Source organism: Cucurbita pepo, chromosome LG11 (genome assembly GCF_002806865.2).
Source record: "Cucurbita pepo subsp. pepo cultivar mu-cu-16 chromosome LG11, ASM280686v2, whole genome shotgun sequence".
Classification (NCBI taxonomy): domain Eukaryota; kingdom Viridiplantae; phylum Streptophyta; class Magnoliopsida; order Cucurbitales; family Cucurbitaceae; genus Cucurbita; species Cucurbita pepo.
Window position 1 is genome coordinate 2361247 of NC_036648.1, and position 270133 is coordinate 2631379.

At 36.1% G+C, this 270133-nt stretch overlaps 50 protein-coding genes and 1 pseudogene across 72 annotated transcripts in view; 28 read left to right on the forward strand and 23 right to left on the reverse strand.

The window, feature by feature from the left end:
* Nucleotides 1-9500: 9500 nt before the first annotated feature.
* Nucleotides 9501-12219, reverse strand: LOC111806000 (RHOMBOID-like protein 8). Its single transcript, XM_023691320.1, has 6 exons — nt 11844-12219; nt 10902-11065; nt 10653-10816; nt 10286-10560; nt 10042-10168; nt 9501-9823 (listed from the first exon to the last, which is right to left on the reverse strand). Exons 1-6 carry the CDS (start codon nt 12197-12199, stop codon nt 9701-9703), a joined length of 1209 nt encoding a protein of 402 aa, XP_023547088.1. The 5' UTR covers nt 12200-12219; the 3' UTR covers nt 9501-9700.
* A 718-nt stretch (nt 12220-12937) lies between these two features.
* On the reverse strand, nt 12938-16381 carry LOC111806183 (auxin response factor 17-like). Its single transcript, XM_023691559.1, has 3 exons — nt 15112-16381; nt 13805-14412; nt 12938-13193 (listed from the first exon to the last, which is right to left on the reverse strand). Exons 1-2 carry the CDS (start codon nt 16093-16095, stop codon nt 13831-13833), a joined length of 1566 nt encoding a protein of 521 aa, XP_023547327.1. The 5' UTR covers nt 16096-16381; the 3' UTR covers nt 12938-13193; nt 13805-13830.
* A 1951-nt stretch (nt 16382-18332) lies between these two features.
* LOC111805253 (eukaryotic translation initiation factor 5-like) lies at nt 18333-21381 on the reverse strand. 2 transcript variants are annotated; one of them, XM_023690233.1, is made up of 2 exons: nt 21246-21381; nt 18333-20294 (listed from the first exon to the last, which is right to left on the reverse strand). In XM_023690233.1, the coding sequence occupies exon 2, from the start codon at nt 19960-19962 to the stop codon at nt 18613-18615; it is 1350 nt and encodes a 449-aa protein (XP_023546001.1). In that variant the 5' UTR covers nt 19963-20294; nt 21246-21381; the 3' UTR covers nt 18333-18612. The 2 variants fall into 2 exon arrangements, with proteins under 2 accessions (XP_023546001.1, XP_023546002.1); XM_023690234.1 differs by having other exon boundaries at nt 21251-21354.
* Nucleotides 21382-23531: 2150 nt separating this feature from the next.
* LOC111804925 (beta-1,3-galactosyltransferase 7-like) lies at nt 23532-27298 on the forward strand. Its single transcript, XM_023689757.1, has 11 exons — nt 23532-24041; nt 24160-24259; nt 24359-24417; nt 24519-24712; nt 25234-25297; nt 25385-25457; nt 25554-25674; nt 25832-25919; nt 26386-26511; nt 26603-26712; nt 26887-27298. The coding sequence occupies exons 1-11, from the start codon at nt 23944-23946 to the stop codon at nt 27033-27035; spliced, it is 1182 nt and encodes a 393-aa protein (XP_023545525.1). The 5' UTR covers nt 23532-23943; the 3' UTR covers nt 27036-27298.
* A 1365-nt stretch (nt 27299-28663) lies between these two features.
* On the forward strand, nt 28664-31170 carry LOC111805652 (protein DOWNSTREAM OF FLC-like). Its single transcript, XM_023690800.1, has 2 exons — nt 28664-28983; nt 30683-31170. Exons 1-2 carry the CDS (start codon nt 28830-28832, stop codon nt 31006-31008), a joined length of 480 nt encoding a protein of 159 aa, XP_023546568.1. The 5' UTR covers nt 28664-28829; the 3' UTR covers nt 31009-31170.
* A 1307-nt stretch (nt 31171-32477) lies between these two features.
* LOC111805259 (2,3-bisphosphoglycerate-dependent phosphoglycerate mutase-like) lies at nt 32478-37176 on the forward strand. Of its 2 annotated transcripts, none has more exons than XM_023690242.1 (9): nt 32478-32740; nt 33136-33438; nt 33584-33807; nt 34824-34942; nt 35025-35181; nt 35303-35404; nt 35704-35823; nt 36716-36781; nt 36864-37176. In XM_023690242.1, the coding sequence occupies exons 2-8, from the start codon at nt 33189-33191 to the stop codon at nt 36758-36760; spliced, it is 1017 nt and encodes a 338-aa protein (XP_023546010.1). In that variant the 5' UTR covers nt 32478-32740; nt 33136-33188; the 3' UTR covers nt 36761-36781; nt 36864-37176. The 2 variants fall into 2 exon arrangements, with proteins under 2 accessions (XP_023546010.1, XP_023546009.1); XM_023690241.1 differs by having other exon boundaries at nt 33188-33438.
* Nucleotides 37138-41629, reverse strand: LOC111805258 (probable beta-D-xylosidase 7). Of its 2 annotated transcripts, XM_023690239.1 has the most exons (7): nt 41598-41629; nt 39958-40375; nt 39401-39700; nt 39143-39312; nt 38954-39051; nt 38103-38867; nt 37138-38017 (listed from the first exon to the last, which is right to left on the reverse strand). In XM_023690239.1, exons 1-7 carry the CDS (start codon nt 41624-41626, stop codon nt 37428-37430), a joined length of 2370 nt encoding a protein of 789 aa, XP_023546007.1. In that variant the 5' UTR covers nt 41627-41629; the 3' UTR covers nt 37138-37427. The 2 variants fall into 2 exon arrangements, with proteins under 2 accessions (XP_023546007.1, XP_023546008.1); XM_023690240.1 differs by lacking the exon at nt 41598-41629 and having other exon boundaries at nt 39958-40545.
* An 8039-nt stretch (nt 41630-49668) lies between these two features.
* LOC111805728 (uncharacterized WD repeat-containing protein C2A9.03-like) lies at nt 49669-56585 on the forward strand. Of its 6 annotated transcripts, XM_023690941.1 has the most exons (11): nt 49669-49880; nt 50173-50332; nt 50423-50593; nt 50923-51009; nt 52607-52741; nt 52827-52937; nt 53014-53105; nt 53194-53299; nt 53392-53478; nt 53597-53662; nt 55854-56585. In XM_023690941.1, the coding sequence occupies exons 2-11, from the start codon at nt 50177-50179 to the stop codon at nt 56199-56201; spliced, it is 1359 nt and encodes a 452-aa protein (XP_023546709.1). In that variant the 5' UTR covers nt 49669-49880; nt 50173-50176; the 3' UTR covers nt 56202-56585. The 6 variants fall into 6 exon arrangements, with proteins under 6 accessions (XP_023546709.1, XP_023546708.1, XP_023546710.1 ...); XM_023690940.1 differs by lacking the exon at nt 55854-56585 and having other exon boundaries at nt 53597-54394; XM_023690942.1 differs by lacking the exon at nt 55854-56585 and having other exon boundaries at nt 49669-49844; nt 53597-54394.
* Nucleotides 56586-61465: 4880 nt separating this feature from the next.
* On the forward strand, nt 61466-63338 carry LOC111805729 (ethylene-responsive transcription factor RAP2-4-like). The gene has a single exon (XM_023690946.1). The coding sequence runs from the start codon at nt 61970-61972 to the stop codon at nt 63026-63028; it is 1059 nt and encodes a 352-aa protein (XP_023546714.1). The 5' UTR covers nt 61466-61969; the 3' UTR covers nt 63029-63338.
* A 664-nt stretch (nt 63339-64002) lies between these two features.
* On the reverse strand, nt 64003-70263 carry LOC111805730 (endoplasmic reticulum-Golgi intermediate compartment protein 3-like). Its single transcript, XM_023690947.1, has 13 exons — nt 69796-70263; nt 69282-69355; nt 68939-69022; nt 68734-68814; nt 67802-67882; nt 67217-67309; nt 66225-66404; nt 66045-66112; nt 65887-65938; nt 65179-65232; nt 64980-65072; nt 64825-64891; nt 64003-64521 (listed from the first exon to the last, which is right to left on the reverse strand). Exons 1-13 carry the CDS (start codon nt 69935-69937, stop codon nt 64430-64432), a joined length of 1161 nt encoding a protein of 386 aa, XP_023546715.1. The 5' UTR covers nt 69938-70263; the 3' UTR covers nt 64003-64429.
* Nucleotides 70264-76603: 6340 nt separating this feature from the next.
* On the forward strand, nt 76604-78873 carry LOC111805731 (probable trehalose-phosphate phosphatase J). The gene is made up of 11 exons (XM_023690948.1): nt 76604-77056; nt 77155-77295; nt 77373-77444; nt 77519-77611; nt 77692-77748; nt 77903-78004; nt 78095-78172; nt 78316-78385; nt 78465-78535; nt 78614-78706; nt 78798-78873. Exons 1-11 carry the CDS (start codon nt 76796-76798, stop codon nt 78861-78863), a joined length of 1104 nt encoding a protein of 367 aa, XP_023546716.1. The 5' UTR covers nt 76604-76795; the 3' UTR covers nt 78864-78873.
* Nucleotides 78874-84891: 6018 nt separating this feature from the next.
* LOC111805492 (F-box protein At1g78100-like) lies at nt 84892-85965 on the forward strand. The gene has a single exon (XM_023690595.1). It carries the CDS (start codon nt 84892-84894, stop codon nt 85954-85956), a length of 1065 nt encoding a protein of 354 aa, XP_023546363.1. The 3' UTR covers nt 85957-85965.
* Nucleotides 85966-87407: 1442 nt separating this feature from the next.
* LOC111806007 (F-box protein At1g78100-like) lies at nt 87408-88517 on the forward strand. The gene has a single exon (XM_023691326.1). The coding sequence runs from the start codon at nt 87408-87410 to the stop codon at nt 88443-88445; it is 1038 nt and encodes a 345-aa protein (XP_023547094.1). The 3' UTR covers nt 88446-88517.
* A 1817-nt stretch (nt 88518-90334) lies between these two features.
* LOC111805493 lies at nt 90335-91321 on the forward strand. Its single transcript, XM_023690596.1, has one exon. The coding sequence runs from the start codon at nt 90335-90337 to the stop codon at nt 91319-91321; it is 987 nt and encodes a 328-aa protein (XP_023546364.1).
* A 2652-nt stretch (nt 91322-93973) lies between these two features.
* On the reverse strand, nt 93974-97107 carry LOC111806182. Its single transcript, XM_023691558.1, has 5 exons — nt 96781-97107; nt 96637-96710; nt 96155-96287; nt 95772-96050; nt 93974-94545 (listed from the first exon to the last, which is right to left on the reverse strand). Exons 1-5 carry the CDS (start codon nt 96910-96912, stop codon nt 94288-94290), a joined length of 876 nt encoding a protein of 291 aa, XP_023547326.1. The 5' UTR covers nt 96913-97107; the 3' UTR covers nt 93974-94287.
* A 1077-nt stretch (nt 97108-98184) lies between these two features.
* LOC111806018 (serine/arginine-rich splicing factor SC35-like) lies at nt 98185-102894 on the reverse strand. Of its 2 annotated transcripts, none has more exons than XM_023691342.1 (8): nt 102701-102894; nt 102518-102596; nt 102333-102412; nt 102161-102227; nt 101991-102062; nt 100678-100881; nt 99245-99416; nt 98185-98442 (listed from the first exon to the last, which is right to left on the reverse strand). In XM_023691342.1, the coding sequence occupies exons 1-8, from the start codon at nt 102774-102776 to the stop codon at nt 98437-98439; spliced, it is 756 nt and encodes a 251-aa protein (XP_023547110.1). In that variant the 5' UTR covers nt 102777-102894; the 3' UTR covers nt 98185-98436. The 2 variants fall into 2 exon arrangements, with proteins under 2 accessions (XP_023547110.1, XP_023547109.1); XM_023691341.1 differs by lacking the exon at nt 98185-98442 and adding an exon at nt 98775-99158 and having other exon boundaries at nt 102701-102893.
* A 4597-nt stretch (nt 102895-107491) lies between these two features.
* LOC111805930 lies at nt 107492-108204 on the forward strand. Its single transcript, XM_023691230.1, has 2 exons — nt 107492-107684; nt 107772-108204. Exons 1-2 carry the CDS (start codon nt 107520-107522, stop codon nt 108138-108140), a joined length of 534 nt encoding a protein of 177 aa, XP_023546998.1. The 5' UTR covers nt 107492-107519; the 3' UTR covers nt 108141-108204.
* A 2097-nt stretch (nt 108205-110301) lies between these two features.
* Nucleotides 110302-114820, forward strand: LOC111804956. 5 transcript variants are annotated; one of them, XM_023689799.1, is made up of 9 exons: nt 110302-110582; nt 110681-110823; nt 110923-111063; nt 111167-111394; nt 111936-112146; nt 112571-112707; nt 113285-113365; nt 114067-114133; nt 114220-114820. In XM_023689799.1, the coding sequence occupies exons 1-9, from the start codon at nt 110547-110549 to the stop codon at nt 114526-114528; spliced, it is 1353 nt and encodes a 450-aa protein (XP_023545567.1). In that variant the 5' UTR covers nt 110302-110546; the 3' UTR covers nt 114529-114820. The 5 variants fall into 5 exon arrangements, with proteins under 5 accessions (XP_023545567.1, XP_023545566.1, XP_023545568.1 ...); XM_023689798.1 differs by having other exon boundaries at nt 110302-110823; XM_023689800.1 differs by lacking the exon at nt 110302-110582 and having other exon boundaries at nt 110740-110823; nt 110927-111063.
* A 107-nt stretch (nt 114821-114927) lies between these two features.
* Nucleotides 114928-117913, forward strand: LOC111804958 (putative aminoacrylate hydrolase RutD). The gene is made up of 4 exons (XM_023689804.1): nt 114928-116334; nt 116451-116543; nt 117225-117292; nt 117394-117913. Exons 1-4 carry the CDS (start codon nt 115699-115701, stop codon nt 117506-117508), a joined length of 912 nt encoding a protein of 303 aa, XP_023545572.1. The 5' UTR covers nt 114928-115698; the 3' UTR covers nt 117509-117913.
* Nucleotides 117914-118540: 627 nt separating this feature from the next.
* On the reverse strand, nt 118541-121284 carry LOC111804959 (14-3-3 protein 7-like). Of its 2 annotated transcripts, none has more exons than XM_023689806.1 (6): nt 120992-121284; nt 120289-120595; nt 119873-119960; nt 119630-119739; nt 119389-119537; nt 118541-118850 (listed from the first exon to the last, which is right to left on the reverse strand). In XM_023689806.1, exons 1-6 carry the CDS (start codon nt 121056-121058, stop codon nt 118816-118818), a joined length of 756 nt encoding a protein of 251 aa, XP_023545574.1. In that variant the 5' UTR covers nt 121059-121284; the 3' UTR covers nt 118541-118815. The 2 variants fall into 2 exon arrangements, with proteins under 2 accessions (XP_023545574.1, XP_023545573.1); XM_023689805.1 differs by having other exon boundaries at nt 118541-118847; nt 120992-121178.
* Nucleotides 121285-122915: 1631 nt separating this feature from the next.
* LOC111804957 (5'-adenylylsulfate reductase-like 4) lies at nt 122916-125858 on the reverse strand. The gene is made up of 4 exons (XM_023689803.1): nt 125349-125858; nt 124670-124857; nt 124456-124580; nt 122916-123911 (listed from the first exon to the last, which is right to left on the reverse strand). Exons 1-4 carry the CDS (start codon nt 125559-125561, stop codon nt 123487-123489), a joined length of 951 nt encoding a protein of 316 aa, XP_023545571.1. The 5' UTR covers nt 125562-125858; the 3' UTR covers nt 122916-123486.
* Nucleotides 125859-127352: 1494 nt separating this feature from the next.
* On the reverse strand, nt 127353-131885 carry LOC111805306 (methyl-CpG-binding domain-containing protein 8-like). The gene is made up of 2 exons (XM_023690309.1): nt 131184-131885; nt 127353-127561 (listed from the first exon to the last, which is right to left on the reverse strand). Coding segments are annotated over exons 1-2 (687 nt in total). The 5' UTR covers nt 131869-131885; the 3' UTR covers nt 127353-127559.
* A 1667-nt stretch (nt 131886-133552) lies between these two features.
* On the forward strand, nt 133553-137773 carry LOC111805303 (probable pectin methyltransferase QUA2). 2 transcript variants are annotated; one of them, XR_002816649.1, is made up of 10 exons: nt 133553-133938; nt 134194-134821; nt 134907-135039; nt 135141-135381; nt 135543-135768; nt 135864-136036; nt 136116-136419; nt 136537-136672; nt 137013-137253; nt 137473-137773. XR_002816649.1 is itself a non-coding variant. In XM_023690305.1 (10 exons), exons 2-9 carry the CDS (start codon nt 134208-134210, stop codon nt 137172-137174), a joined length of 1989 nt encoding a protein of 662 aa, XP_023546073.1. In that variant the 5' UTR covers nt 133553-133938; nt 134194-134207; the 3' UTR covers nt 137175-137198; nt 137473-137773. The 2 variants fall into 2 exon arrangements, 1 of the variants encoding a protein (XP_023546073.1); XM_023690305.1 differs by having other exon boundaries at nt 137013-137198.
* A 1996-nt stretch (nt 137774-139769) lies between these two features.
* Nucleotides 139770-142082, forward strand: LOC111805305 (RNA-binding protein 38-like). Its single transcript, XM_023690308.1, has 6 exons — nt 139770-140144; nt 140226-140364; nt 140452-140575; nt 140783-140825; nt 141146-141428; nt 141965-142082. The coding sequence occupies exons 1-6, from the start codon at nt 139953-139955 to the stop codon at nt 142027-142029; spliced, it is 846 nt and encodes a 281-aa protein (XP_023546076.1). The 5' UTR covers nt 139770-139952; the 3' UTR covers nt 142030-142082.
* A 4471-nt stretch (nt 142083-146553) lies between these two features.
* On the forward strand, nt 146554-147669 carry LOC111805304 (protein EXORDIUM-like). Its single transcript, XM_023690306.1, has one exon. The coding sequence runs from the start codon at nt 146589-146591 to the stop codon at nt 147531-147533; it is 945 nt and encodes a 314-aa protein (XP_023546074.1). The 5' UTR covers nt 146554-146588; the 3' UTR covers nt 147534-147669.
* Nucleotides 147670-148859: 1190 nt separating this feature from the next.
* Nucleotides 148860-155332, forward strand: LOC111805073 (serine/threonine-protein phosphatase 2A activator-like). Of its 2 annotated transcripts, none has more exons than XM_023689947.1 (2): nt 148860-150161; nt 154985-155332. In XM_023689947.1, coding segments are annotated over exons 1-2 (1200 nt in total). In that variant the 5' UTR covers nt 148860-148962; the 3' UTR covers nt 154986-155332. The 2 variants fall into 2 exon arrangements, with proteins under 2 accessions (XP_023545715.1, XP_023545714.1); XM_023689946.1 differs by having other exon boundaries at nt 148863-150161; nt 155038-155332.
* Nucleotides 155333-156567: 1235 nt separating this feature from the next.
* Nucleotides 156568-170360, forward strand: LOC111805072 (F-box protein At1g78280). The gene is made up of 16 exons (XM_023689945.1): nt 156568-156970; nt 157662-157772; nt 157936-157991; nt 158125-158267; nt 158606-158803; nt 158915-159114; nt 163285-163384; nt 163523-164098; nt 164839-164961; nt 166427-166507; nt 166583-166914; nt 167012-167239; nt 167633-167717; nt 168630-168852; nt 169210-169369; nt 170037-170360. Exons 1-16 carry the CDS (start codon nt 156816-156818, stop codon nt 170173-170175), a joined length of 2910 nt encoding a protein of 969 aa, XP_023545713.1. The 5' UTR covers nt 156568-156815; the 3' UTR covers nt 170176-170360.
* Nucleotides 170361-171711: 1351 nt separating this feature from the next.
* LOC111805936 (40S ribosomal protein S6-like) lies at nt 171712-173875 on the reverse strand. The gene is made up of 6 exons (XM_023691236.1): nt 173767-173875; nt 173620-173684; nt 173115-173172; nt 172919-173027; nt 172518-172790; nt 171712-172147 (listed from the first exon to the last, which is right to left on the reverse strand). The coding sequence occupies exons 1-6, from the start codon at nt 173770-173772 to the stop codon at nt 171909-171911; spliced, it is 750 nt and encodes a 249-aa protein (XP_023547004.1). The 5' UTR covers nt 173773-173875; the 3' UTR covers nt 171712-171908.
* Nucleotides 173876-176155: 2280 nt separating this feature from the next.
* LOC111805951 (14-3-3-like protein) lies at nt 176156-178107 on the forward strand. Its single transcript, XM_023691260.1, has 4 exons — nt 176156-176747; nt 176974-177096; nt 177375-177491; nt 177839-178107. Exons 1-4 carry the CDS (start codon nt 176262-176264, stop codon nt 177896-177898), a joined length of 786 nt encoding a protein of 261 aa, XP_023547028.1. The 5' UTR covers nt 176156-176261; the 3' UTR covers nt 177899-178107.
* Nucleotides 178108-178687: 580 nt separating this feature from the next.
* Nucleotides 178688-179941, reverse strand: LOC111805950 (VQ motif-containing protein 9-like). The gene has a single exon (XM_023691258.1). The coding sequence runs from the start codon at nt 179748-179750 to the stop codon at nt 178926-178928; it is 825 nt and encodes a 274-aa protein (XP_023547026.1). The 5' UTR covers nt 179751-179941; the 3' UTR covers nt 178688-178925.
* Nucleotides 179942-181058: 1117 nt separating this feature from the next.
* Nucleotides 181059-183515, forward strand: LOC111805952 (cytochrome c oxidase subunit 6b-3-like). 2 transcript variants are annotated; one of them, XM_023691261.1, is made up of 5 exons: nt 181059-181277; nt 182147-182434; nt 182538-182620; nt 182729-182810; nt 183151-183515. In XM_023691261.1, the coding sequence occupies exons 1-5, from the start codon at nt 181236-181238 to the stop codon at nt 183202-183204; spliced, it is 549 nt and encodes a 182-aa protein (XP_023547029.1). In that variant the 5' UTR covers nt 181059-181235; the 3' UTR covers nt 183205-183515. The 2 variants fall into 2 exon arrangements, with proteins under 2 accessions (XP_023547029.1, XP_023547030.1); XM_023691262.1 differs by lacking the exons at nt 181059-181277; nt 182147-182434 and having other exon boundaries at nt 182532-182620.
* A 222-nt stretch (nt 183516-183737) lies between these two features.
* On the reverse strand, nt 183738-185203 carry LOC111805953 (histone H3.3). The gene is made up of 4 exons (XM_023691263.1): nt 185099-185203; nt 184538-184609; nt 184369-184445; nt 183738-184267 (listed from the first exon to the last, which is right to left on the reverse strand). The coding sequence occupies exons 2-4, from the start codon at nt 184607-184609 to the stop codon at nt 184006-184008; spliced, it is 411 nt and encodes a 136-aa protein (XP_023547031.1). The 5' UTR covers nt 185099-185203; the 3' UTR covers nt 183738-184005.
* Nucleotides 185204-185970: 767 nt separating this feature from the next.
* LOC111805954 (O-fucosyltransferase 7-like) lies at nt 185971-190456 on the reverse strand. The gene is made up of 12 exons (XM_023691264.1): nt 190054-190456; nt 189502-189600; nt 189136-189235; nt 188989-189056; nt 188235-188323; nt 187960-188140; nt 187755-187883; nt 187531-187664; nt 187227-187440; nt 186753-186937; nt 186562-186657; nt 185971-186433 (listed from the first exon to the last, which is right to left on the reverse strand). The coding sequence occupies exons 1-12, from the start codon at nt 190207-190209 to the stop codon at nt 186280-186282; spliced, it is 1605 nt and encodes a 534-aa protein (XP_023547032.1). The 5' UTR covers nt 190210-190456; the 3' UTR covers nt 185971-186279.
* A 5277-nt stretch (nt 190457-195733) lies between these two features.
* Nucleotides 195734-196612, reverse strand: LOC111805957 (blue copper protein-like). The gene is made up of 2 exons (XM_023691267.1): nt 196385-196612; nt 195734-196283 (listed from the first exon to the last, which is right to left on the reverse strand). Exons 1-2 carry the CDS (start codon nt 196593-196595, stop codon nt 195826-195828), a joined length of 669 nt encoding a protein of 222 aa, XP_023547035.1. The 5' UTR covers nt 196596-196612; the 3' UTR covers nt 195734-195825.
* A 457-nt stretch (nt 196613-197069) lies between these two features.
* Nucleotides 197070-199268, reverse strand: LOC111805911. Its single transcript, XM_023691201.1, has 4 exons — nt 199011-199268; nt 198833-198921; nt 198559-198761; nt 197070-197227 (listed from the first exon to the last, which is right to left on the reverse strand). Exons 1-4 carry the CDS (start codon nt 199256-199258, stop codon nt 197144-197146), a joined length of 624 nt encoding a protein of 207 aa, XP_023546969.1. The 5' UTR covers nt 199259-199268; the 3' UTR covers nt 197070-197143.
* A 3110-nt stretch (nt 199269-202378) lies between these two features.
* Nucleotides 202379-203550, forward strand: LOC111805750 (RING-H2 finger protein ATL54-like). Its single transcript, XM_023690969.1, has one exon. The coding sequence runs from the start codon at nt 202473-202475 to the stop codon at nt 203358-203360; it is 888 nt and encodes a 295-aa protein (XP_023546737.1). The 5' UTR covers nt 202379-202472; the 3' UTR covers nt 203361-203550.
* Nucleotides 203551-205391: 1841 nt separating this feature from the next.
* LOC111805963 (transcription factor bHLH96-like) lies at nt 205392-206774 on the reverse strand. Its single transcript, XM_023691274.1, has 3 exons — nt 206214-206774; nt 205706-206074; nt 205392-205619 (listed from the first exon to the last, which is right to left on the reverse strand). The coding sequence occupies exons 1-3, from the start codon at nt 206625-206627 to the stop codon at nt 205524-205526; spliced, it is 879 nt and encodes a 292-aa protein (XP_023547042.1). The 5' UTR covers nt 206628-206774; the 3' UTR covers nt 205392-205523.
* A 708-nt stretch (nt 206775-207482) lies between these two features.
* Nucleotides 207483-209406, reverse strand: LOC111805962 (transcription factor bHLH96-like). Its single transcript, XM_023691273.1, has 4 exons — nt 208812-209406; nt 208304-208672; nt 208104-208217; nt 207483-207708 (listed from the first exon to the last, which is right to left on the reverse strand). The coding sequence occupies exons 1-3, from the start codon at nt 209223-209225 to the stop codon at nt 208122-208124; spliced, it is 879 nt and encodes a 292-aa protein (XP_023547041.1). The 5' UTR covers nt 209226-209406; the 3' UTR covers nt 207483-207708; nt 208104-208121.
* A 6678-nt stretch (nt 209407-216084) lies between these two features.
* On the forward strand, nt 216085-217583 carry LOC111805846 (RING-H2 finger protein ATL34-like). Its single transcript, XM_023691095.1, has one exon. It carries the CDS (start codon nt 216272-216274, stop codon nt 217382-217384), a length of 1113 nt encoding a protein of 370 aa, XP_023546863.1. The 5' UTR covers nt 216085-216271; the 3' UTR covers nt 217385-217583.
* Nucleotides 217584-218580: 997 nt separating this feature from the next.
* On the forward strand, nt 218581-219707 carry LOC111805857 (putative clathrin assembly protein At4g40080). The gene has a single exon (XM_023691111.1). It carries the CDS (start codon nt 218644-218646, stop codon nt 219643-219645), a length of 1002 nt encoding a protein of 333 aa, XP_023546879.1. The 5' UTR covers nt 218581-218643; the 3' UTR covers nt 219646-219707.
* Nucleotides 219708-221205: 1498 nt separating this feature from the next.
* On the reverse strand, nt 221206-223977 carry LOC111804994 (protein DETOXIFICATION 27-like). The gene is made up of 8 exons (XM_023689844.1): nt 223602-223977; nt 222964-223505; nt 222790-222876; nt 222165-222221; nt 221836-222074; nt 221631-221749; nt 221462-221551; nt 221206-221375 (listed from the first exon to the last, which is right to left on the reverse strand). Exons 1-8 carry the CDS (start codon nt 223878-223880, stop codon nt 221304-221306), a joined length of 1485 nt encoding a protein of 494 aa, XP_023545612.1. The 5' UTR covers nt 223881-223977; the 3' UTR covers nt 221206-221303.
* A 5639-nt stretch (nt 223978-229616) lies between these two features.
* On the forward strand, nt 229617-231666 carry LOC111805080 (purine permease 3-like). 4 transcript variants are annotated; one of them, XM_023689957.1, is made up of 4 exons: nt 229617-229693; nt 229887-230109; nt 230185-230980; nt 231057-231666. In XM_023689957.1, the coding sequence occupies exons 2-4, from the start codon at nt 230057-230059 to the stop codon at nt 231375-231377; spliced, it is 1170 nt and encodes a 389-aa protein (XP_023545725.1). In that variant the 5' UTR covers nt 229617-229693; nt 229887-230056; the 3' UTR covers nt 231378-231666. The 4 variants fall into 4 exon arrangements, with proteins under 4 accessions (XP_023545725.1, XP_023545726.1, XP_023545724.1 ...); XM_023689958.1 differs by having other exon boundaries at nt 229909-230109; XM_023689956.1 differs by having other exon boundaries at nt 229623-230109.
* Nucleotides 231667-234062: 2396 nt separating this feature from the next.
* LOC111805139 (purine permease 3-like) lies at nt 234063-236531 on the forward strand. The gene is made up of 2 exons (XM_023690048.1): nt 234063-234902; nt 236059-236531. Exons 1-2 carry the CDS (start codon nt 234078-234080, stop codon nt 236404-236406), a joined length of 1173 nt encoding a protein of 390 aa, XP_023545816.1. The 5' UTR covers nt 234063-234077; the 3' UTR covers nt 236407-236531.
* Nucleotides 236486-245182, reverse strand: LOC111805134 (chaperone protein dnaJ 1, mitochondrial). Of its 3 annotated transcripts, XM_023690042.1 has the most exons (21): nt 245101-245182; nt 244723-244826; nt 244538-244640; nt 244307-244393; nt 244093-244184; nt 243444-243527; nt 243222-243260; nt 242939-243049; nt 242824-242865; nt 242651-242738; nt 242320-242384; nt 242159-242221; nt 241983-242055; nt 241338-241429; nt 240656-240727; nt 240064-240120; nt 238920-238968; nt 238760-238829; nt 238514-238603; nt 237037-237235; nt 236486-236800 (listed from the first exon to the last, which is right to left on the reverse strand). In XM_023690042.1, the coding sequence occupies exons 2-20, from the start codon at nt 244747-244749 to the stop codon at nt 237136-237138; spliced, it is 1404 nt and encodes a 467-aa protein (XP_023545810.1). In that variant the 5' UTR covers nt 244750-244826; nt 245101-245182; the 3' UTR covers nt 236486-236800; nt 237037-237135. The 3 variants fall into 3 exon arrangements, with proteins under 3 accessions (XP_023545810.1, XP_023545811.1, XP_023545812.1); XM_023690043.1 differs by lacking the exon at nt 245101-245182 and having other exon boundaries at nt 237037-237271; nt 244723-244815; XM_023690044.1 differs by lacking the exons at nt 236486-236800; nt 237037-237235; nt 245101-245182 and having other exon boundaries at nt 238512-238603; nt 240081-240120; nt 244723-244815.
* LOC111805137 (pentatricopeptide repeat-containing protein At5g27460) lies at nt 245129-246889 on the forward strand. Its single transcript, XM_023690045.1, has 3 exons — nt 245129-245256; nt 245376-245652; nt 245803-246889. Exons 1-3 carry the CDS (start codon nt 245174-245176, stop codon nt 246787-246789), a joined length of 1347 nt encoding a protein of 448 aa, XP_023545813.1. The 5' UTR covers nt 245129-245173; the 3' UTR covers nt 246790-246889.
* LOC111805138 (phosphoribosylaminoimidazole-succinocarboxamide synthase, chloroplastic) lies at nt 246850-250559 on the reverse strand. The gene is made up of 12 exons (XM_023690046.1): nt 250198-250559; nt 249920-250021; nt 249632-249761; nt 249167-249259; nt 248997-249085; nt 248806-248886; nt 248295-248384; nt 248097-248186; nt 247978-248028; nt 247815-247861; nt 247161-247218; nt 246850-247070 (listed from the first exon to the last, which is right to left on the reverse strand). The coding sequence occupies exons 1-12, from the start codon at nt 250519-250521 to the stop codon at nt 247011-247013; spliced, it is 1215 nt and encodes a 404-aa protein (XP_023545814.1). The 5' UTR covers nt 250522-250559; the 3' UTR covers nt 246850-247010.
* Nucleotides 250560-251479: 920 nt separating this feature from the next.
* LOC111805891 lies at nt 251480-252656 on the forward strand (annotated as a pseudogene).
* A 1280-nt stretch (nt 252657-253936) lies between these two features.
* LOC111804882 (dihydrofolate reductase-like) lies at nt 253937-255965 on the forward strand. The gene is made up of 6 exons (XM_023689691.1): nt 253937-254340; nt 254425-254523; nt 254636-254677; nt 254790-254919; nt 255497-255598; nt 255700-255965. Exons 1-6 carry the CDS (start codon nt 254038-254040, stop codon nt 255771-255773), a joined length of 750 nt encoding a protein of 249 aa, XP_023545459.1. The 5' UTR covers nt 253937-254037; the 3' UTR covers nt 255774-255965.
* Nucleotides 255966-256665: 700 nt separating this feature from the next.
* On the forward strand, nt 256666-260318 carry LOC111805398 (GEM-like protein 1). The gene is made up of 4 exons (XM_023690477.1): nt 256666-257189; nt 257287-257388; nt 258678-258949; nt 259858-260318. The coding sequence occupies exons 1-4, from the start codon at nt 256844-256846 to the stop codon at nt 260044-260046; spliced, it is 909 nt and encodes a 302-aa protein (XP_023546245.1). The 5' UTR covers nt 256666-256843; the 3' UTR covers nt 260047-260318.
* Nucleotides 260319-262461: 2143 nt separating this feature from the next.
* On the reverse strand, nt 262462-263329 carry LOC111805399 (zinc-finger homeodomain protein 2-like). Its single transcript, XM_023690478.1, has one exon. The coding sequence runs from the start codon at nt 263258-263260 to the stop codon at nt 262538-262540; it is 723 nt and encodes a 240-aa protein (XP_023546246.1). The 5' UTR covers nt 263261-263329; the 3' UTR covers nt 262462-262537.
* A 3565-nt stretch (nt 263330-266894) lies between these two features.
* Nucleotides 266895-270133, reverse strand: part of LOC111805377 (transcription factor bHLH143-like) — a 3383-nt gene continuing 144 nt past the window's right edge. Inside the window, exons 1-4 of the mRNA XM_023690439.1 lie at nt 270125-270133; nt 268973-269569; nt 268708-268854; nt 266895-268613 (exon numbers count right to left, since the gene is read on the reverse strand). The exon at nt 270125-270133 is cut by the window's right edge and continues 144 nt beyond it. Coding sequence (XP_023546207.1) covers nt 267492-268589 — 1098 coding nt within the window. The 5' untranslated portion in view covers nt 268590-268613; nt 268708-268854; nt 268973-269569; nt 270125-270133 and the 3' untranslated portion in view covers nt 266895-267491. The remainder of the gene's footprint in view (nt 268614-268707; nt 268855-268972; nt 269570-270124) is intronic.

Genomic DNA, 270133 nt, shown 5'->3' on the forward strand with positions numbered 1-270133 from the left:
GCTTTGGTAGGGTCTTCTTAACTGCGACCTATCAGCTGGAAATCCACAAATGAAATTTCATGGGTACGATTAGATGGGTCCCACTTATTTGTTCTATCTTCACCCCCTATTAGTCAATTTCTTAAAATAACTGCCAGTCTTTTTTTCATTTTTCCTTTTTCTTTTCAGTTCGACAAATACCACAAGGGTTTTTTTTTTTTTTTTTTTTTTTTTTTTTATTGTTTTTTTTTTTTTTTTTTTTTTTTTTTTTTTTTTTATATAGAATTATTCATATAATATGTAGTGTTTAATTTTCTTGAACTCTTAGTAGTCTTAGGACTGTGGACCTTGATATGATATCTTAACTGCATCGGTATTAGCAGAGAATTTTTTTTTTTTTTTTTTTAAAGTATATATAAAATATTTTTAAGAAGAATTAATAAAAGGAATGGCTGAGTCGAGTGCTCGTGGGTTTTCGAAGAATGGGACGTGTGGAGAGTATGTTGGTCCTTAGAGATTTTAATTGGAAAGTGAATTATAAATAAAGTAGGCAAGATGGCATTATTTAAGGGCATTGATTTGGGCACCCCCTTCCCTTTCTCCTTCTCACTCACCCCTCTCTCCCACCTTACCTCTTATAACCCTTTAATTTAACTTTTAGTATTTTTCATTGAGAAAAAATGTTTTTAAAACCTTGTATTTTACTCAATTAATTGATTCTCAACTAGTAATATGCTTCAATTAAGATTTTTTATGGTTAGTCATGAGCATTCTTATGGTTAGGTAAGATTCTTTTTATGTTNCAAAAAAATTTATCACCTAAACTAAAGTTTTGGCCCATAGGACCACGATTTCCCTATAAACTCCCTTCCAATTTCTTCCTTTTATCCTCTGCCCTTTAAAGTAGCTCCCATTTATTATTTTTACATACATAAAGTTGAGAGAGATGGAGATAGACAGAGAAAGAGAGAGAATAGTTGTGGCATTTAAGTACTGGGAATTCTCTTATCTTTATGAAGTGAGATTTAAGCTTTTTATTGGGTTGGGGAAATGATTTAATCAAAGAGGATTCATTCAACCAGTTTTGATAAGAGTGCTGTTTGGATTCTTGTTTCCCCATTTTTTTTCCATCCCTCGAGCAACTGAATTTTGCTTCTTTAATCCTCCATCTTCCATTCCATTGAAATTTNTTTTTTTTTTTTTTTTTTTTTTTTTTCTTTCTTTCCATTCATTGATTTCTTCAAAAGAGTGAAGTTGGAATGATGAGGTTCCTTGTATATAATGCATCTTTCTACAATGGAGAATCATTCTTTTTAGGTCTCAATTCTTTTTTTCTTTTCCCCTTCCTTTTAAAAATATTTGTAGTGCCCTTTATTCTTTGAGGGACAAAATGGATATGCTCATCTCCCTAAGTCCTCTAGCCCACCCCCTTCCCTCAACTAACGTTTCATATTTATATATAGATATATAGATATATCTTTTTTCCCACATAATAAAGTTGCATTAACCTTCAACTTTTTCCAATTTCAATTTAAGGATTCATATTTAAAATTCCAAAAATAAAAGTCTATGTATTAATAATAAGCCTAGGAAATTTCCTGGTTTGATTGATTCCTGTCATCTTATTTTATTTTATTTTTCAAAGTTGACCTTTTCTAGTGGAACAAAAAAAAAACCTTCCATTTTTCCTCATCTATTTTATTTTTTCTAGATCAACCTTTAATCTAATTTTTGATATTTTTATCTATTGAACTATGTTCGACTTTTCTTGTTTAGACTGAAAAAAAATTCAAACTTATAATTTGATTTTGAATCATATNGTTAAACTTTTTTGTAATCGAGTTTGAAAAACCCTTTTCGTGCCTAGTTTTGACTATGCTCGAGTTGGACGAAAATGAGTTTCTAAGAGCTTCTTTNTTTTTTTTTTTTTTTTTGTTTTTTTTTTTTTTTTTTTTTTGTTCTCTTTTGTAATAAGGAAAAGCATAATTGCATTTTGTAACGGTTTCTTGTCTCTTTTAATTTATTTTTTTATTGAAAAAAAAAATTAGAAGCAAGGTTTGGTGGTACCATTTTTTTGTTTCTTGTTCTAAGAAAAATATCTCGACTATAAATGTAAAAAAATTACCCAAATAACTTAATAACATACCATTTTAGTGAATAAGCCAAAACCTCCACATAAAATGCCCAAACCTTCTAAAGATTGGGAAAGCTAAGGATTTAGAATCTCCAAAATGGTAAATGGTTGTTCCAAAGGCAAAGTAGAGTACCTCTGTGATAAAAATACTCCCAAAAAAGGGAGAATACCTTACTTAGAGGATTCTTCCTAAGCTACAGCCCACTACTTAGAGGGATACAATTCAATTTTAAAGCCACCCAACAAAAAAAAAAAGAATATTTTGTAGGTTCAATTTTATATATACTTTTTAAAGTTTCATTCCATTCATATTCTTTGATTAAAGCTTATTACCATAGTATTACTATCATTGGGTTTTTGCCATAAATCGGATTTTGTTGCTTTATATCAGTCACGGATATTTTATAAGGTTTTAATGAAGGATGTCAATGGTAATAAACTTGAGACTGCAAATTTGAAATAAACTTTTTTAAAAAATATTTAAATAGATTGGTTAGAAAAAGCTGAAAATTGATCCCCAAATATGGCCCNTTTTCACTTTATTTTTTTTTTAATATTTGAAAATATTATTGAAAATTTTCCAAATTTAAATATAAGATAAGTATTTTTATTAATTTAATTTAAAAGAATTGAAAGTTAGGGAGGTAAAAAAAATGTACCTTTTAAACTGAAAGTCAATTCTTTTAAAAGGTTAAAAGAATTGAAAGTGACTGTCTAGATAAAAAAAAATTGTGCACTTCTTTGTCTGACAGCTCAATCATTAGAATTTCATGATTGAAAACATTTTGAAAGAACTTGTGTTGGTTTGTGTTTCAAAAATATCCATAAACTTTTAAAATTGGCATAAATTCTCACTCTAATTTTTAAAATATTTAAAATATTATTGAAACGTTTGAAAATTAAAAAATATATAAAATAAAAAAAGAGAAAGTGATTTAAAACATTTTAGATTAATTACGTGGAGGGTATATATGAATAAAAATAATAATAATTTTGATGTGAATTTGTGTGAAAATTAGGATGGGTAGTGATAGGGCCTGAAATTCAGAGGTGGGGTCCATGATGGAACAAAAAGTAAGCACAATGGACGGCTAGATTTGAGTGGGAAAGAAGATGAGTTCGTAATCATCAACCCTGTGGTTAGCCCTTTGGGGAAGAATGTTTCGCTTTCTTCTTAATGGCATTAGATGGATACAACTGGATGGTCCATAGCTTCTGAATACATGAAAATGATACAAAGAAAGGAATATTTTCTTTTCATTTACAAAACTTAGATAAGTGGGTCATCATCTTTAATTATTTATTAATTATAACTCCTTTTAATGTTTTTTAATTCAATTCTAAACTTTATAATAATTCACTCCCAAGATTCCGTCCTTCTAGATTTTTCTAAATCCAAATAGTTTAGATTTGTTTCAATTATTAAAACCCTTGAATTTATTAACATTTAATTATCTTTGATTTTTTTAATACCAAAAATATATTTTAATAAGAAAAAGGGTTCTTGGTGTCGAATAAATAAAATTTTAATGAATACTTTGGGATATTTGGAGAGGAAAAAGAGAATTAGAGGTTTGATATGCTCTTCACAACTTGCTTACTAAATATTAATTTCCAATTTATTATTATTTTTATTTATTTTTTAGTTCTTTTCATTCCTCCCATAAGGGATTCCCATTTACAAGCACCCAAAATATTTAAAAATAATAAAATAAAGAAAACATGTGTTAATTTTTTCTTTCTTTTTTTCAATTTTAATTGGATTGAAATTTTGAAATTTTGAAATTTGGGTTTGTTATTATTATTATTATTATTTTAAGAATAACTCAACCAAAAATATCTTAGTCCAATCTAATCTAGTCACACCGATCCTCTGTGATTGTAAATGTTTGGTGTTTTAGTTTGTATAAGATTTGAATTATTAATGTAACAAATATAGTAGATAAATATAACTTTAGTAATTAAAAAAAAAAAACCCGATAACCCAATCATTGTATACGTTTTACTAAATGAGTGCAAGGCATTAAATTTTTTACAATCGAATTTGCAGGTGTATGGAAGAGTTTTTGGTAGCATCATAATCCAACTTTCGGCAACGACAATATAAGTAGGTTTGAGAAAGTCAAGAATCTAAAAACTATAATTTACTCGAGAACAAATTTTAGTTTTATCGATGAATATTAGCTCAATGATTAATCTTTTTTAATTGGAAAAGAAAATCAAGATTTAATAGAGAGAAAAAAAAAACTCCTTAATTTGCACTTTTAATTATATTGTTATTTAAGGGTATGAAAAAAAAATTGTTTCACCAATTGGTATATGGAAATAACAATTAAATATTTGAATATTTAAATATTAAATATTAAATATTAAAATAAATATTAATAATTAGTTGATGCCTGAAATAGGTTAGATTATATTTTTAGTATTAACGCTAATTAATTAATTCAAGGTAATAGAATTAAATAATTCAATTTAATTGCTAAAAATAATTAATAATTAATAAGAGGATTAATTTGCTAATTTATCTAATATTTTTAATAAAATTCTTAAAAATTATATTAAATAGAATTTAATAAACATACGAAATAAATTATTAAATGGTCCCAAAATTATTTGTTCCCAACGAAAATTTTAATTTTCAAAGATTACATAACTTTATATTCAAATGTTCAATTATAAATCTTTATTACATATTGCTTTCAAAATGTCACATCTCCTAAATTATTATTCAATCAATTCAATAACAACAAATTAGACAAATCATTTTTTATTTTTTATTCAATGTTCATATTATCCAACTTGAGCAACCCGAACTACCCAACTCAAACCTTAACTGTTANTTTTTTTTTTTTTTTTTTTTTTCGAGTTGGGTTGAATTTTCGGAAAACTAAAAATTTTGGGTTGATTCATTGGTTAGTTTTTTTGGTTGGGTCAACCCGACTAACTTGAAAATAGGGTTACAATGCAAACTGACCCTACCATACTTTTAAAATTATTGTAAAAATTAAGAATATCTGGCGTTTATAACTAATGTATTGTGACTGTAAATGTTTGATGTTTGAGTCTTACAAAAGTTTAGTCACTATATAATATATAATGTGAATGAGCATCTTCATCGATGTATATGTTTAAATTAATACGAACAAATAGGCTACACGCTTCAATTAACTCATTGATGGGTCAAGCCAAATATATATTTATAGAATTTTGGTATATTCTATTTTTATAAATTAAAAAGGTACACTTTTTAATATTTTTAAATGTATTTTGTTATAATTTTTTTGGTAGGGTAGTTTAATCGAATATAAAAATTGTAAAAGTGTTAAAAAAAAACTACTTTTTAATAAAAAAAAATTGATACAAATAATTGTCACATAGATGCAATAAAATTACAAAAAAAAAATAAAAAAAAAATAAATTCAATAAAAATATATTTAAAAAATCAATATTTAATATTCTTTGTATTAATTTAATAGACAGGTCTAAACAAGGTCGACTAAACGTTGATCTAAATGAGTCAAACTCAAAGGTTAGGTCATGAGCCTAGTTATCTGAGGTCGAGTCAAACCGACTTAGACTCAAATAGTGTCTTAGTTCCACTAGGCTTGGTTTGGGTTAGGCTTGGACCTTTGCCTTCGTAGGGTTGGGCCTACTCAATAATGATGGTGACTATTATTTTTTTTAGGAACGGGTTAAATCCAAAACTCTTAAACTTTCAATTTTATGATCATAAAATTTTATTTTTTATATTTATTACGTCATTGATGTATCCAATATTTTTAAAAATTTTAAAATTTACTCGAAACAAAATCAAAATTTAGATTTCGGTGAGATATAATTTAATGGTTAACCTTCTCAAACGTAGACCTATTACAAGGAAAATTAAAATTTTAAAAATATTTATAATTTAAATTGATACGAATATTAATTTAAAATTTTAATCATAACTTCAAAATGGAGATGTTTTGTTAAACTTTGCACGGCCTATCAATCATATAACTATCACATATAAATTCAACAAGTTCGAGAGTCGAATCAAATTTAAAGTCTAATGAGCTCTCGCTCTCTTTAATCCTATAAAAAATTAAAAATTAAAAATTAAAAATAATAAATAAATAAAATAAAATAAGCATAATTGAGTAAACACAAGTCTTATTATTGATGATTCCTCTCCACTATAACTAACTTTTTTATATTTTTATACGACATTTTTCATGCAAGTGCTTGTTCTTTTCTTTTTCTTTTTCTTTTTTTTTTAATTAAAAAAAAGTATCAAAATTAAAAATAAATAAAAAAATAATGAAGAGAAAAAAGAGAAAATAAATTACACAACTCGAAGTGAGTGGAGAGAATCTTTCTATAATTATTTTTTTTTTCTTTCTATTTAATAGTATGAAAAAATATAATAAATTTATAAAATTCATGGATTTACTGAGTTTTATTAGATAAATTTTACACCTATAAAAATATTAGTTTTTTTTTTTTTTTTTAATATTTACTTATATAAATTTAAAAAAGATAATGCTTTCCTGTGGACTTCAGACCTCATTTCGATGAAGATGATTGAAGCTCCCGCTGTTAGGGAAAAAGCGATTACGAACTAGTTATATGGAGATACAAAAGATTTTCTTTCAGCTGCTGCTAAGGTTCACGATCAAGAGAAGTTAAAGAATGACTCTTGAGGATTGACTTCCGGTTCACTCTCATAAATCTTGAGGATTTACTGACAGTGAACGATCATTAATCTTGAGGATCAAAGAAAGAAGGAATCTTTTAGATTTACTTTACAGTTAAGTCGAATTGATTCGTATTTGTAAATTCATGATCATTCCATCATTTTTTAAATCAGCTAATGGAACTCCCTTCCAACAATCCTCAATATGGTATTATGGCTTAAGGGCTAACGGTCGGGATATCTTAAGAAGTGAAAAACTTACTTAATCGGGATATCTTAAGAAGTGAAAAACTTACTGCAGGTACGGAAAAGAATAGAAAAGTGATTTTACTATATTTCTGTCTAAGAATTGGTCCTATCAAAATATTTCATCTTTTCTTTAATCTCGGGAGAAATGGCTTCCAGCAATCCTGAACATGGAATCGAGGCTCCACGGCTAACAGAGAAATGGTAGGCCGACAAGTAAAATTTCTTATTTTTATTTGCTTCAAACACAGAGGAACCCATCTCTGTTTTAATCATTTAACTATCTCCCACTAATCATAGGCCTTGCAGAAACCCACCCACTGCCCTATTGCATCATGTTTTTCTAATCATTTTCAACTCTGCCCACCACCTGTTCGACGAAATTCCTCAAAGAAATATTTTGCAGTCAAGGCTGTTTTTTTCAACCAACTTTGTGGGCTATTGGAGCTTATTAATGCTCCAGCTTCATTGCAACAACAAGTGAGTTTTTTTTTCTTTCTTCTTTAAATTAATTGCTGATGGGTCACAGAGGAGAGGCAGAGGAAGGAATGAGTAGAATCATACCCCGTGTTTGTGAGATCCGACACCAGTTAAAAGGAGAACGAAACACCCTTTGTAAGGGGGTGAACACCTTACAATATCTGCTAACGGTAGACTTAAGCGGTTACCGTATGTTAGTTTGAAGTTGGAAGGAACCAATTAATGGGGGTGGCTGGCTGGCTGGCTGTATGTAGGGCCACATAATGCAGCAGCAGGGTAAGAAAAGAAAAAGGGTTCCTCTGGCCCTCTATCTCTCTCGCATTAAAACTGATTCGTGGATGGGAATTGAAGGGTGTAGGACCAGAGCTGCAACCAATCATGGTTTGTTTTGGATGTTGCGGCTCACAGCCTTTTCTCTGTTCACTTCTCAGTCTAACGCTTGTGGGAAGTAGATAAAAGGGTTTCTCTGGCGCAGCAATTGCTCAACTATGAAGATAACAAAGTGGGGGAAAGAAAGACGTCAATGATGACTACCTAAATTGAGAAACAACCATTGATACGAAGGTTCGAGAGTGTAGTTGTAACACAATTGTGTGTAAGACATAGAAGTTGTAATCGGGTTGTATTGAAGATTGTTGGGAGAGGAATCTCACGTCGGTTAAATAAGAGGTAGATTATGAGACGTTTTGAAGAAATCAAAAGTAAAGTAATGAGAGGGTAAATGGCAGTTTGCACGGGAAACGATGGGAGGGTTGGGTGGGTGGATGTGAGTGATGGGCAATGGATGGATATTAGAATTGCTAGTTGGCTTTGCCCTTTGCCTTAAAAAATAATGCAAAAGAATGAGACAACATTGTCGGTGGGTTGTGGAATGAGGGTTACATATGAATGAATGAGTGGGTGATTCAGATGAGATGGTTGTGTGTGGTTTGGGCGGCCATGTATGCAAAATCAAATATCAATCCAGCCCAAAATGTCAGTTTTTTTTCTATCCGCTACACACTCAATTAGCCCACCGCCTACTTTTTTTATGTTAAAGATTATTGAGAGTGAGTCTCACATTGGTTAATTTAGTAGAAGATCACGGATTGATAAATGAAGAATATCACCTCCATTGTTACGAGGCCTTTTAGGAAGTTCAAAGCAAAATCATAAAACCTTGTGCTCAAAATGGACAATATCATACCAACGTAGAGGTTCATGATTCCTAACACTCCAATCATCACTACCATAATGCTTTTCTCTATTATACTGTTTTGTTAATGAATGTGTTTGAAGTATTAGGAATATTTTTTTTTTAGATTTAATTTATTTCAACTCAACCAATCCTTTACGTGTATATATATATATATATATATTGGTTTAAGTTGTTCAATGATTTATTCAATTTTTTTGTTTTTAATAAAAATAAAAAATTAATAAGTATTTATTTATTTTCAAACATTTAATTAAGCTTTACCATTCAAATTTAATATATATTTTGAAAACTTACCTTATCGTAAAAAAAAATATACATTTTCTAAAATTAACAATAAAAATAAGTTATGTTAAAGTTCCTAACAGTACAATTTGGGTTTTGTTAATCAAATTTCTTGAACACTTCTATATACATTTAAACTATTAAAGTTTTAATTTTTAGCGAACTATGTGTCATCACTTGAACTAGAATATTTTAAGCTTTAAAAAAATCCTATGAAGAATGGCGTGGCATGACATGCTTGAATAATTATGAAATAATTGAATAAGACAGGTGGAAGATGAGTACAATTGTTCATAATTTAATAGAGCAATATGCTTAAAATACTTCTAAAAGAAGTTAATGTTATCATTATATAATCTTTTAATTTGATACATTATTGCTTGGGATATTATCAAAAGATTTGGTGTGTTACATTCTAATTATTCTAACATGTTCTATATTACATTGCTTTTATTACGCGTTAGCATCTATTTTGAACACCGAAATCATTTCAAAACGATGCATTTTTCCACTAATCATTTTCATCGGGGTATTTACATCCACAAAAAGAAAAAATTGCAGTTATGCAAACATAACCGAGAGGTCATTTTATACTCTAATCTTCTCAAAATCTAATTTTCAAGTCCCCAATGCACATGTAAAGCTGGCTATGTATTCAGTGTGTGCATGGGTTGTTGTGTCAAGCTAGCTAGCTAGCTATCTACTATGAACATATGAGACCACACAAGTCGTTTATCCTCGACTGGGAGATATCAGTGAAAGGGTATACCTTGAAGTTGCCAGTGGACAAGCATGTCAATGTCACCTCTTGATCGCTCACCATTGTCTGCATTAAAATGTGGTTGGGTATGAAGACAGAATTGTTGAGAATGGTTGGGATAGTGCCACACATGGGCTAATTTAAGAATGATTATGAGTTTATAAGTAAGGAACTAATACAGCTATAGTAATATAAGGCCTTTTAAGAAAACTAAAAGCGAATTCACGAGAGGTTATGTTTAAAATGAGAGCTTATGTTTAAAATGTACGATACATAATGCATACCGCACACGAAAATGCCACATCCTTGCAGTGCCATTTCTTGAATGGAATGCAGTCGATATAACGACACCATATGCAATACTGGTTCAAGTCTAATTCGAAAATAACCCCAACTAGACATCCGAAAAATCTGCATATGGAGAACAAAAATTCAGATGAGGTCAAAATGACAACAAAAATTAACATCACCCACCCCCACAGAATCACTGAACATATATACAGTATTGCCATGTTTCAGAGAACTCACAAAAGAGCAAAGAGAAGCAGAGACGTGCTTCTCAGGATCGGTTTGTCCAGCTTCTGTTTCATTTTCAAATTGAAATAATTTTTGAAACTGTAACTCAAAGGGTATCCTTTAGTTTGAGCCTTTTCATTTCTATGCTGCAAAGTGAACAAAATCATGAAACCGAGGAGCAATCCTGAGGCCAAGCCTCCAACATTCGCAAAATTGTCTATATATGGTAGCAGACCAAGTCCAAAATTGATAGTCAAGACAACAAGAACTGATCCCAGAGCTAAAAACTGCAATAAAATAAAGTAGAATAAGAAATTCCACAATCAGATTTGCGTAGAAAGTATGAACATTAGAATGGGAAACAGTGTGAGAGAAGTACTTGATCAGAGTAAAGTTTCCAGTTCCTTATTATCCCAGAAAGCATAGCTCCAAGTAAACCGAATAAAGCTCCAGATGAACCAACGGAGGGGCTGTTTTGAACAAAAAGTGCAGCCACCAAGGTGCCAGTATAAGCAGAGAGTAGATAGATAATCCCAGTCCTTACTGCTCAAAAGGAGGAAGGGGCAAGTCTCAATATAATACTCAGCATGAAAACACAAGAAACAAATGAATATGAGGGAAGGCCTACCTGGCCCGTACTCATGTTCTAATTGGATCCCTACAAAGATTACGCTGCTAAGATTAATCACAAGGTGGATGAGTCCAGCATGCATACAAGGAAATGTAAACAGACGCCAAATTTGTCCATATTCGGTCAAGCTCTTTCGCCCAAGACCTCCCATCTTCTCTAGCCTGTAGAAGGATTAGGTAAACAAAGCTAAAGACATTTTTGTTCCTTTAAACCAAAGCTTTTCCGCTTAATTTGTCAGGGGAGTGCTCATCCAAATTGGATGATGTGCTAACATCGCCTCAGAAGCAAGCAGTTTGGTTCTTAACAAGCATCATTCTATGAGAGTATGATTTATCTAATTATTGCAATCGCTCGTTTCATTCACAGAAAAATAAGATCTATTGAGAGTGGTGAAAAGGATATAAACATAAAACTTTGAAGGCAACTTGTTCCAGTGATGGATATTCCACAATTATTCTCTGAAATTGGTTACAAACGTTGATTCAAAAGAAAACAAATTGCTTATTTTATGATTTTCAAAAGTTTAATCATCATTTTTGACAAGTTTACTCCAAAAGAATTTCAGGAAGTTTGAAGGCAACTAGCCTGTTTCCATGAAGACAGAATGAACAAACATTTACGATTCCTCGATTCCTTATCTTCATAAGATCATATATTAATACAGAACTACATCAATATATACTGAGATTAAACTTTCAGAAACATTAATTCTCACGAGGAAAGAAAGTAACATATAAATAGGTCAATCGCATGAGGAACAACCGACAGTAAAATGATATAATTATAGCATACAAAATGTATCAAATCCGAAAGCTAGGTCAATATTCGTTTACTTTCTCCTGATTAACTCGAACGGCCGCGGGAAAAGATGTGTATAAATTATGCAAACGGAGAGCGAAATTATCAAAAAAGGTAAAGAAGAAAAAAAAACAAGCTCACGTTGAAGCGGAAGGGCCAAGAAGAGGATTCTCCGCAAGCGGCTGAAACGACATCCTTCCGAGTACTCCGAACGCGCATTCTTGGTGAGAATTAGACCAGCAGTCATTAACCAACATCATGGCAATGAACGCCACAATATGGAGAAGCACGAAGACAGAGACGACACAGGTATCGCCTCTTGGCCTCCTAGAGCTCGATTTGAAGAACGGAATCTTTAATTCTTCCAATTTTTCTGAAAACTCAGTGGAGAACGGCGGAGGCGGAGGCGGCGGTGGCGGTGACGGTGGCGACGGTGGCGACGGCAGCGGGGGCTTAATTGGAATCTGCACCTTGACATCGGAAGCGCCCGATGCCATTTCCGCCGTCTGGTATTGAGTTACTAGTGAGCAACTTTGAGGAGTGTGAATTGAGGGAAACGATTTTGGGTTTACATTTATAGTTGCAGGAGATTTGTTGGAGAAGGATCAAAAACAGTTGAGAATGGCGGGAATTCTGTTTCGACGCCAAACTAAAATACAATTTTTGTTAAATAAAAATATGTAATTATATGATATTACAAAATTTATAATTATACTTTTTTTTTTTTTTTTTTTTTTTGGTATTTTTCACCTTAAAAAAATTCAATAATATTCTCAAATATTAAAAAATAATAATAATAAATACTTTTTATGGTTAATTTTAAATACAAAAATATTTCTAAGATACACCGCTAATATATGAACAGAATTGTTAATACCTTATTTCATAAATACGATAAATTTTAAAAAAATAATATTAATACCAATTTCTAAAAAAAAAATTAAAAAAGTGACATAGATAAATCAATTTTTATCCCGTTAAAAGCTAAAAGACACTTTTAAAATTTAATAAATAATTTTTAAAACATAACACCAACAATAAGGGTATTTTTCAATCAGGAAGCATGCCACCACCAAAAGAATGAATCATAGTCGAGACTGTCTTTAAATGTTTATCAAATAGTCGAGGTGATCATTTACTAGAAAAAGAGCTTGAAATTAAATCTAAAGAGACGGGTTTTGACTGTTCCTCAAATAGTCGAAAAAGAGTGAATCTGAACGTACGAGGGTATTATCTAAGAAAAAAGAATTAATCAATCAATGGCATTTAAAAAATTAAGTCTCAACCATCCACCACACTATAGAAAAGCATAAAAATAGTTCAACAATCTCCAAAGCATTGTCAAGAACTAAAAGCAAACTCAGCAACAAAAATATCCAAACTAAGCGTCTAACAAATTCAGAGAGTCATCAGACTAAACAGACTACCATGGAAAAACTATCAACTATGGATGCTCCTACTTCGGACACCTTCCCTGCCTAGCTCCAGTACCTACACACCAACACGAAAACGACATAGTCATCGTCTTTAACACAAAAACTTATTGAACATGCAGATCGAGTACCTAGCTCGAACATGATCTAACTTGATCAGACTTGGATTATTATATCAGCCAGAAAAAATCAGAACAAAACAAAACATGTTCACATTACTTTTTCCACAAACTAACACGGGCTCTATCAGCACGCTTTGCCTCTGTTCAGTCTATGAATCTAGAGTGGGACGTTCTCAATTCAAAGTGGACTTTGGGGTCAAAACCTAGACCAAAGGTGCCTAATTAGGGGAGACTCATTAGGTAGCAAATACCATCCTCACTTAAACCAAGCCCCTGGTGGTAGCCTAATGGCACAAGCCCCACCTTTTTTTAAAATATCAACGTGATCTCGAGGGTTTGGAACCCTCATTGTGAATTTCATGGGGGATATCAATACAGGATCGAGGAGAATCTTACTCACATAATTTCTAGAAAAATTCTCAAGACGTCACTAACCACTAAAGTTTAGGTAAGAGTCCAACTAGTGTTCATTCGTTATAATCATCCATCAGTCAATCAGAGTTTGGCATCAACATGGAAAAGTATAAAGGATAAGAGACATGCGTACCTGCTTGCTATGCAAAACAAAGAAAATCAATCGGACTGATTAGAGGTCATGTCAACATCATCAGTGTTAGCACCATTTTCAGGAGGCGGATTCAAATGGATGATTTGACCAAACAGTTGAAATGAAGTTACTCCAGCTTCAGTGGAGTTGGAGAGCTGGTTGTCAGCAGATTCTGTGGCAAAGGAAAGAACACTAGCCTGACTATCAGGCGACAAGGTATCAGATTGGGCACTACCGATATGGAGGTCAGTAGACACCACTTGGGACACCATTTGGGTGCTTGGCTCTGCATTAGTAGTTTCTTTATATGGATTATCGAATAACCCAGATTCACATAAGAAATTTTGCCTGGCTCCCTGCATGCCAGCAGGAAAAGAGTTGAAACTCAACAATGCTTGGTTGAATTGCTCCATTGATGAATCACCGACTCTCATCATAGGTGAAAACAGCTCTGCTTCACCATTCAGCTGCCCAGATTTCGAGTGGCCTCTAGGTCTCTTTGCTATGTGAAGAGACGGCTGTATTGGAGGAGCGGGCCCAGCTAGTTCAACTTCCCAAGGGCACACATACTTACCATTCGGTGGAGCATCAGTTTCTTCCCATGTAATCTAAGACACAAAAAAACGAAATTAAATCAACAGATCCCAAAATTCACGTTTTGAACTTACAAACAATGACATCCCATTTGCATTCTTTTATTGTTTATTCGGCTCGTTGTTTGGTATGAATATATCGACATGAACACTCGAGAGTCGTCCAAGTAAATCAAAACCATTTCGACCCTACCAAAGTCATGACATAAAACCCCATAGAGGAACAGTTTGAGCTCTTTTGGCTGACTTTTAGCCCTTTTGATACGGGTCCATTTCTTGGTGCACCGGAATATGATCCGGGATGGGAAGAGAAAGACTTTTTTTCTCCGGCGGGCTTTCTCTCGTAAAGCCAAGCCCCAAGACAAGGTACAAAGAGAACCTGACTCAACATATCGAGCAATCGGAACAAACCCCGCATTATCGAACACCAAATAATCAAGACACTGCTACATATATATGATACATGTTCAACAATGAGGGGCCTAAATTATAGTTCTTTGTCTTAAAACTAGACAAGCTCTTAATAAGAACAATCCAAAACGTCAGCATGTTTCAAAGGGTGGAACCAACAAGCCATTCAGAGAGCTAGTTCTTTAGTTTATCATATTTCTTACATAATCTAGAGACAAACAAAACGGTGAACAAACTCAGACAATCAAATGAAGCAAAATTCAGTGATTCAAAACTAGATATGATAGCAAATGAGAGGTTTACCTCAAGCATACGCCATGGAGAACCCTTCCACGGGTCGTGCTCAGGAATAGATACTGAGATTATAGTCCCTTGATGCCATTGAGTTCTCAAAGTATCCTCCGTCTCGGTGGGTAATTTCACTCTTATTCCAGGATACCACTGATATTTCATCGAATTGTTGACTATCTCAACTGGGACAACAAATTGGGACAAACCAATTCTGGGATAGAAAACCACCTCGAATGGCTTGAATTGCGCAGCCAATTCGGCGGCGGTGGCAACCACCTCGGGTGGCACCCTCCCAATAGTGCGGCGGGAGAAATTTCTTGGATCTCCATCTCCAGAAGGATTTTCCTCCACTCTGCTGCATTCACCGCTTGTAAAAGGCCTATTGGATCTGGCGCGACGAATGCCGACGAACATTTCCCCTCTCGAATTCTTCGCGAAAACGACGGAATCGCCCGCAATTAGTTTCTTATGATTAACGAACTTACTCCATCCAGTAGTGAGCAAATGGCGCCTCGGCGTCCCGCGGTAAATGTGGCGGAATTTCCAAACGACTCCATGAACGTCAGTGATCGCCAGAGTCTGCACCGGCGGATCAGCCTGAAAATTCAACGGAGGAAAAATAGAGACAGCACAGTACCGCGGCACAGAAAATCCTCCGCCATTATTAGCATCAGAAGAGGTAAGAACCTTGGCAAACTTCGAAATTACATTAACTTCAGAACAACCTAATCGAGAAACCACTTCAGACCGCCCCTCACCAGGCCGAATGGGATGAAGATTTATCTTAATAAGTACCTCATCAGTAAGAGCGTCGGCATCTAAACCAACACCAGTAACGAGACATTTAGAAACCGGATTAGAGAGAACAGCCGGCGATAGTTTTGGAGCATAAGTGGCTTGCTCGACATGTCCTTGAACGAAATAGTATACCTCCGAACCGACAGTGTGCAAATGGGCTAAATCGCCGGCAAAAGCACGCCAAAGCTTGGGGTCCATCCTGCCGGAATCGAACCGCCGGCGATCGAACAGCAGAAGGAAGAATAGAAAATTGTCGTCTTAGGGCAACAAGAAGATGGAAGAAAGAAGAAACACTGCAAGAAATTACGAGAAAGTGAGATGAAATTAAATGTTAGGGTTTGTTGGGTGTTCTTATAGAGGATTTTGGGGGAGGTGGGAGAGATTTGCGAAGAACTGTGACTGTCTCCATTTTCTCTCTCTAAAGAATCACAGACATTTTGAAGAGAGAGAGAGCGAAAATGGCGTATTCAGTCGGAGAAACAGGAATCGGCTACGAGGGAAGAACAGACTTACGTAACAGAATGACTCCAAAATGGTGCTCAATTTACGGTTTTACCCTCGACAGTAACTGAATATCTGATTTTGTTAATCTTTTTTTTAAATAATTTAAATTCCCAATTCCATGTTTTATTTTATTCAAAAATTATAAATTTTAATCTTTTATTTTTTTTATCTGTAAATTTATGAATAATTCAACCTCACGTTAATACGGTGAAGCCGAACACTACACCTAATGGTAACAAGCAAAAGCAGATAATATCGTGTTGAAGCTGATGACTACACTTAACGTTAACCAACAAGACACAGCCAACAATATTTGTGTCGGTAGTTTTTCAAGTTAAAATAAAATTGGTTATAAATAAATATAAGAATTCAGAAATATATTAAGATATAAATTTATGATTTTTAAACTTTGAATTTAGATTCTCAGAGAACAAAATATTGATGTAGAATAAAAACTATTATTTCTATTTTTAGAACTAGAAGATTTTTTCTTTTAATTAGTTATTTAAAAATGATACAGATAAAAAATCTGTTCACTCTACTTGTGTGTGTGTTTTTTTGTCGGATCAACTCAAAATTATTTTATCTATCTCACCTAATAATAAAGAATTTAAATTTCATTTGTTAAAAAACTTCTCTCTAATATATATCTTCTAAAATAGTGAGGTTGATGATCATGTACGACGATTAAGGTGGACAATATTTGATAGCGGTGGATTTGGGTCATTACAAATAATATTAGAGCTAGACATTGTGCGAGAGCGTTTCAAAAATCGTAAGACTAACAACGACACATAACAGGTCAAAGTATCATCTATTAGTAGTGAGCGTAGACAATTTCAAATAGTTTTATAGACAATCACCAAACAATACGAGATATTGGTCGCAGTAGGGCAGATCCTACCCATAATAAACCATTTTAAAACCGAACGAGCAAAATCTGACATCTATTAGCACGGGGTTGAGTATTAGAAATGTTGTCAAATTTCAATTTTTTTTTTCTTCTTATTATTATTTTTTCTTTAAGCTATTCTATTTTTCAATTAAAAGTGGAAGACATAGTTTAATATCATCAAGTGGGAATTTAAATATTAAATTAAAATTAAGTGAAAAATATGCATTATTGTCCTGTCACAATTTAAATATTAATTTTCCAAATTTGTTTGACAAAATTTTAATTTAATGGTATCTTAATAAATATTGGCATTAGCAAACATAATGGTCTCGAAACAACTTTGAGGCATATTTTATGTCATAATTTGGTTAATAATAAGATAAGTATGTGTTCCTAACACGCTTGTTTAATTTTTTAATACCTATTTCCAATCATATAATATGTTTAGATTTGTAAGCATCCTAACGACTTGTCATATACTTTTCTTTCCATCACATTTGTTTGGTTAGTTTGTTTGGTTGGTATTAAAATTAATATATTCTATGTCACTTACAAAAATAATTAAAGATTACGAGGAAAGTAATAATGTATTTTGAGTTTAAACATATGATTTAATCTTAAAAGTTTAAACCTATCTTTCTTCGTATTTATTTGATCACGTTTAAACCTATCTTTCTTCATATTTATTTGATCACATTTTTAGAAGTACGATAATTAAGACCCTATACCTAATTGACCTAAAACCTTCCTATTAAGCGGAGAAGAAACCCACTATATATATATATATATATTTATTTATTGTGAATTTGTTAAATCAAATTAAACTAAATTCATAAAGATACTTACCAACCTACTCCAAAAACACCCATAAACTTGAAAATTAAAAGCAAATAATGTTTAATAAATTTCAAATTTTTATAAACGTTTATCCTCGAAAATCCTATCACAGTAACATTGAAAAAATCTAGATTCTATTAGTTTCTCTCATTTCAAATTAATACTTCAATTGAAACGAAGTTCTATAAACAAATAAGAGTCATTTAAAATGAAAATATCATAATAAAATTGTGCCACGGCTCAACAACAGCAAGTCTTAGAGAAAGAACTTAACCACGCTATTACTGGAAAGCAAACAATATTTTATCGTTAATGGTTCAGAAAAAGCCGCATGACCAAACAAACACCAACAGCACAAAAGGAAATTAGAAGACGACGGACACACAGAGAGACAAGGAACAAACGGACTGGCTAAGAAAACTACGACCGTACATAGAAAAACAGAGATGCAACAATCAAAGTATTAGAGTACCATTCTCTTACTCTTCTTCCGTCTCCGACTCTGCGTTCTGGAGCCACTCGATGAACGGCTTTACATGCTTCCAGATTTGGCTACCTTTGTTAGCTCCTGCAAGTCCCTGCTGGTACCACTCTAGCACGATTTCTTCCTCTATTACATCCCCATCGTATAACGATTTCAGGACCAGTGCGATCTCCTTGGCCGCCTCCGGACTCGTGTTGAGACAGAAAGATTCGATGGAACGCAACAGAACTATCTGTGATCCCTCCTCCTGAGCTGCTGCAACTGCAACCAGGAACTTCTTCTTTTTCACTACCTCCTTTGAGAACCCTTTCCCAACTCCTTCAAATAGAGCCTCAACTAAGGCATTCGCAGTCTCTTGGTGAGTTCCAGTAAGTGACTCCAAGAATGATTTAAGATCGGCTGCAGATGGGCTTTTCTTCAAATAATCTTTGATCTCATGAACAAGGGCACCATGGGTAGACACTCCATTTCCGTTCTTGCTTCCGTTGACCACAGACTTCTCGTGTTCGGGGGACTTCTTTGATGACTTTGTCTCTTCAGTTGTAGAGAGCATTACCATATCAGCAGTGACAGCACTCAACTGCTCCTGAATGCGCTGCTTGGCTGCCTCCAAAGATGTGTCTGTTTGCCACTGTACATCGTCATCGTCGTCGTCATCGTCAGCAGCTTGGTCATTCTCACCGGCATGGCTACGAGTTGGAGAATGATCCTCATCAGAGCCGTTACTCTTTTTCTTGCTTGGAACTTTGGTTACAGCTTCCTTTGCATTACCACTAGTGCTTTTCTTCTTCAGGGAATCCTTCTTTATTTTCTTCAGTTCCTCATCAGCAGCCTCTCCTTCCTTAAGCCGTTCCTTCTCAGCCCGCCTCATTGCTTTCTTGTCTTTTGATCCCTTCTTCTGTTCAGGAGGATTCTTGAGAATAAATGTAGTGAGTTTATCTCTCATATCAACATCAGATATGAATCCACAAGCAGCACATTTCATATTGATCATCTGCGTCTTTGTGATGATTATCTCAGTTTCAGGGTTTCCACAACCATAGCATTGAACATATTTCTTGATGAAGTTCTCGAGAAGACCAGCCAACTTCGCCGTCTCATGTGCTCCATTTACAAGAGCAATCCCTGTTTTCTCATCAAACTTGGATTGTGCGCCAAGCTCACATCCGAAGTACTTGGTAGTGTAAGCGGCAGGTCTGCCCAAGGCTTTTGCAATGTCCACCATGTTAACTACATTAGTCTTGATGCCATTACCTCTACCTTCAATTTTAGTAACCATCCTAGGCATCTTATACCTATAGAAGGCATCGTCACGGTTTGAGGCACCAATGTTCTGTAACGCCATGTTGTTAATACGCAGAAATACTGCAGCTCTGGTTAGAAAAGATAGGTAGCAGTAGCAGTATCTTCAAAAGGTCCTAACGTTCTTTGAGCAGCTGGGAAAGGCCGCATAAAAGAGAAACCAAGATCACGTGCTTTTCTATGACCTCCAAGCAACTCAAGATGCATGCAGCCAATAGTCTCAGCACAGCTGGTCTTTTTCCTAGACGTAGGACAATACTCTCCAAGCAATCCAATCGATGACAAAAAGAGAGAGGCCCGTTCAGACATAAAAGGAGTTTCAAACTTAACGCCCTCCACTTTGAACTACAGACAACAGACCAGATGGCCAACTTCCTGGGGATTAAGAACGATCATCCTATTAGTTAGGTTGGGGGAAAAATACCATTGAGAAATTAAAATTTAGAAGAACAAAAAAAATTTCATTAGGAGATCATCAGAACTTAAGTTCTCAGTGAAAATAAACTTCGTCATACAAGCGCCAATTACGCGCACACGAATGTTGTCCCTACCTCTAAAATAGAAAACTAAACCGTATGACAGCAAGTTACATAATCTCAATAGACCGATATTTAATTCCAGCAAACATCAAAGAAAAGATTGAACAATGTTTACATTAAATAGAACGAGTTTTTGAAGACGACATAAACCTAACAATCAGGCTTTAATAACTCGACACATGAAACATCATCCACGAATTAACACACAACGTATTAGATAAATGCACGAAACCATTACGACATATAAACTCTACCACCATTTACAACTACAAAATAAATAATCGAAAGCTTTCAAATGACAAACAAATAAGAAAAACAATACACAATTGAACACAAACAAATACAACGAATCTCCCAGACCTATTGGAAATACTAGATGGAACGAATAATATATCGAATTCACAGATAAGATTCAATCACCGATCTCAGAAGTTTTACATGAATAAATCACAATCTAAAGCGACGATCATATTTCTAATTCCAATAATGGAAAAATTAAGAAAAACATCCCAGACAAACGACAAATAAAGAAGTCAATCTACAGATCTGAGCAACGCGGCAAGAAACTCACTAAATTCCATCGAAAATCAACAATCGAAATACCGATCGTGAAGATTTTATCAAATCAAAGATGTTTGATTACAAAAGAACCGTGGATAACTTATAATCGATTACGACAATAACAAAAACAACAAATTGAAAACATTAGTTAAAAATCAAAGGCCGATAAAGCAACAAGAACCGGTTATGAAGTTTGTTTAAACAAGAAAACAAAGAAAATTCTTGCCTTACAGTGGTGGGAGGTCGAGATACGAGAAGAAACTGATCCTGAAGCTTTGGCTCTTGTTCGCGCGGTGACGAAGATGCCGATGGGATTTTGATGGGTAGAACGGACGCCTTTTATACACGCTCAAAGGAATGGTAGAAAGAAAACCCTACACGTCACCAATTAGGGCAAACTTTTGAAACCCCAATTTAAAAATTAAAAATATTTGCACTAACCGACCTGAGGGGCAATGAATTGCCCGAAATTTTCGTTTTATTTACGATTTTGTCCTGCACAGTCGCTATTGCTATCGCCTTTTTTCCAGTCACTAATATTCTGCCACGCTGCGAGTCGCGACATAAATTTGAAAAATATGCCTTTGTCCAATATGGTAATTGTAGCACAACCCTAAGGGTATATATGGAAATATGAAAATATCGGCGGCATTGTTGTAATTTGGAATTAAGGTATGACTTGATGGAAAGCGAGAAGCAACCATTTTTCAGAAGTTACCTAACAAATTTCCATTTATACCCTTTTATTAATTAAAATTGCAAATTAATATTTTTGTCCTTTTAAATTCTAACTTTTTATAATTTAATCAAATATTCCCTTAGATTTATAATTTTATTTATAATCGAATAAATAGTAATATATAATATAAAACTTAGAAGAAAATAAAATAATATATTTATTCACATTATTTTTCTTAAGTTGAGGAAAATAAAGTATTATTAAAAAGGGTTAATCCATCTGTGTCCTGATTCTGATACCATTTGTAACAGTCCAAGTCCATTATAACAGATATTATTCGCTTTGGCCAGTTACGTATCGTCGTCAGTCTCACGGTTTCTACACTTTTATACGGAATGCATCGTTCTCCTCTTCAACCAATGTGGAATCTCACAAGTCATTTCAACACGGTTTGTCCTCGCTCACGTGCTACTCTCGAGTTTCTATGATCGAGCACAAAAAAATAAAATGCCGCTTTATTTGTATAAATAGTAATTTTTATTTTTCTTTAAAAAAAAAAATTAGTTATCATATATTCAGAATCACTCTCATTCAAACATGACCTAATACGCTTCATTTTCTCGGGTGTCGCATATCTACTAGCTTCCACCTTCGTTCATCCCGCATCCTATTGCGAGAGACATTGCTTTAATATCATTTGTAACGATACCATTGGCCCGACCTTACAAATTCAATTTTTTTTTCCCATTTTTGTCCCTTCCTTATTTATATAGTGATGTTTTATTTAAATATATTTACTAAATGAATATGGGCCCAAAGGGTTTTCGTTTTGGGCCCAAAATGTTTTCAAGGCCCATTTTGTTGGGTCGTGGTAGAGATGAAATATTTATTATAATTTTTTAAAAATAAACATAGACATCAATTTAATTATCTTCCATATCAAAACATATAGATATTAATTATTTCATACATTTAATTCCACGTATTTAATATTCATAAACATTAAAAAAATATTTTTTAGTTAACATGAAAAAAAATATTGAATTAAATAATTTATGGTGAAAAAATTATTTAATATTCATAAACATTAAAAAAATATTTTTTATAATTTAGTTGAACATGAAAAAAAAATATTGAATTAAATAATTTACGGTGAAAAAATTCATAAGAGAGAGTATTTCTGAATTAACGGAAAAGGCCTCAAGCCAATGGAGAGAGTATTTCTGGATTATAAATCCACGATCATTCCCTAAATTTACGGATGTGGGACTTTCATCCAACACCTCCCCTCAAACAAATTAAGCCTCCCCTTAATCGAGGCTCCGACTCCTTTTCTTTTGGAGTCCTATGTCTACGTGGAGCCTCGACTCCTTTGTTCAACATTTGGCTAATTTAGGGTGTGGATCTGATACCATGTTAGATGAACACAATTATCTGAAATGATATGATATTGTCCATCTTGGGTATAAACTCTCATGACTTTGCTTTCTGTTTCCCAAAATGCCTCAAACTAATGGAAATATTATTTTTTACTTATAAACTCATGATCATTCCCTAAATCAGCGTAGTGAGACTTTTATCCAAGACATACAAAATTGATTAAATAAATAAAAATGATAAAATAAAAAATTATATATATATAATATATATAATTAATTAATATTATGGAGCATAAATTAGTGGATAAATTGATAAAATTGTTGATATTATTATCTACCGATTGGGTTGCGTATGGTATTAGGAAATTAGAACAAGCTTGTACGATTGATATGAGTGGTCGAAAAACACGCCATATAAATGAAGGAAAAATCAGTCGCGTGTTCATACTCCAAAATTTGTTGCTCAAGAATTCCGTCTCTCTTTCTCTTTCTCTCTCTCTCTCTCGAGAAATTCGGGACTTCTCTGTTGAGTTTATTGAAATGGAAGAGGTTACAGATGTGAGCAGTGAGTGATTTGAGCGGTTGATGAAAAATGAACAATCAAATCAGAAGGCTCATTCAATTGCCTGCTTGGCAATGTGCAGCGAAGAGTTTCATTCCGTTTTTTTTCCCAAGAAATGCGAAACTCTCTTCTTGTGTAACGTAATCGGAGCTCTTCAATTGCCTTTATAAGCTTAAGCTTTCATGGAAGTTCAAGCTTGCCATTTGCATTCGTCTCTCTTCTCTGAAAATAATCTCTGCAGCTCTGTATTCATCTCCCCCTTTTTCTGTTTCATACGGGGGAGAGGTACAGTGTTGAGCCAAAAATGAAAAACCGTGGTCCTCGGAAGGTATCTGCGAAATGGATTCCGTTCTTTTGCCTTTCGTTCTTTCTCGTTGGGATGTTTCTCACTTCCAATGGCAGGTAATTCTTTCTCCTTCTCATTATTGGATTTGTCTGTATAATCGATTTCTATATTCGGAATTTGTTTGCGTTGTTTCTTTTTTTACGATATTATGGAATTGGAACGATGATTTTGCAGGATCTGGACGCCGAAGCAACCGGATTCACGCCTTGTTTCTCAGCTACAACACGATCAACACCACCTCCGAAGTGCATCTGAAGGCATCACTACAAATCAGGTGAATATCAAAAGGACTCGTTTCGTCGTTTCGTCGTTTTGCTGTTCGTTGTTTCAAATGAACATGTGTGTTCCTATTTGTTGTTTGAATCGTTTTTAGAAATCTGCCGAGGACAAGAGAGTGTTGGCGGAGTTTCACAAAACACAGGCAGCAATTCAGTAAGTGTTGATTTGCAATCCTGTATTCTGATTAATTTGATTTTCTCTTTTAAATTGATAACGTGGATTGGAATTTCTGCATTTTGTGGGGGGCGTTATAGATCTATAGGCAGGCAAGTTTCTACACTGAAGATGGAAATGGCTGCAGCGCGGAAGATGACCGCTTCTGACATCAAATTGCCATCAAATAAAGATCATTTCCCAAAGAAGAAGATGTTCATAGTGATTGGAATCAACACTGCCTTTAGTAGTAGAAAGCGGCGTGATACTGTGAGGGAGACATGGATGCCTCAAGGTATTCTACGCTTTATACAAACTTTTATGTGTTGTACGATCATCGACACGTTGACACGTTGGCAGATCGATTAATTTGATATAAAACAAATCTAAAGAAAGACCCTTCTGGTAAGGAGTTGTATATCAATATTCCATTCAAAGGATGTCATTGTAGAGATTGGAATATAAGACTTTTAGCATAGAACCTTGCAGTTGAAGCTAATTGATTATGATATATGTAGATATAGATATAGATATGGGATGGATGCAAGGAAAATGTATAGCGATCAATAGATACATTGCCAGGGTGTATATATGTATATGTATATGTATATATAGTATGTAAAATCGAAAAATTCTAGCTCCACCCCTGCTTGGAACAGAGGGATTAGGACTTAATACCATGGATATTTATGTGTGTGTATATATATATATTGATTAGGATCACTCTCAAGGATTATGGAACAGGTAAGATATGCATACTATTTTAATCCTTAGTAGTATTAATAGCTAAGAACATGTCATTTACTGTTTGGACAGGGGAAAAACTCTTGCAATTGGAGCGCGAAAAGGGTATCGTAATTAGGTTCATGATTGGCCATAGGTATCGATAACGTTTTTCCAGATTGCATTATTTGCTTTCCTTCTGCTATGGAGTTGATAGAAGTTAACGTCTGTATGATTCGAACAGTGCAAAGACCAACAGCCTATTAGACCGGGCGATTGATTCAGAAGATGCTCATCACAAAGATTTCTTAAGGCTGGTAAGTAAGAAAGCAGCACATACCACAAAATGTATGGATTAGTAGAATCCTACACATAGAGATCGAATTTCGTCTGAGCCTTTTATTATTTCGTAGGACCACATTGAAGGGTACTTTGAATTGTCTGCAAAAACAAAGATTTTCTTCACTACAGCTTTTGCTAAATGGGATGCTGACTTCTATATTAAAGTCGATGATGATGTTCATGTCAATTTAGGTATGTGCTACCTCTTGGATGTCTCACAGTTACTGTTCATGGTAGTAATTATGTGAATTGTGGTCTGGTTTCATTTTGTTCATGACTATTGCCTACAAAACAAAGATTTGTGATGCAAAAAATCCGATTAGATTTTCTATGTATGTTGTCTTTCTAGGTGCGTTAGCTACAACTCTTGCTCGTCATCGTGCTAAGCCAAGAGTGTACATAGGCTGCATGAAATCTGGACCTGTTCTTTCTGACAGGTAATTCTTTTGAAGGCTTGGTTAGCATTAGTATGTGCATTATCTGTTTGCCATCATTTTGATCTCAAGTATCTAGTGGCACTGTGGAAGGGAACATGAAATGTAACGGCCTAAGCCCACCACTAACAGATATTATCCTCTTTGGACTTTCTCTTTCGGGCTTTCCCTTATTCCTTTTAATTTGCCTGTAAGGGTTCTCGTATATGACTTTAAGAGCACAGTGGATGAACAGACTCTACATTTGTCTGTTAATTACCCACCTCTATGACATGGCTCTCACCTTCCTTCCCCTCTTCTATAACAACCTTCATCCACCGTGTTCTCGCACGTTTTGTACACGTGTTCTCGCACGTTTTGTACACGTGTTCTCGCACGTTTTGTACACGTGTTCTCGCACGTTTTGTACACGTGTTCTAATGCTCCTACCACCATGTATGGACCTGATAAAAAGCTTACTCTGCAACAGGAACGAGAAATACCATGAACCAGAATATTGGAAGTTCGGGGAGGACGGGAACAAGTATTTCAGACACGCAACTGGGCAGATTTATGCAATATCAAATGATTTAGCCTCTTATATCTCGACCAACAGGTGAGGATAATTGTTTATTTAGTCATCGTATTCGATTTACATGCATATAAGAGCTAGCCAAATGAACAGTTGCATTAATTTGTGACTGCAGGCAAATACTGCACAAATATGCAAATGAGGACGTGTCACTCGGTGCGTGGTTCATTGGTCTCGAGGTCGAGCATATCGATGACCCCAACATGTGCTGTCCCACGCTACTAGGTATTTCTCTACCCTACATCGATAATATTCATCAAAGATCATTGAATTTCCATACATCTTACAAACAAAACATAACTCAACTAGTCAAGATATATATCTTGATAAGAACTTCGATAAGAACTTCGAATCTCCGACTGGATTTTGTTTATATGTTTGTATGAATGGCGAGTGCAGACTGCGAGCTGAAAGCTCAAGCAGGAGATGCTTGCATTGCTTCATTTGATTGGAAATGCAGTGGGATTTGCGAATCAGTGGAGAGAATGAAATATGTTCATGAGAAGTGCGGGGAAAAGAATGATACTCTATGGAATGCTTCCTTTTGACATTGTAAAAGTTTTGGCTATATATATACACACACATATATATATATATTTATGTTTATAGAGGTTAACGAGCGAGGAGCGAGCTCGAACGTCGAGGTTGAGAACGTGCAGTTCATAAACAAAGGCTGCTTCTTCTTGATCTTCATGTTCATCTTGTTCTTCCTTCGTCGTCAGCTCTTGTGGAAGCCATGTGAGAGAGATGAATGAAAATGAACAGTGGTGTTATTTTCTTTAGCCTAATAACAATACCATACTTCTCTCAACTCTTCTCTTTGGACCAAGATGGAATTTACGTTTATCCACGAATTTAAATTTTTTTAAAATAAAATAAATTAAATTATTTGAGGTTTCTATTATTAAAATATAGAAGTGAATATCGATATAAAAATTAATAATAAGTTATTTTTACTTCCAACTAAGTTGTAAATATTGTTATTAATATTTATTTTGATTTTTAGATTAATAAATGATGTTATTCATCCTAACACCTTTTAATTAATAACATTATTTTCTTTTAAATCATTTTCAACTTATTTTCTTCTTCATGTTTTTTGAAATATTTATTTCGAACATGATTCGAGACTCAATCATAAGCCTGCATTGTCTGTGAACTCCAAGTTTCTCACGGTTGACTCGTGCGTTGGGTTATAACAAGTACTGCTATATCAAACGTGACTCGCTCGAGTATACACTAACGTTATCTGCGAAGTCGGTTCACTAGGTTAAAACAAAGTGTTTGTATAATCACAACCCTCTATTATATCAATCTGCGAAGTCGGTTCACTAGGTTAGAACAAAGTGTCTGTATAATCACAACCCTCTATTATATCAAACGTGACTCCCTCGAGTATACGCCAACGTTATCTCAAAGTCGGTTCAGTGGGTTAGAACAAAGTGTCTGTATGGTCACAATCCTGGTTTTAGTTATCCATAATTCATAATTATTCGATAGAACCTTAGATAAGAGATATTAAAAGTATACCAACAAAAAAAAATCTATAATTATTTAAGAAAAAAGAAAGATTGTAATAGGAGTCGCACATAGAGTAATTCAAACTAGCCCCTCAGGCAGATCCGCAAATACACTTATCTTATTAGCGTACGCATTTTATAAGTTTTGTTCGGTTTAAATCGGCTTTTATTCTATGAACCCGAAACCGAACCGAGTCAATTCTGGTTAAAAAAAAAAAAACCCAACCCAACCCTTATAATTTAGATTGGGTTGGTCCGAGTTATCGGGTTCAATGTACACCCCTATTTCTAAACAAAAGAGGCACTTGTCTTAATTGCATTATTAATAACCGTAATCTATTTAGTTTTCCCACAAATTGACGAATGTTCTCCATTCAAAATTAGGAATACAGCTATTTTGGTAATTTACGCAACCAAAAAGACCAATTTACCCTTCCATCATTCAATCGCCCACACTCCCCATGTGAGCACCGACAGCACCGATTTGCCAGCTGCCCACGCTCAACAAGCCGCGTTTTTTCCTCTCCTACCACCATTCTCCGTTTCCCTGAAACCGCGATTTATCTTCCAACACGTGTCCAATTCCATACGTGTCAGTATATCATTGGAGAAAAATATTTTATTATATAGGATCATTCACAGGATAAAAGAACCCTACACGGCATAATTTCTTACACCGCAATTCCAGGCTTTCCCTCGCAGCATCTGATTAGGTTCTCACTTTACTCTTTATTATTCAAACCCTTGCTTCTCATTTTCCCTTCATCCGTTCTTTCTTCTTCTTCCATTTCCATTCTTCTTCCAATCGAAGAACGATAATCCATGGCTCGATTTGCGATTCTCTTTGCTCTCATTATGCTTCCTGCACTCGCCGTCGCAAACCGGCCCGTTAGAACTCCGTTCCTTGTTCGTGGTAAAGTGTTCTGTGATACTTGCGTTGCCGGCTTCGAAACTTCCGCCACCACCTACATTCCCGGTATCTGCTCTCTTTCCTCGCTTTTAGCCTACTAAGTGAGAGTTGTGGATGTATTTGTTCTTATGTGCCTCGTGTTCTTGCTAGATCTGTGATGTAGTTAAGAGATTATGTTGATTTGTGGCTTGCTCACTAGTTTAATGGTGGATCTGGTGTTTGAATCTTGAATGCTGCCTGATGGTATGTGGAGTGAGTTAGGGTTTAATTATAGGGATTATTTTAGTCCAAATTCGCGGTTTGGATATGATTATTTTTTAATTGAAGCGTAATCTTGGGCTTAGTAATTAGATCTATGTTTGTTAAGTAAGAAGACTTATTTATTTTATATTTCTTTCTATGTCGTGCGTAACTTTTTATATTTAAGCAATGATTTTTCAAATCTGCTCGCTTACATTAGAATTTTTGTATTGATCCTGTATTTAAAACACTTCTCAGAAACTTTTGAATAATATGTGTTCGAAATAACATCAACTGCTCGTAATCCCTTTTGCATCCATTGTCTGTGTTAAGAATATGAATAGGATAGAAGATTAAATGTAACAAACTAGCAGCTTAAGGCTTAAGCTTTTAGGTCATGTAGTAATTTAAATTTAAAATGGTTTTGGAGTAAAAGGTAGTGGGTAGGGTGTACATTCAACCCGACAACCCGGACCAACCCAACCCAAACTATAGGTGAGTTGGGTTGGATTAGCATTTCAGGTAGGGTTGGGTTCATTTTTCTCTATTAATAGTTTTGCCAGGGTGGTATCTCGGCTTCTCTAAGGACACCCACGCCCGAGTTCGACTAGGGATATACATTTTTTTTTCGCTTGTTGTTTTAATTATACATTTTTTTTCGCTTGTTGTTTTAATTATGGATGGTTTTGTGTTTGTTTGTGAACTTTTAATATATGTGAATAAATAAAACTTAATTTTTTTTTTTGACAACTTGCAGCCCAACCCGAAAATAGAGGGTTGGGTTGGGTTGAGTTGAGTTGTGAACAACCGACCCGAACTTTTGGGTTGGGTCAAAAAAACCCCTCAACCCAACCCAACCCGGACCATATACACCCCTAGTCATGGGTTTAATCCATGTAGTATTGTCTATTCTTTTGTAGTAACATAGGTCATAATCCATTTGTTGTGTCTTGGGCTAATTTCCAATCCCTAAAAAGGATATACATTTTTTTCGCCTGTTGTTTTAATTATGGATCTTTTGTTCATAATCTTTTGTTTGTGAACTTTTAATATATCTACACCCCTAGTCGTGGGTTTGATCCATGTAGGGTTGTCTTTTCTTTTGTAGTAACGTAGGTCATAATAGTAACGTAGGTCATAATCCATTTGTTGTGTCTTGGGCTAATTTCCAAGCCCTTAAAAGGATGAGATTGAGGTGGTTGGTATATCAACTTACTTCCAGATTCATTAATACGTGCGATCTGGTGATTCAAACCTCTAATATCTTCGTCGAGCATACGTGTCTTAACTAGTTTTTTTTTTGTTTGTTAAATCATTACCTGGTTGGTAGATATAATCATTTGTTATATCCCTAACCCTTCTCTTGATTGGACTCTGGATATTAATTTAATATACAAAGGCCCACATGCAGGTTATTATACAAAGGCCCACTTGTCTTAACTTAGTGCTTTAACATGTGATAATTGTCTAGGGGTGGTTAGTTCACGGATTAAGCCTTTTCACCAATTGTTCAATTTCCTTGTAGGTGCTAAGGTCGGAATTGAATGCAAAGACAGGAACACAATGGAACTTCTATACAAGCATGAGGCCACAACAGACTCCACTGGTTCTTACTCACTCTTAGTCAATGAAGACCACGAGGACCAAGTTTGTGATGCCGTACTAATCAGCAGCCCTCAGAAGGATTGTTCATTAGCAGCTGAAGGCCGTGACCGTGCCCGTGTAATCCTCACCCGCTACAACGGTATGGCCTCAAACGAACGTTATGTCAATGCCATGGGTTTTGCCAGATATGAACCTATGTCTGGCTGCAACCAAGTCCTCAGTCAGTACCAGGACATCGAAGATTAGAACGGGTTTTAATCCTACAATCGCTTAGTTGTATTTCTTGAGGTATATTTGCCCTGTTCTGTTCATGCTAGTGTTGCCCCACATACTCTTTTATCTGGACATTGAATGGTGTTTGTTATTGCATTCTTAAAGATGATTAATATGTTATGTTCATTCACTTCATTATTATCATCACCAGGATGATGCTATCAACACCCTTATTTATAAATACAAACTAGTGAAATTAGCCTTGATGACTTCTAATTTCTAACTGAAATAGGCTACCTGTTGTTATACCGTGACTTAATTACTTTGTTGTTCCATAATTTTCTCCCGATTATGAATTAGATCTAATAAGCCCCGACTTTCTAATTTGAATCTCCACGATTTGATCTCCCAAGCATGGCACCAGTTAAGCGGAAGGTGCGTTTTAAAAATTTTGAGGGGAAATTTGAGAGGGAAAGTCCAAAGAAAACAATATCGGCTAGCGCTGAGCCCTTACAAATGGTATTGGAGTTATGCATTGGGCGATGTGCTAGTGAGGCTGTTCCCCGAAGAGGGTAAACATGAGACGGTGTGCCAATAAGGATGCTGGGTTTCGAAGGGGGTGAATTTGGTGAGGGTCCCACATCGATTGAAGAAAAGAACGAGTGCTAGCGAGAACGCTAGGCCCTACAGGGGGTGGATTGTGAGATCCCATATCAATTGGGGAGGAGAACGAAACACATTTTATAAGGGCGTGGAAACCTCTCCTTAGAACACGCGTTTTAAAAATCTTGAGGGAAACTCTAAAGAGAGAATATTTGCTAGCGATGGATCTGGGCCGTTATACTACAAACCTCGATATTTACCATATTTAATTGGGCCGTTATACTACAAACCTCGATATTTACCATATTTAATTGGTAACGGGCGAATTTTCAAATTTGGAACTTGATAATAATAACAATAACTATTCACAATTAGGATTAGGAGGATTATGATGGAATAAAAGAATCAACTTTTAATATTTTGACTTTAATCTTTAATAAAAAAAAAAAAAAAAAAAGTTTATAAAGAAATAGAAATAGTTAATATATTCCAAATAATTACCGTATTTGTGTTTGAAGTTGACAAAATCAATTTTTATTTTTATTTTTATTTTTGTAAGTCCAATAGCTATAATATAAATTCATATACTGAAATTAAAAATTAAAAATATTTAACTATAAATCTAATTGTAATCCTTCTATTTATTTATTTATTTTTATTTAATTAAAAAATGATAATTAATAATAAATTTGACCAATATAATTTCTTTAAATTTCCCGTAAAAAAAAAAAAGAAAATTCAGTTATTTGAACTTTGAAATTTGTTACCAAAAAAATGGAAATTGAAGTCTTCCACGTGATATACTTACGTGTCGAAATATATTAATAAAACTATAATTTAATGATTCGTCAATTTTTAAATAACAAAATTCTAAAAAATATTATTTAACAAAGAAAAAAAGATTCCGCACTGGACTCCTCGATGCACACTCTTCCTACAAAGCGCAACCTGGACGCCTCCATTTTCAATCTCTGCTTCCATTTTGTCTCTACTGATTTGATTTCCCTCTTGTTTTTGTTCATAATCCATAATCGTAATCGTAATCATAATCATAATCTCAATCCCTGTCTCCATCCCCTTTTCTTAGTTTGTAATCAACTCCAACCGCATTTCGTTTCACTGTTTCTCCGCCTCAGTTTCATCGCTTGGTCGTTGTAGAAAGGTATGTGAATTTCTTCTATCTCAGATGTGCATTTCTGTATTGCGATTTGTCCTTCGCTTTGTCTCTTACGTTTTTTTATTTTTTTTTATTTTTTTTTTTAATTTTTTATGCGTGCTTGTTGTTTATGATTTTGTTTCGATCCTAGTAGTGTTCATGATGATTTCGTTGACATGAGCGTTTGAATTTGATCGTTGTTGATGATTTTGGTATCCGAATTTTACTTAGATGAACTCTACAGCTCTGGTTAGTTTCAACTGAGAATGAGAATCCAGCAAAATGTTATACGGCCTTCAGTTCATGTTTAATGCTTTGTTTGATCTATCTTCCCGTAAATCCACCGCATTCCGTAGATAATAATGTTTTGCTCTTTACATAACTGAAGCTGTTCTATTCAGATTAAACTTTTTTGAGCTTTCGACGTTACTTGGGATCATTTGCTATTTTCAGAATGGCTGCTGCAGTATTTCACCGATCTCTTGGGACTTTTCTTACCCACGGACAAGCTAATAGTTCAAGTAATTTGTCGAAATCGAATTCGAAGTGTTTCAAGGTCGAAGTCGTGGTCTTCAGAAAGATGTCTCCTAGATCTGGCAATATGAATGTAACAGCAATTCAAGCGTCTTCTTCTCAAACTTCAATTTCTGATCCCATTTCATCACCTTCAATCAACACCACTGAAGATTCACAGAAAAAACAAAGTAAATTGGTTTGGTTCCAGTGATTATAGTGTCTAAATGGGGAAGCTGTGTGTTTGTTGGTTATTCTTGGTGTAATATAAGTCATAGGCTGAAGCTCTTGCTTTCTGAAAATATACTTTATTGCTAATGTTATTCTGCATATCAGAGGAAGCAGCGTTGATCTTGATTCGGCATGGAGAATCATTGTGGAACGAAAAGAACTTGTTTACTGGCTGTGTTGATGTGCCACTGACCAAGAAAGGTGTGGAAGAGGCAATTGAAGCTGGCAAGAGAATCAGCAATATACCCGTCGACATGATCTATACATCTTCGCTCATTCGTGCACAGATGACTGCCATGCTTGCTATGACTCAGCATCGTCGTAAAAAGGTAATTAGAGACCTTTAAATGCTTTGGACTACAAATTATTATTGATGGAACCTGTGAGATTCCACATCGGCTGGGGAGGAGAACGGAACCTTCTTTATAAGGGTGTGAAAATCTCTCTCTAGCAGACGCGTTTTAAAACCCTTGAGGGGAAGCCCGAAAGGGAAAGCCCAAAGAGGACAATATCTGCTAGCGGTGGGCTTTGGCTGTTACAAATAGTATCAAAGCCAGATGTGCCAACGAGGAGGTTGAGCCACGCAAGGGGGGTGGACACGAGGTGGTGTGCCAGCAAGGATGTTGGGCTCTGAAGGGGATGGATTAGAGGGTCCCACATCGATTGGAGAAGGGAACGAGTGCCAGCGAGGACGCTGGGCCCTGAAGGGGGGTGGACACGAGGTGGTGTGCCAGCAAGGATGTTGGGCTCTGAAGGGGATGGATTAGAGGGTCCCACATCGATTGGAGAAGGGAACGAGTGCCAGCGAGGACGCTGGGCCCCGAAGGGGGGTGGACACGAGGTGGTGTGCCAGCAAGGATGCTGGGCTCTAAAGGGGGTGGATTAGAGGGTCCCACATCGATTGGAGAAGGGAACGAGTGCGAACGAGGACGCTGGGCCCTGAAGGGGGGTGGATTGTGAGATCCCACATCGGTTGGGGTGGAGAACGAAACATAAGGTTGTGGAAATCTCTCCCTAGAAACACATTTTAAAAATCTTGAGGGAAAACCCAAAAGGAAAAATCCAAAGAGGACAATATCTGTTGGCGGTAGCTTTTACATAACCTAGTTTTGACACCCTTATTCTCTGAAAATTCCTACTGTTGAAGGGACTATTACTAGTTGAAGTAGGGAAGCATTTCTGCTATATTTGGATCTATCTTCCTTTTTGCTATCATCTGGATCACCATAATTGTTTTTCTGCTGTACAAGACCATGTTTCACACCTGCAATTACGTTCTCCACGAACTACTTTTACATTCCTTTCTTAGCTAACCTCTTAACTAACTATTCATGCATGCATATAGGTTCCAGTTATTATTCATAACGAAACTGAGCAGGCAAGGGTCTGGAGTCAAATATTTAGTGAAGAAACCAAAAAACAATCCATCCCAGTAATAGCATCTTGGCGATTGAATGAAAGAATGTAATTGTCACCACAAGTTTACCCTCTATATTATCCGTATTAACATCGTCGAACGCTTTTCTAAAAGAAATGCTGGTTGCAGGTATGGGGAACTACAGGGTCTCAATAAGCAGGAGACTGCTGAAAGGTACGGAAAAGAACAGGTCCATAAATGGCGCCGGAGTTACGATATTCCTCCTCCTAATGGCGAGAGTTTGGAGATGTGTGCAGAGAGAGCTGTTGCTTATTTTAAAGATCAAGTATAATGACTGCCCTTTTGCTTGTGTTTGTTTTATTTGACTGCATCTTGCGCCATTGTTGAAGATCAAGCTTTCATTATTTGAGATTTGTTCATCTGACTGCTTAAGCTTTCCCCTGCAGATTGTACCCCAGCTGCAATCTGGAAAGAATGTAATGATTTCTGCACATGGAAATTCATTGAGGTCCATAATTATGTATCTAGACAAACTAACTTCTCAAGAGGTAATATACTATTTCCTTACTTCGGAGTTGTCAAATTCTCCCTTCCTGGAAAGTTATATGCTATTTAAGCCGTTGTGTTGTTTTTTGCTTATAGTTATATAACGCTCCCTTCAATCTTCTTTCATTATTACTTTCAAACTCGTTTTTGAAAATCTCTCTGCCCCTGTTTTCTAAAACTTTCTTTTCAAAACGAGGTCAAAGGCTTGAGCATAGCGACATGAATCCAAATTGGCTTGGCTCACTCGGTGTTAGAAGTGTGTGCAATGTTTATATAATATTTTCAACGAACATACTTTCAGGTTATTAGCTTAGAGCTATCGACTGGAATACCCATGCTCTACATATTTAAAGGAGGAAACTTCACTAGGAGGGGAAGTCCTGCAGGACCTTCTGAGGCAGGTGTTTATGCTTATACCAGGGTATGCAACTTTAGCCTTCTTTAGTCTTCCTCGTTCTTTCAATCATCACACGATTAGCGAGACCCTCCCTTGTGTTCTTGATTGCTAAATTTCGTCATTGTTTTGGGTTTGGTGCAAAAGAGATAGAAATGTTGAGAAAACTCTTTTCAACTTTTAAATGAGCAACTTGCTAAGACATTATCTAAAGATATTTGCTGATTCCAGAGGTTCAAATCTCCAAACCAGCATGTACGTGTAACAGTCGGTCTACCTTTAGTAGATATTGTCTATTTTGGCCCGTTACGTATCGTCATCAGCCTCATGGTTTTAAAACGTGTATATTAGGGGAGGTTTCCACATCCTTATAAGGAATGTTTCGTTCCCCTCTCCAACCGATGTGGGATCCCACAATCTCCCCCTTGAGGTCCCAACGTCCTCGCTGGCACACCACCCGGTGACTGACTTTTATACCATTTGTAACAGTCAGCCCACTACTAGCAGGTATTGTCCGCTTTGGCCTGTTATGTATCACCATCAGCCTCACGGTTTTAAAACGCGTCTATTAGGGAGAAGTTTCCACACTCTTACAAGGAATGTTTCGTTTCCCTCTCCAACCGATGTGGGATCTCACAATAGAGTTGACTGTTACAGTACTCCTCTCGATTTTAGAGGTTCAAATCTGGATACCCCACAGCCTCCCACTCTTGGTTTATTATATAAAAAAAGTAACGATGCCTGAAAATGGCTTCCAAGTTCCTCGTTAAACTTTCTATATCTCTTTCTATAGCCTTACCCAACTCGGAAAGTAAAGAGAAAAGCATCCAAGTTCCAACTCTTTCCTGGTTGGCTTGTGGTGATTCAGTCATAGATTTAGAAGCTAGAACTAACCTCTTTCAATTGGAACTTTTGGCAGAGTTTGGCTCTCTACAGACAGAAGTTAGATGAGATGCTAAACTAAAATAACTTAGCGAAAGTACAGGTAACCATCAGTTCTTAACCTCTCTTTTCCCACCATTTCACTTCCATTTTGGTGACAAAATTGTATCATTGTTCGGTTTCAGGACCTTGCTTCCAATGGCACTGCAACTATTAACGACGTGCTTTTGTGGCAACTCGACTGCAATGAAACAGAAGAAGTTCACATGAAATTGTAGTTATTTTTCCCTCGAAATCTAAGTATCGAATTCTCCTTTGTTTGTTTATTTGGGGATTGAATCTTCGTACCAAACCTTGTTAAGGTCTAGACCATCCCCATAATAGTCTAGGCAAGTGTTTAGTAATAATCCTTGAGAAGAAGATGTTTCTCAATGGATGTTCTAAGGAACATGGATTTTGGTATAAAAATCTCTTTAGAAAGATCCATTATACTTTAAATCAAGCCTTTCAAGCCATTACAATGTTGCAAACAAGGTTACATGAAGACAGGAAAGCAACATTTGTTTATTTATCTCTGGCCACACACAATGAAAATAGCTCTGCTTCATTCTTAATAGCTGCACTCCCGTTGTAGTAGGTAGCAAGCACACCATTTGAGTTACTTCAGACATGTCACCTGTTTATGAAATGAACTGACTGTAACTATGCGTCATATTCCAATGTATTGTGTTTACTAATCCCAGCTGATATCAAACAAAGATATCAAGAGGATGTTCCACATCTCCTACAACCAATGAATGAGACCCTTCTTCTATAACCATCAGCCCCTCTTCATTGGCCTTACTTACATGCTTGCAGGGGTTTACCAAGAACTCGACCTCGCTGCGATCTCCTGCGTTCATCTCCACCCTCTTGAATCCCACCAATTGCTTCACAGGACTCCCATTTTCGGGTTTTGTAGGCTTCACGAATAGCAGTACAGAATGCTTACCTCCCATTCCCCCTTGGTTTCTAACTCCTACAGTCACATTCACAGCATTGCTCTCACAGAACTTCCCGTCCAGCTCAGAGACGAGCCTGTAACGGACTGAGTCAGAGTTCATGGCTGCCTGGCTGGCTGTTGGAGGTCTAAGGTTTAGTTTGCTTCCAGTAACTGATGTGAATTCATAGCGATGGTCTGAGTAGCTGAGTCCATAGCCAAATTCGTAGACTTTTGGTCCATTATAGAAGCGGTAGGTGCGGCCAGGGTAGCCTGATGAAGGGTCTGCTCTCATTCTCATGTCTGTCATTGGAACTTTGATGAAATCGCGTGGATACCAAGTTACTGGCAATCTTCCTCCTGCACACGAACATGGAACGTTAAGGGTAAATATCATTCATCAATGGTTCGGGATTTCAAGCGTAACGAAGCTCAAAGTGTTAACCTGGGTTGTGATCACCAAATATGATCTCTGCAAGGGCAGTTCCACCAGCTTGTCCTGGATAACCAGCCCACAAGATGCTTCCTATCTTCGCATTATACTTAGCCGAAGATATATCCACTGGCCCTCCAGAGAGAATCACCAAAATGACTGGTCGTTTTGCAGCCTTGGCGACTTCAGCAATGAGTTCTTCTTGCTTTCCTGGGAGCACCAACTCCGACCGATCAAAGTCTTCTCGTTCTTGGGTTTGATCCAACCCCATAACCAGCACCACATAATCCACACTTTTGGCTACTTCCACTGCCTGATACACACTAGCCTCAGTACAGTTAGCCCAGTTGCAGCCTTTGTGGTATACAGTGTTCTTGACATAGCTATTCAAACCCTGTAATGGGGTAACAGTTTTGCAAGGAATGCCAGCATAATTCCCTCGAAGCGCAATCGGGGCATCGGCATTATGGCCTATAACAGCAAGTGAATGCGTATTCCATTTGGAAAGTGGAAGAAGCTTGGCATCGTTCTTTAGAAGAACAATGCCCTCTCTTGCAGCTTGAAGAGCCAGCTTTTGATGCTTCTTTGAGCATACATCGTTTGGACCAATTTGGCCGTAAGGAAGCTTAGTTGGATTGCCATCAAACAAACCCAATCTCATTCTAATAGCAAAGAGGTTGCTGAGTGCTCTGTCTATATCAGAAATAGGTACTTTTTTCATCTCCACGGCAGATTTCGTGTGGTTCTTCAGGTACGTACCACAATTGATGTCCATTCCTGTAAGTATTTCCATTTCTTTTGGTTTAAATCTAAACTTTTCATGTTTCTGAATGATAAACAGTGTAGGATTGAAATCAAAATACCAGCAGCAAGAACAGCAGCCACCGCATCCTCTGGAATCTTGGCGTAACCCTGTGCATCATGAATGATGGATACCGCATCACAGTCCGACACGATGTACCTGATGTTTCCCAACAACCTTAATTAGTGGCAATAATGGTGGGACAAAGAAGCAGCAACAATGAATGCGAGAAAAAGAAATGAGACCTAACCCATTAAACTTCCATTGATTTCTTGCAGTAACAGTCAAGAGATGATGATCGGCACAGGTCGGCACCCCATTCAACCTATTGTAAGCGCACATAATCCCACTCGCCTTCCCCTGCACCACACAGCTCTCAAATGGCGGCTGATACGTGTCCGCCATGTCCTGCGGCGTCACCTGCGTTCATTCACCAACCCCCCACAAACCCATCAATCTAATCCCAATTCCAAATCAAAACCCAGCAACCCAATCGGTGTTCAGTTACCTTGGCGTCGAACACGTATCGAGTCATCCCTTCCCACCGTTCGAGATCGTAGGCAGTGAAGTGTTTGCAGCATGCTGAAGCTTTGAGCTGGTTCCCGAGCGCCCCCCCTTCAATGCTATCCCCTTGAATCCCTCGCACGTATGCTACTGAGTACTTCCCCGACATCATTGGGTCTTCTCCTGGTGTTTCTTGTCCTCTTCCCCATCTTGGGTCTCTGAATATGTTTATGTTTGGCGCCCAAAATGTCATCCCCTTCGCCTGCCCTGCATTGTACACCGCCCTCGCTTCTGTTCCTATCGCCTGTTTCAGACATTCAGATATCGATTCATTCATGTTGAACTAAGCCACTAAATCTAAGCCTGTGAGCTATGAAATCAGAGCAGATTTGAAAGGAAAAGGGATTCGATTGTAGCCGACTTACTTTCTCGATTGAACAACGAGTAAATTATTGAACCCTAATACTTCAATGCCAATCAGATGTTTAATTCGTATTGTGAGAAGAAATGAGGAAATGAAAGAAAGAACAGGGGAGAGTTTGGTTAAGGATTTGATTCGACCTGTCCGATTTGGTACCAGAGGTTGGCGTCGAAGGAAGCAGCAGTGAGGATAACCTGGGGGAAGCTGGTGGCGGCGGAGATGGTGCCGTTAAGGCGGATGCCATAACCGACATGAGCGACGCCGTGGAGGGCCTCCGACCACCACTCGTAGGCGGGGATACCGAGGCGAGGGATCGCCGGAGCGGTGTTGACGAGTTGCAGAATCTTCTCGTCCAATGTGAGACGAGAGACGAGATCGCGGGCTCTTAAGTTAATCGACAGAGAGGTTCTGCAGAATGGGAGAGTGTTGGTGAGTGAGTTGGAAGAGTCGCAGGCGTACGGCGGCTGAGATGACGATTCCGCGGCGATGAGAGAGAGGAGAGAAAAGAAAACGGCGGCGGAGAGAAGGAGTTGTTGTAGTTTCATTTTGGGAGGGAAGGAGGAGGAGGAGGAGGAAGCCATGGGTGACAGTGAGTGAGTCTTCAGCTTCCACAGAGACTTAATAACGCGTTGGGGGACCCGCGTCTCTGTCCTGTCTTATTAAAATGTTTATTTTTTCTTTTTCTTTATATTTAAGAATTCTAAATTTTTTGTGTTTTTTTTTAAGGCTAAAATAATTAGGAGTTTACCCACTTGTCCTTAATCATGAACCTAACTTGATGGTAACTCAGAACCTGCTTATGATTTCTGACCCTACCTAAGCTCATCGCTAGTAGATATTGTCTGTTTTAGTCCGTTTCGTATCGTCTCGTCAACTTCATGGTCTTAAAATGGTTCTACTATGAGAAGGTTTCCACTTCCCTCTCCAATCGATATTAGATCTCACAATCCACCCTCTTAGGGACCAGCGTCCTCATTGGCACACTGCTCGCACACCATCCTTTGGCTCCGATACATTTGTAACACCATTTGTAACAACTCAAACCCAGTTTGGCTCTGATACATTTGTAACACCATTTGTAACAACTAAAATCCACCACTAGTAGATATTGTTTGAGATATTGTTTGATTTGGCCCGTAAAGTATTGTCGTCAGCCTCACAATTTTAAAACGCGTCAACTAAAGGTTTGATAATACTTTAGAATGCATGAAGTTTAGTTAAGATTTGATTCGACCTGTCCGATCCGATGTCAAGCTTTTGACCCGTAAAGTATCGTCGTCAGTCTCACAATTTTAAAATGCATCTTATTGAGGCTTCAATTATAACTTTAGAATGCATGAAGTTTAGTGAGGGATTTGATTCGACCTGTCCAATCTGGTACCAGAGCTTGGCGTCGAAGGTAGCAGCAGTAAGAATGACCTGGGGGAACACGGTGGCGGCGGGGATGGTACCCCTGAAGCTGATGCCGTAGCCGAAATCGGCGAGGCCATGGAGGGCCTCCGACCACCACTCGTGGGCGGGAATGCCGAGACGGGGGATCGCCGGAGCATCGTTGACGAGCTGCAGGATCTTCTCGTCCAATGTGAGTCGAGAGACCACATCGCGGACTCTTTCCTCCATCGGCATAGAGGTTTTGCAGAATGGGAGAGTTTTCGTGAGTGGGTTGGAAGTGTCGCAGGCGTACCGCGGCTGAGCCGACGTTTGCACGGCGGAGAGGGAAAGGAGGGCGGAGAAAACGGCGGCGGAGAGAAGGAGTTTTTGGAGCTCCATTCTTCTAGGGAAGGAGGAGGAGGAGGAGGAGGAAGCCATGGACGACGGTGAGTGAGCCTTCATCTTCTACAGAGTCTTTATAAAGCTTTTTGGCACCCACGTATCTGTCCTGTCTTTTTAAATTATTTCTTTTTTCTTTCTTTTTATTTAGATTTAAGAAATCCATTTAAATTACCATTTTGGGTTTAAATTTCACCATAATTTCTGGAAAATAACAAATATAAAAAAACTATTTAAACTCATTTAGCAATTTTTTACTGTTAATTCAGATAATATTTTAATTATATTTCATTAATTTTTCGGTCTGAAATTTTAAATTTTTAGTCAAAATTTGTATTTTTTTTAACGACCTTTTTTTAATTTAAAAAATAATAATAAATAGTAATTAATGGGCCGAAACATTCAAAGTAATGGCCTAACGTCAGCAAGAAATGGGCCTAAGCATTTGAATTAATGGGCCGAAAGCATGTAAATAATGGGCCGAATAGAATGGGCTTCACGATCAATGGGCTAACAGTTGCCAGGTATGGGCTTCATAACATAATTCTGAAGTAATATTTAACTAAAAAGATTTTAGTGATTTACGTTTACGTCCTCACTAAGCATCACAAAATAAGTTAAAATTTTATTTTTATTGAAGTATTAAAATTCCATTTGAAAAAACATATATATATATATATATATATATATATATATATATATATATAAAAGCAATATTTACTCAACTCAAGCATAATTCAACTGATTTACTTGATCCAGAGGTTAGATGTGGAAAGCGCGAGGCTGATGGTGATACATAACGGGTCAAAGCGGACAACATCTGCCACAAATGGTATCAGATTCAGTGACGGGAGAGTGCGAGACATGGTCAAAATAGGGCTAGACCCTCTGTATAATAGATGCATTTTAAAATCATAAGACTAACAACCATACGTAACAGGTCAAATCTGCCCGTAGTGGGCTATTACATATCTTTTTCATTTTTCTCGAGAATAAAAATAATGATATCCGTTTATTCATAAGAACCACACGATACGGATTTGAAAGAAATTTCATTTTCGTCGGTGCTCCATCAATTGTTCAATAAAACTATATAAAATATCAAAGTAGTTTTCTAAGAAATGTCATTAGAAAGTGACGAAACATAGTTATCCAAACATCGATGAACAAAATATCGGTACTGATACTTACACAATAATTAAGAGCGTATCTAAACACGATAAAAATTTTGAAAAAAGAAAATAACAATAAACATACACGTTAATGGATCGTGGAATATCAACTTTTTTTTTTTATAAACTATCACGGAGAAGTGACGGTATACTTTGATCAGTTAAATATACTGCGTAACAAAAATTACGATATTTTTTTTCAAATTTCAATCAAAAAAGATTTTTTTTCGAATCGACGTCGATATCGAGATGAATGGTATTATAATGATGGATGAAGAATAATAAACCCCTTAGAATGGGGTCAAGCATATTTGGTGGGCAACTAGTGGATCACCTAGTGGATGGTCATGAGATTTTATTATTATTATTATTATTATTATTATTATTATTTTGTATTTTTTTTTAATTTTGGAAATTTTAATTTTTTTTTAAATGGAAAAAAAGGAGATGCCAAAATAAAAAGGAGGGAAGAGTTGATATTTTATGAAGAATTTTGGATTTAATTTTTCCAAAAAAAAAAAAAAATTATTTTGATTTATTTGAGAGCAAAATATCTCATTAACTTTTATGAGAGGTACATGTCACCTTTCATTTTCTCTTTATTTTCCAGCTTGGCATTTTATTTAATTTTTAATTTTAATTCAAGATATAAAGCTAAGATGAAAAATATTAATTTATATTTTATATATTGTGTGTTTTTTTTTTTTTTNTTTTTTTTTTTTTTTTTTTTTTTTTTTTTTTTTTTTTTTTTTTTTTTTTTTATAATTTACCATGAGATTCAAATTATTATTATTTTTAATTTTTTTCGAACACTTAATTTAACCTTTATAATTTTCGTGTTTGAAAAATATCGACACTAAATAAACGAGTTCTCGTGTTTTGTTGATTCTAGTTATGATCTCCATCACCGAGATATAATTCAAGGCCTTCTCTTTAGCAACGACACGTATAGCTCGTGACACGTGAGTAAATTTTTTAAATATGATGACATAAAATCCTCGAAATTTGGATTAAAATAGTTTTTTTTTTTAAAGTTGGGTTTAATTAAAAATAATTATAAATTAAATTAATCCATTTAAAACTTTTTGATTATTTAAAATTAACAATTAGAGTGCTCGAAAAGTTTTTAATATATATATATAAAAGAAAAATATCGAGTTATTAGGCACTAATGTGTCATCCGATAAGCTAATTATTAAAAAAAAAACTTACTTTTAAAAAAGTTCGTCACTTACTTTATACTTAGTCATATTATATCCGTCCCAATCAATAAAATTATTAATTCATTAATGGTTTTTGCTATGATTAGGTTTACTATTTCGACCATCAAATCAAACTATATAAAGTTAATTTTAAAATATAAGTTTTTACTAAATTGATTATATTTGATTCGATTTGATTTTATCTCAGAAAAAAATGCTAAAAATATATAATTTAGAAAAGAAAAGACTAAAGATATTTATTGTAGAAAAGAAAATTAAATATTCCACAAAGGAGCCCTCCTTATGAATTAGGGCTATTTTAGTCTTTACCTTTATTAATTTTTTTTCCATTAAATTTATATGAAAAATAATTAAATTAACCAAAATTTTATTTTGAAGGACATCTGAAAAAATGTTTGAATTAAAATATAATTTTTAAATTATGTTCTGAATTAGTGGATATGTCAGATGGAACGACGAGACATAAACAGAGTTTTTACATATTTTCGTTAATACATTGACAGGATCAGTACAAAAGGAAATAATCGAATTTAATCAATATTTATCGAAATAAATAAAAAAAAACATAACAATTTGATGGACATATCTACCCCTCAAAAAATGCATTAAATGTTTGAATTTATTAAACTCCTAAAGAACAGGAAAGTATAAATTAAAAGGGTCATTAAAATAATTAATAAAAACAAAAGGGAAATATTTAATAATAGAAAATAATATATTAATGATTATGGTGATTAGCATTACAATATAAATAAATATTATACAAAAACACACAATAAATGTGAATGGTGGATCCCGTCTCCATTATTGAACCAAATAGAGCACCCTACCACATATTTTATTTAATAAATGATAAATTATTGTCGTTAAGATTAGAGTTGTACACGAGTTGGGTTGAGGAAACCTTTTGGACCGAGTTGGATTGTCAGGTTGTGGCAACAAGCGACGAGCATGGGCGTGCAATGTGATACAAGATAAGCTACAGTGGCTATTAGAGGTGTGCGATGGCTAGCGGCTACGAGGGAGAGGGGTGTGCAATGTGTCACGGTCATGCTCGTCCAAGGCGTGTTGCCCATGGCCGCGTGCCCATGACAAGCCAAACCCTTTATGTCTTTTCATAGTCTAGTGTTTTACTTTTGTATTTCTAGGAAGTACGACGTTTCAGAAATATCATGTTTAGATCTGCTAGACATGAAATGTCTCAGAATATACTATAGGGGGATACGACTAGTTGTCAACTTCTCCCTACACAAGGTTATATACTGTCAGTCGTTTTTATTTCTCTCTTGCTTGCTTATATAACGTCTCTTTCAAAAATCTCTCTCTGCCCTCGTTTTCTAAAACATTCTCTTAAAATCGAGGTCAGAGGCTCGAGCATACGTCGCTTGGCCGTAGGTGACGCAAGAACGAATTGGTTTAGCTCACTTGTCGTTGAAAAGTGAGTGCTACACAATCGCAAGTCCGCTGCCATCAAGAGTGCGATTGTGACACAATGCACCAATGAGATGACTCATTGCAAGGAACGTGGGACTAGTAAAACTTCCTATTAACGATGTACTGAGGGCGAGGAGCTGAGATGGCTACATGAACTAGAATAAAACTAACGTACTTGAAGTGTTATTATACATAATAGACCGGATTGGTTTGGGTTGACCCGAATCAAATTAATTCAACCCAATTTTATGATTGAAAATGGGTTAATTAAATTGTTTTTTCATTTAAAATGGTGTAAAATTAATTCTAAAATTAAAAATTTATTAGTGAAATTTCGATTTTTTTAATAATAGACATTGTTGTCACTGTCCCCCAATTACAATGACAACTCCCACGGTTTTTGTCCGGATGCTTAGCATCTTAATGTTTCTTTTTGCTAGATAAGATTCGTTTATTCATTTACTTAATTAATTTCATATACTTTTATTTTTCTAATATATTAATGACGATGCCCATAATATTAATACCTAAAACTTTAACATTATAATGTTATAATTTAATTAAAAATATTATTTCACGATTATTTCTTAATATTTGTCCTTATCAAATTATCAGTATTTTGTTTTACTTTTTTAATTTATATTATTTTTATTTCGAGATTTGATGCTGACTATACTATATTTATTGATTAGGTCTTGGCTTCATCTCTATTTTTAAATTTATTATTTTCATAAATAATTTGTACAAAATCCGTCTAGATTGGACATCTAAACTAATTTAATGACTTATATTTATGTCATTATATAATTAATCTTACATAATATGTATTTTTTAATTTATAAAATAAAATAATATTTTATGTTTAATAAATTTATGAAATAAAATATATATTTTGCTTAAAAGGAATATTGAGTTTTTTTTTGTTCCGTTTTGAGTAATTAATTAACATGGAAAAGACTAAAATGACCTTGTAATGGCCTTAATATAATATTTAAATTACATCACGTTGAGGACACCGGTGGAAAATAAAAGTAAGAGAAAAAAAGAGGGTTGTAAATAAATAAATAAATATATATATATTAAATTCGAGTGGGTTACCAAAATATTTAATTAATTATCCTCTATGGTTTCAATATCATATGGAAATATTATTATATTCGTCCATGATATAATATATGGTTCCACGTTTTAATGGTTTAGAAATTAAATATAAACATTTTCTTATTTTTTTAATAAATAAAAAATAAATATTAAAGAGAACGTCTTGCGTCTTGTTCGTCCTAGGCGGCGACGGCGGTAGCTTTGTGACAAAGACAAAGGTTTCCGATGGCTCGCCGTGCTCAGAGCTTGACCATGACCGGATCTCAGACCAGTTTGACTTCTCCATGGGTTCTACAGCTTGTTCTTCCTGAATGCCGACGGCATGGTGGCGGTGGCGCGTGACGGTGTCTCTCGCCGGAGATGAAAGAGAGATAGAGTGGAATTGAATAGTCAAAAGTTGACCTTGAATTAAATAGTTGACTTCATAAAATCGAATTTTTTTTATTATAATAAATAAATGACGAAACTCGAACATCTAATTAAATAACTTTTATTTTTAATTACGGATGATAGTCCGTAGAGATTTAGGCGAATAGAAATTGTCTCAGTAGGAACAGACGAACAAAAAAATTAGGTTAAGCACGACATCAGTTTTAGCTTTGTTTTTTGTTTTTTTTNTTTTTTTTTTTTTTTTTTTTTTTTTTTGCTGAACCTGGTCTAGAACATAAGTAATCAATTGTCGACGCTTATGTTGGCCATAGTTTTGACATTTTCAATTATGAAAAATCGTTTGATACAGTTAAAGTTCTCTTGATTTTCTCAAACAATGTTCAAGATCGTATTGAAAATTTATTTTTTAAATTCTATTAAAAATTAATTAAAAAAAAAAATAAACTAAGAACTTACAAAGAATTTAATGGGAAATTTCTCACTTTGAATATAGTCTGTTCAATAAATTATATAAATTAAATAAATTTGAAAATTCAAGGCCGGCTTTGAATAAATTAACAATGGCTAAGTCAAAGTCTTTTTATATATATATTTGTTTTAAATTATTATTTTAAAAAAATTAAATCGAAATGTCATTGTCTCGAGTTTTCCATTGGATAACTTAAATTTATGTATTTTTGTTTATTAATAAAATTATCTAAAAAATATTGAAAATATAAACGGCTCTTTCGTAGGTACAAACTTAGTACACTTTTGATTCACGCTCATTTGAACTTCCAAGTCCTCAGTAAATAAGCTTGGTTTGTGCTCTATTGACCGGTAAGACTCCTTCTTTGAGAGTTTGGTCGTAACTCTATATTCTGATTTGCAAGCTTAATATGGCACACTTGTGACACACTTGCAAAGTCTTTATTTAACTATCAGGTTCTCTGTATTTGTTATGTGATATGGTGATATTGAAACGCTCACGACAAGTCTTAAGAAAAACTCAAGTCCCACTCACATCTTTTGCCCGACATTACGGCTTCGTCAAACTATAGGCGAAGTTTGTGCAGAATCCAAGCTTATTTGGCCACACACGTCGATAATGGTGGTTACTGACAGTAATAGGCAACGACCATAAAAAAGTGAAAGTAGTATAAGGGTATTTTAGTAATTTTTATATCACCACAGTAACTTGACCCTCAACGAATAATTCAATCATTAAATCATTAAATGTTTTATGTAGTGACCAAAAAGCAAATTGTTCTTTTTAAAATAATTAATTTTATTCTCTTGAGTCAGCTTGTACGTTAAAGTAGATGAATTAATTTGAATCCACCTTTTAATTTTGGCTTGTGGTGATATAATAATAATAATTATTATTTAAAAAGTTTTTAATTGCGTGTGACAAACAGCCCAAGGAGTTAGGCTATATACCAATATCTAATGCCCATTATGGCCTATTTTTTAATCATGCTACTTAAAAATAAATAAAAAAATATGAATAAATTTTAAAAAAATACTCAAAAAATCAAAGACAAAAATTATTATTAATTTTAAAATATATATTTACTTCGTAATTAGAGTGATTTTTAAAAATATATATTAAAATTGGTCTGTAACTACATTTTATTTTTATTAAAAATACAAATTTAAATAAATGACTCGAACTAACTCAACCATAAAAAATTGACAATTGAGTTAATTATTTAACCAGAATGGTTTGGATTATAAAAATTTTAGAACTCGATCTAACTCGTTAAAATAAATTAAAATTGGCAAAGCCATATAATAAAATAACAAAATATATGTTATTTAAACATTAATGAAAAAAAAAATTATATATATATATAAATGACCAAAGCTTTCGCTTTCGAATTTCCCGTCAATTTTCGGCATCGGCGAGCCGGAACGTGGCTTAATTGGAAGGGTTGGATCTCGGGCCTTTAATGGGCCCACGTCCTTAAAACTGAGGGGTCGTAGGCGGTGGACGTTTTAACCTTTTCCTAACCCAAAGTGGACCCATGGTTCCACTAACTCAACTCTGGTTAAGCCCCATAGCGTCTTTTTCTTTCTTTATTTTTTATTTTTCTCTTTTAACGGCGTTTGGAGTTTTTTTGTTTGTTTATTTCGTTGGACTTTGAACGGCGGATAACGAGGCGTTTAGGTTCCGTTAAATATTTATGCCACGTGTAAGGAGAGAAGAACAGTATTCCAACCAACCCATGGAATTCGTGGCGGTATTCGACCACGTGGACCTAATGAATCATAATTGTGGACAAAAATGGCACATAGCCACTTTCCTTTCCTTTTTTATTTTTATTTTTATTTTTTTATTAATTCCATTTTATTTAGGAATACTAAATTAGGGATTGTCATTAATTGCTTATATTATCATTTTTAAAACAATTTTCTTTTTTTCATTTTAAAATTTTATAAACTAAATAAATATTGATTTAAAAATTAGATAATTTAGGATATTTCTAAATTGAATTAATAAAGATCAATTCGTTTCCATTTTAGGGTGAAGTTGGGTAAAATTCAAAAGTAGAGTAAAAATAGTAAGCCTCGATTTACGGCGTGGTAAAAAGCAGAGATTCCTTGAAGTACAAGGGAAAGGCCGTTTTAAGGAAACCGGGCGGTTTTGCAGAAAAGCCCACAGGGTGTCCCTACCTTTCCGTGCCACGTCAGCATTCCGATTCCGTTCACTGAGCTAACTCACTCCCGTCCCGTCCCGTTGTGTTTCCGCTATAAAACCAACCTCCCCATTACGCCTTTTCTTGCTTTCTTCAATACAATACACTTTCGAGACTCTTCCTTCTTCCTCTCTTCAATTCTTCTACTTTCTCGCCATTGCCGCCTTTCTTTGAACTCGAACTGAATCTCTTTCCCTTTCTTTTTCTCTCTGTTTGATTCTCCGGAATCAAGAAGAAATCGTCTGTTTGAATTTCCTTGGTTAGTTCTTTTGATCTGGTTCTTGTTGTTCTTAAGGTATACTATTTCATTCCTACATTCGTAATCGCTGTTTCGTTTTTCTGGTGATATGCGTTCACTCTTTCGTTTTGTTGACTCTCTGTTTTGGTTTAGTTTCGTTTGATATGTTGACGTTCTTTTCGTTTTTCCATTTTGAATTGCTGTTTGCAATGTTTTGTTTGTTCAATCGCAGTGTTAATTTGTTGGGATTGGTTTCAGTTTGAATTCTGTTGTGTTACTTCCATTTCGTGAAGCGGTTCGATTTAGCTGTGTTCTTCCACTGATCGAGCTTCTTGTGTACTGTTTATAGACTGATGGAGCAATTTCAGAACGACGATCTTGCGTATATTGTGGATGATTATTTTGAAGTCGGTGATTTTGATGACGGTCAATTTTTCTCTGATGATGACTTCCATACTGATCAGAGTACCGAGCACATAGACTCCGACTTTGAGGACGACATCGATACAGTCAGTACTGCTACTTATCTGTTCAATTTGCCTTTTCTATTGTCTTATTGATGTCGTAATGAATTGTTTTCCGGAATTTTGTTTTTACAGAGCACGCCGAGGACGGATACCTCTGCTTTGGATGCTAGGAATGGGAAAGATATCCAGGGAATACCTTGGGAGAGGTTCACCTTTACCAGGGAGAATTATCGGGAAAATCGTTTGAGCCAGTACAAGAACTATGAGAGCCTGCCGCCAATCTCTCGAGATGAACTGGAAAAGGTGCCTTTTCCTTCGTCAATATTCATTGCCCTGTACTTTCTGACGTCTCTTATTTCGCGAGTGGCTGCCCTTCCACTTTCTTATCGTTATCATAATAATTTTATAATTTTTCTGAACAACGGCGTGTTGCTCAAGTAATTAGAGCTTCAGGCACTTGACAATCATACTTCCATTTTTAAAAAAATTTGGGAAATAATTGCTTGGGTTTTCTGGGTTATCGGTTCTTTTATTCACACTCCGGTGAATACCAGAGCTATCTAACTTATTATTGTTCTGTTCGTTGTTTAATCTTGACAATTCCCTTATCATCGTTGAACTTGCTTTGACAGGAATGCTTGCGAGTGGAGAAGGGGAATAAGTTTTATGACTTCCAGTTCAATACAAGGCTTGTTAAATCAACAATCGTTCATTTTCAGGTAAAATTTTTATGAGATTAAAAAAAAAATGATGAGTTTTTTTTTTTTTTTTTTTTTTTTTTTTCCCTTTTCAGCTCATTTCATTTAATATCATTTCTAAGATCCCGTCCGTCCCTCAAGAACTAATTAGCTAATTGGTTATCGTAGACCTCATTTTTTCCGAGCTATGGGTGTTTCTGAAACCATATTTGCTACGCTTGATCAGGATGCGTTCTTCTTTTACAGTCTCTTGATCATAATTGTAAAACCATCGTTAGCATTGTAGTTTTGCAGGTTTTGAACATGTTAGTATCCTTTATGGATGTATTTATAAATGATTCTAGCTCTATGTCTGATCATACATTTTGAGGTATGAACTCCAGAATTCTTATTATGTTGATTCTATTTTACAACTTGTTCATTTGAGATGGATTAAATTACTAGATACTAACGAACTTTGAGAAGTCTTTCAGCTTAAAAATTATAGTCCACTGAGGCCACGAATCAGTGCTTGTTCAGGCATGCAATTGCTAAAAATCTAATTTCTATGATCTGGGTGCTTGGTTTACCTGTTAAACTATGATTATGGATAACGGTGCCACTTCTCTTACAATTGGAACTAAATACTCCCTGAAATTTTGAAATGAGGCGCTCTTGATCTACTGAGACAGGCTAAGATACTTTTTGTTCTTTTATAGATAGATAATTGATGCTTGCTTTCCTTTAAAGTTTTGCAATCTAAATTTTGCGATTAAAAAGTGCTGTGCTGCTTAATCTAATTTCTATAATCTTGATCATTGGGCGTGCATCATAGTGATGCTAGTTACTTCTTGAGAATGTCAATTTCCCCCCTGAAAGTGTTATAATTTTATTGCTACTTATAATTTCTTGGATATACCCTTCTTGGTATTGAATTCCCTCTTACATACTTCTGGGACAAATGGCACTTGGGAACCCCATGTTTATTTTAATTTTTTTATGATATTAAATACCATTCCTCGTCGGAGTGTTAAATACAACTTTATCACTTTAACCCATCTGTGGCATTTAGGACTGCTATTTCTGTTTATTTCAGCCTTTAAAGCAGAGTGGAAGTTATATCTGAGCAGCTGCCAGGACGTTATTATATGGTACGATAGGAAAAATATCTGAGCATTTAAGAGGCCTCTGTAGCAACCTGTAGCTCAAGTAGATTTTGGCCTTTAGAGAGGCTAATTTAACTCTGTTACTGGACTTACCTGTGTGCTTTTTTGTTTTGTTCTGTGTTCATGATATTTTATTTATTCGTCGAGTTGCAGTTCTAGCGCAATTCTTGTCAGTCAACCTTCTATTTCTTTTATGTCCGCCACAGAGTCAGTATTGTGCTGATCTGTGCATTCATTATGTAACTTAGTCCTGTGCATATCTTGCTTGAGCCCTGCATTTCGATAGCCTTGTTAGAATCCTATTATCATGCACCTAAATCACATCCTTGAAGGATAAGGTTGAAGGCATAACCTTTCAACCCCTGGTGGCAGCTAATTTTACTTCTGGTTTTGGTTACAAACCAGTTATTTAATTCAAGGGGTACCTTATAATGTGTACGATAGTAACCGACTTGTTTGTTCCTACCTTGCAGCTAAGAAACCTCTTGTGGGCAACTTCTAAGCATGACGTATACCTTATGCAAAACTACTCAGTAATGCACTGGTCCTCATCGCTTCGGAGAGGCAAAGAAGTACTCAATGTAGCTAAACAAATCGTTCCCACCGTGGTATGTGATCATTGGACAGACTGAGGGTGCTTAAAGTTTTGCTTTGATTAAAATGTAGTTACTTATAATGGGATCTCTTGAACAGAAACGCCCTGGAGTCTCGTCCCAGTCATTGTCCAGAGTGCAGATAAGTACAATGACAGTAAAGGAGAACTTAATCGTGGCGGGTGGTTTTCAAGGGGAACTAATTTGCAAGGTGTGGAGATTTTTGTAAACTGTCTACTAATCAATGGGGTTTACAGTCTCTAATTTGCTGTTCCTTCATGGTGCAGTACGTGAATAATCCTGGAGTTGCATTTTGCACCAAAATGACAACAGAAGAAAATGCAATTACAAATGCTGTTGATATCTTTCAAACTCCAGAGTAAGTTTCATTCCCTCAAGGGCGTTAAGGAGGTCCATCTTTTTCATTGCCTCAGGGCATACGCCTTATGGTGCCCTTTTCTTTTCAGTGGTGCAACAAGGATTGTCGCTGCAAATAATGATGCAAAAATTAGGATTTACGATGCTAAGACATTTACTTGCCTCAACGGCTTCATGTTTCGCTGGTCTGTAAATGTAAGTGATGCAAACTCGAACGTCGTAAAACGTTTGATGATTCATTATTTGCTTTCTTTCTCGTCTTGATTTGGCCTTTCTTGTTTCTACAGAGCACCGCTGTTAGTCCTAATGGGAAGATGCTTGCAGTGCTTGGGGACAGTACAGAGTGTCTGCTTGCAGATGCTAACTCTGGCAAAGTAAGTATTTTTACATCAGCTAATTAAGGGGTTGGAGAGTCGTGATTTCTAACATACTCTTCTCTTGATATGTTAAATTTGTGAACGTTTAATGATATTCTATTCCGTTGCGCAACAGGTGATAGAGAGCCTGAAAGGGCACTTGGATTACTCTTTTGCTTCTGCATGGCACCCTGATGGGCACATTTTGGCAACTGGTAACCAAGATACCACCTGCAGGCTGTGGGACATAAGGAATACGTCCAAGTCTCTAGCTGTGCTCAAGGGAAGAATGGGATCAATCAGATGTGTAAAATTCAGCTCCGATGGCAAATTCCTGTCGACTGCAGAGCCTGCAGATTTCGTCCACATCTATGAAAGTCGCACAGGTTATGAACAAGCACAAGAAATTGATCTGTTTGGGGAAATTGCTGGAATATCCTTCAGTCCCGACACGGAAGCTCTGTTTGTTGGCATCGCTGATCGAATATACGGTAGCGTATTAGAGTTCAACAAACGACATCATAACAAGTACATAGATTCCATGTTCTAGTTAGAAGAAATATGTATTTAAGTTGTTGCCGTTGTTTGAAGTGTTCAATTGAGAGAGTAAAGGGCAGCATAAGCATTGGCATTGTCTGGAAAAGACTTCACCAATGTCCTGAAACTAGAAAGAGGTCTGCCTGAAGGTTTCCCTTTTAGCTATACTTTGGGCGTGCTGTTGAAGCTCATCGCATTTAGACCTCCGTTTCTTTTGTTGCTGCCTTTATTCTCTTGGGTTGTAATGAATATGGTCAGTCCATTTTCAACAGATTGATTCAATTCATGTATTTACTCAAATCTTCTTGTATAGCTTCTTTCTTTTGTGTAATGTGTGTAAAGATGAATACCCACATGTTGTTCTTAGTTTGTATATACCCCAACTTCAAATCTTCCACTTCTCGGTTCTAACATTGGAGATCCATGGATCACATACCATATCTTTTGTCTCTGAGACCGTCTTTCCTTCTCGATGTTTGGGTACCTATACAATTCATTCTTTTTTATCTTTGTATGACTCAATCTTAACGAAAAAATTGAGATTTTTCCATGTGAACGCATGGTTTGATTTTTCCATGTGAACGCATGGTTTGTCATGTTATGAGAATTGATTTTTCTTTTTGAATCCATGAAAACTTTAAAGTGAAAGTTGTGGGTTTTGAGCCCATCGATTTTGACAATAAAGACCGCCTATGAAGGGAGAGGTTTCCACACTCGTAACAGTGAGCTTGTTTCCCTCTCCAAAGGATCTCACAAATAGGATAATATCCGTTAACAGTGAGCTTGAGTTGTTATAAATGATATTAGAGTCCGACACTGGACAGTGTGCCACATCAATTGGGGAGGGAGGGAAACGAGTGCTGGATTTCGAAAGGGGTGAATTGTGAGATCCCACATGACACTAGTTGATTGGGCTGGATNTATATATATATATATATATATATATATATATATATATATAATACATACAATTTTTTTAACTTTACGTGAAAACCTTTATCTAATAAACGCCTTTTATAATCATGAAGCGATGGCCTTAGACTCTAACAGTTAGTGTTAGAGCCAAAAACCGAACAACCGAACATTTTCTCCCAAATTATAAATTATTTAAATATATTTTATTGCACGAATAATGACATAATACACCTCATTTTCTCTAATTATTTAAAGGTTGGAATTAAATTAAAACAATATTATCCTACAAAAATAAAATAAAATAAATTATTTGGAAGTGAGCACATTAAGAAAGGGAGCAACGTAATTTTATGTTTTTTTTTTTTAAAAAGGTTTGAATGATTTGTGCTTGGCGTAGATAGCAAGGAGTTTTTATTTGGATTTTTGTTCTTTGTTATTATTGAAAAAAAAAACAAACAAATAAAATTAGTGATAAGGGTGGAATCAAGGCTCGACACGTGGTAGGGACCTGCCTGAAGCTCGTTCTGGTGAAGGTCGAGCAACACTAAGATCGAAATCGACCTAATACGAGCTTTGCTGTTTGACCCGTCTGAATCTTAAGATAATATTACTAAATCAAAACCCATTTTCTACTAGGTACGAAAGTTTTTAAACTTCGCTCATAAGGAGGTGAGAGCATAATCTCGTAAAAATGAATAAATATTTAATTAATTTACTATATATATATATATATTTATTTATTTATTTTTAAATGTAAAAATTCCAAGGAGGAAGTGGCGTGAAGAATTGTTATAATATCAAATCCGCCGTGAAGATGACCCACCAACCAATACTTTCAACCTTTCATTTTTAATATTTTTCTCTTTTTTTTAATTAACTTTTTTTAATCGAACCATAACTTCGGGATAATTATATATATATATATATATAATGATGGGCACATTTTGGCAACTGGTAACCAAGATACCACCTGCAGGCTGTGGGACATAAGGAATACGTCCAAGTCTCTAGCTGTGCTCAAGGGAAGAATGGGATCAATCAGATGTGTAAAATTCAGCTCCGATGGCAAATTCCTGTCGACTGCAGAGCCTGCAGATTTCGTCCACATCTATGAAAGTCGCACAGGTTATGAACAAGCACAAGAAATTGATCTGTTTGGGGAAATTGCTGGAATATCCTTCAGTCCCGACACGGAAGCTCTGTTTGTTGGCATCGCTGATCGAATATACGGTAGCGTATTAGAGTTCAACAAACGACATCATAACAAGTACATAGATTCCATGTTCTAGTTAGAAGAAATATGTATTTAAGTTGTTGCCGTTGTTTGAAGTGTTCAATTGAGAGAGTAAAGGGCAGCATAAGCATTGGCATTGTCTGGAAAAGACTTCACCAATGTCCTGAAACTAGAAAGAGGTCTGCCTGAAGGTTTCCCTTTTAGCTATACTTTGGGCGTGCTGTTGAAGCTCATCGCATTTAGACCTCCGTTTCTTTTGTTGCTGCCTTTATTCTCTTGGGTTGTAATGAATATGGTCAGTCCATTTTCAACAGATTGATTCAATTCATGTATTTACTCAAATCTTCTTGTATAGCTTCTTTCTTTTGTGTAATGTGTGTAAAGATGAATACCCACATGTTGTTCTTAGTTTGTATATACCCCAACTTCAAATCTTCCACTTCTCGGTTCTAACATTGGAGATCCATGGATCACATACCATATCTTTTGTCTCTGAGACCGTCTTTCCTTCTCGATGTTTGGGTACCTATACAATTCATTCTTTTTTATCTTTGTATGACTCAATCTTAACGAAAAAATTGAGATTTTTCCATGTGAACGCATGGTTTGATTTTTCCATGTGAACGCATGGTTTGTCATGTTATGAGAATTGATTTTTCTTTTTGAATCCATGAAAACTTTAAAGTGAAAGTTGTGGGTTTTGAGCCCATCGATTTTGACAATAAAGACCGCCTATGAAGGGAGAGGTTTCCACACTCGTAACAGTGAGCTTGTTTCCCTCTCCAAAGGATCTCACAAATAGGATAATATCCGTTAACAGTGAGCTTGAGTTGTTATAAATGATATTAGAGTCCGACACTGGACAGTGTGCCACATCAATTGGGGAGGGAGGGAAACGAGTGCTGGATTTCGAAAGGGGTGAATTGTGAGATCCCACATGACACTAGTTGATTGGGCTGGATTTCGAAAGGGGTGAATTGTGAGATCCCACATGACACTAGTTGATTGGATTGTGAGAGACAAGTGTCAACATGACACTAGTTGATTGGATTGTGAGAGACAAGTGTCAACGAGAACACTAGGTCCCGTATCGATTGGAGAAGGGACTCAACGAGGACAATCTTATTATTAAAATAATAATAAATAAATAAATGTTTTTTGGTTTATTAAAAAGAAATTGCCTGAATAAACATTGGAATATTTTAAAAAATATTTGTCCTTGGAATTACATGCGAATATTATATATATATAATAATTAACCGGGGAACTCAAAATTTGGAGTGAGATTTTGTGAGGATAGGGTGAGTGGTTTACACGTCAGATTTGACGTGTCTCATTTGGAGTTTGTTCTTCAAGAATTGATTCTCCAAAATCAATTGGGCCCACACGTCCACTTCATTTTCATTTTGGGCCGCTTATAAGGCCCACTTCCCCCCCCCTTATTTCGGATCTGACCGCGCACTTTCCACCCCTCCCACTCCACAAGCCAAGTATCAAACCTCCCTCTTAAATTTACATTTATATATATATATATATATATATATATATATATATATATAATACATACAATTTTTTTAACTTTACGTGAAAACCTTTATCTAATAAACGCCTTTTATAATCATGAAGCGATGGCCTTAGACTCTAACAGTTAGTGTTAGAGCCAAAAACCGAACAACCGAACATTTTCTCCCAAATTATAAATTATTTAAATATATTTTATTGCACGAATAATGACATAATACACCTCATTTTCTCTAATTATTTAAAGGTTGGAATTAAATTAAAACAATATTATCCTACAAAAATAAAATAAAATAAATTATTTGGAAGTGAGCACATTAAGAAAGGGAGCAACGTAATTTTATGTTTTTTTTTTTTAAAAAGGTTTGAATGATTTGTGCTTGGCGTAGATAGCAAGGAGTTTTTATTTGGATTTTTGTTCTTTGTTATTATTGAAAAAAAAAACAAACAAATAAAATTAGTGATAAGGGTGGAATCAAGGCTCGACACGTGGTAGGGACCTGCCTGAAGCTCGTTCTGGTGAAGGTCGAGCAACACTAAGATCGAAATCGACCTAATACGAGCTTTGCTGTTTGACCCGTCTGAATCTTAAGATAATATTACTAAATCAAAACCCATTTTCTACTAGGTACGAAAGTTTTTAAACTTCGCTCATAAGGAGGTGAGAGCATAATCTCGTAAAAATGAATAAATATTTAATTAATTTACTATATATATATATATATTTATTTATTTATTTTTAAATGTAAAAATTCCAAGGAGGAAGTGGCGTGAAGAATTGTTATAATATCAAATCCGCCGTGAAGATGACCCACCAACCAATACTTTCAACCTTTCATTTTTAATATTTTTCTCTTTTTTTTAATTAACTTTTTTTAATCGAACCATAACTTCGGGATAATTATATATATATATATATATATATATATACCACTTGTCACAATTGCACTTTTGATAGTCGACGGTGACTATGCAACACTTGTTCTAACCTAACGAACAAGTCAGTCGTGTGAAATTTGGAGTTCACAGACATTATCGACATATGCTCGAGCCTCAGTCACACTTGGGATAAATAATTTGCAAAATATGTTGAAAACAATTTTAAATAAAGTAATGATATAAGCTAAAAGTGAGTAGACGACAACCATGTGTGTCTATATATATATATGGTTACGCATTGTATGTTGTATGTTGACACATGCTCGTGGATTTGAACGTGTCATTAAATTGTATACTAGACTGTTATGCTTGAATATGTAAACATGTGAAATATGAATGTATACTGTTTAGTATGATGTGACATGTTGTGCTTGGGACGTTATGATGTTCGTAGATGATTCTGGCATGATTGTACGATATATTTGAACGTAAACAACATGAAATTACGGCAAATTGCATGAAATATAATATATATATATTATAAAAAAGGGTGTAGAAAAGGGTGGAAGAATTTTAGACTCTTGGTTATCATGAAAAGACAATATAATGGCGGGTTGATTAAGGTAAGGTGTCCAAATATATTATTATTTCTTACACCAACTTTTGTAATTTTGTGTTTATTTTATTTTCGTTTATAGTATCATAAAAAAAAACTCTTTTAATTTTTTTTTTTAATTTTTTTTTTAGTTTGGTTGTGTGTGAATATATAGATTATTTTAGGAAATAATTAAAATAAGATTCTAAATTATTTGTTTTCTTGAGTGAATTTCTTAAATTTGTGATCCGTGCACGGGAAAACTGGCGTAATTTTGTTTGATTTGGCAAATATATCACGACCGAAAAAACTTGCATCAAAATGTTATTGATTTTTTTTTTTATTGTCAAATGAACGATAAACGTAATTTTGAAGGGTATTTTTTTTTTTTTTTTAATGAGAAGCTAGGTATTTAACGAATTGACGATATTCGAGGGGTGAGTTCAGCACGTGGAGAACTATATTTTTTCCAGCTCGATCTCACTATTAAAATTTAAGAAAGCTTATTACTCAATTATTTATCGAAAAGTCTAATCTAAGTTTCTGAGCGTTTTTTGATTGCAAAGTCAACTCATAAAATTAATTATAAAATCGTATTTAATAATTTCAAATATATGATTGGTCGTTAAAAAATATTTATAAATCATAAAACTAATTATAATTATTTTGTGAATATGTTTTATGTTTTTTTTTTTTTTGGTATAAATTCTTATTTTGTAATTAATAATAATACATAATACATAAAAAAAAAAAAATATATATATATATATATATATATATATATATATATATATATATTAATAATTAGTTAATTTTATTTCCTTAAAACAAAACTTGTTGGCTGCGTGCTTCACAGTTTTTGTTAAACTCGGATTGGTCAACTAACTTAACCACACTTCTCTCTCCTCTCCATCTTTTTCATTCCTAGTTCACGCGCCGAAACTCTGTGTGAGAGACACGTGAAAATATGATTGGCTTGTGGTAATACATCGCCGAGAAAGCGCGTGGGAATGATTGAGAACATAAACCCACTCAATTCCACGGGAGAATCCGGCGCCGAAATTGAGGCGGTTGTCTCCGCCGCACATGACTTTGTCTATCACTTTCCTTCCGAACTCCGATTCCAACTCCACGCCGTCACGTAACCCAACTACAAGGTCAACTCAACTACCCCTAGTTAACGACGTTTTATATCCTGCCTGCGTCCGCATCATTGTCTCGTGAACTCCCATTACATCAACCGTTCGATTTCCTCACCATCACAACCCATAATATAATATATATATATTACCAAAAATGTCCTCATCATAAAATTAAAGTAATAAGAAAACCCCACCAATAAATAAAATATTATGGACTAAGCCCACCTTTTTATACAATTAGTAAAAAAAAATATATATATAAATAAATTATTAATTAAAGGGCAAAAAAGTCAAAGCGAAGTAAAGAGTTTTGGTACAATCATTTATGATATCAGGAAGCCGTCCAATCACTTCTCCATCACCACACACACTTACAGATAAGGTTTATTTCATTATATTTATTCATTTATTTATTTTTTAAATTAAATCAATCTAAAAATAAAATTTAATCATACTAACTAAAGTAATTAAATCATATCATAATTGATTAATTTGTCCTTATTTTTTTTTAATATAAAGTATTTGTCGCAGTTGGATTAGCGTTTTAAAAAAAATTAAGTGACGATTAATATTAAATTATCGGATAACATATAAAATTGAGAATTATTTCAAATTTTTAATAAATTAATTTAAAATGTTAGGTCAATTTGATGTACAATTTAATATTTGAAAATCTAAAATTTATGGTAAAAAAAATTGAACTTGTTTGACACGTAATTAATAGATGATTAGTTTAATTAATGGATCATTATTGAACTTATAGAATTAATTAAATAAAATAATACATTTTATTTGTCCATTTAACTGTTCATTTTAAATTCTATTTTTTATTATTTAATTTTATTTTTTTTAATCAAAATTTATAAGTAAATAATAATTTATAAACTAACTTGCGTGAATTATATTTATGATTTAGTAAATTAAAAATGACATGGCAAAATGAGGCTGGACCCACAACGAAGAAACCGACACCTGCCAGTGAACTCGAAGGACACGTGTCAGTAATTGGCATCGTGTCATTGTTTGATTGGCGGCGGTGCCTTTAATAGAGTAGATTGACGTCATACGCAGAGTGAGGGGTAGATAAGACTAAGAGAAGGGACAAGGAGTTTATTAAAATAATAAAAAAAGAAAATGAAGCTAATTAGAGTGATTAATTGTGATTAAGAAAGTGATTAAGAGAAGTAATTTTGGGGCCGGACTCTTATAAAAGGCAAGGGTTGCCTGAGATCGTGAATCAGAGTGAGACCGAGCGAAATTCGAGAGAAATTTCACTGACTGTGTTCTTGTTTTCGATCTTCTTCTTCTTCATCTTCAATCCCCCCTCTGTAATCCCCGCTTCTCTGAATCCCTTTCTGTTAATCATCTGTCTTTCAGTTTCTGATTTTTGAGTTTGTTTTAGAATGATCCGAAAGCAAACTTGAGAAAAAAGGTTTATCGAAAGCGCAGGTGTTTTCCAGAATCGAGATCCAGTTTTTTAAAATTTTTTGGACAAATTTTTCCGTAGATCTGTTTGTAAATCTGTTTTTTCGCTTCATTTTGTTTTCCAGATCGACTTCCGAGGGTTGTTTTTGATCCCTCTTGGAGTTTGAAGGGTTGGTTATTATTATAAACCCTATTCTGCGTAGAAATACTTGTTGATTTCATCGTGTTCTTCTTGTTAGTTTTGAATTTGGTAGAGAAGTTATGGCTGCTTTGATGGATTTGTATGGTTGCAGAGATTTTCAGTCAGATCCAGTTGGTGGTGAATTAATGGAAGCGCTTGAGCCTTTTATGAAAGCTGCTTCCTCTTCTTCTTCATTTTCTATTCCCGATTTCTCTTTTTCATCTTCGATCCAAACAGAATCCACTTCTTACTCCTCCGATTGTTCTCCTCCGATGATCCATTTGTTTTCTGGTCAAGATTTCCATGGATTAGAGCAATCAGCCTCCATCGGACTTAACTACTTGACGCCCTTTCAGATCCAACAGATCCAATCTCAGTTTGCTCTCCAGACGCTGATCCCGCCAGTTTGGGGACAGATTAACAACCAGGTAGCGAGAAATCAGAGGAACGGCGGGAGTTTGTTAGCACCGAAGGGGATTTCCATGAAGCAAGTTGGATCTCCACTGAAATCGACGAAGCTTTATCGAGGCGTAAGGCAAAGGCATTGGGGAAAATGGGTGGCCGAGATCCGTCTACCGAGGAACCGAACTCGGCTATGGCTCGGCACCTTCGATACCGCCGAAGAAGCCGCTTTAGCCTACGATAAAGCCGCTTACAAGCTTCGAGGCGACTTTGCTAGGCTCAATTTCCCTCATCTCAAGCACCATGGCTCCTCCGTCGGCGGTGATTTCGGCGAGTACAAGCCGCTCCACTCCGCCGTCGACGCGAAGCTTGAAGCCATCTGCCAAACCTTGGCGGAGTCGCAGAAACAGGGGAAATCAAACCGAGCCTCATCGAAGAAATCGAAATCATCGAGTTCTTCAACAGTCGAATCAGAGTGTGAGACGCCGACGGTGATTGATCCCGACGAGAATCTAAAAACAGAGGATGCCAGATCGAGTGGATCGGAGATCTGTTGCAAGGCGGAGAACTCCTCGTCGCCGGTTTCGGCCGAGAGCGACGAGTCGGCAGGGTCTTCGCCTTTGTCGGATCTGACGTTCCCCGATCAGACGGATTCACCGTGGGAACCGCCGTCGGAAAGCAGTATGCTGCAGAAATACCCGTCGGAAATCGATTGGGCTTCGATCTTCACATCTTGATAACGATAATTTCAGTACATTTGATTAGGAGTCGTCGTCTTTTAGGAGATTCTGCGACTAAGTTTTAGCAGTTAGCAGAATCAGTCTGTTCAGTGTTTTGTAGGGAGTTTTAGAAGTTATATATATTATGGTCTTTTCTTAACAAGTAGAAATTGTTAATAGGAAGTGAAATCTCCGGCACAGCCATCGCCGGCGGCCAACTTTTTTTTGGCTGTTCGGCCGGCGGGAGATACGTCCAAGTTATTATTATTTACATTTATGTAATTTTCTCCATGTAATAATAATATATTATGTTTGTGTTACTCAATTATTACTTTTCTAGATTTTCATTTTTCTCTCTTATTAAGTTTTAACTGAATATTATGATAATATGTTCAAACATATATATTATTCAAAGATAATGTACTCTTCAAACAATATTCAAAGATAATGATAAATGTATTTTTTATTTTTTAAAATAATTTCAAGGATATTATTGAGAAAGAATTTTCATTTTTTAAAATAAATTGATATTTAAGGAATTTTATTTGATCCATTTAAAATAAGTAAAGAAAAAAGAGAAAGACAAGTACTATTTTAAATAAGTAAAGAAAAAAAGAAAGACAAGCCTATACAAAACAACTCAAATTTAATTAATTTTTTTTTAAATAAGTAAATAAAATTAATGCAAGATACATTTCGAATTTCAGATCAAAATAATTTAATGAGCCTTGTTATTCTAAACCAAGGTTAATATTTTATTTGAACAATTATATATATAAACAAGAACAAATTAACTTTTTAAATATAAAATTATAGATAAAAGTAGTGGCCACGTAGGATGTCACCGACTAACCACTACTAAACTTGAAGTTTAAGAAAAGGAATAAAGGGAATTAATTTGGCACCAAAAGTGGTTGGTATGAACCCAAACTATCCCTTTCTTCCTTTTAATTAAACTTCCAAAGATATATTTATTTACTGAATTAATGCAATAATATGAGAATATAGAGTGTACCCATTAAAATTTATGAATCATAAAGTCAAAAGTCAAACCTATGACAAAAAGAAATCCAATGGTGGTGGTGGGAGGGGGGTGAGGGGAATCTAAGAGATGATGAGAATCCTGTCTTTTACCTCTTCATGTGGGATATTCACATTTACGACAACAGTTAAAAAGGACTCGTTAAACTGTAAACAAGTGGTTTTTCTTTTTTAAATATGAAACAGAGCTGGGAGAGCTAAGCTAAGCTCCTTCCTTTCTAACTCTCACTAAAATCATGGCAACAAACTTCATCCATAATTGAATACTACGGCCATCTAACCATTTCATTCTTCTCTTGATTTGATCATCTCACAGTTGTAATTTGCTGCCAGGCTTCGTAAGCAGCATCTACACCTCAAATAGATCGAGCTCAATTATCAGCTGAACTTACCAAGCTCCATCTTTTTCTTGATCACCTTCTGACCATGATATATGAATGAATCTAATATTCCTGAGACCGTGAACACGCCTGGATCGAACCACCATGAAAGCATTTTCCTCGGTTAGTCATACGATTCAATAAGCATAAACAAGTTCATTCTTCCCTTCTAGAACAAAAGAAACTCATATGCTTAAGGCATAGTTAAGCTAGCTAAGAAGAATGAAAACTATGCCCGACTTAATTACGAAACATACTGATGTTATTTCGTATCCTTTACCAAGAGATGGCAATGTACTACCTACTACCATCGATTCAATATAAAGATGTAACGAGGTCGGTACCAAATAAATGAAGTAAAGCAATTCGAGAGGATGGGAGTTCGTTAAGTACCTCCAACTATAGCGCATACATTTGTCAAGAAGTGGAGGAATGACACGTGCTCCTCGGTGAATGTGACCTATAACATACAAAACAAAACAGCTATAAGAGTAACGAAAAGTTGATCTTCCATTTCATCACAAATTGAACATGTAAGAAAAACCAACCTTGATGGGAGAAAGGTCATAGAAGAAGAAAACTGCAGGAAGTGACTGAAGCCGTCCAACTTCTGCAGTCCTTACATGTTCTGTGACAGAGAACTGCAACAATACATGGCTCTCATCTTTATGGCGTTGCCCAAATATATGAAGCATATATGTGGTAACAATTACAATTAATCAGATTTCAGAGTTTACTAATATCAACCTGATTTGACTGGATGGTATTCCCGCTAACGTCCTTGTAAACGGTTGGTACAACCTGCAAAAACAAGACAGCAAATGAAACTCTACTCGGCTTGCTCCAGCTAATATACTAGGAATGATGTGATATATCTTCATTACAATAATGTTGAGGATTGTTGGGAGAGGAGTCCCACATCGGCTAATTTAGGGGTTGATCATGAGTTTATAAGTAAGGAACACTATCACAATTGGTATGAGGTCTTTTGGGGAAACCAAAAGCAAAACCATGAGAGCTTATGCTCAAAGTGGACAATATCATACCATTGTAGAGAGTCATGGTTCCCAACATGGTATCAGAGTCAAGCCCTTTAACTTAGCTATGTCAATAGAACCCTCAAATATTGAACAAAGAAGTTGGGAGCCTTGAAGGTGTAGTCAAAAGTGACTCACGTATCGAATAAAGAGTGTATTTTGTTCGAGGGCTTCAGGAGTCGAACCTCGATTAAGGGGAGGCTGTTCGAGGGCTCCATAGGCCTCAAGGGAGGCTCTATGGTGTACTTTGTTCAAGGGGAGGATTGTTGAGCATTGTTGGGAGAGGAGTCCTACATCGGCTAATTAAGGGGCTCGTTATGAGTTTATAAGGAATATCATCTCCATTGGTATGAGGCCTTTTGGAGAAACCAAAAGCAAAACCATCCAAGTTTATTCTCAAAATAATCCAAAAACTAACCTTGATAAAATATTGGTATGTTGCACTTGGTGTTTCTTGCATCCATTGCACGCTTCACAATTGAAAAATTAAAATATCAAAGATAAATGCAAATAAGGTCATAGTACAAGGAGATCTCAACGTGACTAGGAGCTCCAAGAAAAGAAGTGAAAGCCTACCTATCCAGAGGATTCACCACGCCAGGGAAATATTCTCCAAATGATAATCTATTAATCTTGTGACTTATCTGAGTCAGAAAATGTACTTAAATTAGACTGATAATCTAAGAACCCTAACTCAATCTTAGGCATAGGTTGTTTTTTTATAAAATGACAGACCAAGTTTAAAATGTTTCTTACATTGAAGCTGTCCTTTTGGAATGCCAACACATCATGTACATGAACATTCGACTGTTGAAAGCTTTTCCCAGGTGCAAAGTGAAAATTTCCGGCAACCTTATTAACCTCCAAAAATCCATATATATTGCATCCTTCACCATCCTCATCCTTGATCCTTTGGAGAAACCCTTCTCTTTTGCACTGAACATCATAAATATTTACAAAATTATGATAGTGAATAAGATAAGATCAGCCTTAAAATCATCCTATTAACAGAACACTGAAATCCCTACGGTACTAGGCATATCTTACTGATATTATTACACCGGACGGCAGTACGAGAAAATTCAAAGTCAACAAGATAACCCTAGAAAAATGATATTCTTGAATTGATGCTCTTTTCATACAACGNAAAAAAAAAAAAAAAAAAAAAAAAAAAAAAAAAAAAAAAAAAAAAAGTAATGTGTGATACAAAATATTTAATAAATAGAAAATCTCAAAGGTTGCCTAAGACTACTGGATTGTATATAAAAAGGATGGGGTATGCTATTGTTCAATGAAATCTCAATTCAATATTGTCTAGCAAAAATAGGTCTCAAGCTATGGACGTTGTCAAATAATAATCTTTAAATTAGGGGCAACTATGGGATTATTATGCTTTCAAGATCATATGCAAAAGTTCTCGTGTATCTCAAGAAATTATATCACATAATGCAGGGCGGAAAAACATCACTCTAGCCGCGGAGGTCAAAAGTTCATCCGTCTTCCAACAATGGATGGAAGATCTCACCCATGTCAATTGGTGAAGAAGCTATGCATAAGATATTTATATTTTAATAAAGTTCAACTTCTGAAATAAAAATGTCTCGATAAGAAAATTTAAACATCATGGCCATGCAATAAACTAATGAGGGGGCATGAATACATATGTATAATTAACGCCAGATACTTGAACAAACTTGGAAGCAACTTCAAAATTGTAGGGATAAATAGGAGCCCTCATCCTGACAAACCTGGTCAATCAAATCTGGGTTTGACACAGCCCAACCTTTCTTTCGATAAGCCTCACGAACATCCTCACACGAATTGCAGCAATCATCATCTGCCTGCGAATATAAAGGATTTCAAAGTAAAAAAAAGGTTAAGCGAATGAACTGAGAAAGCAGGAGGGAGGATGTAGCACCAACTAGGTTAATCTTCAATGAGGCCCCTCTCAAAGGAAGAAGTGGACAAAAAGAAAACATACAAAAACCAGAAGAAGAAAAAAAGTAAACTCAAAATGACATAACGCATAACCAATAGTTTAATTCATCAAGTCATATTACGTCAATTAATTTTAACAAAATAACTGGCCATAGCCATAAGATATATAGCCACTTATTGGATTGCACAATCAACCACCAAACAGACTCATGAACTTCTATAAGATTTTCTGACACATCAACTATTTAGAGGTAGTCAAGCAACTAGGAAACTATATTTAACAATCAATTAAGTCATATGAGAAAAAAAATAAATTCTTTTGTGAGCTTTACACTGAAAGTTCGGTTATCCATAAAAAAGATATTTAAAAAAAAAAAGGATGAAGAAGGTCATACTGATTCAGCTCCGTAGCAGGAACCACAATATGTCTCATTATGCTCAAGCCTGCCACCATGTTTCTGTAAGGGCTTCTCTAGCTGTGCCAAAGTCAAAACGAACAATAGCAAAAAAGACAATTAAATAACAGAAGTAAAGCCTGATTCACAAAATGCATATGTATGGACGGATAGTTTTATTGATTGGATTAAAGATCAAATAGTTTTATTGATTGGATTAAAGATCAAACTGTTGAAGATGTCCATTGCTATAGAAATTTGCATCAAAATTAAGCTAGACAATTAAAATGGAAACAAAAACTGGCACAAGTCAAGATATTTGTATACAAGTTTCTTGCTGGCCTTTGTTTTCTCAAAAATGGTTATATGTTACAAAATTTCTAGACGTGTTCTCTACCACTGCAAGCACCATTGATTCTTAACCTTCCATCACCTAAAAACACTAAAAATCTTTCACATAAACATGCATGTGTGTAAACCATCATATATCATGTTGCATCCAGTCCATCCTACGTTCTTTCTCATCCTATTGGTTTGCTTGAATTGTAGATTAAGCACAATATTATTTTCATCTCATCACTGCAGCAAAAGGTCAACTTTAAATCATTAATCATCATTGCTTGGATTGTAGAGTTTTAGTCTAATGGTGCCGCAAATAAACCACTCTAATTGGCTGGCTTTGGATTGATCCAACACTCAATAAACGCAACCACAGATAACAGTAATCAATTTATCACTTCTTAAAAAATTTATGCCAATCTAAAAATACATATTATCCAAAGCACAGTCAATGGTGACTAGATGAGAGAGTTTCTCCAGTTGAACTATCATCCCTAACGTAGCACAGATTAGATTAGCTCCATATGGTCCCACAAATGGCCAGAGAGAGGGGAAGGAATAGAAGGAATTTAAATTGTCATCACATTACAAACCTTAGGAGCACCAATCCCATCTGGTCTAGCTTCAATAGCATTGCCATGTGAGTCCAACCTTTTTTTGATTATGTCATGCTTCTGCATACAGGGAAAACAATATGTAAATCTTGCACCACACGCACAGACATGCATTACGCAGCTCAATTTCAGATAATTAATATATTTTGGGAAAGGAGAGAAACAGAAAAGTAACCATACGCACCACGTCTAAGTGTTGCTCTCCACTGATGTCCATTGCATCAAGACTTAATAAAGAACAAGGAAGTGCAGGAAAGGTAACATCAAACTGCAAATAAAAATGGAGAAAATGTATAGATTAACAAAGAAAAGTTTATGCATAACACTAGAAACATCGAGAAACAATGTACGACATAGTTACACTTGGGATAACAACCGAGAAGAGCAAATGACATGCCCACACTTGAAAACTAAATTATTCTCCACGAAAAGGTAAAGCAAGAGAAGAATAATAACATCCCGAAATGCTTCAAAATAATGAAAATATAAACACAATATCTATACAAAATTAGGAAATGGTAAGTTACATTGATACGTAGGGTTTCTCCTCTTGATGTATCGACTACGAGCTTTGTTTCTGTCACAGCATGGAGATACAACCCTACAACAAATGTGAGTTTCAAGTGTATTAGCAGTTAAAGAAAGCAAATCTATAAAGTATATACTCAAACAGAAACAGCAAGAAAACAGAAATTAATGAGGGCATGATATATTGGTAATCTTATGGCCTGAACTTTGATAAAGAACATATGAATCAAGAAGTAAACTCTGATGATAATGTATAATTCCGATGAAATCTTGTCTGCTGAACCAAGAGGAATGACAAGGAAAAAACTAATGGCGCCAACAAAAGTCAGACAGGGGCTTGCCCAATGCAGCCTGGGACTCGAAAATGTACATAGAACAGAACAGATTCAAGAGAAAAATATATATATAATAAATTTCAATTGAAATACACATTATGATGAGATCAAGATTCAATTATGAATGTACAGAACAAACGCGCAGGCAGCATAAAATTGATAGATAGGGAAAACCTACGTAGCTCGGAAATGAATAGCAAGAGCATGACAACAGAAGACGCAAGCGTAATAACGCCACCGGAGAGCGTTCGGCTGTAGAAATCCTCATTAATTTTAGGGTAAGCATCCAAGTTTCGAAGTTTGCTGATTATATTATCCATGTCCAGCCTCTAATTCTCCGATCCGACGCAGCAGCCAAGAAGATAGAGATCCCGGTGTTCGATCTATCCAAATCAAAATTAAGAACACAACGAGATCAATGGAGGATAATTTTGAAAAATTCAAACCCCCCGCCCAGACAGAAACTCCGATTCTTCCCGGGAAATGACGGGACAATTGGGATTTGAGAATTGAACACGGCGGAGACCCAAGGGAATATGATCTAAAACGAGAAACCGAGCTCCGTGTTTCCCTGGATATAGGGATTGGGTCTTCGTCTCCGATTGGAAAATCTGCAGACCGTGAATCTTTAGGATCTTTCTACCGCTAACATTTTTTTTATTTATATCATGAACTAAAAAACTATAAACCTTTTTTTTCGGACACAAAAATACCCTCATATTTTAAGTAATATATGGTTAAATTACCATTTTATACATTTTAATTATTTTTAAATTTTTTAAAAATTTTAAATTAAAATGTAATATCAAATATGTCGATGATTGGAGACAGACACTCATATGGGCTTTATGGCCCATTTTATCTGGGTGCGCTGCATTTGGGCCGTATGCAATTGGAAAATTGACCTTTTCAAGCCCACTAACAAAATGGACTGGCCCAATGTTCTGTCTTCTTTAATGGGCCGGGCCGCTTGAAGCCCGCAAGAATAAATAAAATTCAAATTAAAAAAGGAAGAAAATGAATGAGCTTCTATCGTTAAAATATTTTAAATTTAAATATCAGACATTTACGAGTCAATGTCCACTCGTAAACTGAACCTAATTTGTTGTGTTTCCAAAAATTCAACCTAATTCAAACTGGAAAAAAAAATGTCATTTAACGAAATTTGTATGGTTTGGGTTACGTAGTCTAGGTTGATCGGGTTCTCGAGTCATATGAACGCTCCTGATCGTAAGATATTTTTCTACCATGATCATAAGTTCTCGTGATTTTGCTTATAGTTTTGTTCAAATAACATAATCTCAATAGAGTCATACTCACGATCTTCCCAAAAACTAAGAAGCTCGAGCGTGAGATCTCACATCGGTTGGACAGGAAAACGAAGCATTCCCTATAAGGATGTGGAAACCTTTCCATAGCATACGCGTTTTAAAACCTTGAAGGGAAACCCAAAATGGAGAAGCTAAATACAACAATATCTGCTAATGATGGGCTTGATTGTTACAAATGGTATCAAAGTCAAGCACCGGGCAGTGTGCCAACGAAGATGCTAGACCCATCAAGGGGGTGAATTGTGATATCCCACATCGGTTCGAGAGGAGAACGAAACATTTCTTATAAGAGTGTAGAAATCTCTCACAAGCATACATGTTTTAAAAACCTTAAGGGAAAGCTTATAAGGAAAGCTCAAGGAGGACAATATCTGTTAACAGTGGGTTTGAGTTGTTACAAATAGTATCAAAGCTAGGCATCGAACAGTGTGCCAACGAGGACGCTGAGCCCCTAATAGAGGTGGATTGTGAAATCTCACATTAGTTCGAGAGGGGAACGAAACATTTCTTATAAGAGTGTAGAAATCTCTCTCAAGCATACGCGTTTTAAAAACCATGAAGGAAAGCCCACAATGAAAGCTCAAAGAGGACAATATCTGTTAACAGTGAGCTTCGGTTGTTACAAATAGTATCAAAGCTAGACATCAAACAATATGCCAACGAGGACGTTGAACCCCTAATAGAGGTGGATTGTGAAATCCTACATCGATCCGAGAGAGGAACAAAACATTCCTTATAACACTGTCATTTTAGGTTTACTAGACGAGTACTAATTCAAACACGAAATCCATATGGCAACACTTTTTGACTCGAGAATCCAATATGAAATCTTGTTGTCTAAGAAGATCGGTAGATATCAAATCAAAGTGTGCGCATGTTACACATCTTATCAAATTCATAAACCTTTTCGAATTTTAGAGTTTCAAATCAAATAATATATTATGTTGGAATTTGGTACGTTTTTTTAAAAAAACTAGTCTTGTCTAATCACTCCATTCAAGTTCGACATGACTCCAAACACTTTTTCCCGTGTTTTTTTTCGAGCTCGATTAATTAAGACATCGTTTAATAATCATTACAATTATTTAATTTTTAAAATTTTTAAAATTTTAAATTTAATTACGAAAATTTATATAGCTTATCTAGGCGTTAAAGTTGATAATAATGTAAATTTTAGGGAGCATTTATAGCTACAAAATTAAAATAAAAATATTATTTTTACAATTATTAATTTTCGTACCAAAGAAGAAAAATTAAAAAAGTTAGCTGCATTCCCACATAGGGTTATAACCTATTGGATTTGATGATATTAATAATGTTTTTTTTTTTTTTAAATATTTAAATTATTGGTGACAATCAATTCATCCTTGGACTATACTAGCTAGTTAGTGCCATCGGCACTAATGACAAACCCAAGAGGGACAACAAGACCCTGACAAACTAGGTTTAGGAGGTATGTTATATCTGGACACGAATCACCGTACACTTTAGAACAATATGGTTTTTTTTAGTCTATACGAGCATAGTTCAATAGACGAGACAATAATTCCGATTCTGAAACGACCCCCTAGAAAATTGTAAGGTCACAAACCGCCCTCTACAGGGAATAATGGGAAATGGTGCTAAAGCAGGACCCGTGACTACAAAACTGACTGCTCAATCAAGATTTGAGTCACCTTGGAGTAAGTCAAGCCACATACTCAACAACGTCTCCCTCCGTTTGAACTGTGGAATCGAAACACAAACGAATAACTTCAAAGACTGGATCTGCAGATCTACGTGTATTACAAAATGCGGGTTTTCTTAGTGAATCGTTAGCAGCTAGAATCTCTACATGTATGACCCGATAATCCAACCAACCTAGACTACTCAACCCAAATCGTAAAAATTGGGTCGAGTTAGATTTTTTTCAATTTGATTTGCAGGTTGACATTTTTTTAGTTGGGTCAACTCGACCACCGAGAAATAGGGTTGTAACCCAACTCAACCCTAATTTTAAAAAGATTAAAAATATTTAACATTTGTAACTGATGTCAGTGATGCATTATGACTTGTAAATATTCGATATATGAACTTTATGTGACAATTCAACTCAGAAATAGAGAGTTGGGTTGTGAAATGTATATAGATTGTTCGGGATACCAACCCATCCAACTCAAAAATTTTGATGGGTCTAAAAGATTTTTTTTTTTTTTTGTTCAGTCGACTCGACCCGACCTATGTACACTCCTAATGTGACCACAAATACATATATCACTATATATTAAAAACAATTTTACACGTTAAAGTTACGTAACGAAATTGATATCTATACTTTGAGTGAAATCATATCGAAAGAAATAACATTGAAGTTCAGGTTCAAAACGTTAGAACCGAGCTTTATATTATATTATTATTTCGAGAGGGTATAAAAGAAGAAGATAAGACAAGATATTATCATAATGGAAGATTAATATATTAAGTGGTGTAGATATACTTTTCAAACACAATAATCATTAGAAACTAAGAAAATTAGGGTTTATAAAAATATTCTGAAGTGATTCACCATCGACCATCGTACGTACGACAAATGTAAAACCCTAATAATGACTTTATAAATCTCTGTACTTAGATTTATTAATTTAATAATATCTTTAATTAAAAAATGATATTATTCTTTATTGAAGCTTCGAGATTAAAGGCAGCAAACGACATTTATATAAAGTTTGTATTGAAAATAATGTTACAATATTGAACTATGAATTATATTCATTAACCTAACTCGGACCTTATTATAAAAAAAATATATATGTGACAAAAACTATATGGAGCGAGTAGATATTAAAATTAGAAGGTTAAAAATAAAAATAAAAAATAAAAAATAAAGTTTGTGGGTGGAGAAAGCAAAATGGGTGGGGAGAGCACTAATTAGTGGGCCCAGATGAATCATTGCCAAGCTGGGATGACATGTCCCATCAGAAACAAGTGTGAAAAGTGGGGCCCATTTATTTAATTAAGTTAAATCTGTAATTATTATTAGTGAAAAAGTGTGGGGACCATGATTTGTAACTGAAAATCCAGTGGATATTTGAAGCGACAGTTATTTCAGTTAAGGGGGTGTTTTAGTTTCAGTATTTTTATTTATTTTTTGAAGCGGCCACATCAGCTAATGACATGGACAGATCTGGCCACCCGGCTTTCCTTATTTGGCCAAATATTCAAAGCTTATAAAGATTACACGTAAGTTGGTAGATGGCAGAAATCTTGATATTTAATTTCACACCTAACCAAAATAATAATAATATTATTATTATTATTCTGACGTGTATATTATGTATTTTTCTAATTAAATTATCAAATTTGTTGTCTCAATAAACAAGACAAATAAGTGGACATTGTTTTATAGAAACCATTGGCTGATAGAGAATAATATTTTTAAATAAAAAATTCGTATTTTCATATCGAATTTTAAAATATATTTCTATTCCGTCTATATATTAAAAAAAAATTGATTGTTTAATCCCGACTTTAAAGAATAAATCTATTAACAGCTAAATAACTCGTTAAAGTCTGTCTGCTCTACTGTAGCTACTGTTTTCTCAAACTAGATGGCCATAATTATAATAATAATATATCAGAAAAGCGGTTCTTATTAGATTTTTAGCTACTTTTAATAGAGCATTAGATCCTTTAATTCACCCATCGAGTTGCTTTATAATATTTTATATTATTATTCTTATTATAAGATTAGTCGAATTTGATTTGTCTTCTAGTGAGATCGTTCGTAGAATATTAGATTTAAAGTGAATATAATTTATTTTAAAGAATATTTTTTTAAGAAGGGTGCTCTTATAAATTATTTGAAAACATAAATAATAAAATTTAAAAACCCGACTCGATTAAATAAATTTAAACATAGCTCAGCTAATTAGTATATATATATATTTATTTATTTATTTATTGTTTAACCTTTTTTCCTTCATCCCCAAGTTATTCCAAACTTTGTATTTGGCTCCCCATTTCAAACACCTTGCCTAACTCTCATTCTTCTTCTTCGACCACACAAAACTTTTGACTCTAACACCCATTATTCCCGCGCATCGACACGCCTACCTTCTTATATAATTGCGTTTAGATTTAGATTCCGTTTCTGACTTTCAAATATTCTGTTTCCGATCCTTCGGGAGCTACCACCATGTGTATTCATTTCATTAGTACACGACCCACGATTCTAAGTCTCGTCGTGCAAGTTTAAGTAAACACGAAATCTCTACACGTAAAAATTCAAGGACCAAAACTCGAGGATTGAGATTTGGACATTTTATAGGTATTTTAAGCAACCCCAAGTTAGAATTAGCACTCGAGGATTGAGAAAAGGAAGGTAAATGTATTACTAATTATTTTGTGAGAATATGGAATCTTTTTCTTAGTCTGTTATTAACTAAATTACATAATTCCCACGACATAATCATGGGAAAAAGGAAACTATTAATTTTCCGACAATAAAAGCTTCATCCTTAAATAATAATATATTTTTGTCAACCTTATTTATATTTCAATATGGGATATTATAATAAATAAAATATGTTAAATTTTAATGGAATGATTCAACTGATATTAATATATTTATTTGAAATACTGAAAATAATAAAAGAAATAATTAAATTTTATTATCTACTTTTGTTTTTAAAAGAAAACATAAAAGGAAGGAGAAAAATAAAATAAAAATAAAATAATAAAAAAAAACAAACAAAAATTGACTTGTGAAAGAAAAAGTCCAATTTATGTTATTTCCCATTATATTTCCACTTTAATCAATAATTAAAATTAAAATAAATAAATAAAAAAGGAAAAAAAGTAGCTATTTTTTTCTAACTTTAAAAGGTGCAAGATATTTGTTTTATTCCAAAATTGAAACCCATATGATAATAATTTTACTTTATAAATTTGTTTGGTAACATTTTTATTTTTATTTATTATTATTATTATAGTAAAATTTAATTAATATAGTACAATTGATCGTATATAGATTCAATACTCGATAGTCCCGACATTCCTCTACATCCTAACACGGGTCATTACAAGATGAATTACTTCACTTAATTTTGGGTTTTTTAAAGTCGAGTCATCGTAAACGAAGGTGTATTTTGTTGGTATATGTACTAATTATTAATTATTTTAAGCATTTTTTTAGTTATCATATTCTCAATTTATCCCTGTACCACTCATTTACTCGAGTGTCACAATTAAAAATTTTAAAATTAAGACATTAATATTAATTAATTGAAGCATTGTATTATTATGGATCATAAAAAAATAGAAATTTAAAATAAATAATAATAAAACAAAAATCAATTTTTTTAATTATTTATTTTAAATATTTGGAAGTGGGTTTAGTGGTCCTTAGCGCATTTTCGTTCTCTTAATCTCGAAGCAAGAAAATTTGAACCTCTAATTTATTGATTGAGACAATGACATAAAACACGGTAGTAACCCGTCATTTTGGTTAAATTATTTACGTGATTGTTAATGTAATAATGAATCGATGCGGAGTATTTTAATTATTAATTAAAGAAAAATATTTATTTAAGAAGAAAATGGATATTTAGAGAGAGGGAGAGAATAATGTTTGGGGGTGGTGGGGATGAGCGAGTGGTGGCTGAAAAGTACAGCAACTAAAGCAAAGAAAAGATTAATAATTTGGTCCATTAGCGCTATGAATCTCTGTTATAAATTCACCCTTTCTTTCCTTATCATCATCGTCTTCGTCTCCTTCTTCTTCAACATCCTCTGTTTTTGCTCTGTTTTTTGCTCTGTTTTTACTCTGTTTTTGCTCTGTTTTTCATTTCAATTCTTCATCCCCGACATATGACCAACCAGAAACCGTCTCTCGCCAAATCCCGAATCGGCGCCGCCATAACAGCCGCCAGAATCGGCGGATTTGCAGCGAATATGTTAAAGAAGAAGCTTCTCAAAAGAACTGAAAATGGCGGATGCGGCGGAGGAGGAGGAGGAGGCAGAAACAGAGCCATTGCTTGTTCTGTTGATTTGATGAGAGCTTCATCTCCAACACGTCTGAACTCAGCAATTTCTCTCTCCCAATCCACCGCTCAATCGCCGCCATGGATTGTCAGCTCCCTCCCTCCCTCCCTCCCCTGTTCTTCTTCCTTCCTTCCTTCCTTCCTTAATCCCTTCCAATTCTCACTCTGTTTTGTTACACATTGTAGCTTCATCTCCCATCTGCACTCAACATGTTCGACGAAATTACAACCGCCTCAAAAGGCAAACAAATCGTCATGTTCTTGGATTACGACGGCACTCTTTCCCCAATCGTTGAAGATCCCGACAGAGCATTCATGACCCATGAGGTTAGTGTTCTTCAAAATCACCCCATTAACACAACCATTCATCCAATTCTCTCACCATTCACTCATCCGACAAGCAGATGAGAGCAGCCGTAAAGAACATCGCCGCCCATTTTCCCACCGCCATCGTCAGCGGAAGGCGTCGAGACAAGGTACAAATTTCACGACACTCTCCACAACGATACGATATTGTCTACTTTAAGCATAAACTATCATGACTTTGCAGGTGTACGAGTTCGTAGGATTAGCAGAGCTGTTCTACGCAGGTAGCCATGGAATGGACATACAAGGCCCAACAAAAGGCTATAAATCCAACAAAGTAAGCATAATAAATAAATAAATAAATTAATTAATTAATATTATATATTTAAATTAATATTAAAAACAAATAAATTCCAGGGCAATGAAGCAGTGCTTTTCCAACCGGCAAGCGAGCTGCTACCCATGATTGACGAGGTTTGTAATTTTATTTTATTTTATTTATTTATTTATTTTGAAACTGACGAGGTTTGTGTTTGTTTGTGGGAAAAAGTCAAGCCCGTATCCAAACACTATTATTAATTTAATTATATTTTAAATTTTAAATTTTAAATTTATTTATTTATTTCAGGTACATAAAACGTTGTCAGAAATAACAAAGTCCATTACAGGGGCAAAAGTGGAAAACAATAAGTTCTGCATTTCTGTGCATTTTCGCTGCGTCGATGAAAAAGTAATTATTTTTCTTCAAATAAATAAATAAATAAATAAATCCCAATAAAAATAAATTATTAATTACTTTTTTTTGGGAGTGAAATTACAGAAATGGGCTGGATTAGCGGACCGAGTTAAATCCGTGGTTAATCAATATCCTAAATTGATTCTCACTTTAGGAAGAAAGGTAAATTTTTTATTTTTATTTTAATTATGGAAAAATCCTGGTATCTCACCCGCACGTGCCAACTTTTTACTTTTTACGACCATTATTTTTATTTATTTATTTATTTTTCTCACGGTTGCTAAAAATACAAATAATTTCGATAGGTACTCGAGATTCGACCTGCTATCAAATGGGACAAGGGCAAAGCTTTGGAATTCTTACTCGAGTCGTTAGGTGGATTAAACTCGTATTATTATCTAACCTAATGTGTAATGTAGGGTTTGTCGGTGCTGATATGGTTGACTTTGATCAGGGTTTGCAAATTCTAATGATGTTTTGCCGGTTTATATTGGAGATGATCGGACGGACGAGGATGCATTTAAGGTACGATATTTTTTACGAAATAAAATAATAAATGTTTTTTTATTTATTTATGAATTTGGGATTATATGAATTGGACAGGTTTTGCAAAGTAAAGGATTAGGGTTTGGAATTTTAGTGTCGAAATTCCCTAAGGAAACTTGTGCTTCTTATTCCTTGCAAGAACCATCCGAGGTAATTAACTTAATTTTTTTTTAATTTTTTAAAATTAAAAAATCTCTATGTACATTTACGTTTTTACCCTTTTTGAATTTGTTTGGTGCAGGTAGAAGAGTTTCTGTGTCGGCTGGTGAATTGGAAAAGATCAAAGGGATTTTCCCACTCCATCTGATTAATTAAAATATATATATATATATAAGGACATTTAAGTAATTTTGAATTCACTCAAAGAGTGGATTTTCAAATTAATTCTCTATTTTATGTTTATGTTTTTATGCTCATTATTAATTAATATCAATTTCTAAATTATTTGTCTACCTGTCCGCTACCTAAGAAACTTCAAAAGATACGATATAATCTCGAGCTCTACCTCGTTAAACTCGAAAGAGCTGTAACCCCACTGCTCAAAATCACGTTACCTATTTGTCTTGATTATCCCGATAAATCAACACGGATCTTTTAGTACTTTTTGTCCCATTCTAAGAGGTCCTCTAACATAGAATTACTTCAAGTCAAACACGTTTAATTTTAAAAATTTTACAACTGAGCTACCAAGAAAGAAGTACAACAATAAAACATTTCGAGCACGATATGAACATAGCGATCGTAAAGAAAACCCTTTTGCCTTTAAATGCCTTAAATAGTTGCATGATCGTAAAGGGTTTTCTTTTGGCTTTTGAACCAAAACTATTGATACTCAAAGTGATCTAAGTTTAAACTTAGATGATTGATGATGATTGTGATATGGTATCACTTCAACTATGATTAAACAACCTAAAAAGTAACACTTTTATGTCTCTAGCTCCTACTTTGTTCTCGATTTTGGATCATAATTAATCTCCTTTACCCTTTAGATCTTACGATATATGTCCGAACTCATTAGCGTTAGCATTTCAACAAGAGTGTTTGATAGATTCTCGTAGCCATGTGATGATCATCTTAGGTTGATCCTTTTGTTGACGGATGTGCCTATCACACTCGTAGTGTAACAACCCAAGTCCACCCACTAGCAGATATTGTCCATTTTGGCCAGTTACGTATACCGTTTTAAAATGCGTCTACTAGAGAGAGGTTTCTGGACCCTTATAAGAAATGCTCCGTTCTCATCTTCAACTGATGTGAGATCTCACAATCCACCTCCTTTGGGGCCCAGCGACCTTACTTGCACACTGCAAATGTCTAGTTTTGATACTATTTTGTAACAGCCCAAGTCTACCCACTAGCTGATATTGTCCATTTTAGCCCATTATGTATCGTCATCAGCCTAACGGTTTGAAAAACGCGTATTCTAGAGAGAAGTTTCTAGACCCTTATAAGGAATGCTCTGTTCTCATCTCCAACCGATGTGGGGTCTCACAGTCCAGCCCCCTTGGGGCCCTAGTGTTTGATCCTGATACTATTTGTAACAGTCCAAGTCTACCCACTAGCTGATATTGTCCATTTTGGCCCGTTATGTATTGTCGTCAGCCTAACAGTTTTAAAACGCATCTACCAGGGAGAGATTTCCACACCCTTTATAAGGAATGTTCCGTTCTCCTCTTCAATCGATATGGGATCTCACAACAGCTTACGGAGATACGTAACGGGCCAAAACGGACAATATCTACTAACAGTGGACTCGGACTGTTACACGTAACCTCTGAAGGATGAGAACCAACAATACAGCATCCACACCGAGAATTCAAGGATTGTATACGTGATTAGTCTAACCCTTTACAGAAACTATTCTCGAGTTTTCGTTTAATTCAACAATTATCGAGCGTAAGATTAGATCATCGACCTTTGAAATCGTAACGGGTATCTAAAAGGAATCTTAGTGATTGGATGATGGTGGTTTTGATTAATGGAGTTATTTTCAAGGAGTTAGGTGGTGAAAAAGGAAAACCCACTACTCCTTGGGAAAAAGGGGAAATCATTGTTGAATGAGGAGTTGGATTCCACTTCTTCACCCTAATAAAAATCACATTTTTCCCCCTTTTTTTTTCTTTATATAAATAAATAAATAAATAAATAAATTATTAAATATTTATTAATGGGTTTTACACCAAAACTATATATACACAAACACAACTCAACATCCATCCCTCTCTAGTTGAATCTTTTCATTTTTCAGACGTGTAAAGAAAAGCATATTCAATCCCATCATTGCTTCTTCTAAACCCTAAAAACGCTCCAATTATTGCCCTAAAACCGTCTTTCCCGGACTATATTCTCTGTCCTCGACCTCCTAGTAACTCCTCCCGAGATGGGTTTGTAAATGTTTTACGTACCCTCGAAAACTCTCGAGTAAGATCGATCGTTGATTGTTCCTTCTCCCACGTTATTATTCTATGCTCGAATGCTCGAGAGAACTCGAGAAGGTAGGACGATGTTTGTTGTTTTTATGCTAGTATGGAAACAAAAATGTACGTGAGTGCAGGAGCATTATTATTAGAAATGGTGGGGCTTTTTTTGTTCTCTTTGAGTCCATTCACTGGGGGGATACCCACCAAGTGAAGGGCATGTGTCTTTATCTTTGCATATCGTAAAGAAAAGGAAGGGTTCATTGAGATTCTCAATAATAATAATAAGAATAATAATAACAATAATAATAATAGAAGTGTGGGGTGGCACCTAGATGGCCCTTGGTCGTGGAGGGGTGCCCTATATTATTAGATATTGATTTGCATGTGACTTGGACATGACCTTTCCCAAGGGAACATATGCCCTAGATGTTTGCTTTCTAGGGTGTTTTTACTTTTAGATAGAACAATCACATATTTTCTTAGTTTTCAAGTAATGATAATGGTACTTTTGTAATATCATTCTAAATGTTCGATAAAAACTAACCGTTCTTAGTGGGCTTGATTTTAAAAAACGATAATTTTGGTTTTACCTTCGAGTTTTAACTTTGCGTGTTTTATTTATTTAACTTGAGGAGAAACTCGGAAAGGAAAGCTCAAAGAGGACAATATCGGCTAGGAGTGAGCTTAGGCTGTTACAAATGGTATTAGAGACAGACATCCAGCAATATGCTAGCGAGGACGCTGGACCATGAAGGGGAGTGGATTGCGAGATCCCACGTTGGTTAACCGTGAGGGGCTTGAGAGAAGCCTGACATAGAAAGCCACAAGAGGACAACATCTACTAGCTGTCGGCTTTGGCGGTTATAATATGGGTTGAGTTGGGCTGAGTTAGATTTCTTACACAAGTTGGATTGGGTTGTCGGGATTTTCTTATTTTTTTTAATAATTAAAAAAAAATCATACTTATCCACACGACACGTCAGATTAATAACTCAAATTTCATAAAATTCAAATATCAAACATTGAAACATTTACGGGTAACAACGCATCATTAATATCATAAACATTAAATATTTTTAATTTTTTATAAAAAAATATGGTTTAGGGTCGGATTGTAATCCTATTTTCAGGTTGATTTCGTTAAAAAAAATGTCAGTCCGTAAACCGAACCAAATTTTTTGGCTTTCAAAAAATTCAACCCGACCTAAACGAAAAAAAAAAATCTAATCTAATTCAACTTTTGTAATTTTGTTTGAGTAATCTGAATTGGTCGGATTATCGATTATATAAACACGAGAATAAAGAGCACTAATGATTAAAGTAGATATTAATATATGATATGATGAATGGACACAGAATTATTAGCTACAAATGCAATGAACATGTGTTTTGGGGATCATTAATTGTAAATTAATCTGTTTAATATTCTTCATTAATGATTATGATTTACGTCACAATTTTCTATACAAAGAAATTGAGAGTTGAATCAATACGAAGGGTTAATAGGTTGCCACGTCAACTCTCGAGACGATTTCATCGAGTTAACTAATCTCGAGACGATTTTTTTTTTAAGAATTAGAGGACTACAAAATCAATGTTTGAAATCACGGGTTTACGAGAAAAAACTGGTGTTCATGACTCGAGAATTCGGTCAGTTCGGATTATCCAATCCAAACCGTATAGATCGAACTCAATTAATTTTTTAAGGTTGAATTTTTAGAACCCTAAGAATTATATAAAGAAATTATAAAGACATGAACCCTAAAAAACCATCGATTAACAGAGAAAAGTTCACATAAAAGAGATTGAAAAAAACTGCCCTTATAACGAGACGAAGGTTAAGAGATGATACGGGTTACCATTGACGTTGTTTAATCGTATATAGGGTAAGCAAATGAAAATGGAAGTGAATATACCAATAATTTTTACCCTTTTTTGGTATCGTATTGTCATTGGCGTTCACTTTGACAATCTTGTGATAGTATATGTGAATTTTTTCCCAACGTGTTGACCATGAAGCTACAAACGACAACAAATTTGACATCCCGACGTGTCGAGAGTCGACCTTTCGTATGAGCAGGAAGATCCATCATCAAAGACATGGAAGTTTTGAGCTTCGACTTGTTTTTGATTTGTCTCTCCAATTCCTTGGGGAACGAGGAGGATTTGGTGTGAAGGGCTAACGCGACATGTCGTTGGGAGCCATGTTCTTGTTGTATAAGAGGGAACTTAGCCACAGCGACTTTGTGTTTTCGGAAGGAGAGGGAAGCGTGTGAGGGAGATTTGAACTCGATGAAGCCAGAAGGGTTAGGGTTGAGGATATTCAGGACTATATGGAAGTCACGGGTGGAGGGGGTGAATCGAAATTTGATGAGCTTAAAGACGGGGGGTTTGGGAGGGGTGAGAAGAGGAGGGAGGACGAGGGCGAGGATGAGGATGAAGAGAAGGACGATGAAGATAGGGAGGAAGACACGAAAACAACAAGAGCGACGACGGTTAGAAGTGGAGACAGAAGGGTTACGATGACATTCGACAATGAAGGCGTTTTCAGGAGGTGGAATGCGATAGATTTGATCCTTGGGGATCTGAATGACGTAGGTGCCGGGAGAGAACCCGGGATGGACGGGTAGAAGATTAGAGTGAATCCGCTCCGGCTCCGCCATAGAGAGAGAAGAAAAAGGAGGATAGAGAAGAAGAAGAAGAAGAAGGAGAATTAGGGAATGAAGAGTAATGGGTGTGGTTTGTGGTTTGCATGGATTGCATGGGGATAGGAGGAAGAGGGAAAGGCATTGGATGGTAGTTTCTTCAAACCAAATCCGAATTCCAAGCCATTTTTTTTACAATTCATTAGGTTTAATATTAGATAAAAGTGTTTGGGGTTCGGTTTTTACTCGGTCAACCCTTACCCTTTTTTTTTTACCGACACATTATTTACCGTTTCGAGTCAGTCATTATTCCTCACATATATTTCTTAATTTCAATAATTTTTCATAACTAAGTTTGTTATTTCGTTGCCTCTCCGTCTAACGTTGTCTATCTGGTTATCCTCACGAGGGTCTACGAGAAGATTCGAACAAACCCTTATTCGTTGGAAGATATATCTCGTGTTTGCTACTGCACGGTTCCCCAAAATGACCTAGCCCAATAAGGAAAGCCCAATTCATTGGGCCTTTGGATACAATCAAATAAAAAGCCCCAAAGGTGCCATATTCTAGGAGCCCAGACTCTTACGGGTCGAGGACTCCTTCTCCTTAGAGAAATCTCTTATCAACGATATAATAACATTCATTTTGTATCATATTTAAGAGATTCGTGAGTTTGGGCCGAAAGAAGCAATGTCATTTGATCATTATCACTGGACTGTAATTTTTGTCTGTTCATGAGGATTCCAACGTACTGTAATTTTGTGGGCTAAAGTTCTTTAATTTGTCCCTAAACTTTTAAAAAATATATAATAAATTATAAAATAAAAATCAAACTAGGATAATAAATTTATAATTTATATTCCATGAATTTAAATTTATTAATTATTATACTTATGTTAAACTAAAATTAGAAAGTATATAAACAAATATTTAAAATTATTAAAAATAAATAAATAAATAATTTGTGGGACCGATAATAATATTAATATTATGTTAGAAAATATTTTAATATTCCTTTTTATTTTGTAAAACATTCCGAGAAGAGACTTAAAAAAATTTGGATGAATTTAAATGGGCTTTAAGTTTGGGCCTGTGGGCCCCACTGATGTCAGGTAACGGTTAAACCACAGCAACATGGCCCGCTCTGTTTCTCTCTCTCTCTCTCATCACGTGACTTGCACGCCTAGCTTCTGTTAATAAGTTCAAAGAATGGGAGGCTGAAACGGAAATAAAGAACTGAACGAAGAGAAAGGTTTATACGGTGTTTCTAATGGCGGAAGTTCAAGAACAAGAAGCTTCTTCTTCAATTCGCGTCGCCGGTGGCGGCTTTGATTCTCTTCCCGATTCCCTCGTTCTTGTGATATTTAACTTTGTCTCCGACGTCAAATCCTTGATCCGTTGCAGAGCCGTTTCGAAGCGCTTCAACTCCCTCGTTCCTCATTCCGATTCCCTTTTTCTCAAGATCGACTATACCGTTTCCTCCGATTCCGAGTCCGATTCCGATTCTGATTCCGATTCCGATTACGTTCCAAACTCCAAACTATTCGACTTCTTTAAAACTACATTGGAATCGTTCTTCTATTTTATGTCCCCTGTTTTCCTCAAATCCAAATCGCAGACGTCTCCCGCGCAAATCCTCCGCCAGTTCCACCGGATCCAGCGCCTCCAGATCGAGTTTCCGACTAAGGGCATTGAAGTTGCGAGAGCCGTTAAATGGAGAGCGGAGTTCGGTGAAACGTTTAGGAGTTGCGTGATTTTGAGTTTTCAAAAGATTAGGAAATTCGATGGTCGGGCGATGATGGTTGTGGATGATTTCGGTGTCGATTTCTTCCCAAGGATGGAAGCGAGAGTGACCTGGTTGATGCGCACTCTGATAACGGCGTTGGCGAGGCACCATGTGATGGTGGAGGTGGTGCTGGAGCATTTGGAGATGAATCATCTGGTGTTGAGAGACGAGGGAGGGAATGGTGTGGTGGTGATCGAGAAGAATGGTTTAGATGATATTAGGAGATCGAGAGTTCGCGGCGGCGGCGGAGAGACGTCGGAGAGACGGACGACGGAGAGGCGGACGTTGAGAACTAGAGTACCGAGAACGACTGTAAGGATGAAGTACTGGCCATTGCTAGATCTCCAGCACGGGTTATGTATGGAGGACGCCACGTTGGTGGTGGTGAGGCCGACTGGAAATGCCAGCGAGGATGAAACTGCTGACATGGGGAAAGAAGACGCTGACTTGGCACTGAGTGCATTTGAAGATAATGATCTGTACACAGTCGCCGTGGCAGCGTTGTTGACGAAGGGTACTAGGCTTAAGATGGGGATAAACTCTTTCTAGATTTTCCTTTTTTTTTTTTTTTTTTTTTTTCTTTTAAAAAAATTGTAAATTTGAAAATTTCTGAGCTGAAAAAAATATATCAGTAATATGTACATTTTTTTTTTTTAAATCTTGATTTCTAATTGGCCTAGTCTTTGGGCCTAAGAGCCCAATTTGACAAACAACAAAATCCACGTCACTGTCCGAGAGTAAAGTGCACTTTATTGGTATATACAATAGTATCGAGCCGAGTTAGAGTAGTATTGTGTATTTTTTTAACGGGACGAGTCAGTCTTCTTTATATTTTCCTTCACGGTCTCGTTGTCGAAATTGTACTAAAAAGTAAGTAGAAGAGGGAAACGTGCATCAGCTTTGTAAGTACACAACTTGATAGGTCATGTCCCTCTCACATATGTGCTACTAGTCTTCAACCCAACTTCTTGAAAAGGCTTTCAAGGAGACCCGTCGATTATTCGTCTATATGATACCTACGGGAACCTTTTCAGAGTAAACCCATGAGTCTCTAAACCTACTCATAGCGTAAAAAGCACGAACAAGACTTATCAAGAAGTCATTCCATTATAAAATCTTCTATTATTTTGCGAACTCTTTTGACCTTCTTAAGGCATCCATGTTCGTAGTAATGTTTCTTTTGACTTCCGACTGGCTACTAATTGTATAAACTTTTACAAACATTAAAAATTACTGTTTTTTTTTGGGTAAAAATATTTACTATTTACTACCCAAGGAATGATAATAAGTTTAATAAGTAGGGTTCAACGTATTGAATTTTTGAAATGATGCAATTAAGGTTACTTATTTTTCTATTTAATTTTTTTACAGTAAACATTGAATAATTCAGTTTGATTGAATTGATTTCATTGTCCTGTTTCACATCACATGCTTAATGTGGCATGTCGTCACTTTTATATCCAAAGAATCAAAATTTTTATTATGTAACAATATTCTATTTATTTTTTAAACTTTAACAAATAGACTCCAAATTTTCTTAATAATTTAATTAAATATATATATAATTTAATATCGTTAAATTAAGACATTTTGAACGGATGACGTAGCACGATAAATTAGTTCATTATAAGTTTAATTAAAATTGTATTTCGTCTCTAATTTTTTAAAATTATTTAATTGATCCTAAACTTTTAAAAAATATCTAATAAATTTAAAAGTTTTAACTTATTTGTAATGAATTAATTAATTATTTTATTAAACATAAAATTTATAAATTTTAAATTGGTAGGTAATAAATAAATTAATTGTTTTTAAAACTAATTTGAATGGGCTTAATTTTGGGCCTGTGGGCCCCACTGATGTCAGGTCAAACCACACGCAACTTTGCCCTCTCTCTCTCTCTCTCTCTCCCACGTGACTTGCACGCCTAGCTTCTGTTAAATAGTTCGAAAAATGAAAGGCAGAAACGGAAAAAGAAAAAAAGCTTTATATGGTTTCCAATGGCGGAAGTACAAGAACAAGATGCTTCTTCTTCAAATCGTATCGACGACGACGACGGCTTCGATTCTCTTCCCGATTCTCTCGTTCTTCTGATCTTCAACTCTGTCTGCGATGTCAAAACCTTGATCCGTTGCAGAGCCGTCTCGAAGCGCTTCAACTCCCTCGTTCCTCATTGCGATTCGCTTTTTCTCAAGATCGACTGTATCATTTCCTCCGATTCCGATTCCGATTCCGATTCGGATTCCGGCCCTAACTCTCACCTCTTCAACTTCTTTAAATCTACCGTCAAATCCTTCTTCTATTTTATTTCCTCTATTCTCCTCAAATCCAAATTGCAGAAGTCTCCCGCGCAAATCCTCCGCCAGTTCTACCGGATCCAGCGCCTCCAGATCGAGTTCCCGACTAAAGATTTTGAAATTGAGAGAGTCGTTAAATGGAGAGCGGAGTTCGGTGATGCGCTTAGGAACTGTGTGATTTTGAGTTTTGAAAAGATTAGGAACTCCGATGGTCGAGAGGTGATGGAAGTGGATGGTGTTGATTTCGGTTTTGTCACAGGGATGAAAGCGAGAATGCTCTGGATGATGGGCGCTCTGATGACGGCGTCGGCGAGGCACCACGTGATGGCGGAGGTGGTGGAGGAGCATTTGGAGATGAAGAATCTGGTGTTGAGAGACAGGGGAGGGAATGGTGTGGTGGTGATGGAGGAGAATGGTTTAGAGGATTTTAGGAGATCGAGAATGTGCGGCGGCGGAGAGGCAGCGGGGAGGTTGCAGATGAGAACTAGGATACCGAGCACGACGGTGAGGATGAAGTGCTGGCCGTTGCTGGAGATCCGGCAAGGGCTCTATATGGAGGACGCTACGTTGGTGGTGGTGAGGCCCACTGGAAATGCCAGCATGGATCAATCTACTGACGTGGAGAAAGAAGACGCTGACTTGGCCCTGAGCGCATTTGAAGATGATGATGTGTACACAGACGCCGTGGCAGCGTTATTGACGAAGGGTAAGAGGTGTCAGTTTGAGATTAACTCTTTCTAGATTTTCTTTTTTTTTTTTTCTTTTGAAAAAATTGTAAATTTTAAAATTTCTGAACTAAAAAAAATATATCAGTAATATGCACATTTTCTTTTATTTTTTAAAAATCTTGATTTCTAATTTGTTCTGGACCACTTAGGGCTCGCTTTTAATTGGGCCCAATATTTGGGCCTACGAGCCCAATACAACCCAATCTTTGGGCCTACGAGCCCAATACGACCCAATATTTGGGCCTAGGAGCCCAATATCAGAGCAGACTTTTTTTGTTTTTGTTTTTTATTTTTTATTTTTAATGGATTAGTCCCTTTTATTTATATTTTTCTTCACGGTCTCATAGGGAAACACGTCTCTACTTCGTAAGTACATAGCTTGATAGGTTATGTCCCTCTCACGTGTTTGCCATTACCCGTTAGCCCAATTTCTTGAAAAGGCTTACAAGGAGACCCGTGGTTCATTTGTCTATATGATACCTACGGGAACCTCTCACGAGTAAGCTCGTGAATCTTTAATCCTACTCATAACGTAAAAGTACAAAAATTTAAACAATAAAGCATACGAACAAGGCTTCTCGAGCGAGATTTAACGAACGAGGCTTCAAATCATTCCATTAGAACCCATAGAAATTATTTGGAGAATAAAGAATAAAATATTGTGATTGTTGATGATGGACACCATAGGGGATGAATGAGTATCATGGCATACCCTAAACCTAACTAGTTGACATAATTATTGTATCATGAAACAATACTCGTGGGGGGCTTCCTTTCACTTTTCCATTCCATATTATATTACTATTCCCCTTTATTTTTATTATAAATAAATTGCACCCTTTAAATAAATAAAAAATCTATTAGAATTGTGATATGGAATAACCGTATGACATAGAATGACGTAATTGTGTTTGAGTCCCAACTTCCGTTCAAGTTCACTCGCGTTATTTCAAGTCCTAGTTTTGAAATGTTTATTAAACGTGGATATTGTAATTACATTTGAGCACGTCTAGTCCATTATCAATTTAAGAATAACTCAACTAATTAATAGTATATTGTAACAACCTAAGTCCACCGCTAGCAAATATTGTCCTTTTTGGGCTTCTCCTTAAGGTTTTTAAAACGTGTCTATTATGGAGATGGTATAGCTCTACTCTGACCAGTGTCTCACATCGTCTAGGGACTAGCTTTCGTCGGAGTAAGGTTAGACCCTTTCCATAGTAGACTCATTTTAAAAACCTTGAGGGAAAACCCTACTCTCAACAGTGTCTCGGACTAGCTCTGGTCGGAGTACGTTTAGATCCTCTCTATAGTAGACGCATTTTGAAAACCTTGAAGAAAAGAGGAGAAGCACAGAATGGAAAACACAAAGATAACAATATTCGCTAGGGGTGGACTTGGGCCGTTACAAATGGTATCAGAGCCAAACATCAAGCGGTGTGCCAGCGAGGACACTGACCCCAAATGGGAGGGGTGGAGATTGACCGCGATAAGGGTATGAAAACCTCTACTTAGTAGACGCGTTTTAAAATCATGAGACTGACAACGATATGTAATGGGTCAAAGGAGATAATATTGTAACTGTAACAGTAGACTTAGACGGTTACATGTACTCTCGACCTAAAAGTTCGGGTAAGCGTGGATTGTAATGGAAGAATTTGGAGATGGAGAAAAAAAGTGAAGAGTGACTAAGAAAGTAACCACATTGTAAGACCCAAAAGAGATAAAAGAAGTAAAGAATTATTAAAATAAAAAAATAAAAAAATAAATAAAGAGAGAGATATGATGATAAAAAGGAAAAATAATAAATTAAAGGCTAAAAAAGTGAGCCAACCTGTCTTTAATATTTCCTTTTAAAACCCAAATTCATCACTCATCTTCTTCATCATCAATTCACAAATCATGAAATCCAGAAATAATACCAAACCCAAATCCATCGCTCCGCCGGCGGACCTTCTCGTCTGTTTTCCGGCGAGGGCCCGCCTTACCCTCCTCCCCAAACCCACCTGCAGTCCGGCCAGAGCATCGGCGGAACCCCACCGCCGCCACCAGAAGAAAGCTCCGCCGCCGTCTCAGTCTCAAGCAAGTCCTCTTCTATGGGCCAAGGAGATGGCGTCGGAACCCACTTCGCCGAAGGTTACCTGCGCCGGCCAGATCAAAATTAAACCCCATGCTCGTCGGTCCACGAAGAACTGGCAATCTGTTATGGAAGAAATCGAACGAATTCATAAGAAAAAGAAAATACCCAATTGGGGAAACCAAATTCAAGATCAAAATCCGTTTGGTTTCAAGAGAGAAATCGTTAATTTCTTGTCGTGTTTACGAGGTTTCCGGTTTGATTTCCGTTGCTTCAGAGGCTTCCCTGAATCCGACGACATCACAACAGAGGAAGAAGATGAAGAAGAATATGAATCCGAACCTGAATCCGAAGCTGAATACGAAGAAGCACACACCGAAGCTACTTCGAAAAGAAGAACAATGTTCTCGAAATGGTTCATGGTTCTACAAGACGAAGAAGAAGAAGAAGAAGAAACCAAACCCAGAAACGACACCGGCGAGCTGCAGCCTTGCTCTGTTCCGCCGCCAAATGCTCTGTTACTGATGCGTTGCAGGTCGGCGCCGTCAACCGGCTGGATTGAACGGAAACCAAAACAAGAACAACAAGAACAAGAACAAGAAGAAAAACAATCGAAAATCAGCTTGAAATTGTTAATGGAGGAGGAGAAGGAGGCGGTGGCTAAGAAGGAAAGCTTGGTGGTGATGGATTATGATGCTGATTTCTACAAGCTTTCATCGGATATTGCGAAAGAGACATGGGTCGTGAGTGGATCCAGTACTAGTAGATGTAATGATGACCCATTTCTGAGAAGCCGGAGCTGGAAGAGATGACGGCGGCGATGAAGATCGGAGAAATTAATAAGAAACTCTGTGCTCTGTTTTCCCCTGTTTTTTCATGTTGTTTTCCAGTTGAAGGATGAAATTTGTTACGAAAACTGGGAAACCCAGATCGGATTGTTCATGATCTGATGTGGGTTTTGTTTATTTTGCTTGAATTTGTAAGAGAAGAAGAACATGAATATGATGATGTACAGTGAAATTTTGAAATTTGATATCATTTTATAATCAAAACAGAGCCATGAGTATTAACTTGAAAACTTCAATGATTTAAGCTCTGACACTCTCATGAATCTGAGCAATTTTTGTTGTCATTTTGTTATAGAAATTTGGTTCCTAAGCTTGTTGTGGAATCTTAGATCTATCTTCCAATTAAACTAAAATATCCTTTGAATTCATGTTGTTTTTGTTCGATGTTCTTTCTACTCTTCAATCTTTACCCATATAGCTCTCGTGGTTGAGTGTGTCCTTGATAATTGTGTCGATGTGCTAGGTTGTGTGGGCTCTTAGGTACATGAATAGTTCAATGTGCTCGTGAGCGTGTGATCCTGAGATGTGGATCATCTAAGGCACATTAGCATGGAGTATTTCTCCTGTTTGAAACCAAACTTCTCCTTGAGAGGATAGAGGGGTCGATTTAGGTGAGATCCAATGTAGTTCCAACTTTCTATTCACTCGTGGCATCGGGACTGTTAGATTACATATTTTTCGATTTGCATTGAGTTAAATTTTTAGAAAACTGAAAATTTGGTTCGGTTTGAAAGTTGTCTATCGACCCACCTACAAACAGAGTTGCAATCCAACCCATTACTCATCTACCCTGCTCTTAAAAAGATTACATTTAATATTTGTAATGATATTAGTGATGATCTTATAAATGTTTGATATTTGAATTTTATAAGATTTTAGTTATTAACCGAGTTGACATGGATAACTAAAATTTTTTAAAATAAATAAACAAAATGACAACTTATGTCTGCACAAGGTTATATACTGTAATTGTTGTTATTTCTCTCTTGCTTGATTATGCTTATATAATGTCTCTTTAAAAAACCTTCTCTTAAAATCGAGGCCAGAAGCTCGAGCATACGTCACTTGGTCGTAGGCGACGCAATAACGAATTGGGTTAGCTCACTTGTCGTTGGAAAGTGAGTGCCGCACAATCGCAAGTCCGCTGCCATTAAATTCGGCCCGACCCGACCCAACCTGAATATAGGTTTGGTTGTAAACTCTATTTCTGTTGCTCGGGTCACCAACCTAATTTGTTCAATCCAATTTGTGTATATTCCTAGTTATGGTAATAGACGTCTTGGCTATGTTTGATTATTATTAAATATTTAAAATTTAAAAAATAAACCTTCCGTTATTTGTATAATTTTTTAGTTCAACAGCTTTAAACATAAAGATGAACAATAATGTTGAATTAAATTATATTAATTGAGCTTCTTACAAGGATCGAAGGTGAGTCCTTGCTTGCAAATAATTCTAAGTTATGTATTAATGATGACTACAGCACATATAGAAACATTATTATTAAATATTTAATAATATAAATATAAATAATAATGGTAATCAATACTCATGACTTCTTTTAGAAAGGTTATATTTTTACTAAACATAAATATTTTCTACCAATATTCATATGGATTTGATTTGACGGCTTGATATTGAGAAACGAAAAAAATAATAATAATACTAGCACTAGGACCGGTAATTGTACTATACTTAGCATTTAGATTGTATTGGCACAGACAATGTGTGGGATCTCACATCGGTTGTAGAGGGGAACAAGTATTCTCTGTAAGATTGGTAGAAACCTTTCTCTAATATAGATATTTTAAAATTGTGAAATTGACGATAATATGTAATAGATTAAAGCAGTATATGAAATTAGTATATGAAATTAGAAGAAGAGAAAGGAGAGGATGAATAAAAAAAGAAGGGGTTTGGAGGCCATAATTTGGGATGAATTATGATTATGCCCACTCCCCATTACACCACTAATAATGATTATACCTTTTAATTTGCCTTTAATTTCTCCTCTCAAATCACATCGTCCTTTGCCTCCCCCATTAAAATATTTTCAATATAATCATCTTTTTAAATAATTAAATCAAACTAAAACTAAAAAATATTTAATATGGTGTATTTAATACGTTATTTAATTTAAATAATGTGAAATGAATCTCTCGTTTATTTCGTTACACATATTAAACTAAAAAAAATAGATCCGTAAATTTTATAAATACCTTGTAGAGCAGGATCTCTCAAAAATAAAAAAGAGCAAATTAAAAAATCTACTTCATACTAAATTAAAGTTATCACATCAAACTATTTTAATTTTAATTTCCTTTTAAATCAAACTATTTTAATTTTAATTTCCTTTTAAAACAATTCTGACGCTATTTGTAACCGTCCAAACTCACTACTACTTGATATTATCTAGTTTAGCCTGTTACGTATCACTTGACTTCTGAGTCAACCCAACCCAACCCAACCAAAGCTAACCCAAATGAAAACAAAGATGGTTAGCAGAACAATAGTCAATCTCTCAAGATAATCCAATTAAATTAAAGTTCTAAAATGTCATCAAATTTCATTGGCATAGGAAGATTTTCCAAAGACTCGGAAGAAAAATGATAAAAGTACATTTGAGAACCATAGGCAAAATCAATTAATGAATATAATGATAAATAAATGAACCTCAAAAGCTGGAAGTAAAATAGGCAGAAGACAACCAACCAAGATAAAACTGAGCTACTACTAGACACAGACACAGATACTACAGACACACACACAACCAAGAACAAAAACATTATGGATGCACAACCCAATTAGCAGACTCCATAGTTGTTGTTGACTCACAAAGTTAAACCTAACAACATATTTTACCCAAACCAGATCACAATTTCCATAAAATAAATCTAAAAGTATTGAGTTTTGTTAGAAACCTCGATGATTTAGACCAAGGCAATGCTGCTCTCGCCACCCGGGGGCTTGCGTACCCCGCCTAAGTAGTCTCGGGCCTCTACCTTCCCGTCTGCAAATATGTCACTCCCACTCATCTCTCGCAACTTTGCCACGCTCAATGGTTTCTCTGTTGACGATGGAGGAACGTCACCTTTGAAGATGTCGTTTCCTGATAACTCCGAAAATTTCTTGTCGTAAATCTTCTTTGCTGTCTTTACAGAAGGTTCTTCTCCGGGGATCACACATCTCTGTGTTTGGTCAGATTAGGTGGAACATGAACACACCGATGTTAAGAGTTAGATCGAAATAAAGCTCAAGGTGATGACCAACAGACTCATTGCATGCAATGAAGAATAGACTTGGAAGAAAAGTAAACTAAAAAACTACTAACCAAAGCCATATCAGGCTGTCAAATGGGGGCATATGATTAATCAGTCAGAAAAAGTAAACCTCACGTTGAGCAATTAATTAGTGATGATTGCATGTATATTTAACTACTTGGAATCTTAGGATTTCATCATTGTGAGCTTGTGGCCTCACTAAAAAGAATATGATGCAAACGAACGAAGAGAAAATTAGTGGATGCACGTATACTAACCAACTAAAATCCTAGGATTTCATCATTGTTTGTCTCTGACCCCATCATTTCTGATGCAAACGAAAGATTTTGGTCACCACTAAACCCAAAAATCACAATATGGGATTCAAACATATAACCTCCTACTCTAATATGATGTTAAATCACAATGAAACTCAAAAACTCTACCTAATAAGTTAGGATAAATTTAATTATGTCAATACTTTAAAATGATGCACCATCCTTCTATACACGGCCTCTTGAAGCATACAAGAGAACCTCACACTAAAACCCTATTTGATAACTATTTGGTTTATGGTTTTCGGTTGTTGAAAATTGTGCTAGTTTTCCCACCACTTTACAATAGTTTTCATCCTTGAAAACATTTGAATTCTTAGCCAGGTTCCAAATTCCAAAAACACGTTTTTAGAAGCTACTTTCATTAAAGCACCATTTGATAATCCATTTTTGTTATCTATTTTTGAATATTGTGCTTTGTTCTTTATCCTTTTTGGGAAGACTTATCACCTCCCTTGAAAACACATATGAATTCTAAGTCAAAATTCAAAAACAAAATCAAGTTTTTAAAAACTATCTTTTTTTAGTTTTCCAACATTGGACTGATTTTTTAAAACATTCTTTAAATAGTAGGTAACAAAGTAGTGCATATAAGTTTAATTTTCAAAAAATAGAAGATCAAGAACAAAATGGTTATCGAACTCGATCTTAGTTTTAAAAACTCGATTTAGATTTTAAAACATTTGTATAAGGTAGGTAAAGAAACAAAGAAATGCACTTAATTTCTAAGCCAAATGAGTGAATGGCGTTTGTGGGTGTGCCTTCTTAATGGATGTGTTTGAATTAAGAGGTTGTAGAATTGAGTGGAGAACTACTTACATCATCAGGCTCCCCAATCTCGATGCTTCCTTTTAAATCCAAAGTGCGAGCAGTTGTAGGTCGAGGCAAAATCTCAGGAGGAGGAGCGAATATGTCATGTCCACTAAGCTCCTGGTACTTAGCATCAGAGAGCTGCTTCTTCAGCTTCTCATCGGCATCGCTTACTAAGTTCCCGCTCAACTCACGCTGCTTCGCAACCTCAGGTAGAGTAGTAGGCTTTTTAGGAGAAACACCACCTTCTTCACCGAATGAAATATGACTAATTCCAGCCAGTGTTTGCTGCAATTTGATCGACCCGTCAAGATTAGGAGTTGGAAAGGAATTGCCTAAAACCAAACAGAAACTATTTGAAACTGCAATAAGTGATCTTCTTCGATGGATACCTGGTACATACGTATTCCTGTTTTACTCTGTGAAGGGTTGGCGCTTCCAGATTCTTGCTCATCATCTCCTTCGTTACCAACAAAAATGCCACTGCCAGTCATCTCCTTCATTTTATATCCAGAGCAGGGTTTCCTACAGTTAGAAAATCGAACAATTGAAGCGATTGACATAGAAGTCAAACTAAGAAACTCCACAAATTTGAAGATCTGATGCATAGCGAACCGGAAAACGGAACTTGATATTTCTTTTTCTCTTTAATCCATATTACATACTAAAATCAAGTGGTTTGAGAAGAAGAGAAAATGCTCATATACTTTTCTAAATTGCCTTGGAAACACAGAAAGGATTACAAATTTGAGATCCAATCACGAGTAATTTGAAACAAAACAAGCAGATCGAACACAAGGAAACAGTGTAATCGAAACAGAATAAGCTTCACATAATGAAGATTGGAAAGAAAAGAGGCAGACTTAGATCTCACCTTTTGTTCAAGCTCTCAACCTCCTCGTCAGTAACCTGGCCTCCAAAGACGACCTTACTGATTCCATCGGAGGGCTAGAGAGACGCAAAAGAAAGAGAATAAGCAGAAGAAACAAGAAAAAAGATAGAAATGCAGAAAGTATACCTGATGAGACCTGGGAGCAGAGCGAGAAGCAGACGAAGGAAAGGCAGGGGAATCGGCGGGAGGAAGTTCAGGCCATGTGAGGAGATCTGCAGTGGAGGTGTGAGGCTTCCGAACAGGAGTGGCTCTGTCCATTGGAGAAGAAAGGAATTGAGATTTGCAGAGGCCAAAGAGCGATGGATGAAGAAATGAAAAACTGAAGAAATGGAAGTTTGAGTAGAGAAGCTTCGATTTGGTGTTTGTTAATGGCGAAAACGAAGAAGAAAGAAGAAGAAGAAGAAGAAGAAGAAGAAGAAGAAGGAAGTGCTTTGCGAGAGAGACACAGTGCTAATGTGCCGTGGAAGCACAGAGATTTTCTCAACTCAAATGACCGAAATGCCCTCGTGATCTGGANTTTTTTTTTAAATTTATTTATACTCTTTCTTTCTGTAAAGTATATTAAAGCCCTTTAAATATTTGAATTTCGAAGCGCCATTTCCATTTATAATGTGAAACGTAAATTCCAATGGCTCGCACGTGCCACCAAGATGACTGTTCCTCGTTTTTTGCAAATAACCCCCTCCTTCTTTATTAATTACTCTATTTAGCCCTCCAATTATTGTTTTTTTTAAAAAAATTAATTGATTTTCAAATATTTAATAGCAAATATTCAAATCATGAAGTTATTGGGTCGAAAAAGTAATTAATCTAGAGATTTGAATCTTTGATTTCAAGAGAAAAAAATACATACATGTCAATTAATTCTTTTAAGTTTACTCAGCTGAAAATATAAAATTGATGATGATAGTTAAAAGATGTGAATTCTCGATATGGAATCCACTGTTGATGTGTAACCCTGATCTAAGGTTTCACTCCTTCTCGGGAGTATCATCTATGAGCTCTGGTACCAATTGATGCAACGAATTTTAGGCTAAACTAAATTCATGGGCAAAAAATGAGAATTCGTCCCTTTGAACAAATAAAATACTCGAGTTTTATATTCAAAATGATTCCAAGAAACACTCATACGGAGTGTAAACGAGCTCAAATGGGTGATTTATGTGAAGGGTACAATTAATAGTGTTGATTCTTAAGACTTATTTAATGTTAATTTAACCATTTATTGCTAATTAGCCTTAATAAATAGCATTGTGAGGAAGCATAGCTTAAAAATAATTGAAATAATTAATTGGGAATTTAATTTAATTTTTATTTGAGAAAATTAAAAAACTAAGCCCCATGGTTAATTATTTAATTTTGTTTGTTTTATCGTATTTTCTTCCCACGATCTAAATATTTCTTAAAAACATATTTTAGTCTAATTTTTTTAATATTAATTTTCGAAAATTACGTGTATAAACTCGATAAAAATAGGAATTAACTCCTATCAACACTAGAAAAGATGAACTTACGTGAAAAGACGACACATTAGAAATGACATCATATGTAATATAATTCAAATAGATGCACTTTTGTCACATTCAATCATGGTGAATTCACGGTGATTTGGTTGCTAACAAGCTCTAAACTATTCCCGGAAACATCCAACCTATACGAGAGTCAAGTCGTCCAACACTAGGTGAGATCAATGGACAACCAACTAATGATCGCACTATACTAAAAAGCTTCGATGGTCACCAAGCTTCTCGAGCTAACTCATTTTTACTCGAGTGGCAGAAATTAGACCTAATACAATTCCAAATAGAAAAACTTCAGTCATTTCAATTTAGTTGAACGAGAAAAAGAAAAGGTAATACTATCCTTAAAATATCAATCAACTCATGAATCTCAATGAGATCAAATTCGAAAGTGATCGATCGGCTCATGAATCTCAACAACAAACTTCATCTATTATCGTATCTAAATCAATCCGTCCAACCTATGTGATTATATCAATCAACCCACATGAATCTCAATGACGAAGAATCGTAAATTCTAATTCGAAAGTGATGAATACGGATCCAAAATATCAATCGGCTCATGAATCTCAACGACAAACTTCATCCATAATCAATCAATCAATCAAACCTATGATAGGAAAAAAATAAATAGCTACAAAATATGTGATGAACAGTGATCCAAAAAGACAGATACAGTGCAGAAGAATCAATTCATAATCATTATACATCTAAGGAGGTAAAAACCAAACACTGGGAAGACTCTTACTTTGCATGTTAAATAGTACAGATACTACATTGAAATCTAAAAAGAAAAAAGAACTCATAAGCTAATTAGGAACAGGATCCTACATGTCTCTATCTTGACATCCAACCAATCCTTGAAGTATAAAGGCAGATACAATCGTGCAAAATATCCCCTCTGGGATGCCATGCTTGTTCCATCATAAAATGCATAGATAATTTCTAAAACACAACGCTATGGCATGTATAGATCATTCATTCCTGCAGGCATATTTTGGCTATCACTAACCAGACCACAAATCATGCTTGAAAAGAATATTAGCAATAAGCATGGTGGGTTAACTCACATCGGCATCGGATTTAGCAGGAGATGGACTTCGAGAATCAACTGGTTTGTCATCTGGTGAGCCGTTGTCTCGCCTTGGTGAATGTTCCTCATCACTTCTACCCCTAGATGGTGGCGTCCTACGTGGAGATATGCTTCTCCGAGTATCAGGGGAATGTCGGGCAGGCGACATGCTTCAGTATAGAACCCATTTCTAATTAGAATACAGACCAATATATATATTTGGAAAGTATTGCATTGGATGATTATGAGGACCTTGTCCGGTTCATGGCAATGTGAGATGTAAAAACGTGTTTGGATGGGCTTCAGAAACTAAAAATAGAATTCAGAAACAGTCTCTAATGAAAAAAGTACTACTAAGATTTAATGAAACTTCTTGCCCATGTAGATAGATAAGCAAAATAGGGATCATACTTGTTTAAAAACTATAAAGACTATGTTGTTACATGAACAAAGTTGACAACTAATTTCTATGAGATTTCTCATGATTGGGACAAAATGTTACAAATTTGAAAGTATATGAACTAAATTGTTATACACTAAAGTTTAAGAACTATTGTTACAAATTTGAAAGCTCGAAAACTAAACAGTAACAAGCTAAAGTCCAGGGACTAAATTGTTATTTTAATGAAAGTTCAGCACGAAACAGCTTGCACCACAATCATCTAAATTTTTTTTTAATGGTTTTGCAAACATACCCTCTTTACCATTAGAACATAGCAGAACAAAATGTGAATAAAACAGGAAAAGGCCACCTCTACGGCTCCACCCATCCCCTTGCCCATGCAGATGCAAATGCAACTAAATGGCTACAATTTTCCAGCTAAAAACATTACTATTGTGCAAGTACCAGAGTAAGTGCTGCAAAACCTTAAAGTGATGGTAACTAGTACACTAAGAAGCACGGACACAGGACGATGAAAACATGTCAATTTCTAAAAAAAATAGGATAGAGACACATTGGGGACACATTTTTTTTATATAAAATATGTGTACATATTGATATATTAACATTGNAAAAAAAAAAAAAAAAAAAAAAAAAAAAAAAAAAAAAAAAAAAACAAGTAAAGATTCATCCTATAAGAAGATATAGAAAAATTTGGTTGGCTATGACTAGAGGAAGAAGTTGTCATCCAAATACTTTAGGATTGATCAATATATAAAGATTCATCCTATAAGAAGATCTCTCTCTCTCTCTCTCTCGTTTTCTCCTAATCTTAAGTCAAATATTTTTCAAAGGCGCGTCCATCCATGTCCATACATTTTTTAGCATGCTGGACATGTGGCCGTAGAGTGTCCAAATGCATCTATGTCTGACATGGACATTTTGCCTAAAACGAAATGTTTGTGCTTCCTAGCTAGTACCCATGCCATGACCAAGGCCTTATGACAATATCCCACAAAAGAGTAATAAAATTAAGAATGTATGTGTACCTTCTATCAGAGTGGCTAGCACTACGCCGTTCAACATCATCTCTTCCCCGCCGACGATCTTTAATACGATCAGGACTAGCACTACGACTCCTGCTACGATAGCGTTCTCTCTCACTTCTGTGGGGTCTGTCACGATCATGTCTCTCACGGCTTCTACTGCGACTTCTTCTCCTATAATCTCTATCCCTATAGTCATCGCGGTGCCTGAAATGTTTTTGGAACCATATGAGAAAGGTAGAATAGCAACAATTAGATTACAATCAATTGCCTAAAAGGGTAAGAACTTCCATTTAAGTGAAGCCTTATTAACCATCCGTTCCTTATCGCATAAGATTTTGTCAACACCAGTAGTTAATCAAATACAAGTTCATAACAAATCTAAGGTAGCTTCATAGAATGATTGGTGACACCTCAAAAAATAACAAAAAAAAAATAAGAAAAGCAAATAACTACGTGATTTTCAATATATTTCTTCAAGCTTAGAATGCCCATTTGATATCCACCATCTCGCGCCCATTCACACATCAAACTAGTTCAGGAAAGACTGTAATCCACCAGTCTAAAACATTCAAAAGCAGCTTACTTTCAGCTCTTTCTGTTTATATCTTCTCTACAATCCACAGAATCTGTGACATGAATTTAAGAGACTAATGACCGACGATGTATTACCACTAAACTTCGGTAGGTGAAATAAAGAGGCGAGGCCAGAAGTGAACATACACGATAAAGACTTTCTAGAATTGCATAATTGCATAATGCAACATACACTATAAAACACTGAGATTGCAGCACTCCATGCATCAGACGTTAAATAAAGGAGTAATTACAAATCATATCCTTATAGTTTGCCTATTTTGCAAAATGTCTCTGTCTCTATCAAGAAATCATGTCCTTATGTTAAAGTTTACCATGAACTGAATTAACACGCATAGCTAGTTCTACCTCTAACCATACACACCAATTCTCTTTGGGCTTTCTCCTCTAACCCCACTGCAAGCAGATATTATCCTCTTTGGGCTTTCTCTTTCGGACTTCTCCTCAAGGCTTTTAGAACACGTTTGTAAGGGAGAGGTTTCCACACCCTTATAAAGAGTGTTTCGTTCTCCTCTTCAACCAATGTGGGATCTCACATAATGGATGTAAGTCAAGAAAATTGCATCCATAACCAGAGAAGACTGCATTACCTCTCACTCTAAATGATTGAATTTTTGTTTTGATTCACAAATAAATGAGGGTAATTACCTCGAGAAAACATAAAATTCTTCACCAGAGCTCTGATACGAGTTCAGATGCATTTAGACAAGGACTCTCACCTTGGACGTGGACTGCGGCTCCTTGACCTGCCCCTTGCCTTGGATGATGACTCCATCACCTTCCCCTTGCGACTGATAACAACCAAAACTCAGGAATCAATCAAAGCATACTTCGTAGCCATGGACGTGGAGTATGACAAATTACGTACAAAATCGTTCCGTAAACTCACATTTTCTCGGCATTGGGACCGTACTTAGCGAATTGAACCATAATTTCTCTGCCATCCAACATTCGTCCTAGATTGCAAAGGAGAAACCCAAATTGATCTCGCATAAAAACAGCAGCAAATTCAAATTGAAAAAGCTCAAGCTAATGTGAATTTTCGTCGAACTGAAGCTGACCGTCAAGCTTGTCAATTGCCTTCTGTGCTTCATCCGCATACTTATATCGAACAAACGCAAATCCTCGGGAATCCCCAGTCCTAACAGCAATCACCACCAACCAATCACACACTCTAATTCATCAAAAAATAAGAAAAAATAAGATTAAACGCGCGCGCGCGCGAGAGAGAGAGATAGAAAGATACCTGCGGTCTCTGGGGATGAAGACGTCGACGACCTTTCCATACTTATCGAAAAGGGGGTAAAGATCATCGGCGGTGGTTCCTGAAAAACCAAAAGGGGCAAGAAATTACAGACAAAACAGAGAGGAAGAGATGAGGTTGAAGGTAAAGAAAATGGATAAGAGAAGAATTAGGGGTCGAAAATACGGAAAGTGATGTTGAGGACGAGAAGCGAGTAGGTATCTCTGATGTCGGGAGGACCGGATCTTCCGAAGTGCGACATTTCTCTCTGCAACTAATGGATTCAGCTATGGAGAGAGTGGCGAGCAGCAGCGGCGGATTCAGGGCTCAAGCTCAACTAGGTCTCTGATGGAACAAGAGATTCTAACAAATTTTGTGTATATTTCATGGAAGGTCCCTAATTTTATCTATAATAAACAAATGACCCTTGTTTTTAAAAACAATGGTTAAAAATGATGGACATAAAAACATTAGCTCCTCGCTCATCGTTACCATACCGATCTCTATGTTATCGAGTCTTGAAATCTCGGTTAAAATACTACACTTGAATAACTGTATTATCCTCGAGCTCGATTAAAATGCTGCACTTGAAGAATTGCATTACTCTCGAGCTCAGTTAAAATGTTGCACCTAGGGAGAACTACGAAAGGAGGAACATACTTCGAAATATTTTGAGGAGCGGGAAATGATGTTGTCGGGTCCATCTTTTTGTTCACCGTGCTGAAAATAATTTAACAAAAATTAAATAATATTAGAAAAATTAATGATAAATATTTTTATATAAATTATAGTAATTTGTAATTTATATTAAAATAATTATAGAAAAAAGAAAATACCGCAATTTTCCTAATTTAAAGCTGAAGGCAGCCCATTTATGAAGTGTAGCGAAACTGGGCCGAGATCACAGTAGATTTGAGTTGGGCCAATGAGCTTAGTCAGCTCGGCCCATTTCACCACTCCACTCACCAAATTTTTCCAAATAAATATAATAATATTAAATGTATTTTAATTATTTGTGTGTAATGTCTCTTTTACCCTTACCTCTTACATGATAGTAATAAACAACTGGCTCCTATTTTCCACGTGGATTTGAGTCTATATATATAATTTTAATTATTTGAGTTATGCTAAAATTAACATTTATTTATAGTTATTGTGCATGTGATATATATACTAACTATGAAACCTACCGTCTTATCTCCAACTCCCTCGTATTTATAACTTCAACTGACAATTTATTAACCCTTATATCGTCGAAACCATTTAAGCTCATTTTCTCTGCCCACACACATACTAAATAATGTCGAATCATAAATCCGAGCAACCTCGATCTTCACGTAAAGCAATAAACGTGCTCTTTGTGTAGCTCGATTATGCCGTTTAGGTTTAGTGGGATAATATTATACCAATGTGAAGTAAAAACTGACAATGATATCTAATTTTCGTCGTCATCGTCACCATTTTAGTCGAGTAGGTTGCAGAGGTTTCGTGTAGAAGAGAATTGAGTTATGGAAGAGAGGGTGAGATGGGTTGAGAGCATTAAACAGAGAGAAAGCTGGTGGTTTGATGAGAGTGGGGAAGGAAAGATGTTGAAGAGAAGAAGAGTTGATTCAATTTCTATGTCAGTCCTTCAATTCCGCATTTAAGTGAATTCAAGGTTAATTAATGAAGGCAGGTAAACTTTTATGTATGGGACGGTTGAACTATACTCATGTTGATTAAATATCTTTTTTAAACGAATGAAGATAAAGGTATAGATATATAAAGGTGGAGACGGTGAAAGCTCCTATTTTATTGCCCATTCTCGTAAAATTTCTCATTTATTTTCAGGTAGATCTAGAAGAAATTTGTGAGAATCGAGCCTCACGAGGAGAATTATTCACCATTTTCATGTGTAAATTGAACTATACTCATGTTGATTAAATATGTTTTTTAAACGAATGAGCGTAAAAGTATAGATATCTAAGGGGTAGAGACCGTGAAAGCTCCTATTTTATTGTCCATTCTCGTAAAATTTATCATTTATTTTCACGTAGATTTAGAAAGAATTTGTGGGAATCGAGTCTCACGAGGAGAATTATTCACCATTTTCATATGTAAATTGAACTATACTCATGTTGATTAAATATATTTTTTAGACGAAGAGTGTTAAAAAGTATAGATATCTAAGGATGGAGACGGTTAAAGCTCCTATTTTATTGTCCGTTCTCGTAAAATTTCTCATTTATTTTCACGTAGATCAAGAAAAAAATTGTGGGGATCGAGTTTCACGAGGAGAATTATTCACCATTTTCGTATGTAAATGTTTGGGATCGGGGCCTTGGACATCTCTAGGTACAGAAAGTTAATTTCTCTTCATTTTTTGAGTTTGGATAAAAAATCAAACCGTTGATCTTTGAAATGATAATTAACATCTTATCTACTAAGTTAATGTTCAAATTGCCAAGCGAGAGAAGTTTTAAGGCCACAAATTTGACTTTTATAATTGGTTCGATTCTCGTCCACAATTATCGGCCTCAAAAGCGTTATGTTTCTATGCATTGCTTGATAGGACGAACATGTGTAAAAGACTATATACTGTATGCTTGTGAATGTGTTAGATTTCAAATTGGTTGGAGAGGAAACGAAACATTTCTCATAAGAATGTGGAAATCTCTTCCTAACAAATGTGTTTTAAAAACCGTGAAGCTGATAACGATACGTAACGGGTCAAAACGAACAATATCTACTAGCGGTGGGTTCGGGTTGTTACAAATGATATCAGAGCTAGACACCGGACAATGTGTCAGTAAGCACGATGGGCCCCACGGGGGTGGATTGTGAGATCCCACGTTGGTTGCAAGGGAGAACAAAACATTAAATGTGGAAACCTCTACTTCTACTTAGTAGACGCGTTTTAAAATCTGAAAGAAATCTAGAGGAAAAGTTCAAATAAGACAATATCGGCTAGCGGTGAACTTGGACTGTTACCTAATGTCACAAATCAGGCAAACGCCCATATGTCCCCCATGGTTTTTTAAGGTAACGGATTAATTACAACCTTTGATGAATTACAACCATAACCATATCTAGAGAAACCTTAATTTATTGTCTGTCTGGTTTTTTTTGTTGGGTTATCAACTGTGTAACTTAAAGCACCTTTGCCTGTTCTTGGGAAATGAAGATTAAGGGCAGCTGCCCCTTGTTGGGTTCAAAAACATTATACTAAACAATAATGCACATTATTGTCACTCAAAAACTGGACATTTTGGGACCAATGAAGGGCAGTTGGAGAAAAATGCATGCTTTATAGGAATAAATGGGAAAAATAAATTGGTTATTATGATCAATAGAAGAAAGACAAAACATGTCATTAGATTTGTAATGTTTTATTGATATCATTGTCTAATTTAATCAACAACGATGTCAGTTTTGTACTGTTATCGAACTCAAAACTGCCATCAAATTACTTTCTTCTAACAGCCCGAACCCACCGTCAGTAGATATCGTTCTTTTGGGCTTTCCCTTCAAAGACATTCCGTTTTAAACGCGTTTGTGGGAGAGGTTTTCACATCCTTGTAAGGAATGTTTCGTTTCCCTCTCCAATTGATGTGGGATCTCACAATTCACCCCTCTTGGAGGCCCAGTGTCCTCGCTGGCACACCGCTCGGTGTCTAGCTCTAATACCATTTGTAACAGCCTAAACCCACTACTAGCCTATATTGTTCTCTTTAGGCTTTCCTTTCGAGGGCTTCCTCTCAAGGTTTTAAAATACGCATGTTAGGGACATGTTTCCACATCCTTATAAGAATGCTTCGTTTCTCTCTCCAACCGATGTGGGATCTCACAATTCACCTCTCTTGGAGGCCCTGTGTCCTCGCTGGCACACCGCTCGGTGTCTAGCTCTAATACCATTTGTAACAGCCTAAACCCACTACTAGCCTATATTGTTCTCTTTAGGCTTTCCTTTCGAGGGCTTCCTCTCAAGGTTTTAAAATACGCATGTTAGGGACATGTTTCCACATCCTTATAAGAATGCTTCGTTTCTCTCTCCAACCGATGTGGGATCTCACAATTCACCTCTCTTGGAGGCCCTGTGTCCTCGCTGGCACACTGCTCGGTGTCTAGCTCTAATACCATTTGTAACAGCCTAAACCCACTACTAGCCTATATTGTTCTCTTCAGGCTTTCCTTTCCAGGGCTTCCTCTCAAGGTTTTAAAACACGCATGTTAGGGACATGTTTCCACATCTTTATAAGAATGCTTCGTTTCTCTCTCCAACCGACGTGGGATCTCACAATTCACCTCTCTTGGAGGCCCTGTGTCCTCGCTGGCACACCGCTCGGTGTCTAGCTCTAATACCATTTGTAACAGCCTAAACCGACTACTAGCCTATATTGTTCTCTTCAGGCTTTCCTTTCCAGGGCTTCCTCTCAAGGTTTTAAAACACGCATGTTAGGGACATGTTTCCACATCTTTATAAGAATGCTTCGTTTCTCTCTCCAACCGACGTGGGATCTCACAATTCACCTCTCTTGGAGGCTCAGTGTCCTCGCTGGCATACCGCTCGGTGTCTAACCCTGATACCGTTTGTAACAGCCCAAGCCCACCGCTAGCAAATATTGTTCTTTTCAGGCTTTCCCTTCCAGGGCTTCCCCTCAAGGTTTAAAACACGCCTGTTAGGGAGATGTTTCCACATCCTTATAAGAATGCTTCGTTCCCCTCTCCAACTGATGTAGGATCTCTTGAAGAAAATGGGGTAAGTTCAAGAAAACATTTTGAAAGGAACATTTTAAGCTAGTAAGCAATAAGTAACAATAACGATATTGATAACATATAACTCCGATAGAAAGAATTGACAACTAGTCACATTCCTACAGCCACGTGTAACACACTTTGGGCAAGTTTTTATCGGAGCTCGAGGGAGAGAAGTTTCCACCCTATTTAAGATCCTCACCTGCAGTCTTAACCCCCAAACTTTTTCTCCTATATAATCAACCCATCTCAAACACTCAAGAAAACAGCCATGGTTCCTTTCCAATCCCACACTTCTCTAAATGATTTAGCTAAGAAGAGGAAGTGGGAAGAGCCGACGTCGACACCATCGACATTGCTAAACTCCATGTTCGATATCGAGCTTCACCTCGAAACTCCATTACCTTCCGATTGGCAAAGATGCCTCGACATTCAGGTATTTTCTTTTTCCTTAAAAACCCCTTTCAAATTTCAAAACGAGCCTTAGTTTTTGAGTTTAGCGATGATTTCGTTTCTTCCTCAGTCGGGAAAGATACACTTCTACAATACGACAACTCAAAAAAGAACATGGAAAGATCCTAGGGATAAGCTCGATAAAGACGAGGAGGAGGAAGAGGAAGAAGACGACAACGACATGAGTTTGGACCTTGAACTCAACCTGACTTGCGAATCGCTCGACAAGAACAGTAATAATCAAACAACTCAAGGAGGGCGTCGAGCCGTAAACAACGGGTCGTCGACCGTGATGGTGGCGGCCGTTTGCATGAAATGCCACTTATTGGTAATGCTGAGTAAATCTTCACCGGAGTGTCCTAACTGCAAATTCATGAACTCGCCGCCGGAGCAGACCCCGCCGGCAATGCTCAAGCGCCGGCGTCACCTTTCTTGGTAATTAAAGTAATAATTGTATTATAATTAAATTAGAAGAAAATAAAATATGCTTAATTTGTGTTTAATTTGTTATAAATATTGAAAAGTTGTTTATAACAAGATTAAAAATGTTTAATACACGGTTAAAATGTAAAGCGTGAAACATAGAATTCAAACGTCATCAACGGTAGAAAAAAAATTACTAAATAATTTACGGACTACTCGAGACGGGCATGTATTTATTAGCTTTCGATCAAGTTACGAGCACCAACAGATAGGTAGGTGGGTAGCGAGAGCGCTCGAGATTTAAAAGAAAAAAAAAAAAAAGAAGCTATATTTGGATACAATTAATGATGAAAAACTATAAGGGAAAGAAAATATTTAATTAGAAAAATAAAATATTAAATGTGGTGAAGCCCTGACCACAAAATTAAAGTTTTAAAATAAATTAAATTAAAGAAAAAAGAGGGCAGTTGAAGAATTAATATATGAATTGGGGTAGGTTTTAATTTTAGAAATAATTAAATTTAGTTAACAATAAACGAAAATCATGTGAGCTGATAAATATTGTATCTACCTTTCAACAACTTCACGTTGTTCAGATTTGAAACGAGTGTGGTAATGATTAGGTCCGGTTTCTTGTTTCAAATCACTGTCAGGTCCGTTTGAACATTGTATCAGTAGTATCTATAGCTTCTTTTTCTATTATAACGGAAATTTTTCGTCCCATTTGAAGGAGGCTTAGCGCATGTTAAATAAATGTGTGAAAGATCTCTCGTGTAGCTCAGCTTTGACTCCATTGACTCAACAGGGTGCATTTCAGCCAGTGGAACACCCTAACCCGTCTCCTAGGGAGTTGGGCTCTTTTCTCTAATTGACGTATGACGTGGCCTCCACAACTGAACACAACAAAACTTATTGAACTTCGAGTATCGAACACAACCTTCTTTCTTCTTCCACTGTTCAAATGCCTCGTTCTGTCATCAAGATCAACCTGTGTTATTTGGAGTTTTGTGGTGGTGGAAGAAGTCTTGTGTCATAATCGCACTCTCACGGGACGTTTGCAAGCAATTGTGTGGCACTCACTCTTACCACTGAATGAGTCAGCCAACGCGAAATCGTGTCACCTTCTACCGGCCGACGTATACCCAAACCTATGACCTCGCTTTAAGAAAAAAGAAAAATGAAGAAAGCAATGTTATGAGTTAGCAAGCAAAGAAGACAATACAACAACTTAGATATATATGACTCCGAATAAAAATAATTGACGAGTAGTCACATCGTCCTAGAGTACATTGTGAGGCATTTCATGTATACCAAACGTAGACATGATTGCACCGAAACATCACACTTAGAGAATACAAAAAGAAACAACACAAAGGGTTTGGCATACAACGACCATATGATCATAGGCAACACGCTTTAGACAAGAATAACCATGACACCTCGTATTGCTGACGGCGGGTTTTTGTCCGATGCTATCGGGGACCAGTTAGAGCTTGTGATGAAGGAGTGACATAGCCATTTGAAGTTGTTGGATGATGGAAGTCCCACATCGACTAATTTAGGGAATGATCATCGGTTTGTAAGTGAGGAATACTAACTCCATTGGTATCTTCAAATGCAAGTCCAGGCAACTAGAACGAGTACCCTTTTGCAACCGGTTCTAAGATAGTTCAGGAATGCGGTCAAGTTGATCAAGTCAATAACTCAAAAGCTTTCAATCTGTTTTTTTTGAGCAAGAATCATAGTATTACTTTAATTTCACCGTGATACAAAACCGTGTCTTCAAGACAATTGAACAAACGATTCATGAATGTTGTCAGATTGGTCGAGCCAATAACTCAAATGCATTCGGTTTGTTTTTTGAACAAGAATTACAATGTTACCTTATCTTCAGCAGGATACAGACTTAAAAAGAAAATAAAATTTATAAACTTTTAAAATTAATCCTAAAATTTATATTATAAAAAAAAATTAAAAAAAACTGGGAAATAATTCTATGAGTATTTTTTAAATATAATTTGAATAGAAAATGATATTTTTAATTTTTTAAAGAATATTAGTGAAATACAGTATTAAAAGTTTTAAAATATTTTTATTAATACAGATTTAAATAATTGGTGATTTATGCCATTATTTTCCCTCCATTTAAACGCATAATAAATAGAGAAAGCGAAGAAGAAGAAGAAAAAGAGAGGAAAAAGTGAAAAATGGGTTGAGAGTCGGAAACTCATTGGGATTCAACGTTAATTCGTGCTTAAGAAATAAGCGCAAAGCTGCTCTGTTTTATCCGCCAATTCCTTCCGGCTGCATTTGGGATCTCACTTCCTCTGCCCACTCAATTCACGGTCGCAGAGCATCATGTCGCCGTCTGCCGTCGGATGCTTCGTTGCCGACGGCGGATGTGCATGTCTTGCTAAAGAGAATGGGGATGTCAGAGCAGTTGGCAACTGTAAATCAGGTGATTCTTATTGTGATCATTGTGGCTGTGGTTCAGCGGATTTATCTTCTTTGCCGGCGTTTTCATGTTCTTCCTCTTCTCTATGGTCTGATTCGAAGCGGTTGAGAGAGTCGGGAAAGCTATGGCGGATCCTTGTTGCTTCTGCTAAAGGCTTCACAATCGGAGCTGGTCTCAAAGGTGGACTCTCTCTCTTCTCTGTCCTCGCTGGATTGAAGCGGAGAAAGGCCTTGGCCTCCCTCGGGTATGGTTGTTTGAAAATTGGTTGTGAAGTTCATCTGCGTGCTATCGTGCCTTTATTTTTGCTGTAAACAAGTGTGTTACTGGATTATGTTTGGTTTAGGAAGAAAGGAGTGATTACGAATCGAGATGCGGTTTCCATGGCTTTGAAGGAGACTTTGAGATACGGTCTCTTTCTTGGAACCTTTGCTGGTACATTCGTTTCCATCGATGAGATCATAGGCAATCTGGCAGGCCACCGGAGGTATACTCTTTTCTATTCTGATCTTGTAATCCTAAATCTTATCTGTTTCTTGATTATATTTTTGTTATCCTTTTGATTGTTTTAGTGTTCTCTTGTAGTTCAGGACTGCAAGATGGAGGGCTCTAGTAGCGGGAGCATTAGCTGGGCCATCGATGCTTCTGACTGGATTAAATACGCAACATAAGACCTTGGCTATCTACATTTTTATGCGTGCTGCGGTCTTGGCATCGCGCTGTGGGATTGAAAGCAAGCGGCTCGGGCATATTTGTAAGCCTCTCACATGGTCATATGGTGACATCTTCCTCATGTGCCTCTCCTCTTCGCAAATCTTGTAAGAAATGTTTCTGCCCTACCATATTTCGCTGCTAATTCAAATAAAATAGGTCTAGAGTGTTCTATAATATTGTCAATTTCCCGTTTTAAGCTTTACTCATCCCGTTGCATGTTTTCCTACATGATCGTAGTGTCTGAATCATTAATTTAGCTTCTAGCCCGCAAATCACTACATCTGATCCTTAGTACACTAAAGCAAACGCAAGCAAGCAGATGAAAAACCAGTGAATGACTTGTATTGTCATAGTTATGTACTAATAATGTAACAGTCGAACAAAATGAATTTTTGGATTGAATGCAGCTGAAAGCGTAATAAGCTTTCTTGGAATTCTAATCTAATTAAAGGTTCACAAACCAAAAGTTCTGGCCAACAACTAGATGAAATATATTAGTCATTTCTTTATCACCCAGATGAAACATTCGGTACTTTTCTACTATTTGCTGGTGTATGAAGCTATTTTGTGCTATTTCTTTTAGTATCTATAAGAAGTGATTACTGATTATAATAGCAGGGAGTTAATTAGGGGAATCATTTTCAGGTCTGCTTATGTGTTAAAGCAAGATAGCTTACCACCATCGTTTAGGTCCTTTCTCAATACTCATGGTGGAAAGGATACTGTAATCTTGGAAGGTTTAAAGAGTTTTATATTAGGCATGCCTTCTCCTAATAAATTTAATGCGATAGAAAAGTACTACCAGACTAAGGGTGCTCACGTCAAACTAGATCCGGGAATGAAGACTCCATGCACGGTATATATTTATCTATTTTGTGTTAATCTCTGTTCATCAAGAAAAAAAAAATGAAATTCTTTGTTTTTTGTAAGTAAAATTAGTTGTTCCTTATGTGTCGCACGAAAGATGTTGGCACTTAATGTGTAAATTCTTGGGGTGGGCGGAGGCTAATATTTTGAGAAAACAAAGATTATGTAATAAATCGTTCCACTTGGAGGCTTGTACCAAGGCGTTGCATAGAATTTATCTAGTTCATTTTGTGCTCTCCCAAATTGTAGGAGTCAATTGTGATGATAACTAGATATCTGTAGCATGAAATGATTATCAAGCATCCTGCTTAGAAAAGTGAGATGTACTTTTGAGAGTTTACCCCAACTATTTGCAATTATCTTTCGATTTTAATATCTTTAGTCTTTGAGAATTCTTTATTTTCTTAATACAGATTATACATGGAAATCAATCATGTGGTGGCCATTTTCTTTCCTTTATCATTCAAGGATACAAAAGAGCGTTGCCGGTTTATCTCCCTGTATATCTTATCCCAGCCCTAATAGTTCATCGTCAAGGTCTCATGAATAGGTAATATTTCAATTTGAATATCAGTTGATTTATTCATATTGTGAAATGTGTTGGTTCAGTTTAGAATTAGAAGTAATGATTTCACGTTAGGTTTTATATTTCCACCGCTTGGTCTGGTTGAAAGATTGACTAGATTACCGATTATGTCATAAATAGGCCACTTAATAATTTCCAGGATATGGAGTTAAACTCACTAGTTACTCGAGTGCCTTCTTATGATTTTATTTCATGAGCAAATGAGGGTTTTTTTCCCGACTCTTTTTACACCTTCGTCACAAATAATATTCAAGAAGAATGAAAATTTACTGATACAAACCTTTCGGTGGAAAAACGTTTTATTGGGTTTCACATTGAACATTCAAACATGCAGGATACAGTTCCTGGCTTATATGGTTGTTTGATTCATTCATAGTTGAACAACTAATTAGATTACCTCTCTGTTTGGCGGATATAATCTTGCCCTGGAAGATTGTTACGGAATATTTACTTATTGAGATGACTTTTCTGGCTGCCTTTTTCCAACCGTTATGTTGTATTTCTGAATTTCCATGATTCCGATGGATAACCTTTTGTTCAGGCCATACGAAATTTTAGCAAGAGGGCTTCTTGGAACTGCTAGATCAAGTCTGTTCCTTTCTGTATATTGTGCGTCTGCTTGGTTAGTATCTCTTCCCCCTATATTCTAGTGAATTGGCTTCTATTCTTGTCGTTACTATTTTCTTCCACTTTTTCTGTGAAACTTCTCGTTTCGCTTTAAGACTTGATAAAATGTCTCTCAAAATATTAAGTTAATGGATAGGATATAATAATTTGTATCATTGTTTTCAAAGAGAAAAGCTGGCTGGTGTTGCTGTATGGAGTCTTCTAATATTTGCTGGAAAGGTTTCGATGCATATTAATTTTGTGAAAAGAAATAATTACAGGCATAAACCATGGTGATGGGAATTGTTTTTATTTAGTTGGTATGTTTTCATAGATTGGCAGGGAACAAAACATAGTTGTGTTCATAAATTTACCTTTGGCTATTCAAAAACTGTATCCTGAAGCATAAACTACGAGTAAGCTGTGAAGTGTTCTTTAACTAGACTCCAACCAAATTACTATAGACCGAAAGCTGAAACTATAAACTATATCGTTCATTCTCTTTGTGATTGCAAAACTCGATACCGGATAGTATATCAATATTAGATGAGCTTGGAGGTTCTTGATTCCGCAATTAAAAGCCTTAACTTTTCCCTTTGGCCTCTCAAAAAGATTTTCAAGCCACTTCAAAGTTTCACTTTGTGGGAGTTATTATGAGTTCAGTTAAACACATTAGCCTCTAGCTCTAATACATCAAGTTTTCCACCTACTTTTCAGGATATGGACATGCCTGACCGCAAGGACTTTCCAGAAAATAAACGTTCCATTGGTTGCAGTGGCAACGGTATAGCTTCAACAATTCTTTACAATTAATTTTAGGTAGAGCAAGAGCATTTGTTAAGGTCTGAAAAAATCATGCTTTTTGAGCAGTTCTTAACGGGTTTGGCTCTGGCCATTGAGAAGAAGAGCAGGAGGATTGAAATCTCACTCTATTGCCTTGCAAGAGGTATCGAGAGCTTCTTCAGCTGCATGACAGACTTGGGATACTTACCACCATCGTTGAATTTCAAGAGAGCGGATGTGATAGTTTTCAGCTTATCAACCTCCATTATAATGCACTGCTATGCTCAGGAAAGGGAGGTATTTCGATCCAAGTATTTGAACGTGCTTGATTGGGTTTTTGGTGTGCCCCCACCCCCCTGTGAAACACCACGCTGCAAGAACGGCAAGCAAGATTAAAAGAGCTTCATACTACACTGGATTTTAATGTGCCAAATCTGTGTAATGTTAGGTCAAGAATTTTCATACTACATAGTATCTTAGTGTTAGGTGATCATTACCTACTATAGAATTAATTAGCATGCAATCGTTTTGACCACATGATGCATCATATGAAGATGTAATTCTTGCAACATTATTCCACTTAGGCCCCACTTTATTTTGAAGATTTCGCTGGGGTTCAATGTGGCCGTTGTAGCGGATAATCTGAACAAGAACATGATCTATAATGAGACAGGTAGTTCTATTCAAATCTCCCAAAGCTCAGCTTCAACGGTATGTTATGATAACCTATGTAGCCCTCATATGGTGTAGCTCATGGTAGCGAGTGGCTAGCGTTGGGAGAAGGCATCTCTCTCGAGTCCCAACGTCGTGTTAAATTGGCGTTGGGAGAGAGTTTTCACTCCCAACGTAACCAGAGATTATTTCTCTAATGGCTTGAGAGAACCATACCTTGTAGTGTAGTCCTAGTCCATATGAAACACAAACACCAACTAGTGATGGAAGTAGACAACAATATCATCATGATCCATAGGTCTTAACTTGGGAGAAGCTCTTATAGCACAAAACCACACAATGATCTCCCTAGATCAGGTAAATCCAAAGTTTCTAACTTATAGGGTCTAAATTATCAAGTTTAGTAACTTCGTACTCTGAATAAATAAATTGTAGTTTAAATATTATTTATTTTTCAGGTAAATCCTCTTTTTTTTTTTTTTTTTGGAGTGGAACCAATACAAAATGAGCACATGCTTTTATGCTGATTTGTTTGTCTTCTCAATGATTGAGACAGGTCTGGAGTTCCAATGGAGGATCCTTTGCCACCACCAAAGTAGATGGGTCGCCTTGGAAGTTATCTCTTTACAAATTACAACTGGAAAAAATTCCTTAAACGAATGGCTCACCATTTACAGAGCCTCTCACCCACTCCTTCATAGCCATCAATATCAACTTCTCCTACTCCAATTTCCACAAATACTTTAAATGGAAGTTATCATAACAACAGGAAGCATGGGCCTTTCACAACATGCTTATCACGTTGAAACACTTTTGGGTTCTTGAATCTGAGTCTTCATTGATTGGATTTGGATTCTGATTCTGATTCTGATTTTTGTTTTTGATGTTCCTCAAATGACAAGGTGTTTCTTCTTCAGCATCACAGAGACCAAGAATTGGTACCATCGCCATCGCTTCACCAAATGCGGCCTCCGATCCACCATTACAGATCTCAACGACGGCACCACAGTACACTGCTGGGTCCCCAATAACCCACTTCACTCCAAGCCCAATCTGCTGCTAATCCATGGAATTGGGGCTAATGCACTTTGGCAATGGGGGGATTCCATTGCTACCCTTGTCCCTCATTTCAATCTCTACGTGCCTGATTTGATCTTCTTTGGCGACTCCTTCTCCACAAACCCCGACAGAACAGAGTGGTTTCAAGCTCAGTGTCTAATCCGAGTTATGGAGGCTAACTCGGTGGGGAAGCTCAGTTTGGTGGGGCTCAGCTATGGGGGGTTTGTTGGGTATAGCATGGCGGCGCTGTGCCCTGATATGGTGGAGAAAGTGGTGATTTGTTGCGCTGGGGTTTGTGTGGAAGAGAAGGATTTCAAAGATGGGTTGTTGAGAGTGTCTGATTTGGAGGAGGCCATAGCCATTTTGGTGCCCCAAAAGCCAGAGAAGCTTAAACAGTTGGTGGGTTACTCGTTTTTCCGGCCACCGCCGATGCGGCTGATGCCTTCTTGTTTGCTCAATGATTTTATTGAGGTAAGGCATGAATTTTAAGCTATGCGAATATCATACTTTATAAACTTATAGTTTTGTAAGTAACAATCTCATTTTTATGTTAATTTGATTAGTTTTATCTTTGAGCTTTGTGGTAGTCAATGTGTTTGGACCATATTGATGAAAAGAGAGAGCTGATTCGAACTATCCCCAAAGGAAGAAAGCTTTCAGACCTTCCCAAGATTCACCAGGTCATAAGCCTTCACTCTCTTCGATTATGATTACATTTGATTGTTTGTTTTAAGTGAACGATTATATTAAATTGTTTGTTTTAAGTGAACTCGGTATGATTATATTAGATTATTTGTTTTAAGTGAACTCAGGAAGGTTCGAAAAGTTTAGTCGTTTTATGCTTTAAGAGTCAAGTAAGCCATTTTTAAATTACAAATTTAGTTTTTGTGAAGTTTGTGTCGTACTTAAAAAAAAATGTCTAATAAGTCCATAAACTTAAAAAAAAAAATATATATAGATTCTTGTGTTTTCAATTTTGTATCTTAATATTTTCAATTTTATGTCTAATAGGTTTTTGATGTTATGATATTTATAATTCTTCCATCTACTAAGCATAAAATAAGTGTCATCGAACTTATAATCAAATTCATATCGATATATGAATTAATTTTTTGCAACATAATTTGTTAGATCGTTTTAAAAATCAGGGTTCTATTTGGACACAAAATTAAAAGTTTAGAGACTCGTTAGACACTTTTAAAAATTTACGGATAAAATAAACACAAACTTTCAAGTAGTTTTGAAATTTGAACGAATGATTTATTCCATTATCAGATACTTTTAAACGTTCAAAGACCAAAAACTATTTAACATTTTTCCAATGCCTTGAACTTAGACCTAAAATTTAAACTTGTTTGCAGCGGACGATGATACTGTGGGGAGAACATGATGAAGTATTTCCATTAGAATTGGGTCACAGATTGAAACGGTGAGTACTCCAACTCCCTAAATCAAAGCAAAGGATACATCAAATATTGTTGAGTTTAGAGCCAAATCATGAATGTGTTTGCTTGCCACTCTTTGGAGTAGGCATTTGGGGGACAATGCTACGCTTGTGATTATCAAGAATGCAGGCCATGCCTTCAACTCAGAGGAGCCCAAGGAGTTTCTCAACCATTTGGTTTCTTTCCTGCTTTATTCTTAAGCCTCCCCTGGGCACTTCAAGCTCACAAACAACATCATCATCAAGGAAAACACACTCAAACAACATCAAAAGCTGGAGTGGTCTAATGATCGTTTATAGTACGACAAACAAGCGGAGAAATTTTGAACCTGCTGACAATTAGAGAAGTTATTATCTCGACCATAGCTCGAATGGTCGACTTGTCCGAATCTCACATTAAACAACTAAGTTTCTTAAAAGGGTTTATTCTTTTGGCATTTTCCATTTTGCCTCGATTTTCCAAGGAGTTCCAGACTTAGAGATCTTTAACCATGTGCTAATAACCAAAAATCTGTGCCACTGGTTTCAGATGTCCTGGAAGTTAAAAGTATTTCTTTATTGCTTATCGAAGAGAGTGAAAATGGAAGTGCAAAAGATGTTTCTGTTTCACGTGTTGGAGCATTAAACTCATAACAGCTCAGGCTCCCCCGCTAACAGATATTGTTTACTTTGACTCGTTATGTATCACCGTCAGCCTTATGGTTTTAGAACCTATCTGTTAGGGAAAGGTTTTCACACCCTTATAAGCAATGTTTTGTTCCTCTTTCCAACCGATGTGAGATCTTACAATCCACCTCTCTTGGAGACCCAATGTTCTCGCTGGCACACCGTCTAATGTCTGGCTCCGATACCATTTGTAACAACTCAAGCCCACCGCTAGCAGATATGTACACTCTTCCCCATTACATGTTGCCATTACATGTTGCCATCAGCCTCACAGTTTTAAAGTCATCAGCCTCACAGTTTTAAAGTCATCAGCCTCACAGTTTTAAAAACACGTCTGTTAGAGAGAGGTTTCCACACCCTTACAAGAAATGCTTCGTTTCTCTCTCCAATCGAGGTGGGAAAACCCCCCACTGTTCATGTATGGAACAATTCCATCCGATGACTACTGGATCAAAGGCCAGCATAAAAAATAGACCATGAGTTCTATAGTTAGCCTATTCTATTCCAAAAGTCTTTCTATGAACAAGAAAAGATTGTGAGAACATATAAAGATATTAAAGCACAATATTGCAACCAGGTAAAATCAGTCAATCAAGTAGATAATATTTCTCAAACTAAACAGATTCACTTAATTTTTAAAGGTAATGGTTCAAAGTGATAACAGATTACTGTTCTAGTACACTACTACTAATAAGCAAGAAAAGTGGCACAGCTATATGCCCTGCCTCCTAGAACCATGCCAACAGTAATTAGCTGCAAATATATAGGTGGTAAATAATTGTTCCAAGTACTTAGAGCAGATGTCCCCGACTAACCGAAGAGTTCGAATATCGTGCCTCTGCTCAAGGTTCATCAGCAGCTTTAGATTGCTCGCCTGCGGTAATTATAATAGAAGGTTAGGTTGCAAATGTATACAAAAATTTTATTCATAGCCAATGCCTGCACAATGCTCAAGTGCCAACTTGAACACGCATGGACTACGACAGAAAATTAGTATCAGAGTTTCTTAAAAACACTAAACAAAAGCGCTAAAGGTCGATAAAGTTTGAACAAAGTTTCCAGAAGAAATTCCATTTAAAGCATGGTAATTTCTAATAGCTCCCAAGCACTAATTATATTAGAGTAAAACTAATTTGTATCTAAATGAAATACATTTCGGGTACTAGCCAATATATCGAAGCTGATGCTAGCGGATAGGACCCTATCGTAAATTAAACAAAAATTGTTCTTGTAAACAGTTCTCATGAAATATACCACGACAATCCCCAACCTCAGGTGATTCTTTTAAGAAAGTTATGACTAATATATATTTATACTGAGACGTGTCACATAAAAGCCCGTTTCAATTATCGATATAGAACAAATGAAGCTCGATTGTAGGTAAGGACAAGAAAAAAGGATTCATGGAAATCTACCTCCCTCTTCTGGGAGATCTGAGGTCCATAACGTGAGATTATCCCTCAGCAATTGCATGATGAGGGTACTATCCTTGTAGGATTCTTCATTGAGGCCATCGAGTTCAGCTATGGCATCATCAAAAGCTTGTTTAGCAAGGTGGCATGCCCTGTCAAGCAATAATAATATTGGAGATGGTGAGATAACAGCATATTGTAGTAGAAAACAGAAAAGTTTAGAGGTAAAATCAGTAAAATCAACCTCTCTGGGGAATTTAATATCTCATAGTAGAAAACAGAATAGTTAAGCGCCAAGCCAAGTCTGATTGGATGGGTTGGAGGAAGATCAGAGCTTGCAATGCTTGAGGCAGACTGCATCAGAAATTAAAACTTCGATTACTAATCCGACAATAAACATAGGAAAGTTGAAGAGAAAAAAAGAGAGACAGATGAAAATGGAAACGAAATATAGAGGCTTCATGAAACAAAAAAGAATTGAACTTACCTCATAGGCCTTCATCGACTGGTCTGCAGCTTCTTCGCGTTCTTGGCCAGATTTAAACTCCGCTAAGTATCGATTATAATCCCCTTTCCTGCATTTGAAAAAAAGTAAAGGAAATTACTCAAAATGATTTGCTCACAAAAGCACACCTGAATACATACGCATACTTTACCAGGATGGATGCATAAAACATACTCAATGCAGACTGCAAACTCACGAAAATTGAAGGATACATAATGTCTTGCTAAGTAGCAGATCAAGCCATCGTCTTCATTTCAAAAATGAGGTAAATGATGCAGAGAAACTCAATAAAATGTATAACAATGTTCAATAGAACATTACCAGTTCATGCCATTTTAAAACTAGCTGAAGAACTAAACTAAGGGAAACAAACAGAAGCAGATGATGATGATCCTCACATCTTATAGTAGAAAACATTGGATTCGCCAGAGGATGAAGATGGAATGAGATGCTTGTCAACAACTGATAAGATGTCCTGGCAAATTCTCGCCAGTTCATCTTCAACCCTCTGCCTGTACTCCTTGACCCTCTTCACATTAGCCTCATTCTTCTTTCCTTCCTCCTTTTGTTCAATAGAAGATAGAATACGCCATGAGGCTCTTCTTGCCCCAATAACGTTCTTATATCCCACAGAGACCAGGTTCCTCTCCTCCACAGTAAGTTCTACGTCCAACTTCGCGACGCTCTTCATCATTTCCACCATTTCTGAGACAAAACCAGAAGAAATTATGTGTCAAACCAAACAAAATACGATGATACTATGTATAGCTCGTCTTCAACCCAAACAATTTTCGATTGTCTCATATCATCTATTACAGAAGGATGTTAACAGAAACAGAGCGGCCGATTCACCGCATATACACGAAACGCTTCGCTCTATCTTCGTAAACTGAAGTGCGATACTCCAAAATCTTGACGAAGTAGTTTCAAGTTTCTAACACTAAAACAGCGATCACAGAAGTTCGCCGATAAGTTTCAAATCATAAACAAAACCCTAACCGTGCAAACTATCCAGATCAACAAAACCGCACCACGAATCCAGAAAAAGGAGATTTAAAACTCGATAAAAGCAGGATAAAAAAAATGGTTTAAGTAACGCACCATCATATCTCTCTGCTTGTTCTGCAAGTCTGGCCAAGTAAACAAGCTTCTCCCTCTCCGTCTCCATCGCCGGAGCTCTGACGAACTTCTCGATCCGAAAAATGCGATTGAGGCTGGTTTGCTTTTGATTCTTCCCGTTCTTCCTCCCACACAACCGCTTCCTGATATACTGTAGTTCGTGGATGGAGTGTAGTGGAGAATCCTGGGGGTTGTGGACGGCGAGGATTGGGTTTGGGACTTGGTGAAGGGTCTTGATTCTCGTGATGGAGGAGGAGAGCCGTCGGATCGCGGCACCGTTGAGTCAGCCGCGTGATGGGAGGCAATGAGACCAAAAGACAAAGGCGTTGGTGACGGTCCGTGTGGGGGACTGTGACGTCAACCGGGTCGGTGTTGAAAAACGAAACTAAAAATAAAAGAAAAAGTCCAAATACTTCTCCCGAGGTTAAATACTTTTCAGCTCACTTTTTCTTTTTATTCAAATTAATAATTTGTCCTTCAAATTTCTAGATATAACAATATAGTCTTTTTAATTTCAAATTATAAAACTAATAATAATTACTAAAATATTATTTTAGTTTTATACCGAGTTTCTTCGATATTTCTAACAACCACTATTAAAATTTAGTGTTAAGTAGCATTACTTTAAATAACATGGGTCAAGGTCAACCAGTGAGACGATGGGGGATAAGCTTCACCGTTGAGATGGAAACAACATGGATCACTAGCTAACCGTTGAGATGGAAACAACTCGGATCACTAGCTAAGACCCCTAAATGATCGCTCGGAGATAAAGGAGGTAGGATGGGAGATAAGCTTCATCGTTGAGATGGAATCCTGGATCACCCGCTAAGACCCCTAAATGAGCGCTCAGAGATAAAGGAGGTAGGATTGGAAATAAGCTTCATCGTTGAGATGAAAACAATATGGATCACTAGCTAATCGTTGAGATTGAAACAACCCAGATCACCAGCTAAGACCCCTAAATGATCGCTGAATGATAGAGGTAGGAGTGCAGAGACACTCATGAGGTTTGCTTAGAAGCAGCCGCCCTTGAAAGAGTGCGTAATAGCTCATTGATCGGACGCTCTTGCGCCAAAGATGAACAAAACTAAGATCACCAGCTAAGACCCCTAAATGATCGCTGAATGATAGAGGTAGGAGTGCAGAGACACTCAGGAGGTTTGCTTAGAAGCAACCGCCCTTGAAAGAGTGCGTAATAGCTCATTGATCGGACGCTCTTGCGCCAAAGATGAACAAAACTAAGATCACCAGCTAAGACCCCTAAATGATCGCTGAATGATAGAGGTAGGAGTGCAGAGACACTCAGGAGGTTTGCTTAGAAGCAACCGCCCTTGAAAGAGTGCGTAATAGCTCATTGATCGGACGCTCTTGCGCCAAAGATGAACAAAACTAAGATCACCAGCTAAGACCCCTAAATGATCGCTGAATGATAGAGGTAGGAGTGCAGAGACACTCAGGAGGTTTGCTTAGAAGCAACCGCCCTTGAAAGAGTGCGTAATAGCTCATTGATCGGACGCTCTTGCGCCAAAGATGAACAAAACTAAGCGATCTTTGCCATGGTACCCATACAATTCTCGTTTTACGCAAACATCAGTCATTTGGGATTTTGTAATTTTGCAAGATACGACACGAGTTATATGTTCTTGTTGATGCTTCGTTATGTGTTATTGCTATTGCTACTAAATTTGTTGTCTAACCTCAAAATGGCTAGCCTATGCGAAAGCTACTACGATATTGGTTACAACCCTGAAATGACATAGGGGAAACTGCTGCTATGCCTTTCAAAAGGTTGTCCAATTTGATCTAACTTGTCTACGGTCTGAGGAAGCTCAAAGGAGAAAATAACATCAATGGCAATTCATAGACGGCCAAAGAGCAGAGCATAAAGAAGACAGCCATGGGAGAACTGAAAGCTGGTAAACAACAGTTTCTCATAGAACAAAGTTGCTGATTACAACTTACATTATAAGAGTACAGAGATTTTGAGACCTTCAAATGAAATTACTATCTCACTTCACAACATTCAGTTTCCAAAACCGATGACATTTGAGAACATGGGAAGGGGTAGGATTCGGTGAACGATGATATACAAACATAAGGGGATGTTTTTTGGGCACAACAACCCTCCAGTGAGCAGTTCAAAAGGATCGAATGAACACTGCCTTCAGAACCTACCATGGATGGTTGTGGCATTTGCAAGAAGTTACACACAAGGGGGCGGAGGAGTCTGTTGGTTACTATGCACAAATTGGGTTCAGACAGACATCATATATGCAGATGCGTAGCAAATTTTGAACTAAATTCCACAACAAAAGATAATGGATTAGGAAGCGTATCCATGTTTTTACCTTTGTTCCCATTATGTTGAATCCAAAAACTACTCGAGGCTGCCTTTTCTGCAGTTCACCACAGAACCATCCATTAGGGGATTTGATGCACACCGACGACATTTTCACTGGCACGCCTGACGGCTACTAAGAGCTTGCATCACCTATTGAAACTGTGGCAAAAGACTTGGCCCATATCCTGGCATTCATGGCCCCTCCTTGCAAATTGCTTCTCTTGCAAGGATCCTTGAAATGACTGAATGACTGAATTGCTCCTTTCAGGCACGTCAAAGGTCGTTCCCACAAGGTTCCAAATCTCAGGTTCCTAACGTGCCTTTGCCAAACGTATCGAGCGTAGACTAAAAGGGTTGGAAAGAAGATATATATCAATCTCAAAAGCACAAATACAGTAGCCAGAGCCAAGTACGTCTCTTCTCGAAGTAAATTTTCTGGAGACCTTGCCCACGAGAATGGGCAATTTTCCTGCTCATTGTTATCGTCATGCTTCTCCTCATTCCTCACTTGTCCGATTATATCTGGTGATATTTGATCCAGTGATGCAGACTGAATGCCTATAAACAAGTAAACCACGACCATTAATATCAAATAATAGAAACTTAACAACCTGGGTCCAGTTGCAATTAAGACTATTCGTCAAATCTTCAATTAAAGCTAAGACTGGATACAAAAATCGGATAATAAAAATACTATTCTGCATATTGATGCAAAATTAATGTTTCCAACTACTTGCCCCATGTGTGGGGGTCACCAGCTACTTATTAAAGCTTATTCGATTCATCCAATATCAGAGGAACCTCAAAACCACCACAAGACCTTCTGAAAAATATCTATCACACGATTAGTAAAAGCAAATTTTATTATAAATCGATACATCAAGGATAACATGTCCAAAAACCAAGATTCGACATATTTTAATTGACATAAAGAAAATCAGCAACTTTGAGCAATTTAATTGTTTCTATATAAAATGTACGTCTGTTAAGAAAAGATGCAGACAACTTAGCACGAGACTGCACAATTTGAGTTTCTATGAATTCAAAATAAGTATTATTCTCATTGGAAGCAAAATTTAGAGGCAGCAAAAAGAAACCTTACCAGTAACATCATTATAGAATCCAACAAGAGAAGGGAGAGTTCGGGAACCATAGTAGCGAGCACGCATTGTCGAATTTAAAAGGAAAAGTGTAGGAAAACCATGAACCCCATACTTGGAGAGTATGCTGCAAGAAAATATGGGTTATGTTCAGATAAGTAAAAAAAACACAATCATACAATGCAAATTTGAAAAGGTGAAAGTTTAATATGAAACCTTGGCCTGATAGCTGAGTCTTGGATTGCAAAATGCGGGATAGAACGGTATAAAGTGGATAGTATTGAAAATCTCGGCCTAAAAGACTTGGAGAACGGGCACCAAGATGCGTAGAAGAGTACTGCAACGTAGTCGTAACGGTTTTTATGAATCATATTCATTGCCATTTGTAACAAGGCTTCATCTCCCTTCATCATAGCAAAAATAAATAGTTAAGTTATCATCCTGACAATTATAACAACCTGCCTCTAACCATCCAGTATGCATCAAGATTAAACTCAAAACTCCAGCCGTTTTCCAAATTCTATGTGAAGAACACAATTCCCAATTCTCACAATTTGCACCAAGAAAAGATCAGGAACGAACTCAGAACTCCAGAAGCAAAAATGCTTAGGTTCCATCGTCTTCTTCTGAGCTTTATTCAGTTGCATGCTCCGAAAACAAACTAACAGCATCAAACTTGACTAACAAAGGCAGAATTTCTGTGTAAATCCTTTTTAAAAGCTCAATTCGACCATAATTTTTTTAAAAGAACTCAGACCAAAACGAAACAACACGTCAAAACCAAATCCAACAGAGTGAATTGGAAGAAACCCTCTACCAGATGATGATCTTAACTACATACAAGTTCGTTCAGATTAGTGAAAGAAACAGAGAAGGAAAAAAAGAAATTAGTTACCTCAGAAACACCAATAAATTCAAAGTGCCCATCTTCACCGTGAAAGGGGCAATTCGAGTTCCAATCCCTAGAAGAGAAGATCGTATCCAGAAAAGATTGAACAGGACACGAGGGACCTGAATGCGAAACCCTAACCGAGTGGGCGGAAGACGCTTGGCTCTCCAACATCATGGCCAAGACAACAATCCCCATCACCCAGAACCCAGTCCTCATAATCACAGAAACAGAGAAATAGAGCAAGAAAAGTTGAATCAAAAGGGCGAAGGAGGACGAAACTCAGAGAAACAGAGAGATCGAGCAGCTACCATGGAAGAAGCGGGGAAGAGGAAGAATCTCGTGAGGGAATTAGTATCTGGGGAGGCGAATTCGTTCGAAGAATTGAAAAGAAAAAAAAATGGAATCGAATTGAAAGAGGGAAATTGAGGGTTAAGGGCGATGGAGGGAGGGTGGGTGGACCGAACCAAAAGATAACGAAAGCGGTGCGCACTGCGCACAGAGCACTTTGGAAAGGACCGTCTATGATCTGTCTCAACGCGCTCACGCTCCTCTTCCTCTTCCGGCTTTTTCTTATTTAGCTTAAATTACCTTTTTAATTATAAAATTGTATTTTGAGTTTTTCAGTTTTAAAATTTAATTAATATTTAAATTTCAATTTTATATCTGCTTTGTGAATANTTTAAACAAAAAAAAATATATATATATATATATATATATATATATATATATATATATTTTTTTTTGTTTAAATGCAAGAACTTACTAAATTAAAAATTTAGAGATCTATTTTAAAAATATTATTCTTTGGCCTATGTCTAAAAGGATGAATTATTTTGTGAAAGAATTTTTCAAGCTATCAAATCGGTTTGTGCAGATGTTTGGTTGTATTAGTTGACAACGTTAAAGTTTATCGCTTCACGAATTTTTTAGGTGAAGAATAGACAACTTAAGAATTATTTACGACGCATAGGGACCATATTGAAATTATAAAGTACTTTAAATCGAAATAATTTTGAAAATTTTGAAACAATTGGAACTACTTTTGAAAACAATTTACGACCAAATTCATAAAAAAAAAACTATGTCCAAATACATAATAAAACTCTAAACAACTTAAAAAGAACAAAAATGACCTAAATATAACTTGTTTAATTAAGAGTTATAACCAGAATTCAAATATTTTAATCTCTCATTTCACCTCACTAAAATAATTAAAATAACATCAAAGAAGTCAAATATATTTGTTTTCAAATATTTTCCTCAAACCATTACGATTTGAATTCAAATCTACTAAATCTAGCCATGTCCGACATGAATTCATCAATGTATAACATAATATCTAAGCCAGAAAATAGTTCATAGAAACTAGAGATCAGGATTTGAGTAGCTCCTTGGCAGAATTGACATGAAATTATTAAGTGAACTTCTAAGATACAAGGGGAGATAACATGAAGCCTTAAAATAAAGCCGGGAAGGCTTATGATTAATGTGAGATCTCACGATGATTGGAGGGGAGAACAAAACATTTCTTACAAGGATGTGAAAACTTCTCTCTAGCATATGCGATTTAAAATCGTAAAGCTAATAACAATACGTAACGGATCAAAGCGGACAATATCTACTAGTAGTGGTCTCAGACGGTTACAATCATGAACATGTACTCCCTATTCAAGCGAGGAATAATAACAATGGTAGAGACCAACAAAGTTAAAGTTTCCAATGGAGGTAATATTTTGAGTATAAATCTTACTACAATGCACCCTCAAATTTGCTCTAGCAATTGGGTGGTTTGATGAGCAAAAGGGATAGTCCAACTAAAAAATGACATTGACTAGATACCTATTCACAGTATTTTTCCTAGTGAGTGACAAAATTGTTATATTAATGACTATCAATAAGCAGAACCACGACTAAAGATATTTGAAGATTCTGTAACAGTCCCACCTACCGCTAGTAGATATTATCCGACTTTGGTCCATTACGTATTGTTGTCAGCCTCACAATTTTAAAATGCATTTATTAGGGAGAAGTTTCCACACCTTTACAAGGAATGCTTTGTTCCCCTCTTCAACCAATGCGAGATCTCATAGATTCAAAATCGTTCTCCTTCGTCAGTTACGTAAATCCAATCAATACCAGTTGTCTAGAAAATCTATACTGTTCAGCTTAGTCTACAGCTCTGCCATGTCTGCCTAAGCTCCTAAAGAACTATGATCCTGTAATGCAATTTAGTTATTAGTACGTCGTAGAGGGAAAAAGTAGACTCAAATGGGACTGTTGCAATGGATGGTACTCATTAAGGAGAATGCTAACACAAACAACAGCATACGAAAGGAAAAAAAAAAAACTAAGCCTAACTAAAGTAGAGGCTCCAATCAAGTAAAAGAAGACCTATCGAGAATCTCGAAGAGTTACGTTCCTCACATTAGGATTTAGTAGTAGCGGGTCCTGTTGTCACAAGAGAATCTTAAACAGCTTCGTCCCTTGTCTACGAAGCATCTTTAAAAACTTACTCAACAGAGAATGTGTTGAGGATTGTTGGTGAGGAGTCCCACATCGACTAATTAAGGGATGATCACGAATTTATAAGTAAGAAATACATCTCCATTGATATGAGGCCTTTTGGGGAAAACAACAACAAAGTCACGAGAGCTTATGCTCAAAGTGGACAATATTATATCATTGTGGAGGGTCGTGATTCCTAACATGGTATAGAGTCATGTCCTTAACTTAGTCATGTCTATAAAATCCTCAAATGTCAAACAAAGAAGTTGTGAGCCTCAAAAGTGTAGTAAAAAAGTGACTCAAGTGTCGAACAAATGGTGTACTTCGTTCGAGGGCTCCAGAGAAAGGAATCGAGCTCAATCAAGAAGAGGTTGTTCGAGGGCTCCATATGTCTCAGGAGAGACTCTATGGTGTGCTTAGTTCGGGGAGGATTGTTGAGGATTGTTGGTAGGGAGTCCCACATCGGCTAATTAAGGGGATGATCATGGGTTTATAAGTATAGAATACATCTTCATTGGAATGAGGCATTTTGGGATAACCAAAAGTAAAGATATGAGAGCTTATACTCAAAGTGGACAATATCATACCATTGTGGAGGGCCGTGGTTTCTAACAAAATGGATTCGTAATACCGTACAAGGACACAACCAGATATTTTCACTTGTGGTAATCTATGTGGAATTGCATTCAAGCTGGTCACTAATGAATCAATTAGTGCAAATGAACCTAATAGATAGAAGGAAAATGTTGTTAAGAGTGTCTTGATGTGCAAAGGTATTCTTATAATATACAATAAATCATGAGTTTAATACTCAAAGCTGAATTCTTTTGAAATTTTCCTAACATGAACTTTCAATTGGAATATTCTTCCTCTGTAACCAAATCCAACATAGTACTTTGGAATTATTAGTTTTTGTGATGAACACAGTAAAGTGTATGATGTTTTGATAGAAAATTGTTGCACCTAGACACCAGAGAAAGCTTTAGTGTGGGAAATACTAAACTGACTCAAAAAGAAAACATCTAAACCCAACTAAACAAGCATCCAATATAAGTAAAAGAATCGGTATCCACAAAAATAGTATTGTCCAAACGAATTAGCAACAAATCTTCCTAACTTTTAAGTATTTCAGAGTACTAATTTGACAAATTATTCAAGTATAGATTTACTTGAAAGTTCAAGTTCCAATTATCTTTGGGTAACAAAAATTAATTTTATTGAAGAACAAAAACTTAATGGATTGTTAAATTATAGACTACTTTACTCTCACTTAATCCTTTTCTTTTTTTCACGCTTCAAAGTGAATAGAATCTATTTTAACTAATATAAGTAATTGGATATAATCTTATCACAGATATTAGTGGAGAAACACCTTCCAACATCAAACACATATATCTTATTCTCACGCAGCAATTTCTCAGAATGCCCATTAAAGTTCATGTCTAGTCTAATTTTCTAAAGTGGGAATAATTTGGCCAATATTATGCTTGTTTCCACACAATTTTTTTTTTAAAAAAGGTTTCCTTCTTAAAAACACATCTATTTTCAAAAACAAAATCAAGTTATCAAAATTGATTTTTAAAAACATGTTTAAAAAGTAGGTTATAAAGCAAGAAAGCTACAAGTAAAAGTAGCGATTCTAAGCTTGATTTAAAAAGGAAAAACAGAAGATAGAAAACAAAATACTTATAAGATTCGGCTTCACATGTCCATTGCAAAGGTGTTTGTTTGTTGGGATTTCTTTGAGCTAAATTTTCGTTTTTAAAGCTTAAATGAAGATAGCCTTAGTTCCTCCATTAAAGTGCGTCTCCAAGATGTCCTTCGTGTGTGCAAACATTCAGCCCCACATTACATGATGATGCCGACACTTAGCATAAAGTGACAAATGTACACAGTGTTGACACTCGCTCTAACTAAAAATCACAGAAACTTGGAGAAACCGAGGGCAGCTACCGCACGCACTCTCCACATTTAGGACACTCTCTCTAAACGTCTTAATATCTAGTGGTAGAGTAACATAATTGATTATTTACCCCAAGATGTTAGAAATGTTAACTACCTTGAGCATTGCCTCTAGGCCCAACCCTCACCTTCTATATTTCGATTGGTCGAGGAGCTTGCGCTGAGCTCCAGAACCTTTGACTCTATTACCTGACCTTCCCTTCTTTTTCTTCTTCTTCTTTTCTTACTCTCATCTAATTTAAGAAAAGAGTAAGGGAAGGAGCGAACCAAGCAGTTTTATCGTGTTCTTGACCGTTCTTTTCTTTTAATGGAACTACCTTTTGTTAATTAATTTGTTGTTAATATTTTATAATGTTTAGTGTCTAACCTAGCTTCCACCTACTTTACCTCATTTTAGAATACAACAATCTACCTCTCCAATATTTGATTACCAAGAAAACTTATATAGGATTGGATGGTTGATAATGGTCGATAATGGTGAGTTATATTTGATTTTGAAATCTATAACTTCACATTCCTATGGCATGGTATCCTTATGGTACGATCTCTCTGTCATCCCAAAATGAAAGGGGCGATCTCGTAGTTCTTGATCTGTGACAATTCCTATAGCATGTTATCCTAATGGCACGATCTCCAAAATGAAAGGTGCGACCTCATAGTTCTTGGTCTTGACAATTCCTATAGCATAGTATCCTAATGATACGATCCCTCCAAGACTCAGAATGAAATGGGCGATCTTGTAGTTCTTGGTCTGTGACAATTCCTATAGCATGGTATCCTAATGGTACGATCTCTCCGTCACCCCAGAATGAAAGGAGTGATCTCATAGTTCCTAGTTTGTGAAGATACAAGATGAGGATCGTGTATATGTACATATATATATATATATATATAGCTCGAGATTCTAATGCTCAATCTCAAGGAAGTTTAACATCAATGACAAAATTCAGTAAAGTAACAAGTAAAAAATGAAAAAACAAGTCGGACATTTTGCAAACAAATATTATCAAAATATATAAATTCAGATTCGAAGAGGCTCACCATGTATATCAATATAAAAGAAATAAGAAATTAAATGCATGAAAAAGAAAATGACAATTCAAGAACTGATATTTAGAATTACTATTCTGCTAGACATTTAAAGAAGATAACTAACTATTAATTCAAGTTTTATTTAATCACGTAATAGATTATTAATTAAATTTAGTTTAATAAATAAGACTGTACTTATTTATTAAAAAAAATTGAAAAACCTAAATAAATGATGAACATTTTTATTTTTATTTTATTTTTAAATATCAAAAAAATATAAATAAAGTAAGAAAAATAATCAATCAAATTTAAAGAACGAACGATAATAATTTATCTTACATCTACAGGTCGATCGAAGAGGCCAGGTTAACAGCATTACCATTACGATCTCCTCCTCCTCCGCCGCCCGTTTTTCGCAGCCGCTTTTGGAGTTCGGAGCCGCATTTCCATTACTCTGAGCAAACCGATTGCTGTCCTTCCGCGGTCGCCCTCTCCGCCTCTTAATCGGACCATAACTGCTATCGATAATATCAACAGGAATACTCTGGAAAATGGCGTAGGAAGAATCAGGTACTGATTCGTCGTAAATGTGGTTAACAAGGACCAGGTCCTCGTCTCCGTCGCCGTAGCTGTCGTTGACGGCACAATGAGAATCTCCAACGAAGAGTTGCTTCAAGCGAGTAACAATCTGAGCGCTGCCTACATCTAGGCGGTCGGAGGATTGGGACCGAAATGTGGAGGAGGACGAGGAGGAAGAAATTTGGGGCTTGCGAGGGGCTAAACGGAGGCGAGAATATGTTTGTTTTCGGCTACCGGCGGACTCGTTGAAGACAGATCGATCGATTTTGGGGATTAGAACGTCGTCGTCGTTGTTGGATTGGGAGGTTGAAGAAGAAGATGAGGAGAAGAAACGAGAAAGACAATAGAGGTCGGATTGGGAGAGGCGACGGAGATCTATGATCGGCAGAGTGTTCATGCGAAGACTGTCATTGGAAGAGGAAGCAACCATAGTTGTGGAAGCCATGGATATGACATGAGCTCCTGTAAATTGCGAAGAAAAAGTAGGGAGAGAGACAAGCGAAAGGAGAGTGGGGAACCGATTTCAAAATGGGCCTTGGCCCAACTTTTTCCTAGTGGGTCGGCCCAATATCAATGATTATTATTATTATTAACATATTTAAAGTATATATATATATATATTTTTTTTTTTTTCTTTCTATCTTCTCCTCAATTTAACCTAACCCTTCAAAAAAAGGTTCGATCCCGTAAGAACCCAAGTCCACCGCTAACAAATATTATCCATTTTGACCTATTATATATCGTTATCAGTCTCACAGTTTTAAAACACGTATGCTAGAGGGAGGTTTCCACCCCCTTATAAACAATGTTTCGTGCCACTCCCCGACCAACGTGGGATCCACAATCCACCCCCATTGGGGGCGTTTGACTCTCCAGCCAACGTGGGATCTCACAATCCACCCCATTGGGGGCCAACGTCTTCGTTGGCACACTCCCTCATGTCTGACTCTGATACCATTTGTAAGACTCAAAGTCCACTTCTACCAAATATTGATATATTAAATATATACTCGATGTATTACAAACATCATATAAAATATTTGTCTTTTATAACGTAAATTCATGATATGAATGCGAACACACAAGATTTATTATTTTATTGAACGAATCAAAATTTAGAGCGTTGTTACATTAGAGCATAAAGGGACCACTTGACAGTTATTTGATAGGGAGAGGTCGCATAGGCATTACTATGGATTCAGCAAGCAAGTAAATGCTTAGATGCCCTTTACCATATGCCACGAAATAGAAAAAATTAAATAATTTAAAGTTTATAATATTTTTGAAAAATAAAGTAAAAAATAATAATTAAAATATTTGGATTTTCATCATACGAACTCTTCACATGGATTGATAAGCGTGACAGAATTGAATTTGGGACTATATACATTGAACCCCATGAGGAGGAACATTTAAATTTAATGTATTGTTTTCAAATTTTATTATATAAATATTAAAAAAAATCAGTGTATTAAATTTAATTATTTTATTATTTTATTGCTAAAGAAATATATATATATATATATACATATATAAATAAATAAATGTAATTGTTAAGTTCACTGTTATTATATATTATTCTATTTGACTTACTATAACGATGCTCACAGTAGAAATAAATTTTTATATAATAAATGTTTTATTCCTGTTTTCAGATCGACGTGAGATTTCATAATCTATCGATTATATATATATATATATATATATATATATATATATATATATATTTTTTTTTTTTTTTTAAACATAACTTTAAAATTAATCATTCAAAGGAAAGAGGCCACAGGAAGAAAAGAAAGAAAAAAAAAACATTTTGTGATGGGGTCCACCATTCGGGGATTCTTTCCTGTCGGCGGTACACGTCACTCGCATTTTTTAATTTATTATTTCCGTAAATACAGATTATTTATTAATTTGTTAATAATTATTCTTCTATTTTCTTTTTTTCTTATAAATTTAACCTTTAAAAAAATATATATCAATTTTATTTTTTCATATTTATATATTTTTTAACTTTTTTTTTTTTTTTTGTTCTTATCAAACTTTGATGGATGTAACATTTTTTTATAAGATTGTTTTTCTTACAAAATTATCAAATAATTTTTACAAAATTGATTTTTTTTTTTTTTTTGGTCATAAATTTGTTCATTAATTTCAACTCATAAAAGTAAGTAGAGGGATTTAAGAACGCAATCATAAATTGAAGTGAAAAATTATAGAATTTCGGGAAATAATGTGGAGGCGGGTGAATTAGGAAGTTCTTCGCTCATTCATTACGTGATATATATATATATATTCAATTGCATGTGGATTCATCGTCCTAAGGATATATAAAATACAAATTTATGAGCAGAAGCTGGATCTGTGCAGAATCTCCTCGTTTTACTCTACTCTTCTACTCAATCGAACCCTTTCATACTCATTTCTGAATCAAGAACTTGAAGCTGTAATCAAATCAATCCGTTCATAGTCGCTCCCTAATTTCTGAGTTTTTTTGTTCTTTTCACTCTTCCAGGTATGTTGATTTCGTCTTGTTTTCCACCGTGTTTCGTATTTGATTCGATTTTCATCGGACAGATTGTTTGCTTATTGAGAATTGCTCTTTCTTCCGCTGGAATGGATCTTTCTTTTCGATTTAGCTTCTCGCATTCGTAAACGTTATGGCGTATGAATTAATAGCATCGGAAACTTTTAGATATATTTCTTAGTTCTAAGCTGTTTATCTGAGGATTTTTTAGTGATTATGTTGTTTTTCATTTGGTTTCCGAAGTTTTCGAGTTGAGAATGTTGAAGCCCTTGCACCGAGGTGTTTCTGGGACAAGGATCTGTGAGGGTAGCCGTGACTTAAATGGAACTGAGAAGGGAGATTTTGATGCGAAGTGTTCTTCATATGAAAGTGATGAAATGTTTAGGTTCTTGTCTGATTCGTTCGTATTGGGAACTCTAAGAAATCAGCACAAGTTAGCTAAGCAAATGTTGAGCTTCAGCATACCGTTGATTGTTCTTGTAATCTTCTTTGGATTGTTTTGGTGGTCTGTATCTATTTCGACTTCATCCAGACTTCACGCAGCTCGTAGTTACGATAAAATTCAAGAACAGGTTGTTTTATACCTTTCTGAGATTGGGGAGCTTGCTCTTGGTCCTTCAAGGTTAAGAGAATTGGAGTTCTGTTCCCAAGATTTTGAAAACCATGTTCCTTGTTTTAGTGCTCGAGAAAACCCTGACTCGGGATATGCCGATCGTTCTTGTGAGCTAGAACCAAAGCAAAATTGCATTGTACCACCTCCTGTGAAGTACAGGGTTCCTCTTAGATGGCCCATTGGAAGAGATGTTATCTGGTTTGCGAACGTAAAAATGACTGCTGACGAAGTCCTCTCTTCGGGAAGCATGACCAAGAGGTTGGTCTGTAGATTAGCTATTCTTGTCTCTTTAGTTGATGTGATGACTGTCCTCTGAATATTAACAATAGTTTTGTGTTTACAGGATGATGATGATGGAGGAAGAGCAGATATCGTTCCGTTCTGATTCTTCGATGTTTGAAGGGATAGAAGATTACTCCCACCAAATTGCAGGGATGATTGGGCTGAGAAATGTATCTAATTTCATACAAGCTGGAGTAAGTAAATGTACATTAGAGCTAGCAAGCTTAGCTCAGATCATTAGTCCGTTCACCTGTCCAATATCATGGTCGACGTACTGATCTTGAAAATTTTGCAGATAAGAACTATTCTCGATATTGGATGTGGTTATGGTAGCTTTGGAGCTCATCTCTTTTCGAAACAGCTTTTGACCATGTGCATAGCAAATTATGAAACATCTGGCAGTCAAGTTCAACTAACGCTCGAGCGAGGTCTTCCTGCAATGCTAAGTTCTTTTGCTTCAAAACAGTTGCCATATCCATCTTTCTCCTTCGATATGGTTCATTGTGCGCAATGTGGTATCGATTGGGACCTAAAAGGTATCAGTCAAAACTTAATACTTCTCATGATATTGTTTATGCAAAAACTGTGCGTTATGGGCATGGGACGCGTAATTCTTTAGTTTTAGAGCCTTGATTTTGACTAGAACACGATTCTCAATCGGGCTTCATTGAGCATATCAATTGATCACTTGGTACAGATGGTATCTATTTAACTGAAGTCGACAGAGTCTTAAGGCCCGGGGGATATTTTGTTTGGATGTCGCCAATTGCCGATGCTCAGAGCTTCCTCCACAACAAAACCAATCTGAAAAAGTGGAACGCTGTTCGTGATTTTACCGAGAGCCTCTGCTGGGAAATGCTGTCCCAACTAGACAAAACTGTGGTATGGAAAAAAACTAGCAAATCAAGCTGTTATCATTCGAGGTACACGCCGTTTAGGAAAATTTCTATTGGTGGTCGTTAAATTTGTCTATAGACAAGTATCCTGATCGTTTGCGATACGCTGCTTGCAATTCTAGGAAGCCTAGTTCGGGTCCTCCACTATGTCGTAAAGGCCATTATGTCGAATCTCCATATTATCGTCCCCTCGAAAACTGCATTGGTGGAACAAAAAGCTCTAGGTGGTTTCCTGTTGAACAGAGGACATGGCCTTCTAGAGCTAACTTAAACAAGAGTAAACTTGCAGTTTATGGTAATCATGGTGGACTAAGGATGAATTTCTTAATCACTGGACGTCTTTACTTGTTTACGAAGTTTAAGTTTTTTCTCAGGAGTACAATGGGAAGATTTTGCTGAAGATTCCATGAAATGGAAAATGGCCGTCAATGATTATTGGCCTCTTATGTCGCCACTGATATTCTCAGATCACCCGAAGAGACCCGGCGATGACGATCCTTCGCCCCCATATAACATGCTGCGTAACGTGCTAGACATGAATGCTCAGTTTGGAGGATTCAATTCAGCCCTGTTGGAATCTGGCAAGGATGTATGGGTCATGAATGCAGTTCCAACAACTGGATCTAATCACCTTCCATTGATCGTCGACAGAGGCTTTCTTGGTGTATTACACGATTGGTAATACTATTACTTCGTCCCGTCCTATCCAATCCAATTGAATGTCGAGTACACCGTATAATTCGAATACAGTCTACATGTTCCTTCCTGTTTATGAATTTGTTCTTTCCCTTTCAGGTGTGAAGCATTCCCTACATATCCTAGAACATACGATATGGTGCACGCAGACGGTATTTTATCCCTTGAAGCTTTACGACATCGTTGCAGTATGCTTGATCTGTTATCCGAGATCGATCGGTTACTTCGTCCTGAGGTAATCCTTATACATATAATTATCATACATAGACACAACTATAATTACTCCAGTTGGGTTCATGGTTTAGGTGGGTCCTTGCAAGTGACCTAATAAGATATCCCAAATTTTCATAATCATATCAGATCTTGTCTGTGGTTTTATGTGCCGTAAACTATAAGCTTTAAGCAGCTAATCTTAAATGCTCATGAAATAAATGCATTAATGTTAAAGGTAAAGATTCAAGTAATCAACATTTTGGTCTCCTGAATTTCTTCATTGAATCCAATCACCATGTTAAATCAAATGCTGGCTGGTTGTTTCAATGTATGATAATGTGATTGTTTATGATGAACTGCAGGGTTGGGTGATAATACACGACACCACGAACCTCATCGAATCGGCAAGAATGTTAACGACACAGCTGAAATGGGATGCTCGAGTTATCGAGAGCGATAGCAACATGGACAAAAGATTGCTCGTCTGCCAGAAACCGTTCTTAAAGAAGATAGCGAATTCGTAACGAATTTCGATCAAGGAAAATTAGGTTGCGGAATGAATTCGTCTTGCAGTTCATAGATTAACCAAATTGTAGAAAAAAGGTTAAACTTTACATAATTTATTAATGAATTGTTCTTTTCATTATTGCAATAATCTATACATTTGAAAATAGCTGCAAAAATCCAACTGGTGACTCAAAAGACGACAAAAGACAAACGGATTAATCCACCTTAGGACAGCAACTGCCAATTCATTTCTCAGTTGTCCACATCAAAGCTCGTCTTTTTCTTAAATATTCACTGCAATCTCTCTTTTTTCAGGTATTTATCGGCAACTCCGATTGGAAGACGACTTTAAAATAACGGTAGGAGAAGAAGGTGACGTCGTTGAAGTAGAAAGTTCCAAGAATCATAGCTCCCGCTTCTTCTATGCCAGCTATATTTTCTATGCATTCATCAGGTCCAGCTACTTGTACTCGCTGCCAACTTGCTAGAAGCACCTCCGCCTCTGTAGCTACCGAATCCCCTGGTCAATAGCTTGACTAATGCACTAATGTCCTGATTCGAGATTTGAAAATGAGAAACTGTGTTATCATCGTATTTAATTTTATGTTCTAACATATTCAAAACTTCTTAAAATTAAACGATCTATTATATAAAAATTAAATTTTACTTCTAATCAAACTCTAAACTTCCAATTCGATACCCAGTATGCTCGTGAATTCACACAAAATAACAATAATCAAGATAGATCGAGATTCCATAAAAAGATAGATATAAAGCTTAGTCAAATATAGCAAATAATGTGGTTCTCATATGGGTCATGTGCATGTGGGACTATATAATATAATATATATATATATATAGACAAAATAATGACATTTCCATTAATGTCATCAACAAATTTATATGAAAATAAAATAAATTGAGAAAGTTAGATCCAAACGGAATTTTATTTTAGTCCCTAAAATTTTAAAATATTTATATTAGTCTTCGAAATTTCTTCGATTTTTATTTTCGAACTCTAAAAAATTTGAATTTAATTTGAATGAAGATTTGGAGTCATATAAGCTATGACAATTGTGCCACTAACTTCTTTTGCACATGCAATAATGAGCGTGATTGAAGGCTTTTTTAAGGATGTCTTTTGGCTTTGACCTTCATCCCATTTAGCCCTAAAATGTTACACCAATCATCCTTTCCCGATTCCCCAGTTCGATTCAATTTATGATTAGACCTTATCGATAATCAAGTTGTGACAGTTGGTAAAAATACACATAGATCCAGCAAGTCGATTAAGACCCGATAAAAATAATTATTTTAATCAAATTACTAGACTTAAATTAAAACTTCGTCACAAATACGAGTATAGCTCAATTGACATAAAACACGTCGTTTCAAAAAAAAATGGTAAGATTCAAATTTGTTATTATTTATATTATTATTATTAAAAAAATATTTTGTTTTAAAAAATAAAATGGTCAACTATTTTTTAGCGAGTATATATGAATTATTATATAAAATGTCAAAAGATTGAAATTAAGATATATATGACTTTATTGCAATAATATAAAGCTTATTAAAATTAAATTTATATAAATAAAAATGGTAAAACTAGAGAAAGCTTGAATTTTGAATTATATGATTATACTAAAAACTAAAATTAAGCTATAAAAAATAAATAAATAGGAGAAAAACATAATTATATATAATAAATTATTAAATAAAAATGAGTTAATTATTTAAACACAAAAATTTGGTCGGAAACATATAAACACGGATTTTAAATTAAAAATTAATAAATAATTTTTTTAAGATTAAACTTACCAACACTATTTTCAATTAATTGATTGTTTTTAAAATTCAAGTTATTCAGAAAAGAACAAATATAAATTTTTTAAAATAAATTTTTTATTTTCAGAATTTGACTAAAATTAAAAAATAAAAAGGATTTTATTTATTTATTTATTTAAAAAATTTAGTGACAGAGACGTCTCGTAATTGGAGTTGTTTGTTTAGCTGACAAAAGTAGGTAAATTGGGTAGTGGTTGCTGTTAACAACCCAAACTATTTATTTCTATAATAACCCAATTTCAATTCTCATAATAATAATAATAATAATAATAATAATAATAATAATAATACAATAAAATAATTTCGTTTTAATTTTAAAAAAATAAAAAAATAACACTTTATTCTCGAGATTAGGGCTAACCTAAATTAACTCGAAAATAGAGTTACAACCCAACCTTACCCTAAGATTCAATAACCCAACTGGAGAAATAAGGTTAGTTTGTGAAATCTATTTTAATTACTGGTGTCGCTAATTCAACCAACCCAAAATTTTAAGTGAGCTATTTTTGGAATTTAACCCGTTTTTTAATAATTATTATTAACCAAATTCTAAAAAGACAATATTATAGGAGCTGGTGGGATTATACTATTTTTCAATTTTTTTTAATTTTCATTTAAATTAAGAGAGAGAAATAGAATTATCCAGCTCATTTAACAATTTTATTTAACTAAATTTAATTTTAAATAAATAAATAAATAAATAAATAAAAGACAATAATTCTAATTACCGGCGCCAGAGTCTCTGTTCACAGCTGTTAATTAACGGACATTGCAAGAGGCCAACAACATCGACCATTTTCAGTTCCAGAATTACAATTCCTCTCCCATGGCCGCCGCCATCTCTCCATAAATCCCTTCCCATTTGTCTCATTCATGAACAACATCACCGGCCGCTTCCCTCTCCGCCGTACTCCGCCTTCCTCCTCTTAATCGACCCGGCGGCGCCCATGGCTGAAAATTTCTCCAACACACACCCGCCGCCCTTCGGCGACACCACCTGGACCAAACTCTTCGTCGGAGGCCTCGCCTGGGAGACACAATCCGATGAAATGCGCGCCTTCTTCCAACAATTTGGGGAAATTCTTGAAGCTGTCATAATCCATGATAAGAACACCGGCAAATCCAAGGGCTACGGATTCGTAAGTGTTCCTTAATTCCTTCGATTTGTCGTTTTTTTTTAATAAAAAAAATTTAATTTAATTTTTGTTCTGATTAATTAGGTCACTTTTAGAGATCCTGATTCGGCTAGAAGGGCGTGTGCTAATCCTAATCCGATTATTTGTGGGAGGAGGGCTAATTGTAACATCGCCGCCTTCGGCCGGGCTCGTCCTCCGCCGCCGCCGCCGCTGCTACTTGGAGGTTTCCACCCCGATCGCCTTCCGTACCTGAATTAATTTTCGTGAATTTTTTAATTGGTTGACATTTTAAATTGGTGGAATTGTACAGGACGAAATCAAATTGGGAATCTTCAAACTGCAAGTGCGGCTGCAGGGTCTTACGGTGGGTTACTGACGCCGTATCCTCCGCCGCCGTCCCCGCCGCCGCCGCAGATCATGTTCCCAGCGTATAGGTACGTTTGCATGGTCCTGCAACACCCCACAGCGTTTTGGACGGCGACAACTTTTTAAGGAAAAACCATTTTGCTGGACAACAAGTCAAATGTTTATCCAATNAAAAAAAAAAAAAAAAAAAAAAAAAAAAAAAAAAAAAACTTGTTCTTATCCTTTTTTAATTTTTAATTATTTAATTATTTAATTTTAATTTTTTTTTGTTGCAGATACCGATCCTACGCCCCAAATTACACACTTCCTTACCATCAAGTAGGCCATTTTCTCTTAATTTTCAGTTTATTTATTTATTTATTAAATTTTATTTGGGTCCCACAACTTTTTCTATTTTTAATTTTTTTAATATCTATTTTAATTCTTCCACCGTCAATTATTGACATAATTTTTCACCTCATCATTGTACTGACCTAAACAAAGTGAAACTTCGATCTCGACCCCGACCCAATGAGCATAAGATACTATTTGACTCTAGATAAGTTGACCCAATGTTTAATAGCCAACTCCATAGTTCAATTTTTGAGCTTGATTCATTGGACTAACATGTTAACGTTGAACTGTACTTGTTTTGACAGGCTATTTATAACCCACAACTTCAATCGGCTCAGTTGTACCAACCGTCACCATGTTCTTCTTCTTATGGCTATGGCTATGGCTATGGCTATCCTTCTTCTTCTTCACCGTCACCAAGGGGAGCATTTCCCGTACATGGCTACGAGCATGGGCATGTGCATGGACATGGTCCTTCTTCTCCATTGTCATCCTCACCTTCATACTTCCCTTACTATACAAATTACACCCACATGCAACAACCGTTATTCTACGCTCACATGCACCAGATCGCCACTCCCACTACTGGTAAATTTATATAATTCTTCGCTCTTTTAATTAATTAATTAATTTTATATCATTATTCCCTATTTTAATTGCATCACCAAATTATGATTATCCCATGTGACGAATGAACAGTCTGTGATTAGAAGTTATTAGGGTTAAGTAATGATATTTTTTTAAAAAATTAATTTTTAAATATATTTTAAAAAAAATTAATATGTTACCACCTTTAGAAATTTTAAAAATTTATGGTATTTTTAGACACAAATTTACGTATACTGGGTCGGAGAAATCTTTTAAACAAATTCTAAATTTTGAATTAGTCGGGTCATTACCAAACAATCCATATAGAGTTTACAACGTTAACCCTTTAATTTCAGTTTTTGTTGATTTTTGTTGTCGGGTTATTCTTTTATATATATTTATCGGTTATAATGTATCACTATCATCAGTTACAGACGTCGATAATTGTTAATGTAAAAAGTACGGTTGAGTTGAGTTGTAATTAATATATAGGTCGGAAGTTAGAAAGCTTATGTATAATTTGAATGTTGGTTCAGGTAGACAGAGTCCAACAGAGACCGAAGGAGGGGCCAGTGGCTCTAATACCCCAAATACTTGTTAGAATTATCTTGTTCATATTATATTATTAATTATAATTATAATTATATTGAACCATATTTTTCTATTTTATTATTTTCTTAAATATCATTTTAGTTCACTTTTTAAAAAATCATTTCACATTTAAAATATTCTTAAATTAATCAATAAATAAGTTTTTGTCATATATTGACGGTAATATTTTTTAAATTTTTATTTTTTTTTTATTTTTATGGAAGGATGAACTAAATTAAAAATAAATAAATAAATTTTTATTAATTTAGTCCATTTTTTTTTATTTTTATCTCTTTTTTTTTTCAATTGAAATTTGAGCATGATATTTTATTTATTAAATTTCTTAAAATAAATTTTCTTTGTACAAATATAAATCAAAATAAAAAAGGAATCAAATTAGACCTCGATGAAAACTAATAATAATAAATAAAAATGACGTCACATGACCAACCACCTCTTTCTCTCAAACTTACTAAAACCCCCGTGGGTCAAACGAGCGTAAACACCAATAAGTTACAGGATCGTACAACGTCGGCGTATCCTGAATAAGCCCCCTTCCCATATCCACCGGCGAAGAGGCGTTTCCGGCCAATAGCATACCGTCGAGACCAACATCAGCGTTGGGCAGTAGGGAGCAGTGATGTTTGTGGACCGTAAATGGGCTAGTGAATTGACCAAGCCCACTAACCCGAAGACTGAGTCACTGAATTTTCAATACATATGAAAGTTGAATTCGATTGTCGTCTCAATCATTGTAGGACAAAAATCGCTCGTTCATGTAAAATGTGTTACTAATAATAAAAATATTTATTTTTTTTAACTATAAAGGAATAAAAATATTAGTGAAATTCCAGATATATATTTATTATTTTTTGGAAGTGAAAAAAGTGAATTGGGATGGGAAATAATAATTGAATTTAAATGGAAAAAGCATAAAGTGAGGACAATAATGGGTTGGCGCAGAAGAATCTGTACGCCAAAATAAAATGTCCTTGCCCTTATCCAAAATGCACTATGGGCTCAATGTTCGGGTCGCCTTCCTTCCCGACATGTCGTTCTTTAAACACCATCGCTTTTTATGGAAGAACGAGACTTTTAGATCTAAATTATTTAAAATAAAAAAAACCCAAAAACTATAGGAATCAAAGATTACGTTGATGATTATAAAAGTAAATAAAACTTGTTTTTGAAACTCGTGATTCGAATTACTCTACAATATAGTTTGATCAAGAATACTTGTGTAACGGCCCAGATCCACTGCTAGTCCTCCTTGGGCTTCCTCTCAAGGCTTTAAAACGTGTTTGCTAGGGGAAGGTTTCCACACCCTTATAAATAGTGGTTTGTTCTTCTCTCCAACCAATGTAGAACATCACAATCCACTCCCCTTCAGGACCAACGTCCTCGCTGGCACTCTTTCTTTCCTTCAATCGATGTGGAACCGCCCCCAAATCCACTCCATTTGGGGCCAGCATCCTTACTGGTACACCGCCTAGTGTCTTCCCCCCTCCTCACAAGGGTGTGGAAACCTTCCTTTAGTAGATGCATTTTAAAGCCTTGAGGGGAAGCCCGAAAGGAAAAGCCCAAATAGGACAATATCTGCTCGTGGTGGATTTAGGACGTTACAACTTGAATGACTTTACCATGCAAGTCTAAATACAAAAAATGGAAAGGAACAAGCTCGTGACAAAATCTTCGTAATAAAGCAATAACATGAATGACTATTTATGATCTTGAAAGTAAACTTTACCGAACTTTTTCATGGTCATCAATGTCATAATAGTCACTCGTTACCTCGCGACATGATTATAAAATTGGTGAAGAGGTATTGAATTCAAAATGGAATTGTTGGGTTTTAATTTTTTTTTAAATGGGATAGTCTGAGATTCACATGGGCAATGGAATTTGTGGACAGACAGGACATTGATTCATCATCGGAGGCTGTTCTGTTGGGCATCTCATTCCCAACACAACACATCCCACAATATGTTCTTGTCTTGTTTCCTTCAATTATTTGAATTCATATTCAATTTTATAGATGAAGGATTGAATTATGGAGATAGCCATCCCATACTCTATAAGTTATAAGTTATGTATATTTGCTATTAATAATGGAGTTATGGGGTTGGGAGAATCTCGTGCATTCATTCAAATTCGACAACTTCAAATCGGTACACACACAATCAATGGGTGTAAGAAGTTATGAATGAACGAATATCATATCTGAATAACAGTGATCTCGAAAATGACTTTAAAGAATTGATGTGGGGTTCACTCTCAATAATCCTCCTATCGAACAAAGTACATATAAGCCCCCCTCCCCCCCTAAGGCTTATGGAGCTCTCGAATAGCCTCCCCTTAATTGAGGCTCGACTCCTTTCTCTGGAGCCCGTCACCTAAGGCTTATAGAGCTCTCGAATAGCCTCCCCCTTAATTGAGGCTCGACTCCTTTCTTTAGAGCCCTTGAACAAAATACACATTTTGTTCGATACTTTAGTCACTTTTGACTACACATTTGAGACTCACAATTCTTTGTTGATATTTGCGGATTCTATTGATATGGTTAAGTTTAGGGCATGACTCTAATACCATGTTAGGAATCACGACTCTCCACAATGATATGAGTTCATTTTGAGTATAAGCTCTCGTGACTTTGCTTTGGGCTTTCCAAAAAACCTCGTAACAATGGAGATAGTATTTCTCACTTATAAACTCATAATCAAGGTGAGACTCACTTTCAATAATCCTCAACAATATCGCCGATTAGGATGAGCCAAGGGAGGTGTGGCATTGACTTGGGGCCCTGGGACAAATCCCAACAGCCCCACAACCCAAAGGCATTCACCTAAATCGCCTCCACTCTTCACGGACACGTCATTGAAATAATTTATCACGTGACAAAATGTGACTGGACGATTGAGCTGTAAATAAATTAATATATATATATATATATATATATATATATATATATATATATAAAACAACCCAGACAACAAAATTTAAGGATTAGATCTGAAAAAGAAGATAAAGTTTAATTTAATCCAATTTATATTGTGTTTGTGAAGGGGTTTTGGAGGAACAGCTTTTGAGCCACCACGTCACAGACAAAGAGAATCTAAAATTTAGGGTATTTGGTCAAAAACCAATCCCTTATTATCCTCCTCCACTTTCTCCGCCCTACCGAGCTGACTAAGTTCAATTTTCCTTTCTTTTAGGCTTATCCTCAAAGTTGTATAGCACGTTTACTAGGGAGAGGATCTAGCTCTGCTCGGATTAGTGTCATGCATCGTCTTCTAACTTGCTCTGATATCATTTATAACAACTCGAGTCTATTGATAATAGATATTATCCTTTTTGGACTTTCGACTTCTTTTTGAAAATGTGTCTGCTAGGAACATAGAGAGGTTTCCACACCTTTCTCCTCACGCATGTACGTGGAATCTCATATGTTAGGTTGGCAGGATAACTGTCTTCTTTTGGATAAGATTTACACCCAATTTTGTTGGGACTTTCAGTTTGGATTTACTTTCTTTCGTGTAGCATTTAATACTCCGAATTTATGAATTATTTTGATTTCTAGTCTGAAATTATTCTAAAATTTAAACGATTTACTCGAGAATTATTATGGTTATAAATCATAACAATGTAAAAATTGATAGATATTTTTTTTTTTTTTTTTTTTTTTTTACAGGATAAATAAAAATAAGGAAATTTTGAAATTAGGTTTTGAATTTGAGAATTATTTGGCCATTGCCAGCTGGGAGGTCCAGTAAGACTTTCACTGGAAGGGGTTACCGGCTACCAGAGTAGCCAATCCACAGGCTCTACGTGGAATTATCACAAGGGAATTAAATTACCAAAAACTGGGAGCGTCAAATATCACGTGCAAGTCACGTGTTTATTACCATTGGATACCGACTACCGATTGCCAGTTGGATTCTTTTACGCCTCTCGATGATGAATTTACACATTCATGCACTGCCTCCAGCCTGTCAATTTTCCTTTTTTAATTTCCCCATTTTGCCCCTACCTCCAACCTTTCTCTCAAGGGTATTCTCGACCTTTTAAAAAGTCATGCCTACTGTATCTAAGCTGTAATGCTTTTTGTTCCGTAGCGAAACCAAAACGGAACAAAAAATATAAAATAAAATAATTTCTCCGCTGTAACACACGTTTTCGTTTAAAATCCGGAAATTTTACTTTCCCCTCCCACGGAGTTCTGTAGCGCGTGTAATCCACGCTCCAATGGTAACGTGAACTTTACGACAAACTGAAGCGCGTATAGTACACGCGCTTAAAAGAAATTTGCCTAGGGAATTGTTCTCTTTACTTGCTGACTAATTTTTCAGCAATCGTAAATGGGAAGCTAATTTCCACCTCAGCTTCCTGTCCACGCACTTCAATAAACCCACCAAAAATTTTCAAATTTATTTCCATAAATAAAAATAAAATAATAAAATAATAATTAATAATTAAAAAATAAATAAATTTCCACCTGTATATATAAACCCCCTTCCACTCTCATCTTCTCATCCACAACACAGAGTTCATCTTCTTCCTCTGTTCATAAAAATGGCGTCTTTTTCCTCTGCACCAATGATTCCCTTCCTCTTTATAATCTCCTTGTTCCAAATCTCCTCTGCATCCCGGATGCTAAACGATGTCGTTCAGGATCAGATGCTGAAATACCACAACGGCGTTCTTCTCTCCGGCAAAATCAGTGTCAATCTGATTTGGTATGGAAATTTCAAGCCATCCCAGAAGGCGATCGTCTCCGATTTTGTGAACTCCCTGTCGTATTCCCGGTCTCAGGTCGGCGAGCCGTCGGTCACCACATGGTGGAAGATTACAGACAAGTATTACGCAATGTCTTCTAAGAAGAAATCGACTCCTCTGTTTTTGACCTCTGGCCGGCAAATTCTCGATGAGAATTACTCGTTGGGGAAATCGCTCACCAACGAGCAAATCGTTCAATTGGCTTCAATGGGTGACCGGAAAAACGCGATTAATGTCGTTTTGACGGCTTCTGATGTCACTGTTGATGGGTTCTGTATGAGTCGATGTGGGACTCACGGCTCTGCATCCCACGGCGGCGCTAAGGGTAAAAATGAGAAGTTTGCTTACATTTGGGTTGGGAATTCCGAGACCCAATGTCCAGGGCAATGCGCTTGGCCGTTTCACCAGCCGATGTACGGACCACAATCGCCGCCGTTGATTGCGCCGAACGGCGATGTGGGGATGGACGGTGTTGTAATTAACCTTGCAAGTCTTTTGGCTGGGACTGTCACTAACCCGTTTGGGAATGGCTACTTTCAAGGCCCGGCGGAAGCTCCATTGGAGGCGGCGTCGGCCTGTACCGGCGTTTATGGGAAAGGGGCTTATCCTGGTTACGCCGGGGAGTTGTTGACGGACTCCATTACCGGCGGGAGCTATAATGCTAATGGCGCTAATGGAAGGAAGTACTTGCTGCCGGCGTTGTATGATCCTTCCACGGCGGCTTGCTCGACGTTGGTTTGAGGATTTTTGTAAAATTTTAGAGTTATGAGATACGATATGAAATTCGTTGATTTCTTCATTTGTTTGTAGGATCTGTTCTTCGAGGATTATAATAGAAATGGCAAAAAAAAAATATATCTTTTATTTGCTTTTCAAATGAATTATTTCGGTACGATTGAACTCGAGCTAAAAAATTTATAATTGCGAACGAACCCAAAGGTTATTAGAGATGTGTAGAGCTAAAGTTCTAACATCTCTTGATTACGAACGTGTACCGTGGTCCAATCTCGTTGAATAATTGAACCAACCGAGTGGAATCTAGCTGTCAAAATCTAAGAGAATTTTGAATGTTTATTTGAAAATAATTTTGGAAGTTTGTGTGTTTAACTTATAAATGAAGAATTTTGAACTGATTCTGTTTTTCAGTGTCATTTACACGTTATGTCAATTCACTCGAGACTAATTGTGTTGGTCTTGTCATCTGCTATTATTTTTATGTTGGTCTGGTAGTTAGTGGAAATTGGATAGTCCATTGAAACCATGGTCCTTAATCGTGCATAAATCAAGTTTAGGCAATAGATTATGACTAAGTTGTTTTTTTCGAAGATTAGTGCTACCTCTTGACCTTACGTATTCATGCCTTTAAGTGAGTTTGTGTAATCGTAATAAGCACAACTCGACTTTTTTCTGGGTGATTGGATCGGCTCGGTGCGGTTGCTCTGACTCGACCTTGAAAAGTGCAACAGTCTAGTAACTGATCTTTACATAGGTTTAGGGGCAAAATATACCTTGTGTGATAAAGCTCCCTTGGCAATCGTTTCAGTTTTGATGCTCTGCCTAGATGAGTGGAAAAGGTAGCCGAATTAGAATCTAACTATTAGCACAGACACAGTATAGAAAAAATTGATCCTCAAAATGAGCGAGAAAGACGAGAGAAAATTTAGCCCTTCATTCGCTGCTGTGGTTTGTCATCTAAGTTGTAGGAGTACTGATCGATGAACGAACGCACTTTGACGGCGAAAGAGGCGAAATAAGCAATCGATGGAAAGATTTGGCATCTGAAACACGTAGAGACTGTTCTAGGAAGCTCTATGTGAGCACTAGCTTCAAGCTCGTTTAGCTAATAAACAGAGACATTAAATTTTTAGTCGATGAATTAAAGAATTATATTTAAAAAAAAAAAATCTTCCAATTTTAAAAATTAAAAGGGTTCGAGATAAACGTATTTTTTTAAATTAATTAATTAATTATTTATAATTGAAGTTGCATTGGGCGGGCTGCATCGATGGTGCTATCTGGGTTAGAAGATTGGGCTTGGAAAGGCTTTCATGGGCCAGCGGCTCGAAAGAATCAAAATCCGAACCAGAAGTAGAGAGCCACCTTCTGTTTCGCTTCACCAGTTGATCTGACTGACCATCGCCAATCGGATTCAACCTCACTTTCTGTAGCAATGGAACAACAGCAGTGTCATCAAACCCTTTTATCGCCGGACTCTTCGTGCCCGCCGGCGCCATCTTCTTCTTCCTCCTCCGCTCATGCTGATTCTACTGCGCCATGTGGAACCTGCCGCAAATGCGGCGGTCCTACCACCTTTGCTCCGCCGCCTCCTTCCTGGTCGTCGTCGGAAGTTTCACCGCCTCCAAACTATCGACCTATTAGAGCTCCGGCTGTCAATCTCCCTCCGAATGAACAGTCTCGACAAGCCATAATTCTCTCTCCGGTTCCTCACTCGGAGAAGGTACTTCCCGTTTCGCCTCCTTTTCTTTTTCAAGCTCCTTCTAAGAAAATCCAATCGCCTGAAGATATCCGTAGCTTTAACGATTCTGATTCCGGCAAGAATTTCCTAGGCTTTATTGTCGCCCTCTCTGAATCCATGCGTGGCCACAAAATATCTGATCCTTGCCATGAATCGGACACCGTGAATACCATTATTTCAATGCTTTGCACTTTGATTGATTGGGTCGATGAAATTCCTCCCACGGAGCAAGCAGCTCGATATGGCAATATTTCGTATCGAACTTGGCACTCTCGCTTGGTCGAAAACAGCGACGATTTCATGTTACGGTTGCTTCCCGACGATCAGAAATCCGCCACTGTTGAATTAGTACCGTATTTCACTGATAGCTTCGGAAATTCGAGCCGTATCGATTACGGCACGGGCCACGAAACTAATTTCGCTGCCTGGTTGTATTGCATGGCGAGGTTGGGGGTTATTAAAGAAGAAGATTATCACGCTGTTGTGGCTAGAGTGTTCGTCAAGTACCTGGAATTAATGAGAAAGTTGCAATTGGTTTATTGTTTGGAGCCGGCGGGATCGCACGGGGTTTGGGGTCTTGACGACTACCACTTTTTACCTTTCATCTTCGGGTCCTCTCAGTTGATTGACCATAAATATATGAAACCGAAGTCCATTCACAATCCGGATATCTTGGAAAACTTTTCTGCTGAGTATCTCTATCTCTCATGTATTGCTTTCGTGAAGAAAGTGAAGAAGGGTCTGTTTGCGGAGCACTCTCCTTTGCTGGATGATATCAGTGGGGTTCCTGCTTGGAAGAAGGTGAACAGTGGGTTGCTCAAAATGTATAAAGCGGAGGTGTTGGAGAAAGTTCCTATCATGCAGCATTTTCTCTTCGGATCGCTCATCAAATGGTAATGACTCTCTGGTGTATTCTCTTCATGTTTTTACTACATTGATTTCTGTTTTGTTTTCACTCAATATAATTCACACGAATAGAAATTTCATGCCAAAAAACATCTCTGTGGCCATATCTCAGTGGTACGTTTTGGGGAAATTAAGGATTCTTATGAACTTCTTGTGAGCTTTTTGCATTGTTTGGAATTCAATGTGAGAGCACATTGATGTTTGGGTGTAAGATACTCTTTATTGAAACTATGTATGTACATGAGTGTATGAATTGGTAAACATAAATAAGTCATGATATTAAATGACTGGAGTCCCTTCCTAGGCTAGGTGGGCACCTCTTGTTTTTTCCCCTGCCTTTTTTTCCCTTCATTTTAATGAAAGCTTGGTATTTTACGGAACAAGAAGAAAAAAATCATAATATTGAACGATGAATTTTCATTAAGTACTGGGCTTTATTTTTATTCCAAGAATAACCTATAGGTTTGATGTCTACTATTACTTCTCCATTGCGTTCATTTAGTTATACTGTTCGGTATTCAACCAATTAAAATATTTCTGTTTTGTCCTATTTATGCATACTCATGTTTTGATTAAAAATTGAATTACTATGCCTATCAAAAGTTTATAGAAGAAGGTAAATGGTTGATGTATCCAGCAGCAGTCCAGAAGTAGGCTTGATTACAAATAGCTCTCCATTTTATAATTTTAAAACACCATGGAAACCACTAGACTCATTTTGTGAGATCTCACATTGGTTGGAGGGGGGAATGAAACAGGGAAAGCCCAAGGAGGTAGGGCAATATCTGCTAGCGGTGGGTGGATTGTGAGATCCCACATCGATTGGAGAGGGGAATGAAACATTCCTTATAAGGGTGTGGAAACCTCTCCTAGCGGACGCGTCTTAAAACCTTGAGGGGAAGCCCATAAGAGAAAGCCCAAAGAACACAATATCTGCTAATGGTGGGTTTTGACTGTTACACATTTGTTATTGAGAATTTAAGAAGCACGAATACTAACATGACACATATATGATGGCACGTCAATTTCTAAAACAAGTAGGGCACGAACATGTTGGAGACATATTTTTTTAGAATACATGTATGTATCTATTCATATATTAATATACTTCTTTATGGATAAAGCATGTAAGTTTAACATAAAAATAGAATACATACAAAGTTAAGTCAATTAATGATATTTTACAACTTAAAAGGTTTAAAAGGATTTAGTTGGCTATGACTAGGGGAAGATGTCATCCTAATACTTCATGAATGATCCATATATAAGGATTAGAGTTTTTAAGGGCATCTCTATTTTTTCCCTTAATCTTTAGGTTAAAATTTTTCCAAATCAGTGTCTGGAATTAGAAAAAAAGATATTTAATTCAGACATGTTTTTTTAGCATGTTGGACACATGTTTGGAGCGGGTTCGAAGTACTTGTGTCCATCGTGGACACTTTGTCTAAAACATAGTGTCTTTGCTTCCTAGTTGAGAACCACAATAAGGTTAGCCTAATTTTTTTTCCCCTCATTTATAAGCCACCAAGGGTTGACCTAGTGGTCAATAAGGTCCCATGTAAATAACCAATGTAAATAACCAAAGACTTTGAAGGAATGAGTTCAATTCATAGCAACCACCTACCTGAGATTATAATATATTACCATTTTTACCTTATCAACCAAATTTAGTTGGATCAGGCCGTTGTTTCGAATATTATGATATTGGAAGGAAAATAAGAAAGCATTTTTATTTTGCTAAGAATTTCTTTCTTTTGTTACACACTAGATTCAGCAATATGTGGGGCGGGGATTCATCCTCTGATCTTTTGGTTGATGTTATAATAATGTGACTCGTTGAACTATGCTCAAGTTGGTTTATTCCTTTTCTTTTAAGATCTCCATTAGGATTATTGACTTTGTATTTGTCTAAATTGTATCTTTACCCTTCTGAATCTGGTTGTTAACTATTTGAATTGTATGGTTGTGACAAATGTTTAAGTAAGCTTTAGCTTAATCATTGTTGAATAATTGGACTTTCTCTAAGTTGAAGATGAGATGTCGTGAATGAAAAGTTGTTGAGGCCTTCCTTTACATTTTGGTTCTTGATACGTCTGATGACAAAATATGAGGAGGAAAGTAATTGATGGCGACTTGGGGAGCAATTTGCTACTATTTGCTTGGGGTAGTTGTGTCTTTTGTCATAGTTTGTAATTAGATGTGAAGTCAGCAAAATAATGTGAAGTCAGTCGGCTAGTAGATTCTGTGAAGAGAATATGACACCGAATTATTCACCTACTGAACAAGAAAAGAGCTTAGGTTTCAAGTGGCCGAAACTAGAGAGCATGCTCTAGTTCTTTTGCAGAGATTCCTTCTGAGTGTTTGTGAGTCTTGTATCCTTCAGCTGAAATCAAAGCGAGTACTATTTCCTTTCCATGGCTCTATCATAGATTTGAAATGAACCTGAAAGTATTAACTGAGTTCAAACTTAAAAATCTGTCTTCCAGCTGATAAGATGGCCTTTGTTCAGCTTGTTGATTTCAAACAAATATTTCAATGACTGGTTCCCAAAATATAAGGGTGTTTTTGAGTTTCATTCCTGATAAGCCCTAGCAACTGGAGTCTCAAGTGGGACTGCCAGTGATAATAATTCATCTCTACTCTGTCGATGTCTTCCTCATAGTTGTTAGTACCTGCATCAAAGCTTCTTGAAATATAAATTTCCTAAACCATTGATGAGTCAAAATATCATCGAGGATTTGTTGTACATATTTGATGTACTAATCCTTTTCTGCTTTTTTACCTAGCAGAAAAGATGAGATGAGATTAAAAGGTTAGGCACTTTTTGAAGTGGGTAATAAGGCATAAATTCTTTGTTGGAATGCTTGCGAAGCTCTTTGTTGGTGTATAGTTAAAGAGGAATAGTGAGCTTTCTTAAGGTGAGCCTAAGGATTTAATTGAATCTTCCGACCTCACTTATTTTGTTGCTTCTTCTTGGAACTCTCTTGACAGAAGCTTCATGTTGGCTTGGGTTAGCTTTAGCGATATATACCTTGTCCCATCAAGTGCTTTTCTGCTTCGGATGTTTATCTAATATGTATTCTAGTTTTGCATAAAGAGGACAGGCCTTTTTCTTAACTATCAAACATGTGTACTTGGCAGGCTTCTTCCCTGTCTTTTTTAAAAAAACTATGGTGCAGTTGAATGGGTTAAGTCGTCGTTAGGAAGATCGGACTAGTTTAGTTTCTCTTTGTGTCTTGTCAGCTGAGCTTAGCCGTAGTCTCTAGTCTAGTTCCTACCCAGTTCTCTATTCTCTAATTTTCATCCTTGATCTTGTTATATTTCCGCAAGGCATAAGGTACATAATCATTGAAAGAAAGAGGAACCCATTTTTGGTACCACTGCACCAGAAAAATCCTTTCTCCTCTGTTCTTATTTACTTTTATTTAATCCTAAAAACGTTAAAAAGACTAAGGTATCCTGAACAGGTTCAAGGATAATCGGGGCACAATGAAGATATTTACCTTCATTACTTGGAAAGTCTAGCTTAATTCTCTTCCTCTTGTTTTATGATATTATTTTTCTTAAATTGGACTGTGTGTTTCCCCTAGCCAATCAGTGTCTAAGGGCGCAAATGACAGTTCTATAAAATATGGGGATAAGAAATTGACCTTCAATCATTTTGGTAGTTCATTGCGGAGCTTGATTCTCATTTGTGGTGGTGAGACTCGTGGGGTTGGTGGGAGGAAGTAGTGACAAGGGCGAGGAAAAAACAGAAGATCGGGAAAGTGGAAAAAAATTGTTATTGATATGGCAAGAAGTTGCCATTTATTTATAGTCTTGTATTGTGATACACTGCATTAGTCTCTCAATGCTTTGAAGAACTGAAAATATAAATGTTGGAGAAGGAAGAACACTTTGGCTACATCAATATTCTCAGCTGATATTGTAACATAAAAACCCCGGATGATAGAGAAACCAAGATCTCACCCATTATTCTCATTGTTGTAGCAATTAGCTGTAGTTGCATCTGACATTCTGAAAGGATCTGATAAGTCATGTTCAAGAGTGAAGTCCCCTATCCATAACGCCTCCTATCAGACCAGACCAGAAGTAGCCCAATCATTAGGTTCAAGGTCGCCGATACTAGCTACGACCCTCTTCCATAACACCTCCTCCTGAGCAAACCTCCACAACCATTTTAATATGATAGCATTATTTCTTTGTTTAAAGGAGCCAATTCTCAGCCCCCCAAACTGAATAGGACGAGAGGTCCATTCCCAGCTGACCAGGTGGGAGAAATGTTTGTACTCGGAAGAAATTTCTAACGACTTATCCATCTCCTTGGTCGTCCCAATGGGATCTTTGTCCCATTGTAAAGGGTTTTGAGCTTACCTACAAACACAGCGTGGCAGCAGGAATATTCTCAAGATGATATTGTTGATGCAAGGAGCAAGAGAGCTGCTATTAAATATCAGCAGTACCAAGAGACCCCTCACGTAGTCACGTGAGATCCCCATCGGTTGGAGAGAGGAACGAAGCATTCTTTATAAGAGCGTGGAAACCTCTCCCTAGTAGACACGTTTTAAAATACTTGAAGGAAAGCCCAAAGAAAACAATATCTGCTAGCAGTGGACTTGGGCTGTTACACTGTAGTTGGAGACCTAAGCTTCAATCTTATCCGTCACGAGTTCTTCTTCCTTATCTTCACCTCCTTCCTTCTCCTTCTTCTCCTTCAACTCCTCCTCATCCTTCTGCTTCTTTTTCTTTCTTCAATTTTTCTGCTATTCTATTTTCAATAATTTAATGACTAACGTTATGATTTCTGCAGAAGGATGCTCTCGCAGGTGGCATTCTGACCTTTTCTTCCTTAATTTCTGACAGGGAATAAGATGAGGGTACCATTTGTGCATTTTGTTTGTGGACTTCAAACTACTTCTGCTAACAATCATGGAAACCGGGAAAGTATGTACTTTCTGTTAACTCTTTTAACTGCTAGTCTTGCTCAAGTGCCCTCTTAAGTTTGGTGAATCCAAATAAGAAAATCAAACATTCAAACTACAATGTCGCCTAGATATGAAAATGGAAATCTTCTTAAAATTTATTATATTTGCACAACTCAAACTATTTTGTACTTTTTCTTGTAGAATGCTGTCGTTTTGTGCTTGTTCTTGTTGAATTGCATTGTCTTCCGACCCTTTTTATCTGATAAGGCAAAACTCTACGTTTAGAGTTGCCTATTAGACATTTTATAAATTTAGAAATTTTTTAAACATAAAATTAAAAGCTCAGAGATATATTATATACTCTTTAAAGATCATTGATCTTTTAGACACGAGCTTGAATGTTGATAGATTAAACTCGTAATTTGGCTTAAAATATTTTTAGTTTAATTTCTTATGTTTAAAAACTTTTTTAACCCGTTGATGAATGTTATTTGAAACGAACATATTTGCAATGATGTTGTGTGCAGGTTCATAAAAACTTAAACGAGCAATTAAGGAGTTTAAAACATTCCTTAGAATTTAATAGCCATTTTTAGTCATTATTAGAAGTAATTTTTGAAAATTGATTTCCATTTATTCTCTCTACTTTTATTAAAAAATTATTTTTAAATGATGGAAGATATATTTGGGGAGTGATTTTAGATAAAAAAAAAATAGTTTAATTATAGTAATAATTATTTTAAAGGCTTTTAATTATAAATTATTTTAATATTTGATTCCACACACCAGAGATTTCGATTTCATTTAGAAGTATTTTTTTTAATGATTAATGTTTATTTCCACAAATAATTTTAGAATCATCAAAAGATTAAAAAAGACATTACCTAGATGTTTAAAAAAAAAAAAAAAAATCAAAGATATTAAAGAATATTGATGACAGAAAAAAAGTGAAAAATAAATAAACATTTCCTAGGGAATAAAGTTAAGAATATAGAATAAAAAATAAATAATTATGGAGAGAGAAAAAAAAATTAGAAGGGAAATAGTCTAGTTTTCATAATTTTTTAGGGTAAAATAAAATCAAATGGGAATATATATTAAATAAAATAATAATAATTTTGAAACCAAAATCTCTCATAATCATTTATTAAAATAACCGATGATTAATATTTTTGAATTATTGTCAAATATTAGAGATTTAACACAATTATAATTATGAAATATTTGTTTAATTAATTAATTTTATATTATTTAGATCTGTAATTATTACAGGTAGGTTTCTTAATAATTTTGTATTAGTCCATAGCAACATTAAAAAATTAAATCAGTTGAAATAAAATTAATTTAGAGTATCAATTAAAGATTTAATTTTGAGTTTGTTAATTAAAGGGTAGAAGAAGTAAATTTGATACAATTTATTAGTTTAATTCATATTAGGATATAAATGTATTTTTTTTTTAAAAGAAAAATATTTTCGCTAACTCGCCAACGGCGGCGCGTCAGATTTGTTTGGTTTATTTCGTGGCCGCCGTGGGAAGGACTGGGAAAATTCTCCGAGCACGCGGCTCACGAAACACGGTCTACACAAAAGTCAGCTTAACATTTACGCAAACGTCTCAGATGCTAAACCGGTTCCATTCCTATTGCTCTCCCTTTCTTGAACGGCTACGGACATAGGCGCGTAAAGCATTTGATTCCCTCCAAAAGTGCGCACAAATGGAGAGTTTTGGAGCTCCGGCTACGGTTTACGGATTCAGGGATCGCAGACTAGAAGCTCTGGGGGATCTCCGACTGCTTCCCGACGAAGTCATCAATACCATCTTGGAGAATCTTACTCCTCGGGATGTCTCTCGCCTTGCTTGTGTTAGCAGGTCAATTCACTATTTCTCTGCCGATTGTATTGAGATTCATGGACTTTTCAATCTCTGGATGATTTCTGACTGAAACCATTCTGAAATTCAATTAGGATTCCTTAATTCGCATAACTTACGTTGTAAAATAAGACCCAGTCGTGATAGATTGGTCTGAATTTTTGGATGCAAATTGGTGTGGAGAACACATTTCTATCTAAATATTTGAACAAGAAATTTACTGTGCTCACCGCGATGAGAACTTAACTTAATTTTGAACTAATTGAAAATTGGTTTCAATAAAGACATTTGCCACTAGGCCAAGCTTCAACTAGAGCTTTTGCGTTATGCAAGCCAGTCAATCCATGGTGTAACCTGTATCTACGTTCCCAAGTCCCCAGTTACACGCTCATATCAGCTAGGATTATAACTAAACCATGGTGTAAATTAGCGAAAGTATATGTCTTAGATCATCAGTGGTAGTAACACAATGCAAACCCTCCTCTCATCTTTACGTGAATGGAATGATTTCATGGACCGGCATCTGACAAATGCGACCTTGTCATTTCATACATTATTTTTAGTTCTTAAAACCAGATATTAGTTTCTGGGTTATACATACCTTTTCAGATGAGCTGCTGGGGGAAGGTTTCCCTGGTAGATGCGTATTTTCTCTGAATGCTCTTTAATATCTGTTTCCTTTGTAATGCAGCGTTATGTACATTTTATGCAATGAGGAACCACTCTGGATGAGTCTATGCCTTAGCCGTGTAAAAGGTCCATTTCAGTACAAAGGTTCCTGGAAGGAAACGACACTCCGTTTGTATGTTTAAGCGAAACAAAATTGAATGGCCCTTGATTGTATTGTTTTCACGCATTCATCTTTCTTCATTTGTAGTTGAGATTCTTTTAGTCATTTTTATTTTCTACGAAAATTTTATTCTCTGTCTCATTGTTTTCATCTTCCATTTTCTTCTTCACTACAGAGAAAATGCTCCTCATGGATATGAAGAACCCTGTAGAAAGCAATTACAGTTTGATGGTAATGGTTATTTTGTTTAAGTGAATTTTATTCTCTTTGGGGATTTTTTTTTTTTTTTTTTCTTCCTGTTATGATATCAGGAATTCCATTCTGAGGTGGCTTCTATTTATTATTGACAACTTGTCATGGCCAGGGTTCAATTCAATATTCTTATACCGAAGATTTTACCGGTGCCATACTACACTGGATGGATTTTATTTGGATGCTGGCAATGTGGAAAGGAGAAACGATCTTTCTTTGGAAGAATTCCAGAATGAGTTCGATGGGAAAAAACCAGTATGTTTACTTAGTTGATATCTTAGCATGTCCTATCTTATTTGAGCTACATTAAGTGAACAAAATTGATCATTTTAGCCATGTGATACTAGAGGGTTTCTTTAAAAACAAAAAAATCATTTTTACTATCCAAAATCCTTCAAACACTATAGACCATCCTCTATTTATAGAGGATGCCAACCCACAAATTGAGAACCAATTATTACAAAACACTTTATTGACGAACAAACTAAAAGAGAAAGTTACAATTTATCCATGGTCCTACTACATCAATAGGTAGGTTTTTTCACATGACTAGCATCTGGTTTCGGTCAATCTCATGGGCTATTTTATGCCAGATTATACTTTCTGGCTTGGTTGATTCTTGGCCAGCCAGGCGTACATGGTCACTTGACCATCTTTCACAAAAATATGGAGATACTGCATTCAAAATCTCTCAAAGGAGTGCTAAGAAGATCTCAATGAAATTTAAGGATTATGCGGAATACATGCAACTTCAGCACGATGAGGATCCCTTATATATATTTGATGACCAGGTAGTCCAGGGAGATGATAATAATATAAACGTTTTTTTTTTTCTTCCTTTTTTCTATTTTAACATCACATAATAAGTTTATATCATCCATCTTTTTCCATATTTTGTGCAGTTTGGGGAAGCTGCACCAGATTTATTAAAAGACTATGACGTGCCACATCTATTTCAAGAAGATCTTTTTGATGTTTTGGATGGAGATAAGCGGCCTCCTTTCAGATGGCTTATCATTGGCCCTGAGAGGTCCGGTGCATCTTGGCATGTTGATCCAGCGCTTACAAGTGCCTGGAATACTCTTTTATGTGGTCGTAAGAGGTATAACTCCTGAGCTATGGCTACTTCAAAGAAGCACTAATGTTTGTGACAATCCTATTACTGTAGTAACGCAACATACTTTTTTTTTTTTTTTAAAAAAAAAGATGATTTGCAACTGCTTAGAGCTTTTTCTATATTTTCATATTTTGTATGAAACCATGACCATTTGATATTGCAGAAGTTCAATACTTGGCTTAGGGATCATTCTATATATGCATATTATGGATGAATTCTTGTCCATATCATATTGTTGAGTTCAATATATGGTTTAGAGTTCATTCTATGTGTGCACGTTTTGGGCAAAACTGTGCCATATTATATTGTCGAAGTTGAATATTTGGTTTCTCTATTCCTCTATCTGCTTAACAATTCTACCTTGGAATTGTTCCTAGTTTATAGGGATGCATAAACATTTTTTGGCCAAGAAACTAATTAGGCTGTTTTAGGGGGGAAGTTAGTCATAAGTTAGTCATAATGTGTTGGATTAGGGATAAGTCCTCAAGTGACAGTATGCTAGAAGCTCGAAGGGTTTCAATCGTCTGATTGGTGGTCTTCTTGTTGATATTCCTCCCAATAATGTGGCCTTCACTTGGTCAAACGTAAATATCTCCCTTGTATGGGATTTTAGATTTGTAGTGTTTCAGGCCAGGATTTGTTTCTGAGTGTGCAGTGGCCTCTTATCTTCTACAACTTCTGATCATTTTTTCGATTTCAATTAGTTAGATAACTTTCAAATTGGTTTTATACCCTTTAGATTTGAATATATGGCTGGAGCTCAAAGATCTTCCCTTGGTTGACTTTTGGCGGAAGGAATTACCTAATCAGCAGTGGCCAGGTCTCAATTTCACGTGCAAGCGAAAGCATATTGAAGATCACGCATAAAGATGGAATAAGAGACCTTGAACAATGTATTTGTAAATGAGACTAAGATTGTAGAAGAGGCGGTGAATTTTGTAAAAACTCGTGCCAAGAAATTTGGTTTAGTCTTGATCTAGAATGAGATTGTAGAAGAAGCTTTTAGTTTTTCTTATGCCTCTTTATACCAAGAAAGATCGGTTCAAATTCCCATTAGAGATGGCTTGGAGTGGGGCTTGATAAGTAGCGAAAATAGTATACAGTCGGAAAAACCCTTAGAAGAGAATGAAATCTTGAAAGCCATCGAAGATAGTGGCCCTCTTAATCTCCCGGTATAGCTGGTGATCTTTTTAATAAGACGTGGAACATAATCACAGATCTGATTTATTTAGAAGAAAGACGGGACAACCATTTGTGCATTTAGATCCATTTAATATTGGTATTCATTGTTTGATTTTTTCAATCTTTAATGGGTTTTTTCCGAAAGGTTTGAGCAGTAATGTGTTTTGGCTTTTATATGGTGCGGTTTTATCTTCTCAAACTACAAGTGATTATGAGCAGTAATGTGTTTTGGCTTTTATATGGTGTAAGAAGATGTGTTGCGGTTTTTGCTGTGTGAACATGGGTGTTCCAGAGCTTATAGGAAGATGTTGAGAGATTTCCAATGGAAAAAGTGGCAACAGAATGGTGTTTGATAATGTAGTGCAGGTCTAAAAAAATTTAAATCAAGGATTTTATCAAAAGAAGGAAGAAGGACCTTTTGCTCAAGTGGTTAAAATGGATGAGTGGGTCATAGATAAAGCTAGTATGCAAAGAACAGGAGGGAAAAAAAAGGAAGAAAGGAGGCATACGATTTGTCTCCAATTGATTGTGCATGTACCTTTGTGATTATAGGACTCCATTATCATGATAATTTGTATGCCACTTCTGGAAGCTTTAAGGAAAGTTACTAATGAAGATCGCATTCTCAATCCATTCACATTGTCAATGAAGCTATCGAGGATTATAGAGTCCGTAAGCAAAAGGGAGTCATTTATAAAATTAACTACGATAAAGTTTATGGCTAACTGGAATTTCTTGGTTAGAGTTCTTGAAAAGAAGGGGTTTGAGTTTAAATGGAGGTCGTGAATTTGGAGTTTTGTGAGATCAATGAGTTATGCTATCCTCATTAATGGGATGCTCCGGGGCTAGGAAATGCGTGGCTTGAGGCCTTAGGCAAGAGAACCATTTCTTCCCTTTCCTCTTCTTATTAGTTGTGGATGTCTTGAGAAAAATGGTGTGAAGAGGGATATAGCGTAATGTCATTGAAGGGTTCACCTTTGGAAGGGTTAATTTGTCTCTTTCTCATCTTCAGTTTGCAGCGATGCAATCTTGGACAACTTTCTGGTTTTTCTTTTGAAGTTATGTTGAGTCGTAAGATTACTAGATGCAAGTACCAGTTGTTGGGTCTGAATAGTGATACTGTTAAGCTAAATACATGTGTTGATTAGGTTGTTTGTGAGGTTGGGCATTTTCCTTTGGCGTATCTAGGTCTAGGCTTGGTTCGTTTGGGACCCAGTTGCGAGTAAATTGTGAAAGAGGCTTACATCCTGGAGGAAAAGTTTCTTACTGAAGGGGGGTAGACTAGCTCTCATCCAATCGGTTTTGAGTGGTATGCTATTACATGTCCCTTTTTAAGATTCTTGTGTTAGTAACTTCTTAAAGAAGAAGATGAGGGATTCCTTTGAGAAGAGATTGAGGTAGAGAAAGTCCAACTCCATTTAACCAAGTGGCTACCCGACTAAAAAGCACCCTCCTAGAAAAGTTTCTCACAATCTTTCCATATCATTAATCACCATTACAGCAGCCTTGAAGACTGAAAAGCTATGAATAGAAAAGCTATTTAAAGTACAATTAGCTAAAGTATGCCTCTCAGCCTTAGACAGGGGTCTGTGCTTCCATTTTTCAAGTTTTGATTTGAATTTGTCGATGATTGGATCCCAAAGACTTCTTGAGCAATAATTCCCTCCAAGAGGCGCACCTAAATATGTAATCAGAAGTTCCAATGTAGTCTAGGGATCAGGGATGTTCATTTTTGGAGCTTTTGTCCTTCTGAAGGTTTATCTTGCAAGTCTTTCTTTCGTTGTTTGGTCGATCCTTCTCCCTCAAGTGATGTCTTTGCCTCGCAATGGAAGGTGAAAATTTCAAAGAAGGTTAATTTTTTTGAACCAAATGCTTCATGGATGGGTTAACTCCTTGGGATAGAGTTTCAAGAAGGTTACATAATTTGATTGGGTCGTTATGTTGTATCCTTTGTAGGCAGGCAAATGAGGACCTTGACCACATCTTCTAGAGTTGTGACCTTGGGTAGGCGATTTGGAGTTCTTTTTTCGTGGAGTTTGGCTTGAGTCTGGGTTGTAGGCGCCATGCTTGAGCAGCTCCTTCGCCCTTCTATTTGTGACTTTTTATGGTAGACTGGAGAGTGCACGGTCGTGTGGGATATCCTGGGGGAGAGGAATAATAGTCTTTCGAGGGCTTGAGAGACCTTGAAGTAATGTTCAGACCCTTATTAGATTCAACATCTTTCTGTGGGCTTCAATGGGTAAGAGGTTTGTAACTATTCATTAAGTCTTATTTGGCTTGATTGAAGGTTCTTTCTTTAGTTTGCTTCATTTTGTGGAACCTCTTTTTGGTGACATCTTTCTTTTGTGGGTTATTTTTTGTATGCCCTTGTATTCTTTCATTCTTTCTCAATGAGAGTTTGATTATTCATCTTGAAAAAAGTCAGACAAGTTATGATGTGTAGAAAAGGAGGTATGGGCAGCATGGCAGGGATTTCTCCCTAGAGTTTGAAATATTGAGTGATTGGAAGCATGGAAACCAGAGATCATTCCTTGCACTAGGGGGCTTCCTTTTGAAATTTATTGATAATCTTGGTTGGATGCTTTAGTAGCACTATCCATTTCCTTGACTACCTTCTTTGGATCTGAGGTCTGTGATAGAGCTTGTGGAATCTCAATGATTTTGGAGATTAATTCATTATCTCGTCTAGAAACATAGGCAATGCTATTCACATGGCCGTCAACATTTTGATGCTACCTTGCCTTTTCTTTTGGCCAGTAATGTGTCAAGAACGGATATTTGTTATAAACATTCATTCATTCTTAATGTTTCTTATGTTTAGAATAATCATTGTGATATCTGATTGAACATCCAAAATTTATGAATCGTGCTTCTTCTGTGTATATGTACATAGAAACTTATGATGATTTACTTCTTTTTTTCATTAATGTAAAGAATTAATCCACACAAAGCAGTATAACAATGTTTGAACAGGTGGGCACTATACCCACCAGGTAAAGTGCCTCTAGGTGTAACAGTCCATGTTAACGAGGAAGATGGCGATGTCAATATTGAAACTCCATCTTCGCTGCAGGTATTGTCCTAAGTTGGTTTCCTTATCATTAATTTCACATTTTACTAAGGTGGTTGCATGGGCCCCTCCCTCTTTTCATACTGTTTCTTTTTGCAAAACAAAAAGATAAAAATTTACTCTGTGCTAATGTGTATATAGTGGTGGCTTGATTTTTATCCGCTTCTTGCTGATGAAGATAAGCCTATCGAATGCACCCAACTTCCAGGAGAGACAATCTATGTACCAAGTGGTTGGTGGCACTGTGTCCTTAATCTAGAATCAACAATTGCTGTCACACAGAATTTTGTAAATGTCAACAACTTTGAATTTGTATGCTTGGATTTGGCACCTGGTTACCGTCACAAGGGAGTTTGTCGTGCTGGATTCCTTGCTCTTGATGGAAATGGATTTGAAGATACTGAAACTCCTATTCCCTGTGATAAGGGTAGTTTGAGTAATTTTGACCTTGAAAGGAAAGGAAAAAGGATCAAGGTGCACCAATGTGAAGATGATTCAACTCATCAAAATTCAATAAGCAGTGCCTCTAAATTCTATGATCTGTGGAAGCAAGGTTTTTCCTATGATATAAAATTCTTGGCCTCCTTTTTGGACAAGGAAAGAGATCATTATAATTCTCCGTGGAGCCCAGGCAATTGCATTGGACAACGGGAACTAAGGGAATGGTTATCCAAGCTCTGGTATGAGAAACCAGCAATCAGAGAGTTAATATGGAAGGTACAAATCTGTTGTGGCTGGTGCACCATTCATAGTGATAAGTATCATTTTTTATTCATTTTTATAAGACACTATCTTGTAATTAAGTTGGCTTGGTTGTTAATGCGAGCTGTAGGAGATCCAACTTTAGTGACCTTTATTTCCTTTTTACCCACTCGTGAGGGATTGTGTTTTTCCTTTTTTGTCTGATGTTAATTAGCATAATACGTCATGCATAAACCATACTTCTTGGTCATTGCACTTGTAACAATTTTGTTTCTTTCTCCCTAATTAAAAAGTTTAAATTCTGGTGTATTACTTGTTTACGTTAGCCTTAACTCCTCTTGAAAGAAAGCGAACTATGGCAATAACATTGTTGAGACTTTTAGAGGTTTTGATCGGTCTTGGGATGTTCTTTGAGAAAATATAAGGTTTAATACTTCCTTGTGGGGGTGACCCTCTAAGGCCCTCTGTAATTATCATTTAGGTGTAATTCTTTTTTACTGGAAGCAATTCTTATAGGTTGAGGCTACTNTGTATGCTTTGTATATCCTTTCATTCTTCTTATAAAAGTCTGGTTTCTTATTATAAAACAAAAGAAAAGAGAACATTGTTGAGATTTAACTTGGGATCTCTAACCTTATTGCTAGTTTAATTTTTACTAGTCACATATTTCATCAGTTAAAAGTATAGTTTAGGATAAGTTCATTTAACTTATTCTTAACAAATTATAAGTTATTGATTACTTTGAAATGTCTCAGGGAGCATGTCTTGCTATAAATGCGGGAAAATGGTTAGAATGCCTTGAAGAAATTTGTGCCTATCATGATATGTCTTCTCCCTCTGATGATGAGCGGCTTCCTGTTGGCACGGGTAGTAATCCTGTAAGTGTTCTGAACTTTTTACTACCCCAAGTTTCTATTCTCTTTCTTGTCGGAAATATTTCGTTTTCACGCTTGGTAGAAATGTTGACAGGCTGAGTTAATGATCTTGAATTTCCTTTTTGTTTTTTCTTTGTTCCCCTCCAAAACAAGGAAAAAAGAATGAAAGAAGTTCAATAATATATTTGGAACGCAGTACAATCCATATAACAATATCATGTGCACCTTTCCGGTTAAAAATATGTATACTTCTACTATGAATGCACAATGACAAGGGATAATAATAAAGGCGCCCCAATTAAGAAGGCAACACAATTAAGAAAAATGGCATTCGAAAAAGACTCGAATAAATTAGAAAAAGAACTTAGTCAGTGTTAATAATAAAGGCAACCCAATTAATACAAATATCTTCATCGTCTTCTCTCTTTCATGAAAAAATTGTTTCTTATGTAAAATAGTTGAAATGTATCCAGAAGCCCGGGGATTGTGCCAGTGTTAATAGTTAGGTCAATGATCTTATTTTTCTGTTGTCTGTTCTGACTGGGACCAAAACACCAGAAATGGCAAACATCTCTAGCTTTGCCTGAACAACTTTCCTTTCCCTTGAAAAGTATAGTTCTAAACATTTCTTGGGGAAAACCCGAGGACCCTGAATAACGGCTATGCTGGTGCTCAAAACTTACTTGAATTTACAGCAAAAAGAAACCAGTGGTCATTGGTTCTCTGAATTTACCTTGGGCAGAATAATGAATATACTGTTGAGGATTAAGGCATGAAAGGCATTTCTATCATGTATACAATCATAGGAATTTATCATTCTGTGAACCATCAACCAAACAAAAAACCTCACTTTCTTGAGTACACGAACTTTCCAAATCCTTCGAAACAGGAAGCTGGTCGGGACAAGAGTTTAATGAAAGCCAAGAGTAAAAACAGTTTAATGGAAAAATCTGAGGGGTCCAAATCTAAACTCTCGATTCACAGGCTATTGACAATGTAGAATGCACCCTGAGTAATTCTTTTAGAAGACACAACCAGCCAAATCCCATTCAATTCGTTGTTGATTTAAGTTTTGTAGTTCTGGTACAACATGAACGTGATCATAAATTCAAATGTAGCAGATAGTGATGGTAATTTAAATATTCAGACACTGAACCGATCAACCCAGGCCATATATTTTACAACTTAGGATATGAAATATGCCATTTTTGTCCTATTACTCCGTATTGTTCATCGTGATTATTAGACACTGGTTATTGCAAGTTCTGCATTCTACTTGGAATATTATCAAACTGGGATGAATAAACTTATGATGATTGCTTATAAGAACTAAAGATGTTTGACTCTTTACATTTGAGCATTAAATTTCTAGCCAGCACACTATCACTATGCATTTTGTGTTAAACTAATGATGTTTTCTGAGAGGATGAAATTCCTTAAGTTTTGATCACCGTTTCTCTGTCTCTAGGTTTATCTCATGGATGATCGTGTAGTAAAAATATATATTGAAGAAGGTGTTGAAGCTTCACTGTACGGTTTAGGCACTGAGGTAGGCATTGTACTTATATTTTTATCCTAAAATATTATGTATATCCATCTAAATGCTGTGCTGCGTACTTCACAGCTCGAATTTTATAATCTACTATGTAAAGGGGATTCTCCACTGAAAAATCACATTCCTGAAGTCTTAGCATCTGGGATTCTTTATCTTGAAAATGGAGATTATAAAATTGTGCCTTGGGATGGCAAAAAAATTCCAGAAGTTATTGCCAAGGGCAACCTCCTTCCAGAAAGGTACCAAGCAAATGATTTCGCGTTTGGTGTATGGAGCAAGAAACAATTTGAATTCAGAAAAGCTGGCCTACCAATGTATGAACCAATGGATCCTGCTGAACCAATAAATATATGGCCATATATCATTACAAAGCGATGCCGAGGGAAGATGTTTGCTGAACTGTAGGATCGTCAACTACTTGTTTAATTTCAATTTCTCATCTTATTTTTTAAGGGATACACGTTATTTAGTCTTGAATGATTGTTGGAATGTGTGCAGAAGAGATTCTTTATCATGGGACGATGCTTCAAACTTGGCTTCCTTTTTGGGGGAGCAGTTGCGCAATCTTCATCTCTTACCTCATCCACCTTTTAATAATATAATGTCATCAACTAGCTATACATTGGAGGCTATTCCTGATGGCTCAAAAATTCCTTCCAAGTTGGATGTTTTAATTAAAACTTTAAATAAGAAGAGGAAGAGCACGTCAGATTACGTGAATAAATGGTATGTCTCCTTATGTCACTTCAATGATTTATTGACGCTCTCTATTAGTTTGTAATCAAACATTGATCAAATGGCCAATTTAGTGTTTGCAAGTGTGATTGATGACTGGGTTAAATATTTTATGCATTTGAGTGCAGATGTGATCTTACTGAATGGTTATTAAACGTGCAGTTAAATGTTTTTGAACTTGAGTAGAGATTCAATTAGAGGTTGTTATTTCAAAGCTCTTGGGATCACCTAGTCGAGATGTTAATATCTCATACTGATGCTATTAGTTGTGATAAATGTAATCTATGTTAGAGTATCTGTATGATGCAGCGAAGCATTAAGCATTCTAACGTGCCATGGAAAGATATAATTTGTCCCCCTGAACCAGTCATTTAAATTTTGCAGGGGTACTTCTATTCCAAGATCGCTGGTTGAGAAAGTTGATGAATATTTGCCAGATGACATGGCAAAGCTGCTTGAGACAATTGAGGTATGCTTTTTACTAGGTTTTCTGGCTACTTCATACGTTTTTAACTGCGTGGACAAAGAATATTGTATTGATGGAAAGGTCAGCCTGCTCTCGGGAGTGCAAAGATGAAATATCCACCACCATTACACAGTAGCAGAAAGAAGAATAAAGGCTTTTATGGCTTGAATAAAAAAATGACCTTCATTGAAATTTTAAAAGTTAAATATTAAAATGAAAAACAAAACTTAGAACTTCATCCAGATAGAAGCATCGGTGAGAATCAAGTTTCAATGTACTTATCATCTTCACGAGCCCCATTTGGTTTCATGTTTTTTGGATCTTATGTGGCCAGCCCCATTTGACATCAAAGAAGATACATTTCTTGGTCTTTGCTATTGTTGTTGCACTGCACGCTTCAAGAGGGATTGGGAGATACCTAGATTTGAATTTCTTTAGGAGTGTTGGTTTTTTCTAAGAGCTAAACCCAATAACCTTGGCTACCAACATGTTCATATACTGCACAAAACTAGAGAGTCTCCACTTGTGGCCATCCACCCATTGGAGTCTCCACTAGCCATTTCCTAATCCCTGATCAAGAAAAGTATCTAATTTTAGTCCTCATCCAGATCATGTTATACATATGGGAATGACCCTCTGCCAACATTAAGATACAAAATAACCTGTTAAACCAATAATCCAATAACTACATAGTCCTCGATGGAATAAATAAAATGTGAAGGGTCTATTAGTAGATTGGCATACATCATTATAAAATAAGGAATAAAAACCTCTGGAAGAGAGGAACTGTCAAAAGAGAGTAGAACATGATTTGGGTCATTTTATTGGTCAACTGTTCGTCAAAAGCCTATTTTGTTTAAATTGGTATTTTTCGTACTGTGTATATAGCCTTCGATGATGTTTATGTCATTTCAGGATGAAAATGATCTCAACGATCGCATGGGTTTATCGTGGATTCATTCTGATATCATGGATGATAATATTCAAATGAAGCCATGCTTAGCTAAATCGTGCTTAGGTGGAACTACTGGAGATAATTACCTGCCTTCCAATGGCTCTAAGAATGGCTGGAATGACATTGAAGAGAGTGAATCTTGGTGTCCGAGTTACATACTTGATTTTAGCAATTTGTCAATAGGTTTGGTTTTCTTTTTTCCGTTAACGTTGCATGGTTCATTTATATAGTATGGCTATGAACAGTCTCATGCCTTTGTAGTTTACTTTTTTTTTTTTTTGGATTATATCTATACGTGGATCATGAAATTAGAAATCCCATGTCTTTTCTTTTTAGAAGTGTGACTTCAGTCTTAGAGCCGAAGAGCTGAGACTCATAACACTAATTTTCTTTCCTTAAAGCAAGCTTGAAATGAGGCCCCTCTTTAAAGTCCTAAAGTGGTTAGAAAGTCATGTATAAAGTGGTTAGAAATTCATTAAAAAAAATGAAACAAGTCGTGTATATAGGACAATGATAAAAATCATTTGTTTTCTTTTGCAGATGACCCAATCTGTGACTTGATTCCAATATACCTTGATGTATTTAGAGGAAACCCAAATCTTCTTCAGAAGTTTCTGGAAAGCTATAAACTTCCTCTGGGGAGAGGATCGCAAAAGTTTGATTCTGGTGACAAGTTACACAGACTTTCGTATCGTATCATGTAAGTGAATGGATGTATTTACAATGCACAAAAGTTGATCTTGTCTCTCTACTTCTCGTGTTGTTTGCAGATGTTTTAATCGTAATTGGTGGACAACAGCTCGTTAATGTTAACAATCAAATTCAGTTATACCTACATATTAGCTAAATAAGTAAAAGAAATAGGAAGTTTGGTAATAGTCATGCTGTCATGAAAAGTTGCCTTGATTTTTAAGTCTGACAAGTTCTCACCCGGTAGACCTCTATGACATATGACATGACATGACATAGTAAAGATCGAGAACAAATGAGGTAATAGGATGTGAACAGCCAACAGAACTTTGTTGTTCTACATGGGTGAATAAGTTGCCATGAATGATTAATAAGGATTTAGTTAGCAGATAGTATCCTAATACTTGAGGAATGATCAAATATATAAGATAGAGTCTATATGAGAATCTCTATTTTTCTTTTCTAATTCTTAGGTTAATTTTTTTTCAAGAGCCTCGTCCAAGCGCCATGTCTAGCTATGTCCAAGCCATACTTGGAAATCCAATAACCATGGTTCACAAGATTGAAGTTTTAAGTGTTTGTTTCATAGTCTGTTGTCTGGCATTAATGAATTATTTCTGTGGCTTTTTACAGTTGAAATTTTGAAAGTAGGTGTGATTACGGTTTTTTATCTGCAGGTGTTACTGCATCTTGCATGAAGAGAATATCTTTGGTGCCATGTCCAGCATATGGAAAGAACTGAAAACGGCCAAGTCTTGGGAAGAAATTGAGCTAACAGTATGGGGAGAATTGAATAACTATAAGGGGGAGAATTGAATAACTATAAGGGTCTTACATGATCCATTTCTGCATTTGAGACATAAAGTTCAAAGAATGACCCACACATTTGCGATTATATATAAGATCGATACACGAGCGGAGGCGATAATTTGTCATCAATAAGGTATGGGATACATAACTATGATAGAATTTTCATCTTGGAGTTTTGTCTTCTTTTTTTTTTTTTTTTTTTTTTTTTTTTTTTTTTTTTTTTTTTTTTTTNTTTTTTTTTTTTTTTTTTTTTTTTTTTTTTTTTTTTTTTTTTTTTTTTTTTTCTCTCATATTACTTAAATGCTGTAAATTTGTCTGGATGAATGTTTACTTGTACAAAACATTCAATCAAATATATTAACACTCCATTTGTCTTAATAATTATTCACATGGGCCATGTGAGCTATAATGCAAAAATTGTAGGCTATGGAAGCAGGCCATGACCTTACCTCTTCAGTACAATGAACAACCGTTCTGTGCAATATTGTGAGAACGAACAGGAATATATGTTTTACCTGAATTGCGTAGTTTCAGTCTGGATACTTTTGAGTCTTCTGCGACTGTTTAATGTAATATGTTATAGAAACCTGATTTGATTTGGTTGATCTGATTATTAGTAGGATGGTTTTAGTGATGATCCTGCTTTTTATGTTTTTAAACCAACTCTAATCAACTACCAATGTTTTATGGTATTTTATGTGTTAAAGAGGGTCTTTTTTGGTAGTGATGAAAATGATAGTAAAGGAGATATAATTATGAGTTTTCAAGTTAATGATTTTGTAAAACTCATGAACCCAAGTGAGATCGTTGATGCAATTCAGTTATAAGAAACAATTCTTTTAGCCTATGTTTACATTTTAGTTTTTGATAAAAATGAATGGCGATTTATTTAAGTTTAAGTTTAAATTTGGTCGGTTTCTATTCAAATTTATTTATTTTCTCCAAGATTATAAGATTTCTGCAAGATTCAACAACTGAAGCTGAAATAGCTACTTTCAATCACGCGAAATTTTATTTACCCATTCATTGCTTTATAAATTGTATATAGTCCTTCATTACTTCGTACGTATATACTCCTTCATTGCACGTATATACTCATATATAAACTTCTTCCGATTACTTGAAGAAATTATGATTGAAAGTGAAAAAAATTATTTATAAATTCAAAATGCCAAATTGAAGCAATAGGAACGAAAAGACTATTGGAATTCGAAGAAAAATCCCCCCACACCCACTTTTAAATACAAGAAATTTCAACTCTATTCTAAGTAATAATTATATTCAAATAAGAAAAATAAATAAATATATTTAATGAACTTTAATTTTAAAATTAGAATCAAATCGAACTTGACCAAAAAATATATATATATATATATATTGAGCATATTAGGTACTTTAAAGTTGAATTCTTATAAAAGTTTGAAAGACAACTCGTAATTAAACAATTTAACCATGGACACACTTAAGTTAAGCAAACAAATGTTTTTAAATATCTTCTGAGGTTGGCTGACTAGTGAGAACGTGAAGCTAACCATGCTGGAATTTCAAAACTCCTCTCAACCATCATATCATAAAAATATGAAGTATGTCTAGAAATAACTGTCAATTAGGAAACAAAAATATCAAAACATTCGAGATGTCATGCAAGCAGCCTCAAAAAGTGGATCCTTTTAAAAGCAAAACAAGATGGCAAATATAAAAGATAACAGAACCCTGACCACATAAATAATGCGAACCAACTAAGCAGCAATGGACGGCTTTGAAGCAGCGGAGAGCCTGGACCTCTTCTTTGCCAAACTCTCACTGCGACGTTCTCTTTGTTCCTTCAACCTGGAGGCAAGGAGCTTTTGATACTCAGCAGCCTCAGACTTGGCCTTGGCAATTCTCTTCTTCTTCTCAGCAATTCTTCCACGCTTTCTCTGCAAGGTCAGTGGGGTAACCAACCTCTGAATCTTGGGAGCCTTGCTGACCTTTTTGCCTGACACCAATCAAATAAACCATCATAAACTTGAATCAAGAATGAATGGAACTAAAAAAACAATTTGTATGAACAATACTCTGTTCATAGCCAAAACAAGACGGCCAAATCCAGATTAATTAAGCATAATCCATCTATGGGTGCAAAGAGCTATACTAACCATTTGTAATACNTAAAAAAAAAAAAAAAAAAAAAAAGAGTACTTAACCTCAGACCCTTTATTTACAAAATCACAAGCACAGTGGAAAATCACAAACCCTCTAAATCTCTCCGACCGACCCCCAACCAAAAACAACCAACAAACAACAACTTAATCTTCTAAGACAGGTTTAAAGAACCCACACAAAAAACAAACAATAGTAAATCATACCAGCTTTTGTGGTGAACGATCTACGGTATGTGTTAACATACTTTCGAACATCATCCTCCTTTGACAGATTGAAAAGCTTGCGGATCTTGGATGCTCTTTTTGGACCCCTCATTCTAGGTTTCTCAGTGTCTGTCAAGCCAGGAAGATCATTATCTCCCTTCTTCACAATAACCAGATTCAGAACAGAAAGGTCCTGGCTAACAATGCATCCACGCACAGACTTCCTCCTGCGTTCTCCATTACGCCTTCCATAACCACGGAAACAAGGGGTACCTGGTCACAAAAGTAATACATACATTAATTAGGATAGTGTGCTATAAATTACTGAAAATAAATAAATGTAGACCACAAATTTAGATTAAATTGGTTGACCAACCAGTAGCATAAAAATTTCAACAAACCTCTGTGTAGCAAGAGACGAACACGGCCAGGGGTCAAAACTCCCTGTTTCATTGGGAATCCCTGCTTGTCACAGCCTCCCATAATCTTGAAAACGTAGCCCTTGAATTCCTGAAAAGAGGAAAATAATCAATCAGGAACACTCAACCACAGCTGCTATAAGACTGAATTAATTGGATGACAGAAGAGAACACATACCTCTCCGAGGGAATCTCCACTGACCTCCTGAGAGATCCTCTTGTCAAAAAAAGCACGGCTAAACAAAGAAAGGATGATTTTAGTCCATCATAAACACAAAAGTACGACACATATGACGAAAAATATATGACAAAGAGAAAAAGGAATGGCTAAAATTATTCTTTTCGCACATTTATAATTTATAAAATTTTGTTGCTCGGGGAACTGTTGCTTTGCCTAAATAAATGGGGGAAGACATACAGGGAATGCTAAAAACAAATAACGACGAAATAACTACAACTGGATTTCTAAAAACCAAAAGGAAGTACTCCGTAGCATGCTGAACAATAACATAAAACTTTACACGGAAAATATATCGAATTAACGCTTTAGCAAAATGGAACCCAAACATTTACTATATATTTCAAAAACCCTAGTTCCAGCAGGACTTAGTATTTGAATCAACTAGAATGCACATTCGAGATTAAAACAACAAATTGAAAAACAGAGGGATTTGAAAGCTAACAGTTTCTGGTCATCATCGATTTCGAGCTTCTTCTGGCATCCAGTCGTCGGATTCGCGATATTGAACTGAATATATGAGAAGACAACGTTAGCATTGCATAGAAGATAAAGAAAACAGTGAGGAAGAAGATGAATCTAAGGACCGAACCTTCATCTTGGAGCGCTGGGATTGTCGTAGAGGCGGCCGCAGAAAAGAGACGAACCAGCGAGAGAGCGAGCAACGCCTTACAGTTTAGGGTTTTAAAAGCAGCGCCTATGAGAGAATTTATATATGTGCTGCAATATTTTAATATTGGATCTGAAACATTGGGCCTAATCTATTCAATTATGGGCTTTCCACATACGGGCCCAAATCATCCACTGAGCCCAGTCCTACAAAGATATATACTCTCTTTTTTTTTTTAATATTAATATTTTTTTTATTAAATATATCCTATTATCTCACAATTTTATGTAATTCTCAATTAATCAACCCTTAAATAATTTAAGTTTATTAAGTTCTTTCTTTAAACAAAATAATAATTGTTACAGCTCTCCACAATGGTATGAAATTGTCCACTCTAAGCATATAAATGGAGTTGGTATTCCTCACTTATAAACTCGTGACCATTCCCTAAATTAGCCAATGTGGGACTATCTTCATCCAACAATGTGGGACTATCTTCATCCAACACCTCCCCTCGAACAAAGTGCGTCTCCCCTTAATCGAGGCTCCAACACCTCCTCATTAGCCAATGTAGGACTATCTTCATCCAACACCTCCCCTCGAATAAAGTGCGTCTCCCCTTAATCGAAGCTCGACTCCTTTGGAGTTGTTGTTTCTTTTGGAGTTACCTCCTCCTAGAAGAGGGGTTTTAAAGCTTTGAGGGTAAGCTCGAAAGAATTTGTTGGTTTCAGTCGTTCACCATCATTTTTGTGTGAGTCACATATTGGTTGAACGAAGCACCCTTTATAAGGGTGTGTTTTGTTCTCCTCCCCAACCAATGTGGGACATCACAATCCACCCCTCAAAGGGCCTAACGTCCTTACCGGTACACCACCTCGTGTCTACCCTCCTTCGGAGAACAACGAGAAGGCTGACACATCGTCCGGTGTTTGGCTCTAATACCATATTAGACGAACACGACTCTCCACAATGGTATGATATTTTCCACTTTGAGCCTAAGCTTTCATGGCTTTGCTTTGGGCTTCCTCAAAAGGCCTCGTACCAATGAAATTAGTATTCATCACTTATAAACGCATGATTATTCCCTAAATTAGCCAATGTGAGACTTTCATCCTCCAACAATAATAACCCTTGAGATTAATTCATATTAATTATCTAATATCATGAATTATTAATACATATGAATTAGTTTAAGATCGGAGATAATTACTAAGTCATCTCGAGGGAAAATTCAATTGATTTGAATTTTTTTCTTATATAAATTTATGAAATATTGAGATTAAATAAACAATAATAAATTTTAAATAATATGAGTGATTTTCTTCTTCTTTTTGTTTTATTTATTTATTTATTTATGAATTAGTGATAATTTTGCTTCCAAATTTTGATATAATATTGGGCGAAAATAAGTTTATTTAAATGATTTTGAGTTATTTTAAGTAAAATTAAGCAAAGTCTTTCATATACTAAATTCAAATATTTTTTTCATTTTTATTTTCTTTAATAAATTTATTTACGTGAATATATAAATTTTATTAATATTTCAATATTTCATTTAAAATATCAATATTAAACTAGCTAAATCATAACTAAAATTTTGTATTTTAAATTATTTTTTGACTTTTGGAATATTAATCAAATTAATATAAATTTATCATCGTCACCGTTTCACAATATACCAACTATATATATAATCTTATTAAATGACCATATTTCAATCCACCAACTAATTATTTTATAATTGCATCATGGTCCACCATTGATTACCACTAATTTAGCGTTGACTTCAAAAATTAATAAAATTTAATTTATATTATGAGTTTATGGTGCGTTAGTATAAGATAATTTTGGTATATCGATTAGTTGAGACAATGATGACACGTGTCCTCTACTGGGTCTGATGTGTAGTGCCTCATAAATGCATTTAAAGTCGGTTAAAAATTAGTTTCGGGCTCGAACCCTATCTTCGTATCCAATTCAATTTCAGATTTTGAGTTGCAAAATTGTCTCTAAAACATTGTATTAAAATATCAAGAATTCGAGCATAATAAAATAAAAAAAATAAAAAATAAAAAATGGGTCGGGTCAACCAAGAAGGGCCCATTTCGGCCCAGGCCCATTTAATTTTTTAATTCAAGTGGAGGAATACTTATTTTTTTTTGGTTATTTTATTCAAATTAATTTATAAAAAGAAAAAGGAAAAAAAATTCCATGGCAAGCTGGTAAAATAAAAACGTTTTATTTAAATTAGTTATATACATATACAGACAGATTTGTCCGACCAACGGCTGAGATTGAATCCCTGAAATCTCTCTCCATCCCGACCGCAATTATCGGTCCACTACCTCCTAAAAAGGCCTGCATTCGGCATCAAAAGCTCACCTCTTCCATTCTCCGTCTTCCTCTCCTCCCCCTTTCCCTTTCCACTTTGATCCCAAACCACCAGACCTCGGATCTAATCTCCTTTCCCTCCTGCAATGGCTGCCACCCCCTCTGTTCGTGAGGAGCATGTTTACATGGCCAAGCTTGCCGAGCAGGCAGAGCGCTACGAGGAGATGGTCGAGTTCATGGAGAAGGTTTCAGCTGTCATCGACAAGGAGGAGCTCACCGTCGAGGAGAGAAACCTCCTTTCTGTCGCCTACAAGAACGTTATCGGCGCTCGCAGGGCTTCCTGGCGGATCATTTCCTCCATTGAGCAGAAGGAGGAGAGCCGAGGCAACGCCGACCATGTCTCTGTGATCCGTGATTATAGATCCAAAATTGAGACCGAGCTCTCCAATATTTGCGATGGAATCCTCAAGCTCCTTGATTCCAGACTCATTCCCTCCGCCGTTTCCGGAGATTCCAAGGTTTTCTACCTCAAAATGAAGGGCGACTACCACAGATACCTGGCCGAATTCAAAACCGGAGCCGAACGCAAGGAAGCCGCCGAAAGCACTCTCACTGCTTACAAAGCCGCTCAGGTCTGCTTCGTTGATTTCCGATCCATGTATTTGACTGCTATTTTGTCATTATAGTGAGCCTATTTCTATGTCTCTTTGTTTGTGTAATTATTTTCTTTATTTAAGATCACGATAGTCAAATTATTGTTCCTCTTTCTAATTAGAAGGTCAATTCCTGCTACGTTCTTTCCGCTCGTTAGATTTTCGTATTGCGTAAAATTGAACGAACTTCCTATTTGATTTACAGGATATCGCGAATGCTGAGTTGCCTCCTACACATCCTATCCGACTTGGATTGACCCTTAACTTCTCTGTATTCTACTACGAAATTTTGAATTCCCCTGATCGTGCCTGCAGTCTTGCAAAACAGGTTAGCGAACTTCCGAAGTTTATACGCTATGTTAATCAAATGTTCAAATGATCTTTACCGTGTTTGGTATGAAATTATCATTACGTTACTCTTTTAACTGCTCGGGCAAACTATTGAAGTTCGAATCATCTCATAATTGCCTGGTTGTCCGTTTTCATGTTGACTGAGAATCCGAATCTAGAATGCTCTGCTTTTATAAAGCCTTATGTAACAGTTTCTTCTCATAAACTGGCGTAGTTTACCGTTTAATTCATCCGTTATTTCCATGCTTAAATCAGGCGTTTGATGAAGCTATCGCTGAGTTGGATACCCTTGGCGAGGAATCCTACAAAGATAGTACTTTGATCATGCAACTTCTTCGCGACAACCTCACTCTCTGGACATCGGACATGCAGGTACAGAAATTAAATGCATCCCACTTTAGTATTATGGTAGATGTACTGAAATAATTCATTACTCAACGACAGAGTGACCGTGGCTTAGTTATAATTTGAATTCAAATAATACGGTGAATATTTATGAACATATTACTCAATAAGCTATTTGGAAGAGCTACTATAGCTGTTCTATTATAAAATCTAATTGATGGCTGAAAAATCTACCATGCATTGAAGTACATTGAAATTACTGATAATGGTCCAAAGGAATTACAAACCCTCCTTTCCCTTTTCAATCAATGCCTAAGTTTACCAGAATTACACCCTTTTAGGCTCTAATTTTTGTTTTCATGATCTTGTTATAGGATGATGGTGCGGATGAGATTAAAGAAGCTCCCCCCAAGCGTGAGGATGAAAAGCAGTGAGATTAGTGGCTCCCCAAGTAGAGTTAAAACTTCTCCTTTATATGTTTTTGATAGGAGAAAATGCTTGCTTGTTGTTGCTTATTTTGTACTGTCCTGCCTTCTCTAAGGCTCTCATGATATTTCGTTGCGATCCGAGCTGCTACAGAACCTTGTTTATCTTTTCTGATTAATTATTATATATCGAAAATCAGTCTCTGTGTTCCTTCTCATTTTTATGTTACTGCGTTCCTTCCATGTCCAATCTGAATGGATGCTATTTGAAGCTCTGATAGCATTGGCTTCTATTTTGTTGCCAAGCTATAATGGCTTCATGTTGAATCATCCGCTCTATTGATTGATCTTTAGTTATAGGTTGTATCTAAGATTCCACCTCGATTGGAGAGTAATGAGTGTCATACCTCTATTTGAGAGAGGAACTAGTTCCAGCTTGAGCTCGGAAGAGAATGAATTGTGAGATCCCCATTACTTATAGAGGGAAAATAAATAGGGGGAAAATAAATATGTTTTATAATGGTGTGAAAACCTCTTTTCTAAGGACTGCCTCTTAAAAACTTTAAAAATGAAAGTCCAAAATAGAAAGGCTAAAGAGGACAATATCGAGTTTCGACTGTTGCATTGAAGTACAATAAAATCCGGGTAGGAAATATGAACTAATTTATATCACTCGTGTTTTTTTATTTAAAAATAAACTAATTTATTGATTATGTTTTAAAATAATCCCACCAAACAAAAAAACATATTCTCATTGACTAAATAAAAAATATTTAAAAAACAAATTGGAGACGGAAATTGAAAAACTAACGGTATTGCATTTTTAAATTCCAGAGTGGATAATAAAATAATAATATAATAGCAATTTTCCCTCTTTCTTTTCCGAGGCTTCCTTCTGACGCATAAAACGGCAGCGTTTCCTGAATGTACCCGCCCGAAGGGAACTAGTCGCTGACCCATCTAGGGCTTGACGCGGGTACAGTTGGCGAGAGAGGCAACTATGGAAACCCTAATTGACTTGTCAATGGCGAGAACATCAGATTTGGGGAAGAGGCGATGATGGCGGCATCTGAAACTGTGGATGTGACTGTAACATTGCAGACGATGGTGAGAGAGGCATTGAACCTTGCTGCTGTGTGGTGAAATTGTTCCAGCAGGACGAGGCTAGATGGTTGAGTGGTGAGAATCCTTGGGGCGGCGATGGATTTGAATCGGCAATGGGAAATGAGTTTTGGATGTATCGCATGTATGCTGAGATAGGAGATTCGGCCGCTGCGTGGACGGCTGGGAATGGAGGCAACGACGATAGCGGCGCCATAGGCCGGCCGGTCAGGCCGAAATTCAGGGCGGTCGAGGGGTGGAAATGGGAACTGTTTGGCAGCTGTTGTGGAGGGGGACGATTAGTAACATGAGCGAGAGGAGGAGGGCGAATTCGATGGAGGCGGGAGCTTTGGGGCTTAGGAGGTTGAATGGACGGAGGATTTGAGAAGCGCTCGTGAGCGGGTGAGCCTGTAAGCTTCTGAACCACATCGCGGAAGTCATTCTTGTTAATATTATACACCGGGGGCTGGTGCTGTTGCTGTTGCTGTTGCTGTTGCTGTTGCTGTTGCGCCTTTAGATTCTGTTGCTGCTGCGGTTGAACTGCAGGGGCTGCCGATTGAAGTCGATTTTGGGTATGGTTGAAGCTCGGATGATTTTGATTCACAGGAGCATCAAAACAGGGCTTTCTCAGCTGGGATTGGGAAGTAGCCTTGGAGATCTTGTGTGATAGTTTGCTGAGATTGAGACCATTATTGTCTCTCCCTGTGACACTGCTACTGGTCCTGGTCGATTCCACAGATGTTTGACTGCTTTTATCCATAATGTATATTATCCAATACGTTTTTGTTGTCTAACCTATACACAAACAGATGAATCAGGCACAGGGCTCACAGCAGGCAGCTCTAGGAGTGGTGGGGATGGCGAAAGAGATGAATCAGGCACATGGGTCACAGCAGGCAGCTCTAGCAGCGGTGGGGATGGTGGCCTACGCCTTTCTTCTTGCGCGGCAGTCGGTAAGTAGGGACACAAACCCTCTGTGCTGCTCACAGTACATATATTATATCATCTCAAGCTTGAAATTGTAAGAAGATGGTTGAATGATAATTACAAAAGGGAAGAAGCTATCCCTCATTTTCATTTACTAATACACTTTTAATCCAATGGCACTGTTGCTAATTTCGTGATTAAATGAAAGATAATCAAAGCTTACGTCTGCTAATTTGTTGTGTGATCTGTTTGTTGTGCCATAGGAAACGAATTAGAAAGCACTGTTGCTGGTCAAAGTTCAAGATTCGAACAGTGTTCTTTATGTAGGATTGAAAGAGAGAGAGACAAAGGCTGTGTAGATCATCATCATGTTCGCTTACATTGGACCCATTAGCCGTAAGAGATTTTGAATTTGAATTTGAAGCGTTTGGTCCTTTTCTATTGATTATTAAATGGAAATTCTGAACTCTTTGTGTTCCATGATTTTGCAATTATTTGTTGTAGAACATATGGTAACAATTTTATGCATTAGATTTCATATAATTTGACGATGATTTTTAAATTATTATATTATTTGTGACCTATGCTCGAAATCTTACTTTTGATTTTAATATACGTTTCAAAACTATTTCCAATTCCATTTTACGTCCAAAAATTGAAAAATCGATTTGTGCTTTACATCATTCTAACCATTTTAATTTTGTGTTTAGTAAAAAATATAATAGATTAATAATTGATGGCTCCATGAGTTCGTTTGATGGGTCGTTTGTTGATCTCGATTCATGAGCTACCATTTGAGTTTGCTTTGTGGGACTCGACCGAAGAGGACCACTCGAGTAAAAAAAAAAAAATCTCTAATCTAACACAAATTATATTAATAAAATTTCATAACTCTGTCTAAAAAAAATTAAGTTATATCATTTTTTTTTGTTAGTCACTTTAATTAAAAAAAATATTTAAAACAAAGTTGGAAAAACTAAATTGACGAAGTTCAGGCAAAAATAAAAGAAAAGAAAAAGAAAACAAAATTCACTTATTGGGCTCCAATTTAAATAGACGGCCCGTTCACTTGGCCCATCACAGCCCATTACCCAAATTAAAGAGTGACGTGGCAATTTCTAATTGGAGAACCATTCTCGCTCTTTCGCCTCAGCTGGAATCATCGGAACCAGTGAGTGGTCAATTTTAACCTAACCAACGGGTTAGTGTTTGTTCCTCTTTGCTTTGCTTTGCTTTGCCCTATTGCTCGCCTCTGGTATCATCGAATCGTTGGGTTTGTAGCTGCAACCGAAGCGGATCGCTTCTTCTTTTTCCATACATGGCGGAAGCGCAGAGTGAAAAACCTCCTTCCTTGTCTGAGGTATTCTTTTTGCAGCTTTCATTATCTCAAATCTTTCACTTAACCTAATTTCTGTTTTAGTTACGCCCTTCCTTCAGTTTTTGTAAATTTTTCCCCGGAAATGTATTTTAATCGGTCGATTAACGGTCGATTTTGATAGATCGGTTGTTTTATTGTAGGATTTCTTCAATTATAATGACAGGTGGGATTTTTAGTTGTAAATTCATCATTTCTTAGTATTCTGGAAAAAAATTGTACAACAGTGGTAAATTCCCTGGATTAGAAACCCCGATTCCATTGGAAATAGAAATAGTTTTGAGATCCATTAGCAATAAATGGTTGGAGAATGCTTCCCGCGGGTTCTGGTGGTTTGTTTTGCTCTCTTTATATTATTTGTTTTGACAAGATCAATATGGTTAACCAAGTTTTAAAGAATTGTTACTTATAGTTTCCTAAAAGATATATATTTCTTCACTCCCCATTAAAGGAAAAATAAAAACCAATAACCCAACTCTAAGCAATGGCCATTGTTCTTAATAATTTCGCCTAACAGCTCTGTATACGATAAAGAACAAAAGAAACAGGTTTGAGCTGCCTAGTTTAACAGGGGAATTTGAATTTGAGGTCAAATTTTCTCCTTAACTAGAACTCCCAGCAGTAAATCGTGTTGGTTTGTTATATAAATCCTGGGAGCTATGCACCTTGTGGTTTCTCTGTGCTACTGTAATTTTGGAGAGTGAGAATTTTTTACCCTTAAGATCATGGTAAGAAGCATGTCTCGGTCATTATCGTTCTCATATCGGGACATTGTTATAGAGCCTTTACAAAGAAAATCTGGTAAAGTTCGGATTTGAGAATTGAGAATAACCTTTTGTTAATTTGGCTTTTAGCAATATTCCTTGAAAGAAAAAGAGGAGAAGGTGGATATACCGAAGCCCTCTGAAGTAAAAGAGGTGGATAACTCGGAAAATGCTGCCCCTGCTGAAGTTGTTGTGAAGAATGATGAACCACCTGTTGAAGCTGATGCTGATCAAGGCAGTGACAACACTCCTGCTGATGAAAACAATGGGGATGCTTCGGCAGCTGCTGCTGTAGAGGATTCTGAAACCAATGCTGCTGCTGGAGAAGAGGAAATATCTGGTGACCAAGAAAGCACGGATGAGCGACCTGAGATCAAGGTTGCTGCCCTGTTTATTTTTGAAATGCATGACTTGTAGGCATCTTGTAGTTTTGATTTTTGTGTATATATTGTTTGCTCATTCTTTTGTTGCTCATATGCAGCTCGAAACAGCACCAGCAGATTTTCGGTTCCCTACTACAAATCAAACTAGGCATTGCTTCACCCGCTACATTGAGTACCATAGGTAACGTTTAGCGTGTTTTTTGTCTACTTCTTGTATTCAATTCTTGGTCCTTTCATAATTTAGTTGAACTTCCTTGAAAGTATGTGCTCATCTTTGTGATGCTTACAGATGCACACAAGCCAAAGGGGAAGGCGCTCCGGAGTGTGACAAGTTTGCGAAATATTATCGTTCTCTTTGCCCAAATGAATGGGTATGTGTTTTCGCTTCTGGATCTATTTTCGTTCACTTAGAGAACTCAAGGACACTGTTATACATCCTACTGTTCAAGTAAGGTTGTGTTCGATCACTTAACTTAAACTTGGTAAAAAGTGGGAGATTAAAGTCAGCCATATGCTTGATGTAAAATGTGCTCTATAAGACCTTTATGTTTGTCATTTCACCAACACCGGGCACGAGCTCGATGTTCATACGTATCTCTACTCATAGTTAATCAATCAAAGCATTACTTTCTCGACGAATTCTGGCAAAAGCACATCAAAATTTGACATGATAATTTCTCTTAGTAACGCATTCTTTAATAACTGTTGCAGGTAGAGAAGTGGAATGAGCAGAGGGAGAACGGATGCTTCCCAGGTCCGCTGTAGGAGTGTTGTCTATTCGAAAATTCATCAGCAGTTTGGCTCACGCTGCCGTAAGACAGGCAAATAAACTGGAGAATGTTGTCTCTATCAAACAATTGAGTTAATAATTTTCGGCTGGTTTTGTTCTTTATTATTCAAATCCATTTGCAAGCAAGTTTTGTTGATTCAGTACCAAATGGTTTTTCCATATTTAGATCATGTTTCATCAATGGCTACTTGGAGTTGGAACCTAACCACTCCTGTAAGACCCATATCGGATGCACTGATACATGCTTTTATGAAAATTCTAATAAACTGTAGTTAGCTATTCTCTTTGTTCTCGAGCCATTCTTCTGACCAGAGCCTTGCACATTCTAAAGTTGATGGAGATCCGTCCTGAAACCAAGATGGAAGTTGTGTTGTTTAAAAGAAGAAATTGATGCAGAAAATAAAAACAATATCTACACGAATTACCCTCACAACGTAATTTTCATATGAGTTTTTGGTGTAAATGTACAAATTCTTGAACGAATTTAAATCCAGACAAGTAAAAACTCTTCAAAGTAAAAGATATAATTAAACATAGCATTTAACCAAGAACATATAATCAATTACTTAGATGTGTCAACGAAGGACTCGATTTGAATTCCGCTGAGGATCGTAGTTGACACAAATAACAATGTCCTTAAATGTATAACTAGGATTGTGTTTATTATCAAAACACAATTTACACATTGATTGCAATTGGAGCGTAAAAAAGAAAAAAAATAAAAATAAAAAACATTTATAGATCGACGCATAGTTCTTATAATCTGGAGATTCTGGTTAAGCTCTTTCACCACGGATTCTTCTGGCAAGTTGAATATCTTTCGGCATTATTGTAACACGCTTGGCATGAATGGCGCAGAGATTGGTATCTTCAAACAGCCCAACGAGGTAAGCTTCAGCCGCCTCTTGCAACGCCAAAACCGCGTGGCTCTGGAAACGCAGATCTGTCTTGAAATCTTGTGCGATTTCTCGGACAAGCCTCTGGAATGGGAGCTTGCGGATAAGAAGCTCAGTACTCTTCTGGTACTTGCGGATTTCTCTGTATCACATACATTACAGAGGGCATAAGATTCATGTAAACAAGAAACCATGGTTGATTTTTTCGAATGTGTAAAGTAAAGATCAGATGTGGTAACATACCGAAGAGCAACTGTTCCTGGGCGGTATCTGTGTGGCTTCTTCACGCCTCCAGTAGTGGGTGCCGACTTACGCGCAGCCTGGCAAAATATTGGTCAGATTTACAATACATTAGGTCAGGAAACAAATGAGAATTCAGAACTAGGTTGCTTGCTATCATCCTAGAAAATACCTTGGTAGCAAGCTGCTTTCTGGGAGCCTTTCCACCTGTGGATTTGCGAGCAGTTTGCTTCGTACGAGCCATCTGAATCAATGTCGTGCGAATTAAATATCGTCGCTCAATCAAAACAAAACAGATCGCTAAGATAATTCAAATGTAAAGTGCGTCTCCGCTTCCAAATTAGAATGAACAGATATATCTGAATCTGACGATTGATTGTTCCAAAAAACCTATAAATTAGAAGTAGCTACTAAACCTAACCAGCATTTAGCCTGCGAATATGAGATTATTTGACCTACTTCTCCCCATTCCTCTCCTAAAACTTTTCACGGATAAAAGCACAAGTTCTTCGACTATGTAGAGGTTTCTACAGATTAGTTATCAACAAACCTCAAAGTTCGAGAAATAAATTCCAGAAGAAAAACTAACCCTAACCGTAAACTACATTCGATTAGAACGAATTCGAGCAGAAGATCAACCATATCCTCCAGGAATGAAATTGAAAGGAAAACCGAATAATACTAATCAATCACAAGAAAATAAGTCGGATAAACGAGACGACGATGAACTAACCTGGAAGAAGAGGAGGGGCTTGACACGCTAGAGAGAATTTTCGTCCTCGGATAGATAGGGATTTCTTTCAAAATACGGATGAATGCGAAGAATGGGGAACCAAACCCCTTTATATAGGGCCTCCCGGTCCGACCCAAGCCTGTGCCGTATGGCGGCGGATGGACACGATTAACATTCACTGTGTTTCTTCGTGCTTAATCGGACGGTAGAAAGAATCCTACCGTACTTCGTACGCGTGGATCAATGGACGGTCACGATTCGACTTTCCGAAACATTGGACGGATCGTGAAAATGACGTGGTGGTTCCTTATTGGTGGTAGGGACACTAGAAAATTTTGAAGGCAGAAATGATTTTGTCCGTCTTATTATACTTTAAAATTATTTGAGATTTATTATATTATTTAAGATGAAAATGTTAATTTTCAACTAATTTTAGTAATTTCAAAATTGCAATTTCAACAAAATATAATTTTTTTTTATAAATATATTTGTTTACGAGTGATTTTAAATAGTTAATCATTATTGTCATATTTAAAATAACTTTTAAGGTAAAAAAAATATATTTTTTACTATTTTTTAATTTGAAGTTTAATTTTACACTTTAAAATATGATTTCATACCAAAATTAGAGTACATTTCAAAATAATTTTAAACTTGAAAAATATGATTTTTAACCGTTTTAATATCATTTCCAAAATTATATAGGCAATTTTCAACTTATTAAAAGTCAGCAAGATTACATAATCAAACTATAATATGTTGATGATTAATGGAGGTGAGTCCCACGTTAGTTAATTTAGTAGATGGTCGTGGGTTTATAAACGAGGAATACTATCTCCATTGAGGCCCTATTGAGGCCCAAAGCAAAGTCATGAGAGGTTATACTCAATGTGGACAATATCATACCTCTGCCGAGAGTCTGGATTTCTAACCAATATATTTTGCACAATTGAAAATCTGTCGAATTGTAAAAATAAATTTAATTGCTTCATTATTGCACTAATTTAATTACTATAAGATGCCAACTATCAAAACTCGGGTTATAAGCACTCCATTGTCGTCCCGTTGTAGCTGCCTTACTGTAACGACGTACAAAGCTGGTGCGACGATGGGGGGTGGAGGGTGGGGCGCCTGCATATACATTGAGCTGTAGGGGCATTTTATCTTGCTATTTAATGGAACTATCTGAAAATGGAAGTCATATTCCCATTTGGCAATTCTCTTTGACATAAACAATCTGGCAAAGGGTTGACATAAAAGGCTTCTTCTGAGCGGAACCTGTCCATGCCCTTGGTTCCTGAAATCGGACCTTTTCTCTTCCTCGCTGAGCCTTGCCTGATAAAACAGGTTAAAGAGCAAAATCAAGTACATGTTTGTTTCTTTAAAGAAGATCACTAGAATTTGCTCCCACAATTCAATATCCAATTAACTAACAAACAACAATAAGAAGAAGAAAAACATACCTTCTCTTGTGCATTTCAATGATTCGGTGTGCCAAATTTTTCCCGTCTTTCATTGTTCCGTGATCAACTTTGTCGAACAAACGAACAAGCCCTTTCCTGGTTGACGATGACATGATGATACAAACAGTTTCAGAGGAAGCAATTTGAGGCAACATTCTAGTAGAAAATGCTTATAATGATAAGTTTCTTGCCTGTCAGGAGATATTGTTTTCCTATGTCCAAGAAATCGTCGGTGACCTTCAACTGCTCTTGCCATATTCCCGGAGTATGAAGGAACAAAAACGTCACTCTCAACAGACACAATGTAGTCCAGAGCAGCCATTTGAGATGCATGATTGACAAAAGGTTCGAGCTCCTCAACAGATGCTAACTGCTCCTGAAATTAGCAGAAGAAACAAATAAGCCTATCATTGCAAATTCACAAGCCATTCGACACTTCTGTAAGAAGTTTGTGTGGGAAATCCCAGGAACCCACCTTACTGCTAACACAGGAGAATCTTGAAAATGATCAACTATCGATCGGCATAGCTAACAGGACATGGGATTTGAGTTTTCTAAGTTCATGAAACTTTTGATATAATCAAAAGTTTTTAAAGAAATCTTGTAGTTTTCAAAATAGGAAATTAAGGTAGTGAGGTCCAAAAAGTTACAGTACATGTTCATACCTTGCTCATCAGTAATGGATACCGTGCTTGCAGATCAGACATGTGTGAATCACCACCATAAATCTCTCCAGCTGCAATGTATATAGGAGTTTTGGACGGGTAGCCAAGTGCACTAAGAAATATTCCGACCTCCTTTGGAGTTAGTGGGCAGAACCCTTTGGATCTTTGTTCCAAAGGATCAATCTCCTTTACCTTCCAATATGACGTATTTTCTCTGCAGGCATTGAACTCAACTCAACACATCACCAGAAAAACATGTACGATGTAACCAGACACATTGAGGTTTATAGGAAGGATCTTATACCTAATCATCCGTAGCTCGTCTGCTTCAGCAGGAGATAAATCATGTGTACACCCACTAAATGCAAGCATGTCCTTCTCGTATCGTAAATGTAGAGCAATATAAGGACCACGGGACCTCATTCGATCCACCAATAACTACAGTATGTATTTCAACTATTTATATAATTGCTAAAAGAAGGGACACGATCACTGCAGCAGCAAAATAAGACTAGAAAAGAATATTACTTTGCCCAAGGCTTCAATTTTAGGTGCAAAAAGAAGGGCTTGGTAGCAAGCACGGCAGCGGAGTCTCTGGATATCTAAAGGCAGATTATTGTTTGCTAATCGTGAATCAGATTTTGCAGCTCGAATAACCTACAAATAGCACATTAACTATTGAAGAACAATAATAGGGATTTTCATTGACAAGATCCAAATTTGGTCTAAGTACCTGATATTCATCCCAAAGGGTAGCAATCTCCTGCTCGTAATAATCCTTAGCTGACCAGCTTCTAAAATGCTTAATTATCTTCGTAGCAGTAGCCAATTCTTTAGGAAGTTTTTTTATCACTTTTACATCGTTAGCAAGAGCATTGATAAAATGATCTTCATCAAAAACATCCGAGAAGTTGCTGAAGATTAAAACAAATAAAATGAAATCAATCATGGACTGGGCAATGTGACACATGGAGATTGGGGAAAAAAGGATGAAGAAGAACAAGAAACCTAGTGTCCTGCCAGAACGATTGTTTATCGAGTTCTGGAATTACAAGGGTAGCATTAATGATGCGGGCTACAGCTACCATGTCACATATCTGCAATTCAAGAATGAAAATGGTTTTTAAAGACCAAAATTTCCACTGATTCAGTTATGAAGTACTGGAACATAATAAACACAAAATGACCTGGTCAACAACTCCGGGATCTAAAATAAGCTTACATAATCCGAAAGATACTAATTTCAGGACAAAACTATGAGCTCTAAAAATGGGAAGTTATATTGGGGGCTAATTTATGAATGCTTTAGAATCCCTCCTTCAAGCACTCAAATGTTCTTATGTTACAGTGTATACATGTACCATAAAATTGAATGATATTAGGACTAAACTTGGAATTTAATGTGTTGAATGACTGAATTGAGAGGTAAAGATGACAGTCCATGATGAAATGAATATAACATTCCAAAATGGAATATAGATCATCGACAAAGATAAAGTTAAAAACAATAAAAACAAAATAAAATAAAGTCGAGGAACTGAAACCGTACTTTGAGAACTCTGATTGAAATCATGTGAAATTTTAATAAAAACTATATTCTAGCAACAAAAAAAAAAAAAAAAANNAAAAAAAAAAAAAAAAAAAAAAAAAAAAAAAAAAAAAAAAAAAAAAAAAAAAAAAAAAAAAAAAAAAAAAAAAAAAAAGGCTAAAACACTTTGATAATAATTAATGTCACTATCATAATGTAGGAGAGGTTACAGACCCCAGCGCGCATTTGATTGAGTCCCCCATTTGTATGAACTAGAAGGTAACCTCGTGACTCCACAGGAGCTGCATATCCGACAGAAGTTTTGAGATTAACTACAAGAAAATTTTGTTTGGAACGAGATGAACAAAGTAACACTCTTACGTGTATAATTGAAACTAGGCTCTACACATGGTAAAAAGTCACGGTTCGATGGAGGCTTCCATAGCTTGTCCAGATCCGGAACCAAGTTTGCACTGCCCAACTGTCAAGTCTAAAGGAGTGAAAACATGAAAGGTGCATAACTTCTTATCAATACCGAAATTACATCTGATTACCTATTTAACCAAAGACTAGAAAAATTATATTCTACTAATTGCTAGAAAAACAATGGTTGTCAAGAAGAAAAGTCTCAGACGGCATATTATATTTCCAATTCTTTTCTGTTCTCATTGCTATTTTTGAGTTTCCACCAAAAACTGAGGCCATTCTGGAAATGAATCATAACTACAGAGTTAAGGAAAGTAAAACCTTGCGAGAAGCAACAGGAGCTTTGGACAAATGAAGCGGAACAATCTCTTGAGTCCAGCTATTCTCGGTGCTCAACCTCTGGTGTTTAAATTCACGTTGCTACATGATGAAGAACACAATATATGTTAACGAAAATTTTCCAATATCAAAAGCAGCACAGCCTAAAACTTAAGACCACTCCGTCAAACATTTCACGAGTAATCAGTCAACAACGCAACTCAAAGTCAAAGAGTGCCCTACCTAATCTCAATTTACAATCGAAAACAACTCCCGACCGAGAGAATTAATGAATATAAACGTAAAATTGGAATGCATTATACACATCCATTTCATAAAAAATTGAAGCTATTCACTGCCTTCACTCGCTCGTCGATAAAGCAATCTAATCATTTCGAATCCAAACGCCATAATCAGGAATGCTTCTCAGAAAGATTTTAGAAACAAAAAAGAAAACGAAAATACGCGGTTAAAACACAGTAATACGTGAAGGAGAAAAGAAGAAAATGAAGAAATGAAGAGCGAGAGTAGAGATTAAGAGAAAAGATAGGTCACCGCAGGAAGCTTGTGGGAATCGGAGAAGCCAGGGACTTTGGAGGACGGAAAAAAGTGAAGATGAACAGAAAGAAGCGCTAATAAGGCTATAAAACATATGGCGCAGGTTAGCAGCTTCCTCAGCACCGCCACTGCTCTCCTCCTCCGCTTCAGCATCTCTTTCTCACCACCGTCACTCTGAGCAATGGCGAGCAAGCCGCTTAGAAAATACAACTCTCTGTTTCTCTCTGTCTCTCTCTGTCTCTCCGTCAGCCTCAACCTTTGGCTTTGTTCGTCTCCAGCAGCAGCGGCGGCGGCGAGAAAGAGATCGGCGCGGCTGAGCGGTGTGTAGTTTTGGTTTTATTGTTAATTCTTGTACGGCATTCGGCCGCACACTGCCTTTTGCTGGATACCATTTCCGCGTTGAGGGACGAAGCTGTAATTAAATATTGGGATTTCGACCTTTCCTGGGTCCCACATCGGATTCCAAATACCCTTAGAATTTTCTTTTCTTTTTTTTTAATATTTAAATACGTGTTTTAATGCATAAATCCAAGCTTATAATACTAATGTGCATGAAGCAGTGTCTATTAGAGCATACTAGAATTATCTATCTCTATGACGAGAATGTTCTCTATTTATATTAACCTCATTTGACACGAGGCGTGTCTAATGACCTAAAATTTCCTTACCCTTTTCGTGTAATAGGAAACGTCCTTGGCTCCAATGCGTCACAGCCTTCAAAGCATTCATTTCCCATTTCGTATGTGTGGGCTTGATGGGTGGTCCATTCCTTGACCTTTCAGATAACTATTCCCGTAATAACTTCTAAGTAGGTGGGTTTAGTAGAAATTGAACGAATTTCACTTAAACCTTCCATTTTACATTTATATTCCAATATATGGTCGGTGTCAAAATTGCCAAAACTAACCAATCCACATGAGTCCAGTCCCCGTGAAGGGTCGCCATCTTTTATTCATAGCACAATAATGACAATACCTAACCGCTATGAGTCACATTCTATATGATGAAAAAGGTATTAAAAAAAATGCACAACATTAAATTTCACCATTCCAAATTGTTTAGATATAGCTAGTTTCTGGTTTGGGTAAACCTTTTCAACTTCGTTAAATTCGGGACAATTTCGTCAATGGCTGAGTTTCTTCGCAAATATAAACATTTTAATGGCTGAGAAGTCCGAGACCGCGGGCGACAAAGTACTCAGGGAGGGCGGTGACATGATACGGGTGGCGGCGCCTCTTGCTTTATTTTATTTTATTTTATTTTATTTTTAATTATGCTATTTGAGAATAAAAATAATATTTTTTATATTAAAAAAATATTTACTTGACCACATCGTGAAAGCAAGACACTAACTTTAATACAAAAAATGATTTGCTTTCTCTAATTTTATATTATATAATTAAATGCTAAATCACGTGATTACTGATTAAATTCAGAATATATTTTAAATTCCAGATCCGTATGTGTCGTTAATTTTATATTTAATTTTTTCCAATTCAGACATCTTTTCATACGTGTTTGACGGGGAAAGCATCAGATCTCAGTCTTGTTGCGTGGCACAATCCAGTTGGTTGATAAGCTACAAATACCAACATTTAAGATTTAACCGTGTAATAACTTGAAAATAATAATAATAAAAATATGCGAATGGTGTGTACGTGGCGGAAGATGACGTGATCACAAATGGGCCCCTCTTGTTTGAAACTTTTTACCAACATGCCACATGCGCATCATTTAATAATACAAAATAAAAGGTAACCCAAATTTTATGGGTTTTGTTTGCCACGATAAACTCGCCACCTATTTCAATTCTTTATTTATTTTTATAAAAAATTAAAATAAATATTAAAATAATTTTAAATACCTTAATTACTTTATAAACATAATCTTATAAACGCGTGATCATTCCCTAAATTATAGCCGGTGTGAGACTTCCATCATCCAACACCTCCCCTTAATCGAGGCTCGACTCCTTTGGAGTTTTAGTCATTTTTTACTTCTTTGTTTGATATTTGAGGATTTACCAATCTATTGGCACGACTGAGTTTAGGGCATAGCTCTGATACCATGTTGACGAACACGACTCTCCACAATAGTATGACATTGTCCACTTTGAGCCTAAGCTCTCATGACTTTGCTTTGAGTTTTCCCATAAGGCCTCATTCCAATGGAGTTAGTATTTATCACTTATAAACCTATGATCATTCCCTATATTAGCCGGTTTGGGACTTCCATCATCCAACAACCATTAAGTCAATTATCATTCTGATTACGCGTGTTTTGCTTAAAGTAATTTTATGTCGAGTGACCTCAGTGAAAGTTTTTTAAGATGCATGTGAATAAGGATAAAATATGCTGATTAAAATTTTTAAATATTGTAAGCTCGAAACTCTAATTGGTGATATTTGACTCCATGGGCCCAAATTGCCAATCTTGGGCCGTGGAGGGTACAATTAGTGTTGGATTGGACCCTCAAACGAAGGAAACGAATTGAGACCACGCGTTAATAAGGGCGATCATGAGAATAGGATAATTAAAAATACTTAAACATCTTTTTTCGATGACTCAAACATGCTGGAATAACTCACGTTGGACTATGAATGTAACAATTCAAGTCTACTGTTAGTAGATATTGTTTGTTTTAACTTGTAACGTATCGTTATTAGCCTCATAGTTTTGGAATGCGTTCGTTAGGAAGAGGTTTTCACGCAATTATAAGAAATGTTTCATTTCCCTCTTCAACCGACATGGGATCTTACAATCCATCTCCTTTGGAGGGCAGCGTCCTTGCTGGCATACCGCACAGTATCTATAGCTCATACACACCGTTAGTAGATATTATCCGCTTTGGTCTTGTTATGTATCGTCGTCACTGTTTCGTTTTTATCTCCAACCAATGTGAGATCTCAGAATGGAAATGGTTTTTACTTTTAAGAAACGATGAATAAGTAACGTAACCATGTTGCAATAAAATGTTGAGACCATCAGATAAAGAATTCGAATTTCATATCGTCGAAATTATCAATGGTTGGTGACGAAGCACGTCATCTTGTAAGAGGAAGGGTAGAGCTGGCTGGAGCAAGGCTGTCATGGGCAAGGAGTGTGTTCTGTTGACTGTGAAAAAATTCCACGGAAAGGACAGCGACAGTCCAGCTAAAGTACCAAACAATATTGTTTTCCTTTATTTATTTTATTTTATTTTTAACAATAATAAATTCCTACGCCAAACTGTTCTGTACTATACACACTCAATGAATCATTAATAAATATTAACAATATCTTGCTTTTTCCCTCGGTTCGAACGGTTAGTAGTTTTCTATTTACAATCTTAGAGGTCCAACGTTCTGATTGTCATACGGTTTAGTATCTAATTTTAATACCCAAGCTCACGACTAGTAGATATTGTCCGTTTCGACCCATTATGTATCATCGTCAGCCTCACAGTTTTCAAAACGCGTTTACTAGTAAATGATTTTCACACCCTTATAAAAAAATGTTTCATTCCCCTCTCCAATCGAAATTTTACAATCCACCCTAATTTGAGCCCAACATCCTCATTGGCACACCATCTAATCTCTAGCTATGATGTCATTTCTAAAACTCACCACTAGTAGATACTATCAACTTGAACCGTTATATAATCATATAGTTAACATAAAAAAAAAATGATTTTTTATTAAAATATTAATATGACATCATTGCAATCAAGGGACATTTAAGTAAATTTACATGAGTGGGGGAAGGGTAAAATTGGAATTAGGGAAATATATAGAAGAAGTGGAGCATGAAGTCTCCAAGAACATGCAATGTTAGACTTTAAATTATTTACAATTTTTTCTCTCAATTTTCCCATTTCTAAATCTCATACCAAACTCGATAAAATCGACTTCAAATATAAGTTATGTGGAACAAAATTATAAATAAAAAAAAATAAAAAATTAATATTAGAATAAAATATAAGATATGCATAATCTCCGACAATAATTAAACAATGAAGCTCACTCAATTATTAAAATGGGATAAATGTTACGCCCAAAGTTTGGTGGTAATACAAACAACATAAATTCCATTAACATAATCCATAAATCATACGACTATGTAAGTTACCTAGATGAAATTATACAAAATATTGATGAATTTGTTGGATCAATCCAAGAACAAAAAAACAACCACCAAAAAGATTGGACAGGTTTTTGGGTGCAAGTTGTTGGATGGAAAAGATGATAAAAATCATGAAAAGAAACAATCTTCATCTGGGGTTTGGAAATTGGTTGGATCTGTGTGATAAAGTAGATACTAATTGTTTTGGTCTTCGATTCATCATCAATTTGGACCAAAACCCAGGATTTGTTGCTTGAGTGGGCGTTGATCTTCTTTTGAACAAGGAAGAAATGGAGGATTTGGTTCTGGGGAAGTATGGGGAGGCGGAGGAAGAAGGGAAGGAAGAAGAGTAATAAGAGGATAGAGATGATAATGAAGAAGATGAAACGGATGCCGCCGCCGTTGCCGCCGCCATTATTGGTTTTGTAATTGTTAAATTACTCAGCTTTTCTCTTAGACAAAGTGAGCACACGCCTGGTGATTGCTTGTGTTTTGGGTGCTTCCGACATCGACTACTATGGCTGCTGCCGCTGCCGTGGTTGGGGTTTCTTCCCTTTGCCGCCGCCGTATGACCCTTTAGTTTGCTCAAATTCTTAGGCATTGTTGTGGTGGTGGTGGCGGTGGTTGTTGTATCATTTTAAATTTGGGAAGGTTTTTGGTGTTGGGAAAGGATTAAAAGGAAAAGTAGAAAGTGGGTGCACTTCCCGGATCCTTCATCGGCAACTTCCTTGATTTTTCTCATTAAAAAATTAAATTAAATTAATTAAATAATATATATTTAAATTTTAATTTTGTTGGTTGAAAATTGTTGTTTTGACTGGTTGTGTGTACACAAGTTGGCAGTTTGAACAGCTGTGATTCGAGGAGACAGTTTCGGGTGGGGACCACTGCCACTCTTCTTTTGGAAATTCAACCGCCTCCACCTCGACTCACCCGCCGTGGAGCCCAAACCGGACATTATTTAATATTAAAATATTCATAAATTTACCTTAAAATTTCAAAAATGTTTAATAAATACAATTAGTTTTTTTTTTATGACACAATATCTAGATATGAAAAATATTATTACTTAATAAAAGAATACAAATTTAAAAATATTGAGCGATAATATTCACAACATTTAAATAAAGATACAAGATATTAAATAATACCAACAGAAAAATATAAACTAACTAAATCTAGAAAATAAAATAAAATATACTACTATTCAAATTTAACTGATATATCATATATTCAATAACTAATTCAAATTAGAAATAAGTTGTACTAAATTATGACATTTTATTTATTAAAACTATTAATACTTTAATCATTAATATTCTTAAATATAATTAACCGTAGCATAAGAACTTTTAAAAGTTTTTTTTTTTAATTATAAAAAAAAAAGGGTAATTTTAGATTTTTTTTTTTTTTTTTTTTTTTTAAACATTTTTCAAAGTTTAGATGTAAAATTAATATAATTTTTATTTTAAGGTCTAAAGGTATTTTTGAGTTTTTTTTTAAAAAAAATTTAAATGAAACTTTCAAGAAATTTGATCCAAATAATTGGAATTAAATTAAAAATTTTCACATTAATAATTAATTTAGGGAAACAAATACACGACAAAGAAAAAAAAACAACCCAAGCAAAAGATGAATTTTCACAAAAGACACTACATAGTGAGCATCCTAAAGCGCAGCCAACAAGCCCAGGGTGGCGGCGCCCCAAGTGCAAACCACGGCTGCAAACGCAGAGGCGCCACAAGCGGAAGATGCCTCCACAGGAACCTTAGACGTGGGAGAGTTCACCAATGAGGAGTCCGCATCTTTGGGAGTAGCACCAACCAATGGCGTTACGGGAGCAGCAGCTCCAACAGAACTTGGCGCTTCGGACGGTGGAAGTCCATCACCAATGGGAGCTGAGGCTGTCGAGGGGGGACCTCCAGCTTCGGCAGCTGTGACAGCTAGCTTCATCCCATTGCCACAGTGACCAAATGCACCACAAATGAAGTAATGAGTGCCAGGCTTCTTGAGAGTGATGGACGTGGCGCCAGAGCTGTCGCTACTAATGGAATTGGCCGCCGTACAAGAGGTGTACTCGCTAGCACTCACTTCGTCCACCGTGTGCCCACCCCCATAATTGAACACTGCCACGTCAGAAACAATGGGTCATTTAAAAAAAATAAAAAAAACAAGTTGGATGTAATTGACAAACACTCTCCAATGCAAGACATGATTTTGAACTGACCCAATGTGTCGCCTACGGCGAAGGTTTTCCCGGAAGACCAAGAGGTGTAGTCGACGCCGGTGGACCAACCCGCGGTGTCGCCAACGGTGTGGACAGTGGCAAAGGTTGGGATAGCCATGGAAATGGCAATGGTGGCTAAGGCAAAAAGTGCAGTTTTGAAGGAGTAAGCCATTGGAGTTGATGATGGAGGGGGAGGGATGGGGTTAAGCATTTATAGAATAGAAGGTGGGAGTGGGTTAGGTTCATGAATCATGTAGATTCCATTGATGGAACCAAAACAAATAAGAAGGGTTCGCCGAATTGGTGGAGGAGATGATGGGAGTCAGCTCAAAAAGGGAGAAGTAGGTGTACTAGTAATCAAGTAGTTGGGTCACCGCCCCCAAATTCCTAACGCACCAACTTAATTAACCAAAGTGGGTTTATTAGAGCTTCTCTACTGCCCCCAACCACCCTACTGAACCAATTGTTAGCGAGTGCTAGCTGGACGAGTGAAGTAGGTCCATGTTCACATTTGTGAACCAAGTTGTCTAAGGCTATGTTGTGATGATATCAAATGATAAGTCACGTGTTTGCATTTTTCGACGATATGGTTTATATACTTTAATAATACTAAATTAATAAAATAAAATAAAAAATTAATTAAAGATCCATTTATTAATATAAGCATTACATTTATTTGGATTATTGATTTATATTTAAAATAATAATTAGAATATTATTATAAATATAATATTTGAATATTTGATTGAAGAGGTTGGTCTAGGGTTTGGGTTTTGCGTCGCCTTCTTTACTTCCTCCTTTCTTCTTAATTAATGAGTTCAACCCGTCGTCAAATTTCTCCACCTGAGGTAATTTATATTTAGAAAAAATCAAATTAATAATAATAATAATTGATTGAATTATAAGGAAAATTAATAATTATAATAGATAGTTAGCTAACACGTAAACAATTTTAGACTGAAAAGGACAGGATTGTCAAAGTAGATTTCTCAAGGGAGTAGGGTCAATTACGTCTTTTTGGTTAGGTAGGGGCCGAGGTTCTATAAAAAAAACACGTGGATAATAATATATTTAAATATCATGCCTCTATCCATTTATTATTTCATTTAAATTATTGTTTTTGAAAATGGTATGAGTTTTTTACGATGTTTTTTTTTTTTTTCTAAGGAAACATTTTAATTTATTGTTAAATTGAAAAATAAAAATGATTTTTTAATTGTCTTGAAAAACTTTTTTAAAAAATAAAATAAATTATAAGTAAAATAATTTAAAATTTTTGTTAATAGTAGAGTGTTTTAATGAGATGGAAAGCGAATTAAATTAATACACGCAATTAATAATAGGCATATATATATATATATATCACTAAATCCCACCATAAATTGTAATTTGTAATTATTTATTTATGTGACGAAAACGTCTTTGACATTTTAAAAGTTAGAAAATTAAATTATAAAAGTTTAATTCAATTATGTTAGAAATTAATTTGAATTTTGAAAAAGAATTATAAGTTTTAATTTTCTAGTTCATAGATTAAATTAATAAAAATATTTTTTAATTTTATGCTTTATTTTCCTCTATATTTTAAAAATTTTCATTAATTTTTTTAAAAAAATTAAAATATACTTAAATAAATACAAATTTTAATATTTTGTTTGAAAAATACCCAAATTTCAAAATGTATAAAAAAACACGATTAAAAGTTTAAAGATATTATTAATGTTTTTTTTTTAATTAAAGATGTTTTTAAAACACGGTGAGAAATTTAAGAATATTTATGAAATAACTAAGAATTTAATATATATATATAGCTCTTTCGTTTCTCGGCCTCTTTTCGAAGGGGAAAGGCCTTCGCATTCCTAATTTGGTGGGGGCCGGACGGCTTTGTTTGCCGCAGCTTTGCGAATCACATGCCCGCACAAACAATGTGCGCCCCTTATCGTTCTCGCTCAGTGTTTGTAACAGCCGGGGAGGCAGTCGTAGAAGCGAAGCCTATCACCACACCCACCTTCTCAAATATTTGATGGAATGGCCGGAAACCATCCTTATAGTTTTGATATATATATATATATATATATATTAAATTTATTTCAAAAAGATTTTATAAAAATATGAATAAAATAAGGTTGTGAGCTAAGAAAAAGTGAAGAAAAAGTTTAGAGAAAAGGACTAACCTTGCCGATAATTTCCGCCGCCAAATTGGCGTCCTTAGCAACGGTTTCAGCTGCATTTTCCACTAAAACTGCCGTTTTTTGGAGTATACTGTCTTTGGGGAGATGATCAGCAATCTCTTCCGCCACCTTATCCACTTCCTCCGCCGCCGTCTCCACCATATCTACCACGTCCTCCGCCACATGCACCACCTTCTCCACTCTCTCTACACAAATTCAACCCAAATTACGCATACCAAAAAAACAAAGTGTTCAAATTCATCATTATATTCCTCACGCTTCAACATAAGAAAAGGCGCCCAATATTTGGTCGTCTTCCAAATGGATAGAATTGCTGACAGCACCGCCCCTGCTACCCACAATGGCCTGCCAAAAACAACACTCTCTTTCTAATTTTCCACCTGGAAAATACGACAAAAAAAAAATAATAATTAATTCAAACATAATTTAAATACCAAGGAGTCAATGGGGGAGGAGGAGGCGGCGGCGGAAGGGGAGATCCAAGGCCGCCACCGACGCCGTAAACCGCCATGTCTCTGTAAGTCGTGATATGGGTGGCTCTGTTTTTGGGAATTGTGCGTGGGAACGGCAAGCTCTTGGCTTTGTGAAGGAGATGGCTGAGGTTAAGGTTTGATCCATGGCCGCGGGACTCGCCGGTGGAACGGAGGCTGGCTGAACCGGAAGAAACTGAAACGATCGACATTTGTGAAGGGATGGGATTGGTGAATTATGAATGCTTATGGCGTAGAGAATTCAAATATATGAGCTTTCAAGTCACCCTATCTAACTCGTTTATTGGTTCTTATATTTATTGCTTCACATTATTGCTAAAGAAAAAATGGGTTTAAATGGTATATTATATGCTTTGAATTCTACGTCATTTTGAAATTAGTTGTGGTTTGGGGGCGTTTGGCCTACCGAGTCAGGGTTGCATGAAGTTGTATAAAAAACTTAATTCCTTCATTTTTTCGATTTATTAGTTCAAAATTTGCATTATTATTACTATTATTATTATAATATAAGGTGTTATAATTGTGTACAAATTATTTAAAATAAGCTATTTTTATTTTTATCTAGGTTTAGCTATTTATCAAGTTGCATCAAAATTGATGGCGGTACATAATTTTCGATCCATAATTGTTTCCTTGGTACATGTGTGGGCTTATATAGTAAAAAAAATAATAATCCCCTTAGAATTTCGACCCGAACCTAAACCAATAAACCATCAAATTTGGGTTCGATTGAATTTTGGAATGTTTTTTTTTTTGTGTGGGTTGACATTTTTTTGGTCGGGTCACCTCAACCAACTTGAAAATAGAGTTACAATCCAACTTAATCGTACCTTACTTTTAAAAAAGATTATTTAAAACATTTGTAACTAATGTGTAGTTATTAAACTCTATTTTGGTCAATATAGGGCTCTTAAATTTAGGTTCATTTTATCAATTAAACAGTAAATTTAAACCAGTTATAGGATAGCAACGAAAACTGTTTACTAGTAAAGGTTTTAGGAAAGAATGTTTTGTTTCTTCCTCCTACCAACTGGGATCTTAATTACTTTAAATTTTTAACCAAACAAAAAAAAACATTTATTAAAAATTTAATAATCTCAATAGAAATAAATTTTATTTAAAAACAACACTAATTGCTACACAAAATAAATCCATCTTTTTAAAACTCATAAATTATAAATAAATAAATAAATAAACTTTAAGAATTTTAAGTCTTATATTAATTAAATAATAAAATATTGAGTAACAAAATAGTCAGAAATATTTAATTTTATTTGCATTTAATTTTTGTATTTTTTTTAAATATGGAAAATATTCTAAAATCTCCATTTTTGGTGGGCCGAGCCCACATATTTGGGCCCAAACTAGTCTTTAAGGAACCATATTTCAGAGAGCGGACAGCCCAAAAAATAAGATAAATATAATGTTAGGACCGCTCAACAACGCACACACTCGATCTAAATGAACACAAACAACAGAGAATATTGGCTAAAAGTTTGTATTGATGACTTCAGGCATGTACCGTAAGAAATAACATACAAACTATAAAAAAGTACATTTTCAAGCTCTGGTCGCCGATATATATACATGATTTAACTTACTATATAACATACAAACTATACATGATTGAAACGACTCCCGACATAAAATTTATTATTCATCAATAAAAAAAAAAAGTTATTTATTATTTTAAATAAGAAGTTTTCTACGCGTAAATCTAAAAAAAAATTGAGAAAGAGAACCTAAAGCTGAGCAAAATTAGGTAAGACCAACTTATGGGCCCACAAAGTTGAAAAAAAAAAAAAACAAGTTTGTACGATTTCGCTTTTCATACGGCTGCTATGAGCCGAAAGAGCTGGTAAGCTATCTCGCTAAACGAAAGAAGTACGTATGGGTTGACCTCGTTACAAGGGGCGGGGGCCAGCCAAAGAAGGTCAGTTGGACTCAGTTAGGACCCTTGTTCCTGTTCAGCTAGGTTGTTCCATGCGAGAATGTATGCGTCTCGGTATCCTCTTCAGGACCGGTTGTTTTCTCTTTTTGTTTATATGTTTGGAGAAACCTAATAAGTATACGTTTGGAGAACCCTGCTAAGCCCGCCTTTCTTACTCGGTGTGATTCAATCTTTCAGCTCAAACTTTTCTATCGTCGGAATAAGAGTAAGTACTCTTACCTTTTCCTTTTCTTGCCCGAGCCAAGATATTAATCATCTTAAATCGGGACTATTTGAATATTAATGTCATAAATACGTTTAATTTCACCCACTTTAGACTTTGTAGCAATCTTGATCAAGACATATTACCAAATATTGCTTTTAACTCGATAGACATATTTAATTTTTTTTTCTTTTAAATTATGAATAAAAATAATCTTAGATGATTAGTACAAACAACACAACTTGTTTGCTCACGTCATGACATTAATTAAAATTGGTTTTTTTGATGAGTAGGGGAGAGAATTGTCTGGCTTAAGCGTTACGAGCTAAAGGGTAGTTGGTAGTAACGTAAATTAATTTCTACGACAAATTCCTCGGTCTCGATCACTATCAGGTTTAATTTAAATGTTTGAAAATTGATCAAAGTCTTATGTTAGCTTAGTAAGAAGAATATCATACGTAGATGATGATTGATTTAAAATTTTATTGAAAATATATGTAACCGTCCAAGCTCACCTTTTTGGACTTTTGATTTCGGGCTTTCTCAAACGCGTATGCTAGTGAGAGATTTCTAGACTCTTATAAAGAACGCTCGCCACTCAAGTCCACCGCTGATAAATATTGTCTTATTTGGTTTTCTTTCGGGCTCGAGATTTTAAAATACATTTGTTGAGGAGAGGTTTTTACACCCGTATAAAGAATATTTTTTTCTGTCTCCAACCAATGTGAGATCTCACAATCCACACCATTCTGGGCCAATGTCTTCGTTGTCACTCATTCCTCTCTCCCTCTGCAACTTAGATGGGATCTCACAATCCACTCTATTCGACACCTAACGTACTTGCTGACACTTGTTTCTCCCTCCAACCGATGACGAATCTCGGAATATAGGTTTGAATTGAGATAAAACAAGTTTTGAATGTCGAATTTTGATGTCACGAGCATGCTTGTCCAAAGTATGTTGCCTATGGCTGCATGACAGATGTCCCAATCTTGTTTGTTTGAGTCGGTAGACAGTGAGGATGTCACGGTCATGATTGTCCAAAGCAGGTTGCTTATTCGTCGTTTCATATTATAGTAATAAAATTGAGATTGAAATTTAACCTAATTGTTAAGGTGGAGGAGCTTAGTCATCTTTTAATTACTTTGTTTATTTCATTTCTTCAAACCAAAGAAATTCAGAGATCTTCATTTTTCCTTCCATTCCTCTGTTTCTCTCTCAACATTCTAAGCTTCTTCAGAGCTCCCCTGCCATGGCGGTCGGAATTACCAGAAAGCTTTTCCCCGTCGCTACCGGAACTCACCAACAAAGCTTCAATTGTTCTGCCTGCCCTTACGACTGCCCTCTCGACTGCTTAGATCTCCCAGATTTCTACTTCTCGCCGCCGCCGCCGCCGCCGCCGTTTGACGACCACCAAAAACAGCTTCCAACTATAGTCATCGTCATACTTGCTCTGTTTGTTGGGTTCTTCTTCACTTTTAGTTTCTACATCATAGTCGTAAAATGCCAAGCTTGGCGTAGCGGCTCCGGAAACCAAGGGGCGGAGACGTCGCAATTGGACGGCGAAGATGGAGAGTTTCTAAACGAGAATCAAGTCGATCATCCCATTTGGTTCATAACCACCGTCGGGCTACAGCAATCGATCATCAACTCAATCACGGTTTGCAAATACAAAAAAGGTGAGGGCTTGATCGAAGGAACAGTTTGCTCTGTTTGTTTGAATGAATTTCAAGAAGACGAACTGCTCCGGCTGTTGCCCAAATGTAGCCACGCGTTTCATATTGGGTGCGTTGATACATGGCTGAGGACTCATACCACTTGCCCACTCTGTCGAGCCCATATTCTTACTGATTTTCCAACCTCCAACACCGCGAGACCGCCGAATTCGGGTCATTTGAATCAAAACGAAGCTAATTTGGTCGTAATTGAGGAGACCCAGATGGAGAATTTGGAGGGGGAAGAACAGAGTGCTGTCTCCGGCGGCGGCGGCGTTGAAAACAGAGGAGATGCAGTTGATGAACAGAGAGACATTGGGGTTCCTCCGATTGGGGAGATTGTTCCAAAAGAAGGGGTTTTTGAATCCGATGATTCTAAAATGGAAGTAAATGAAACAATGATGAACTGTTCTTCTGCAACATGATCTGAACCAGATTTGCTCGATTCAGAGTATCCAACAGGGTGAGCCCAGTTTTTGTGTATGAATTGAAAAGAACGGGTTCTGTTATTCATTGAATGGGTTTTGGGGTTATGGGTTCGAGCCTCTGTTTTGATGCTTTCGTGTTCTTCATTTTCTCAGTGGGTATTATTATATTAAGCTTTTTTCATCATTATCTTAATCCATAATTAATTAATGATTAAGTTAAATACTTTTGATTTGAGACCTCGTACCAAATGGACTTCACTTGGCCCAAATACACTAAACGGCCCAAATTCAATCATTTATGGACTTCACTCGTGATCATGGGCCGCAATAGGCCCAGCCCAACAGAAATGTACCCTCTTAATTACCTCTTAAGCCTATCAGTTCAAGCCCGTTATTTATCGTCGTTAGCTTCACGATTTTAAAACGTGTCTACTAAACAGAGTTTTCCAACTTATGAGGAATATTTCATTTCCCTCTCCAACTGATGTGGGATCTCATAATCCACTCCCCTTGGAGACCCAACGTTCTCACTGGCACACCACTCGGTGTCTAACTTTAATACCATTTGTAATAGCTCAAACTCACTTCTAATAGATATTGTCAACTTTAGCTCGTTATGTATTGTCGTCAGTCTCACAGTTTTAAAATGCATCTACTAAGGAGAGGCTTCCATTCCCTTACAACGAATGTTTCTTTTCCTTCCACAACTGATGTAAGATCTCATAGTCCACCCCCCTTGGGGGTCCAACGTCATCATTGACACACCACCCAGTGTTTGACTCTAATACCGTCTGTAACAATCCAAGCCCAGCGCTAGTAGATATTATCCTTTTTGACCCGTTACATATCCCCATCAATCTCACGATTTCCAAGTTTCCCAAACATGGGATCTCACAAAATCACACCAAATCAACCAAAGATTTAATCAAACTCCAACCATCCTAGCACGAAGACAACTGACAATATAGCCAATTGGCCCAATCGGCCTTTCTCGAGCCTTTGACCTATTTCGTTAGGTCTAATTTTACCGTAACAAACGTAGGGTAAGAATAATCGAAACACAAGGAAAGACAAAATGATTTAAAGTTTTGTGAGTTGGTAGGAGATAATTGGATATAAATTTGTTAGATTGTGAGAACAAAATGATGTGGTGAAAGGAATATTTGTACTGTTAGGTATGGTATCCATATTATAAGCCATTGGGGCCCTCATCTCTCTTCCTCCCTATCTTTTAAATTCTTCAAACCCATAATCATTATTTTCTGTCTCTTCATCTTCTCATCATTTCATCTCATCACTTTAAATTAACTTTTACCAAAACCTGGGATCTCTGCAACTCAAACCCTAAATTATGTTCCTTAATTCATTCAAACCCTAAATTATGTTCCATTCAATGATCAACAATATCTCCACGATGCCATGTTCTTCGAATGTTGTTCTAGAGTGTTCGTTCGGTGGTTCGTTGTGAAATGAAATCTTTGAAGAAAAAAGATTGTGTTTTTATGATTAGGGTTGGTGTGTCTATTATTGTTCAAACTTATGACCTAATTTGTAAACATCAAATCTCGAAATAAATAGATTTTTATCATTTTATCATTTCAAAATCAAAGAAAATAGCTTAATAATTGCTGGTTGGTGTTTGGAATAGTTCTTGTTTTGTATAGATATGGTTAGTAGAAATCTCCTTATATGAAATTTCAATGGTTCGTAAATCGGTTCATAACATCTGAAGCTACCCTTCTTCAACCTTAAACAAGAACACCCAAAACCCAGAAATTAAGAACGACCCATCTCTTAAAATCCAAAAAGTTTCAAACTTTAAGCTATAATTACCTTAATGCTTAGAGAATAAAGAACCATTTGATCACAATTTTAAAACGCGTCTATCAGTGTTAGTGAGAGGTTTCTAAAAAAAAAAAGAATAGATCTACGATCATTGTTCTCTTGGACTTTTGATAAATTTTGTAGCGATATAAAGGTTCGAACTTTTTGATTGAACATACGATGTTTTAACGAGTTTAAACGAGATTCATTGACGAGTTTTAGCACTTCTCTTACGTGGAAAATTGTGGGGATACCATAAGAAACTGAACAAAGAAATTACATTAAAGAAAGAAAGAAAAAACAGATTAAATTGTTTACTTTCTTTTCAAAAAAGTGTCAATTTAAAGCAGCTTCCTCTTGAATAAACAGCAGAATTTGATTCACAGCTGCAGCAATTTCATCCACCGTATTCAACTGACACCCTTCTTCAACCTTCAAAAACAACACCCAAAATCCAGAAATTAAGAACAACCCATGTCTTAAAATCCAAAAAGTTTCAAACTTTAAGCTATAATTACCTTAATGCTTAGAGAATAAAGAACCATTTGATCTGAAGTAGTGACATTGAGATGAAGAACAGTGAGTCTCAAGCTTTGAAATCCAGCGACCATTTTAAGGAGCTGTCTTGGGCGTTTTGGCGACAGTATTTTAAGGTTGGCATGGGTATCAATCATGGTGACTTCAATATCACCGGCCGGCCACTGGGTATGAGTAATGGATGAGTCATGAGCCGTGTTCTTCGTTGAGTATTGAGGGAAGGAAAAGAATTCAGCAAAAGGGGAACCGCCATTTTCGATTGTGTTCTTATGGGTGTTGATGAACTGCAGTTGTTGCTCTAATTCCTTGACGAAATTAATGGCGCCACCAATAATGGAAGCTTGGTCTCCCTGCTATGATATGCAAATAATTAGGCTCACGACATCAAATTGTTCTGTCGTGAAATTGAAGTCATTGAACAGTAATTTCGCGCAGTACTTTTTGTCATTATCATTATAATCTCTCTCCTTTCTAAACAAATTGACTGACCCTTTGAACGTAAGACGACGGCATTAATGATCGGAGAATCGCTAGATACTCATTCATTTGTTTCCGACGGTTGCGCTCCACCGCGATATGTGTCATCCTCTGGTTTTCAATTTCCTCTCTGTTTTTTGTGCTCCGTGTCCTCCGTCGCTTTCTTCTTCCGGTAGACGGCGGCGTGTAGAGAGCTCCTCCGGGAATAGGCTGATTAATCGAACATTCCTCCGGTGAAGCCTCCCAATTCGCGGCGAATTTTGTGTCCTCTGTTTGAGTTTCAGGCACTTCAAGAAAGGGTTTTTGTTGTTCTAATTGGAAGCCATGATCATAGCCAGCCCAAGCTCCTCCTCCGCCGTGAGAACAGACATCCCTGCAAACATAAGTAAATGGATCTTGTGGGAAAACCACCGCTTCCAACGCCATTATCAACGATGACTCTGTTTTTTGTTCTTCTGGATCATAAAAACAGAGCACGAATTCGATGGAGAAAAGGAGAGAGCTTTGGGGTTAAAATTCACCCAGAATTGAATGAAAGAAGAAGAAGAATCAAAATCAAGGAGAGAATTGAAAAGGGTAAGAGCTTTTTAAAAGAAATGGANACGCGTCTATCAGTGTTAGTGAGAGGTTTCTAAAAAAAAAAAGAATAGATCTACGATCATTGTTCTCTTGGACTTTTGATAAATTTTGTAGCGATATAAAGGTTCGAACTTTTTGATTGAACATACGATGTTTTAACGAGTTTAAACGAGATTAATTGACGAGTTTTAGCAACATTATGTTCTTCTCTTACATGGAAAATTGTGGGGATACCATAAGAAACTGAACAAAGAAATTACATTAAAGAAAGAAAGAAAAAACAGATTAAATTGTTTACTTTCTTTCCAAAAAAGTGTCAATTTAAAGCAGCTTCCTCTTGAATAAACAGCAGAATTTGATTCACAGCTGCAGCAATTTCATCCACCGTATTCAACTGACACCCTTCTTCAACCTTCAAAAACAACACCCAAAATCCAGAAATTAAGAACAACCCATGTCTTAAAATCCAAAAAGTTTCAAACTTTAAGCTATAATTACGTTAATGCTTAGAGAATAAAGAACCATTTGATCACAATTTTAAAACGCGTCTATCAGTGTTAGTGAGAGGTTTCTAAAAAAAAAAAAAGATCTACGATCATTGTTCTCTTCGACTTTTGATAAATTTTGTAGCGATATAAAGGTTCGAATTTTTTGATTGAACATACGATGTTTTAACGAGTTTAAACGAGATTAATTGACGAGTTTTAGCAACATTATGTTCTTCTCTTACATGGAAAATTGTGGGGATACCATAAGAAACTGAACAAAGAAATTACATTAAAGAAAGAAAGAAAAAACAGATTAAATTGTTTACTTTCTTTCCAAAAAAGTGTCAATTTAAAGCAGCTTCCTCTTGAATAAACAGCAGAATTTGATTCACAGCTGCAGCAATTTCATCCACCGTATTCAACTGACACCCTTCTTCAACCTTCAAAAACAACACCCAAAATCCAGAAATTAAGAACAACCCATGTCTTAAAATCCAAAAAGTTTCAAACTTTAAGCTATAATTACCTTAATGCTTAGAGAATAAAGAACCATTTGATCACAATTTTAAAACGCGTCTATCAGTGTTAGTGAGAGGTTTCTAAAAAAAAAAAGAATAGATCTACGATCATTGTTCTCTTGGACTTTTGATAAATTTTGTAGCGATATAAAGGTTCGAACTTTTTGATTGAACATACGATGTTTTAACGAGTTTAAACGAGATTCATTGACGAGTTTTAGCACTTCTCTTACGTGGAAAATTGTGGGGATACCATAAGAAACTGAACAAAGAAATTACATTAAAGAAAGAAAGAAAAAACAGATTAAATTGTTTACTTTCTTTTCAAAAAAGTGTCAATTTAAAGCAGCTTCCTCTTGAATAAACAGCAGAATTTGATTCACAGCTGCAGCAATTTCATCCACCGTATTCAACTGACACCCTTCTTCAACCTTCAAAAACAACACCCAAAATCCAGAAATTAAGAACAACCCATGTCTTAAAATCCAAAAAGTTTCAAACTTTAAGCTATAATTACCTTAATGCTTAGAGAATAAAGAACCATTTGATCTGAAGTAGTGACATTGAGATGAAGAACAGTGAGTCTCAAGCTTTGAAATCCAGCGACCATTTTAAGGAGCTGTCTTGGGCGTTTTGGCGACAGTATTTTAAGGTTGGCATGGGTATCAATCATGGTGACTTCAATATCACCGGCCGGCCACTGGGTATGAGTAATGGATGAGTCATGAGCCGTGTTCTTCGTTGAGTATTGAGGGAAGGAAAAGAATTCAGCAAAAGGGGAACCGCCATTTTCGATTGTGTTCTTATGGGTGTTGATGAACTGCAGTTGTTGCTCTAATTCCTTGACGAAATTAATGGCGCCACCAATAATGGAAGCTTGGTCTCCCTGCTATGATATGCAAATAATTAGGCTCACGACATCAAATTGTTCTGTCGTGAAATTGAAGTCATTGAACAGTAATTTCGCGCAGTACTTTTTGTCATTATCATTATAATCTCTCTCCTTTCTAAACAAATTGACTGACCCTTTGAACGTAAGACGACGGCATTAATGATCGGAGAATCGCTAGATACTCATTCATTTGTTTCCGACGGTTGCGCTCCACCGCGATATGTGTCATCCTCTGGTTTTCAATTTCCTCTCTGTTTTTTGTGCTCCGTGTCCTCCGTCGCTTTCTTCTTCCGGTAGACGGCGGCGTGTAGAGAGCTCCTCCGGGAATAGGCTGATTAATCGAACATTCCTCCGGTGAAGCCTCCCAATTCGCGGCGAATTTTGTGTCCTCTGTTTGAGTTTCAGGCACTTCAAGAAAGGGTTTTTGTTGTTCTAATTGGAAGCCATGATCATAGCCAGCCCAAGCTCCTCCTCCGCCGTGAGAACAGACATCCCTGCAAACATAAGTAAATGGATCTTGTGGGAAAACCACCGCTTCCAACGCCATTATCAACGATGACTCTGTTTTTTGTTCTTCTGGATCATAAAAACAGAGCACGAATTCGATGGAGAAAAGGAGAGAGCTTTGGGGTTAAAATTCACCCAGAATTGAATGAAAGAAGAAGAAGAATCAAAATCAAGGAGAGAATTGAAAAGGGTAAGAGCTTTTTAAAAGAAATGGAGTGAAACAGAGCATTAGAAGCGAACAAAGTGCACGTGAGAATGCATTGTATATGAGTACGACAGGGAAACAGAGGAATCTGGGTGTTGCTACAAATAACACATTGGGTTCAGGTCTGGGCTTAGTTATTAGTCGATTATAAGCTCTTATTTTACTCAACTTGCTGCACATTTGAGCATTTGATTAATATAAACAAACAGATTTTGGGTCTCTGTTCAACCTGTTCTGTCTCTCTACGGCCGCGTTTCGCTCCAACTCTGTTTAAAAAATGGTTATAATAAATAGTATTCTCTTTTGAAGATTTTCGGTTTAAATGGAGAATGAAGGAGTTTAGAACATTTTTCTCCGAGGTCAGGGACGATCTCGTCCCCTCCCTACTTAGTATAAATATATTTCCACCGCTTACAGATATTCCCTTTCGGGCTTTCCCTCAAAGCTTTAAAACGCATCGGGGAAGGTTTCCCCACACCCTTATAAAGTTTGTTTTCCTTCCCATCCAATGTGGGACGTCACAATCCACCCCCCTTCAAGGCCCAGCGTCCTCGCTGTCACTCGTTCCTTTAATCGATGTGGGACCGCCACCAAATCCACCCCCTTTCGGGAACCAGCATCCTTACTGGCATATCGCCTCGTGTCTACACCCCTTCGAGGAAGACCGAGAAGACTGGCATATTGTCACCCTTATAAAGTTTGTTCTTCTTCCCAACTAAGGTGGGACATCACAATTTACCTCCCTTCGAGGCCCAGCGTCTTCGCTAGCACTCATTTCTTTAATCGATGTGGGACCGTCACCAAATCCACCCCCTTTCGGGGACCAGCATCCTTACTGGCACATCGCCTTGTGTCTACACCCCTTCGGGGAAGAGCGAGAAGGATGACACATCGTCCGGTGTCTAACTCTGATACCATTTGTAACGACCCAAATTCCACCGCTAGCAGATATTGCCCTCTTTGGGCTTTCCCTTTCAACCTTTTCCTCAAGACTTTAAAACGCTCCTGACAAGGGAAGGTTTCCACAACCTTATAAAGATGGTTTGTTATCCTCCTCAACCAACGTAGGACATCACAATATATATATATTCAAAAGTAGAAACTTTAAAATAATTTTTTTTAAAAGAATAATAAACCGAAAAAAATTACTCGTGAAAATTCAATTCCGGAAAATTTCTCTTTAGTAATTCCCATCCCAAACTCCGCAAAAATAAATGGATAATAAAATATGTGGTAGATATAAAATGGAGAAAGTTTCGAGCAGACATTTAGTGTTACTTTTAATTTTGTTAGTATTAAATTTTAAATAACATATTTCAATCATATTAAATGAACTAGTTGAGTCACGACGACGATTTGATTTAATTTAATTTTTAAGACGTGATCTTATTTGATTTTTTTTTATAATAATTTTATTACACGTATATATTAAAATAAATAGGTTTGAATATTTATAAATCTAATTTTGGTTGTAAATTTAAAATCAGAAATTATAAAACCAAATGATTACACCAACTTGTTAGATTGAAATATAAAATAATTTCAATTGGATCAATACATTATATTATAATCTACATTATTATTATTATTATTATTAAAATTTTAAATTATAGACAAAATTAAATAAATAACACAAATAAAAACAAATTTATGTATATTTCAATGTTTTTTTTTTTTTTTTTTTATATATACCCTCTTCTTACCTTACTCTTAATTCTTGAAATTAAAAAATAATAATAAATAACGAAGATTCTTTCTTGATTGTATAATTGGCACCGAGCAAGGATTCAAAATAAGAACAAAATTTACATTTAAAATAAATAAATATATATATATATAGAACTTGGCCTCATGTGGCCTCATTTGATTGGCTTACACCTTTTGTCCTCATACCTTAAAAATACAAGATTTGTTTTTTCCTTCTACACCCACGGGTGATGCTATACTTGTCTTAATCATAAATTTTTTAGTTTAGAGTTACGATATTAGAGACATTAATCGAGTTTAATTAGTTTAATTATGTGAAGTTGTGACGTAACAGTTGTTAGACGAACACGACTCTCCACAATTATATGATATTGTCTACTTTGAACATAAGCTCTCATGGTTTTGCTTTGGACTTTTCTAAGATGCCTCGCACTAATGGAGAGTATTCTTGATTTATAAACCCATGATCATTCCCTAATTAATTGAGGTGGGACTTTAATGAACCATGATTATATCTAAACGAGAGCAATAGAACGATTTATAAGAATTTAAAGTTACTATTTATATCAACAAGATGTGTAAAAGAGACACAGATTAAAAAATGAAACAGTGGTGGGAGGGGATTTTTTTTTTTTTTTTTTTTTTTTAAATCTTTAAAATGTTTATTATTTTTCGGATTCTTATACTATTGTTTTTTTTAATAAAAACATTATAATATACACAAATTAACCCACATTTCTATGTCACATTCTCAGACCTATGAGTTTAATTGCTTCAATCGAATATTCCTTATTGCTTTGTGTTCTGTGTTTCCTTTTTTCTTTTCATTTTTCATTTTAACATTTATTTACAAAAATCCCCATTTTTTAATTTAAAAAAAAAAACACTAATTTCTGTAATAATTAATTACAAAGTATTTTTCCAAGAAAATAAAATAATGGAAATCATTGATGGATGAAGGCTACTGTTTGAAGTATGGGATTTGACTGACACGTCATCATTTCCTTCATTTTCTTTGTAGTACTTATATTAAAAAAAAATGGAATTGCATGTGTTGACCGTAAACTCCGGTCACCAGAAACCCTAATCTGTGCATGTGGGAACAACGTACAAGTCGGCCATAATAATAATAATAATAATAATAATAAATAAATTAATTAAAAACCCTAATTTTGTAGAGTTATTAAGGTGGTGAGATTTGGATTTATTTAATATTTTTAAATACCTAAACGCGTGTTTGGATAAACGACGAGATGTCGGGACCTCAAATTGTGGGAAGCTGTTCTTTAATTTTGTAAATAAATAATTAGTGACTAATAAAACTGTATTATTCTCCAAATCATGGGTTAATATAAATGATTAATTCCTGATTAAGTCATTAATTAAACCTAATTAAGCTGTGTTTAATCCCCATATGATATACTTAATATTCGTTTACAGTTCAAGTCCCAAGGCTTGGCTCTTCTTGTATTACACGACAGACCATCCATGCATTTTGCTACCTCCCAGATGTGCTACTAGATTCTCTTTTTATTTTTATTTTTTTTATAACTCATATTTTAATTATAGCAAATAATTCAAATAAAAATATTATTGATTTAATTACGTGGAAATTATTTATATATATATATATATATATATATATATATATATATATATATATATATGTGCTACTAGATTCTCTTTTCTTTTTTTCTTTTTTCTTTTTCGTCTGTATTTTTCTGTCACTCCATTTCTTGCCAAATGACGNTGTTTTTTTTTTTTTTTTTTGTCTTTTGAATTTCTTTTTGAAAGAGGAAAAAAATGGTACGAAAAGATTTAAGGGAAATTATTCGATTATTTTATGTAAATTTAAGAGATTAAAAATTGATTTACGCTACAATTTTGAAATATGCTCCTGTGTTTTAGGGTGTAACGTGGAGCGGTGTGATTGGGTTAAAGTAGAGACAAGTTGGGGGTAGCAGTCAGCCGTACACGTGTTGTCAAGGGGTCCACGTGGTGTGGATGCACCAAAGCCTACGCTACCATCTACCGCGCCTAAACCCAACCACCCGCCATTCCCCGTCGTCAAATCCACCGCCTTTTCCTCTTTTCTTTTCATCTATTTTCGCCTTTTTTTTTCTATTTTTTTTCCTCCTTTTTGCTTGTCGTGTCTTTTTTTTTTTTTAATTTACTGTTTAATATAAACAATAAAAAAAATAATTAGATTCCTTTTTTTTTTTTTATTTTTTATTTTGTTTCAAATCAGATGAAACATCCAAATTATTCCTCAAATTTCAAATCATTGGATTTTTTTTTTTATAAAATAACTATTATATATCATTTTTTTCTTTAAACTAATTTCTTTTAATTAATTATAAAATATATATTATCTAATTATTCATAGGAAAATGAAACAAAAATCAGATTTTTTTTTAAAAAAATTAGTTTATTGGAAATTATTGAGAGAATTTAAGTAAGAATTGAAATTATTTTGAAAAGAGAAGTGAAGTTTATATGCAAACGAACTTATATAACTTTGTATGGAGAGGTTTCCTAGTAGACGCGTTTAAAAATTGTGAGGCTGACAACGATACGTAATAGATCAAAGCAGATATTGTTTGTTAGCGGTGGACTTGGGCTGTTACAAATGATATTAGAGCCAAAGACCAAGTAGTGTGCCAATGAGAATGTTGAGCTTGTAAGGGGGTGGATTGTGATGATGGTGTTGTGAAAATCTCTCTATAAGACGCGTTTAAAACCATGAAGCTGACGATGATACGTAACGAGCCAAAGTGAACAATATTTGTTAGTGGTGAGTTTAAGCTGTTATAAATGGTATTAGAGTTAGACACTAGGCGGTGTGCCAATGAGGACGTTAGACTCTCCTAAGGAGGTGGATTTTGACGAGGGTGAAGNAATTTAAGAGATTAAAAATTGATTTACGCTACAATTTTGAAATATGCTCCTGTGTTTTAGGGTGTAACGTGGAGCGGTGTGATTGGGTTAAAGTAGAGACAAGTTGGGGGTAGCAGTCAGCCGTACACGTGTTGTCAAGGGGTCCACGTGGTGTGGATGCACCAAAGCCTACGCTACCATCTACCGCGCCTAAACCCAACCACCCGCCATTCCCCGTCGTCAAATCCACCGCCTTTTCCTCTTTTCTTTTCATCTATTTTCGCCTTTTTTTTTCTATTTTTTTTCCTCCTTTTTGCTTGTCGTGTCTTTTTTTTTTTTTAATTTACTGTTTAATATAAACAATAAAAAAAATAATTAGATTCCTTTTTTTTTTTTTATTTTTTATTTTGTTTCAAATCAGATGAAACATCCAAATTATTCCTCAAATTTCAAATCATTGGATTTTTTTTTTTATAAAATAACTATTATATATCATTTTTTTCTTTAAACTAATTTCTTTTAATTAATTATAAAATATATATTATCTAATTATTCATAGGAAAATGAAACAAAAATCAGATTTTTTTTTAAAAAAATTAGTTTATTGGAAATTATTGAGAGAATTTAAGTAAGAATTGAAATTATTTTGAAAAGAGAAGTGAAGTTTATATGCAAACGAACTTATATAACTTTGTATGGAGAGGTTTCCTAGTAGACGCGTTTAAAAATTGTGAGGCTGACAACGATACGTAATAGATCAAAGCAGATATTGTTTGTTAGCGGTGGACTTGGGCTGTTACAAATGATATTAGAGCCAAAGACCAAGTAGTGTGCCAATGAGAATGTTGAGCTTGTAAGGGGGTGGATTGTGATGATGGTGTTGTGAAAATCTCTCTATAAGACGCGTTTAAAACCATGAAGCTGACGATGATACGTAACGAGCCAAAGTGAACAATATTTGTTAGTGGTGAGTTTAAGCTGTTATAAATGGTATTAGAGTTAGACACTAGGCGGTGTGCCAATGAGGACGTTAGACTCTCCTAAGGAGGTGGATTTTGACGAGGGTGAAGAAACCTCTCCCTAGTAGACATGTTTTAAAACCGTGAGGTTGACGGCGATACATAATGGGCTGAAGCGGACAATATTTGTTAGAGATGGATTTGGGCTGTTACAAAAACATTAACAATTTTTCTTTTAGAAAAGATGTACGATTAATAACTTCTAGTAGTTATGCTCTACGATTACTAACTTCTTAATGCATGACTTTCACATCTCATGATTACAACGTGATGATACTTGACGTGTATTAAAACGACTCGCCTACTGTGGTGCTTGTTGGTTGGGTCTTGTGATTGAAGGAACATAACGGGCCAAATTCAGCAACTTTTCAGTAAGCCCGTTTGTAAGTTGGCCCATTTGAAAGGTGTCGGCCCACGTTTGAAATGGGCCAGAGAGTCCAAATGGTTCCAAACCATAGAGGGTTAATTTAGGAATTAAAAATTCAAAGTGTTCCAGAAATTTGGAATGGGGATTCATTATTGTTGTTGTCGTTATCCTCGTATTTTGTAAGAGGATCCGTCAGTTCTGTTTGCTAACGTGGCTAACACTCACGTGGATAATCAGATAATATGGGCCCTACACTTCGTTCAAAAGTCAACCCTCTGACATGGTCAAAGATAAACCACCANAAAAAAAAAAAAAAAAAAAAAAAAAAAAAAAAAAAACAAATATCTATTTTGTTTTTTTCTCTCAATTTTAATTTAAAAAAAAACCATAGGTAACTTAGTAAATGAAAAGTACATGAATGAATTGATAACACATCTAAGACTGCTTTTTACTTGAAACTATCCAATAATGGATGACTTCCTCATCATTTTTCTAGGATGCGTGTGGGTGAGTAAGAACGAATCATGCTGAAAGTAAATGGGTTAGTCTAGTTTTTGGTAATAGTCTTCACTTTTAGAATCGAGAGTTAAGTAACATGACTATGTCGTGGAGGATGCAGAAGAATGACAAAGATATCAGGTGTTGAATTTGAATTTCAAATCCTGATCCGAATATAAAACGTCAATTATTTAATTTAATATATATTTTCAACGTGTGTTTAAGTAAGATATTAGGTGGCTTAGAAAATTGAACTATAAGCATCTCTAACACCTAGTTAGTACATATCATAATGATTAATTAGAATTTAATTATAATATTATATCACCCAATTTCCAAACTGGCCGGAGCTCAACGTGTTGCTTATCTCTGTCTCTCTCTCTGTTTCTCTCTGTTTCTTGTTCCTTTTCCAAATGACCTCTCCACCCCTCCGCCGCCGCCATGTCCTCACCGGCTTCCTTATCCATTCCATTCTCCTCTCCCACATCTCTCTCGCCGCCGCCCAATCCGGAGGACCCACTGTTCCCAGTCCGCCGGAGATGTACTCTTTCAAACAGACAATCAGCAAACGAATGGCTGTCGTTTTGATTGTTCTCGTTTGCTTCTTCATCGTTCTTGCCCTCCTCTCTGTTTACACCCGCCAGTGCAACGATCAACGTTTCGCCGGCCACCTTCTCCTCCCCACAGCCGCAGAAGGAATCAACGGCCGACCCAGAAGGGCGGCGCGTGGTCTCGATGCAGCTGTTATAGCTTCTTTCCCAACGTTCGTGTATTCCAACGTAAAGGGTCTCAAAATTGGGAAAGGCGCATTGGAATGCGCGGTTTGTTTATCTGAATTCGAAGACGATGATACGCTGCGATTGTTGCCGAAATGTAGCCATGTCTTCCACTCCAATTGCATCGACGCTTGGTTGGTGTCTCACTCTACCTGCCCTGTTTGCCGCGCTAGCCTCGTCCCCAAACCCGGCGACATCTCCTTCGCTGCTCTGCTCGATTCCGATTCGAGAATCCACGGCGATGACGGCAATCGAGTGGCCGGATTGGAAAATTGTCACGTGGGTATACGAATTCCGGAGGGGAATCCCCCAAATCAGGGATTGAATCAGAACGGTCCAATTAGGTCGCGATCGACGGGATGGAGATTGACCGGACTGTTCCCTCGATCCCACTCGACGGGACACTCGCTGGTTCAAATAGGGGCGGATTACGAGAGGTTTACTTTGAGATTGCCGACGGAGGTGACAAATGAGCTGTTGAATTCGAATTTGAATCGGGCGAGGAGCTGCGTGGCGTTGCCGAGGGTGCAGAGTTCGAGACAGGGGTATCGTAGTGAATTGGGGAAAAGTGGGTTTGTGGGCAATCGAAGCCGCAGTGGGCGGTCGGAGTGGTGGACATTTTTTCCGGCGACGCCGTTGTTCAGAAGGGAGGGTTCTAGAAATGATACTAATGTGAATGGGAATGGAGACGGCGGTGGACGGCCGTTTGTACGATTGCGTGATGATGGAGATGGTCAAAGTCAACAATAACGTAGACGGCTGTTGGTTTCTGGACATTTGGGCCGATGTGGGCTTTTGTGTGATTTTCTTAAATTTAATTTTATATATATATATATAAAAAAGAAAATTCGAATTTTTATGGGAAGAAGGGTAAACGGTCAAAAGTGATTAGTTGTGGCGCGTGGGACACACGCGTATAGAGAATTAAACGGTCAAAAAGTATTTACATATGTAAAATTAAGTGGTTATTTGTTGAAAATTATTCATAATTTTTTTTTAATTATTTGAAAATTAAGTAGTTGGATGATCACATTACCAAGTTATCTATCGATTTGTTTTCATTTTATTATTCAAGAAATAAAAACGGTATGAATTGTGCTAGAACCAGATATTATAGCTGAAGTGAAGCTAGCACTGTAACAATTCAAGCCCACTGCTGGTAGATATTGTCTTTTTTGAGCTTTCCCTTAAGGCACCAGACGATGTGGCAACGAGGACGTTGTGCCTTGAAGGTGTTGGATGATGAAAGTCCCACATCGGCTAATTTAAGGAATGATTATGAGTTTATATTATCAAATAATACTCTCTTCATTGGTATGAAACCTTTTGGGGAAGCTCAAAGCAAAGACACGAGAGTTTATGCTCAAAATGGACAATATGATACCATTGTGGAGAGTCGAGTTCGTCTAACATAGTATCAGAACCATGCCCTAAACTTAGTCGTGCCAATAGATTGGTAAATCCTCAAATGTGGAACAAAGGACTCCAAAAGAAAAGAAGTCGAGCTCGCCTTGTCGAACCTCCTCGAAGGTGAGCTTCGATTAAGGAGAGACGTACTCAAAGTGGAGAATATCATACCATTGTGGAGAGTCGTGTTCCTTCCTCTAACAGAATAGAGGTGGATTAATGTGAGCTTATACTCAAAGCGGGCAATATCATACAATATCATACAATTGTGGAATTGTGGAATCGAATGTCTCTCAAACAAAAAGAACGTGATTATATTTATATATTTAATATTATTTGTGGCGACGACAAACTGACCAAAAATTATGGAAATTACCTATAAACTTCCGAATTTAGAAGAATGAAACATCCAAGAAAATAATTAAAAAAAAAAAAAAAGACAAACATTGGTTACCGTGTGACAATAATTCATCAATGTGAATCATTATTTTAACCTTTTTNAATAAAAAAAAAAAAAAAAAAAAAGAGTCAAAGTTGGATCCTTTTATTTGATCGCCTTCCGATTCGCAGTTGTTATTGATTGATCGTGTGAAAAATATGCAATGGCCATAGATCAGACCAAGAAGCTCAAGAATCTCATCGACGCTTTCAAAGATCAAGCCTCAATAATCAAAGCCACTTTCTCAATTCATCGCCGTTCATCTTCCATTAAAGTCGCCGTCGTCCGTGCCACCACGCACGGCGCCAGAAACCCACCTTCCGACGCCCGACTCGCTGCTCTGTTAGCCCTTGGAAATGACTTCCGTTCCTCCACGGCATTCGTCTGCATCCAAGCCTTGATGGAACGGCTTCATACCACCACGAGCGCCGCCGTGGCCATGAAATCGCTTTTCACTCTGCATATAATTGCAATTCGAGGTCCGTTTAATCTGAAGGGTGAGGTGGCGTTTTCCCCTTATTACGGAGGGCGAAATTATCTAAATTTGTCCGCGTTTCGCGACGTATCGGACTCGGAAATGAGCGAGTTGTCGTGTTGGGTGAGATGGTATGCAGGGGTTGTGGAACATAACAGGAAATTGGATCGGATTCTGTATTTTCGTTCAAGAAATCCCGAAATTGTGGAAGGTAAAGACAGGAAGATTCCCGAATTGTTGGAGGAATTGGATGTTCTTGTCGGTTTTTTGGAGCGGATTTCGGAAGTTCCCGAGTCGTTGCATGTCCAGAAATCGGATTTGGTATACGAGGTTGTGAGATTGGTTCTTGAGAGTTACCGGTTGGTGCAGAGGGAGATTCGGGTCCGAGTTACCGAAATCGGAAACAGAGTCGAGTGGCTGAGTCGGGACGAGTTAACTGAGTCGGTGGAGATTCTGACTCGGATGGAAAATTGCAGAAGGAAAGTGAGTGTGTTGTTTGTGAACAGAGGGAAGAACGAGGAGTTGTGGGAATTGGTGACGTGTACGAAAGGGAAACTGGTGGAGCGGAGGAGGAGGATGACGATGACGATGACCGAGTCGACTCGGTTGTGGAACCCGTTTCTTGAACCGGGTTCATTGAGACCGTTGGGCCCGGCTTTGCTTCCACTGACCGTTTCAACGGTAGGATAGTCCGAACCTTTTGTCTGTTTCTTTGAGCTTGAAATCCGTTAAAGAAAGCGTTTTTTTTTTTTTTTTTTTTTGGAAAAATGTGAAAAAGTTACCTGTCTATGTTTTTTTATTCATTGGGTTTTGAGTTTTTACTGATTGTAAAGTGTATTGGCGTGGCTTTGTGCATAAATGACGTTAAATGAAATGATTCTGTTTAGTTTGGGTTGACATTTTTTAGTTAAATCAACTCGGGTAGATTCATGGATTGACATTTTTTAGTTAAATCAATTCGGGTAGATACATGGGTTGACATCTTTTAGTTAAATCAACTCGGGTAAGTTCATAGGTTGACATTTTTTTAGTTAAATCAACTCGGATAAGTTCATGGGTTGACATTTTTTAGTTAAATCAACTCGGGTAGATTCATGGTTACAATCTAATCCAACCTTATTACACTCTTGAAATTATTACGAAAATTAATAATATTTGACATTTGTAACCAATATCATTGATGTGCTATAACTTACGATATTTGAATTTCATGAGATTTTAGTGATTAATGTAATATGCATGAAGAATAAATATATATATATATTTAATAAATAACGAAAGAACCCGACAACATAGTTGGGCTAAATTGGGTTGTAAACTTTATTCGGGTCGATTAAGTTACCAACCAATGATTGGTCCAACGAGATAAATATAATATTCTTAGTCTTTATTTTACTTTTACTCCAATTATTAATTAATTAATTAATTATTATAATAATGAGTTGTTAGAAATTTAAATTTTTAAATTTATGTCGGTTGAATTATAGACGTGTTATATAAAGTTGAAAATAAACATAATTAATGAGGAAGTGGTTAGTAGTAATTATCAAATGAGGCACATAAATATTTTGTAAAATATTTTAGGGCGGAGTCTATCCTATAGTTGGGTTGTGACATATTTATAATGTTATGACCTTAATTAAAAACTTATATTTAAATTTACAAATATTCAATAATGCTGAGCTCCAACCCAAAATTAAAATATACTTCATAATTTGGGACACTCACTCTCACCACGGAGTGATTCTTGACAGGAAATTTGGGACACTCTCTCTCACCACTGAGTGAGTCAAACCAACTTTGAATTGCGTGCCACCTACGACCAAACAACATATACTCAAGCCTAAAAGTTTTAGAAAACGGGATAAAGAGATTTCAAAAGAGAGTTTAAAAGCAAGGTCGAGAGAGATTAAAAACATTATTATATAACATACAAGCAAAATGCAACAACAACGGCTTAAATAACATAAAACTTTTCAAAACAATACGAGAGCATTAGTGTTTGCTACGCGTGTACAAGGTTTATCTAGCATTGTTTTAAGGTACAGAATCATATCATTTTATATTTTGTTCCCCTTCCGTTACAACAATGGTAATGAAGACAAAAATTAACATAAAAACAATCAACGTGTTTTCATTAAATCTCGAACCCAAGCACTCCGAGTCAATCTACACACTATCTCTCTCACTAATACATCTGAATATAAAAAATTANAAAAAAAAAAAAAAAAAAAAAAAAAAAAAAAAAAAAAAAAAAAAAAAAAAAAAAAGAACCAATTTATTAATTTTGGATAATTATTATTCCAGTTCCATCCCCACCCCTTACAACTTAAAATATTATATTATTATTACGCCAGAAGAAGCTTCTCATTGTCCTGAGGTGTCGACCACTCCTCTACGTGCTTCAATGCATTCTCAGCCTAAATTCAAGCACCAAATGAATCAAATTAAGCTGCTGCCATTAAAACACTTCCATTATAAACACACCAATTCCATTAACTTTTACCTCTTTTTCCCAGTCTGTTCTAATTGTTATGATGATCAATATCAGAGTTTGAAACGCACTTCCTCCAAACAACATCCCTCCCCAAATGCCCTGTTCCAGTAAATTCAAACGAGTCAGTCGTCGTAATCGATTCGAAGAACATAGTTGTAGTAGTTGAGGAAGCACGTACCGATACGCCCGATTTGTAATACCATTGCATGATGAAACCAAGTGGGAGACCTATACCATAATAGCATCCAAGGTTTATGTATGCTACCCAAGCTTGCCAGCCTGATCCAACAGCCACGCCTGCAATATCCCATCTAATGTCTTCAATATTTGAACATGAACAGAATGTGTATCAGTTTTGATTGGTTTGGGAGAGAGGGATGAACCTGAAAGAACTGGTTGGATGCTGTTTAAGAGGATGGTAATGGCTAGCAGATTGGAGAGGGAATCCACTGCTTCCACTACGTCTGTGCTGCTTGAGAAGATCAGTGCTATCTTGCCATGAAATAGGACTATGACAAGACATATTGCTATTCCAATCACTGTTGACTGTGCCACTGAGACGATTGTTGCAAATTTGGCTGCTTTCCCGTTGCCAGCTCCTAGCTCGTTTGCTACTCTTACTCTGTTCCATTTGGATTAAAGAGGTTTTAGTGATTCATTCATTGCTTGTGAAAAAGCTAAAAAGTGTTGGTTTTTGTCAAGTGGGTATTACCCGACACCAGCTAAGAAGGCTACAGGGATCATCATTTCCCACCCATTGATGCTCATGCTGCACAAGTTTCAACCACAAATTAATGATAATCGTAATGATATAATGAGCGTTCGGAAGATCATAAATGCTTAAAGATCAGATATTGTCTCTGGGTTTTTCCTTTCGGGTTCTACAAGGCGTTTCTTAGGGAGAGATTTTCACATCCTTATGAAGAACGTTTCGTTCTACTCTACCATTAACCGGATCTCACACTCGACCCCCTTTGGGGCCAATGTTCTCGCTCGCACTTGTTTACTTCTCCGATCCATGTGGGACCCATGAAGGGGAACAGAGAGAGAGAGCCAGCGAGGATGCTAGGCCCCGATGGAAGTGAATTGTGAGATTCTACATCCGTCGTAGAGGAGAACGAAATGTTCTTCATCAGGGTGTGGAAAACTCTCCCTAAAGACGCGATTTAAAAACTTTGAGAGGAAGTTCAAGCCTAAGGAGGACAATATCTGCTCATCAGGGTGTGGAAACCTCTCCCTAAAGACACGATTTAAAAACTTTGAGAGGAAGCTCGAGCCTAAAGAGGACAATATCTGCTAGGTATGAGCTTGAAAAGTTAGGTTACTATTTCACATACCACACGGATAAGGCATCAACAGCGATCGTAGCATTTTCGAGATTTCCGGTCATCAATACGAGGATTCGAAAGTACCAATTCTCCAAGCTGCCATAACCCAATTGAGAAACAAATTGATTAATAACTAAAGTTATGGAGCAATGATATTTGAGATGTTAAGAACATAGGAATTACCAGAGCATGAGGCCAGCAGCAATGGAGAGTTTAAGAAACTCCCAAAGGCCATGAAAAGCTTTAACAGAGAATCCAGTCCATGTCAAAGGACACCAACCCCCAACAGTATAGAAATACAACCCCAAACCCAAAACCCACCAAGAAATATCAAGAGCAATAGCAGCCCCAATGACACCAAGCTGCAACTCATAAATGAATAGCCAACTAGTGACAACATTCACCACCAACCCCACCAAAGACACCCAAGCAATCACAAGTGTCTTATGCTGGCACTGCAAGAACACCTGCAATGGAAACTGAAACGCAAAGCTAAAATGAAGTGGTATTAACCAAATCGCCACCACCCCAGATAGCTCCGCCACATCATCCGCCTGTCCCAGCATCTTCAGAACCGGAGTAGCATAAACATAAAAGGGTAATAACAAAAAGCAACACAAGAACAGCATTATCCATGACCGCTGCAAGTAAATCCCCAACATATGAAACCTCTTAGCTCCATACGCTTGCCCACATAACGTCTCCAATGCACTCGCCATACCCAACTGAAAATTTTCAAAACAAACATATTCAAACAAACAAACAAACAAACAAACAAAAACCCATTTCAAATAACAAAAAATCATCTCCAAATTCCATACCAATAGCCCAAAATTGAACCCAACAATAACAGTATTAGCAATCGAAATGGAAGCCAGTTCAACATCACCAAGATGACCCGCAAACGCTTGGGTTATAATGTTCATAGAGAAAGTCGCAACACGGGCGAAAATAGTCGGGCCAACAATTAGCCATAGCTTCTGGGTTTCAACCCATAACTTCGACCATACCTCCTCCGACCGACGAGGTCGATCTTCATCCCTTCCAATCAACGCCTGGTTAAGATCCGCCGCCGCATCCGCCTTCACATGGGCCTCCATCTGGGTTCGATGAGCAGCCCTGCCCTGCCCTGCCCTGCCCTTTTACGACTAAAAGAACAACAATTCTGTATAGCCCTTAAGCTGCAGGGGTATATATATATACACACACATATATATATATATAGGCCAGCAATGCGAAAACTTGTAATCGCAATCGTTTCTCAAATCCTTCAAAGAATTTATTTTCGTTCATATTGTTTACATTAAAAAAAAATTAAAACCGATCCGCAATCGGCTCAACTTGGCTAATTAAAGGTAATGTGTTATTAAATTATTGTTTCATCAAGAACAAATTAACTTTTTTTTATTGAAATTTTTGTTGGAAAATCAGAATTCGTTTTAATCTCCATAGTCAACGAAATGTGATAAGCAATTTCCTTATTTTAGATCGACCTAACATAACACGTGATATCATTTATTTATTTTTAATTACTGCTAAATCTAGAAATATATAATATCCATTTTTTTACACATTTATGAAATACGAACTATATCTTAAATATTATATCTAATCGTCTGAGTATATATATATTGGAATGATTTTAATATCTAAAAAAAAAATTTAAAGAATAAAAAAGGGAAAAGAAATAAAGTGAAAATGATTATTATTATATTTAAATATTTGGACGTGTACACGTCAGCTGAATTCAAAGTCTAATGATAAAGGTTGAGTTGGAGTTTGGTAATGAGACGGCTGAGTGTTTTCAAACAAGTCCAACTAAATAAAATGAATAAAGTAATAATTTAATATAAATATGTCATTTTCTTAAAATAATTTAATAATTCTTTTTAATAAATAAAAGTTATTTTAGTAGTGGTAGGCTTTGTATTAAAATAATTCAAATGGTAAATTAAATAAATGTAATTAAAAAGTAACGTTTTTTAATCCCTAGTTAACTCATCATTTAACTTTCTTCAAATAATAATTTAAAATTGTCTCCACATTATGTTTCACGTTTACTTGCTTTCACATCCACTCAATCCAATCCCATCTTAAAATCAAATAAATATTTGTTTATTCGCACGCGTTCTTCAAATTTCAATTATTATAATTTTTTATTTTTTTTAAAACGTCTCGGGTTACGACGATATTTCTTACTTATAAGTCTATATCGAGGTTGGATTTTTCTTCGAACAATTTCGACATGTGACGTTGTTTGTCATATAATATGAATAGTCACTCAAATTGATTGGCGAATGACTATTACTCAAATTGATATTCTGGGCCAGAAGACTAAATCAAGTGGTCCCCTTTTGGTTGTGCCCACATACCACGTCTTCAATAATTCACGTTAAAATCCTTATTTTGTCGTACTCGTACTTATTTTGGTAACATTATTTATTGCCTTTAATAATTCATATCCTATCCTATTAGTTCGTACTAATTTAGATTTATATAATTTAATTTATTTTCTATATTAGTAGAAAGGTGTATGGATAGGAGTTGGCATAGGTTAGTTATTAACTCAGTCGAAAATATTCATATTTATTGATAATAAATATTATGAGAAATTAATAGTTATAAAATATTTAATTTAAGAGATAAAACATTTTTATGTCTGTAATAAGTTGGAATTTGTTATTATTAGTTAAGATTTTGTTGGTATTTAGTTATATGTTTTGTCGACATATTCTCGACCATAAATTATTTCTTCTTTTAATTAAAAAAAAAAAAGAAAAAAAAAAGGAAAAAGGAAAAAGCTGGGAAGCAATCCAAGACAAAAAGGTAGCAGGTCACCCACCACTTCCCCCAATCAAACTCCAACCGAGTAATATTAAAAAATATATATTTTTTTTAATTTATAAAATTAAAAAAAAAAAAAAAAAAAAAAAAAACTCGTCAACCACTTCACGTAATATCGGAATCATCAACTGTTTAATATGATATTGTCCACTTTGAACATTAACTGGAACCCATCTTCCCGCCATTCTAATGTAATGTTAGAGATGCTTTATGGTTGCGAGGAGGGAAGGTGATTTTGGTTTGGGGTGTGGCTGGCAACCACTTGGGACGGGTCGCCGTTGTCGGCTTCTTCCTCTGGGGTCGGCCGTCATTAAAGATTAGTAATTGGAGGTTTGAAATGTCTTTCTTGGCCTAATCTGTGGTTTTTTTTTATGTTACCAACTCATCACTATCACTGTTTTTGTTTGAAACCAATTCGCATAGTTCAAATGCTACTCTTGTCGACATTTATTTAATTCATAATTCTCATTTATTTGTTTTATTTCTAATTTACTTGGTTCATATCATTTTTGATTCATAATTCTGGTTTATTTGATTTATAACATGTAAATTTTTGTGTCTTTTTGTTTGATTTCGGTATGTCGGAAGGAATCTTTTTTTGGCATTTTGGTTGTTAATTTGATGGAGGAGAGGTGCAAGAAAATGATATTATTATGAGAGTTTGATGTTGAAGAGTGGATGGTGTTTTGAACGTGAGTGTTGCAGTATTATAAGGTGGGAGTCTCGAGATGATTAACAAAAATTAAACCCACATGGGGTGTAATTAAGGCTGTGTTACTGTTAGATTATCGATGCAAAACAACTCATAATTTATTAATCTCAAGCATGATAGTGAGAGAAACTGGCCTGGATTCCAGCTGATCATGTGGCCTTTCACAAATGCTACCAAATCACAGCTTGAATTATACAGTTTCGCCCACGATTGTAGCTCGTTGCTGGTTGCTGACCTTATTAGATCGTATTAGAGGTAGATACTGATTATGTGCTAGCAAAGAGGCTAAGTTTTGAAGGGGATGAACAAGCGGTGTGTCATCAAGGATGTTCGACCCATGTCGATTAGAGAATGAGATGAGTAACAGCTAGGATGCTAGGCCCTTGATGGGCTTGGGCCATTATAGTTTTGTTTCCTACCCACAGAGCATATGATCTAGATCATTAATGAGCTATAGATATTCGGGACACGTGTCGGACTAGAGTTTTCGGATCTTATAATTCAATGGTTGTTCATAAACACAAGTATTAAGAAGAAAGGGGTTCTCGTTTTCATGAGAACTGGATCATTCTTGAACATGTTCTTGCATTTCCTCAAGAATCGAATAAGTTGAACAATAAATGATTCTTGTTGGATTCAATAAACCAATTCATAAGCTGGTGAGTTTCGACCCAAACTTTGGACACAAAATCCTCCCTCCGATTCGCTCGCGATGGTCCATACGAAAGAAATAGTGATGGGTTGGGTTTATAAGAAATATTTTGTTTTCCGTTATGAGATTGTGGAGATCAGCGTCCTACCTAGCACACGGTCCATTGTCTAACTCTAATACCATTTGTAACGGCTCAAGCCCACCGCTACTAGATATTATACTCTTTCGAATTTTCCGCTCAAAGTTTCAAAACACGGAGAGAAGTTTCCACACCCTTATAAGAAATGTTTCGTTCCCTTCTCCAACCCACGTGTGATCTCACAATATGGGCCAAAACGGATAATATCTACTGACGGTGGGCTTAGACGAGTAGAAATGGTATCAAAGCCAGATACTAAACGGTGTGCGAGCAAGGACATAGGGTCTCCAGGGAGGTGGATTGCGAGATCCCACATTAGTTGGAAAGAGAAACGAAGCATTCTTTACGAGAGTGTGGAAACCTTTCCCTAACAAACGCATTTTAAAATCTTAAGAAGTCCGAAAAAAAAAAAAAAAAAGTCGAAAGAGGACAATATCGACTAGCGGTGAGCTTGAACTTGAGCTTGGGCCGAAATGCTTTGGGCTTGGCCTGCCTTTACTTAGATTAAATTTTTAGTTTTGAATTAAATTATACAAATATTTAGTCAGGCAAACTAAAAATAAATGGATAAAATTAATTAGGTGGGCTAGGCTGTAGGATTTATTATTATTATTATTTTGTATTAATAATGATAATAATAATAATAATAATAATAATAATAATAATAATAATAATAATAATAATTATTATTATTATTAGCCTTTACACAAGTGAGTGAGAGCTATCCATTAGCATTTAATATTACGAGTATGAGCTGTGAACGCAAAAGTATATAATAAACATCAAATAATTTAATAACCAAACTTATTGCTTCACTCATTTATTTCATAATATAATATAATATAATATAATATAATATAATATAATATAATATAATATAATATAATATAATATAATATAATATAATATAATATAATATAATATTTACTTGGCTACTTGCATTCACAGTGTAAAATATGTTACAAGTGAAAATTAAGACGTAAGAATAAGAATCATGGAATATAAATATATATAAAAAATTAATATGATACCTCCATTGTGACAGAATGTTCCAAATTTTATAATTTTATTTTCGTTACTTATTTCTCGAGATTTACACGGGAGAGAGTAGAGAGAGATTTCTCTCCGTTCACTAAACGGAGTTGAGATGAAGATCACGTTATCAAAGATAAGAACCTTCTTATTCAGTCACGAGCACACCCGATCAAGATGAATATAAAAAATAGGAAAGAAAGTTTTTATTGATGACTTCAAATATGTAACGAGAGAGAATACAGAGAAACACTGAATAATGGTTATATATATGGTTTTAGATTTAGAGATATATTGTATTTGATACTAAATATCGACCGAATGTTTACGGAATATCTCCCAAATATCATTAGACTCCATATCCGAACATGATTTTGGTTATAAGTCTTAACCTTTATTGTATTTAAGATTGAGCTGTTTGTTGGGTCGAGAAACCAAGTTTTGAGTGAGGAGTGATTTGGATAATTTCTTTTAAAACGTTACCGTGATACTTGATCCCAAATTTAAGTGACTATACAACTGGAAGGCATTGCGTGTAGATTAGGTATAAATTTGTAGTTGGGAATCAATTGACCAAAGTGTCTTTATAGTTGGAACTTAAGTCGATTATTTGACTATTGTTTGGATAATTATGTAATTTTCTAACCTTATTAAAACATAGATATTTTGTGACAATGATAGGTCAAAACAGACCATATCTACTAGTGGTGCGCATATCTAATGGGCCAAAATGGAGCTTGGACTACTACGTGGCATTAGACCCAGTTCGAGTGAGCCACTGTTCAAGATTTTGTAACATGTACGTGGTAACCGTTTCAATATGATAATATTCTAAATGGATAATATTCAAATTTCATAGATTCCAGCCTATCCCTAAATATTAAATTTCATTATTCTCCTTTTTTTAATGATTATTTAATTCAATATATATTCCACTTATTATAGATTAATTTAATTCAACCTATACTTTATAATTTTTATTCCATATTCCACCAATAAAAAAAAAAAAAAAAAGAATAATGAGAGATACCAAAAGAAAAATGCTTTTATAATAAATGAACTAACCAAAATTAATTTCATAAAATAGTTAATTGATTATAATCATTATAAATAAAATTTTGTATTACCTTAATTTAATTAAGGTTAATTAACTAGTTAAATATATTTTGGATGTGGTTAGCTAGCTAATAAGTAAGTGCATTTACTTAATCATCTTCATTAATCCCAATAATTTTGGTCTATATTTTAAAATAAAAATCAATTAAAGAAAAGTAAAAAAAAAAAAAACATGTTTTGTAAAGGTATACTAAAAAATGGCATTTATAGGAATAATCAAACATTACATCGAATAGTTCTTAAACAGAGTCATTAGAGATGGGTTGGACATCTGACGGGTATACATCCCGAAATAATCTATAAAAAGAACAATTTTTACGTATAGATCATGCCATATGGTAGAAAAATAAAATCATTAACCTCAAAGCATCACCAAGTTTGTTTGTTCTCGATTCAACAGTGATGTTCAAAAGTGCAAGTAAGTTCTTCGTTCTTTAAAGAAATGAAATATTAGCTCATAGTTTTAGGATTGATAGTCATATGAAGCGTTGTAAATGGTCGTTTTATATGATTGATATTATCCATTTTAATCATAAACTCTCGTGACTTTGCTTTTGATTTTTTAAAAAATCCGGACCCAAATTCCTTAATTAAATTTGGGTTCTTGAAAGGGATTGATATCATGATGAACAGGTTGATTGCAAAAAGAATGGGACAATAGCTAGTGGGTTTAATGGCATCAACACTTTTAAGGTGAAAATGGAAGCTTTAATGGCTGCAATTCAAATCTTCTCATAACTCACAGACTACCATAACCAAGAAAGTTCAGTTCTTGATCAAGATGGAGCCAAATTCACAGGAAACAGAGAAATTTCTAGCCATGGCTGCCAGAAGGTAACTCATTATACACATTTGAATCTTAATTGAATCGTAATTTGTTTGTTTTTTTGTTCTTGACTGTTTCTCTAGTCTTAGATCTCGAATTAACACTTGCCCTTTAAACGCAAGCCATTCAATCACTCCGGCGAAACCAATTGAGAAGAAACCACCGCAGCCGGAACAGAGCACCGCCATGAAAAGGGCTGTTCTGTTTTTCAACAGCATATTGTTGGCTGTCGGATCCTGCGGCGGTCCCTTAATCACGCGATTATATTTCGTTCACGGTGGAAACTGCGTGTGGCTTTCCAGCTGGCTTCAATCCGGCGGCTGCCCAATCATTCTCATCCCGTTAATAATTAGTTACTTCTTTCGCCGCCGTGCCGCATCGGGTTCCGGTAACTCGACGAAGATGATATTCGTGAAACTCCGGCTGTTTTTATCCGCCGCCGCAATCGGTTTGATCATCGGCTTCGACAATTACTTGTACACTTACGGCATCGCACGGCTACCGGTTTCCACGTCGGCTTTGATCATTGCGTGTCAGTTGGCGTTCACAGCGGCCTTCGCGTACCTGCTTGTGAATCAGAGATTCACACGGTATTCGATAATGGCCATCGTTTTGATGACGACCGGAGCGGCGGTTTTGGGGTCGCACACGAGCGGCGACTTGCCGGCTGGAGTGTCCAATAAACAGTACAGAGCAGGGTTCTTGATGACATTGTCGGCGGCGTTTCTGTACGGAATGATCTTACCGTTAGTGGAATTAACGTACGAAAAATCAAAGCAGCAAATCACGTATACTTTGGTTCTTGAAATTCAGCTGGTTTTGTCCTTGTTCGCCACCATTTTATCCACCGTCGGCATGTTAATCAACAACGATTTTCAGGTAAATAAAAACAGAGCATTTCCGGCATGAAAGTGAACTTTACTGGGTTTGTTAAATTTTGTACGAATTGGAACAGGAAATTGGGAGGGAGGCGGCGGAATTCGGATTGGGGGAGACCAAATACTACGTTGTTTTAGTGATGAACGCCGTAATTTGGCAAAGTTTCTTCCTGGGGGTGGTCGGAGTTATTTTCAGCTCGTCGTCTCTGTTTTCCGGGGTATTAATTGCAGTGACGTTGCCGGCGACGGAGATTCTTGGAGTTATTTTTTTGAAGGAGACGTTTCATGCGGAAAAGGGCGTGTCTTTGGTGCTTAATCTTTGTGGTTTTGTATGTTATTTCGTCAGTGAAATTAAGAACGACCAAACCAAGACGCTAGAGCCTCAAATAACTGCTTAGTCAACGAGTCAATTCACGAACACTTAAACGTCTAAACACCCTCTTCTTTAATGTAATGGTTCGTGAGATTATAAGTAATATGGTACAAGTTTGAGGGTCAAGATCAGATGTCTATAATATACACGGATGGTCTGGACTAAAGTGGGAACAAAACAGTATAGAATGTATTCTGGGTCCGAGAAGAATTTGATTTTATGAATTGTTTGTCATTTTAGATGGGATTTCGAAGAACTTCTTCGTCCTTTCCTTTCCGGGAATTGGATTCAATAAATTTTTTTGTTATTTCTAATGGACACTCTAAGAATTTATTTACTGTTCGAGATAATTTGATTTTAGAAATTTTATGTCATTTCTGACCTAAGAATTTGTTCTCGATGAATATAATTTTTTTAATAATAAAAGATGGAACAATATTTTTGTTAGTTGGGAGTGGTTGAGATTACATGGGATGAGACAGAACATAAATCATAGTAAAAGCACCAATAATTTGAAACCTTAAATAATGAACATAGTCAAAACAAAACTCAATCATATGGTTATGGTTGTCAATTATAATTGTCATTTTAAATTTCCAAACTTTAATATAATTTTTTTAATACTTTCATTTAATTTTAAAAACATTTCTTTCTTTGGTCCCACACTATGAAACTCGAGCGATGATTGAAATATTTACCTAATATTTTTTATTTTTAAACATAATAATTGTGTTTTTGAATTTTAGAAAAATAACTGTTTCAGTCTCTTACGTTACAATATTTTAATATTTAATCAACGAAATAAATTGCATTATTTTGATATGTTTTTATAATTATTAAACAAATTAATGTAACACGATACATGTATCGTAATTTTGTAAAGATGTTTAAAAAAACTTAATCAACCTAATCTAATCCGTACGATTTTGATTGAATTATGAACTTTTTAGTTAAATTATATTTAAATAAAATAAAAACTTTATGGGTTATATTGGTTTACGTGTTTATCGAAAACCCACTCATTAAAATTTATTATTAATTTTAAAAAGTATATTTTTGTTTATCATATAATTATATATACTTATATTTATTTTATTTCATAATTATTTATATTATTTATTCTCCTACTTAAACTGGGTTGTAAAATAAAAATAAAAATTTAAATAAATAATCCGAACAAACTCAACTCAGAAAATTTATGATTGAGTTGGGTTGAGTTGGGTTCATTATTTGACCAGATGACGTGAATTGAAAAAGTTTACAGCTCTACAAATTGAGTTTAGTATAAAAAAAAGTTTCCAACCCAACTTACAAACGAACGTGAGCTTATTTATTTATATATGTACGATTTATCTTGTTTCAAAGTACATTTTGAACCAAGAATCGAATTGAATGATCTACATTTTACTTGTACGGTCTGTCTTGGTTCATAATCGAACCAAAAGAGGCACATTTTACTTCTTTTTTGAGATCAAGATGGACAATACGATTCAAATTGTAAATTGGGTTCCGCACATAGTTATTGATTAGTTGACTCCAGTCAATGGTTCGGAATTTATTTTTGAAACTCAAATCGAACCGAATGATCCACATTTTAATCATGTATTGGTAGACGAAGATGGACGGTGAAATTTAAATTGTTAAATGGGGTCCACAAATCCATTATTTGATTTTTGTCGTTTTTAATGTGAAACAATAATAGGGTGGAAAAAAGTTCATCAAAGAAGTAGGCTGGGAAGGACGGCACTGAGAGTCGGATACAGGTCAATTCTTATGGACCAGAGACTACAAAATAGAGCCACATGTCGTCTGGGGTCTAAAATTAAATACCCGTCCCTTATATTCTCGTCTCCAACCTATGTAGAACCTCACAATTCATCCTATTCGGAGTCCGGTGTCTTTGTTGACACTCGTTCCTTCCTCTCTAATCGATGCCGTTTCTTTCTCCAATTGTGGGATCTCACAATCTACTCCCTTTTCGTTAGATGATGAAAGTCCCACATCGGCTAATTTAGAAAATGATCGTGCGTATATAAGTGAGGAACACTATCTCTATTGGTATGAGGCATTTTGGAGAAGCCCAAAGTAAAGTCATGAGAGCTTATGCTCAAAGTGGACAATATCATACCATTGTGGAGAGTCGTGTTCGTCTAACACTTTCGAAGCTCAACGTCCTTTCAATTTCTTAACAACTCTCGTGTAGGGTTTAACCTAAACCTCGACTTAAACCTCGCTTGGCACTCGTTTCCCTCTCTAATCATTAAAAACCATTCAATTTCTTAACAACTCTCGTGTAGGGTTTAACCTAAACCTCGACTTAAACCTCGTTTGGTACTCGTTTCTCTCTCCAATCAATGTGGGATACAGGTGCATCAAACTTTTTTATTAATTAAAAGCCATTCAATTTCTTAACAACTCTCGTGTCTCTGTCTCGTGTATAGGATTAAAATTTAGGGTTTATAATTTAACCTAAACCTATTTTACTTTCAATTCAATCGTTTCAAACATGGGGTTTAGAGGTTAGCTTCTACCATTTTAACTAGAAATCTATTTATGAAGACGGTGACACTCGTCATTCTCGAAAATCCAATTAGAGATATTCAAATAACTCGAGAACTCATCCAATCCAAATCATAGTAGATTGTGAGCTTTATTCGAGTTGTGGGAATTGTAATGATTTGTCCCCACCGATTTGGTGTCCACATTGCTCTGCCATCGTCCATAAATGTCAGCTCCTCTTCCCAATTTCGTCCATTCACAATTCCTCGATCACAACTCTAAAATGCATTCCCAACCCTCAGAATCTTTCGTACACAATCAAACAAAACATGAACAACCAAACCAATCGCCGGACGCCGCCGTCAAAAAGTTCCTCCTCGCCTTCAATTGTGTCTTGATGTCCATCGGCAATTGCGGCGGCCCTCTGATTCTACGCCTCTACTTCATTCACGGCGGCAACCGCGTCTGGCTCTCCAGTTGGCTGTTAACCGGCGGTTGGCCGATTATTTTACTCCCTTTGGTCATTAGTTACTTCCAACGCCGTCGCACTTCCGCTGCCGGAACGACGACGGAGTTCATCTTCATAAAGCCGCGTTTGTTCTTCGCCTCTGCTGTAATTGGCCTTCTCACCGGACTCGATAATTACCTTTACGCTTACGGCGTGGCGCGGCTGCCGGTTTCGACTTCTTCGCTGATTATTGCGTCACAGTTGGCGTTCACGGCTGGGTTTGCGTTTTTGCTGGTGAAACAGAGGTTCACGAGCTACTCTGTAAACGCCGTCGTTTTATTGACGCTTGGTGGGGCGATTTTGGCGTTGCACTCTAGTGGAGACCGGCCGGCCGGAGAGTCGAATAGAGAGTACATCGCCGGATTCTTGATGACGGTGGGAGCGTCGGTGTTGTACGGATTTGTGTTGCCGTTGATTGAATTGACGTATAAGAAAGCGAAACAGAATCTTACATACACCTTGGTGTTGGAAACTCAGTTCGTGATATCTTTATTTGCTACGATTCTATGTACCATTGGAATGCTCATCAACAATGATTTTCAGGTCAGATTTCTATCCAATTTCGAGTATTGTTCGAGTCCCACGATAGATAATTAAGAAGAGATTATAGGTATATAGGAACGCCAGCTCCATTAATACGAGTTTTTTTGAAAAACCAAAAGCAAAATCACGAGAGCTTATACCTAGGTAGACAGTTGGGTTTCCCATTTTGGGCTTGGGCTTCACCGGAAGGTTTTTAAAACGCGTCTGTCAAGGAAGGTTTCCACACTCTAGAAATGTTCCATTCCCCTCTCTAACCTACGTGGGATCTCACAATCCACCTTCCTTCGGAGCCCAACGTCCTTGTTAGCGCACCACCTCGTGTTCATCTTCCTTCGGGACTCAGACTTCTCACTGACACATCAATCGGTATTTGGCTCTAATACCATTTATAACAGCCCAAGCCATTATAACAGTTCAAGTCCATTGTTAGTTAGTAGATATTGTTCTCTTTAGGTTTCGCATCTGCTAAGACCGGTAGCAAACATATATTGTTCTCTTTAGATTTCGTATATGCTAAAACCGCTAACAAATATTGTTCTCTTTGGGTTTCGCATATGTTAAGGAGAAGTTTCCACACCCTTGTAAAATGTTTCGTTCTCCTCCACAGATATGGGATCTCACAGTGTTTCTATGACAATAAGTTGATAATCAATCTTGAAAGATACGAAAGTTAGACAATTTTCAAAGAATATAATAAAAACAATATTTAAATCTATAATTAAATTGACCATAATCTTATAAAGTTTTAACTTGATTCGTGATTCAACATTGTATGAATGGGGATAGATATCCTTATTCATTATTTACTTATTTTGAATAAAAAGGAGAGGTGTTAATCAAAAGGGTATATTTTATTGAATTTTTTAAATTAATTTAGAAAGTTCAATTATTTTAGTTGAACGCGTAGTGATATCTTATCATCTTAGAAGTTGGAGATCTCATCTAAAATGGAATGATTACGTGGGGTCAAACACGTGGTCCAATCCTTGATATTTAAATTACAACTTACCCAATATTACCATACAAGTGTCAACTTTCTATTGGCCAACATCTTTTTTNTTTTTTTTTTTTTTTTTTTTTTTTTTTTTTTTTTTTTTTTTTTTTTTTTTTTTTTTTTTTTTGTGTGTGAAATCTAAAATGATGAACATTGTTACAGGCAATTCCAAGGGAAGGGACAGAATTTGGGCTTGGAAAGACGAAATACTACGTGATATTAGCGTTGAGCACCATAATCTGGCAGTGTTTCTTCTTGGGTGCCGTCGGAGTTATCTTCTACTCTTCCTCCCTGTTTTCAGGTGTAGTAATTGCTCTGTTATTGCCGGCGACGGAGATTCTCGCCGTCATCTTTTTCCGGGAGAAATTTCAGGCGGAAAAGGGCGTCTCTCTGGCTCTCAACCTCTGGGGCTTTGTGTCTTATTTTTATGGCGAGTTTAAGCAAAGCAGCAAGAAGAAGCTGCAGCTACCAAGAGCTCAAGGAAGTGCTATTCAAATTCCCAATGTTTGAAGATTCTGTGTGTAGGGAAGCTACTAGTTTTAGTGATGAACCACTGTCCAAAAATAGCAATAATAAAGAAGAGAATTGAAAATGTATTAATCTCGTACTAATATTTGAGATCAACTCTCCCAAAATCAATCTTTAGTTTGTGGGTCGTTGTGTAATTATTCATAGCAAAAGGCTCAGCCGTGAGAATCTCAAAATGGCTACAGTGCTCAAGTGTTGTGAGTAGTTGCAGAGAATGATGGATCAAACCTACAGAAAGCTTGTGGAGGAAAGAAAAGAAAGACCTTCATTCCACAAGAGATTCAAAGATCGTCCATCACATTGTAATATCTATATAAATTTTCCAAACAAGTGCAACTTGGATAATCTTCGCGAATTTGAAACGGCAACTCGGGTACTGAAAAATTGACCAGCAAACATTAGCAATGGTAAATCAAGTTCACAAGACACAAAAATGAATGAATGAAGGTTGTAACTGTTTGAGCTATGTTCATATTGGCTAATTGATAGGTTATCATCGATAGGACGTCTTTTTTTAAGTAAGCTTATTGCCCGATGACATTCAATTAATGTATTTAAGACTGGTTTCCCCAAATAAACTGGAAAGAAGAAATACCAGAGAAAATAGAATACCTTGTATCTATCTACATTACTTTATTGAATGAATAGGTGGACTTCCCACTTCAACGGTGACCTGCCAAAATATATCCCACTGCCACTTCTGGAGCTTGCTCAGCCCATTGTTTTACTCAGGAACACAGCGAGCAAGATAAGTAGGGACAATTCAATAACAAACTTAGGTTCCCCAACATGGTTAAGAATTTGTTGCCACCTGAAAGTTCAACCAGTAGAGAGCTGCTGATAAAGCCTGTTTTCATTTTAGGATCTTCATTACAATCAGCACAGAAGAGAAGGTAAAGAAGCCATTGAGTAAGAAATGAAATGCTTCTGATTGAAAAAATGTATTAAAATAAAACTTACGAAGTAAAGTGTGGGTTGGGGTGGGGGAAGGGACCTCCGAAAGTTTCTTAATAACAAATTATGGAGATTGAGAATTTGTCTGAAACCATTTCCATATTTTGGGGTTTATTCGTCTCTGCAGAGACGAATTACCTCTCCCTCCTATTACAGTTTGTATACTGGGAGCGAATAAGCTCCATTCCACTCCTTGACCCATGTCCTGAGTCTGCCTATCCCTTGGTGAAGAGCCAACACCCTCCCCTCCCCCTCCCCCCATAGTACATTTTAAAGTATAGTTAATCTAGTTCTCATGCACATAAAAATGGTGAAAAGCATACAATAACGTGGAGCATCAGTCTAATATTCGATTAACACTAAATTTGATGAACTTATATCTTTCACTTAAAAAGACTTAAAGGTCATGTCCCAAGGCCTACCTTGCCCCCATTAAGCTTGTTTTTTACACTCTTGGCAACAATGTTGCTTCCGTTCTTGCTTACATCTTAGCTTACATCTTAGCTTGACAATTTTGTCTGTGTTGGATGATGCACTGTCCTCCTCCTTCCCTCTTGGCTCTTGACATAGCCTAACAGGTGACACTCACATGTCAATACTACTCTTGACTACAACATGGAAATTACAACCTACTCTCTTCTATTACGGTTGTGACACGAAGCATCTTAACAAATGCCAAGTGTTTCAGTAGGTGTGTGTTATGAATGGAGGATTCTATAGATGATGTTGTTAAAAGGAGAGAACCAAAGACCATTCTCACTCCTAATTTCTATTGTTTTGTGCAACCAAAATGAAGAATTTACTATCCATAATTTTTGTAATGGTCTCATCACTCTTGAATAGCAAGATAAAATGTCTCGATTACTCAATTACAGCTTTTTCTCCCTCGCCATGTTAGAGCTATCTTTAATGTGCTTCAAGGTAGTTGCCGCGTCAAGACATAAACTAAGATCCTATGTTAGAATGTCATTAGTTATTTGTTTTAGAAGATTTCTCGCAAGGTTCTAGGAGGACTTAGAAAAGGTGATCGATCTACATATCCTTCGTCAAATGATTAATAAATTAGCATAACAGCAAGAAGGGAGATACAGAATGAAAACATTAGGCATGCAGGGTACATAAGGAGTCAACTGACCAACTTGCTTCATTTGAGTTGTCAATCCCATTCTTTATTTCTTCTTCAGCAAACTCTTCCAAAATGGCACGTTGTCGTTCATTTATTTCACTAAAAAACCATGAAAGAAAACGTGAATCAGTTCATACAGAACCGGCAGCATACTGTTTCAAACCTTCTAGTAAAAATTGTGGACATAACCAAACGGAGATTATCATAATGCCAGAGAAAATATGACGGAGTAGAAAATAAAAAACCAAAACCTACGTGGGAAATTTAATACGGAAGCGCACATATTGATCTCCACGATCAACAAAAAGTCCATGTTTTGGCAATCCTGGACCAGTTCCACGGTTAGGTATTCTGGCTTTTCCCTTTTCTTTTCTTAAATCAAAGTTCTACGAAAAGATGGGGTGAAAAGGCATACCTTTCCCTCTCAGTATTAAGAGCTGTCCCGGCTGAACGCCTTTTGGTATCTGATTCAAGAATAAAAGCAACGTCAAGTGAGTTTAAAACTTTAAATTGCATTTATCGTGCTCACTATTTATTTTCGTGAAAATTAAATGTATAAGTAATAACTTCGAAATTGATTGGTCTTCTAATTAGTGCATCTACAATTTAAGGTACATTTTAATAACACAATTTATCCTACACAAGTAAACTGATACTAAAATAGCNAAAAAAAAAAAAAAGAGACCTAAGAGTATTACCCGCTCTCTTGGTAACTTAAGAACCCTAGCTAATTGATCTAAGAACTCTCATGAACCTCTCATAGATGTGCAAACTCCTATATCACAAATGCTAAAACCCCTCAATCAAAATGACTTCATCCCGAATGATTGTAAATCTTGGGATTTTTATCTAACAATCTTAGCCAAAAAAGATTAGCAAGAAATGGAGATGCACAAGTCAGCACACCACAATCTCTTATCCATGGCATTAGACAAAGTAAATCTCTCCAATTTAGCCATTAAACTTTAAACAAAGCCATCCTTCAACCTCCAGATCATAGCAATCCTGTTGGAAGTCAAATCCCACGACTCTGAGAAATAAACTTAATATTACCGAAGCGAAAAGTTTATGGAGTCCAAAAGGGCAAGTTGAACTATAAGAAATATTTTCATAAATTATCCACAGATCCAACCAAAAGACTTCGGCTGTGGAGAAGCGGGGCAGCAACTAGAGGCTTTAGATCATCTTATTGTACTCGAAGTCCGTCTAACCCAAACTTACTCACAACAACTGGCTGGAAGCAAGGATCCAATGCGATACGGGACTCCAATAGTTTTGATTTTCCTTTCATTTTGGAGTTGTGTTTCTAACAGAATTTTGCAATTTCTCTCCTTACTCGATACCGTCCAATTGGATTGTCATTGTGAAATACTGTTCTTGAAAATTTGGTCCTCTTTGGCGCAACAATAGCATTTTTCTTAAAAGGAAAAGTCCTAAATATACCATGTTTTCCTTTACTCTCTGAGTTCAGATTTCTTGTAGTTGCAAGCTATTTTGAAATAAAGGAAAACAACTATGTAAGAAAAAGAATTGATAAGAACAATGATTTTAAGCATTACATTTATTTCTATCTTGCCTGACAACGTTGGAACCTCAACCTTGCCACCAAGAATAGCCTGAAAGAGTAATTTGAAGCCAAATTTGATGAATATAGAATTTATTGACAAAGGTAAGAGCAATTAATGAATAACACAATAAAAATAATAAGTAATTAACTATTGTACAAAAAATAAAAACAAGATAAAAAAAATGAGAAGGAACTCAAAAGAAGAAACAATTCCCGCAGAGAGACAAAAACCCCGACAATCCCACGAAATAACTCTCATTTCTTTTAATAATTTGAAAATGGGCACGATGGATAGCAAGTATGGCGTACTGCCATAAGACAATATGAGAAAAAGATGTTTACTTAGAGACAATTAGTAAGGAGCAATAACTTATAAGCCAGTGGAGGGAGGTGATTCCAAATTTCTAACCAGCATAAAGGTCAAATCTATAAAGATTGAATAGAGAGAAAAAAGTAATCAGAAAAATGCATGACAAGTGAGCAGATTCGGTTGACCGGAGAAAAACTACCACAACTAATGAAAAGCATATCCACTCGAGAAGAAATATAGACATTCAAACTCCAGTAAGGATTTGATTTCTCACTTGAGTAAAGCTGACATTAGAATCCACATAAATGTCCACACCATCCCTCTTAAAGACACGATCTTCAGCAACCTAAAACATTGAAAAAATAATATTAGAATATTAGGGAAAATGGCTATCCCTTTATCAATCTAGCGATTTGACATTCATGACTAAAAACACCAAAGAAACCAATTCCATTAAAAGTAAAAAGGAAATCATGCGAAGAGCACATAATAACACATTGCCCTTATTTAAATTGAACTCAGTACTAAATAGAGATCGTTTGTACATGGCATGAGAAGAAAATTGATCGTGGAAATAATGAAAACAGTTCAAAAGTACTTTTCTTTAAAAAATAAGAAATCTATTATTAAGAAATATAGCCACAAGGTATTTAATAAAGAACAAGTGAACAATCAAAGATCAAACACAAGTTATTTATTTTCATATGAAACAAAGTTTTAGTTTAGATGATGAAGTTCCAAAAGGTAGCTATCAGTGTGTTTACAGAAAACAACTCCAATATGAGATTCAAATATAAGTTAGTGGATCGCAACATTCTTGAAGGGCTTAGTTCTCTTGAAACAGGGAGAAGGAACAGGTGGTCACATTGAGCATAGTTAGTAAGTCATGTGCAAGTGCATTTACAAGGACAGACATTGCTAAAGTAAGCTGAAGGAAAATATAAGTGAGTTTTTGCCTTCAATTTAATAATCAAGTTGCCAGATTGACTTTCTCGTCCACCGCTACTACCAGCTTCTGGCACACGAATGGTATCTCCAGAATCAACCCCTAATGCATTACAATAATTATAAATATTAAAAAAATATATTCTACATGAGAATAAAACATTACGAAGTTTCATGTACTCTGTGAGTTAAAAGTTGTTCATGTAAGAATACAATTGAAGAACACTAAAGAGTAAAATTCTTGTGAACAATTCCAATATAACCTAACAACTTAAGTTTATGGACATCACATTCAAGTTTAAGTCATTGCAGTATCTCATTCTCTCCTTGATTCAAATATAATACCAACACAAGCGTGTTTCAAGTAACAAAAAAGAAACAAATTTTACAGAATTAAAAAAAAAAAAATTCTAATAAGTAAATTAAATCTAATCTAACAACTTAACCTTTTGAAAAAAAAAAAACGTTTACGAAATTAAAGCATTTTAAATTGATAGCTGACAAGTAAAATAAATTATAGCCGAATCAAATTAATTGAATTCAAGTAGGCTTATCTAAAGTGTTGCAGTTGCCCAACAAATTCTACATAATATATCGATCATGTTCTATTTCATTCAATATGCAACATGATAAACAATCAAGTGGTTAGGACCAACCAGCAGGTATGGTAACTGTGACCTCCTTGACACCCGCCACAACCCCCATTCCCCTGCATTCCACACATAATTCCTGAAGTATACCAAAAAAGAAAAACAAAGAAATAAATCATTGAAACAAGATTGGAAAGGAAAAAGATCTAAAAGAACTAAAATCTTTGAAGTATACATCAAACCTTAATGATTTGACCCGATCCTTTGCAAGTGGTGCATGTTGATGTAAATGGAGGAATAGTAACCTGATGATTAAACTACTCAAATCTGAAAGAAAATAGCATGAAAATTGACAAAGCATTGTTCCCGATTTGCACGTAATTTATGATTTGAAGGCACTTACTCTACCTAAACCTCTGCAAGTAGGGCAACTTCTTTTCGTTGCATTTACTGGAAAGCCACGCCCATCTAAAACAAAGACCAAAGGCCACAAACTTAAAAGAGGAAACAAAATTGCTAAAACTCTTCTATTGCTTGAGAAATTAACTGGGGGTAAACGCAAGGCAAATAGATAAAAACTACAATTCAAGCAATCATCAATTAGCAATCAGCAACCATAACATTTTGTGTGTGTGTGCATGTGTGTCTATGTAATCCACACTTTTTCATTAATTGGTATGACGTATTTAGATCTCAACATGACTTGAGTTTTGCAGACAACCAGGCTTACTTACAGCAAGAATCACAGGGAACCATAGCATCAAAGGACAAATGCTTTGTGCATCCTTTAGCAGCTTCTGTAAAAGATAATGACAGGGCAACCTACAAAAAATCAAGCATATTACATGGTTTGTATTAGAAATTTAGGAGAACTGAGTAAAATAAAAATTGGGCACAAACTAAAAACCTGAATATCTGAGGCAAAACGGCTGGTCTCATGTTCAAAGATCTGTGAAGCATCAAAATACTTTAAAACTTCCAATTCAATTGATGAGTAGGAATAAGAGGTTAAAAGCAAGTACCTCAGAGAAAATCTTTTGAAATGAGTCAGAAAAATGGGTTCGATAAGTATAGCTAAACCCATCTGCGTCACCAGTACCAAAACCTGCATTTTCAAATTCTCCACCGCGCCTCTTCAGCCACATAGATATACACAGTACAAACAAGTCAGCAAAAAGCAAACAGCTATCTTCACTTATCCATAAAAGTTATCGTTAACAATAAAACAAATAAACAAATAAGAAGAAAAGTGGGACAGGATGCAGAAGCTATAGAATATTTCTCTAGTAATTTAGGAGTTGCCACCTGGTCATATTGGGATCTCTTCTCAGAATCCTGTAGAGTCTGAAATTTCCAAAAAAAGAAAAAATGAATCTGCCGTAGGTATTGAACGTAAGGGGCTAAAGGAAAAGCAATTTTGTTAGTTAATAGTACAAAACTATAGAATAAAAATATTTGGCTAGTGAAAAAAACAAACATCCACAGGAAGGAGATATGGAAGACTTAAAACCAATGACACCAACAAACCTCATAGGCTTCTCTTATCTCCTGAAATTTCCTCTTGGCAGAAGGATTGTTCTTGTTTGCATCCGGATGGTACTTTTTGGCCAACTGCACAATATAAGCAATAATTAAAATTTTAGCAGGTGAATGCGAGCCAAGAGGTATCTGTTGAAAAGAAAAGGCATATAATAGGTGACAAGAAATGTGGCCACTGCATTGGTTAACAACACAGAATTTTCATCAATCTTATTAGGCCATGGATATGTGTAGTGCAACAAAAGGTACAGATAACGAAGAATAAATAATAAGTGACCCGTTTTGGTTCGTAACAGTTCCATAAAAGTAGTTTAGTCTTTGTCACTAAAATTATTCAAAGAATTCAGTAGATATTTTGAATAAAGATTTAAGACTAAGACAAAACAAGCATAAAAGTTTAAAAACCCATAGAAATCAGCTATTGATGAATAGAATGCATAAAACACACAAATATATTAGAGATTTGCTTCGCACACTGAAGGCAATGGCATAGTTGAGAGGGAAGCTTAAAATTATAGAGAACATAGGCGAGTAAGGTAGCAACTTTGAAAAAAAAATATATATGAAAGGGGAAACTTAAAATTACAAGAAGTTACAATCACATTCCCTTCATATTCGATTTCATTGATCCACTCACCGCATGGTATGCCTTCTTAATCTCTTCTCGACTGGCATTGTGTTGAACCCCGAGAATTTCATAGTAATCTCGTTCAATAGAATGACATGAACCTAGAGACATGCACAATGATAAAGTCCGGATGAGCAAGATTTCAATACTACCTTAAATATTAGGTACATTTACTGAATTAAACAGTCATTAGGGCTGCAGGTAATGGAAGAGAAGGAAACACCTGTGGCATGTATGAAACATCTACTCGCCGGAAATCCTGTGGCGAAGTCAGGAGCTTTACCGACGGCAGAAGAACATGATTGCAACGCTGATTCACATTTAGAGCCCGAAAAGCAAATCAACAAAACAGAAAATAAAGCTCAGATGGTCAGGACAAAAAAGAATGGAAGAGAGAAAGAAGAAAGAAATGGTGAACTCGTCAATCCTTCAGCTGAAGGTGGCAAGGAATTACCTCGAGCACAAGAAAAAAATTGGCGTAACGATGAAACTTTTCCGAGCGGGAGCCGGGGATCAATGGACGACCCTCCTACAGATGAGAGTAATTGCCGCCGGCACTACATTTAATAGTATTAGCAACGTCGATAAAGAGCAGCGATGAAGACAATTGATCACAAATACTGATACGTGTAAACTCACCAGCCCTAGCCAGCCGAGGCGTTTCATAACGAAGCAAAATCGCAGTAAACGCGCAGAAATGCAACTATTGATCACGAGAACTTATATGTAATAAGAAATCAGAACTGCATCAACCGGTTAAACAATTAGATGCTAATGTGAGAGAAGACAAATCGAATGAACTCGAACGACAGAAACGAAAGAAATTCGCCGGTCGCCGGCAAAGTACGGTGTTCCGTGCTCCCACAGACCGGGCCTCTGGAGGTTTATTGGGTTATTTTATGTTATGATCGCTCGGTAATGGTATGGGGATCGCTTTGTTGGGGTTCAAGTCTAACAAATATCGAACGGCGCTGATGAATAAGGCGTTGTGTCGCCGGTTTAGGGCAATATTTATACCTTCGGTTTTTTTGGACCCACAAAAGGGCAGACCATTGTATACCTTTGTGCCAATGCGCACACAAAGCAATCGATGACTCGGTGGCTCGGCGCTTCAGAGGTCGCCGCTCGAACGAACTCGGTGATGAAGACGACTCTCCGCTCCGGCACCGGACGGTAAGCCCTGTACTTTTACCTCTCTGTTTTCCTAGCTACCATTACAACAGCTCCGAGTTTCATCGTTTTATTATCCACTTCTGATCTGAACCAAAAAGCTGTTGATTCCATAATTACAGAATTCATTTTCTTCTCCGAGCATGGAGGCCTATATCGTCACATACTTCGCCAGTCGACTCTTCGGACATCATTTCTGCCGTATCTCCCAAAACCCTACAAAAAGGTGGCGACAATGGCAACTTCAAGCAGGACTTTATGAAGCTCAAGTCACCTCGGAGTAGCGTGACCACCGTACTTCAGAGTGGTAACTGTGAAGCTCAAAGAACCTCAATCACTAAGCTCCGGCGTGTTGTCAAGAAGCTCTGCAAATCGAAGCGCTTTGAGCGTGCGCTAGAGGTTGGCAATTAACAGTTTGGAAATTGAAATTGAAATTGAAATTTCTTCATTTTATCCCAATGGAAGAACAGAATCATGATCACAAAGTAATGCATCTCACTGTATAATTCATAGGTTTCTTATAAAATTGCTATACATTCTTACATTCAGGTACTAATGTTGATGGAAACTCAAAATAAGATCCGTATGTCCCCGGCTGATCATGCTCTCCGATTGGAATTGACCATCAAACTGCACGGTTTGCTGAAAGCTGAAGAACTCTTCAATCAATTGCCCAACATAGCCTCTCAGAAAGCTTCATCTCTCCTTCTTCTTCATGGTTATGTCAAAGAGAAGAACACAGAGAAAGCTGAGGCTTTCATGGCGAAGCTAAAGGGCTTGGGACTGGTTGTGGATCCGCATCTTTACAATGAGATGATGAAACTGTATGTCGCCACATCTCAAAATGAGAAAGTTCCTCTTGTCATAAAGGACATGAAGCAAAATCACATACTGAGAAATGTTCTCTCCTACAATCTTTGGATGAATGCTTGCAGTGAGCTATATGGGGTTAGGTCAGTGGAATTGGTGTATGAAGAAATGCTGAGTGATAAGAATGTTCAAGTGGGATGGAGCACTCTGTCTACCCTGGCTAAAGTGTATACACAGGCAGGCCTTGTTCACAAAGCGTTTGCAGCCTTGAAAGCTGCAGAGAAGAAGCTATCCTCAGGTAACAGGCTTGGATATTTCTTCTTAATTACATTATATGCCACTTTGAACGATAAGGAGGGAGTTCTTCGAGTTTGGACAGCTAGTAAAGCTGTAAGTGACAGACCCACTTGTGCCAACTACATGTGTATATTGCTATGTTTGGTGAAGCTAGGAGATATCCATGAGGCAGAGAAAATATTTCAGGAATGGGAGCTCGATTGTCGTAATTATGACATTAGAGTCTCCAACGTTCTTCTGGGCGCATATGTGAGGAATGGATTGTTAGAGAAGGCCGAGTCGTTACATATGCACACATTAGAGAGAGGTGGTACTCCAAATTATAAGACATGGGAGATTCTCATGGAGGGATGTGTGAGAAGCCAAAACTTGGACAGAGGTATTAATTTTCTCAAGAACGATTTTGCTGGGTTGAAATGTCATGATTAAAGTCTTATCATTTTTCTTTTTTGGTCGATTCAAGTATAGTTAGGTAGATAAAGTACGAACTAAAAGAACATCATATATTTCACGAGTTTTCATTATTCAATCTCTGCAAGTTGCATCCATGCTACATGGAACACAGCAGGCACCACACAGGGTAACCAAAGTTTGTCGAGTTTATTAATGTTGATAACTTAGCTTTAGCTACCAAGTACCAATCTCTATGATCATTTTAATGCTGCCAGTGCCGATTTCACGTTTCGTGATATACGATCATGTAATGGTTCCTGCATAAACCCAAAAATAGTCAATACCATCAACCATATGGTTTAAGACATAACTAATACACAGACCAGTTTATAATGAAATATATCTACCTCTAACGATGGCACCTCAAATTTTGATTTGGTTATTGTCTCGTACAAGAAGATATATCTGCCATCATGAACAAGAATACGGAGTCAATAGTTAGGAATGGATCTGTAACAGTCCAAACCTACCGTTAGTAAATATTGTCCTCTTTGGGCTTTCCCTCGTGCGCTTTCCCTCAAGGTTTTAAAACATGTATGCTAGGGAGAGGTTTTCACACCCTCATAAGGAATGCTTTATTTTCCTCTCTAATTGATGTGGGATCTCACAATTCACCCCCCTTGGGGACCAACGTTCTTGTTGGCACACCGTCCAATGTCTAGCTCTGATACCATTGGTAACAGTCCAAGCCCACCACTAGCCGATATTGTCCTCTTTGGGCTTCCTCTCAAGATTTTAAAACGTGTTTGCTAGGGAGAGGTTTCCACACCTTTATAATGAATGTTTCGTTCTCCTCTCCAACAGACATGGGATCTCCCAAGCTCACAAAGAGGTTTGTGAGGTATAAGAGTTGAGAAGTCATAAAAGCTCAAGAAATACAGAGAAGCCTTTTGCAACTTAGTCCCCAAGGTCTGAATATGTAGAATGTAGCTTGTTTTCCTAGCCGTTCTATTTGTATAAATGAAAGGATCGAATAACGTCGAGGAAAATAAAATACATACCTCCATGACAGTTCACGTACAAGCTCTTCAGGAGCATCAGGGAGAACCTGAACATATTTCACGAAACTATGAATGATATTTCAACATCCAAAGGCAGTGCAAATGGCATAAGTAATAATTAATAACTTCATCAAATAGTTGAGAGAAAATATCAAGACCATACCTCATCTTCATATGGATTGCAATTATCCTTGAACCACAGCCTCAAGAATTCCTATACGGATAATGTAAAGTTCATAAACTAATGCAGATGGTACTAAAATATGCAAACAGAAAACGCACCTTATCAACATTTTCAGGCTCGAGGCCGTTTTGAAAGCGTTCCTCATAGGACTGTGCAATCCAGTATCTGCTTGAATCAGGTGTATGCACCTTGAATTGCAAGTAGGGAAAGAATCATCTCTTGTAATAATGACTCAAATATTTACATAAATTAGCAATAGATGTGAAGTCTAGAAAAAGTTAGAAAGTGTATTGAACCTCGTCAATTAAAAGAATAGATCCATCCTCTCCCTTTCCAAATTCATACTTTGTGTCGACCAGTATCATACCATGCTCCAAAGCCACTTTCTGAAATATCAAGATTGGAGAGTATTAAAATTACTTCTTTGGCCACTATGAAAGACATTGTGTAACAGCCCAAGCCCACCGCTAGCAGATATTGTCCTCTTTAGGTTTTTACTTACGGGTTTCCTCTCAAGGTTTTAAAACGCGTCCAATAGGCGGAAAGGTCTCCACACCCTTATAAGGAATGCTTCGTTCCCCTCTCCAACCGATGTGGGATCTTACACATTGTGTATTGGGAAATGACTTCAAGGGCCAATTAGATTGCTTATTCAAACTTTCAACATAATGTCAGCACCAAATCCACTTTAAAAGGTAAAACATGAGGCCATATTGTAAACAGGTATAGTCAGAATTCTTGCAAAAACATCACTCCAATTAATTTGCCTCCAGACGAAAGATGGAAACTGTAACAAAACGAAGTTACCTGCCCGTACTCGAACAAGCTTAAAGCCTTTCTACTTGCTTCTTCATAATCAGCTCGACTCATCAGGCCCCTTTCAATGATCTGCAAAGCTAGCATGTATGTAAACAACACAAGTAATTTGACTGGAACATAAAATATAAGCTAATTAAGAAAATGCCTAAAGCCTACAAGCTCATAGCAGAAGGGTATACCTCATCTGGTGTCACAGGAACGTCATGAGTATCAGCCTTGGTTGTTGGAGTAAGTATATGGGAAGACAGCTTTTGGTTCTTAACCAAGCCTATTATAGTTGAGAGGCGATTACGTGGATCAGTCAGAGAAATTTTGAATGGGAAGAGACAAAACGATAAAGAAAACATACCCTCTGGAAGAACATTTCCACAGTAGTTTCGCACCCCGTTCTTATACACCGTCCATAATGATGTATCCGTGCTTCCAGTGACAAACCCTCTAACTACAATCCAGAAGGTGATGACCATATTACACCATGGAATCATGGGGACACATCCATTTACAAAGACATAAAATGAAGATGAAGAACACTAAATTTATCAACAACTATACACCCCTAAAAAGGAAAATTCAACAACTTCAACACAGAGTATCTTTTCCTTCCAATAACTGGGAAAGTTGCAACATTGTCAGTTGACTCCCTGTGTTATTCCATAGTCAGCAAACTGATGAACTAACAAAACATCCTTCCCTTTAGTTTCTTTGTCCTATATTTCTTCAGCTGTTTCGTTTTTTCACATTGCCATGTTCTATAGTTACTAATGCTCAATTCAATCCAAATGGAAAGGATGCTGAGAATTCCATAATGACTCACCAACGAACTCAACGGGAAAAACTGAACACTTTTTTGCAATCGTGACATTCTTATCCGGCACTGACACAACTGCATTTGAAGTGATGTGCTGTGTTCTGTCAAACCACCATAAGCTGGTCTCATTAAGAACCTGAACGATGTAGAACAAGAGAAATTGGGAGCCAAGAATTAAAAAACTAAGAACAAGTCGATACCCATCCTAACTATATACAACCAATTCCCAATCCCAACAGTGATTTGCCTCATAATCAGTAAGGAATTCTCAGTATCAGTAAAGAACCTCCCTACCTGACCCTTAAAGGGTATGGAAGCAAGAACTCTATCGAACGCACTCTGTCGATCAGTTGTAACCAAAATAAGATAATCTCCATAGTCATATATATCTCTCACCTGCACAGTGGGAAACACTGGTAAAATCACTAAGTTTCGGTCACTATAAAGCAAAAGAGCTCTACAATCTCGCACTCTTAGTTAATCAGTTCTTCTCCAGCAACCAAATAAGAAACAGGCATCACCCATTCAAAAAATGTAAAAAGGAACCTTATTCCGATTCAGCTAAAGATCACCTTGCCCCTGGTTTTGGACTTAATCCCCGGAACCGTCAAGTGGAGATTCGTCTCAGATAGACAGTTGAACAAAGACTTGTCTATGGCGCCGACGATCTCCTCTCTACGATCCCCTTTAATCAAAGCATCCAAGGATATATTACGCGGCGAATCTTGACGGTGGCTCAGGCTCGCCTTCACCGGAGACGAAGAAGAGGCGGCGGAGAGCATCCTCAGCCTCGTTTTGCCTCTGCCGAGGGAGACTGTAGTGAAAGACGAAATGGAGAATGGGAGCTTGACAGCAGGGGTTCTAGGAGTGTGGATACCAGTCATAGGGCGAGCCATTCTTCCCTTGAGGTGATCGGATTCCGCTTTGGTTCGAAAAGCGGCGACTTTATATGGTTGCGGAGAGCTCGAGAGCTAAGCTCGTCTTCCGTTACGAACCGACCCTTTGGGCTTTCAGATGGGCTGAAAGATGGCCCAATGGGTCGAATGAAATCGTTGTGGGCCCTTGCCCATTTCCGGTAAACTTCTTGTTTATAAATTTAAAACCTAATTTAAACCACACAAAATTATGATGATTAATCATAATTTTATTTAAATCATAATTAAAGTATTTAATTATTTAAATAATTTTCATCGATGGCCATAATTTTATTTCAAAAAAATTGTAAATTTCAACATTTTAATATAATTATTATAATATTTAGATGTGATTATTAAAAAGAGTTAATTATAATGTAATTAAGCTAATTAACGTTTCATTAATTACTCAAATTAATTATAATGTATTTAGATGCGTATATTTTTTAATGTGAGGATTAAAAATTAAATAATTATACGTGGAGTAATTAGACAGAAATTTTTACGAACTTCTTATAATTTGGCCGGCACAACAACGACATACAGGTTGAAAAAAGTCTAAATCAAAATTGTATATGGCAATGGTTCTTCGGATCGATCATAGATTCTTGACCTCGTCGTTTGGCTTCTCGAAGATTGCTATCCTACCTAATAGGCTGGATGTGACTTCCCTCAGTTTAGTTTGGATGACATAGCCTGTCACGGAAGTCCCGATGAGGACAATAGTTCGAGAGTTCACTCGAAACGAGACGGCACCATTTTGTGCAAAGCAACGAGATTTGACTGTCTATCATCGGATGACTTCTTGTTGAGCGGACTTAATGTTATTTTGAAGAGTCAATAGAGCTATGACCGAACCCATTACTCTAATGAGTCTAGCTATTTAATTAAGGTTGGTAGAAATGGCTTTAAAAGAGCAGCTAGCGATTCAAAGAGAATTTCAAGCATGGGCAGCGAGAGTAGAATTCAAAGAAAACCTAGAATTTTGTGCCTTCATGGCTTCCGAACCAGTGGAGCAATCTTGAAGAAGCATGTCGAGAAATGGCCGACTTCCGTCCTCAATCGATTCGATTTCCATTTTATGGACGCTCCATTCCTTTCCAGAGGAAAATCCGAAGTCGAAGGACTTCACGATCCTCCCTATTTCGAGTGGTTTCAATTCCACGAGGTTCACAAATCGCTCTTCCTTTTCAATTCTCTGCAATTTCACAACTCGATATCGATCGATTCTATTTCAGGACACGGCCGATTTTGCAAATGTCGTGGAATGCCTTCAATTCATCGAGAATCACATGCTCGAGCACGGACCATTCGACGGACTACTCGGCTTCTCACAGGTAACAATTGATCCGAATCAATTTCTGAGTTGAATGATTTCACATTTGAAACTCTTCGATCGCGAACATTTTCAGGGAGCGGCGTTGGCGGCTCTACTACCGGGATTTCAAGCGAAGGTAAACACTCCGGCCGCTTGGCCTGGCTATTGTTGTAAATCTCTGTTTCAATTTTCCAGAATGAAATTGAATCGGTTGCGGCAGGGTGTGGCGCTGACGAGAGTCCCTAAGATTAAATTCGTAATCATCATCAACGGTGTGAAACTGGAATCGCCATCTCTGGACGCTCAAGAAGCCTACGCCTCATCCATCGCATGCCCCTCCCTTCATTTCTAAGTAACTTCCACGCATTGTTTTTGCCTTATTCCATTTCTGTTCATTTTGTTCGCTGAAAGGATCTGTTGTTGTTGTGGTTGGCAAGGTGAGGAAGACTTCTTCATGCCTAGTGGATTGCAGCTGCTGGAATCATTTGTTGAACCATTTGTAATCAATCATCTCAAAGGCCACGCAGTACCTAAGCTTGGTAATCTTCAATTCATTCCTCAAATATATACATCCTTATGCCTCTTCTTATGGTAATTTAGATATTGTATAATTTCCTTTTTCAGATCAAAAAAGTTTGAAGATTATGGAGAATTTCATAGACAGGATTTCAAAGTTATGATCAGCTCAAAACTAAAATAACAGTGAGATGATAGAATACGAAACCTCTAATAAACTTGATCAAAAGAATACATCTTAATTAGATGTGTTATACTCTCCGATAATAATAATAAAAATAAAATGAAGCTATATATTTAATAACCGTCTATATTTTTCCAAACTTATTGCTTTTTTTTCTTAGTTCAACACCATGTGAATTGGAAAATTCAAACTTTTCTTAAATTCTTGATTAATCATTACAAGAAAAGTAAAATTCAGATTATCTAGTTGTCAAATATCTCAAGACAATAACACTCCGAAATTTGAATCACTTCACGAGCAATATCAAATAATTCTAAACATACAACTTAAACTAAACACAAATGTTCTTTTTAATGCAATTTTAATGTCTATTTTCAAAGATAACATACGCTCTGATTTTATATAGTCTCAAAATTAAAACCATTTACACTGAAGCATTCTAAAAATTAACTTTTAAATTTTATGGAGATAATTAGCCACTTTGTAAATAAACCTTAAAATATAATAAAAAAAATATCATAACTCTAAATTATCATACGCCAAAAATTTGTAACCATCTGAGAATAAATGATTTTTTTTACGTGACATGAATTATATTAACACGTCATTATTTGAAAATAATAACAAATCTATGTATTGATGTAAAATTGAATATTACATATACACTCTTATACCTAAAATAAATAATTACTTAATCCACTTAATATAGTAAATTTAAGTATTAGCTGTCAAGGTACTCATTAACTGGCTGGATGCTTGAAAAATAATAGTAACTAATAAATGTTACTTTTAAATACCTTCAAATCCACTTAATCCTTTGCATTCAAGTAACTTAAAACAACCTTTATTACAATTTTTTAAATATGAGAATATTCTTGTAATAAATTTATTGCTATAAATGATGCATTCTATTATGAACCTTAAATCAATGACATTATTATAAAATATTTTCACCGTACATATTAGGCTGTCATACACGCAATAATATCCTTACTTTATAAAATAAAATAAAATTTTAAATGAAATCTTAAATTAATCGTTTTATTAATCAACCTCTTAATCTTTCCATTAAACTTCAGCAATTCATAATTATTTTCCCTTAATTCAACTTAAAATAAAATCAATCCATTAAAAAATATATTTTCCACTATTCATTTATTTGTTATTTTACGAATAAAAAAAAATCTCATAAGGGATAAAACGCGGCGTTTATTTATTTATTATTTTAAAAGTATTCATTTTTTAGAGGAAAAAAGCCCAAGTCCAGGCCCAAGACCAAGCCCAAACCCAAGCCCAAATTGTAATATAGTGCATTTTATACCGAAAATACCCCTATCAAGTGCGCGTCTCTTCCCCAAAAAAAAAATTGAATACTCGCGCGTCAGCACATTCGTCCTCGGCGTTTCCCATGTTTACAACGAGTCTCTATTATGAAGCTACCCAGCGAGGAGGGAGGAAGGGCCTAGAAAATGGGGTTTAAATGAGTTCGCTCTCCCCTCTCCTCTGCTCACCAATTTCGAAATACAGATCTCCGGAGTTTCATTTACAGAGAATTCCAATCATGGGAACCGACGGTGAAATCCGAAGAAAACCTAGATTTCTTTGCCTCCATGGCTTCCGAACCAGTGGAGCAATCCTCAAGAAGCAGGTCGGAAAATGGCCGGATTCTGTCCTTGAACAACTCGATCTCGATTTTCTCGATGCTCCATTTCCTGCCGAAGGCAAATCTGACATCGAAGGAATTTTTGATCCTCCCTATTTTGAGTGGTTTCAATTCAGTCCAGTACGACTGCTTAACCCTAATTTCTTCCGAAAATCTCAAACTCTCGTTTATTTTGTTTGTTTATTCTCTCTTCTTCCATTGTAGGAATTTACAGAGTATAGGAATTTCGATGAGTGTCTCTCGTTCATTGAGGATTACATGCTTAAGCACGGACCATTCGATGGATTCCTCGGTTTCTCACAGGTAATTTTCTTTTTATTTTTCCTAATTAGCCAAACGGAGCTTAATCGAGTATCAATTTGTTGATGAACTTCGTTGAATTTCACAATTTCAATCTCTTCGCAAACAATTTCAGGGGGCGATACTATCGGCCGCTCTGCCGGGACTTCAAGCGAAGGTAACCTAACAGCAGCCTGCTGCTATTACATTACAAATCCATCTGAATTCTCCAAAATAAACGTTAAAAATGAAATCGAGGTTTTGACGCAGAGGTGCATTAATTGTTGCAGGGTATTGCACTGACGAAAGTCCCCAAGATCAAATTCGTGATCATCGTCAGCGGTGCGAAATTCAGATCGCAATCTGTGGCTGAGAAAGCTTACTCGTCAGCCATTGGATGCCCATCCCTCCATTTTCTAGGTACCTCCTCCACATGGCGTTTGTCCTTTTTTGAAAGTAGTTTCGAATATAATGATTCTTTACATCGTTGCTTTGAAAACAAACAAGCCACCGAGCGCATAATTTTAGGCATTTAGTTTTGGAATTAAATAAGAGCTCGTCTTAATTCCTTGAATTACGTCCTAGGAGTCGAACAATCCATCATATTTTATGTATCAAAATAATTATAGACAGTTGACAATTCAAATTAAGGAGGTTGTTACGAATGTATTATTAAAAAATGTGAATGGACATTGGACAATACTTCGATTGGTCTTTTTTTCAGAAATAAGAGAATCAAATCCCTAAATTCTTAGGTGGGTATCACTTTAAAACTCCAAATAGCTCAAAACTTTACTAATTGAATCAATTTAGACATCCAATCCATTAGAGACTTTCATTTTAAAGCCATTGATGCAAGAGTTCTTAAGATGCCATGATTTGATATTGTCCTTTGATTATATGAAATGTTTAGATTCTTGCATTTAAAATTTGAAATAAATTAATCAAGTTCTAGAACCTGTGTGTGAAATGCTGAAAAGGGTTATCATGGTGGCAGGTAAGGAAGATTTCTTGATGCCCCACGGACAGAAGCTGCTGGAATCATATATAGAGCCAGTAGTAATTAATCATCCTAAAGGCCACACAATACCAAGACTAGGTAATAATATACAATTTCAACTCATTTCACTTTTCCATGCTTAAATACATATTTTCTTAATTTCTGATGCTGATTTAATTATCTCAACTTTATATTTTCAGATGATAAAGGTTTGGAGGTTATGGAGAGTTTCATTGAGAAGATTTCAAAGATGTTGGATGAGGCAGAAGAATAATAGTGTCTTAAAAGTCGCATTGGACTATCAATTATGCAGCCTTAGCCTTAAACAATGATGGAGCTAATTGTATAGTTCATTCGGTGTATTTTATCTTAAATATTTCAAAACTATTCTCTCCTTATATTCCATCAAGTGTCACACATCATTAATCTTACACACAATTAAGTAATTTTTCATAATTTCTGGATCTGTCTTGTGTATAATTATTTATCTTTTATGGTTCGAGGGTTTATGGTAAATTCGACCCAAGTTAGATACGAATTAGTTTAGAATTTTCTTACCGGTAGACTTATATAACATTTCAAGCCTACATTGTCTACTTTTGCTCATTATGTATCGTTGCTAGTAGATATTGTCTGCTTTGGCCCGATATGTATTGTCCATTCTCCAACTGATGTAGGATATCACAATCCACTCCCTTGGAGGCCTAGCATCCACTAATAGATATTGTCCGCTTTGGTCTGTTACGTATTACCATCAGCCTCACGGGTTTAAAACGTGTTTGCTATGAGGAGATTCTCACACCCTAAGGAATGTTTCCTTCGCCTCTTCAATCGATATGGGGTCTCACAATCCACCCCCTCAGGGGTCTAGTATTCTCGATGGCAACCGCCTGGTGTTTGGCTCTGATACCATTTGTAACAGTCAAAGTTTGCCGATAGTAGGTATTGTCCACTTTGGCCCGTTATGTATTGTCGTGAAAAGGTTTTCACACCCTTATAAANAAAAAAAAAAAAAAAAAAAAAACAAAAGAATTGGAAATTCAAAGCAAGACCCTTTGACGATTTGACCCCTCCATTTCCAACCGTTCAAAACATTACACGTATTTTGCGTGAGTAATTTGTCTGTAGTTTTTAATTATTATTTCATTTAGAAAAAAGAAACATTATCTTTAATTCTCCGTTGAAAGAAGAGAGAAAAAAACAAACAAAATATCAGATGCGAAGAAACGAATAAAAACACCGTCGATTTGATACTCCGCCGTTTCCCTTCCAAACTGATTCAGTTCTTCTCGTTCAATTCACCGTCGTCGGAGATCGATTTGAACTATCCTCATCCACTCTCAAATGAGTCAATCTCAGCCACAGCCTCAGCCTCAGCCCGATCCATCCAATCCACTCCCTCCTAAACCGTCGCACTCCGATCACCCGGATCCGATTACCGATCATCGCGCCGGCGACTATTCTCCCTACCCCAAGCTTGACCCTAGCGATGTTGCTCCGCTGCCGATGCCGGAGAACTGGACCACTGTCCCCATGAGCTCCCAACCCCAACATCCTCCTCCACCTCAAACTCAGCCGAACAGTGAGCCTCGTGCTCCGATCTCTGAGGGAAATGCTACCACTCTGCCGACTGAAGCTAATCCCTATGTTTCTGCGGCTCCAGCCTCTGGAAATCCATCTTCCGCCAAGAGTATGTGGTTGATTTCCCTAGATGTTAATATTTATTGAGCGTTTAGAATTAAATGAAACTCGAATTCGATAGATGTGCATGCTTGATGTATGATCAGATACGGTGGATTCCATGAAGGAGATGCTTGGAAGATGGGGAAAGAAGGCTGCTGAGGCAACCAAGAAGGCCGAGGATCTTGCTGGAAATATGTGGCAGCACTGTAAACCCTTAATTCTTTTAAATAATCAACGCGTTCTTTACCTTCTCATCACTACTGATAAATTTGAATTCAAGTTTAAAACAAATGATGAACTTGTAGGTGGTTAAGATGAGAAATTACAAAACTCTGATAGCACACGCATCTGTATGCTGACTTTGATTGGAATATAGTTTACGTCCATTTAAACACAGATCTTAGAAAAACCTACAATTGTTCTACTAAGGATACTGGCATTAAGCGTTTTCCTGGAACTATTTCTCATTTGTTTTACTTTCATTATGTGCTCTGCTGTTTTATGTGTTGTGACTTTCATTCAATGAGTTGTGTTCTTTATTATTGCCTGAGCTTGAATTTTGGATTACCTTTTACCTGGTACTATAAGCTTTTTCTGTTGAGGATTGTTGGGCGAGAAAGTCCCATGTTGGCTAATTAAATGGACGATCATGAGTTTATAAGTAAGGATAACACTACAGAGTGTAACCAACCCCTCCTCTTGTTTGGTGGTAAATATTCCCACACCTTTGGAAGGGGATCGTCTGCGCAAAATTTCGGAACTCCCCTTCGGGCTTTCCCTTTAGGGTTTCTCCTGTTATAGCCGATCGCCACCCAGAAACTCCCCTTCGGGCTTTCCCTTTAAAGTTTCTCCTGTTATAGACGATCGCCACCCAGATCCAGCAATGTTTACCATAGTCTCGGTCTGTGACCTGCTACACAGTTGGAAGAGCGACAAGAGGCTTCCCCCATCTGTGCTCCGTCACACGGTCATTCCTGTGACCCGGGGTTTCCCCCCACCTAAACCCCCAACAGGGTGTAGCTAACCTCCTTCCTTTCTCACGGTCGCTCCTGCGACCCGGGGCTTCCCCCCACCTAACACTACAAGGTGTAACCAACCCCTCCTCTTGTTTGGTGGTAAATATTCCCACACTTTTGGAAGGGGATCATCTGCGCAAAATTTCGGAACTCCCCTTCGGGCTTTCCCTTTCGGGTTTCTCCTGTTATAGTGCTAGCGGTGGATCTGGGTCGTTACAGGAATACATCTCCATTGGTATGTGGAGGACTTTTGGGGAACCCAAAAGTAAAGCCACGAGAGTTTATGCTCAAAGTGCACAATATCATACAATTGTGGAGGTCCGTGGTTTTTAACATTTTCTGCACCTACTCATTTGGAACAAGCGGTTTTGACTTTAAATACGATGATTTTAAAACACTCTTTATCATTGTTTTTGGAACTTTTTACTTGCTTCTGTTAAGCAATAATGATAAGTTGAAACAATCTTGTTTCAAACCAGTGAAAACAGGGCCTAGCATTACTGATGCTGCAGTGGCAAGAATTGCTCAAGGGACGAAAGTTCTTGCAGAAGGTGGTTATGAGAAGATCTTCCGACAGACTTTTGAGAGTATACCGGAAGAGAAACTTCAGAAGGCGTTTGCATGCTACTTATCCACATCAGCTGGTCCAGTGATGGGAACTTTGTACGTATCAACGGCTAAACTTGCCTTTTGCAGTGACGATCCTCTTTCGTACAAAGTCGGTGAGGAGACTCAATGGAGCCTTTACAAGGTAAAACTGAATTGTTGAATCTTACTGTTCGTTAAGCAGTCTATAATTAGATGAATCTAAAAGTTTTGGTTGAATTGATGCCAATTCAAGTGAAGAAGATGTGAAGAATGGGCCATCAATCTTTTTGAAAGTGAGGAAGTTAGAACTTGGGAACTCTTGCTGAGTATGGGTAATGCACCATTAATGGTCTATATTGTGAGATCCCACGTCGGTTGGAGAGGGGAACAAAGCATTCCTTATAAGGGTGTGGAAATCTCTCCCTAATAGACACGTTTTAAAACAGTGAGGCTAACGGTGATACATAACAGGCCAAAGTGGACAATATATATGGAGCAATTTCTTAGAGTAAACTCAAGTCAGATTCCAACTTCTCTATCCTGACCTCCCAGTTTCCTCTTGAATCAGTCTGATTGCTTCAAATCCAAATCCAGTATCATGAAACCCTTAAATCCATTTTTTAATGTTTGAGAACATTATTTCAATCACATGGTCAATAAAATTTCATTGGAACTCTGTTCTGAAAGATTATGCATTTAGATTTAAGAATTTTTGCAACATCTTACAAGTTTCAGAGGGTCATCTTCTTCTAATAATTTAAACGCATACATACTTATCCTTTTGTTCATTACTGCAAAATTTTATTCGATTCTAATAATCTCGAGTGTTGATCAAGCGATTGCTCAGTTGATCTGTGGTTTCTTCTTTATTATCATTTTGTATTGATGATGCATGATTTCCCCCCATGTTGTGTTCATGATGAATGTATACTTCGATTCGATTATGACGTTTGGAGTTGCATCCATGACCATGGCCAGCTCTTGTATTGCCCATCTTTACTTCATATAGGTTGCTGAGATTCTATAACAAAAATTGATTAGAAATCACCTGTATCTTCTCTTATATGATAGGTGGTGATCCCGCTGCATCACCTGAAGGCAGTCAACCCATCAACAAGCAAAGCAAAACCGGCTGAAAAGTTCATACAAGTTATCTCCATTGACAACCATGAATTCTGGTTCATGGGCTTCGTATATTATGATAGTGCAGTCAAAATTCTTCGAGAAGCCCTGCAGCCCAACAATCCATTGTCTGTGTGAAAATCTAGTGAGAAGGGCTGACACTTCTGGATCATGAACTTTTTTACCTGCTCACCCACAGTAAGAATTGAAGTAAGTCAAGATTTTGATGTTATATACAACAAATTACTGTAGAAATACCGTACCTCTGTAGTTTTACTAGCAATGTTGTCTTTATGGACTTCATCATCATTCATATTTGTTTTCTCTACTGTGTATGGAGTGAAAAATTTGAAGTTGTTTGAACTTTTGTTGATTGAAAGGTAAATAGTATTGATGATTGAATGTTTGAATATATGTTTTTAAATATGGATTAAAATGAATTTCAAAATAGAGAATAATAATAATAATAATAATAATAATGGTATTTGGACTCTTCCCATGTGACAGTTCATCATTCCATAATGGGCTTTTAATTCTCATCTAGGGCTCATCTTTAGTTCATCTACTTTTGCCCTTATGATATTTATTTATGTAACCTTTTTTTTTCCAATTATTTTCTCCAATGTACAAGATATTAATGGATTTAAGTCTTAACATTAAAAGGTGAATAATAATCTAATAATACATTATGTAAAAATACTTCCAAAAAAATGGCAGCATTATTCTATCATAATAGGTTAGGTTTCGAAATGACTCGAACTTTTGAGTTATAAACTTAGATTATGTTTGGTTTATATTGATTAATGTTAAATAATTCTTTCGTTATAATTAAATTATTTATTAACCGAGGTTTTATATATAAACTATTGATTACATTTATAAAAAGTAAATTATTATATTTTCGACCAAAATTTGAGAAATACCAACAAACACAAAATTTGATTTTATGTATATATTTCAGGGTTGAATCTATATAATGTATATATTAACTCTATTAACCCTTTAAATAACTTATCATTTCATAGTTAAAAAAAAAATCTAAATTTCTTTGTCTATTTAGTTTTAAATTTTAAAATGTATCGAATTTATTATCAATTTTGACTTAATTGATTATTTTATATCCAACAAAATAAAAAAAAAAATTGAAAAATTAAGAGATTTATTAAACAATAACTGAATTAAACCTGACACAAAATTATAAATTTAAAAATTTATTAAACACATTTTATAATATAAAAGAGTGTTACTGGCAAGCTGTGTAGAGGAGTTCCTCAGCAGTCAGCTTCTTAGAGGGACTATGACCGCTTAGGCCAAGAAAGTTTGAGGCAGTAACAAGTCTGTGATGCCCTTAGATGTTCTGGGCCGCACATGCGCTACACTAATGTATTCAACGAATCTATAGCCTTGACCGACAATCCTGGGTAATCTTTGAAATTTTTATCGTGATGGGGATAGATCATTGCAATTGTTAGTCTTCAACTCTTTAAACTTTTTTTTTTTGGACGTTCCTCTCTCTAACTGATGTGGGACATCACAATCCACCTCCCTTAAGAGCCAGCGTTCTCGTTGACACACTACTCGGTGTCTGGCGCTAATACAATTTATATTAGCCCAAGTTCATCGCTAGCGAATATTATCCTCTTCGAACTTTTCCTTTAAATTTCAAAAAATTTGAAACGTGTGTACTATTGAAAGATTTTGAACGTAGGTAGCATATGAGAGCAATAATGGAGGGTTTTCAGCTTTAGGTTGATGAGATAAAAGAGCAAAGGCAAAGGCNAAAAAAAAAAAAAAAAAAAAAAAAAAAAACATTATGGATATGAAAAAAATCTTAAAATGTTAGCAAAATAAGCAAAGGTATTATTATTGTCCCGACACCGGACACTGCCTCAACACTTGAACTACATTCCTGTTCTTTACTTTTCCCACCAAAATTCACTCTCCCCTTTCCCATTGCTTCCCAACTCCAAACTTAATTCCAAACCCAACATCGACCTTGTAACGTCACGCTCGAGTAAAACAACGTATATAAATAAATCAACACGACTTCCCGACAACAACAATACAATCCTTAAAAAATGCTTACAAGAACAAAACTTGTCATCTACCATTTCCTTTCAGTGACTCAATTATAAGAACTCCAAAGCTAAACGTGCTTTGTTCGAAACAATTCTACGACGGGTAACCTTGGATTTGTACAAAGAACGCTAATTCGAATCCGGGTCATGGAGAGATAAGATTATTGAGGGTAATCAAAGAAAGAAAGATGACAGATGTGAATAGAAACCAGAAGAAAAAAGAGGGCTTTTTGCATGCTTACCACGTTTGATTTCCCTTTGTTTCCTTTCAAAAACTCTATATTTCATCCAAAAAAAAAAACCAAACCCAAATTAGAGACAATAATTTCAACATAAACCCATTAATCAAAATGGCTCAAATTCAGATTTTAACATGAAATTGATAAAGTAAGAAGAAAAAAAACACCAAAACTACTCGATCTAACCCTAATTTTAGATNTTTTTTTTTTTTTTTTTTTTTTTTTTTTTTTTTTTTTTTTTTTTTTTTTTTTTGTGAAGAACATGAAGAACAAAATAATGGGTTATTTCAAACTCACAAACTTTATGAAACCCTAATCATTTGAGCACTTCTTCCCCAAAGTATGCTTGTTGTTATGCATCCAAACCTTGAGCACCTGCCGCCGGACACCGGTGGTCCGACAGAACTCTTCCACGTCAGCCTCATCGTGTTTTTGAATTGTCCACCCAACTTTCTCAGCAAACTCCAACATTTTCTCCTTTTGTTCTTGGCTGAACTTTGTCCGGAATCTCTTCTTCAACAACCCAGTTCCGCCGCCGCTACTGCTCGGATTAGATGTGTTATCCTCCTCCTCTCTCCCTGACACTGCCGCCGGTAACGCCAATGGCCTCTGCTGAATTGGAGCACCTGTCAAGTACACGTAAGCAGAAGGGTGTGGGGGCCCACGATAAGAAAATTGATGATGTTGGTGTAGGTTATAGTAATGTCCCTGATCTGAATCCGTTTCTTTCCGGTGGAAATTCCGGTGACAGTTACACGCGGCGCATTTTAGTGCATCTATACTCCCTTCTTCTCCCGCCGGTAAAAACTCGCCGCACCCATCCACCGCCTGCCCTCCGATTCCGATGGCGTGATTCTTCAAACACTCTTTATATCTAATATTACCTCCTCCTATTCCTCCTCCGCCGCCTCCGGTTTTCCTCGCCGCCGATGAACCCTCCCCGGGCGGCGGCGGTGTGGCGTCGAAGTGGTGGGCGATGGGCATCTCCTCTATTACTTCATCGTCTTGGTCGTCGTGCTCCTCATCCAAATCCATTTTTTAAAAAACCCCAAAAATAAAAATGAAAACTTTGCTCCGCCGGAGATTAGATTAAAACAAAACAAATAAAAAATATGTTTTTTTTTTAATTTTACTCCAACAAATAATAATAATAATAATAATAATAATAATAAATAATAATAATAATAATTTATAGAGAGAGAAAGGAAAGGATAAGAGAAAGGGGTGAGAGAGTGGCCATCAATTTTTGCACAGCCTTCACATAAAAAGGACCTGTCTTTACTCTTTCTGTTTTCTAACATAAATATTATATATATATATATATATATATATATATATATATATATTAGTTTTAATTTATTTAAAATTTTAATTTAAATTTTTGGAATTTGGAAAGTAGAATGGTTTGCGTGAAGGAATGAATTAGGGTTTTGTGAATGAAATTAATGTGATAATAAAATAATAATTATTATTATGTTACTGAAAAAGATGGTTGCAATTTGCATATTTCATTAAAAAAAAAATTGGATTTTGTGAGCATTCTCGAGAAGAGAGAGAAAACGGTGCATGACGTCATGCTGACGTATTTAAACATTTTTTTGTTATTTATTATAATTTTTGTTGAAAATTTTGACATATTTGTTATAATTATTGGATGAAAGTCACACGTGGGTTTTTAGACAAGCACAAAACAAAGGTACGAGAACTTATGCTTAAAGTGGACAATATCATACCATTATGGATAATTGTGTTCATCTGATAATAATCAATGCCAACTTAATTGACCGACATTCTTTTAAAAAAATTATTTATGGTAAGAATTTTGTTAATTTTTTTTTATTATTTATCAAGTTTGGAAGGATTGGATTTTAAGGTATGTAGTTGTGTATCCGATTAAATCGTGTTAACTTTGAGCTAATTAAATTGGTGTGCTTGAAAATTACGTGACTCGATTATTTGTCGTTTCTATTCCGTTCAAATTATCTAACTCGATTCCTTGTCGTTTCTATTTAGTCCAACTTACCATAAAAAAAAAATGAACGGTTCTACTTAATGTAACGTATGTAATGTTGCGTGATATAGTTAACTTGTAATTAATGGATAATATAATATTTTTTAAGTTTAAAAACTAAATATTAAAATTGAGTTTAATTGAAAGTATAGTGAAAAAGTTATATTATAATATAAATGGAAAGAAAAATAAATAAAGAAAATTATTGTAAAATGGAAAAAAAAAATAAATAAACATGAAATCCCATTCCCACATCGGAAAAATTGAGTTTAATTGAAAGTATAGTGAAAAATTATATTATAATATAAATGGAAAGAAAAATAAATAAAACAAATTATTGTAAAATGGAAAATAAATAAATAAATAAACACGAAATCCCATTCCCACATCGGAAAAATTGAGTTTAATTGAAAGTATAGTGAAAAGTTATATTATAATATAAATGGAAAGAAGAATAAATAAAATAAATTATTGTAAAATGGAAAATAAAATAAAAAAATAAAAAAATAAACATGAAATCCCATTCCCACATCGGAAGGACGGAGGCGGTGCCCATAATTGGGAACCACGGAAACACCAATGTCTAGAAACCGGAAGCACCACAAAATTCAACCCTAAATANAAAAAAAAAAAAAAAAAAAAAAAAAAAGGGATATGTTTTGGGCCTAAAAAGAAAGCCCAATTAATTGTCGGCACAAATGGGGACTGCCTATTTCTCGCATTTATTTATGTATATTGGTAATAATGAAAATATATTTATGTATTTAAAAATATAATTAAAAAAAAAAAAGGTATAAAAGGGTAATAATGTAAAAGATGGGAGTGGGAGTGGGAGTGTGGGAAAGAGATTCCAGGCAGGGTTTGGTACGGTGTGGACGCACGTGCGAAATGACCACACCCATACAGAAGCAGAAGCAGAGCTGTGTGTTTTCCCGTTCCGTTGAGAAGCAGAAGCAGGAAGCAGAAGCAGAGCTGTGTGTTTTTCTTTTTTAAATATTTGTTGTTGGTGTCTGCGTGGTGTGTGTCAGATTCCAAAGGACCAGAGAGAGAGATAGCGACGAGACGTCATAAAAGGGAGTGGGGGATGTCTGACTCTCTGTCTCCTTCTCTTTCTGTCTCTCTTTTCTGACTCTCTTTCCTCACCTCTCTCACCTTCACTTCCATTTCCCTCCACCCACCCCCACCTTCTTTTTTTCAGAGCCCAGCCCATGAAGCCCATGAAGCCCCAGCCCATTTCCCCTTCGACCAAGGCTGTGATTTGGGCCTGGAGAATGAAATATTTGGGCCCTGAGTCTCCACAAACACTTCTTCCAGAACATGGACCGAAGCCCTAAACCACTCCAGCTTAGCTATGGAACCACCAAGAGATCGTAGGACTTTAATGTGGGCTGGGCTGGGCTGGGCTGGGCTGGGCTGCTCAATTATGTTTTTTTTCTGTTATTGGGCTGGGCTGCTAAAAATGACTATATACAACCTCCAACACAATCACCTATGACTTGCGTGTATACCTTTTTTCTTTTCTTTTCTTTTTTTCTTTTTAATATATTGAGATAATGATATTAATTATGTGAACTCAGAAAACAAAATTCCTTTCAGTTTTCTAGACAGAATATGATTGTTCTTTCTTAAACGTAGTTTTATCTGTAATAAGATGCTTATTCTCTTTAGGGATAGAAAACCTAGTCAAAGTATAGACCGGGAGTACTTACTCATAGGTTGCTTGACTTCGTGCCTATCACATCACAGCTTATACCTTTAAAGGCTCAAGCCTAGGGTGAAGGTCTTCCCCTCTGACGATTGAATTAGTAGAAAACAGTCTTAGTTAGAAAGTAAAGATGATCCTACAGGCAAAGCCTTGGATTCATTTCTCCCCTCTGTCTTCAACAATTTCCTTAATCAGGCCATTGACCGGGGGATTAGATAGTTACAAAAGAAAAGCCCTTCCTTATCGGTCTAAACCAAAGTATTCTATTTCTAATACTTGAATCGAAAGGTTAGTCTTATTTTCTACATTCTACAAGCCCCTTGGATTCTATTTTGATTCCTTACCACCGGGGATTCCCCTATCTATCAATTATACTAATGTTGACGTATATACCTACAATATCTTTTGCGTGTCTTCGTCTAGACCTTTTATCTTTAATTAAAAACAAATAATAAAATTCTAAAGTTTTGAGATTATAAAAAATAAATAATAAGAGATAAAATAGCTAGCCTAGTACTAATATTACCTCAAATCTAAAAGAAAAAGAAGAGGAAAGAAAATCTCATTAAAGCCCTCACCCATCCCAAGTTAAAACTATACGTAGATGTAAAAGAAAGCAAGAGGAGGGAGGGTAAATTGGGAATTTGGGATTCCATGACTTCGATATAAAAGAACCTAACCCATAAAAGCATATATCACAATCATAAGCAGAGATCAACTCGCAACCATTCAAATCTCACACGCGTGCCACATCACATGCAGATTCAGATGCCATTACCCACATCCTTAATAATGCACTAACTCTCTTCCTTCTTTTCCTCCCTTCTCCCGGTGGTCCCCCCCTCTCTCTCTCTCTCTACTGTACACATCATCATCTCCAACACAAACAGATTAAATCTTTCTTTTTTTCTTTCTTTCTATTGTTTACGCTTAAAGACAAATAATAATAATAATAAAGTACAAAAAAACATCGCTCTCATTATCATAAATGCTTGCATGCGACGCTTCTACATACATACACACACCAACCCTACAATTATAACTCACAACCAAACCCAAACAAACAAACGCATAACTAATTTTGGCTAACCTTTCTTCTTTCTTCCTCCTTCCTCCACAAAGGAAGAAACAAACTCCCAATAGTTCTAATAAAGCTGCCAGGCGGAAGGTGGAAGGTGGAAAGCCTTTGACTGATTCATGACCTCCTGCAAATTCAGCAAACTCCACTGGAAGTGGCATTAGAAAAAGGCAGGGCGGAGAGGGGCGGGGAGGGGGGCCCCCCCCTAGTGAACAAGGGCGTGCGTTTCTTTATTAGGGACCCCTCTTTTCAACCCCACCATTTCCACTTGTTCAGGTGGGGGAGTTGTGTATTTGTTTCTTCTTTCTTCTCCACCTTTTAAACCCAATCTTCGGTTCATTTCTAACCAATGCATGAAGTTTCCCTAACTTATTCAACGTGGTGGTCGGTCCAGCGTTGTTTTCCTATCAAAATAACATGTAAAAAACATAGACATACTACAATTGAACCCGTCCTATTCACATACATATTCTCAGCAGCATGCATTGACCCCAAATGCAGCCTCTGCCTTCAATCTCAATGCTTTTAAGTACTGAATTGCCTTGTCTAGAACAACAATGGCCTCTTTGCCTTTCCCATTAGGAATTAAACCCTCGAGGATGCCGACGGTTTCGCGTATTTTCTCTTTTCTCATCTTTTTGTTGTTGATACATGAGGAATCCACATCCTCCATATCCCGACTTCCTTCGTTTCCACAGCTAGATTCAGCGTCGTCTTCGTACTCGGAGGATCTTCGAGGCATTAGTGAACTTGCAGTGTCCATTAGTGACATTACATCATAAACTCTATCGATTTTACGTTTCTTAGTTGAACCTGCAGAGCTAGCAACTTCTTCGTTCTTTTCCTCACAGTCATACTGTTGATCTTTAGTCGTCATTGTGCTCGGTGAATGACCAGTGCTTGTAACTTCATCATCATCATCCTCATCAAATTCACTTTCATCCTCTGAGTAGAGGAGAGCATTGAGTTCTTCTGTGTCTTCTTGCATCTCACTCTGCTCCTCACTCACATGGTTCCCAGAAAAATCATTTGACAAAACTAGTTTCGAGTCATAAATGAAATCACGTTTCTTCCCTGTATCTTCTCCATTGAATTTACAAGGAGCAGTAGGTTGTGGACTCAATGAAGTAAGTAACTGGACAGGACCACCAACTCCAGAACATAAAACCAAAGTTGTTTTATCTGCAGATTGATCAATGACAAGAAATTCCTTCGGCTGAGCTCCAGAGCTAGAAAGAGGTGCCAGAGCCTCCTTCGAAAGTCCTTTAGTTAGAGCCGCTAGTTTATCATGGTAAATAGGACTCTTAACAGGTAAAGTTGCTTGAGGTGAAGGCCCAAAGCAATCAAACCAATTACACGGTTCATTCATTAGGCCTGCCTGGGACTGAGGGACCTTCAATGCTGAGTTTCCTGGGTAAGATCCATTCGTTATGACCATATTGTGGCCAATACTTGAAGAAGTGGGATTAGATTGGCCCAGATTCGGTACAGTACCAAAAGAATTTAACAGAGATGGTTGCCAATGAAAAAGAAGCTTAGGAGGACGTCCGGCTTCCCAAGCTTCTCCCATCCAATCAAAACAATTTAGTTTCACCTAGATGGATGACAGCATTAACAACGGTTAAGTATCTGAAAAATGGAGCATGACAGTGGGAAAGGACAAACAATGATGGACGAGTAAAACATACCAGAAAGAGGGTGTTGTAAACTAGTGATTGCAGTTTCCGTATCTCTTAGGATTAAGAAAAATAACAAAAGACGCCAGCTTAATATGAACGCAAGAATACAGAATCTATCTACGTGACTGGTTTCAGCAAATGACGAAAGTACTCAGCCTGAAAAAAGTAAAAAAAAAAGGGCATGAGTTCAAACGTAAACAGGTAGTTCCTCCAATAATGTTCATTCAAGATCGTATTAACCATAAAGACCGCATTTAAGAATTTAAATACGAACCTGACAATCCTGGAGAGGTTGAAAGCATGCTATGACTCTAACTATTATGGTGGAACTTCCAGCAATCCCATTTTCATGTTTCAATGCTCGAAATCTTGTTTGACTAGCTGCTTGGCACACCATAACTACTACCCTAGCCCTTCAATACGAGTAATAGCACAATTGTCCAGAAAGAAACAGAGTAAATGTCCGTCTACCACGATCGAATGAGATTCACAGCCAACTAAACTAGGTAAATCACCTTCTTCAAGCGTAATTGAAAGAAATAAGACTGAAAACTGGAAGTAGGATACTAAAATGGATTTCTCAAAGCGAAGGAAGGTGAAAAGAAACAAATTAAAATTTCAACTAATCTGGCGGACATAACAAGGAACTACGACGAGAAAGTTGGATCCCATGGATGATAGCTTTATAAGAATATGACGAAGGAAAGAGAAGAATCGATCTACGATCGGAGAAGAATTACAGAATAACTCTACAGTATAAGTTCAACGAAACGACTTTGCGAAAAACGTCGACTGAGAGACTCAAACACCACCGCATGCTGTTTCAACCTGATCTCCACAAATTAGCTCCGTCAACAACAATTCAAAACTCCTGCAAATTTTTATTTCATTACACCATTAGAAACACCGCTCAACTCCATAAAAACAAGATTCTAGTCATATTCAAACACAAGGCGCAGAGAAAAAAACGCCATACACGGAACTCAAAATTTTATCGTCTTCATAACTGAAACCAATTCAACCACGACAAATATCTTCACAATAAAAATTAACGAAATATTCCAAGTGACTCCATAGACAAGAGACGTGCACGAACATCATAAACCAAAGCAGTACAACAACAAAACAAAAAACGCAGGCGACCTGAAGCAATTAAATTCAATTTGTCCCTTCAAAAGCCAGAGAGGCGTTATCAAAGAAAAGAGTGTAAAGACAGGTACAGCAGCATAGCAGAATCACAGATCATGAAGTTGCAGACTAAGAAGAATAAGAAGAAGATAAACAAGATCATGTTCGGGTTCGTCAAGCATGGATTCAGAGATAGGATTCAAAATAACAAAGTTAAGAAAGCAAATTACAGTACATCGCCGGCGAGAAAAAGAAAGAAATCAAAGGAGGAAGGAAGGTAGAGATAAAAATTACTCACGAAAACGAA

What these genes read in the sequence shown, in the direction of transcription:
- LOC111805073 (XM_023689946.1), top strand. Translation starts at nt 148,963, where the DNA reads ATGGAACAACAGCAGTGTCATCAAACCCTTTTATCGCCGGACTCTTCG.
- LOC111805729 (XM_023690946.1), top strand. Translation starts at nt 61,970, where the DNA reads ATGGCTGCTTTGATGGATTTGTATGGTTGCAGAGATTTTCAGTCAGAT.
- LOC111805258 (XM_023690239.1), bottom strand. Translation starts at nt 41,626, where the DNA reads ATGGCTTCCTCCTCCTCCTCCTCCTCCTT. An exon ending in TCTGGTACCAAATCGGACAG is followed by an intron (nt 39,701 to 39,957) that starts GTCGAATCAAAT and finishes TGTCTGAAACAG; the next exon opens with GCGATAGGAACAGAAGCGAG. An exon ending in GGCTGCTGTTCTTGCTGCTG is followed by an intron (nt 38,868 to 38,953) that starts GTATTTTGATTT and finishes AAATACTTACAG; the next exon opens with GAATGGACATCAATTGTGGT.
- LOC111805138 (XM_023690046.1), bottom strand. Translation starts at nt 250,521, where the DNA reads ATGGCTCGCCCTATGACTGGTATCCACACTCCTAGAACCCCTGCTGTC. An exon ending in GCTTGTTCGAGTACGGGCAG is followed by an intron (nt 248,385 to 248,805) that starts GTAACTTCGTTT and finishes TTGATATTTCAG; the next exon opens with AAAGTGGCTTTGGAGCATGG. An exon ending in CTATTCTTTTAATTGACGAG is followed by an intron (nt 248,187 to 248,294) that starts GTTCAATACACT and finishes TTGCAATTCAAG; the next exon opens with GTGCATACACCTGATTCAAG.
- LOC111805857 (XM_023691111.1), top strand. Translation starts at nt 218,644, where the DNA reads ATGGCCATAGATCAGACCAAGAAGCTCAAGAATCTCATCGACGCTTTC.
- LOC111805139 (XM_023690048.1), top strand. Translation starts at nt 234,078, where the DNA reads ATGTCAGCTCCTCTTCCCAATTTCGTCCATTCACAATTCCTCGATCAC. An exon ending in TCATCAACAATGATTTTCAG is followed by an intron (nt 234,903 to 236,058) that starts GTCAGATTTCTA and finishes ACATTGTTACAG; the next exon opens with GCAATTCCAAGGGAAGGGAC.
- LOC111805493 (XM_023690596.1), top strand. Translation starts at nt 90,335, where the DNA reads ATGAAATCCAGAAATAATACCAAACCCAAATCCATCGCTCCGCCGGCG.
- LOC111805731 (XM_023690948.1), top strand. Translation starts at nt 76,796, where the DNA reads ATGACCAACCAGAAACCGTCTCTCGCCAAATCCCGAATCGGCGCCGCC. An exon ending in TGCTACCCATGATTGACGAG is followed by an intron (nt 77,749 to 77,902) that starts GTTTGTAATTTT and finishes TATTTATTTCAG; the next exon opens with GTACATAAAACGTTGTCAGA. An exon ending in TTCGCTGCGTCGATGAAAAA is followed by an intron (nt 78,005 to 78,094) that starts GTAATTATTTTT and finishes GTGAAATTACAG; the next exon opens with AAATGGGCTGGATTAGCGGA.
- LOC111806000 (XM_023691320.1), bottom strand. Translation starts at nt 12,199, where the DNA reads ATGGCATCGGGCGCTTCCGATGTCAAGGTGCAGATTCCAATTAAGCCC. An exon ending in AGAACATGAGTACGGGCCAG is followed by an intron (nt 10,817 to 10,901) that starts GTAGGCCTTCCC and finishes CCTTTTGAGCAG; the next exon opens with TAAGGACTGGGATTATCTAT. An exon ending in GGAAACTTTACTCTGATCAA is followed by an intron (nt 10,561 to 10,652) that starts GTACTTCTCTCA and finishes ATTTTATTGCAG; the next exon opens with TTTTTAGCTCTGGGATCAGT.
- LOC111805652 (XM_023690800.1), top strand. Translation starts at nt 28,830, where the DNA reads ATGGCTCGATTTGCGATTCTCTTTGCTCTCATTATGCTTCCTGCACTC. An exon ending in CGCCACCACCTACATTCCCG is followed by an intron (nt 28,984 to 30,682) that starts GTATCTGCTCTC and finishes ATTTCCTTGTAG; the next exon opens with GTGCTAAGGTCGGAATTGAA.
- LOC111804957 (XM_023689803.1), bottom strand. Translation starts at nt 125,561, where the DNA reads ATGAGGACTGGGTTCTGGGTGATGGGGATTGTTGTCTTGGCCATGATG. An exon ending in GACTCAGCTATCAGGCCAAG is followed by an intron (nt 124,581 to 124,669) that starts GTTTCATATTAA and finishes ATTTTCTTGCAG; the next exon opens with CATACTCTCCAAGTATGGGG. An exon ending in ATTCTATAATGATGTTACTG is followed by an intron (nt 123,912 to 124,455) that starts GTAAGGTTTCTT and finishes ACTTGTTTATAG; the next exon opens with GCATTCAGTCTGCATCACTG.
- LOC111806018 (XM_023691342.1), bottom strand. Translation starts at nt 102,776, where the DNA reads ATGTCGCACTTCGGAAGATCCGGTCCTCCCGACATCAGAGATACCTAC. An exon ending in CGTCCTCAACATCACTTTCC is followed by an intron (nt 102,597 to 102,700) that starts GTATTTTCGACC and finishes TTGGTTTTTCAG; the next exon opens with GAACCACCGCCGATGATCTT. An exon ending in GGCAATTGACAAGCTTGACG is followed by an intron (nt 102,228 to 102,332) that starts GTCAGCTTCAGT and finishes TTTGCAATCTAG; the next exon opens with GACGAATGTTGGATGGCAGA.
- LOC111804925 (XM_023689757.1), top strand. Translation starts at nt 23,944, where the DNA reads ATGAAAAACCGTGGTCCTCGGAAGGTATCTGCGAAATGGATTCCGTTC. An exon ending in TTTCTCACTTCCAATGGCAG is followed by an intron (nt 24,042 to 24,159) that starts GTAATTCTTTCT and finishes ATGATTTTGCAG; the next exon opens with GATCTGGACGCCGAAGCAAC. An exon ending in ACAAAGATTTCTTAAGGCTG is followed by an intron (nt 25,458 to 25,553) that starts GTAAGTAAGAAA and finishes ATTATTTCGTAG; the next exon opens with GACCACATTGAAGGGTACTT.
- LOC111806183 (XM_023691559.1), bottom strand. Translation starts at nt 16,095, where the DNA reads ATGGACCCCAAGCTTTGGCGTGCTTTTGCCGGCGATTTAGCCCATTTG. An exon ending in CTCCATGGCGTATGCTTGAG is followed by an intron (nt 14,413 to 15,111) that starts GTAAACCTCTCA and finishes TTTGTGTCTTAG; the next exon opens with ATTACATGGGAAGAAACTGA.
- LOC111805080 (XM_023689957.1), top strand. Translation starts at nt 230,057, where the DNA reads ATGGAGCCAAATTCACAGGAAACAGAGAAATTTCTAGCCATGGCTGCC. An exon ending in CTAGCCATGGCTGCCAGAAG is followed by an intron (nt 230,110 to 230,184) that starts GTAACTCATTAT and finishes CTGTTTCTCTAG; the next exon opens with TCTTAGATCTCGAATTAACA. An exon ending in TAATCAACAACGATTTTCAG is followed by an intron (nt 230,981 to 231,056) that starts GTAAATAAAAAC and finishes GAATTGGAACAG; the next exon opens with GAAATTGGGAGGGAGGCGGC.
- LOC111805950 (XM_023691258.1), bottom strand. Translation starts at nt 179,750, where the DNA reads ATGGATAAAAGCAGTCAAACATCTGTGGAATCGACCAGGACCAGTAGC.
- LOC111805728 (XM_023690941.1), top strand. Translation starts at nt 50,177, where the DNA reads ATGGAGCAATTTCAGAACGACGATCTTGCGTATATTGTGGATGATTAT. An exon ending in CTCGAGATGAACTGGAAAAG is followed by an intron (nt 50,594 to 50,922) that starts GTGCCTTTTCCT and finishes TTGCTTTGACAG; the next exon opens with GAATGCTTGCGAGTGGAGAA. An exon ending in CAACAATCGTTCATTTTCAG is followed by an intron (nt 51,010 to 52,606) that starts GTAAAATTTTTA and finishes CCTACCTTGCAG; the next exon opens with CTAAGAAACCTCTTGTGGGC.
- LOC111805072 (XM_023689945.1), top strand. Translation starts at nt 156,816, where the DNA reads ATGGAGAGTTTTGGAGCTCCGGCTACGGTTTACGGATTCAGGGATCGC. An exon ending in CTTTTATGTGGTCGTAAGAG is followed by an intron (nt 159,115 to 163,284) that starts GTATAACTCCTG and finishes ATGTTTGAACAG; the next exon opens with GTGGGCACTATACCCACCAG. An exon ending in TGTACGGTTTAGGCACTGAG is followed by an intron (nt 166,508 to 166,582) that starts GTAGGCATTGTA and finishes CGTACTTCACAG; the next exon opens with CTCGAATTTTATAATCTACT.
- LOC111805730 (XM_023690947.1), bottom strand. Translation starts at nt 69,937, where the DNA reads ATGGATAATATAATCAGCAAACTTCGAAACTTGGATGCTTACCCTAAA. An exon ending in GCTATTCATTTCCGAGCTAC is followed by an intron (nt 69,356 to 69,795) that starts GTAGGTTTTCCC and finishes CATTTGTTGTAG; the next exon opens with GGTTGTATCTCCATGCTGTG. An exon ending in ATGGGATTGGTGCTCCTAAG is followed by an intron (nt 67,883 to 68,733) that starts GTTTGTAATGTG and finishes ACTTTGGCACAG; the next exon opens with CTAGAGAAGCCCTTACAGAA.
- LOC111805398 (XM_023690477.1), top strand. Translation starts at nt 256,844, where the DNA reads ATGAGTCAATCTCAGCCACAGCCTCAGCCTCAGCCCGATCCATCCAAT. An exon ending in AAATCCATCTTCCGCCAAGA is followed by an intron (nt 257,190 to 257,286) that starts GTATGTGGTTGA and finishes ATGTATGATCAG; the next exon opens with ATACGGTGGATTCCATGAAG. An exon ending in CTCAATGGAGCCTTTACAAG is followed by an intron (nt 258,950 to 259,857) that starts GTAAAACTGAAT and finishes CTTATATGATAG; the next exon opens with GTGGTGATCCCGCTGCATCA.
- LOC111805930 (XM_023691230.1), top strand. Translation starts at nt 107,520, where the DNA reads ATGGTTCCTTTCCAATCCCACACTTCTCTAAATGATTTAGCTAAGAAG. An exon ending in AAAGATGCCTCGACATTCAG is followed by an intron (nt 107,685 to 107,771) that starts GTATTTTCTTTT and finishes TTTCTTCCTCAG; the next exon opens with TCGGGAAAGATACACTTCTA.
- LOC111804959 (XM_023689806.1), bottom strand. Translation starts at nt 121,058, where the DNA reads ATGGAGACGGAGAGGGAGAAGCTTGTTTACTTGGCCAGACTTGCAGAA. An exon ending in ACAAGCAGAGAGATATGATG is followed by an intron (nt 120,596 to 120,991) that starts GTGCGTTACTTA and finishes GTTTTGTCTCAG; the next exon opens with AAATGGTGGAAATGATGAAG. An exon ending in AGTCGATGAAGGCCTATGAG is followed by an intron (nt 119,740 to 119,872) that starts GTAAGTTCAATT and finishes TTTCTGATGCAG; the next exon opens with TCTGCCTCAAGCATTGCAAG.
- LOC111805306 (XM_023690309.1), bottom strand. Translation starts at nt 131,868, where the DNA reads ATGGCTTCCACAACTATGGTTGCTTCCTCTTCCAATGACAGTCTTCGC.
- LOC111804994 (XM_023689844.1), bottom strand. Translation starts at nt 223,880, where the DNA reads ATGGAGGCCCATGTGAAGGCGGATGCGGCGGCGGATCTTAACCAGGCG. An exon ending in GGTTCAATTTTGGGCTATTG is followed by an intron (nt 223,506 to 223,601) that starts GTATGGAATTTG and finishes GAAAATTTTCAG; the next exon opens with TTGGGTATGGCGAGTGCATT. An exon ending in CATCCAACCAGTTCTTTCAG is followed by an intron (nt 221,750 to 221,835) that starts GTTCATCCCTCT and finishes GGGATATTGCAG; the next exon opens with GCGTGGCTGTTGGATCAGGC.
- LOC111805953 (XM_023691263.1), bottom strand. Translation starts at nt 184,609, where the DNA reads ATGGCTCGTACGAAGCAAACTGCTCGCAAATCCACAGGTGGAAAGGCT. An exon ending in GAAAGCAGCTTGCTACCAAG is followed by an intron (nt 184,446 to 184,537) that starts GTATTTTCTAGG and finishes ATATTTTGCCAG; the next exon opens with GCTGCGCGTAAGTCGGCACC. An exon ending in CCAGGAACAGTTGCTCTTCG is followed by an intron (nt 184,268 to 184,368) that starts GTATGTTACCAC and finishes TATGTGATACAG; the next exon opens with AGAAATCCGCAAGTACCAGA.
- LOC111804882 (XM_023689691.1), top strand. Translation starts at nt 254,038, where the DNA reads ATGAGTTCGCTCTCCCCTCTCCTCTGCTCACCAATTTCGAAATACAGA. An exon ending in AGTGGTTTCAATTCAGTCCA is followed by an intron (nt 254,341 to 254,424) that starts GTACGACTGCTT and finishes CTTCCATTGTAG; the next exon opens with GAATTTACAGAGTATAGGAA. An exon ending in GATTCCTCGGTTTCTCACAG is followed by an intron (nt 254,524 to 254,635) that starts GTAATTTTCTTT and finishes AAACAATTTCAG; the next exon opens with GGGGCGATACTATCGGCCGC.
- LOC111805954 (XM_023691264.1), bottom strand. Translation starts at nt 190,209, where the DNA reads ATGCTGAAGCGGAGGAGGAGAGCAGTGGCGGTGCTGAGGAAGCTGCTA. An exon ending in ATTCCCACAAGCTTCCTGCG is followed by an intron (nt 189,601 to 190,053) that starts GTGACCTATCTT and finishes TTCATCATGTAG; the next exon opens with CAACGTGAATTTAAACACCA. An exon ending in ATTGAAATGCACAAGAGAAG is followed by an intron (nt 186,434 to 186,561) that starts GTATGTTTTTCT and finishes CTGTTTTATCAG; the next exon opens with GCAAGGCTCAGCGAGGAAGA.
- LOC111805936 (XM_023691236.1), bottom strand. An exon ending in ATCGATGATGACCAGAAACT is followed by an intron (nt 173,173 to 173,619) that starts GTTAGCTTTCAA and finishes TTCTTTGTTTAG; the next exon opens with CCGTGCTTTTTTTGACAAGA. An exon ending in GTGGAGATTCCCTCGGAGAG is followed by an intron (nt 173,028 to 173,114) that starts GTATGTGTTCTC and finishes TCCTCTTTTCAG; the next exon opens with GAATTCAAGGGCTACGTTTT.
- LOC111806182 (XM_023691558.1), bottom strand. Translation starts at nt 96,912, where the DNA reads ATGGACAGAGCCACTCCTGTTCGGAAGCCTCACACCTCCACTGCAGAT. An exon ending in CTGCTCCCAGGTCTCATCAG is followed by an intron (nt 96,711 to 96,780) that starts GTATACTTTCTG and finishes GCGTCTCTCTAG; the next exon opens with CCCTCCGATGGAATCAGTAA. An exon ending in GTTGAGAGCTTGAACAAAAG is followed by an intron (nt 96,288 to 96,636) that starts GTGAGATCTAAG and finishes TTCTAACTGTAG; the next exon opens with GAAACCCTGCTCTGGATATA.
- LOC111805492 (XM_023690595.1), top strand. Translation starts at nt 84,892, where the DNA reads ATGGCGGAAGTTCAAGAACAAGAAGCTTCTTCTTCAATTCGCGTCGCC.
- LOC111805951 (XM_023691260.1), top strand. Translation starts at nt 176,262, where the DNA reads ATGGCTGCCACCCCCTCTGTTCGTGAGGAGCATGTTTACATGGCCAAG. An exon ending in CCTGCAGTCTTGCAAAACAG is followed by an intron (nt 177,097 to 177,374) that starts GTTAGCGAACTT and finishes TGCTTAAATCAG; the next exon opens with GCGTTTGATGAAGCTATCGC. An exon ending in TCTGGACATCGGACATGCAG is followed by an intron (nt 177,492 to 177,838) that starts GTACAGAAATTA and finishes ATCTTGTTATAG; the next exon opens with GATGATGGTGCGGATGAGAT.
- LOC111805750 (XM_023690969.1), top strand. Translation starts at nt 202,473, where the DNA reads ATGGCGGTCGGAATTACCAGAAAGCTTTTCCCCGTCGCTACCGGAACT.
- LOC111804958 (XM_023689804.1), top strand. Translation starts at nt 115,699, where the DNA reads ATGACAAGGTGTTTCTTCTTCAGCATCACAGAGACCAAGAATTGGTAC. An exon ending in TGCTCAATGATTTTATTGAG is followed by an intron (nt 116,335 to 116,450) that starts GTAAGGCATGAA and finishes GCTTTGTGGTAG; the next exon opens with TCAATGTGTTTGGACCATAT. An exon ending in TTGGGTCACAGATTGAAACG is followed by an intron (nt 117,293 to 117,393) that starts GTGAGTACTCCA and finishes TCTTTGGAGTAG; the next exon opens with GCATTTGGGGGACAATGCTA.
- LOC111805911 (XM_023691201.1), bottom strand. Translation starts at nt 199,258, where the DNA reads ATGTCGATCGTTTCAGTTTCTTCCGGTTCAGCCAGCCTCCGTTCCACC. An exon ending in CCTCCCCCATTGACTCCTTG is followed by an intron (nt 198,922 to 199,010) that starts GTATTTAAATTA and finishes TGTTTTTGGCAG; the next exon opens with GCCATTGTGGGTAGCAGGGG. An exon ending in GCCTTTTCTTATGTTGAAGC is followed by an intron (nt 198,762 to 198,832) that starts GTGAGGAATATA and finishes GAATTTGTGTAG; the next exon opens with AGAGAGTGGAGAAGGTGGTG.
- LOC111804956 (XM_023689798.1), top strand. Translation starts at nt 110,483, where the DNA reads ATGTCGCCGTCTGCCGTCGGATGCTTCGTTGCCGACGGCGGATGTGCA. An exon ending in CTCTCCTCTTCGCAAATCTT is followed by an intron (nt 111,395 to 111,935) that starts GTAAGAAATGTT and finishes AATCATTTTCAG; the next exon opens with GTCTGCTTATGTGTTAAAGC. An exon ending in GAATGAAGACTCCATGCACG is followed by an intron (nt 112,147 to 112,570) that starts GTATATATTTAT and finishes TTCTTAATACAG; the next exon opens with ATTATACATGGAAATCAATC.
- LOC111805304 (XM_023690306.1), top strand. Translation starts at nt 146,589, where the DNA reads ATGGCGTCTTTTTCCTCTGCACCAATGATTCCCTTCCTCTTTATAATC.
- LOC111805957 (XM_023691267.1), bottom strand. Translation starts at nt 196,595, where the DNA reads ATGCTTAACCCCATCCCTCCCCCTCCATCATCAACTCCAATGGCTTAC. An exon ending in CGCCGTAGGCGACACATTGG is followed by an intron (nt 196,284 to 196,384) that starts GTCAGTTCAAAA and finishes CTGACGTGGCAG; the next exon opens with TGTTCAATTATGGGGGTGGG.
- LOC111805259 (XM_023690242.1), top strand. Translation starts at nt 33,189, where the DNA reads ATGGCTGCTGCAGTATTTCACCGATCTCTTGGGACTTTTCTTACCCAC. An exon ending in ACAAACTAACTTCTCAAGAG is followed by an intron (nt 35,405 to 35,703) that starts GTAATATACTAT and finishes ACATACTTTCAG; the next exon opens with GTTATTAGCTTAGAGCTATC. An exon ending in GTGTTTATGCTTATACCAGG is followed by an intron (nt 35,824 to 36,715) that starts GTATGCAACTTT and finishes AACTTTTGGCAG; the next exon opens with AGTTTGGCTCTCTACAGACA.
- LOC111805134 (XM_023690042.1), bottom strand. Translation starts at nt 244,749, where the DNA reads ATGAAACGCCTCGGCTGGCTAGGGCTG. An exon ending in TTAAGAAGGCATACCATGCG is followed by an intron (nt 243,528 to 244,092) that starts GTGAGTGGATCA and finishes TATATTGTGCAG; the next exon opens with TTGGCCAAAAAGTACCATCC. An exon ending in CTTGCAGAGGTTTAGGTAGA is followed by an intron (nt 242,222 to 242,319) that starts GTAAGTGCCTTC and finishes TTTAATCATCAG; the next exon opens with GTTACTATTCCTCCATTTAC.
- LOC111805963 (XM_023691274.1), bottom strand. Translation starts at nt 206,627, where the DNA reads ATGGCGTTGGAAGCGGTGGTTTTCCCACAAGATCCATTTACTTATGTT. An exon ending in CGTCGTCTTACGTTCAAAGG is followed by an intron (nt 206,075 to 206,213) that starts GTCAGTCAATTT and finishes ATATCATAGCAG; the next exon opens with GGAGACCAAGCTTCCATTAT. An exon ending in TTTATTCTCTAAGCATTAAG is followed by an intron (nt 205,620 to 205,705) that starts GTAATTATAGCT and finishes TTGTTTTTGAAG; the next exon opens with GTTGAAGAAGGGTGTCAGTT.
- LOC111805303 (XM_023690305.1), top strand. Translation starts at nt 134,208, where the DNA reads ATGTTGAAGCCCTTGCACCGAGGTGTTTCTGGGACAAGGATCTGTGAG. An exon ending in TATCGATTGGGACCTAAAAG is followed by an intron (nt 135,382 to 135,542) that starts GTATCAGTCAAA and finishes CACTTGGTACAG; the next exon opens with ATGGTATCTATTTAACTGAA. An exon ending in ATCGGTTACTTCGTCCTGAG is followed by an intron (nt 136,673 to 137,012) that starts GTAATCCTTATA and finishes GATGAACTGCAG; the next exon opens with GGTTGGGTGATAATACACGA.
- LOC111805137 (XM_023690045.1), top strand. Translation starts at nt 245,174, where the DNA reads ATGACTCGGTGGCTCGGCGCTTCAGAGGTCGCCGCTCGAACGAACTCG. An exon ending in CTCCGCTCCGGCACCGGACG is followed by an intron (nt 245,257 to 245,375) that starts GTAAGCCCTGTA and finishes CCATAATTACAG; the next exon opens with AATTCATTTTCTTCTCCGAG. An exon ending in GCTTTGAGCGTGCGCTAGAG is followed by an intron (nt 245,653 to 245,802) that starts GTTGGCAATTAA and finishes TCTTACATTCAG; the next exon opens with GTACTAATGTTGATGGAAAC.
- LOC111805952 (XM_023691261.1), top strand. Translation starts at nt 181,236, where the DNA reads ATGGCGGAAGCGCAGAGTGAAAAACCTCCTTCCTTGTCTGAG. An exon ending in CGCTACATTGAGTACCATAG is followed by an intron (nt 182,621 to 182,728) that starts GTAACGTTTAGC and finishes TGATGCTTACAG; the next exon opens with ATGCACACAAGCCAAAGGGG. An exon ending in CTCTTTGCCCAAATGAATGG is followed by an intron (nt 182,811 to 183,150) that starts GTATGTGTTTTC and finishes TAACTGTTGCAG; the next exon opens with GTAGAGAAGTGGAATGAGCA.
- LOC111805846 (XM_023691095.1), top strand. Translation starts at nt 216,272, where the DNA reads ATGACCTCTCCACCCCTCCGCCGCCGCCATGTCCTCACCGGCTTCCTT.
- LOC111806007 (XM_023691326.1), top strand. Translation starts at nt 87,408, where the DNA reads ATGGCGGAAGTACAAGAACAAGATGCTTCTTCTTCAAATCGTATCGAC.
- LOC111805253 (XM_023690233.1), bottom strand. Translation starts at nt 19,962, where the DNA reads ATGGCGTTACAGAACATTGGTGCCTCAAACCGTGACGATGCCTTCTAT.
- LOC111805305 (XM_023690308.1), top strand. Translation starts at nt 139,953, where the DNA reads ATGGCTGAAAATTTCTCCAACACACACCCGCCGCCCTTCGGCGACACC. An exon ending in GCCGCCGCTGCTACTTGGAG is followed by an intron (nt 140,365 to 140,451) that starts GTTTCCACCCCG and finishes GGAATTGTACAG; the next exon opens with GACGAAATCAAATTGGGAAT. An exon ending in ATCATGTTCCCAGCGTATAG is followed by an intron (nt 140,576 to 140,782) that starts GTACGTTTGCAT and finishes TTTTTGTTGCAG; the next exon opens with ATACCGATCCTACGCCCCAA.
- LOC111805962 (XM_023691273.1), bottom strand. Translation starts at nt 209,225, where the DNA reads ATGGCGTTGGAAGCGGTGGTTTTCCCACAAGATCCATTTACTTATGTT. An exon ending in CGTCGTCTTACGTTCAAAGG is followed by an intron (nt 208,673 to 208,811) that starts GTCAGTCAATTT and finishes ATATCATAGCAG; the next exon opens with GGAGACCAAGCTTCCATTAT. An exon ending in TTTATTCTCTAAGCATTAAG is followed by an intron (nt 208,218 to 208,303) that starts GTAATTATAGCT and finishes TTGTTTTTGAAG; the next exon opens with GTTGAAGAAGGGTGTCAGTT.
- LOC111805399 (XM_023690478.1), bottom strand. Translation starts at nt 263,260, where the DNA reads ATGGATTTGGATGAGGAGCACGACGACCAAGACGATGAAGTAATAGAG.